General features: G+C 43.6%; 5 protein-coding genes across 7 annotated transcripts; 2 read left to right on the top strand and 3 right to left on the bottom strand.

Moving 5' to 3' along the window:
• Positions 1 to 1,839: 1,839 nt before the first annotated feature.
• On the bottom strand, positions 1,840 to 46,453 carry SLC41A2 (solute carrier family 41 member 2). The gene is made up of 11 exons (XM_035127907.2): positions 46,259 to 46,453; positions 37,185 to 37,932; positions 34,495 to 34,602; positions 32,923 to 32,994; positions 30,620 to 30,764; positions 29,884 to 30,030; positions 24,087 to 24,234; positions 22,634 to 22,713; positions 15,675 to 15,806; positions 14,755 to 14,903; positions 1,840 to 4,821 (listed from the first exon to the last, which is right to left on the bottom strand). The coding sequence occupies exons 2-11, from the start codon at positions 37,740 to 37,742 to the stop codon at positions 4,636 to 4,638; spliced, it is 1,725 nt and encodes a 574-aa protein (XP_034983798.1). The 5' UTR covers positions 37,743 to 37,932; positions 46,259 to 46,453; the 3' UTR covers positions 1,840 to 4,635.
• A 7,904-nt stretch (positions 46,454 to 54,357) lies between these two features.
• NOPCHAP1 (NOP protein chaperone 1) lies at positions 54,358 to 59,504 on the top strand. Its single transcript, XM_035128108.2, has 4 exons — positions 54,358 to 54,477; positions 55,261 to 55,347; positions 56,611 to 56,747; positions 58,066 to 59,504. Exons 1-4 carry the CDS (start codon positions 54,408 to 54,410, stop codon positions 58,243 to 58,245), a joined length of 474 nt encoding a protein of 157 aa, XP_034983999.1. The 5' UTR covers positions 54,358 to 54,407; the 3' UTR covers positions 58,246 to 59,504.
• A 69-nt stretch (positions 59,505 to 59,573) lies between these two features.
• On the bottom strand, positions 59,574 to 89,911 carry ALDH1L2 (aldehyde dehydrogenase 1 family member L2). Its single transcript, XM_035128107.2, has 23 exons — positions 89,798 to 89,911; positions 86,691 to 86,835; positions 84,289 to 84,523; positions 83,787 to 83,952; positions 82,345 to 82,446; positions 78,683 to 78,772; positions 77,874 to 78,008; positions 77,295 to 77,420; positions 76,207 to 76,298; positions 75,397 to 75,544; positions 74,452 to 74,571; positions 72,737 to 72,864; positions 70,628 to 70,778; positions 68,526 to 68,596; positions 68,301 to 68,406; positions 66,344 to 66,431; positions 66,110 to 66,203; positions 64,326 to 64,425; positions 63,796 to 63,894; positions 62,840 to 63,005; positions 62,102 to 62,207; positions 61,555 to 61,754; positions 59,574 to 60,593 (listed from the first exon to the last, which is right to left on the bottom strand). Exons 1-23 carry the CDS (start codon positions 89,846 to 89,848, stop codon positions 60,538 to 60,540), a joined length of 2,775 nt encoding a protein of 924 aa, XP_034983998.2. The 5' UTR covers positions 89,849 to 89,911; the 3' UTR covers positions 59,574 to 60,537.
• Positions 89,912 to 96,996: 7,085 nt separating this feature from the next.
• Positions 96,997 to 138,689, top strand: WASHC4 (WASH complex subunit 4). Of its 2 annotated transcripts, none has more exons than XM_035128666.2 (34): positions 96,997 to 97,149; positions 103,804 to 103,943; positions 105,685 to 105,738; positions 106,093 to 106,158; positions 106,285 to 106,330; positions 109,319 to 109,386; positions 111,821 to 111,903; positions 112,621 to 112,663; positions 113,688 to 113,791; positions 116,196 to 116,316; positions 117,644 to 117,767; positions 117,884 to 118,011; positions 119,625 to 119,785; positions 120,746 to 120,872; positions 121,881 to 122,006; positions 123,110 to 123,217; positions 124,714 to 124,860; positions 125,037 to 125,116; positions 125,448 to 125,553; positions 126,643 to 126,759; positions 127,714 to 127,882; positions 128,179 to 128,333; positions 128,504 to 128,578; positions 128,668 to 128,772; positions 129,754 to 129,888; positions 130,594 to 130,702; positions 132,143 to 132,209; positions 133,519 to 133,605; positions 133,699 to 133,846; positions 134,617 to 134,713; positions 136,076 to 136,272; positions 137,484 to 137,580; positions 137,704 to 137,779; positions 138,548 to 138,689. In XM_035128666.2, the coding sequence occupies exons 1-33, from the start codon at positions 97,089 to 97,091 to the stop codon at positions 137,769 to 137,771; spliced, it is 3,519 nt and encodes a 1,172-aa protein (XP_034984557.2). In that variant the 5' UTR covers positions 96,997 to 97,088; the 3' UTR covers positions 137,772 to 137,779; positions 138,548 to 138,689. The 2 variants fall into 2 exon arrangements, with proteins under 2 accessions (XP_034984557.2, XP_034984556.2); XM_035128665.2 differs by having other exon boundaries at positions 97,015 to 97,149; positions 125,490 to 125,553.
• Positions 138,690 to 140,266: 1,577 nt separating this feature from the next.
• On the bottom strand, positions 140,267 to 174,315 carry APPL2 (adaptor protein, phosphotyrosine interacting with PH domain and leucine zipper 2). 2 transcript variants are annotated; one of them, XM_035128670.2, is made up of 21 exons: positions 173,987 to 174,315; positions 168,278 to 168,376; positions 159,964 to 160,023; positions 159,453 to 159,524; positions 155,330 to 155,417; positions 154,454 to 154,495; positions 154,304 to 154,362; positions 152,768 to 152,914; positions 151,181 to 151,263; positions 149,145 to 149,303; positions 148,292 to 148,480; positions 147,931 to 147,973; positions 147,776 to 147,832; positions 147,549 to 147,637; positions 146,480 to 146,638; positions 146,323 to 146,375; positions 144,852 to 145,026; positions 143,041 to 143,077; positions 142,782 to 142,922; positions 142,311 to 142,358; positions 140,267 to 141,274 (listed from the first exon to the last, which is right to left on the bottom strand). In XM_035128670.2, the coding sequence occupies exons 1-21, from the start codon at positions 174,038 to 174,040 to the stop codon at positions 141,143 to 141,145; spliced, it is 1,986 nt and encodes a 661-aa protein (XP_034984561.2). In that variant the 5' UTR covers positions 174,041 to 174,315; the 3' UTR covers positions 140,267 to 141,142. The 2 variants fall into 2 exon arrangements, with proteins under 2 accessions (XP_034984561.2, XP_034984560.2); XM_035128669.2 differs by having other exon boundaries at positions 154,454 to 154,492.
• Positions 174,316 to 243,793: the final 69,478 nt, after the last annotated feature.

Here is a 243,793-nt window from a genome sequence, read left to right as displayed (position 1 = left end):
GCCACTGCATTGGTTGCCATGACCATCTTTATCCATCCAAAGGCCACCATTTCCCAGGAAATGATCCAACCATGACAGGTCTTTACAAACCACGTTTGCAGGCCAACATAAAGCAAAATTATGGTGTGACCACGAAGATACGTTCTGGATATATTATAATATTGGCATAATCTAGGCCAGGGGTTCCCAACAAAATTTTCTCGAGGACCCCTCATCGAGCCGCTATTGTGACAAGGACCCCCATTAATTCCTAATCCTAAAATTAAAAAGTGAAAGCCAAATTAAGAGTCTTTTTATATTTTATATTTATACGTTTTTTACAGTTACAACAGAGTACTCCATCAGTATACAGTTAGTTTTAATTTTCAGTTCTTAATGAGATGAACCACTTTTTAACCAACGGTCCATTTTTAACTACGAGAACTGTAGCTTCCGCGAAAAACAACACTTTGTTTACAAACACTACTGTTTTGCAAAGAGGTAGCGCGCCAGGGAGGAGGGAGGGGAATGGAGAAGACAGGGTACCTGCGCAGTAGCGCACAAATGAAGCCGACGCGCGCAAAGCATCTTGGGGAGGTGAGCGTTAGTAGAATGCCCGCGCTGCCTCTTTGCAAAACAGTAGTGTTTTAAAGCGCCACCTAATGGCATACAGCAGAACTACTGCCTCTATCTAATTCTAGTTTTGCGCTAGACTCTGCTCATGCAGGAAGCAGCCAAAACAAAAAATCTGTTATTATACGAAATATATTTAATATATTTTTTATTCTAATAGCATCTTGAGGACCCCTCTGGCATAGCTCGCGGACCCCTGGGGGTCCCCGGACCACCTGTTGGGAACCACTGATCTAGGCAACCACATAGTTCGCAACTAGACCTAGAATCGAAATTAAATTGTTCAGTATCAATAACCTTGAAGCAGGTCTTGGGGAGATTGCTGGGTATGGTTCATTTACCAGTGGTCTCTCTGATCTCATGTGATCTGGGGACTTTTAGTATTAAGTGTCAGCCACATCCAGCATTCAATACCAAATGAAAGACCTAATATCTCTAGCTAACAGCAACTGCAGATGAAACACACTGCTTCTACTGTTTCCTGAAGACATTCAGGGATCTTCAGACCACCAACACTGCACACTTCCCCATTCCTGACCTGTTCAGGTCCTCCTTTGGATATGTGGTCATAACTGGGAACGAGAATGAACCTACAAGTTGTCACACTAACTGAGCCAAGCTTGTGCGTTTGTGGATGAGATTAGTGGCAGAAAAGAAGTCCCAACCTTTGCATCTTATCCTTCTTCTGCAGGGCACCAGCAAGCTGTAAAATAATTATTAGAGAACTGAAGGGCTCTAATATAAAGGGAACTTTACAGTAAGTACAATATGGCCAAATCGAGTCCTTGCATGAGTCTTTTAAAAGATTCTTTGCATTAATGTTCTACCTGAAAACCCACCTCACACATAATGCCTCATTTAATGGCAGGTGGTTTGCAGTGCTGTCCAAACGTTTTTCAAAGAGGGCCAGATATGATGAAGTGAAGGGCCGTGAGGGCTGAACAAAATGCCAACCAGAGTTGTTAACCTTCCACAGGGGCCGGATTAAACCGACCAGCGGGCCGGATTATGCCCCCAAAATGGACTTTGGACATGTCTGCTTTAGAGGTTGTTGATGCTGCCACACACACGTCCCCTGGCAATTGCTACTTACCTTTCCTTTTATTTCAGGTTAAGTAGTGTGACAGAATGTTATTCTGGTCTGGTATATGGAGTACATCTTAGGCACCAGCATACACAAATCTTGAGCCCCAAACAGATTAAAGTAGTACACATACACTAAATGGATAGTGATATATTAAAAACAGAAGGAATTTTATTTGTATTTTTCTCAGAAGCTCTGTGGGTTTGGTTCCAAAAAACTTTAAAATTCCATAGCCTCTTCAAACATTAAAATATTTTTCATCAGACCATAATTCCACATAAAGGTAGCTCAACCAGAATTAAGCTTAATTGCTTCTAGATCTATATCCCCAAATAAAAGGATTCTGAGTTATCACCAGCTGCTTTTTAAAACAAAATGAATGGGAGTGCTATCTACAGTACTACAGACAATGTACCATTCTGGTTATTGCTAATACAGACAAAGGGGAACAAGGGAGCCTAGAGGACAGTCCAATTTTCCTTCACAATTCTGAAATATTATTTTATGTGCTAGCCTTGCAATTCCAGCAGCAAAGCAGTCCGGTCATAATTATGCAAAAGCTTTTAATGCTTTTAATGTGTGGGGAAAGTTATTCATGTAAGGTTTCAATTAGAAAGCCAAACAGCTGCCAACATCTTGAACTTCTTTGAAGATGAGGGTACTCAGCGAGCAACTAGGCCTATGAACTTTTGGGGGGGGGCTATATCAATAGTCAGCATGTGAAAACTGGGGTCTGGAAATAGTCAGCATGTGAAAACTGGGGTCTCGTACATAACTTTCACTGCCTAATTTGCATAACCACATTTGAAATAAATCAGCTACGGTAGATGTAACTTGGATATCTGAAAAGCGATCCATCTTGTGCAAATTCCATTGATACTAATGGGAAGTGCAAAATGCCCATTCATTACAATTAAGCTACATTCGTGGTTGGTGGAGGGGGGAGCGGTTGCATTGCCATGGTTTAAAAAGTTATTTGCTTCGTTTATAGAACACCCAAGGCAGCACACAAAGCCAACCCTAAACTGGGTAATCTTCCCACCAAATCCCCACATTCCAATTACATAAATAGTGATAAGGACTGTAAAGTTTGGGATATAACATATAATGCTGCAGTGCTGCAATGCACAAATTGATAGCACTAACTAGGAATGGGCATTTCAGGACTGCAACCTGCCTGAAAGTTCCCGTACTACAATGGGAAAATGTGTTGTTGTTGTTGTTTTTACAGATATTTTGAAACACAAAAACCTGAAATGGTGTAGACACGATGGGAGCTATTCATTTCTTTACCAGTGCGCCACAGGCACTAGCCAGCAGGTACCTGTGATACTCACATAATCACATTCTACAAAGCACTAATTGCATCACACAACTGACATACTGGGCGTGGGCAATGACATTTTCTCAGGCCAAACTATTCTGGTTTATTTCATTATCAGTTATGAAATTTCCCCAGCTTGAGTGCTGGGGGAAATCTATTTCTTTAGAATAGCACTGTTCTGTTTTGAGAGATGCCTGAATCCTCCAGAATGTTAGAGTAGCAACCCCAACCTTATTTCGCAGTAAGGGTACAAGGTTATTCCAGGAACTATAGGGATGGGACATGTTAGGGATGGATCTGGGATCTCTGGGATCCAAATTCCGTCCATCCCATGACATTACCCACCCCGCCAACAAGGGAGCGAAAATACACCAGCTCTGGAACTGAAGTGCTTATTTTCCCTCTGACCTCCTGTCCTTGCTGGTATAAGCCCGGCAGAAATTTCAAATACCATATCTGACAGAGATTCTTAAAACTAGATCTTCTTAAAGACTAGAAACTTCTTAAAGAATAGATCTGCCAGAGATTTTCCATCCCCTGCCTCCATAGGATTGCTCTATCCAATGATAATTTTTTTTGGGGGGGGGGAAGTCCTGAACAATCTCACACATTTTTACTCAGAAGCAAGTCCCACTGGGGCTTACCCCCCAAAATAAGAGCATACAGGACTGCAGCCTAAAATTCCAGTTGCCGCTTGATGGATGTCATTGTGTGGCAGAACTCCTTGACTGAATATGTCCAAGGTTTCTTTCTCTTCGACTATTTATTATTATTATTATTTTTAAAACACACCCGTCTACCAATTCTCTCTCTTCAGGATCTATATTGCAGTTCCCCCATAATTACATATCAAAAGCCCCACTTTCCAATACTTTACAATAAACTGCAAAAGACAAAATTGAACATTTTAAAACTGTGCCATTGAACCTTTTAAAATACAATCATTAATACAACATTAACGTCCATGCATGATAGTACTGAGTTATCTCTGTTAGAAACTTCTTTCCCACGTTCAGCTGATTAAACAAGTTTTTGGAATAGAAGCTGTTTTATTCTGTCTCACCTGTGACTAAAAAGGAGTGTTGAATACCCTGTAGAATGTCTTACTCGAACTTTTCTTTATTACATGCACAAATCATCTGTTTTTCTTATTTAGCAAATGGTGTCTGATTCCAGAAGATTAAACTATAACTGTGAACCCATTATAAGTTGAAATGCAGTCAGGCTGTTCACTGAAAAGTAAATTTGTGATGAAGAGACACATCAGTGGTTAAGTCACATCTTTCTGCTACTAATTGCCCATAAACTACGTTTCTGGACTTTGTTTCTTGGTACAATACTGGCTGGCCTTTCTCTTTCTGTGCCCAGCAAGAAACAGCCACACTCCCCTGCAGTGTAAAAAATATTTAAAGCCTATTTTCACACTTCCACGTCTCTCCCCTTCCCCCTTTTAAAATTAAGGCGATTTGATATCAGTGCCACCTTTAGGTTACCATAATATCCGAATTCAACCACTGTTTTGAGGTCCTCCTTCAGACGAAATGGTAAGCCAAGTGATTGTCTCCTGTTTGTCATCTTCATCTAATGGGATCAGCTAGTGTGCTTGTCTGCATTATTAGTCTCCTACATCTCCATCTCTATCACCAATGAGCCACAGAAAGTGAAAACTCAAGGCAAGTAAGGCAGTTCCAAGAAGATCACCAAGAGCAGTAAGGTAAGGGATAGAAAAACTGTCCGGATCTTTTCCTTTTTTCCAGAAGTGGTGAACCATCCAGTCAGCAATCCATAGCAATGTAAACACCTATGGGAAAATGAAAAAAAAAATCACGTTGAGATCTATGGCAGCATCTGAAATCCACTATTTCTACTAACTTATTTGAATAGAGTCCGAAACAATTTAAAAAGCGGGCACGTCCACTGTGATTTTTGGTATACACACTCAATGTTTCAAATACCATTTTGAAAGTGTGTGTTTTCTTAAATATTGTTTAAATAGCTAAAATGGAAAATTAGATGTTACAGTATTAGGCACACTGAAATAATTTAATACTTCTAAGAGAATCCCTACCTTTGATTTGTACTACAAAAGAATTTTTAAGATGTAACCATATGATTTCAAATTAGCAATTTTCTGTCCCTTTTTCCATTATGAAATATGTATAAGTTATTCAGATACATATCCCTGCTGAAAAGGCGGCTCTGTAGCCTAAGCTAATTTATGCATGTGCTAGGTGTGCTCCTCTCTCTGCAAACCAAACAAATATATTTGAAAGCACATGTTTTCTTTGGAAGAGACTGTCAGATTCTTTGAGGCAGCTTCTCTTTTACCAAAGCAGGCAGAGAGCGAGCCCAGGGACAGTGATGCCAGCCTTTCACATCCCCATGCAGATACTGTCCGTCTCTGGGCTCCGAGACATAAACGTGACCAGTATCCTGGAAGGCAACATTACATGTGGAATTGTTATAATTTAGCTCTCTTGTTTCAGCTGGCCAACACCACAACATTAGCAAGGAGATCAAAGGCAAATACTTATACTACAACAAAATGTACATAGCTGCCAAGTTTTCCCTTTTCTCACGAGGAAGCCTATTCAGCATAAGGGAAAATCCCTTTTAAAAAGGGATAACTTGGCAGCTATGAAAATGTAGGGTTTTTCTGCCATCCTATTGTCCTAAAGAACCAAAAGCCTTATAGGCCACATTTGAACATTATGTGAAACCATGGTTTAGCATAATATAAACCACAATGAGCCCCTTCCTCTCCCTTCCCTTGCATGGCTCCCACTTCTGATTAACAGTGTTTTGTTGCACTGTCCAGACTAACAAATAGTAATTAATATTAATATTAGCTAGTTTAAAACAAGGCAACATCAAAGAACGGTTTCTGAAGCTGGCTGGTTTAAGTGAACCATAGTTAATGTTAACCACGGTTCTTGGTCCAGGCAATGCAGCAAACAGTGATTAATTAGAAGTACAGAAGCAAAGTGGTGTGGGAGCCATAGAATCATAGAATCATAGAGTTGGAAGAGACCACAAGGGCCATCCAGTCCAACCCCCTGCCGAGCAGGAAACACCATCAAAGCATTCTTGATATATGGCTGTCAAGCCTCTGCTTAAAGACCTCCAAAGAAGGAGACTCCTTGGTAGCAAATTCCACTGCCAGACAGCTCTTACTGTCAGGAAGTTCTTCCTAATGTTTAGGTGGAATCTTCTTTCTTGTAGTTTGAATCCATTGCTCCGTTGCCTGAGGTTTGCTGTGGCTTATTCATACCACACTACACAATGGTTTAGCACAATGTGTAAGGAAACAGCACAAATACACCTCCTTATACCACACGGTATTTTCCAACCCCAAAACCCAATGAAGTGAGTTTGTGTGTATACAACTCACACTTTTGCCTTGCCTTAAGCTTCCATTTATAATACTGTATATGCACCAATTTTAATAAGTAGTTCTAATTTTTGTTTTGTTTTGTCTGCAGTCATGCACAATTCTATTCCCTGGTGGGAAAAGAGAACTGGCACAATTACTAGCAGAAACCCACTGGAACTCTGCCCAGTTCTGGTCTCCCTTATGTTCCGTGCTTTTCTATTCCTGTTATGAATATCTGTTTGTTATCTCACTTAATATCTCAGCTGCCTCTGAAACTAGTGATGCTGTGGTCTAATGTGGTTCATTCGTCCTTCACACTGAGTAACACTCTGGACCACTGATCAGTTTATCTAGGTTTTCCCATTATTTCACTTTTCATCAAAAATATATCAGATCTGTACATCTCTATTCTAAAAACATGAACAAGAACCAATCCTGGGTTGTTGAGTAACTAATGTAGTCCAGAACTGGAATTAGATTTAAACTGCAGCTCAGTCTTAAGACTGATTCAGATAGTAGTTCATTAACATACAGTTACCGGTAGTCCTCAGAAAGTGAGTTTAAACAGTGGATTTCTACACATTAAATCAGCTTTACAAATGGTAAAATAAGCTTGCAATCCACAATGAACTGGTTCTCATGACACAGTCAATCAAACCATGCAGAATTTGGGTAGCAAACGACAGTCCACAGAAAACCTGAATTGACATTTGCTCAGATTGAGCACTGAAGAGCAGGTTTATGTGGGGGAAATGCTTGGACACAGAGCTTTTAAGTGTGCCCTGCTCTTTCCAGGCACAGGTCCACACTTAAAAGCTCTGTGTCCAAGCATTTCCCCCACAAAAACCTGCTCTTCAGTGCTCAATCTGAGCAAATGTCAATTCAGGTTTTCTGCGGACTGTCATTTGCTCCAATCGAGCTTCAAAAAGTGCGTTTTCACAGGGAAAACTCTGGAGCAAAAAATAGGCTGCTTGGACACTCAACTTTAATGTGCAGGTGGTGCCTGGAAAGAGTGGAGGAAAAGTACCGTGTTTCTCCTAAAATAAGACGGGCCTCAAAAATAAGCCATGGCAGGCTTTTCAAGGGTAGAATAAATATAAGACATACCCCGAAAATAAGCCGGGGGGGAGCGGGTCTGGATGGCGCCAAGGAAGAGGAAGAGGAAAAGGAAGTTTCCTGTCGGCGCCCTGAAACGGATGTTGCTGCCCCGCCAAATCACCCAGCAGCATGTCCCATGTGGAGTCACGACTGACCAGTAGCCGGCAAGAGCTGCAGCAGGACCCCCCGAGAGCCGACCAGCAGGACCCCCCGGGAGCCGACCAGCAGGACCCCGCGAGAGCCGCAGGTCCCGGCAGTACAGCGCGCCAAGCTCCGACCAAGCAGGACCCCACGAGGGCCGACCCGGGAGAGTCGACAACAGCGCGTCGTGCCGATCCGCAACCCAGCGGGACCCGGCGAGAGCTGTAGCGCAAGCCGCACGAAGCCCCGATTGAGCAGGAGCAGGGAAGAGGTGCAGCGCTCGCCGAGCCCCGACTCAGCAGGAGCCTGCAACAGCGCGCTACACCGACCCCCGACACAGCAGGACCCGGTGAGAGGCGCAGCACACGCCGCACCGAGCCCTGACTGAGCGGGAGCCGGCAACAGCGCGCCGCGCCGTGCCCCTACTGAGCGGGAGCCGGCAAAAGGCGCAGCGCTCGCCGAGCTCCGACCCAGCGGGAGCCTGAACAGCGCGCTTCCCCGAGGTGAGAGCCGGTGAGACCCGGGACCCGGTGAGAGCCAGCAACAGCCCGCCCCGACTGAGCAGGAGACCATTGGGACCCGGTGAGAGCCAGCAACAGCCCGCCCCGACTCAGCAAAAGCCGGCAAGCGGTGCAGCGCTCGCAGAGCCAAGCCCCGACCGAGGGGAGCCGGCAAGAGGCGCAGCAATCACAGAGCCGAGCCCCAACCGAGCGGGAGCCGGCAACAGCCGCAGCGTGCGCAACGCCAAGCCCCGACGGCAAGAGCCACAGTGTGCAGCGCACCATGCCAAGCCCCAAAGCCCAGTTTCAAAACACTACCGGTACAGTACCCTACTTTCTTTTCTTGCCTTGCCCACTTTACAAAATGCATGGTTAATAAAAAATACTTAATAAAAAATAAGACATCCCCTGAAAATAAGCCGTGGTGTGTTTTTTTGGAGGAAAAATAAATTTAAGACGTGTCTTATTTTAGGAGAAACACGGTAAGTGTGGCCCTTACTTGTCAGGATACTAGAACAGTCTCATCAGGGCAATAAACAGAGATAATAGGCTGTCTTTATATAGCTAAAGCAACAACGGTCAACACAAATGTGCTCTTATTATGCTTCTGTTAATTTTTCTTCTCAAAATGTATCACCATCTGCTTTTCAAATTTTGCTTTAAGCCAATTTAAGGGATAAATGTTCCCAAATGATATTTAACTGCCAGGGGTCTAAACAGAGTGTTGTTTTTAACAGAGAAGGGCTGGCAACTAATCTAATGAATTCTCTGACTTACAAGAGAAGGAATATTCAAAACGTGCTGTTTTGCAGGGCAACAACAATTTTGATTCTTAGTGGATACAATCAATTTTATTTTACCCTGCCAAATTTATTGGGCAATAATGTCTAGAGTTTCCCATTACTTGTTTATTCCCAGAGCCCTTAACACAACTGTGTTCTGAGATTTGCCTCGGAGGTGTGAAAATTCCAGAGCGCTCTTTACTGGCTCAGCAGGAATCCGAAGTACAGAGGCTGCCTTTGAAAGTCACAAACCCTGAATCACAAAACTGACGGCTTCCTTACTCCAGTCTGGCCTTCAGTCTGATGATGGCTGACAAGTCTGAAAATGAAGTCTTTTTCTTTATACCCAGCTGAATATAGTTCAAGCAGGCTGTATTTTAATATTATTTTCTCTATAAAATAGTATTGTTCAATCATATATACAGCTGTCTCAGAGAAGTTTGTCCTTTTTTATAAAAAATACATCAATCACTTGAACTTATAACGTTTTTTGAGAATAGTTTGTATTCCACTCCAGCATTGCAGATGGATCTAAGTTAATTCAACAAATAGGGACTTCAGCAGAACATATTGTTTAACCATGTCAAGAATATATGCCCCCCCCCCCACACACCACCTAAATTATAGAATTCTTTAGGGTACCTCTGAACTCATCTTGTGATGCACACATTTTGTGAGGGAATTGTGCACTGTACCAAATTTACTAAAACTGATACAGTTGTTTTTTTTAATATCATGCCAAGTATCTAATATTCTTCTAAAATAGTCAGGCTCTTAGCCAGGATAAAAAATAGTTGCATATAAGTTCCACTGAAATCCACAGAATATTTATTTATCTGTTCAGGAATGTAGAAAGTTGCTTTATATGTAGGAAGCTGAGGACCTGGAATGTAAAGGTAAAAGGCCAAGGACCCCTGGATGGTTAAGTCCAGTCAAAGGTGACTCTTCTCGCTTTCAGGCTGAGGGAGCTGGCGTTTGTCCATAGACAACTTTCTGGATCATGTGGCCAGCATGACTAAACCGCTTCTGGTGCAACGGGACACCATGATGGAAACCAGAGTGCACAGAAATGCCGTTTACCTTCCCGGTGCAGCAGTACCTATTTATCTACTTGCACTGGCATGCTTTCCAACTGCTAGGTTGGCAGGAGCTGGGACAGAGCAAAAGGAGCTCACTCAGTCATGGGGATTCGAACTGCCGACCTTCTGATCGGCAAGCCCAAGAGGCTCAGTGGAATGTAATACTTATTCCACAGTTGTACGAAATCCATGTTTTAGCAAGGCAGCTTCTACACTTTGGAACTCCCTGCCTGTTTATATGAGGTAGGCATGTAAGTGGTACTCTTTGCTGTACTCTTTTGGGCAGGTACAAGACTAATGCCTAGAGCAGGGGTCAGCAAACTTTTTCAGCAGGGGGCCGGTCCACTGTCCCTCAGACCTTGTGGGGGGCCAGACTATATTTTGGAAAAAAATATGAACGAATTCATATGCCCCACAAATAACCCAGAGATGTATTTTAAATAAAAGGACACATTCTACTCATGTAAAAACGCACTGATTCCCGGACCATCCGGGGGTCGGATTTAGAAGGCAATTGGGCCACATCCGGCCCCCGGGCCTTAGTTTGGGGACCCTGGCCTAGAGGCTGCAATGGGCTGGATAAGGACCAGAAAACTGAGACTGAATCCTGATAACACATGAGTACTTTTAGAAGGCAGTTCTTTTGTCTGGGAAATGGGGAGCTGATCTGTCCTTGACAGTCACACTTCCCTGAAGGAGCAGGTGTGAAGGCTGGGGGTCCTCTGAGATCCAGTTTCACCATTTGGGGCTCAGGTGGTTTCAGTGGTTAGGAAGCGCCTATTTCTAAGTTTAGGTTGGTTTGCCGGCGACAACCTTCCTAGTCAGACATAGCCTGGACCATGAGTGACCATGCTCTGCTAACCTCCTGCCTGGACTACTGCAATCTGCTCTACAAGGAGCTACCCTTGGGAACAGTTCACAAGCTGGAGCTGCACATGTTGCAAGAGGTGTGGCAATAAGGGATCACATAAAAAAAGCCCTGTGCAACCTGTATGGGCTGCTGATTTGCAAACAAACCTCATTCGAGTTGTGGACTTTAACACACAAAACCCTAAGCTGATCAAGACCCATCTTCTCGATGCAATGCCTCTCCCTTCATTTTCCAGTGGAGGCCCATCTCATGGTCCCTTCAACAAACGTGGGTTGATTTGTGGCAATGGGGGAACAGGGCCTTCTCTGTGGTTTCCCCACATTGTGGAACTTCCTCCCTACAATCGTAGAGCTGTCCCCCTCACTAGATGACAGTCGAAAACACATCTGTTCGTGCAGGATTTAGGAGAGGACTGAGAGTGGTGTGAATGTTTTTGACACTAAATTATTTTCACTTTTTTAAATGATTGTAGTAATGTTTAAATTAAGCATTTAAGGATTTTATTATGAGTGTTCACCACCCTGGGATCCTATAGAACAGGCACCCCCAAACTGCGGCCCTCCAGATGTTTTGGCCTACAACTCCCATGATCCCTAGCTAACAGGACCAGTGGTCGGGGAAGATGGGAACTGTAGTCCAAAACATCTGGAGGGCCGAAGTTTGGGGGTGCCTGCCATAGAATGTGGGCTAGTTTATAAATGTAAACAAAGAAGCAAAGCATTGGGCTTAACTGAGGCCTAATAGCGAACAGTGGTCTGGAGGAATGCCTGGCTGGCTGGAACCCTGAACAGGAGGACTTCTGTTAGACAGTGTGGATATACGGAAACATTTCCACTTGTTCCCTTCAATAGTAATGTGGGCAGTCCCGTGCCAACCAGTAAGATAGCAAACTAGGGTCAAACACTGATCAAAACAGTATTTTGCTATATATAGAACAGAGAGTTGTAGTTTTGGCAGCTCTAAAACAGCTGCTGGGGAAAAGGACTTCTCTCAACAAATCTGCCCTCCAGTGTGATATCATAGGCCAGTGTGATATCAAATGTTTACTATTTCAGATTACAGGTAGGTAGCCGTGTTGGTCTGGGTCGAAGTAAAATAAAAAAATTCCTTCAGTAGCACCTTAAAGACCAACTAAGTTTTTATTTTGGTATGAGCTTTCGTGTGCCTGTGTATCTGAAGAAGTGTGCATGCACACGAAAGTTCATACCAAAATAAAAACTTAGTTGGTCTTTAAGGTGCTACTGAAGGAATTTTTTTATTTTACTATTTCAGAGTTACTTACAAACACCAGAATGAGACAAGAGAAATTTATCAACTGCATTAATTCTACTGTTATTTTGTCACCGTGTCTGATAGGTTAGGTCAATTCACTAGAAAACACTTTTTTAAAAAGAAAAATGAACATATTAATGCCTACTTTCAAGTCTAGAAAGTCACACATTTTCCTTAATGAAGCAATTTTAACCTAACACAAAGAACAGGTTCAGAATGCTGCCATAACCATTACAACAGAAGGAAAATGCAAATACAGAACTGCAGAGGTTTGCCCTAAAATCAATTGAATGAATAATGAATTAGACAGGACAAAGCAATGTTATATCAAATCAACTCACATTGGGGGAAGTTCATAACTGATTGTTGCTTTGGGGCATATATTTATTCTGCCTTTCTGGAAAAATTAATTTCAATTTCAAACACAGAATGCTTTCAGCTTACTTGCTAAAATGCAGGTGGTGTAAGATACAGATTGTGGCCTCAATATGAAGATGGGGGGGGGAACAATAATGCTGAACTAAAGGACCCAGGTGGCGCTGTGGGGTAGGACCCAGGTGGCGCTGTGGGTTAAACCACAGAATCTAGGGCTTGCTTATCAGAAGGTCGGCGGTTCGAATCCCTGCAACGGGGTGAGCTCCCGTTGCTCGGTCCCAGCTCCTGCCAACCTAGCAGTTCGAAAGCATATCAAAGTGCAAGTAGATAAATTGGTACCGCTCCAGCAGGAAGGTAAACGGCGTTTCCGTGCGCTGCTCTGGTTCGCCAGAAGCAGCATTGTCATGCTGGCCACATGACCCGAAAGCTGTCTGCGGACAAACGCCGGCTCCCTCGACCTATAGAGCGAGATGAGCGCCGCAACCCCAGAGTCGGACACGACTGGACCTCATGGTCAGGGGGCCCTTTACCTTTACCTTTAATGGAGCTATGTTGGAAACCTTTATTGCTGAAGGCGTTGACACGCAACTCATTTGCCTGATAATTAAAATGAGAGTAATTTTCATAAGGCACTGAACAGGAGTGATTGGTGAGGAAGGGTATTGGCACATACCTGACATTCTAGCAGCAGCAGCAGCAGCACTACTTAGCAAGAGGGTCAGGGGCAAGGAAGAAGAGAGTCAGCACTGTGCGAGAACTGGATTGGTTCTGCCCATGCGCCTGCACAGCACTGACCTCCCTGCCACCTCTCTCATCCTGGGAAGGGGCAGTGACTCTGCTGCCAGAAGGCCAGGTGTGCCCATTGCCCCTCCTCACTGACCACTCCTTCTTATAGAAGTCATAGCACCTTCAAAATTGCTAGTCTTACAAGTGATTGCCAAAGCACTTAGGAGATGGTAGCCCAGTAATTCCCTGAGAACATACATGGATAAACCAAGTAATATCTGTTGTTGAATTTCAAAATGATCCTCTCTGATTGGCCCTATAGGGGCTTAGGACTGGGAGGTGAGGTTTTTCCCCAGAGGCCACAACTTTCAAAAGATGTTTAAGCAACCAAATAACGAGATTATATATGTGAGAAGAATGTAGAAATAGAAAAAAAACAAATAATGAGGATAGTGTATTAAGTGTGTGTTTGTGTTCTAAGCTGCAAGGAAGGAACCTAACTGAACCAAACAGGACTTAAGTCTGAGTAAAACATGCATGAGAATGCCCTGCCAGACCGTGGAGAAAATCTAATTCAGTAAAATGGAACTTAGACATGCTTCTGATGACTGCAAAACTTGCAGCCTAGTATATAACCTCAGCATGTTTCAGCAGACATACCACTCGGTTGTGCAGGCAGTTATTTAGGCACACACACAAAATTAGGATTGGGGTGCAAATTAACCCTGAACTATACATATCATCTTAATAAATGAGTAATGAAACAGAGGACTCACATGCCAAGCTATCCTCATCATTGCTACCAAGGTCTGCTAGTATAAGGGGCTGACACAGTTGCCGCAAAACAACAGTGAAAGATGGAGAGTTAAAAGAGCCATTGTGTGCACAGCTTACAGTTTTTCAGTGCCTGATTGGCAATGAAGTTTGTGAATGCTAGCACAGCTAATAAAACAATAATAACAGAGATGTCATTTTAAAAGACAGAAGACTGCTCTGTTACTAACAGAAAAAGAATGAAAAATAAAAAGAACTTGAGGGAATATTTTCATACAATATGATTCCTGCCATAATGCTACACAGATTCCTGACACAACCTAAGTAAGAAAGAATTGGATTTCAGGCATAGCTGCCAAGTTATCCCTTTTTAAAGGGATTTTCCCTTATGCTGAATAGGCTTCCTCGTGAGAAAAGGGAAAACTTGGCAGCTAGGATTTCAGGTGCTAAATAATTCTAGCAAAAAAAACCCAACCATGTTTGCCTTGACCAAAAGGTGCAAGTATCATAAAAAAGCAAAAGGAAGTAAGGCAGTTGGAGGTGTGGGGAGAAAACAATAGCTCAAGAATCCTTCAAACTAAAGATGCAAATGTTAATGTGTGCAATAGAACTTATTACACCCAAGATGGATTAATCATGAAAAAAGATATTGGCTTGTTCTGTCTCAAATGTTTGAAAACAAACTTTAAATGTAACAGTCTTTGGACATTAATAATAATATTTTCAGATATGTTTATCCTTACCTGTAAAAGGGCTGTGAACAAGTATACTACTATGAAGATTGGAGTCAAGGATGTGTGACCACTCTTCATTAAATGAATAGTATATAAGAAAATTAAATGCCCAGGAATCACCAAAAGTAGAAGAACCTGGGCTGATTTATTATTTACTCCTGAAAATAAGAATAAATAATAACATGGTCAGCTTAGTGCTTTAAAAAAAAAATCATGTTTTTCACAAGTACTGATATGCATACAAGATGTTAACCTTTCTTTGGTAGTAATAACATTAGGATCAGTTTTAACCAATCAGTTCCTATAAGTTCCAGAAAGCTATTAAAAATGAATAATAAAAAGCTTAGAAGCAAAATGTTAAAATTCTTACTTCTCTATAGTTAGCTTCCTTCTAGCAAGCATCAGAATCTTACAATGCTTCTAAAAATACAAAGGGTGGCATTCAACCAAGCTTTACTGAGAATAAACCTATTAAAATTAACTTGATCATATTCATTAATTTCAATGGGTGTAAGGCTACAGTTTTAACCCCATTTACCTGGGAATAAGCCCCAATAAATTCAACAGGACTTTCTTCTGAGAAGACATGGTTAGGACCACACTTCTAAGTCTCCACAAGGTCAGAAAATTTCAGAGTTGATACTCAAACACCATATGTATGTTATGGCTAACTTTTCATGGTGATGGCATTATTAACCAGACTGGATTTGAAAAGGAGGAGGAAATTCTGACTTCCTTAGGAATGTTGGGTCCACTGAGTAATTTCATCCCTATCAAATACTAAGGTCTGAAAAGGTTCCAGAAATTCCTAATAAATGCTTTCTAGACAAACTTCTGAGACTAATTGTCTCTTAAATCTCCAGCATTTCTTCATCTGGCAGCCATCTAATTATGGGATTAGGCATTAAAGGGAGATGCATAACACATACCTGTACCGCAATATGTCCGGCATGGATAATAGCAGCCCTTGGCTTCTTCTGGTAATTCTCCAGGAACACTATGTAAATGTAAATACGTAGAAATTCTGCTTGCTTGAATTGCCACTAGATTACCACCAATACCTATATAATACAGAAGGGGGGGAATAAGTTTAACTGCTTATTAATAATTAGGTAACAATGCAGCATTAAAAAAATCTAGCATTAAAGATCCTCATATCTCTATCTGACAGCTTTAATATGCCTCTCACACAGCAGGCAAGACTTACATACAAACAGCAGCCTCTCATTTCATAATGGTCAACTCAGCTGAGGACTTACTACTACTGCTAATGCCTTTATTATAGGAGCTACATGGAAAAAAGAGGGATGCTATGTCAACTGAGGCAGTTTAAAATCTGATGAGACTTATAGAACAGGCCTTACACTTGTAAGTGTCAAAAGCCAGAGATCAAGAGCCTATGTAATGTGAACTTCAAATCATTTATAAAGCTTTCTAAGTAGTTTTAGGCATATTTCTCTCTTTCTCATCTAAGCACTTGGAAAAAGGACACTCTTACCAACCAGCTATACATGCAATTAATGTCTGTGTTGGTGCATTTTAGCCACTTCCTCCCAATCAAGTAACAAGGAGGCAATCATTACCTTTTAAAAAACTTTTTGTTCAATGGCTCTCAAACCATTCAATCCAAAGGAGTACTGAACTGTAAGCACTACCATTCCATAACACAAATGCAATCTATTTCAACATATCATGTGAAAGTGATAAGGGGAGACTTTGAAAAATGGCTCAAGACTCCTGAGTTCCATTTCTGTAACACATTTTAAAATTGTTTTGTGCTTATAGGATTGAGTCCTCTGCAATGGAGGGGCTGAACAGGTGGTGGTTCAGGCCACTCAGTTACTCTGGGGAACAAAGCAATTTGCTCACCGGATTGGAGGAGATGGGGTGGCTAAGGGTTGAGGAGGAAGGGGAGCTGAGGAAGAGAGAGCAAGGGGACTGGAGAAAGGATGCAGAGCAGGCAATGCACTGAGATGTATACAATAAGGAGGAGAGGAAAATACTACTGGAGACACTGAACTGGAGTAGTAAAGGGCTATTCAGGGAGAAGAATTGATGCTTTTGAATTATGGTGCTGGAGGAGACTCTTGAGAGTCCCATGGACTGCAAGAAGATCAAACCTATCCATTCTGAAGGAAATCAGCCCTGAGGGCTCACTGGAAGGACAGATCGTGAAGCTGAGGCTCCAATACTTTGGCCACCTCATGAGAAGAGAAGACTCCCTGGAAAAGACCCTGATGTTGGGAAAGATGGACGGCACTAGGAGAAGGGGATGGCAGAGGACGAGATGGTTGGACAGTGTTCTCGAAGCTACCAACATGAGTTTGACCAAACTGCGGGAGGCAGTGCAAGACAGGAGTGCCTGGCGTGCTCTGGCCCATGGGGTCACGAAGAGTCGGACACGACTAAACGACTAAACAAACAAACAAAATTCAGGGAGAGGGTGCTTAAGAGGAGGAGGAGGAGGAACAGATGTAGTCTATAAAGACCAGTCAATAGACAAGATGGTTTTCAAAAAAGAAGCATAAAGCTGGTAGTAGGCTAGAAAGAAAGGCAGCAGACATAAAGAAAAGAGGACCCAAGGGGAAACCATAACTAAGACACATAAGCCTAGAGAGAGGATGGGCTGTGCTGTGTCACCTCAAGGTTTGGGAGGGTCCTTGGGCAAGACATCTCCATGGGCCCCTCTCCCTTAGGACGTATCCACTCTTCCCTTTTCCCCTGTTCCTTCCAGGCACGGGTACTCACTTCAAAGCTCTGTATCTGAGTGTGGGGTTTGGTTGGTTGTTGTCTCCCCCCCCCAAAAAAAGCTTACCCTGCGAAAACCTGTTCCTTAGCACTCAATCAGAGCAAATACCAATATGGGTTTTCCACAGACTGCTGTTTGCTCTGATTGAGCTTTAAAGAGCAGGTTTTCATAGGGAAAGCACTGAAGCAACAACAAAAAAAGTGGGGGGGGGGGCTCAGATGCAGAGCTTTGAAGTTTGGACCGTTCCTAGAAAGAGCATAGAAAAGGTAAGTGCGGATAGGCCCTTTACCTCCTTGCAGCAGCAGGCTCAGGATCTGGAGTGTGGACCCTTGGGCAAATACCCGACCATGGTGACCCTTGACCCAGGCCTATGCAGAGTTCGCATGAAGGGAGAGGACAGGCCAAAGAGCCCTGTCTAGCTCTCAACAGTGGAATTCTGCCCTTTGTGTCACTCCAGCCTTGTGATTTGACAATGGTCAAGAAGCAGTGGGAATCAGTTTATACAGGAGCTGAATTTCACTTTTTCTCTTGCTGCAGGCTTACAGAAAAGCCCTTAAAACCAGTCGTAGGGATTTCTTACAAGTTCTTGAATGCTGTGCAGCTCACTGTGATGTTAGAGACATGCCGTGTGCCTCATATTTTCCTTATTGCAACTATCAGGGGCTCTGGAGTTGATTGGAATGGTGAGGCAGGAGGACAAGGTGCTTAACTCTTTTCTCTCAGGCCATTTCCCCCCAACAAAATTGCCTCAGCCAACTGCTCTTCTACCTGTGAGGAAAAAGATACACGGATCTGGTGCCCCCCCCCTCCATACTACCAAGGGAGAAAAAGCAGTAAAAAAGAGAGAGGCAATTTTGATCACAGAAGTAGCATGAGAGGAAAGATTTAAGTCCCCACAAACTACTGTTCTGATTAAATTTTAAGTCCCCATGCAGCTACAGTAAAGTTTGAAATATAAACAGAAACTGTGAGAATGCACATTTTAAGAAAATATTAAGCTGTTCTTTGCCCAACAGATTCCTTGGTGGCATACCAGTTCTTTAAAAACAACAACACGTAATATCCTTAATACAACAACATAAGCACAAGGCAATGAACTACAAAACTATTAAGCAAAATGGGGTCATGTCTAGTCTGACCCTTATTAGTAAGTCAAAAAATAGAAACCAGGCTTTTGCCATTGGCGTACAGCATGCTGACTATTTGTTAATTGATTCTGTCAAATCTTGTTATTAAAGGACTTGTGTGTTATACGTTTAAAACTATTCTCTATTATTTTGAACTTTTAATTTGATCTTGTTGCCTTCAAGAAGTAGGGGTTTCTTGGGGTTTTTGTTTTTACATAATGGACAATTTGTTTTAGCTCCTAATAGCTTCTCCGCTAACACGCCTGTTGAATTACCTGACTTGTTCAACAGACTAATTACCTCAAGAAGAGTAGTAGAAAGCTATTAAATAGGTACATGTGGTAGAGATTAAGCTTGTGAACACAACAGCTTGTCCATATACCAAATTATTAGCACAAATCTTTCGCAACTGAACGACCTCTTTTAAACAGGTTTGGCTATAGAAGCTCAAAAACTGACCATATGAAGGGGGGGTTAAAAGTTTCTGAATACATGCATAAAGACTTCCCGCCGGGGTGGAGACCCTGTGGCCCTCCAGATGTTGTTGGCTGCCACCTCTCATCAGCCTCCACACAACATGAGTAGAGTCCAGCAGCATTCAGAGGGCAGTTAGTTTCCCAGCCTTGCTTTGCACAGCCCTCAGCGCTCAAAGCACACATTATTCCTACTGAAGTGTACAGTGGTACCTCGGTTTATGAACACAATTGGTTCCGGAAGTCTGTTCATAAACTGAAGCGTTCATAAACTGAAGCGAACTTTCCCATTGAAAGTAATGGAAAGTGAATTAATCCGTTCCAGATGGGTCCGCGGCATTCGTAAACCGAAAATTCATAAACCGAGGTGTTCATAAACCAAGGTTCCACTGTACCCCAATATTATAACGAATGATTTTTGCAAGTCCATGGGCCTGAGTAGACCTGTATACCACTGCACTGCTGGTTTCTTGACATTCCCAAGTAAAAACCATGCACTGCAATCCCAGTTAATGCCATTTTTCTATTTAACCCAGCTCATCACAGCTGTGCCTGCCAATGTGTAAGAAGGTCAGCTTAAGGATGGTTGGTAAAAACAAGTGAAGGTGCCTAATGCTCAAAATCTCCTCCTCGCCAAAGATGTTCATAAAGAACCATTAGCCGAAAGTCTGTCAAAAGTCCCCACCTAATGTATTATTTCTTTAAAGATACGCTTATCTATTCCTTTTATTGTTATTTCTAACCCACCCTTCAACAATTCACGATCCCAGGGCATTATTATTCTTATTATTGCTATCACAAGGCAGGAAAATGTATATGAAGACATTAAAACATCAGATAGGAGTCACAGATTGCTGCACAAAACACGGCGAAACAATTCTGGACACAGCAACTGGCAGCAAATAGTACATAATAATAGAACAGTTTAAGTATTCTGAGAAGCCAGAGGGTACCAGCCCTTTGAGATCTCAAAGGCAAAAATAATTTGTTATGATACTTTTCTGCTTAAAACATGGGAGGCAGAGCAAGAGGAAGGAGGAGGCAGAGGTAACAGTGGGCAGGGACAAAACAACTGCGCATTTCTTAAAACACATTTTATATACTGTATGTATAAATGTTACATACATTTTGCATATTGTACATTCTATTCCTTCCTCATCTTAGTGAGACTTGTGTGAAATAGATATATGTTAAAATTTTAATTCTAACCCTAGAAAGTCACAGAAGGTAGAAGGGCACATTGAAATTATTGAATGTGGGTGTTAAATGATGTCACGATTGGGATTTTGAGGGGCCTGGCAGGCCGAATTGGGGCCATGGGCTGAAGGTTCCCCATTGATGCCATATAGGTTGACGCTATGCATATTTTCTCGAAAGTAATGTGGCTGGAATGCACCTGAGAAGTGACATTCTGTGACATTGCCCTTATGTCCTAGATCAGACTATTAGGAGTCCTTAGTGAAAAGAAAAATAACTGTGTTTGTTTATATTACTTTGGTTCTCCACCTCAAAATATGACATATCCCAACAATACTGCAAGTCTTTTAAGATGTTTTAAAAGTCTATAGCAGGAAAACTCAGTGGTGCCAAAGATGTGATTTTTGTGTGAGAGGGTTGAGATGGTTGGCGGTGTTCTTAAAACCACAGTTCCTGCGCTATGCACATGGGCAATAAATTCGAGTTTAAATGAAAGCTACTACACTTGCCACTGAAAAGGACAGCTAAGAAACACAAACCTTGAACACTCAAATAGAATGGCAGCAAAATGTGAAGCGTCCCTAAGGCAGCAAGTTTTAAAATCCAGATTTTTAAAGGTAAGCCTTTGGTGGGCTTACCTTGAGGAAAGAAAAAGAAAAACCTAGAATGTGCATGAAGTAATAAAAGGAAGGGAAACTTCCAAAAGGAGAGGGGGAAGAAATCACTCCTCAGACTGCCCAAGTGTGCTTTAATTCATCACATTAAGCAGAACCTGCCTGGCAAGACTGAACACTAAAACACTAAAAAAGAACAACTCCGGGTAGAAAAATGGCAGCCTCTGACTAACAGGTGAAACTCAGAAAATTAGAATATCATTGAAAAGTGCATTTATTTCAGTAAGGCAACTTATTATTTATTATTTTTATTTTTATTTTTACAAATGCTTTCTTTTGGAAATTCCACAGTAATAAAACAAATAGTTACAATAATACAAAAATAAACATCGCCATTACATTTCATTAATTACATTCCATTTATAATTGACCCATCTAATGACAAATAATCACAATTACAACAAATAAAGGCTTGACCTACCGTATCTTGCTTTGCAAGTCATGCACCTATCTCATATATTGGTTTCACCTTTTAATAAATGCACTTTTCGATGATATTCTAATTTTCCAAGTTTCACCTGAAGTTATTTCCTTCCCCTGCCCCCAAAATGCAGTACAGTGCATGTTATATAATGACTTGATATCACTGTGCTAAGTGTTTCCTTGCCTTCATAGGCCAGTTTTGCACAGTGGAGTGGACTGAGGATATCAGGGCACTAAGGTACTTTGTGCTATACATTAGAGAGTGGGGTGGAGGAGGACTCAACACAGAGCGGCCCCGATAATCTAGAAGGAAGTTGAAATCTAGCTGGAAAATGATGGGCTCTGCCACGCTAATATATTGCACAGGCTAATCCTGTGGGAAGAGGTCAGTGCAAACACAGAGTCTTCAGTCTGAGGAAGTGGGCTTCCAGTAAGAGGCATGGCTAGTCTAATATCTTTTATTGATGGCAATTCCCTTTCAAGTTGGAAGCCAAGAATGAACAAATGTCAGTTGGACAAAACGTTCTTTCGAACATTTTTACCTTCTGAAGCACTGACGCAATGCTGCTTGGAGGCCTGCGGAATTCATTAACTGCCAAGATTCCGAAGAAGATCTACATTTAAATAACTGGAAGGTTTCCAAAATACTTCTCCATATGCTTTTAAAATGTATGTGCACACAAAAAAATAATAATCAATACTATTTCATTCACTCAACACCACCGCTTTGCAAAGCTATTCTACTACCCTGCTGTGCTCTTTCATGCTATCACATATTATCTAATAAACTGTAACTGAAAGGTGTTATGGTATATAATCTCATCTGTATGAATGATTTGGAATAATGGAATATAATTGCTTAGGTTTATGATGGGGCACATTGGACTGTAGCAATGTTACAATATTATGAAGATACTAAAGGCACTTTCTACCTACACAAATCTTTACATGGATACAAGTGTACATTTCTGGGATAATATTTTAAAATCTGTTTTGGGGGTTCTAAATGTATAAACCATGATAGCTTTAAAAAAAAAATCATTCTCGCACACAGTCTAAATGTATATTTATCTTTTCCTGAGTCGCAACACAAAAGCAGGAACTGTTTTTACTCTAAAATTATAGTGTGACCATACAGTAGTAGATACCCACCCACTTATGTCTCAATTTAGTCTAGAATATTCTTTTATCTCACCAGCATGCATTGAGCCACAGCAATTTTAAGAAATCCTGTGTCTGCCTTACCATTGATTACTGGAGTATAAACAACAATCCCAACCAAATTAGGATCAGATACAGTTGTGTCCAGAATAAGGCCACCAATACTGAAAAAGAAAGTTCAAGTTTGAAACACAGTCAGACAGAATGCTAAAAATAATTCCAATTCTAGGAACAATGTTATTTAAAAAAAACTATTCTGGAAACTCTACATGACTCTACTTTCTGCCTGAGGTTTATTATATTTTTGCTCTATGAAATTATAGAAATAGATCTACCAAAAATATTGCGGATTCTTAGCATTCCTGGAAGAGAAACAATTCATCGATTTGTGGGAGAGCTGCATAAAGGATCACTTAAAACATTACGGTAACATAATGATAATTTATTGTAAATTCTTCCCCCCAGACCTGAAAATACAACAAAGTTTGGCCCACAAACCAGTTCCAGCATGCAAGCCAGCAGTTATAGACTTGTTGGTATGAAAACCACAAATAATCCATTTAAGTTCCACGGATTTAAAATGGACAAGATGAAATGCCTTTCCTTGTGAGGTGTGCCTGTCTCCACCATTATTAACTTTCAGGAATTTGAACACATTTTTGTTTACCTAGGTGTTTGGTCTCTGAAGAAAATTGAGCCCAGCAACCACAAAATCATCGGATGCAAGAATGTTTTAAATTGTAACAACTGTATTTTTACCGTGTATAAGACGGTGCTTTTTGCTCAAAAAAATTAGGCAAAAATTGGGTGTCGTCTTAAACACAGATAGTAAATGCAGAAGGGGGGGGCTGAGATTAATGGCAGCAGCAAGCAGGAGATTGGAAGCAGCGATTGGGTGGGTAATTGGTGGCTGCAGCAAGGCCTGCTAGCGATTGGCTGTGGCGATTGGGCAGGCGCTTGGCACCTGTGGCAAGGCGGGCAGGCTATTGATGGCTGCGGCAAGTGGGTGGGTGGGCTGTTGGTGGTGGCGAGCGGGCAGACAATTGGCGGCTGCGTTGAGGTGTGCGATCGGCAGTGGCTGTGGCAAGCGATTGGCAGTGGCGAGCAGGTGGGTGAGTGATTGGCAGAAGTGACCTCCTCAACCTACCCCCAAAAGCTAAACAACTAAATTTCTTAATTTGGGGTTTTTAAAAATAGGGGTCATCTTATACATGGGGGCGTCTTATACACGGAAAAATGTGGTACTTTTAAATGTTTTTAATTGCAATTGTTTTTAGAATGCTTTAGCTGTTTCAGAATGCTGTTTGCTTTGTTTTTGCTTTGAAATTGTGTATCTGTTTGGCACCCTGGGCTCCTTGGGGAGGAAGGGCATGATATAAATTCAAATAATAATAATAATAATAATACAATAAAGTGCAGCTTAATTTTCCCAATGAAGTCAGTGGGACATAAATGTACTTAACTTCAGTTAAGCTCTGCATATTGTTGGGTCCCTTAAAAATATATCCTGTACTCAGCTATAATGCAATTTACTTACCTGCTTATGACCATAGCAGTTATAACAGGCTCCCACCCTGAATAGAGGACAGTTCTTGTAGCTGGGTGTTTAGCAGCAATTACAATCCACATAGGAGTCAGAGCCAAGAAAAAGGCACCAGCTAAAGGAGATATATAATAATATTTCTCTGCAATAAATAAAAAAAACCCAGCATGTTTATTGGTATTTGTTATTGCAGTTTTCTATATTATTCTTATACCATATTAGAGAAAATAATACACTACAATACCTGTCGATTGCAAACCTTTGTTTTACTCCTCACACCTAAACAAATTTATTGGGGAAAATTCCCATTGTTATCAGTTAGGCCTCAACTCCAAGAAAGCAAGCTTAGGGCAGGCTTCCTCAACCTCGGCCCTCCAGATGTTTTTGGCCCATGTTCCCTAGCTAGCAGGACCAGTGGTCAGGGATGATGGGAATTGTAGCCTCAAAACATCTGGAGGGCCGAGGTTGAGGAAGCCTGGCTTAGGGCAGGCATCCCCAGACTTCGGCCCTCCAGATGTTTTGGACTACAATTCCCATCTTCCCCAACCACTGGTCCTGTTAGCTAGGGATCATGGGAGTTGTAGGCCAAAAACATCTGGAGGGCCGCAGTTTGGGGATGCCTGGCTTAGGGTGTCAGTCTCAGGAATCTTATTTTCTGTTTGAATAATTACAATTTGTGCCACAAACAATTTGTTCTACAAATAGTCATTCTAGTCCTTTGTTGAGACCTAAAGATAGCAGCAGTTTGGGATCGTGCTTGATACATGCACCAGTGGCAAACCTAAAGCATTAATAAGTCCTGCTTTTATTATAGAATGGTTAACTTTTAAAACCAATCGTATTTTAAACATAGTTTTTTTGTAAAGTTAATTTAGAATTAAAAAATATGAAATATTCTGGGTGCAATTGTTCATACAATTGTAATTTAGCCCTAGCAAAGCTAGAACGCAATTAGCTCTAGTAATAACAAGGATAAGTCTCAAAGCATTTCAGTATTAAAGAAGGCCAAGAGAATATCTGGTGTTAAGGACTGCCTGTTTACTTTGCACAAATCCATTCTCATCCGTTCACTGTGACAACTAAATTAATTGTTTCAATAAGAGGTACTAGAGAATTATTTTGGTATTTTTAGAAGTCTTAAAAGCAGTATGTGCTTGGTTCTTTATTTAATCTCCCAACCTTCCATCTGCGCCTCTTCTTTCTAACTATGCAAGAAGATGAGCTCACACATCACAATTGCCCAGTTTATTCCTGTCCAACACCATATGGCCTTTGAACCACAATCAAGCCCGTTTGCATAACTGTACATTATACTATAACAACAGTGCTGTCCTAGTGAATTATTTTACCTCAGCTGGGTCTGTTCACAATTTAGCGAGAATAAAAGAACAGCAATGAAACACAGGAAAAAAACGATAGGGACTTGAATGAATGTTTTGACATCAGAGCCCGCAGTGATGCCCATGGCAATCTTCCTCTCCTTCCAGGCAACACAATGTAGAGGCTGGGCACTGGAGCAAAGCAGTCCATTAAGCTTAAAATCATTGTGGGAAGAAAAGAAGGTGCAATTGCCTCAAAAAGGTTCTTGGTCTGAGGAAGCAAGTGAATCCTATTGTCACGCTCCAGAGAACTAGGAGAGACCCCAGAGAGCTAAATATTTTGGGAGTTCCAGAATGCCACAACTTCCCCATCTCCTTATCGCCATTGACCACCATTTCTGCAGTGTGCCATGGAAATATGAACAAATACACGTCCTGCCCACCTTATGGAGCTAAGAAAGTCCAAAATACTGCAGCAGTGGACTCAAGGAGTGTGCACACTTATATACTGAAATAGCAAAGTATGTTAAGCATATGCTATGCCTAAGCATATGAGAGAGAAGTGAAGAATTGAGTGGCCGCTCTATACTGTCGGATTTCAACCACCACAGTAGTTTGAAGTTACAAAAAACCTACTTATCACAGGTTAAGAAGCCTGAATGAGATATATTAGGATATACAGAAGGGAAGAGAACAGAGATAGCAAACGCCAAGTACCGTTGGGGGAAATATTGCAACTATTCCTTGTTCATGAATAAATGATCTAGAAGTATGAAGCAGTATCAGCAACAACGTGTGTAAGCAATCTTATTAATAGTTACAACAACCCAAGGGCTAAGATACATCAAACGGCCATATTTGTGATTTAATTCCCTTCAATGAATACAACTACCTATCATAATGTAAAGGTAGAGATGTTACTTTGCATTCATGGAAGGCTGTTGTTTTCCTCCCCAAATATATTCTGCACAGGAATCTCTGCTTCTACTAAAATCAATGACAATGTGAAAAATATGTGCCACAGACAAGCACTTTTCAGGTTTTCCTGTTTTGCTCTCATAGAATCACTCTTTTAGCAGTGCTGGCTGATAGTCCCCAGACCTGGTGGGACAGCCTGTGGCCAGGTAGGTCTTGTAGGAAGGAAGAGAGAGATCGATCAAGGATTATGTTATGTATTAAGTTAACTGCAGTACTCTTTCTGGCCAACGTGGCTGCAGTTCTTACCCTGCCCACTGTGGCTGCAGTTCTCACTCAGGTCCACAACATGCAAATGAAGGATTGAGAGTGCTGTTCACGGATTGGGTAGCTAGGGGAAGTTTGTTACTGTTGCAAGTTACTGAGTACTATATAAGCCACTTGGCTAAGCTATTGTTCAGTCTGGATTCAGAGCTAGAATAAAGAGCTGTGTCTTCATCATTCTTACCCACTATTTTACAGATTATAGCAAGCATAGACAAAGATACACACACCTCATCTCTCCTGCTGGAAGCTGGTAATATCCAATGGGAGTGATTTGCAAGACTAAGCAGAGGAGATGGGCAGAAGTATCTAGGAAATGTCTTAGGGCAAAATGTATTAATAATGGCCGTGGGTTATGGGGGAAAGACTTCAGGACTCATAATCTTAGAAGGTCTACATCCCACTGCGCCCAGCAAAGGAACCTCAAGTGGACTCTAATCGAAGACACATTTAACTTGGTAGTTAATTCCATTGATTCTCAAAGTAAAACTTCTACAGCCATCGCTTCAAAAAGATGTCCAAATTATAGCCCAATAGAGCCCTCTAGTGTTCCAAGGGGATATTCACACAGATTTATACTTTTATCACAAAAAAGAAAAGAAAAAAAGGATTCTAACATTAGCCCAGAATGGAATCAAACTAGTTACACAGAACAGAACGTTTTCAGAAAATTATCTTATCAGCTTCAGAGCAGCAAGCCCAACGAAACATGCACTTGCTTTCCAAATGCCAGCCGCGATAGATGGATGGAAAATATTTGTTGGTACAAGGCACCGGGACTCAAAACAGAGGACCTCCGCTCCAGGACCAAGGTACTTTACGAAGCACTGTGGCATTTTGTCAGAGGAATGAACTGCTAGCCTGCGGTACTGCTACTGCAATGACAAGAAAACGGCTGTATAGCTAGTAGGTCAGTAGAGGCTAGGAAAGGCAAGTCTCAAACACATGTGGCTAACTCTGGACTGCAGCTTCCATCATCCTGACCACAGGCCATTCTGGCTAGGGCTGTTGGGAATGGAGTCCAGTAACAATTGGAGGGCTTTGGTGAGTCACTCCTGGTCTAAAGGGTTCCATCTGTCCCAGGAATAGGCTTCCACCATAAACCTACCAAACCTTGAAAGCTTTGGAGGCTCATCTCTGAATTCCTCCTGTCAGTTGAGGTCTGGGGCATGGAAGGTGTTTTTAGCAGTGGTGGTCTACCAGTGACTCACCTGGCACAACTGAAATGGTGTGGTTCCCATTCCAGTGTCAGACAAAATCTCCACACACACACACACACACAGCCTTTTAAATCTGGTTCCTTTTTTGCTCTCTGTGACTTGTCTGTGTGCTGCATTTTATGCTATTCTTATTACACTTGTTGTGAATTGCCCAAGGAACGCTGCTCTAGAGTAGCCTATAAATATGGTAAACAAAGCTTCTGATTGTACAGTGGTACCTCCAGTTACAAACTTAATTCGTTCCGGAGGTCCGTTCTTAAGCCGAAACCATTCTTAACATGAGGCACACTTTCGCTAATGGGGGCCTCCCGCTGCTGCCACACCACTGCCACGTGACTTCTGCTCGCATCCCGGGGCAAAGTTCGCAACTAGGGGCAAAGTTCGCAACTTCTGGGTAAGCAGAGCTCGTTCCCCGAAGCATTCGTAAGGAGGACGGTACGTAACCTGAGGTTCCACTGTAGCCTAGTTCCTCAGTTTGAGCAACTCATACTTAGGCACAGACTGTACTCCTCTTGTACTCTCTTGCTTACCTGCTTTGATGCTCTGCCTGCTTCCCCACTGAACTATTTGCCTGTGTGGTACCTCCTTGTCTCCAAACTGCTAACCCTGACAATTGCAAAGAATATTTATTTTTTCCACTTTAGACAAACTCTTAATTGGCATAATAGAGCAAGTGGAGCATTACGGGGAGCTACAAATTAGGATCCAACAGAAAAATAATGTACTGCACTAAATATATTTCACTGCAGCGCTTACGCTGCCTGCATTTTGGTTTGTATTGCTTACAATCAATTTGCTTTGCTATGCAGCCGCTCTTCCTAATCTACCATATCTAATGTGCGTTTTCTTTTCTCCTGTATCTGCACGCATTAGGCCACGCTTGGGTAATCGGGATTACCCAATGCTAAACACTTTTCCTCTGCATCTTCCAATCAACATTGCAATATCTGACTCCAAATAGTAGAGAGAGCTCCCAGTTTAAAAGGGTCTGGGCTAAAAGGCAGGGAGAAGTTGTGGGGTGGCAAGGGGAGCAAAGGGGAGACAAGGGGGCGGGAAGAGGCCTTTTGCCTAGTTACAAAGAATGGCTAAGTTCCTCCATGTGATTATCTTCATACACATGCTCTGCATGTGGGATGCTGCACAAATATCAATTATGGTAATAAAATCGTAAAAGTCAAAATCGTATAACGAAACAATACTCCATCAAAAAAGTGTGTAAAGTTACAAGAATGCTATCTTTAAACACTGGCACATGAAAACCATAATTTTTAACTACAGAATTGCCACTCAGTTCCCAAATTAGTCCGCAGGTAAATGTGAAGAGAGTTAATAATTGCCAGCACTTTTACTGAATGTGCACAAACTTTTAACTTTGGTTTTCAAAGCAACCTATATTTTATCAAATCAGAGGTCATTGGAATAGCATGTTACATCTCGTATAACCTCAGGAGAATACTGAACATCTGATTTCCTGGTTGATACTAATAAAATAATAACTACAGAGGTTTTTTTTAAAAAAAATTATGGTAATAAAAACTGAATGTAAAGACTGTCTTACAGCTGTTGTTGTTGTTGTTGTTGTTGTTGTTGTTGTTGTTGTTGTTTTCTCCAGATAGTTGTGTGCCCTGTACAATGCTACGGATCGAATAATAACCCTTTCTGTTCCCGTAGTAAGATAAAGCATTGTGTGATAAGGATTAAGCGTAAACTGCAATCTTTAAACTTTAGAACAAAAGCTCTGAGCCAAAGCATCAAGCCAAAGTAACAGGTGAGTTCAGCAGGTGAGTTCAGCAGTAGAGCGAAGAGGCCAAGGCAGACGACGCTGCCTGCCTCCTTTGTGACCTAATGAATTGCAAGCTCCCAACCAAACTAACTCAATAAACAACAACAAATATGCAGGTAGAAAGCCAGCAGGGGTGTGTGGGGGGGTGGATATTCAGCATATTGTTCACATGTGCAAATAATCTGCCTGTTGGGAGATGTTTGCCTTTCAAAAGCACCGCATTTACTCACCAAGGCAATCATAAAGACCCTGACTTATCCAAGCAAGTATGGCAAGAGTGATAAGGTCTCCAAAGCTCGCTGCAATGGGTGTTGCAACATTGTCAGGATTTATGCCAGTCTTCTTTGACCCAACGATCACTCCAACCATTATTATTCCTAGAGCCAATAGAAGCAGAAAGTTTATCAATCTCAGGCTGCAATTGTAAGAATGGAAAACTTTAAGAAGTGATCAAATAAAAAAAAACCTTGGGGTTTTTCTCCCCAGCTTAGTGCAGTGCTCCTATTTAATTTACATGCTTCTCACCATCATGTTAAAAGCAGCTCTGCTTATTAGAGCATGAATACTTGCTCTTTTTTTACAATCACTAAAAATTAAATGGTGTAAATTCCAGAATGCGTGTTTGCACAATTTGAGCTGGATTTGTAGTTATTATTACCTCATTCAAATGTTTCCATCAACAATCCACAACTTAACAAACACATGAGATAATTTTGTAAAGACCAGACTTTACTTGACTAACACTCAATAGGTTTTTTAAATATATATAAATCCAATTATTAAGTGCAAGTTAAGCAGTCTCTGGAAAATACCTTAATTTCTATTCTATTTCTGGCTGGCTAGAACACAGGTGGAATAAAACTGACTATTCATCTAAACAATATCCCTCGTTTACGCTGCAAAACTGTTGTTTATTAGAATTGTTTTTGTATTTAAATACTTTTCATAACATAATATTTCTTTTACCCTGTAAAAGCGATGCTATGAAGGCTGTTGCTACACTGCTAGAACACAAGAGGACTGAGTGATCAAGGCGGTATTTGCCTTCAGGAATCCAGCCCAATATAACGGCTGCCACGGCTGCCAAGAAGCCAACTACAGTTGCTTGCACCTAAAGAAGTGAAGATGAAAATGAAAACTGAATTTGCATCACAAGAATTGCCTTTGTATAAACATTCTGCTGTACAAAACATTTACAAATGATCAGGGAATCCAAGCAACTGCCAAGATCATGGTAGAACACCCATGAGAGATGGGCTCTTTGTTCTAAAACCAATCTCCTCAGCGTCAGCTTCCAAAATGGGCGAGGACAGAACTGCCGTGTGTACAGCCAACTGCTTCATTATAGCATTTGTTGATTTCTTTTTTCTTTTTACTGAGTTTTATAAACAAGAATAATGTTATACAAGTACAGTGGTACCTCGGTTTACGAACACCTCGGTTTACGAACTTTCGGTTTACGAACTATCCTAACCCGGAAGTTAGTAAACCGAGGTGCCGGAGGTCTACTGAGCGCCCGATGCCTTCGGGGAGGCCGGGCCTTCGCTCCGATGCCTCCTGGAGGCCCGCAGCGAAGGCCCGGCCTCCCCGAAGGCATCGGAGCGAAGGCCAAACCTCCCCAAAGGCATCGGAGCGTCGGATACCTTCGGGGAGGCTGGGCTTTGCTCCGATGCCTTTGCGGAGGCCGGGGAGCGTTTCCGCGACTGGGCTGCAGCTGCGAAAGCGGTCCCCGGCCTCCGCAAAGGCATCAGAGCAAAGCCCCAGCCTCCGGAAGGCATCGGAGCCGGGACTTCGCTCCGATGCCTTTGCGGAGGCCGGGGACCGCTTTCGCGGCTCCCCAGCCTCCGCAAAGGCATCGGAGCGAAGTCCCGGCTCTGATGCCTTCCGGAGGCCGGGGAGCGTTTCCGCGACTAGGCTGTGCAGCCGCGAAAGCAGTCCCCGGCTACCGGAAGCCGGGGACCGCTTTCGCGGCTGCACAGCCCAGTCGCGGAAACGCTCCCCGGCCTCCGGAAGGCATCGGAGCGGCTTCGCTACGATGCCTTTGCGGAGGCCGGGGAGCACTTTCACGACTCTCCCCGGCCTCCGCAAAGGCATCGGAGCGAAGTCCCGGCTCCGATGCCTTCCAGAGGCCGGGGAGCGTTTCCGCGACTGGGCTGTGCAGCCGCGAAAGCGGTCCCCGGCAACCGGAAGCCAGGGACCGCTTTCGCAGCTGCACAGCCCAGTCGCGAAAGTGCTCCCCGGCCTCCGCAAAGGCATCGGAGCGACTTCGCTCCGATATCTTTGCGGAGGCCGGGGAGCACTTTCGCGACGCTCCCCAGCCTCCGGAAGGCATCGGAGCCGGGACTTCGCTCCGATGCCTTCCAGAGGCCGGGGAGCGTTTCCGCAACTGGGCTGTGCAGCCGCGAAAGCGGTCCCCGGCTTTCGGTAGCCGGGGACTGCTTTCGCGGCTGCACAGCCCAGTCGCGGAAACGCTCCCCGGCCTCCGGAAGGCATCGGAGCCGGGACTTCGCTCAGATGCCTTTGCGGAGGCCGGGGACCGCCTCCGCAAAGGCATCGGAGCGAAGTCCCAGCTCCGATGCCTTCCGGAGGCTGGGGCTTTGCTCCGATATCTTTGCGGAGGCCGGGGACCGCTTTCGCGGCTGCAGCCCAGTAGCGGAAACGCTCCCCAGCCTCCGCGAAGGCATCGGAGCAAAGCGGTTAATCCGTTCTAGGGGGTGTTTTTCCTCGTCTAGAACGGATTAATCAACTTCCCATTACTTTCAATGGGAAAGTTCACTTCGGTTTACGAACACTTCGGTTTATGAACAGACTTCTGGAACCAATTGTGTTCGTAAACCGAGGTTCCACTGTAAGTATATCAAGTTTTCCCATGTGTTATTTGTGTATCACAAAAATAGCATAATAAATGTGGAGTGATATCTGTGACCCCTCACCTGCTGGACTCAACTATACCTCTTGGCCTCCCCCCCCCACCTGCTTCAGCTTCAGCTTCTGCCTCTGATTCTAGATCCCTCTCTGTCACAGACTCCCCCAGCTCACTAAGCCTTGTTACTTCTTCAGCTTCTGGCAGCTCCTCCTCCCAGTCTTCTCCCTTTGACCACTCATTGTCATCCCATCACCAGTCCCTGGGCTCTGAGCCTTCTTCCCTTGGGGTTGCCCAAGCTGGATCCTCCCACCATTCCTCTGCATCCAAACCAGTCCATGACATCTTGTATCTATGACAATGTGTTAATCTGCAATGACTTTTTAACGTTTTTATGAATGCTTACCTGTTTTAAGGCCAAATTACCAATTATTAAATTCCACTTCTCAATGGGTGAATCCATTTTTCCAACATTTACCTGTAAAAAGCACAAAAAGTGTTTTTAACTAAGTGAAAAATATCGCCTTGGTAGTAATTTGTAGAGTTCAACTATCGCTTTCTACCACGAACATTTTGTGTGCTATAACATCATTTAATTTCAAGAAGTATATCAGTCGTGTACATGTTTCTTTAAAATGGAAGCAATTTAACCGACTGTCAATCCAAAAGTGCTAGGGGAGTGGAGAGCTACGTACTGTCTGTGTACCGTATCTTGTCAAAAACTGCTTTGTATTTAAAGTAGCATTATTAGCATGATCATTTATGAAATGGGTATCAAAACTAGAATCTTTTGTGAACTGTAAAAATATTTATTTATAATTGTAGGTTATAATATGTTAATAATAACTGTAACAATGCTTTCACTTATCAAGGCTCTTCAAGCAGGAGGAGATGGCAGGTTAAAAATACAGAAATGAAAAATAGAAAACTTCAGAATGAGAATACTCTATAGGATAACATGACAATAGTATACAGGCCTATTCAAAAGTAAGTCCCATTGAGTTCAATGGGGCTTACCCTCAGGTAAGTGAATGTAGAATTGCAGTTTTTTTATTTGTTTGGCAGCAGCTGGTTCATAGGAATTATATGAAAATTATGCTAATTATAATATGCTATTCTCCCCCTCGTGATACTGTTCCGGCTGTTTGACTGTTCAGAAGCTTCCCTTTAAGTCTCTCTCTATATTCTTATTGTTTGAAATGTTTAAAGGCAGATTTATGCTTAAATGATGAAGGAGCGTCTCCACCCCCATCGTTCTGCCCGGACACTGAGGTCCAGAGCTGAGGGCCTTCGGGCGGTTCCCTCGTTGCGAGAAGCCAAGTTACATGGAACCAGGCAGAGGGCCTTCTCGGTAGTGGCACCCGCCCTGTGGAACGCCCTCCCATCAGATGTCAAAGAGAAAAACAGCTACCAGATTTTTAGAAGACATCTGAAGGCAGCCCTGTTTAGGGAGGCTTTTAATGTTTAATAGATTATTGTATTTTATTTTTCTGTTGAAAGCCGCCCAGAGTGGCTGGGGAAACCCAGCCAGAGGGGCGGGGTATAAATATTTTTATTATTATTATTATTATTATTATTATTATTATTATTATTATTATTATACTTGTTTACTTGTTTTGCACAATTTTAAAATCATTAAATTCTTGTATAGAAGTAAGCAGACAACCCCAAAAATATTTTAACACTGTACCTTTCGAACTAAAGAACTGCAGAATATTTTATTAATTAAATGCACATTTTGAATAACTATGCATATAGAGATATGTGAGGATAAGAAAAAGATTGATGCCACCTGACTTCCTCCAACCAACCTGACAAAAGACTGGGTGCAATGCACTAGGTCTATTCACTTTTCAACTGTAACTTGCCTATGATTATTGATGGTGGATGCTGATCTCAACAAATGTTGCAGATGTCCCTGTGTAACAAGAAACCACTAATATCAATACCCCAGCCTTATAATGCTTCATATACTTACAGCTGTTGACAGTCGGGATGCCAAAGTCATTTCCAAATTCCCTTTCAAACCAAGTAGTGCAGGAACCAAAATGAAAACTTCAGTAATGTTTTTGAACACTTCCCAATGCTATTTGACAAATGGAAAACATAAAATAGATATATATATATATTTAAAACAACAACAATAAAATAAATGTTTTAAAAATAGTGACACAAAATTACATTTCTGGGAAAGGGTTTTCTATCTAGATATTACCAAAGGCAGAATATACCATACTTTATATTCATGAATCTCAGTAGCTAATAAAGCCAAAATCAGTTCAGTATCTAATATATATTTCCCCAGTATCAGTACCACCAACAGTACAGAAACATTCCAATAATAAGTCATGACATATCATAGCTGAATACATAGAGCTGTTGTTCCCCTTGCCAGTATTACATAACTAGCATATCAAAAGCCCAAAGACCATGGGCGTACCCAGGATCAAAACTAGGGGGGGGCAAGGGGAGGGGCCAATGCACAGAAGGGGAGGGGCCACAAAGTGGGCGGGAACGGCGAACTCGCGCTCCGCCGGGCTGTGCCCCTCCCTAGAAGCAGGGCTGGTGGGCGGAGGCGGAGCCCAGCCCAGCGGAGCGCGAGTTCAGCGTTCCCGCCCGCCGCGCCGCGCTCTCTGGTTCCCCGCCGCGCTTGGCCTTGCCAGAGGGCGCGACGGGGAGCTGGAGGGAGGGCGCAGCGCGGCGGGCGGGAACGGCGAACTCGCGCTCCGCCGGGCTGTGCCCCTCCCTAGCAGCAGGGCTGGTGGGCGGAGGCGGAGCCCAGCCCAGTGGAGCGCGAGTTCGGCGTTCCCGCCCACCGCGCCGCGCTCCCTGGTTCCCCGCCGCGCTTGGCCTTGCCTGAGGGCGCGCCGGGGAGCTGGAGGGAGGGTGCGGCGCGGCGCGGCGGGAATGGCGAACTCGCGTTCCGCCGGGCTGTGCTCCGCCTCTGCCCACCAGCCCTGCTTCTAGAGTAGGGCAGCTGCCCTAACTTGCCCCATGGTGGGTACACCCTTGCCAAAGACTGTAACTGAGTAGCTAATCTGCTTTGATATCTCAGTTGGACTTGAAAGAAAAAGAGGTATCATGGCCTTTCTCGCTGCCATTGGTTTAGCGGATCGCACTGATGTAGAAGAACAGCTCATTCTAGCAGTAACATTGTCTAACAAGCATTTTACAGGCATCAGAAAGAATATAATGGAGGGCCTTGTGGAAGCCTTGCTGAAATCAATACATACTACATCCATATAAGCTTTTTTTCCTACTAAGCTAGTAGCTATCCAAATACTGTAAAGGTAAACCCTAGCCTGGCTTGTTTTTGAGAAGATCATGCTAGTTCTTTGTAACGACTGTGTTTAATGACCGTGTTCTTTTCCAAATGCTTCCTTAATTATTTGTCCTCAAAGCTTTCCAGTTATAAAGACCAGCTGACCAACAATCTATAATCTGGATCTTTTCCCCACACCCCTTTTAAAGATAGGTACAATGTCTATGTGCTGAGTGTCCCAGGACATCCAGTCCCCTGGCACATCTGAAAAATTATAACCAAAAACTCAGATTGCATCTTAAAAGTTCCTTAAAGATTAATTCAATAGGATCAGAGAAGTTTGAATAGCATACCTTAATTCGATTTAAAACCAGCAAACTGAGGAATTTGAAATATAAATGTGAATATTTTGTAAGGTAGCGTTACGCGTTTGTGGGTGCCAGACCCCTCTAATTAATCTCTGGATTCAGCAAGTGCTCACATCTGGTCAAGCCAAGCTAGCTTCCTGCGAGGTGTTAGCCTGGGTGATGAGCTTTTAAAGGGGACGGGGGGGGGGGGAAGGCCCTCAACAGATAAAAGCCAGAGTTTAGAGTAGAGTTTGGTACGTGGATGTGAGAGAGATGTAAAGAAAAGTGGCAAGCTGGAGAGAAAGAACATGATGTGTGATTTCTGTCTGAATCTAAGGCCGTGTCCATGGGAGGAAGAAGACCATTTTGGGGTGTTGATGCTGTCATCCCCTCCATCAGGTTCAGGTTGTGTATATGTGCAAGTAAACCATATATCCTGAAGATACCACATTCTCTGCTGCGTCTCGTTCCCAAAAGGAAACACAAGCCCTTGGAATCTTGCACTGCATGGAGACTGGAGCGGCATCCAGTTGATATTAAAGATCCTGCAAATACCATGGCGCTTGTGGTCTCGCTTTATTGTTGAAAGTAATACAATTTGCCTGGCTTTGAAAACTCTGTCTTTGTGCCAAATGACCTCATTTCCTCCCTACAAATTCTAAAGCAGCGATAATGGATTTTAGAGGCGGGGGAAAATAAAGCCAATTACTCAGTGAAGTGGATAGACTAAGAAAATGAAACCAGAAAAACGGCATGACTAATATCTTGTTCAACATTTGCTGAAAATAAGTTTATCACAAGGATAATTAACCTCCTAAAACTCATACGAACCTAAGTAACATTTGAGAACTCAAATCACAAACGAAATCCTCAGCTCCCCCTTGACTGCAGAAGAACCCACTCAGAAGTTGTGTAAGTAGCCTTACGCAATGAATAAACATTACAATAAAACAAAAAATGCCTACGGTACTTCAGCCTTAATATAGAGGACCATACTAAATGTCATGATTGAGTGCATCAGAAAGTATACATTTAAAGCCATACTTAGCAAATACCAACCTGAACAATATCCAGAACCATCCCAGCAGATACTGTTCCAAAGCCTGCTAGCAAAAATGGTACAAGTATCTGTAATGCCATAATGCTACTGGATTCTTTTGGCTGTTTTTTGCTGCCTTCCACAATGGTATCTTCTTCACCATCACTAGATACGTTGTTGTCCTGCAGCATGATATCTGTTTCCGACATGTCCATTCTGTCTGAATAATTATATCCTGCGAAGTTATCATACTTTGGGCTACAGCTCGATGAATTGTGTCCATTGCTACCATTATGAAAAGTTGATTCTGAGAAATGATGATAATCCATGTGCTGGTCAGTCCTAACACTGAAACCATGCCCTGATGGCTGTAATCCATCTTGCCAGTGACCATTCACTTTCTTATGTCTTTCTTCCTGGTTTTTGTGATAAACAATTGGAACCATACTTAACAGCAGGTTCAAGAACTTGTCAGACTGAACTGTATTTAGATTTATAGTCCAATTTACAAAACTTTCTCCAGGGTAGGTTTTATCATTTGTTTTCTTGCTGGCAGATCTTCCTTTACAGTGAGTCATGCTGTTTCAGAGATATTGTTCTGATGATTGTTTCAGATCCCCGAGAAGTTTAAATGATGCATCGAATGGTTATACTGTATAGAGATCTTTGATTTGATACAGCCGATCACGTTGTGAAGTTGTCTGTTATGTAAAAAGATTTCTTTTCACTAGCTTTTGGTCTTGAGCAATTCCGCAACAAAGCTGGGATCTAAAAAGAACACAGTAAACATGTTAACACACCTGCCCTTTTTGGCTTCTAAAACTTGATAGCATTTTTGTTCCGTTTGAATTTTGTTTACAGATGAACAGTGCAAGTGTATCTTGCTATCAAATTCCCTGCACAGGCATCTACTCCAAGGAAGTTACTAGTTATAGCAATGCTATTACAGTGGTACCTCGGTTTATGAACACAATTGGTTCCGGAAGTCTGTTCATAAACTGAAGCGTTCATAAACTGAAGCGAACTTTCCCATTGAAAGTAATGGAAAGTGGATTAATCTGTTCCAGACGGTCCGCGGGGTACTTAAACTGAAGCGTTCATAAACTGAAGCGAACTTTCCCATTGAAAGTAATGGAAAGTGGATTAATCCGTTCCAGATGGGTCCGCGGAGTACTTAAACTGAAGCGTTCATAAACTGAAGCATGGGTGTAATTGGTTCCGGAAGTCTGTTCATAAACTGAAGCGTTCATAAACTGAAGTGAACTTTCCCATTGAAAGTAATGGAAAATGAATTAATCCGTTCCAGATGGGTCCGCGGTGTTCATAAACTGAAAATTCATAAACCGAGGTGTTCATAAACCGAGGTTCCACTGTATACTGTTGTTGTTTTTGTAATGTAATGTATTGTTGTAATCTTAAATCATTCTCAGTCATATGGTGGCCCATCCCCAGAAGCAAAATGGGTGGATTCAGGGGGTGGAATGGGAAAAACCCCAGCTTGGTTCATATCTTTTCCTCCTGCAAGACAAAATCCTGATTCTCCTGCACTCATTCTTCTCCCCTTCCCTGAAGCACAACATCAAAATTTGTCTCTGACAAAGGGGTTGTAAACAAATGCTTGAGTTTGACCAGGCACAGGCAAACTTGGCCCTCCATATGTTTTCTGACTACAACTCCCATCATCTCTAGCTAACAGGACCAGTGGTCAGGGATGATGGGAGTTGTAGTCCCAAAACATCTGGAGGGCCGAGTTTGCCTATGCCCGAGTTTGACTTTGAATCCTTGGCTGTAGAAGTCCTTATGTCCTTCACTCTAAGCATTTGCTTCCTTTCTAACCTGGTGAGACACTTTAAATGCTTTCTGGTAGTTATGCTTCTACCATAGCTGCCAAGTTATCCCTTTTTTTAAGGGAAATTCCCTTATGCTGAATAGGCTTCCTCGCGAGAAAAGGGAAAACTTGGCAGCTATGGCTTCTACCTTCCGTGTGGAAGAAATTATGGAATTGTTGAAATGACTTTATCACAGTGCTCCTGCTACCACTGCTTGCTTTCTGAGGCCTTTTAAGCAATGGTAAACATGGGGGCATCGTTAGAAGTGATGTGGTGATAGTTACATGGCAATGATGTTGCCAGATACTCTGTGGAAGTGAACATTGTCACTGCTTTGATAGAGATATATTTTCTATTTCTAATTATCGTGCTTTTGATGTTCTGTTGAGAAGCACAGGGTGCCAATTAGCTACGCCAGTATAAGCTCTGGTGTAATGGTGGTCACGTTAAACTGGAGCATAAGATTGCCCTGCCTAAAACACAACAGCAAGAAAATGATGATGATATAACATAATTTGGGCTAGAGCCACAGCATTAGTACTAAGATACAGGAGTCGTTTAAATCTTCTAACATGCCAGCTGACACCACAATTGCATATTATTGTCTGAGTCTTTGAAATTATTCACCATTCTGAAATTTAGTCAAGAGTTTCTGGGAGTAACCGTTTCTATTTTTCGTATTATTTTGTTGTAATGCGTATTTTTTAAAAAAGGTTGAGTTAATGTCCTCAATTACTACTCCATAAATGTTAGAAGTAAAGTACTCTCCTCAACATCTACTTAGTTCTCCTTTGGTTTTGGTTTTAAAAGTATTTTCGGCTAATAATAGAAGTGATGGAAACTTGCAGAACCACTTTACAAACCTGTTTGTTGGAATGTTCTGCAAATGCAACAATCTACCATATCTTGCCTCTTAAAAACCTCCAACCTAGCAAATAAATACAGTACATGGACCTTCAGCTAAAAGATATTTTAAACAGAAATCTTCAATTTTAGCAGCTGGAGTAAGCAATACCAAAGAAATGTGACAATGGAGTATGACGGCATTATAAAACTGCTCCATTCTAATTTTTTTTGCACGTAAATGTAAAGTAAAGGGACCCCTGACCATTAGGTCCAGTCGTGACCGACTCTGGGGTTGCGGCGCTCATCTCGCGTTATTGGCCAAGGGAGCCGGCGTACAGCTTCCGGGTCACGTGGCCAGCATGACAAAGCCACTCCTGGTGAACCAGAGCAGCACACAGAAACGCCGTTTACCTTCCTGCCAGAGCGGTCCCTATTTATCTACTTGCACTTGATGTGCTTTCAAACTGCTAGGTTGGCAGGAGCTGGGACTGAGCAATGGGAGCTCACCCTGTCGCGGGGATTTGACCTTCTGATCGGCAAGCCCTAGGCTCTGTGGTTTAACCCACAACGCCACCCAGTGTAGTTCAAATGATTTCACACCTACCACGTCTCTTGGCTTATACAGTATATGATTGATAGGTCTTGTTAAGTCTTTACTCTTCCTAACTGCCTAACTGGATTATCAATAATCACATTGTCTTCATTAAATATTACTCATAGCTTAGGACGCTTAAAGTACTGTATTTTGCTTACTCAGAACCTAACAGGCTGCTTTCATACTTGCTAGATCAGCAAATAGGTACTTAGGATGATGAGGCATAATGGTGTCTGCATTGATTACAGTGTTAGAAGGGTCTTATAGGAAAACCCATTATGCCAGTTTTTACGAAGGGCATACTGTTTAAGAATGGTAGATACGTCTACAATGCAGAAGATCTTGTTTCTTTGTTGCCTACAATATAATTTCCTTCTATTTGCAAAAGTAAAAATACAATATATTTTCCTTCAGTTGTTTACACTTTCCCAGCTCCCAAACGTGATTCATTGTCCAAACGGCTAATTGCACTGCACATGTCTGTAGAATCAACACATGGCGGGGTGGGGTGGGGGTTTGTGCCTTCTGGCTCTACCTATGACCTCTGTACATTGATCTGAGCTTTGCACAACCTGCATTCTTGTATTGCAACTTTTCAGAGATGAATTTTGAAATGAAAGTTGGAAACGTTATTGTACTGTACTAGGAGCAGCAAAGGAGGGAGGAAAATAGAGGGAACATTGGTGGGGAGCGAAGTCAAGCTTTTAAATTTGTATTCATTTGTATTAATTTGGTGACAGTTTGTTAAAAATTATGGACAATCAATAAAAAATAAATGACAACTTTTCAGAGAAACCTAGATAGATTTGCTTAGTTGCTTTTGCTCAATGGGTGAAATTCTTCTTCCACAAGAGACAAAGGCTCAATTCAAATTACACCAAATTATAGTTTAGAACATGGGTTGGCAAACTAAGGTCCGGGGGCCAGATCTGGCCCAATCGCCTTCTAAATCCAGCCCGCATACGGTCTGGGAATCATGGTGTTTTTACATGAGTAGAATGTGTGCTTTTATTTAAAATGCATCTCTGGGTTATTTGTGGGGCATAGGAATTTGTTCATTCTCCCCCCCAAAAAAATATAGTCTGGCCCCCCACAAGCTCTGAGGGACAGTGGACCGGCCCCCTGCTGAAAAAGTTTGCTGACCCCTGGTTTAGAATTTCCAGGTACACAATCTATTTTCATTTCCTCTCTGCTGTGCTATCTCCCCACCACCACCACCACCACCTTCTTATTTGCAAATACTGTAACAGCAATCTCAGAGTGTAGAGCAACAGGTGGAGCTTGGGTTTGCAAATTCAGACAGCACACCAAACCAAAGTTGGCATAACTAAAACCAGGCCTTTGGCTGATTAACATTCTATGGCCTTTTAAATGTTTTTGTGCGATGGGGTTACTGGTTTGTTTTTGGTTTCCCATGATGTATTTTGTGTTCTCATTTTGTATTTTTATGTTGCGAACTGCCCTGTCATCTTTGAATGAAGGGCAGTATACACATTTAATAAATGATAATGATTAACAGATTTTGCCTAATGTCTGAATTCAGCCAGTTACTAAAAATCCTGTATCCATACTCCTAACTTGTATTGACTTCAAAGCGACTCCAGATGCGTAACTGTGTGGGAAGTTCAGTCATAGGGCCTCTGCACTAAATCCTCATCGGTGGAATAGCATTAACTATAACAACATTAGCAAAGGAGATCAGACCAAAGGTTTATCTGGTAGCATTCTGTTCTCACAAAGCCCCACCAAATATGTACAGGAAGTCCACAAGCAGTAAGTCCACAATTATGTGCTCCTGCTCCATACTGACTACACAAAGAACATCTGACTTGCATGCATGCATGCAGAAGGTCCCAGGTTCAACCCCAGGCAACTCCGGCTAGGGCTGGTACTCTTGCCTGAAGCACTGGAGAGTTGCAACCAGTCAATGTAGATGATACGGGGCTAGATGCACCAATGGTTTGACTCAGTGTAGGGCAGCTTCCTATAATAGAGGTGCTCTAGTTCATTGATCCCCTTCATAGATCACTGCCTTGTCGTGACGAAGGGGCTTGAATAACTCCAAGAAGCTATGAGCTATGCCGTGCAGGGCCACCCAAGACGGACAGGTCATAGCTGAGAGTTTAGACTAAATGTGATCCACCTGGAGAAGGAACTGGCAAAACCACTCCAGTATTTTGCCAAGAAAACTCCATGGACATAAAAAAGAAGAGTTTCCAAGGCATGCTCTGGTTCATGGGGTCACAGAGAGTCGAACACGACTAAGACAACTAAACAACAAGTCCATTGATAATTTGGAATGCCCCATTCTGCACATTTACTGTATATTCCTGCGTATAAGGCTACTTTTTAACCCAGGAAAATCTTCTAAAAAGTCGGGGGTCGTCTTGTACGCCGGGTCGTATTTCTTATACGGCACGTATATCCCAAACTCTATATATTAACTGGAAAAGTTGGGGGTCGTCTTACACGTCCAGTCGTCTTATACTTTGGAATATACGGTACTTTAGAGGGATATCCTTTAGAGGGACTACAGGTTGTTGTTCTCCCCCCACCCCAATTGTTTTGAAACAAAAGCAAACTATGTAAACCGTGACTGAGCACACGTCTGCACGTTCCTAATGTCAGTCCAAATGATATGACCTCAGATTGAGCTCAAAAATCTTGACACAGGTTGAGATGCATATGGAGATAGGAATTAAGCACACCTGCTTGTTTGTATATACTTGTGGAAATGAAACCGTGACAACTTGTTAGTAGAGAACTCTGCTTGGCAGGGGGTTGGACTGGATAGCCCTTGTGGTCTCTTCCAACTCTATGATTCTATGAACTCATTCTCCAGGAGCCTTTCATTATACAAGTCAAAACAGGACTATCCTCACATAAGAGGGAAGGTGTCAGCAGGCCTGGGGAACCACAATGCTGGTAGAAGTATAAATATCACTTTGGGGGGTGGGGGCAAAGCGGGGAGTCGGGGGAGGCCCTAAAGTGGTTAATGATAAGTGAGTATACTCAGCGGGCATGTAATGATGGCTGAGTGTTGAAAAGAAGAAAAAATGAAACTGGTGAGGAATGCAAGACAGAATGCCTGCCTGCCTGAACAGGAGCATGACACACACACTGCAACCTTTTGTTGCAGGTCCTACTTGTACAAAGTTACTGATAAAAGGTAGCTATGACAAATTGGCATGGCACAAGTAATTAATGCACGCAACTCTGTCTTGCTTGTAGCTTGCTCTTACTGTCTGACATCTCACAGTACATAAGTCACCTGTCACAACCAGAAGCCACCAAAAGCAAGGAACTCATGTGTGTCAGTTTGAAATACTGTCTTAAACAGGTTATTATCCTTATTCATAATGAATGTTTGACTTTACAGCAAAGCAGGGACCAAATGTACCAGTATATCGTAAAAAATTACCTGTCCAAAATAATGAACAGTAAACGTATTTTCGGATTTAGATAAACCAGGAAAAATATGTGAAGTTTTTGTTTTATTTTAAGTTTTTATTCATATTAACCTTACTCAAGTGCAACAATGAATATGTTGTAGTGACGATGAATACAGTAACATCGTGGTTTTGTAAGTTTGATTATCTGCCAAATAATAGACATGCAGGTTAGTGCAAACATAGTTACACTGTCTACAGAACTGAAAACTCAATTAAATCATACTTTGTTATAATTTAAGCATTTGTGAGCCCCTTCTGCTCAAAATAAATTGTGAACTTAGCAAGATTCCTAAGCATGCTGCTTAGCTTTGACAAAAAAAAAGCACTATTCCAAACTGCACGAAAATGCAACATACGGTATTCTAAGGAACTTAACCATTCACAGTGTATGAGTTTCAAGGGTGCAGCAATTAAGACTGAATAGCAGCAGCTATATCCCCAAGCTCCCATTCTGTGTACCTGCCTTTGACCCATCATGAAAGTAAGTATTTGGTATGTATGAGAGATAACCAGGGGGGCCTTAGTATAAGATTTGGCATAAATGTATGTGAGATGGCGTGCTATGGTCCATGGGGTCACGAAGAGTCGGACACGACTAAACGACTAAACAACAACAACAATGTGAGATTTAGGCTGTAATCCTAGGAGTAAACTGCATTGAACTCAATGGGCTTACCTCTGTCTAGACATGTATAGAAATGCACTGTTAGTCAACCCTCCATTAGCTGTCTCTGTTGTGGCTGACATCCCTAAGATGACATGGAGGAGAGCTATCCACTATCTTGCTTCCTTTCCACCTAATTCTGTTGCCCACACTGACATGTATACACAACATAGCTCAGGATCTTGGGGCATTACCACTGCACTTCTGGGACTGTTATTACTCACACAGTGAGCAATTCTTTGTCATTCCCGTAAATAAAAATGACTGACAACTTTGGTATAAATAAATAAATAAATAAATTTTATTTATTTTTTGCTTTTCTGTGTTTGTCTTTTATGGCTACAAGCTCTCTTGGGAACAGTTTGTGTGGGTGCTTAATTTAAACAGAAGCCCTTCAAAAATAAACTCAGCTTGAAAGTTCCCCTGTTTTTCTCTGCCACCCATTATCTAATGATTAACAAAAGACAGCACACCAAAGCTGCTCAGTGAGGTGAATTCCTATAAATATGGAGGTTTTGGTTAGTTTGGTGTCAAATTCAGGTGAAATTTACCTGGCTAAAAAATTATAGGCATCTGCCTTCCAATCTATTTGAGGTTGATATCCTGGATTCACATTCACTGACACATCAAACAGGTCCACACACACAAGGTGTACTACGAAGGTAGCCTGGCACAGATCTGGGGCACCAAGTAATAACTGCAAACAAATATTGATGGGATATTGTCATAGTATTTATTTTGGCTGTTTTTAATGCTTACTCCATATGGTGCTGTTTATTATACGGAACTCTTAGATATCTACTGTTTTATACTAGCAACAGCCAACTATTTCTTCACTGATTCCCATTTATTTTTTCAAAGCATTGGTGTCTCTATAAATAGACATGTTGTTTTGTTGTTGTTGTTTGTTTAAATTCTATTTAAATATATAGGTTGAACTTTCTAGACAGCCAGGGATTGCAACTAATACTTTCTGAATGAGCCAAATTTTCACTTTGCATCCTTGAACTCTGCCTTCTGCAGCAACTTCTGGGTGAAATGACAAAGGCAGATCTTACATTTATAGCTATGCGCAGCCATCCACTCTGCCTTAACGTCATTAGCATTCACAAACTGAAGCGGTTACAACTTAACTGCAAATGACAGCAAAAACCAAACGCGAAACTATAAAGGAGAAACGCCCAGCAGCGCCGTGGCAACATCAGCAGATGCAATAATCTTACATTTAGGTGGTGACCTATTTTTGTAGCACTCCGGAGGGACCACTTAGAGACTTTGCCTTTTCTTCCCCAGCTTATTCCACCCCCAAACCCTGGGGCTGGAAACAGAAATAAAACCAGTATATGAAGAGGACGCAATACTTATCAAAATTTCTCACGAGAGTGGAAAGCGGCGGAGGGGAGGGAGCTACAGTACAGGGATGCTCGGGATGAGGAAATGCTATTCCAGTTTAGCCATAATGATTTATGGGGGAGAGAAAGTAAGGCTGGTGAGGAAGGAACAGCCAGCCTGCCAGCCGGGCCCGGGGCTGGCTGGGAGGCAGATGCCCTCCGGGGGTGAGCGGGGGAGGCAGCGCCGTTCTTCGTTCACTTCCCCGCGGGGATTCCCTTTCCTCCATCTCCGGGGGTGGAGGAGGCGGCGGCGGCGGCGCCTTTCCCGCCCTTCTTCCGCATCTCCTTTCCCACCCTCGGGCCACCCGCTCTCCTACCTGGGCAATGGCGAACCAGGGAGGGGAGCCAGCCACCCGCGGCAGCAGCAGCAGCAGCAGCAGCCTCCTCCGCCGCTCGCCTCCATCCTCGCCGCCGCCCGCTCCTCGCGCACAGGAAGGAACTTGCCAGCGGCCGCCGAGGAGGCAGGGGCAGCTCCTCCGGGTAGAAGAAGCGGCGCCGCCTCCGCCGCCCCACTGAGCACGCGCGGCAGAGGCCGGGGGGGGGAACGGGGAGGGGGGCGCGCAGGCGGGCAGGCAGGCGCTGATGTGGCCGGGCGTCGCCGGCGCTCGGAAAGCTGCTCAGCGACTCCTCGGCGGGGGCCGCGGGAGCTCCAGGGAACCCCTCTCCGCGCAGGCGGAGCAGCCCGCCTCGGAGCGCCAGGAAGCGCCTAGGAGCTCGGAATGGTCGCGCGCGCATGAGTAGGGCCCACCGTGGAAAGACACGGGTTCCTTCGTTCACACGTTTCTGGTACGCGACGCGCGCCTTGGAGGAGGAGGAGCCACCTCCTATTATAGAACTAGTTGGTGTGTGAAGACGAAGAGTGCATGGGTGGGAGGGATTGCAAGCAGGCAGCATCTCTGAAAGAACGGGTGGGGGCAACCGGATGCCCTCCTCCAGCATGGCCAATGGTCAGGGAGGATTGTTGTCGTTTAGTCGTGTCCGACTCTTCGTGACCCCATGGACTATAGCACGCCAGGCACTCCTGTCTTGCACTGCCTCCTGCAGTTTGGTCAAACTCATGTTGGTAGCTTCGAGAACACTGTCCAACCATCTCGTCCTCTGTCGTCCGCTTCTCTTAGTGCCCTCAATCTTTCCCAACATCAGGGTCTTTTCCAGGGAGTCTTCTCTTCTCATGAGGTGGCCAAAGTTCCCCCCAGACAGAGGCGTCTTTCCCATAGGGCTTAGTGGTGCATCGCGCCAGGGCGCCGGCCTCTCAAGGGCACCCCAGCAAGTGGGGGAGCTGCATGGCTTTGCTGGCGGTCTACCCTTTCCCTGCATGCCTGCCAGCTGCACCCCGCCAACCATAAGGCTGGCAGGCGTGCAGGTTTCCCTCCCAAGCCTCCTCGGGAGGAGAGCGATCCCTACAGAGGCTTAGGAAGGAAGCTGCGCCCCACCAACCATATGGCTGGCGGGTGTGCAGCTTGCCTCCCAAGCCTCTGCAGGGATCGCTCTTCTCCTGAGGAGGCTTGGGAGGGGCGCAACTTCACTCCCAAGCCTCTGCGGGGATCGCTTTCCCGCAGCAGCATGGGGGAGAGTTGCCCCCCTGGTGGCTGGCAGTGCGCAACTACAGCCACCCCAACACTATCCGTGGTAATTTGGGTGTGCTGGGCGGATATTTGCACCCTGGCTCCGCATCTGCTAAAGATGGCCCTGCCCCCAAACACAAAATGGCACATGTGTCTATACAGTGGCGGACCTTGATGTCTCAAATTTCAGAGGCGCCCCTCTGCGAAGCCAAAATCCAGCACGCGCACACACACCGCCTCTCGCCTTCCGTTGGATGTCACAGTTGTGGCGCCCCAGAAGCTCCGTACCTTCCTTAATTCATTGAGGATTAATGCGTGATGGCTAATAGTCATGGTGGCTTCATATTTGCTCTGGTATCAGAATCATTGACTTTCTGAATATGAGTTACTGAGGAACATGAGAGTGGAAGTGCTGCTGTTCTAATGGGTACACTTTCCCCCTTTTCAATCAACCAGGGATACTCTGAAAAGGAGAGTTCTGGTTATGAGAAAATCTGGATTGAGGGAGGGGAAACTGGGGGAAGCCAGTGATTTTGAGGAGAACTGTCATATGGACAGTGGAGAATGAAAGATGGTTACAGGAAGTTTACTATCCACATTAAAGGACAGTATGAACGGGCCGGCCCTTAGAGGAAAAGAAAGCATTAAGCCTTATATATCTCTTAATCACTGGGAAATTATTGGGGAATTTTCAGTGCACTCCTGCCAGATGTATCTTTTCTAAACCACTGAGCCTCTCTTGGGCTTGCCAATCAGAAGGTCAGCGGTTCAAATCCCCGTGATGGGGTGAGCTTTTGTTGCTCTGTCCCAGCTCCTGCTAACCTAGCAGTTTGAAAGCATGTCAAAGTGCAAGTAGATAAATAGGTACCGCTGCGGCAGGAAGGTAAACAGCATTTCTGTGTGCTCTGGCTTCCGTCAGGGTGTTCCGTTGCGCCAGAAGTGGTTCAGTCATGCTGGCCACATGACCTGGAAATCTGTCTGTGGACAAACGCCTGAAAGCAAGATGAGCACGGCAACCCCATAGTCACCTTTGACTGGACTTAACTGTCTAGGGGTCCTTTACCTTTTCTCTTTTTCTTTTTTTACCATTTTCAACTCAAAAAAGAAAGCAAACAACCCAAAATGATAAATACGTTCCGAAAAGGAAGAGTGCTAGAATAAAAAATGCAGAAATGAGAATATTGTTTTTCCCCAAGCCCTGGGGAAAGTTTCTAAGAGCCATAGCTAACTCCTCAGGTATAACTGATTAAAATTACCTGACCTCCAGAAAGAATGCATTAAAACGTGAGTAGTCATGTTTGTTGCATCATTTAATTCTTGGTTCAAGGAGGAAGTTCAGATTACTTTTATTAATAATTTATACTGTGTGTTTGCCTTGGAGCAGAGATGTGCTAAACAGAAAGAGGAAACAGTTTAAGAGTAGCATGTTCATTTTCAAAGGTCACCACAGATGGTTGTGTGTGGCAGGGGGAGGGTGGACTTTTCTCCGCTGGTAAACTTGCTAACCACTCTTTCTTCTTCCTGCTTCTGTAACTTTCAGTACCTTTTCCCAACTACTACTTATTTCTCCTTAATTAAAAAGCTCAAGAGAAGTCAAAAGCAAAAAAGCTTCATTCCTCTGTTTTACATCACAGCTGCCAGAACAGAACAAAAAAAGCTGGCACGCCAAGCCAGCAGCAAGTATATATGCTTTTGGCAAATTATAGAGATGCATTTGCTTGCACTCGTGAAAGCTTTATTGGCAAACAAAAGACAACAGTCAACAATTCCTTACTTATTTTAGATTTGGTGTAAAATACACTTCCCTTGGAAACATCAACTGCGTTAACTGGCCCTGATCCAGAGACTGAACAGCAGTACACCATGTACCTGCTGCTACTTCGCAGCATTGGAAGACAGCATTGCCAGCACCAACAGTGCTGATCGTGTGAGATGCATCCCCCTTCTTAGTGATCAGCTTCACTGCCAGACCACCAGTGTTCTGTGGGTATGAGTATAATCCCATACCAGTAGAAAAGGTGGTGGAATTACAGTGGTTTTATCTGTATCTTCCACACCTCCATGCAATTTTCTTGGAATTTTGTGATGTTTCTATAGTATTACATCCACACTGGTTCAATTCAAGTTCAATTGCTTTGGTGCTTTACAAAAAGCAGGAGAGACATATAGTTGCCATCCTAGACTCTAGGACAGACATCCCCAGACTTTGGCCCTCCAGATGTTTTGGACTACAATTCCCATCATCCCTGACCACTGGTCCTCTTAGCTAGGAATCATGGGAGTTGTAGGCCAAAACATCTGGAGGGCCGCAGTTTGGGGATGCCTGCTTGAGGACCTAGAACCACTTTCTTGGGCCCTGGGCCCATTTTTGAAATCTAATAAACTGTTGTGAGCAGCACCAAATATTCATTTCACCGTGGGTGGGTGGGTGGGAATAAGAATGGTCATAATCTGCTCTTTAAAACAATAGGCAAAACACATACACCTAAATGACACAAAGACCCCACCAAAGCAGGAAACATATTCCCAAATAGCCAACCTTTCAACAGAACAACAAAAAGGGGCATACAAAACACCCTCAGCAAAAGGGTTTTTTTTAAAAAAGGAGGGAAAGCCAGAGGGTTGGCAGATACCAAGGGGTTTGTTTGTGGGTGTTGTGTGGCTCTTGGGCACCACACTGGGGATTCCAGAGCTCAGCACAGAAATATAGTCAGGTATTTGCACATACTGTACTGAGGAAGGAAATCTTGAGTTCACACTCCTGCTTGTCCTGCCAATTCTAATAGGCTTTTCTTGCAATCTGAATATGGGCATGCTAGACCTGGACGGATCCATAACTCATGATCCATAACTCATGATCTGTCAAATGACAAGTGCCAGGAGTGATGCCTGCCGGGAGCGATGCCTCAACACCTTCCACCTTCAGGAAGATTTTGGGCATCACATGGCAGGAGAGGGTTTCAAACCAAAGTGTGTTCTCGCAAGCCCATATTCCCAGCATGTTTGCACTCCTGTCTCAGCGACGCCTAGGTCATGTCCACAGAAGATGGCAGGATCCCCAAGGATGTGCTGCATGGGGAGCTGGCTTCAGGCACTAGGCATGTTCTGCAAACATGGCATGAAGGCTGGCAACGTTAACCCTGCCATATGGGAATCTCTTGCAGATGGTCACAGCGCCTGGAGACAGTCAGGTTGTGCATCCACAGCAGTGACCAGAGTAGGAATGATCACTGGGAGGAGTGCCGAAAAAGACCTGCAGCAGCACAACTGGATGCCTTCATCTGCCCCAGCTGCAACAAAACATGTCTCTCCCATATCGGTGTCTACACTCACAGCAGGCATTGTAACTCTCCAACTGTCTGACTTCACCCCTAAAGGCACACTCTTCCATCGTCTCCCAAGACAGACAGGTGCCAACCAAAATGGCAGTAGAGAGTGGTAAATGTATAATATCTCAAGTGATATGGACTGGACTTTGCAGTGTAGAAGATTCACTTCCTCTTATCATTTATTCAAATTACTCAATTGCTTTGACTGATTTCAAGGTGCAGTTTGTGATAAGCATCTACAGCAATATGAGTAAAGAGCAAATTCTGTTTTGTCAGCCTGAGTCAGCTACACTGGTGTGAGTAATTCTATCAAAAGATAATTTGTGTGCCTCAAGGGAAATGTTTTAATCTCAGGGGCACCTGCTAAGCTCTGACAATTAGCTTATTTCAAAAATAGCAGCTAGTCATCTGCTTGCCAGCATTCAAACTTACTACACATTTGTTTAAATTAATTTAGCACTGCCACTCTTTTAAACGCAATGTGTTTTCCATGCCAAAAACGCACGTGCATGGGGGGGATTTCCCATGCTATGTGTGCCTTTGTCTTTATAGGAGGCTTTGTGAGTCAGAAGCAAGGAAACTGTGTGCAATTGGTTATGCCAGGCATTCCCAAACTTTGGCCCTCCAGATGTTTTGGACGACAATTCCCATAATCTCTGACCACTGGTCCTCTTAGCTAGGGATCATGGGAGTTGTAGGCCAAAACATCTGGAAGGCCGCAGTTTGGGGATGCCTGGGTTATGCTAAGGTTACCAGACGTCCCTGTTTCCCGGGGACAGTCCTCGGATTTACAAATCAGTCCCCATACAAAATCCATTGAAGTTGACAAGTGTCCCCGGATTCATTGAAAAAAATCTGGTAACCTTAGATTACGCAGAACTCTGTGAAAAGACCTAACATAGTCCTAGTCTCAAAATATGGCCAAAATGATACTGTTACAGATTTGTTGTGCCAGAATTTGAGGGACCAAAAGCGCCTGTAATTCTAAGAAGTTAGCAAATGTTTGAAATTACTGAATGCTAGAAATTAGTAAATGCTTGGACTCTTCCCCTGGGTGAGAGGCAGCTTAGCAGCGTGAAAATGCAGGCTAAGCTTGTTTTTCAGAGCCTCACCTGGGTGGAAGTCATCAAGCATGGCAAAGGTGCTGATGGCCCATCACAGGAGGGTGCTTGGGTCTGTGAAATGGAGGTTGCCAGGGTAACATGGGTGTGACCCTGGAAAAATGTAGTCATTTAAAAAAAAAACAGGTCTGGAGAAGGGGGGTGAGCAGACAGAAGGGGGGAGGGTGTTGCATTTGGCAAAGTGTTCTGGGAGGAAGGAGAGGAAGGAACAAAGAGAGAACTCCATGCGTTGCTGGCTGGAGGAGGCAGTACCAAGAGGTCAGGGGCCAGGACTGGCTGCTACTTTGAACCCAAACTTGCTGAGGCTATGAGACAAGCAACAAAAGACACTCTTGGATTGTAATGTTCTCCACCCCCTCCGCCGAAGGCTTCCAAGGGTAAATAAGTGTAAAGTAAGCCATATTTTTTAAAAAGAAACTAGTCTCTGCTGTGCCTTGATTTCCCAACACGAACCTGGATGAGCACCTGGAACCCCCTGGAACCATGCTACCACTTGGCAGAGATTGGGGGTGGCACGTGGCCTTTGTATCAATACTATTAAAGTGTCTATGTTTTGGTAACTAGATCTCGGTGCCTTCAGCTTTTCTCCCAGACAGCGCTTCTCCACTGTCTTCACAGGCAGTAGAAGAATTAAAAGAAAGATGGTTCCTACTAAACATTAGGAAGAACTTTCTGGTGGTAAGAGCTGTTTTGACAGTGGGATGTACTACCTCTGAAGGTGGCGGAGGACTCTCCTTAATCGGAGGTTTTAAAACAGAGGTTGGATGGGCATCTGTCAGGGATTCTTTAGCTGTGCTTCCTGCTTTGCTGGGTATTTGACTAGATGACCCTTGGGATCCATTCCAGTTCTATGAGTCAGGTTGCAAGCCATCTACCCTTGTCACCCCCAGATTGTCAGCATTTTGCGAGAGGGATTCAAGCGCATTATAGAAATTTAGGTCTGTGCAATTAAAGCACTCTGGTGCCCTGGCAGAACTAATCCACTTTTTGCAATTAGAAAAATGACAGGGAAATTCACCAAAAAGCATGGCATGAGCGAATGACATAAAACTTCCATGAAATCAAGGGGCAAATGGAAGTGTGAGTGTACCCTTAGTCGTGCAAGAACCTGTGTGCTGCAGTTGCAGATTACAATCTTATAGGCACTAAATTTAGGAGAAAATCACGTCAGATTGCATTGCTAGAATATCTACAGTAATAATGTTATTTGAACACCGAGGAGTGTTCACCATGTCCTGTTCAAATATTTTATCTCTACAGTCAAACACAGGAAATACTGGTTCTGTGAGCTGGAAATAAAAGCCACCTGCCTCTCTCTGTTGGTAAGGTGGCACCTGCAATATCATCAACTGTGGCACCACTCCAGATTCTGAAACAGCACTGTATGTCATTCTTTTAAATCCCACTTTTCTATAAAAGCCAAACTGAATGTGTCTTGCACGAATAAAAATATAAAGCACAATAAAATTAAAAGCAAGTGTAAGAAAATGGACGGCAATAAAGAAAGATGATGGTGGCAATGACCATACACATAAAACAACAGTTCTAACAACTGCCCACTGGAAAGTCAATGTAAAAGTGAGCAGTGTGGAGGCCTGCTTTTATACTGTAATCCTATCCTCTTGTTTTAAAGGTGATGAATGAATGTTTAAATAAATAACTGTATATGTAGGAGCCACAATATCTAGGCTAGGGTGAAGGTCATTTCATCCACTAGTCAGGGCTGGTCCTCATACCAGTCTAGATGTTACATGCCACCCAAAACAGAGAATTGAGAGATTCCAGGGGTTTGACGTCCTTAGAATGGAGGTCAGCGGAGACCATGGAGTCGTGTGCTTTAAATATGTCATGGATGTACTTTAAATTTATTGTGTGGATCCGTCCTAAGCCTCCAGCTTCAACTCCTGGTGGTTCTGAACCTGTCTCTGACACTGAATTGTGGATGCCGAAATTGGGATTGATTCCCCAAATGCTGAGAACATAAAAAGAGCCTGTTGGATTGGTCCATCTAGTCCAGCATCCTGTTCTCACAGTGGCTGAGGAGCCCAGCAAGCAGGATCTGAGCACAAAAGCACTCTTCCCCTCTGGGGTTTCCAGTAACTGCTATTCAGAAGCATTACTGCTTCCAGCCATGGAGGCAGAGAGAGCCTTATCCTCCATTAATTTGCCTAATCCTTAAAGCCATCCAAGGTGATGTGACCATCCTGTGAGTTTGACTCTGTGCTGAGTGAAGTACGGTAAGTAGTGCTTTCTTTTCAATACTGTACTGTACAGTATTCCGCTTCGCTAAACGAGGGAGAAAAGCTTTTCCTAGGTGCCCTCCGCGCTGTAGGTGGCGCCGTTGCGCTCGCGAAGCCGCTCTGGGCTTCGCCGCTTCCGCTCTGGCGCGCGTGTTCCGGTTTCCCCCACGGAGGCTGTCGCGCGCGGAAGCAGCAGTTTGCAAGGAGGTCCATGGCGCTGAATGGAGATGGCGCGGCTCCGGCTGTATCCAGGGAGCTGCTTTCCGCGGGGAGCGGAGGAGGTAATTGGCAAGGAGTTACCGGAGCAGGCGCTGCCGATATAGGAGGACAACTTTCTGCGCTGCAGGAACAGGGGAAAGCGGGAGCACCCGACCCTTCCCTGCAGCGGTTAGCTGTTCTTTCCTTGGACCCCGATTTTGCAAATCTGCGGCCTGAACGCGTTTTAGGGATAAGGTGAGGTGTCGTTGCAAACAAAGCGACCCACAAAAATAATCGTAGTATATAATAACTTTAGTAGGGGCGACTAAAAGAAGTGAGCAAGCTTTCAGGCTCTGCACATGTCGTAGGGTATTGTTGAGACCCAAAAATCTGCATTTTGTAATACTGTAGTAGAATGGGGCCTTTCCCCTTCCCTTTTGCTTTTTGTTGTTGTTTGGTTTTAGCATCCAGTTTGATTGAGAATTTGCAGGAACCCGGAAGGCTTGTTCACTTTTCGTTGTATTTGTGTTGTTGTTGTTGTTGTTGTTTAGTCGCGTCCGACTCTTCGTGACCCCATGGACAAGAGCACGCCAGTTGTTTTGGAATGCAGTTTCCTCTACTGTACTGTTATATTTTAATAGTGTAAATCAGACATCCCCAAACTTCGGCCCTCCAGATGTTTTGGACTACAATTCCCATCTTCCCTGACCACTGGTCCTGCTAGCTAGGAATCATGGGAGTTGTAGGCCAAAACATCTGGAGGGCCGCAGTTTGGGGATGCCTGGTGTAAATAGTGTGAATATTCTATGTGAATAGAAAATGTTGGTGTGTGACTGTTGAACTCATGTTGGAATTCTGGCTTGTAGGTATTCATGAGACGCTATTGCTAAATTCAAAGCATGCTAAGAAGAAACCCATGAGCTTACAGACAGTCAGGCTTCCAAGGAGCAACCGTAAGTGCTATTCATCTTTAAATATATTGTGTGAACCTCAGTAAGATACAAACTTAAAGAATTGTGTAGAAACATTCCTGACCTAGAATTAGCATTCTAGCATAAACAGCTTGATAATTTTCTGTTCCTCCTCTTAGACCTGAATGTCCATGCAATACAATATCACAGAAGCAGAAGAGGGAGGTTTTGAAAAGGTGTAGTGAGGGAATACTGTAACATTCCAAAATAAAGTGTGTCTGTTGTGTTCTGTAAAGCATTTTTGTGTGGCCTGTAGCATCTAGTTAAAAATTTAAGTACTAAACTAATAATACAAGTCTTATGTTACTCTGAATGAGTCCCGTATCTACATAGTACACCATCTCTTCATACTAACTTCCCAGCATTTGGGATTTGGAACTTTCAAAATGTCCACACATCTTGCAATATGACCATTTGTTTACAGCATTCCTTTTCTCGCTGACAAGGACTCAAGGGAGTGGGGAGACTTTTATCAGATCCTGTTGGTTGGGCTGAGAAAATGGGAGCTTTAATCTGCAACGTAAGGTGTGAAATCAGATTTATTTCCATAAAATAAGTTTGCTCTGCCATACATAGGGTTAGTGCTTTTTTCCTGGGGGTATGCAGGGGTACGCATACCCCTAAACATTTTGTGAATCTAAGTTTGGCCTCATTGAGGGACAGTATTTCAATATGAGTAGGAAAATGAGAGTACCCCTAAACATTTTTAAAGAAAAAAAAGCACTGCATAGGGTACTGTTCTTATGCTGTATTGTTTCTATGGCAGATGGGAAAGTGCAGGACTGCTAGTGACAGTGGAGTAGTAGCACCCAATGCAGGCCTTGTCGCCTCTCTAGTGTTGTGCAACTTATAAAGCGTTGTCTGCGACAAGCCTAACAGTTTTAAGACCAAACAAAATATAAAAATTCCTCCCAGTAGCACCTTAGAGACCAATTAAGTTTGTCATTGGTATGAGCTTTCGTGTGCATCTGAAGAAGTGTGCATGCACACGAAAGCTCATACCAGTGACAAACTTAGTAGGTCTCTAAGGTGCAACTGGAAGGAATTTTTTTATATTGTTTTGACTACGGCAGAGGAACACGGCTACCTACCTGTAACTAGTTTTAAGACCATTTGCAGACAGGAGGGTTGCAGTATGCAGTAAGGGTTATGATACTGGACATTACTAGGAGTAAAGCAATCCAATGTATTTTAGCAAAGTCTTTCGTGGAAGTGCATTAATATCTGCCTGTTTTCATGTACTAGTTTTGGACAGGGTGCAGAACTTTCTACCACAGATGGCCAACGCAAATGACGAGCTAAGAAGAGAAATGGAAAGCACCCCTGTTCAAGAGTTTGATATTGAACATGTGGATGCTTCAGTTGAAAACGTCATTGAAATGGTGAATAATTTCTATCCAAAATTAATGCCATGACTTCTAGCATCTTACTCATATTTACAGTGTGCAACAAGGATGAACGTTCTCCTGGCTCCATTATTATATGGTTAAGGCCTGATAATTTATGGTCTGAACAGTGTCTCATGCCTTTAGCTTGCTGGGTTATAGCTGAAACAGGTTTCTAGGGCGTGGTTTTAAAAATCATGGGAAATTAATAATATTCTGGAGAACAGCACACCAAAGTGGTCAGTCAAATTATCACCATCAGTTTATTTGTATGATTTGTATAAATCATCAGATTGTTTGTTATTTCCTGCCAAGATTGTACCCTAAATTACTCGCAGCATACCAGATGAACAGCATTAAATATAACCATTCAAAAAATAAAAAATGCTAATAGGAACAATGACAAATAACCATAGTACAGCCTAATGTATCACTTATTTATTATTACATTTCTAACCCACCTTTCCTCAAAGATCATGCTTCTTCATGCTGCTCTTTAGCTTCACATCACCCCTGTAATGTAGGTTAGGCTGAGAGACAGTGGCTGGCCCAAACTGACCCACTGAGCTACATGGCTGAGTGGGGATTTGAGCCCTGGTCTCCCAGATCCTAGTGCAAGTTTCTAGCCACTGCATCACACTGGTTCTTGTGCACCACGAATACAATGAACTGGTATTCAGAAACAGAACCTAGTTGTCTGCATTTCTTTCCTGGCTGCAGAGGAAGTGGGTGGGTGGGGGGTTTCCTTTTCTCTGCAGATAGCATGGAAACACAGACTACTGGTCTCTTAGCAGGGTAGTATTTATTCCAGCCTGTTGGCTTTTGTGTGCTAAGGTGTAAATTATTGCTAGTGTCAATATGTAAACACATCATTTAAAAAATCAGTCCATACAGTTCGTATTAAGCAGTACAAATGAACTTGACCTAACTCGATGCTTAAAACTAATCAGCAGAATGAATAAAGCATAACACAGAAATCAAAATAGCAGTGTACGAGGCTGTTCCACAAAGGCAGTATGGGGTTCTCCCCAATTAACCTACACACTGATAGACCCATTCTCAATTTAATTTGTCCAGTCTTTTTTTAAAAAAGTCATTCTGCTGGTCATCCCCTACATATTATGATAGTGAATTTTACAAAAATCATTTTATGGATATGGCTATTGATATGTTTGTTCTAAGGCTGTGATGTTGGCTGTGGCAGCCATGATTTGCCCAGTTCTGTACGTCTTCATTTAGAGTTTGAATTGGCCTTCCTTTACAGCCTCAGCAGTTGTTGTTTTTCTGTAATAACATGTATTTCTTTTTATTGCAGAATGTGGCTTTGGTTGAACTGAACAGCTCTGATACAGAGGAAGAAGATTCAGCCTCAGAAGATGGCTCTGAAAGCGAGGACAGTTCTGCTTGTGAAGAAGTGACCGTCGACAACATTAAGCTTCCTAAAGCAAAAGGAGAAGGCAGAATAGAAATTTTGGACACTGGAAGTACTGAATAGATGTTTGCCATCTCAGATTCATGTTACGAACCATGTATCATAACTTTAAAAAAGTTCTCTTGAAAAGCTAGTTTGTTTCCAGGTGTGCTACCTGCAGACTGTCTCGCTCTTTGCATCTCTCATTCCCAAGAGGCATGGAAGATCACTTCAGTCCAAGCCCCAAGATGAAAAAGATCCATGAGGATCGTCAGGAGCTTAGTATGGGGGCAGGCGGGGGGGGAGCATTGAATCAGGCAGACAGAAAATACCCCTGCCAGGCCAATTGGTGCTTTAAATTGTATTCCTATTTATTGATGGAAGCAATTATTAGGTTATGGTGGCTACATGGAAACTGGCAATGCTTCTGTCATGTGCTGGAAGCATGTAGATTCTTCTAGTTATTGGAGAGTCTTGTTTAGCTGCTACCCTGAATACCTTTCAAATTGGGATGACCTGTGTGACTCTTGCAACAACTTCAGCATGGCAGCTGTAACCTAAGAGCTGATCTTAGGTCTGCTAAGGGGGAGAGAGAATTGCATTGGCCTCTTAAGGGGAGGTTCCGGCTGTGGATAGGTAGCAGCAGCAGGGCTGGTCAAAACATTCCTTGTACATAGAGGGGATCATCAAGGAAGCTGCTGAAAGCCCTGTAGCATATTTTTCTGATCCCAAACATATATGTGTAAATGCTCAGATTAAGGACAAACTATCTAGCCTTATACCAGAAGCTTTTTCCCTAAAAATTCTGCAGGATGGTTGAGTGTTTGGGCAGCAGTCCTATTATGCATTTGAAATTGGGATGTTTCCCATGTTTTCATAAAGAAGATGTGGGTTTGTTAAATAAAAACTACTATTTTCAAGGTGTTCTGTATTGGTTTAGATATCAGTACACCAACTCACAAGTTTGTACTGTTTCGATCTTGAAAATCAGACATTACATTACAGTTTTAATTGATGAACAGCTGTGCAAGCCTGTTAGCCAATGGCTTCCTGGACACAGATCTTTCTCCTAGGATGCAATCTTTTGCACATTTGAGAGTGACCTTGGAATGATTTGCCTTTGAATATGCATGCATAGTATTTGAGCTGCCACTTCTTTGGCAGCAGATTTGGATACAAATTATGTATATCTAGCAGGTGAAGTCATTTCGGCTGAATATTCTGCAGGCAGCAAACGTTCACTAAAATAAAACTCATCTATGCAGCTGGAAGATCATGTTCCAAACCCCTGCTCTAAAGGCTTCCGGATGCAACCATTACAATTCTGCTGCTCCTTTGGATATGAAAAGTGGTAGCCAAAGATAAGTGTTTATGTGCTTTTACGGGCGTATTTCAGGATTGTAACACTCTGCATAACACATTCAGCACAAATATGATTTAATAGTATAATTGGAATTCACAGCTATGTAGATTTCTTGTTGGAGGAAATGTAAACACATCATAAAATAGTTGCTATAGCTTTCATATGCATAGTAGAACACAGACGCTAAGTTCTGCATATCATACAAAAAACATAGTAAGTGCACTTCCTTGAATTTATGTACAATGTTTATGGCAAATTGGTTCTCTGTGCTGCTTAAAAACTTGCATTGCAGGAAGAAAAGAGGCATAATGCTGGTGTGATGCAATCTGTAGAAACTTAAGTACTACTGTATGTGACTAATTTGGAGAAACAAGGGACATTCAATGCTGAAGAAGGCGATAGCTCAGTGGTAGAGCATTTGATTTGTATGCATAAGGTCCCAGGTTCAATCCCCAGCATCTCCAGGTCAAACGGAACATCTGTCCAAAACTCAAGAGCTGCTGCCAGTCAAGACAGACAATACTGGGCTAGATGAACTAATGCTGTGGCTCAGCATAAGGTACCGTAGTTTCCTACGTCCGTTGCTTCTCACTTGGGCAAAATCTCCATTGTAAAGTCCAGGGATCTGAGGTTTATATGTCACCACTGGATGGTTCAGTTGCTTTTATAGGTGATGACATTCAGGGTAGCGGAGACAACGGTACAAAAAAGCTGCAGAAGCAGATAATTTCACAGTAAAGTCTATGACTCGGAAGTGATTCCCTACTGAATGCATACGGAACTCTGCTGGAGGATCCACATCATAAAACTGTTTGGAACGAATGGCATAGCTGGGGAGAGTGCCTTGTTCCTCTTGTGAATGCAAGAGTTCTTCATGTTGCTCAGTGCGATGAGGTTCTGACTTTGCGTTTATGTGCCAGTGGAAGTTCACGGTTTTGCTGTTGTAATTTTGGAGTCCTGTCTTGTGCTTGGTGAAGTGTTTTAAGAACACTATGCCACCCCAGTCACGATGCTTAATATTCCACGGTTACAGCTTTCGTTCTGAGATACTCATGAAGCGCTTCTTCACCTGAAGAGAACAAGAGCATGGGAACAATTGTAGACCACACATATTTTCTGCACCATCTACTCATAAATTTCCAGCACATTTAACACACATTTAAAACTTGTGGCTTTCCATGAAGAATCCTGTGAACTATAGAGCTAGGATTCCGAACGCTGTGAGGTAAATGTGTGCCTTCTGCCTCAAGTGCTGGGTTTGCCAGAAATAATTTAGCAATGAAAACCTAAGCTTGTAACATTTTTCACAAGACTTTTTTTTTAAGATACATAGATGTGCCTTTCTGGTCACATCCACACAGTATGTTCAAGGTGCATGGCTTCTTCCAAAGAATCCTAGGAACTGCAGTTTATTCCTCATTGAGCTATAATTGCCAGGATGCATAGCAAACTAGAATTCCCAGGATTCTTTGGGGAAACCATGCACTTTAAAGTGACAGATGGATAAAATAGATAATTAAACAGTAAAAAGCCTCAAGCTACTTGACCCTAAAACAAGTAGTTTTATGGTTTAAAACAATATAAAGCCAGAAAAATTTAAACAATTTAAAATGCATAAAAAGAGCATCCAGCAATTCAAAATGCATAAAATGCATATCCAGCAACATTGATAAGACCAGGTCTTATCCATCCCACTAAAAGTTGGGCACCACTATAGTATTATTTAAAGGTGCTTTAAATGCATGGCGTGGGTGTGATCTTTGCTGAAAAGCAGCTAGCAATAACATATAATGAGATCATAGTATTAAATAACTAAGAAACTTTAAAAGGTAAACATAGGTTTCAAACCTCTGACCCAAGGTAGGGACATGGTGACCTGCTGATGTTGGACTTCCAAGTCCCATCAGCCCTAGCTAGCAGCCAGCAGGGATTATGGGAGATGTAGTCTAGCACTGTCTGCAGGTGCACAGCTTGCCCACCACTGCACTGAGCTTTAGATTTCTCTGGATCTTAAGTAAAATGCAACTTACCTAAATCTTTTCCAAAGCCAGACTGCTTGAATCCTCCAAAGGGGGCGGCCACATCAGTTTTGTTATAGGTGTTGATGAAAACTGTTCCAGCTTCCAGCTTATCGCTGACGTAGAGAGCTTTGCTTATGTCTTTGGTGAAGACCCCTGAAGCCAAGCCATATTCAGTCCGGTTGGCTCGTTCCAACACCCCATCAACATCCCTGCAATATGAGAGAATGATCTGCCGTCAGTGCAGCAACATGGAACGCAGCAGAGACATTGATCCAAGTCCCTTTAAGCTGCTTTTCATCAACAGATTTCCCCACGCGTTATTTGGTTCTGCTGCTTCGTTATTATGTGTTTAGAAAGCTTGACTAGAAAGCATCCTCTGCTAAAATAAGTAATCGATATGGAGGCATCCCATACAAGTAGGAATGAAGGTCAAAACAACGACACTTTCCAATCACAGAGGCCTGACTTTGTAAGCCCTGTTTGGGCACTGGACTCGCATGATTAACTGTTGCATGGAGAATAAAGAATAACATCTTTAATCTATAGCAGGACCTACCCATCTTTGAACTTGGAAATGACCATTACAGGACCAAAAGACTCTTCTTGCGCAATGAACATATGGTCTTCAACATCCGTGAATATTGTAGGTTCCATGAAGAAGCCTGATCAAAGAGAAGATGGTGTGGCATGTGCAAAACTGAAATGATTCCAGACATTTTCTGTCTTGACAATTATTTTTTTAATGCTTTTATTTCATTTTACAGGAATTTTCTATCCTGATATACCATTGAGGCTATGTTGTATGTGCCTTCTGTAGCACACTCCATATGGTGACATCATTAAAAGTGTTAATTCTTTAGTATCTTATCCAGGGCTGCAGCATTTGATTGGTCAATCAGATAAACTGATTTAAAGCAAAGGGTGTACCCAGTTTAATCCACTAAAATTCATACGAGGGGAGAGTGCTGTTGCACTCATGGCTTCCCAATGGTATATGGTTGGCCATGGTGAGAACAAGATGATGGACAAGGTGGGCCTTTGGTCTGATCCACAAGGCTCTACCTGAGACAAATTCCCCAAATGAAAGCCAAGAATCGAACAACAGGCATGAGCAGATTGGACTTACAAATTTGTAGCCCATGTTGCCTCATTAGGTAAGAACTGGTGAGGAATCTGTGGTCCATAGGAGAATACCAGTATATATATATATATCACACACAACCCCCCCCCCAATACCACCACCTGCTTTTCTTTATCAATCTGATTTATGGATCCTACTTAGATCATAGTTTACCTGGTCTACCTACTTTTCTTCCTCCATATACCAGACTAGCCCCTTCTTTCACGCCAGCTTCACAATACTCCAGAAGCTTTTCCAAATGTCCTTTATGGTTTTGTGGACCATGGTCTGTAGATCTGTCAAGTGGGTCACCAATTTTCATCTTTTTGGCTTCTTCCACCTACGGATTCCACCAAAGGAGAGGAAAAAGTACCTGTCAACTACTAAAACCCTTTTGGGCAATAATGTTGGCATCCCATCTGAAGAAGTCGTTTGTAACGAGGTGTTAAAGTTATTTGGAGAAGAAAGGGAAATTGTCCTTTGTCCTGCTTGCTAGAGGACTCTCACAAAATGGAACAGAAGCTCATATTCTTGGCTCTCGTGCCAATCAATAAGTAGCCCTTTAGATGGGAGAGCTGTGTGCTCTGCCCCCTGCCCAGGCAAACTCTTAGATACTACATGGGCCCCTCAGACATATGATTTGTGCCATGCTGGGGCCAGCAATTTATACTACTGTAATATACTCATGCCCATAGAATTCGACATACCAGTTCTCCCCTTGTACTAACACCAGGCAAACAGACAAGTCGCTTGGCAAAACTTCCAGGGGTTTCAAACAAAGCAAAAACACTGTGAAACTATTGGGTGGTTAACCAGTGGTCCTCCAGATGTTGCTGGACTACAGTTCCCAGCATCCCTGACTGTTGGCTGTGCTGCCTGGGAGTTGAAGTCCAACAGCATTTAGAAGGCCATAGGTTAGCCACACCGGGCTTAGCCCCATTTCTGCCTTCCCTGACCAGGTGCCCTTCAGATGTTGTGGACTACAACTCCCATCATCCCTGATCATTGGGCCAGGTAGTCTGGGAGTCCAACAACCTCTGAAAGGCACCATGTTGCCTACCTCTGGTGTGTAGTGGAAAGGCTCCTAAGGCAAAAACCATGTTTAAACTCTCACGTTTTAAATTTCTTACCACTCTTCTAACAAATTCGTCGTGGACTGATTCTTCCACAAAAAGTCTGCCGGCTGCAATGCAGTTCTCTCCTTTGTTGAAGAAAACGGCTCCCATGCCCTGCATTGGAAGAAAAAGAACATGCCGTGAGCATGCTTTTTGTGTGTGTGCTATCTTAAGCTATTTTTTCCTTCCATTTTCAGTTTCTTTATGGAAGCCTGTGAACATATAGAACATACAGTGAAAATGAGCATTTTTACTTTCTACTAACTATTAATTTAAAATGTTCTTTATACCTTCCTTTTTCTTACCAGGTAAAGGGGAAGGGATTGGGCTGTCTATGTTTTTATTTTACGATGTATTTTGAGATTTTTATGTTGTGATTTTATGTTGTGAACCACCCTGAGATCTACGGGTATAGGGCGGTAAGCAAATTTAATAAATAATTATAATTTCAGAGCAGTGTCACAACCACAGTTCTCTAGAGCAGCAGCACAATGTACAATACACTAGGGAAGAAGTTCACCGGAGCCTTTTCAAAGCTGGCTTACCATTCTCACAGCTTTGTCAAGTTCACAGTCATTGAATATGATCAGCGGGGATTTCCCGCCCAGTTCCAAAGAAACCTTCTTCAGGTTGCTGACAGCGCAGCTGTAAAAAGGATGATGAAAATGTTCAGAATTCAGTCTCATTCCTCCTGATAAACAGTGAGGGGAAGTTATATAAACTTATATAAGTAAGCATATTCTGTGAAGGGAATAGGGGCCTCTTAACAACAGTGGTGGACTTGGGTACTATGGATCCCTGTGCGAGGCCAGAATTTGGCATGCCTGACCCCCCCCCCCAGCCCTCTCACCTCCTTTCTAAAGGCAAGTAAGGAGGTGCCTGGCTTTGGGAAGGAGGTACAAGGGACAAGGGTGTCGCTGTGGTCTAAACCACTGAGCCTCTTGGGCTTGCCGATCAGAAGGTCAGCAGTTTGAATCCCTGTGACTGAGTGAGCTCCCATCGTTCTGTCCCAGCTCCTGCCAATCTAGCAGTTTGAAAGCACACCAGTGCAAGTAGATAAATAGGTACCGCTGCGGCAGGAAGCTAAACGGTGTTTCCACATGCTCTGGCTTCTGTCACGGTCCTTCATGCGCCAGAAGCAGTTTAGTCATGCTGGCCACGTGACCTGGAAAGCTGTCTGTGGACAAATGCCGGCTCCCTCGGCCTGAAAGCGAGATGAGTGCCGCAACCCCATAGTCGCCTTTGACTGGACTTAACTGTCCAGGGGTCCTTTATCTTTACCTTTACAAGTGCTCTGGCAGGGTCCTAGAGCCCTCTCATCTCCTTCCCAAATCTGGCTTTGGGAAGGAGGAGGGAGGACTCTAGGACTGTGCCAGGGCCACACGCCTCCTTCCCAAAAACAGTGCTTTGAGACAGTGCCCAGTGCATGCACATCACTTGCACAACCCTAAATCCACCGCTGCTAACAACATCACCACCCTTAACAGACCACAGCTTCCAGAATTCTTGGCAGAAAGCCACGACTGGTACCAAAACAAACCAAGTTCTTTTTGCAGGTTGAGTATTACTATGGCTCAGGTCCAAATTTCCTCCCCCATTCACATAATGGAGAGAACAATATCCACCAATTCCCTGCTCTGCCTGCAGCCCTTGCCCAGCACCAAGGCCCATGGTATATCCAAGGGGCACCCGACTTGCAGCAGCAGATTTTTGCGGGCAGAAAAGAAGGTGGAGGGCCTCTTTTCAAGCCATGAAAGGAAAAGTAGCATCCAAATCAATCTCTACATACAGGTCACTCTGTAGAGGCACAGAAATTGTGGCATGCCAGGTGCTGTTGGACTCCAATTCCTATCAGCCTATTGCCAATGGTCAGAGGTGATGGGAGTTGTAGTCTGGTGGGATCTTGACAGCTACAGGTTCTTCCACCCCTATAATGGTACCTTGGTTCTCAAATGTCTCTGTTGATGAACATTTCAGAACCCAAACACCGAAAGCCCGGAAGTAAATGCTTCCATTTTCAAACGAGCATCGGAAGTTGAACGGCTTCTGCTGCGTGTTTTTCATTTTTCTCATTTGAATTCGCAGGCAGCCCTTTGCACCTCGGTTTTCTAATGTTTTGGAACTTGAATGGTCTTCCAGAATGGATTATGTTTGAGAACCAAGGTACCCCTGTACTTTACATTGTCAGTGTAGGGAGACACATAGCAAAAGCCACACAGCTAATGGCTAAACGAAAACATCTCCATGTGAAGGCCATGCTCTAAAAATGTACAGCATGCAAAAATGGGGGTGGGGAGTGGGGGTGGGGGGTGGGCAAAGAATACCTTACCTCTTCATGATTTGTTTCCCAATTGGTGTTGAGCCAGTGAACCCAAGTTTACGAATGTCTGGGTGTTCGGACAAGCGTTGCCCTACTAAACCTCCTGTGTGACATAAGTAAAATTAAATGTTGAGCTTTAGTGTCATTGAGGACTTTGTTTATTTCAGTGATTTAGTCGTGCTGCACCCCATTCCCTCCATCCTCTTTGAACAGAAAAGAGAAACCGTTGCATAAGTGCTTTACCTGAACCAGGCAGAATATTGATAACGCCTTTGGGAAATCCTGCTTTCACAGAGAGCTCTGCGAACTTTAAGGCAGTCAGTGGAGTTACCTACATAAAAACACACACCATGATTTTACCAGACTGCCTGCCTGCCTGGTATGCAGACATACAGGCAAAGAAGACAGTTTAAGCCAATTATAACATTGTGATAACATAAAACCAACACAGATGATCTATGCGTATGGTATATGGAAAATTGTAATGTTTACAAAATCCTGTAGCATGGTTTAGGGTTGTTGTTTTTTTTTAAAGGAATTGTATTCCCCCCCCCCCCGCTCCTGTCTCTCTTTATTGTTCTTGTTTTCATCTAGTTGAGTTATAACACCTGCCTTTGTATTTTTGATGTTGGAGGACAGAATTGTGTGTGACTGTGCTGTGGAATACACTGCCTCATCATCACCACCAGTAGCCTTGAAGTAAGATTCAGTTGCCTGTCTGGTCAGCTTTTGTTGAGGGAAAAGTGTCAGGAGTATGGGCAGGAGTCAGGCTCTGGGGCCTGTAGTGCTTTGCAGGACTGGGGCCTGCCTCAGCTTGTGCTGGAGAAGCAAGGAGTGGTCACTCAGGTGAGGCCACTTGATACCTCACTGCACCTGGTGGCAGGAGCTGGGAGGGATAAAAGCTCAGCATTTCCCTTCAGCTCTTTGCCATAGCAACACTACCCCTGCCTGGTTGCCTCTGGCTCCTTGGACCCTTGCCTTGCCGATGCCTTGCCTTGCCTTGCCAACGCCTTGATCCTCGACCCTTGGACCCTTGCCTTGCCAACGCCTTGATCCTCAACCCCTGGGCCTTTGCCTTGCCGACGCCTTGCTCCTTGACTCCCAGACCTTCGCCTCTGCCTTGCTCCTTGACCCTGCGACTGCCTGTTGCTGGACCCTCAGCCCTGCACCTGTTCCTGCTTCTACATCACCATCTTGCCTCTGGTCCTGACGTCCTCAGTCAGGGCTTCAATCGCCCGCCGACCGGACCGTGACAAAAAGAAAAGCGCACTGCCTTGACTCAGGCGGCAAAATGTTTTGAGATGGCCCTGGTAGGATTTCCCTCCTCAGAGTGTGAAATGTGATTTCCATTGTTAACCCTCCTCAACAATGGCACATTCTTCTTTTATTATTCTTCCTTTAAATTATTATTATATTGGAAGCTTTTAATATTTAATGCTGTTTGTTTTAATATTCGATTGGGAGCCACCCAGAGTGGCTGGGGAGACTCAGCCAGATGGGCGGGGTATAAATATTAAATAATAATAATAATAATAATAATAATAATAATAATAATAATATCTGTGCACTTTCTATCAAGGTCAATCAGTGGATGACATTGGTAGAAACTGTCTGGGGCAGGGGTGGGGAACCTTCATTAGCCTGAAGCCACATGTCGGTGTTGGGTGGGGTCAGAGGCAAAAGTGGGCAGGGCAATGAACATGAATTTGCTTTAGTACTAGTTACAGGTAGGTAGCCGTGTTGGTCTGCTGTAGTTGAAACAAAATAAAAAAATTCCTTCCAGCAGCACCTTAGAGACCAACTAAGTTTGTCATTGGTATGAGCTTTTGTGTGCATGCACACTTCTTCAGATACCTTCTTTAGATAAGAACTTTAGTACAGCAGCCTTGTTTCTGGATACACATCCCTGCCTTGCACATCCCTTTCTTGACTTTCTTGATGCCTTGTTGGCGTTCAAGGATTTACTCCAGCTAGGTAAAAGAGCAAGGTAGGTGGAAAGGAGGGCTGATACGGGTTGTGGTTTGGGGAGACAGGTGTGGCTGGGAAGCAGGCCGCACCTGCTTCCCAGCCACACCTGCAGAATATCCCAGAATCTCAACAGAGAAACCCAGAAGCCTGCATTTCGTCCCTAGTCATAAGGTAGACTGTAGACTGGAGGAATCCCATATATCAAGACATTATCAGCCTGCTTGATGTTTACCTGTGCTGGTTTCAGAACTAAAGTGTTGCCAGCAGCCAAACACGCTGCACTCTTCCACGCGAGCATCATCAGTGGGTAGTTCCAGGGAATGATGATTGCACAGACACTTTAAATTGCATGGAGGGGAAAAAATACAGAAATAAAATGGGTTTTTCAAAGAAATTTGCTATTAGTTAAACACTGAATCTTATCTAATTCCGTTAGCAAAAGAAGAATTTGTCTTACCCTAGGGGTTCTTTCTTGGTGAAAGTTAAGTTATGGTTCGGCCGTGCATGGTTAATTGGAATGGTAGACCCCTAAATGAGAAAGCAATCATCATTATTTTTAAATGAAGGTGGTAAAAGATGCATCCATCATATCATCACATTTGTTTGAACAACATGTTTGTTGTTAGCAGGCTCCTCCAGATGGCCTGTTTATTGATTTGCTTGCACAAAGCTTACTTGGAGGTTACATTATATGCAGTCTTTATTGAGCTTTTCCTCTGGTTTGTTTCCACTTAATCATTCATTTGTCGCACATCATTCAGTGCTTTTCCCTGTCACTTTCCTAGCTGCTAAAAGTCCAATTATTTTAAAGTGGGTTTGCTGCTCTGGAGCAACAAAACACTTCAGTCCACTTAAGTTGCGCCAACCAACAACAACAACAACAATAATAATATTTATACCCCACCCATCTGGCTGGGTTTCCCCAGCTACTTTGGGTGGCTTCCAACAAAATATTAAAATAGTCCGTCAAACATTACAAACTTCCCTAAACAGGGCTGCCTTCAGGTGTCTTCTAAAAGTCTGGTAGTTGTTTTTCTCTTTAACATCTGGTGGGAGGGCTTTCCACAGGGCGGGTGCCACTACTGAGAAGGCCCTCTGCCTGGTTTCCTGTAACTTGGCTTCTCGCAGCAAGGGAACCGCAACTGCCAGAAGGCCCTCGGCGCTGAACCTCAGTGTCCGGGGAGAGCGATGGGGGTGGAGACGCTCCTTCATGTATACTGGACTGAGGCTGTTTAGGGCTTCAAAGATCAGCACCAACACTTTGAATTGTGCTCGGAAACGTACTGGGAGCCAATGTAGATCTTTCAAGATTGGTGTTATGTGGTCTTGGCAGCCGCTCCCAGTCTAGCTACCGCATTCTGGATTAGTTGTAGTTTCCAGGTGACCTTCAAAGGTAGCCCCACATAGAGCACATTGCAATAGTCCAAGTGAGAAATAACCAGAGCATGCACCACTCTGGCGAGACAGTCTGCGGGCAGGTAGGGTCTCAGCCTGCGTACCAGATGGAGCTGATAGACAGCTGCCCTGGACACAGAATTGACCTGCACCTCCATCGACAGCTGGAAGTCCAAAATGACTCCCAGGCTGCGCACCTGGTCTTTCAAGGGCACAGTTACCCCATTCTGGACCAGGGAGTCCTCCACACCTGCCTGCCTCCTGCCCCCCCCAAAACAGTACTTCTGTCTTGTCAGGATTCAACCTCAATCTGTTAGCCACCATCCATCCTCCAACCTAAATCTACACACTTCAGTCCTTCCTGCAAAAGACTGACAGTCTGGAGGAATATCAGGTGATGTCCCTCTGGCCTAAAGAGGGAATTCCGGGGTGAACAGTCACATTAATGCTATTTGGGTGGAACTCCGTAGCCCTATGCAGGGCCGGTTCTTCATAGACCCCCGGTGGCGCAGGGCACCATGGCGCCGGCCCGGCAGGAGGGCGCCGTGAGCTGCGCCCGCCCGCTGGCCGGCCGGTCCGCTGCGCAGCTGCGCGCTGCGCCCACCTGCCCACCGCGCTGGGAAATGGGGCGGGAGGGCGCTGGAGAGATCGCGCTGTGCCTGCCCGCCCGCCACACAGCAGCGCCGCGCCCACCCGCCCACCGCGCTGCGAAACGGGGCGGAAGGGCGCCGGAGAGATCCGGCGCACCATGGCGACGGGGCGCTTAAGACGGCGCTGGCCCTATGTAACCTTAGCTGATAATCTGTGTTGCAAGGAACCTCTTTTTTGCATCTCATTCCTGGCCATGGATTGCCAATACCTTCTATAGCAGGTAACAGAAAGCAGTGTATAGCTTGCTTAAAACGGCCTCGCGGTCTAGCAGGCTTAATAAGTGCCTGCACACCCCACACACCCCGATTCTATAGGAATCACGTGTGACAATATGATACTCCTGCAACAAGCAGGATCTTGGAAGGATATATCTTTTTCTCATACATCAAATGAATAGGAAAAATATATTGATGGAATCCCATGCTAATTCTCTGAAAAGGACCAATGTGTGCAAGAGCATGAATCCCCTTGCTGTTTTCCCAAGGATCAAGGCCAACTCAAATGTTAGCTTGCCTGTATTTTGTCACACCATCCAGCAAAGTATCGGAATGTTTGCACTGACATTCCGATGTGGGTCTTCAAAGCCAGTGTGTAAACAGCTCCTGAATCAATAGCTTCAATGGTTGCCAATTCCTCTTGGTGTTCTTCCATCAAATCTGCAAGTCTTTAAAACGAAATAATGACATACAATGTAAAACATAAAATGGTGTGTTTGTAAAGCCCTATATCCGAAGAGCAGAATTTATGCTGCAGATTCATTAATATTTTGAGTAGAACCAATGGTTTTTAGTGAAATGACCAAAGTGTGTGATTTGAGAATCACTTTTATGCTGCAAAAGCACAGAAGATGGGTTGGGAAAGCATTCTATATTTCTATGCACACACATACGAAATCAGAGGGGCAGGAAAGATAGCCAGGTCAAATTGTCAGATTAGAACCATGAAGCTCACTGGCTGACTTTGAGCCAGGCACTATTTCTCAGCCTAACCTACATTGCTTTTCTGGGTCTTGAAGTTCTGAATTACCAGGTCTTTATATAAAACAGACAGATGTGTCAGAAATCTATTTTTCTTCCCTTTTTGATTTCTGGGTGCCATTCAAATTAGTGCACATAGACAAACTTGCTGCAGTTTTTAGTTCACAGATATTTTCCTTACAATGTGCTGTTCTGCAAATAAGGTAAAGGTAAAGGGACCCCTGACCATTAGGTCCAGTCGTGACCGACTCTGGGGTTGCCGCGCTCATCTTGCGTTATTGGCCGATGGAGCCGGCGTACAGCTTCCGGGTCATGTGGCCAGCATGACAAAGCCACTTCTGGCGAACCAGAGTAGCACACGGAAATGCCGTTTACCTTCCCGCTGTAGTGGTACCTATTTATCTCCTTGCACTTTGACGTGCTTTTGAACTGCTAGGTTGGCAGGAGCTGGGACCGAGAATCGGGAGCTCACCGATCAGCAAGCCCTAGGCTCTGTGGTTTAACCCACAGCGCCACCTGCGCTGTTCTGCAAATACACATTGATTAAAACATCCACAAAAATGAGATCTTGATGTAAATGAAACAATCATTTCAAGATTCCCTTTTGCAGGTGATTTAATCAATGCACATAGGAGCAGATGTGCTTATTTGCTTTGGTAACGTGTGTGTGTGTGTGTGTGTGTGTGTGTGTGTGAAAATGGTGGCAAACTGCATGCAAATAAAAGAAAAGAGAGATCTGCAGGAAAAATGCAGCACAGAAAGCCGATTGTCAAGGGTGTTTCCCAGCCAAAGGAATGCACACAGCAGATAGTCATCTATTGTCAAAGCTGACACAGTCATTTCTATGGCTCTGAATACCCACACACCCCAGTCTAGCATCTAGGCAGCTATTCTCGGGTCTGCACTGCACTCTATGGAGCAGCTGCAGCAACAGGGAGCCACTCTACCAGTTTATGAACTTCCTCCCAATGGGATGCACACACGTAGCCAGAGACTACATCTGTGTGGAAGCTGCTTTCGCTCTTCCCTCTTCAATCCCCTCCTGGTTCTGGGAAATAGTGGTGCAGGAAAGGGTAGGGAAGCACTTGGCTCTTCACTTGCCTGACCTGCCTCTTCCTCCTCTTCTTCTGACGCATCCTGTGCTCCACCCTCCAGCTCTGAAGATTCCCCTGCCTCTGACTCTTGCCACCTGGCTGGTACACAGTTCCCCACAAATCACTGCCCCCCCTTCCCCCAGTGTGCACACTCATTAATGTCCAGCCAGTCCCTGACACTGATTTAGATGCAATAACGATTCAATGAATAATTGTAAGTGCTAAAATAATAAAGTATTAAAATTTAAATAAATAATAATTATAAGTGCTCCTAGGGCAGGTTTCCATAATCAGAACTCTGCTCCTTTACTTATTCCAGAACCTTATATGTGCAGAATATCCACAGAATCTGATCTTCTAACTTAGGGTTATTCTCTCTCTCTCTCTCTCTCTCTCTCTCTCTCTCTCTCTCTCTCTCTGTGTGTGTGTGTGTGTGTGTGTGTGTGTGTGTGTGTAAGATTACTGCTTTATTCAAATAGGGCATAGCGTGATTTTACACAGGCAACAAAGGAACATACAGACCTGCAACTGGTTTCTTAGGCATGCCATACCTGTACAATATCCTCCCTCTGTCTCTTGCATTCATCTTTCCCCATTCACCATGCTCAAAGGCATTCTTTGCTGCTGCAACTGCTTTGTCAACATCATTCACTGTAGCGAGCGACACTTTGGCAATCACCTGCCATAAATACAGAGAGAGGCTTGGTCAGAACTAACCTTGCTGCTGAGCTTACTTCCTCCAACGCAAAGATGCCAGCAGGCAGAGCAATCCCAGGCCTCCCATTTGGTGGGCTGGGCTGGTGGCAGGTGTTTGGACTGAGTGGAAACATCCCTTCACTTGGCTGCCCTGGTTGTGCTGGCTTCCCATTGGGCACTGCTATACAAGCTATACACTCTTGAGAGTCCCATGGACTGCAAGAATATCAAACCTATCCATTCTGAAGGAAATCAGCCCTGAGTGCTCACTGGAAGGACAGATCCTGAAGCTGAGGCTACAATACTTTGGCCACCTCATGAGAAGAGAAGACTCCCTGGAAAAGACCCTGATTTTGGGAAAGATGGAGGGCACTAGGAGAAGGGGATGACAGAGGACGAGATGGTTGGACAGTGTTCTCGAAGCTACCAACATGAGTCTGACCAAACTGCAGGAGGCAGTGGAAGACAGGAGTGCCTGGCGTGCTCTGGTCCATGGGGTCATGAAGAGTTGGACATGACTAAATAACAACAACAACAACAACAACAACAACAACAACATACAATCATCATTCTGTTGGCATAAAGCTCCTCTTTCCACTTGGCAGTATTGCTGCTGGGGGAGCCTAGTGGAAAACCCTGTAAAAGGGCTGTTCCAAGGGTGGGATGGAGGCAAGGCTGAGTCATCCCAGGATCCGCTGGACCCCAAGTCAGTCTCAACAGTCATCTCAAGCTGGTGTTGGACCCAATCACTGTGCCAGCCTAGAACTGTCACAGGTAATCATTTGTAATATGGCACCATGTGCGAGGACAAAATTTGGCACAACAGAAGGATCTTCTCAACCTTGTGCCCCCTCGGCTCAGCACCCTGTGCAGGGGAACTGCCCGCACCGCCCTAAATCCAGCACTGCAGGGATCAGGCTCCATGATCCTTCTGCTCTTGAGAGTGGGACTCAGACCAATGGCTTCAAGATACAAGAAAGGAGATTCCGACTAAACATCAGGAAGAACTTTCTGATGGTAAGAGCTGTTCAACAGTGAAACCGACTCCCTCAGAAGGTGGTGGAATCTCCTTCCTTAGGGGTTTTTAAGCAGAGATTGGATGGCCATCTGTCTTGGATGCATTAGTTGAGATTCCTGCATTGCAGGGGGTTGGACTAGATGACACTTGGGTGCCCTTCCAACTCTACGATTCTATGATTCCATCACTCTGTAAAGTCCCACTGGCAAGGAGACGGGAGTTTGCCTTGCACTCTAATACACTACACTACAACAGGGAAGAGAAGGGGTGGAGAATCACTCCATCAGTGCAGCTAAGAGATGAACAACTTTTTGCACCTCCTAATTTAGAGCTTTTCCACCCCACTTGGCCATAAGAAGAGCTACAACGTGTAGACATTGTGACCAGTGGCAGTGTGTTATTACCTTTTCAACTCAGATTCTCAAACAGGTTGCTCTGGCACAACGGAAGGGATTATTTGTATAGTATTTACTACATTTTAAAAAGAGATCTGTATAATCCAGATACAAAAAACTCAGAGAAAGACAATGTGGACACTAAGGGTTAACTCACAGATCCATCGGTTGGATTTATAGAATCGTATGTTCTCCCATCTTCAGCATTCACAAACTGCCCATTAATAAAACACTGATATGGCATCTTCACAGTCATACGGTTGACATCTTTTGAAACCTAACGGCAAAACAAAAACCACAAGCTTCAGTTTGTCCTCTGAACTAGCATGTGTGAACTATGCCCAGTGAACTTCATGCAAAAACCATTAAGCAGAACAAACACATATTTTGAACGGTTCCAATTCATTTGTAGCCCATATTAGGATCCAAATGTAATTTTGAGATCCCATTGATTAGTGTGTAGGATTTAATCTTCAGTTTACCTCCAGACAAGTTATCTATATGTCAGGTGATTTGATTCTAACAGCTACAGTTGTACCTTGGATCCCGAATGCCTTGCGAGTCAAACATTTTGGCTCCCAATTGCCGCAAACCCAGAAGTTATTGTTCCAGTTTGTGAATATTCTTTGGAACCTGAACATCTGACGTGGTTTCTGCGGCTTCCAATTGGCTGCAGGAGCTTCCTGCTGCCAATCGGAAGCCATGCCTTGGTTTCCGAACGTTTTGGAAGTCGAAAGGACTCCATTCGACTTCCGAGGTAAGACTGTACTAGAATCAATATTACTATCCTGGTGCCTTCCAGTTGGGGCTGATGGGAATTATAGTCCCAAAGCACAGCACACTATGTCAAACTATGCCTCAGCTCACAACAGCAGCAACCGGACTCAACAAAGAGCAGAATGGCTGCAATTTCCTCTCTGAGAGCCTATATATTTCTACGTTTGTTTGGCTTAGTGTTACATGCAAACTGGGCCAATGTATGCCTGGGGATGCACTATGTTCTACAGAGGGGCATTGCAATGTAAAATTTCTCCCTTACTACACACCTTGTCAATTTACTAGCGTAATGAAAGAAAATGAAACTTTTTAAAAAGCTACTTACGTAATCAATTACTAATTCTTCCTCCTTGTCTTCTCCCCTGTGCTTTCTGACAACCATTTGGATGAAATCTCCAAACTTGGGCGCCATATAGACATCTTCATTCTGTAGCTCAAGTTCACCATATTTTTGCTTAATCTCTTCAATCATCCTTGGGAGACAAAGAAATCAAACAAGTGAAAGTTGACCAAAACAGTGAAATCAATACAAAACTGAATGGGACGATCGCATGTGGCTGCTTTCATTTCTCTCCCCCCACCGCTTTTGCACTGACTACATCATGAGTCATTTGAGTCTTCATCTTTCAAATGGCATTTTGGAGCCATACTGTTTTAAATGGGAGACACCAGAGCCGGCAGCCTGGAGGTGTACCTCAGCAAGAGTGGATTCAGGCCATGTTCAAGCAACTTAGCTTACACTGAGTGACAAGTTGCTCAAAGTGAGGAGTTAGGCTAGAGGTAGTAGTAATATAAGGCTAGATGGGGCCCTATTGGCTCCCAAGATCACTTGATCCCTTCCTGGCCGTCAAGCTGCGACCACTGTTATGGTGGTTCTGCAATGCTGCAAAGATCAAGCCAGAATGTCTCTCTGCTTGCAATCTGACCGGAGCCAGCCCAGGACATTTTGTTGCCTGAGGTGAAAAATGAAACAGTGCCCTTTCCGCCACAATTCCATGCACAGAAGCTGACCAGACTGGCAGCTGCTCTTACCTTTAACACTGCTGGCACCTGAGGGAAGCGACAGGTTAGCTTTAGAAGATTAGGCTCTGCTTCCAGCATCTCTGAGTTGAGACCTTACAGGAGGTTGACTTACCTAACAACATCCATAGAAGAAGCTCCAGATTTAAAGAAGTCCGTGGCATCCTCAATCACAGCCACGTTGCTCAAAATTCCCTTCCAAATGGACTGCAAGATATGGAAAATGTATGAGACAACGATCCAAACAAATCCATCTACCAATCAAGCAAGTTGGTCTAAATATCATGCATTGTAGAAACTAACATCTTTGAACTGGGCCCCACTATCGACTTCCCAACTAGCCTGCAATGTTAAGCCAAAGCCCTGAGGTCCAGCTCCGAGGACCTTCTGGCGGTTCCCTCCCTGTGAGGTTACAGGGAACCAGGCAGAGGGCCTTCTCGGTAGCGGCACTCGCCCTGTGGAATGCCTTCCCATCAGATGTCAAGGAAATAAACAACTATCTGACTTTGAAAAGACATCTGAAGGTAGCCCTGTTTAGGGAAGTTTTTAATGCTGCATTGTGTTTTTAATATTCGGTTGGGAGCCGCCCAGAGTGGCTGGGGAAACCCAGCCAGATGGGTGGGGTACAAATAATAAAAATTATTATTATTATTATTATTATTATTATTATTATTATTATTACCCACTTATTATTATTGGCTATTACATATAGTTTCATTGGATCTCATGTTGTCAGCTGCCCTATGATCCTTCCGAGAGGAAGGCCTGGATATACATTTGATGAATGAATGATATGCATCCTCATGGCAACCTCTCTCTAGTTCTTGAAGTTCCCACACCACTTGTGGCTCTGCTTGGAATAGCCTGAACATAGAACCTGTCAGGGGCTGGCAGGGCTTTGAGGAATATGTGGCAGAGGCAGGGTCCCCCTCAAGGCTGATCCAGAGGAAGGGGACAGTGATTTATGGAGTTTTTTTGCCACCTGCGACTCTACAATTCTGTGATTCTATGATTATTGTTCACTGAAGTTCAAAGAGACTTACTCCTAGGTAAGTGTGTGGAACCTTATTTATTACTTATAGCGCACCAAAAATGTTCTAGGCTTTGTAGAAAGGTTAAAAAAACACAGTGTGTGTCTCCAGGCTTAAAAGCCCACCGCACATGTTCATCGATTTTCTCTCTCAAAACCCAGAAATGGTTTACCTTGATATTTTCTGCCATCTCATTCTCTTCTTCAGTAAGTTCTATGGCAGACAGCTCATCACTGGAGAAGTATTTAGATGCTGGTATCATTCTTCCATCTTCAAACTGTAGATTTCTTACCAGCAACTACAGGACAAGAAACAAATGTAAAACGAAGCTAGCGGTGTAAAAACAACAACAACAACCTGTAATAAACAAAGCTCCCGTTCTAAGCATTTATAATTATTAACAACAGCAATATGCTTTTTTAAAGACCCACCCTCAACCAGCAGGTTCCATTTAAAAATCTAATACTAAGAATAGTTTAAACAAATCAAAGTCACAGTAATAGGGTGACACATATCTCAGGCGTCACAGGGCAGGGTAAAGATGTGCATCTTCAGAATCCTAGAATCACAGTGCCATCACAAACTCAGTCCTTGTCTTGAATTGCATAATATTCGCATTGGAATCATTGGGGGTTTTCCTTGATGTTATCCACCACTTATAATTCTGGTCCAAACTCTACGATTCTATGATTACTTAGAATTGCAGTTCATTCTTATGTCCAACCCCCGAGACTGCTTCTGAAATGCTTACCATCTTTCCATCATTGCCAAACAGAACCAGCCCGTTCTTCGTTACAAGACCAGGTTTTGCAGCACCTTTTATTGCCAGTTCTTCACCCAGAGGTGGTGAACCATGAAGTAATGATGACCCATAGAAAGTAACCACCTGTTTTTTTAAATATAAAAAAAGATTATTATTTTTTACAAAAAGGAAAAAAAATCAGCAAACAGTGGGCAGCAATGCTTGGATTTTACACAACTGGCAAAGTGGGTCTTGCCTGTCAGGGGTAGTTTATGGGGAAATTCCTATTGTAAACTACATCGTGCAAGAGGAATATTTCGGCGCCAATTATAAGTGCATCTAAATCATGGCTGAGGAGCTTGTGGTCCTCCAGATGTAGTTGGATTGCAACTCCAGCAGCCTCAGCAATAATGGACAATGACCAACATCTGGCCACAGGTTCCCCTCCCTGATCTAAATGAATGTCCTTGGCAAAAGTATGATTCAAGAGATAAAAGCAAAATAGTATCATTTCTTTGTCATTAATATATTTTACATTAGAAGCACCTACTGCCTATATCAAAGAAGTGTTTCAGTTGAAAGCACTGTAAATTTAAACAGGGAAAACAGAGAAAACGGGACTCCACATTGCCACAATGTTCTATTGCACATACAAAGCATATAAATCACTTTTATATACCAGTCTAGCTGAGTCCTAAATCATTCCTCAGTCTTTCAGCAGTCATGTACTGATCCTCATTCTTGATAAGACCTTGATATATACTCATTTGGCTATCAAAAGGCAACAGAATATGCTTGTTGTAATGTACATTGTTTACCTGGTCATCAATCATTGCCCAAGCTCCAGGTACTTTATCATGCCCTCGGATCCAGTTGTGCAAAGCTGCAGCTGATTGATCCCAAGAAATCTAGGAAACCAAAATGCACAAGTTACTTACTGTATTCCTACTTACATACCATATCATACTGTTTAGCCATTCCAAATATTGGTTAATTGGTCAAGGGCTGTGTTTGGACTTCATGATAAATTATGGCTTACAGCGACAAGAGCAAACCTAAGGCTCATGTCCACAAGCAGATTGAAAGCTTTCACTTCTGTTTTTTTCACATATAAAAGTGTTTTTGTTTTTGTTTTCCAAAAAGAACATAAGAACAAAAACTCCTTTATCAAACATTTCTCTCCCCATCCAACCCCATCCCCAGATCACAGAACCCTATGGGGAAATGTTTTTCCAAAGTTTCAAATGTGAGTCTAGCGATGTTCTGTTGAGTATGTGATGAAAGGATACAACGTTTCTATAAAATTGTTCTTGTCTGCCTTTCCAGCTAAAGCTTTAACTTACTTGGTCAGTTGCCCCCCCCCCCCCCGAAAGTACTATGGTCCAAACTTTTTGTTTCCATTGTGACATTTGCCACATGTTCAAAGGATTTCCAGTTTGGGGCAACAAGTTGTCAAGCTGCTACTAAAAGAAGAGGAATCAATTCTTTGTATCTCAGATTGACATTTTCATTTTTAAATATTGCTAACAATACTAAAGTTGGGGTACAAGTAACACTTCATTTGGGGATCAAACTTATTTTCCTCAACAGCATTCTTCCAAAATGGTTGTAATTTGTAATGCCCACCACATATGTATAGTGGTTCCAACCTCTTTACACCCTCTCCAGCAAAGGGAGAGATAGCTTTGTTAATATGACTAGACCTTAAAGGTGTTAAATGCCACTTGTGTGGGAGCTTTTTCACTTATGTTTTTGATTGACTATAGTTCAGCCTCATGCATAGACCCTAAAATGAGGAACATCTGTTGAAACACACCAACTTCATAGCTCTTGGTTTTAAGTTGACTTGTGTCAAACAAATCATAGTTAAGGTTAACCACAGTTTATTGGGTTTGGACCATATGAGAAGCTGCAGTTAATAAAAAATAGAAACAAGAGCTTCTGATTTATTCCTTGCGGTCGCACTGCAGGAAGAAAGAGAAAAGGGAAGCAAATGAGCTCAAGGTTCATCTTGGCTCTCTCCCCTCATGAAAAACCAAGTTTGATCGTGACATCTGATTGTGACAATGGCTACAGAGCTGAGATTAATAACAAGCAACATAATATGATGCAGAGAAAGTTAATGCAGCAGAATATTCATTTAATCCTCGTGCAATGAGACAAAATACTTTTCAGATGTTACTAAGAGTGCTATTTTGTGAGACAGATTGCAACAGTTGTAAAAAAGAGAGTAAAGGTAAAGGTAAAGAGGTAAAAGTAAAGAGGGCATCTTCTGTCTCAGGATACTGGCAATGTCCTTATTTAGATAGCATTGCAATATGGTAAGGAATGAACCTTAGCCTAAAATCCTGTAGGATTGCACTGTTAGTCAAGAGATCTGCTTCTGTACAAGTTAAGATTTGCTTGTCTTTTTCTTCTGTTACTTAGTCCATCCAAAAAAAAGAGGCTTACCTGGTATAAATAAAATAAAATAAATCCTTCCAGTAGCACCTTAGAGACCAACTAAGTTTGTCATAGGTATGAGCTTTTGTGTGCATGCACACTTCTTCAGATACCTTCTTTAGATAAGAACTTTAGTACAGCAGGCTTGTTTCTGGATACACATCCCTGCCTTGCACATCCCTTTCTTGACTTTCTTTATGTCTTGTTGGCGTTCAAGGATTTACTCCAGCTAGGTAAAAGAGCAAGGTAGGTGGAAAGGAGGGCTGATATGGGTTGTGGTTTGGGGAGACAGGTGTGGCACACGAAAGCTCATACCAATGACAAACTTAGTTGATCTCTAAAGTGCTACTGGAAGGATTTTTTAAAATTTGTTTTGTCTACGCCAGACCAACACGGCTACCTACCTGTACTTGGATTAAATAAGTAAAGGAAACCAGAGGTGGCTGATCTGTGGCACTCCAGATGTTGCTGAACTATAACGTCTGCCATCTGTGACCGCTTGGTCATGGTTCCTGGGCCTGATACAAGTTGTAGCTCAACAACATCTGGAGGGCCACATGTTAACCTGTTCTAAGGAACTGACATGAATTTAGTTTTTGTGTGTGTGTGGTGGTCTTTAATAGTTCATCTGTAACTGCTTATATTCTTGCAAGCTTATATTCTTGCATTAATAATGACACAGAAACTTTTTTCCCAGAACAGATATTCCATAGAAAAGAAAAACTAGTGATTATTATTTTTTATTTTTTTTAATAGGCTGAGTTAAAGGGAAGAGCAGCTGTTCCATATAAATTGATCTCTCACTGGAGATTCCAAGGAGGTCACTATGTTTCTAATTATAAATGTCTGCTGTGGAGGCATGTTGCAGTTCCTTGGAATTCATTCAAGAATGAGGGTGAGGAGGTTAGCTGTCTTATGAGTGTAATAACGTAGGCCTACTACAATTAAAAAACAAATCTGGATCAAAGAAGATAAATCATCGATTAATCGACATTTCCTCTTAAAAGCAATTGGGACTGAATTCGAAGAGCAGTAAAGTTCCTTGTTGACATTAATCTGGGGGATTTGGGATGAAGTCACAGTCAGCACAGCAATAAATGTGTGGGTAGAATAAATTTATAGTCCAGTTATAATGTTGTTGGACTCCAACTCCCACCAGCCCTAGCCTGCATGGCCAATGAATGGTCAGGGATGATGGGAGTTGTAGTCTATGTGCGCATGTTGGTTACTACCATTTAATAGTTCTTTCAATGAATAAACTAGTTATGGAAAGAGGAACATTCTGAGTGTTTACGAAATGTATGTAGAAAGTGTCGAATTTGGCCCTTGTTGAAGGATACCAGCACAGCGGAAGATCCAGAAAATTCTTCTAGTTTTTCGAATAATAGCTTATAGATTTCTTACATACCCTGGTGTTTTAGTTTAAATTGCACATTGATTTGCGCTCACCAGTACGTGAGGTGTTCCAATTCATTTCGTAAATAAATACATTCAGTAAATAAATAAATACATTCTACAGGGATGAACATTAGTGGCAAACTTACAAGTGAAACTTTTGTATTTTGTCATTGGCTGCATTTGAATGTAATGCCAAATCACGGTTTAGTGTGAAGTGAATAGGCCTGACCTCCACCAGGGCCTGTGCAATCCCTGCTATCCCCTTCTCCTGCATGTCTGAGGAGGAGGAGTTTGGAAGCTTTACCTTTTGCTTTTAGTTAATCACAGTTTGTCATTTTGTCTGTATGGGGAACTTTATTTTACACCAACTATGTTTAGTTTAAATGAACCAGCTTTACAAACCACAGTTTCAAGTTATCTTGTTTTGAAACTAATCATAGTTAATGATTCCCAGTTTGGACAAAGCTGACAAACTAAAGCAAAAGCTCCCAACTCCTTGTTTTAAGAGGAGAGGGAGATTGCAGAATCCCATTCATGTTATGCAAAGCTAAACCATGGTTTAGCATCATGCCCAAATACAGCCATTATATCAGAAACCACAGGCACACCTTGAGCCACAACACACTGTTGCCAACAATACCTCTGCATTTTCTTTCTTCTGAATGCCTTCATAAGTTGCCCCTTCTTCAGGCTGAGTTATATGAGGAGCTTTGCCATCAGCAATTAACTGTACAGCTTCTACCTAAACAACAACAGAGTTTTGATTGCTCTAGGAATCAAAATGTTCTTTAATCATTCTTACAGCTATTTAAAGGACCAATTCCAGCATGTGTGATAGCTGCTTGAAAATCCTATCAAGGGACCAGCATATCAATGGCATTTTATTGGTAGTATTTGTTGCAATGTATTGCCTCAGAACACCTGAATTATAGGCACTTCCACACTGTTCTCAGACAGGATTTAATTACATACCAGCAAATTCAGGTTGTGTAGTTATAGTTGATTAGGAAGTCTTCTACAAAAACCTGCTTCCTGGGGATTATTATTTTTTGTGATAAAGAAAGTGAATGGAAAGTGTGAAATAGCACTTTCTTTGACACAGTCACACAGCATTGTCTAACTTCCCCACAAATAAATTAGAATGAAAGCTCCTTAAACAGCCAACACTGCCTAATTTCCATACAAAACCAAACCAAGCCAGGATGAATTCCCAGTAAATAGGTCTGGAAGTGCCCTATGAAGGGGGTTCTGGGGGGGATGAGGGGGGGTGGGGACAAGCCCAGCTATGAAGATGCACCACCTTCGACTGCGCACTGTCCATGGGGATACCTGGTGGCAGGAGGGATCTCAGGGGGGGTGGGTTGGAAGAAGGAGGAAAATATGTTATTTTATGTTTATGTGTCTAATTTTCTTTTTGTTCAGTTTATATGCAAAACCAATAAAAATTACTTTTTAAAAAAATGGAAGTGCCCTATGAAGTTCTACGTTCAACCCTAAATTAACCTTCATTTTATTATATTCAGTTAAATATTCAGTAACTTCCTGGATAGGCCTCAGCCCCATGACCATAACAAAAATACAATAATATTGGCCTACTTCACTAGATTATTGAGGTAATGTGTAGTGGTTAGAGTGTCAGAAAAGGACCTGAGAGACAAGGGTTCAAATCCCCACACTGATTGTTTTTGTTTATGTAAAGAATTATGCAGAAATTCTGGTTTTAGTATGCTGGCTGTTTGCCGTAATAATAAACATTGACATTGACACTTACTGGGTGACCTCAGGCCAGTCACTGCCTCTCAGCCTAATCTACCTCACAGGGTTGTTATGGGGATTGAATGAGGAGGGGAAGAACTATGTACACCACCTTGAGCTCCTTGGAGAAAAAGGTGGGCTATAAATGCAACAAATACTAATATATGTGAAGATTTTTGAGCTGTTAGAAAACTGCTAACTAAACACCAAGTAGTATTGTTACCAAATATCTGTCTAACAGTTTGTGCCATATTCTTCTCCAGACCAAAATTCTGATTTTTGAAGTGCCCATTGACATGGCTTTTTTTTTAGCTCAGATTGTCTTACCATAGCTTTTATTCCTTCTGGGAAAAGAAACCGATTGTACAGGTCATCAACCGTATCATTTGGGGCAACATCACATTCCCTCTGTAGGAGAATTGGCCCTGTGTCCAGACCATCATCGGCCCAGAAAATGGTGAAGCCAGCCTTTTTATCCCCTTGGATTAAAGTCCTGAATGTAAGCAAAAAGGGGGGTATGAATGAGATCAAAATGTCTTGATAAAGCAATATCATTTCATTATTTGCAGCTATAAGACAGGTGCATAGTTTGCCTTGCAAACTTTGGAAGAGTCTTTTTTTAAAAAACTTCCCATCTTACCTGACCGTAAGCCAGTCTGGCTGAAACTGATGGGCATTGGAGTCCAAGTACACCTGGAAGGCCACCAGTTGCCCTTCCCTATTCTATAGTGGGTAGATGGCCACTCCTTGCCTGGTCCCTCTTCATCCTTCAGCTTCCCACCTCTCATGCAAATGGGTGCTCAGCTAGGCTTTTATCAAGCCAACTCACCAATTGATTGCAGAAGCACCTCTATGACGGGGAAGAATCGATGGATGGTAAATAATGGAACCATGCTTCGGACTGTCAATAACATCCATGGGAATGAACTGTGTGCAGTACGGAAGGACGTTCAGCTCTGCTCCAACGGATTTGTAGGCTTCGATAACTTCTTCGACTGGCTTACCCTTAACTCTCCACCTTGGGAACTTAAACACAGGAGTTCCATCCTTTTCTGCAGCTGATGCTGGCAAATAAGGGGGAAAGACCACTTGCAAATATTCTTGGTGACTGAAAAACTGACATAGATAGGTAAAATATGTAAGGACAAATCAAGCCCCCTTCTCACCCTGCTTTAGCAGTCGGAGCCAGCCAGGTGTAGACCAGGTATGGAGAACCTCCTGGAAGGGCTTCTAATTTGGCCCACAAAGCAGCCTTCCCCCAAGCCACCTGACCCACCCCTTGAAGTCAAGGCATGATGGAAAAGAAAAATGGGTCACCTGGCATCATGGTGCTGTCAGGTGATCGATAGCTGGGAAGCCCCACCCACTTACCAAAGTGGGGAAAATTAAGGATCCAGGCCACTGGGCTGAAAAGGTTACTCACTCCTGATCTAGACCATGTATAGGGTGCCTGTGTGTCCTATTTTAAGGACAACAGTTTCCAATTTAACAGATTTTCTTGAAGTTGCCTATCCAGAGTTAGCACTTGGACAGCAAGCTGGGTAGGCACCATCTCAAGATGGTGAGATGGACTGTATTTTTTATTTAATCATAGGCATTATTTCTAAATGTGCATCTATAAGTATAAATTAGCAGGTGTACATATTGTGCAAATTTACACCCACTTTCAGTGATGTGTTTTCTCTTTACTTGAGCAATCCTTGTGAAAGAAGACAGGACATTATAGGCTGTTGGATGGCAGCTAGCAAATTGAGGTTGAATCCTGACAAGACAGAAGTACTGTTTTGGGGGATAGAAGGTGTGCAGGTGTGGAGGACTCCCTGGTCCGGAACGGGGCAACTGTGCCCCTTAAGGAGCAGATGTACAGCCTGGGAGTCATTCTGGACTCACAGCTGTCCATGGAGGCGCAGGTCAATTCTGTGTCCAGGGCAGCTGTCTATCAGCTCCATCTGGTACACAGGCTGAGACCCTACCTGCCTGTGGACTGTCTCGTCAGAGTGGTGCATGCTCTCGTTATCTCCCACTTGGGCTACTGCAATGCGTTCTATGCGGAGCTACCTTTGAAGGTGACCCGGAAACTGCAACTAATCCAGAATGCGGCAGTTAGACTGGTGACTGAGAGTGGCTGCCGAGACCATATAACACCAATCCTGAAAGACCTACATTGGCTCCCAGTACATTTCCAAACACAATTCAAAGTGTTGGTGCTGACCTTTAAAGCCCTAAATGGCCTCGGTCCAGTATACCTGAAGGAGCGTCTCCACCTCTATCATTCAGCCCGGACACTGAGGTCCAGCTCCGAGGGCCTTCTGGTGGTTCCCTCCCTGAGAGAAGTGAGGTTACAGGGAACCAGGCAGAGGGCCCAGCGGTGGAGGAAGCTGATCGGGTGCCTGGGGTGGGGCCAGCCAGGGCAGGATGCTCTGCAGGGTCTCTGAGTAGTCCGCCTGCCTCCTTCCACTCAGCTGCCCTACAGCTGGGGGGGGGAGGCAACGGGCAGACTGTTTGGGCAGCACAGAGCCTGCGTGCGCCAAAGCCACCATGTCTCTCCCAGGAGAGATGCGTGGCTTGGGCACGCTGTAGGCCCCTTGCTGAGTGCTGCCCGGCATTTTGTCACCCCCCTCAATGGTGACACCTGGGGTGGCCCGCCCCCACTGCACCCCCTTCCTCCGCCCCTGAGAGGGCTTTCTCGGTAGTAGTACCTACACTGTGGAATGCCCTCCCATCAAGGAAATAAACAACTTTCTGACTTTGAACCAGGTAGATCATTCTGGATTCATTCTTTCTGACTTTTAGATGACATCTGAAGGCAGCCCTGTTAAGGGAAGTTTTTAATGTTTGATGTTTTATTGTGCTTTTAATATTCTGTTGGGAGCCGCTCAGAGTGGCTGGGAAAACCCAGCCCGATGGGGGCAGAGTATAAATTATTATTATTATTATTATTATTATTATTATTATTATTATTAGGTCTTCCTACGGATGCTTCAGATCTTATGACAATACTGGAGTGGTGCAGTAAGGGCTTGATTAGTACTATAATTTGGCGTCTAATGATGCAGCCTGTGATTGAATTTGTTCAGCTTAGCTGTGTGTTTGGTGAAGAAATTGGATGGCTGCTTCACAACAAACCCAGCAGCAACACATCTCAGCACACAGGAAGCAAAATGAACACGGGTCACTGCATTGTTCCTGTTATAAAAAATGATAGTCACACAAAAAAGGTGGAGTACTTACCCAAAGGGTCAGCCTTTCCATTTTTGTCTGGGACTGTGAACACTCCCACAACTTTGTGGCCTTCCTTTTGCAAGTGCTTGTAGACCTCTTGCCCAAAAAGGCTCTGGCCTATCAAAGCTAGCTTTAGTTTATTTTGGTAATAATCCTGTCAACAAAAGACCTGAAGAGTTAGCTTGTTCTTCTGTAAATCTTGTATTGCTTCTTACTCAGTTAAGTTGTCCGACGGACAAGGATAGCAATTCATCATAAGATAAGAGGAAATGTGCACATAATGTGTGCTTGGTCATCAGCTCACAGAATTCTTTTTGCATCATTTTAACCCTCTGAACTTGATGGATAAGTTTGCACATGACCGTCCCACATCCTATCTAGCAGCTCTTTGGAAGAATAGGAACATAGGAAGCTGCCTTCTACAGAGCCAGACCATAGAGGCAGATTTAGGGCACCGCAACCGGTGCTGCTGCCCCGGGTACCAAGCTGGGGGGGGGCACTGCAACTCTGACGTAGTGAATTGAGCAGAACTGAAGGCGAGAGGTGGCAGTGGAGATGATTTTTGACCTTGCACAGGCAGTGGCGAACGGTGCCGCTTGGCTGCCCGGGGTGGCACCCCCTGGGGGTGGGGCGTCACTCCGCAGTGCGCATGTGTCCTGACGCATGCACCAGGACATACTGCACATGTCCGCACATGCACAGTCTGTCCGGGTTGGCGCTGCTGCTCTGCTTGGCCGGCTCCGTAGCGGTTTGCCGTCGCTGCCCAGCAACCGGCTCCGTAGCACGCTCTGCTTCTTCCTGCTCGGGCAGAGGAGGCGAGGGGCGGGACAAGGGCGCTGCCCCCGCCAGAGTGGAGCTAGGGGCGGCCCGCCCCCTTTGCCCCTCCCTTGCCAATTGCCTGTGCACAGGGGGCTGCTGAAATTTGAAAGACCGAAGCCCACCCCTGCAGACCACTGCATTCATCTAGCTCAGCATTATCTAAAGTGAGGGGCAGCTGCTCTCCAGGTTTCAGGCAGGAGTCTCTCCCAGACCTCCTGGAAGGGATGGAACCAAGGACCCTGGTAAAGCAGATGCTTTCCAGTTCCTAGCAATGCATAGCTGGGCACTAAAATAGCCGCTCCAGGAGATAGCTCTTATATTCATCATATAAAAAAATGCAAGAGGATTCCTTTCTGTTTCTATGGTGGGCTGCTTTTCCAGCAAAGAAACTTGCTGTGGCAACCTAAAGCAAAGCCCCTCCCCATCCATATGCAATGTGCTGTCGTCAGCCATTCGTTCTCATATTTAGCATTGCTGATGCAATCCAAGCTGCTCGGCTTAAGCCTTCTTCCTATAGCAATCCCTTGACACAGTTCCCCCTCTCCATTCAAACTACTGCTGACGCTGCAGCAGACAGTGTTGTCAAACACACTGTACAATCCAGGTTTCTGAAAAGCAGCAGTTAGCTGGCAGAGACTGCGAATTTCACTGTTGAGACTGGAATGCCTCCCTTACTTGCACACACATTTTAAAAGAGAAACTAAAGGGCCCCTTTGCCCCCTCCCCTACCTGAAATCCAACCATGAGTGCATTTCAACCCTACTTTCAGTGACAACAGCAGATCTCCTGCCTCCAGAAAACAGGTGTTGCTATAATGGTGCAGGTGCAGGTATAATTTGGGGTGTTCAATCTGCCCCCCAATTCCAGCATGTGCAGAAACCGCCTACTTGACCGTTGGACCTCCTATTGGTCTCGTCCACTCAATCCGCCAGAGAATATTGCAATACTCCACAAATAGCCATGGCACTCTTGCAATCATGTTGAAACCCAGAAATCACAAAAGCAGCAGCCATGTCTCTAGGTTTGCAGAAATAGCATACGTGGCTAAGAAATGCATACCTGGAGTGCCTGGGGTTCCATGCAGGTGAGTAAGCACAGGAGTGTCTAGAAACCATGCAGATTGCTAGAGGCGGGAAATCCCCTCATCCATGCCCAGAAGAATTGCAGCTCTTCTCCCAGTCCCCAAGAATCTAATTCACTCTTATGGAAGGGCCATAGCTCAGCTGCTTTGCATGCACAAAGTCTCAGGTTCAATCCCCAACATTTCCAGGTAGGGCTAGGAATGTCCTCTGTCTGGAATCCCAGAGAGCACCTGCCAGTCAGTGTAGACAATATGGAGCTAGTTGGCCAACAGTCTGAACTGGTATAAGGCAGCTTCTTGTGTCTCTAGTTACAGGCTGGCAACTTGGTGGAAATTATCTACAGTGCTGGTATAATGTTGGAAACCTGGTTCCTAGAAGCCTTGGGTTCCAATCCCTGCTCGGCTGTGAAGCCTGGTGGGTGACCTTGAACTATCTCTCAGCCCAGTTTACCATACAGGGCCATTAAAAAAATTATCCTGTTATAGCTCCGTGAAAGCTGATTTGAGGTTTTCTTATTTTTATTTTTTGAAGAAGAAGATAGGAGGCATGACACAATTATAGTCTTTGATGAAATAAACGTCCCACCCTTGGGTGAGAACATTGTATTTCCCCGGTGTTTGGGGGCATAAGATACAACAACTGCAGCCAAATGCAATCTTGGGAATGAAGATGGGCCAATCAGAAAGGGAAGGGAGCACACACACACACACAGGAAAGACTCAAAGCACAACCTTTCCACAAGCAGGGTAACACAACACCAAACTTGTACTGACCATCCCCGTTGGGGGGGGGAGTTTTTTCCCCCACAGGTGAAGATCTTTACCATCCATGGTGCTGAGTTTTTTTTTTAGGGAAGAAAAACCTTACCTTTAAGAGCATCCCACACAAGAAGTCACTTTTTAACTACTATCACCAGTGCCCAAATTCCTCTGACAAGTTTGTTTTTTTGGTGTGTGTTTTCAAATTGTCCATTCACATTATGAAAGGCCCACTGGCCTCCCTCTCCTCCACTCCAACCCTTTCCCATCTAATTTGCTGCCTTGTGAACCGAAACGCGCCCAAATCCTTGCAAGAACCATCAAAGCACAAGGGACACCTCTTGGCAAAAAGACTCTTTCCCTTCCCGGGGGGGGGGGTGGGGGGTGGGGGGGGAAGAAGGTAGCGACGACAGCATCCTTCCTATCTGCTTCTGCAGTTCAGTTTATCTATACTCACCGTGGCGGTGGAGGAAAATTTCCTGAGCAAGTGGTTGGTTTTGGAGAGCATCGCTGCGCCTGAGAGAGCCGGTCCAGAGTAATTATAATGGGAGCAGCTTCAAGAGCGAACCATTTCTTGGCCAGCGGAGAGAGAGAAATGAAATTCTAGAAGATCGCTTGTCCAGCTTTTGGTACCCAGCAAGTAGCGGCGGCGGCGGCGGCAGCGGCAGCGTCTAGTCTGATGCAACCCAGGCAAGCTGCCTTTGGCCGCCGGCCAGCCAGAAGAGAGCTCCGCGGGCGCGCGCAAATGGGAGGCGCGCCAGCAGCTCCGCCGCGCCAGCAGTGGAGAGGCGGGGGACCGCCTGGCTGCTTGCTTGGCTTCCCCTCGCCCTCAAATTTGAAACAAAACGCTCCCACCCCACAAAACAAAGAGAGGCCTGCCTGGTGGGAGATGCGCATTCAAAGCAGGAGGGACCCTGCGCTTAGCTTTGGGAGAGAAGTCAAGTCCCCCTCTTTTTCCTCCCGCACCCTTTATTTTTCGCTTGGGAACAGGCAGAAATTCAACAGGTAGATGGTTTTCCAGCAGCCACGAGAAGGGAGGGGCCGTAGCTGAGCGGCAGAGCATCTGCTTTGCATGCAGAAGGTCGCACTGAGCTAAAGGGACCAATGGGCTGACCAGGTCAGCCTATGTGTCCTAAGAATAGTGGGTCCAGCAGTTGGCCTTGGGGCCTCAAATTTCAGCAGCACCTCATGCAATGCCAACATTTGGTGCCCCCAGCCTCTCACCTTCCATTCTACATCATAGTTGCTGTGGCCCTGAGTGCAACCAAACTGGTTTTGCTCTCCTAAATCCCTAAATCTGGTGGGTGAGAGGCTGAACCTGATTCCAGAATGACCTACCTGGTCCAAATCCTTGCGTTTGGTGTGCATTCACTAGGTTATCTCGTTAGTTTATTTTGAAGATCTTAAGCCGCCTTTCAGGGTGCACTGCCTTCATGGGTGTTGAATCCGTTACCAATGGAAATTATCATATTTCCCCATCCTTCACTCTCAGGTACCAGGGTGGGCTATAACATTCAAAAAGAGGCAGTGTGATGTAATGGTTAGAGCATTGGACTAGGACTTGGGCCAGTCACCATCTTTTAGCCTAACCCACCTCACAAGTTTGTTGTGAGGATGAAATGGGGAGGAGGAGAACTACGGTAGGTACACCACCTTGAGCTCCTTGGAAGAAAAAGGTGGTATATAAGTTTGATTAAATAAATATGCAGTATTAAAAACAGTTCAGAGCAACTAAACAATCCCAGAAATTAGACAAGTGCTCTGCATTTTTATATTTAGGTGGCTATCGAAATTTTTCTTTAATAAGGCCTTCCCTGATGTGTGTCTTTTTATGGAAGAATCATTGTACCATTGTAAAAATTGTTCTGCTTCTTTTTGCCCACCGAGTTCTTAATCTTTTGTTTTTCATTTCATTGAATTTCTTCCATAAAATACGTACTCTCAGCAGGGCATCTCCTAAGTCTGGAAATGGGGAGGGCGAAAAATTTAATCAAGGAAAGAATCACCGACAACGAATTACAAAATGATTTTACCAGGCTCTCTGCAAATTATCAACACCTATATGACCATCGAAAGATTTATTTGGCAAATTACCTTAAGTAGGTAGATAATCCTAAACATCGCTGGGCATTTTCTAGGGCCCGCTTCAACGCTCTCCCCTCTGCGCTATTAGCTGGTAGGTATAACAAGACTCCCTTTGATCAAAGATTATGCCCATGTAACAACAAAGAGATTGAAACAATTGGGCACGTTCTGCTACACTGTTCGTTATACCAAGAGACGAGAAAAGAGCTAATTGAACTGCTCCTAGCCAAACAACCCGGTCGATCAGGAGAAGCTTACACCAATTATCTGCTAGCTGACACAGATATAGAGACCACTAGGGCTGTAGCTAAATATTGCTACTTGGCGACAAGAATAAGACATGCCATGAGGAAAGCAACCACCAAATATAAAGTTCCTAGTTAACCCATAGCAGATGGAGAGGCGACAGAGGCTCAGTTTTATAACAGCCATGTAATATGTTATAAAATTTTTAAATTGTGCAGTGCTCAATATTATTATAATGTATGAACTAAATTGTATTATTCTTTTGCTGGTCTTTGACCGTATTAAAGTTTACTACTTCCATAAAATGTACTGACTCTTATTTATTTTCCCACTGAAAAATATTCCAAAGAATTGCAGTCTTAAGAAACCTGTTGTGTTGGGCTGTGATATCCTAAAATCTAACAGGAAGTATTTCCAAATAAGGGCCATCCAACAGCTCCAGTACAGAATATATACTAAGGAAAAATTCTCTCACAGCAGGACATCTCAGCACCACAAGATGTCAAATAGGGGTATTTTATTTCAAAGAACTCTCTCAGCAGCATTAACACATAAACGGCACACCTCTTTCGTTGCTCTGATTTATAAAATGTTTTTGTCTTGCAGGATCAGGTAGGAGGCAAGTGGTTTCATGAAAGCCTGAGCTTGCACCCAACCCTGCAGGGATTCTTTATGTGGGAAAGTCACACTGTTCTCTTTACTGGGCACGTATTTCATGTTTTCTGCTCAGCAGGTGTAACTGTGTGTCAATAGTGACCATTAATTGCTAGATTCCCCCCCCCCTTTGCCCCAAAAGGAACGGGGAAACTGGGTGGTAGTTAAAACACATTTTTCCTCAGAATAGACCCATTGATATTAATGAACATGATTAAGTTAGGTCCACTAATTACCACGGGTCTAGTCTGAGTAAAACCGTGTTGAACACCTCACACCACTATTAATTTTTGTGTATTGTATCCCAATTACAACCAGTCCACCTACTCCAGTTAAAACCACAGGGAACTTAAAAGCAGTCCATGATACAGACAGGCATCTACTCAGATAATCAGAGATATGCCCCTGAAAATGGGTGTTCTGTTTTTAGCAACTGGAAGGGTACCACTATGCTTTTTCCCTCCCCGTTTCTCAACTGATAAAGCACAAAACTGCCCCAGGGTTGCATAGCTGCCAAGTTTTCCCTTTTCTCGCGAGGAAGCCTATTCAGCATAAGGCAAAATCCCTTAAAAAAAGGGATAACTTGGCAGCTATGCAGGGTTGATGGGCATCCGAGACAAGAAATGGATAAGCATTTGTTGTATATTTTGATGTGCTGTTCCCAGTGCTTTTTTTCTAGAAACAGGTGCTGGTACTCACCATGAAGTTGTTACAGTGTCAAACTTTTTAACCAGAGAGAGAGAGCGAGGTCAGATGCCAGATTCTCCCTCCCAGCTGCCAGTGATTTTTGAGCCCTAGCCCTAGCCCCTAGGCCCAGTATTGTCTACACCAAGCATCCCCAAACTTTAGCCCTCCAGATATTTTGGACTACAATTCCCATCTTCCCCGCCCACTGGTCCTGTTAGCTAGGGATCATGGGAGTTGTAGGCCAAAACATCTGGAGGGCCGCAGTTTGGGGATGCCTGGTATACACTAAGAGGCAAATTCAAGGGGAGTACGACCAATTCGGTTGCACTGGGTGTGGAGCCTCAGAATTAGTTAGAAGGCAAAGGCAGAATTTGAATTAGAGTTTTAGGGTTGGCGGTGATGTGACCTGGGGGGGGGGGGTTTGCAGACGGTTAAAGGTGGCAAGTTGGTGGGAGGGCCAGAGCACGGCGGCTGATTTCTGCTTGCATCCAGGGTTGCAGTTATGGGAGAAACAAGACCCTCTTGGGGTGTTGATGCTGTGAACCCCTCCATCGTAGGTCCAGGTTGTATATACGTGTCAATAAACAAACCATATATCCTAAAGACACCACAGTCTCTGCTGTGCTTTATTTCCAAAAGGAAACATGAACCGTGGGTAAGGACTTGGAACCCCTGGAATCTCGAACCACTCAGAAATTTAGGTGGAACGTGTGACAGTATGATGTGGATCTGCCCTCGAACTTAGAAATCCATTGAATTTAGGTAGACATATTTCTTCGTAACCATGTTTAGTATTGCAATGTTACCTGTTTTTATTTTAAACCCCAACATCTATTTCCCAGCAACAATCAGGTGGCCTAACCAGCATGGCTGATCAATTTCATAATATTGTGTGAAATCTGGAACTGCTGCTACTAGTCCTCCTTATCGGTTGAGTCTTTGACCCTTTCCTGCCCACATGAAACCATTTCTGAGATTCTGCCTGTGCAACATTTATAATTCAGGTAGAGTTCTGTTTAAGACATTTCTGCTTTATTGTTCTTATCTCTTTTTATCTTCTTACAAACCAGTGTAGTAGTATTTGTTCATCTGTAGCCGATTTTCAAGTTTTACTGTGCTTTGAAGCAAGTTTTCACAAGAAAGAAGTCTTTCACGTTTTAGTTTTGATTTATTTATTTATTTTGTTCTGCTTGACTCTGCTTAGGATACCTTAAAAAGATAATAACTATGGTTGGATTGAATTACTGCCAAAGGGTGTGTCTCCACCCTCCTTGCTCTCTGCAAAAAGCAATGGTGAGTCTTTTATTACTGATTTTGCTGCCATCTGTATTGCTGCATGAGTATATTAAGCGCTCTCTCTTCAGCTTCAGGCAAGCTTCTATGACCTGAGCTTTAGTATAGCATTGAAGTTGCAGCACTTTTCTATGCTGAATTGTATTAGCCCGCTATAGGTTTTATTGTATGAATTGAATTTTAGAAACTTGCCCCCCATCTTTTATTTATTTCAAGGATGGGTAACCTCCTGCAGTGTTCCAGATGTTGTTGAACTAAAATCTGTATTATTCTGACCATGCTGGCTGGGACTGACAACCTATAGAGGGCCATAGGTTCACCTATGGCTCCCTCCCCCAAAGCATTCTGGGAACTGTTGCTTGTTACTGGGAATTGTAATGACGAGTCTCCTATGAACTCTCAGCACCCTTAGCAAACTAGAGATCTCAGGATTATTTGGGAGAAGCCATGACTGTTTTTTTAAAAAAGGTGTAAGTGCACTTTAAGTATATGGTGCTGATGTGACCTAGGTTAATCACCACTAAAGAGAAAATGCACCTCTCAAAAAGGACAAAAGAATATATAAGCTTGCATAAAATGTGCATATGCTGAGTTATGCATAGGTACATATTTAGAAATCATTACTGGATATTAAATAGAAATACATCACATTGTAGTGATGCATCACATTGTCTGCTAAGTCCAGGTGGTAAGTGTTGATGAGCAGCTTCAAGGACCCTATTCTCCCTTCAAATAGAGGACTCCTTTAAACAGAGAACTCTCCTCTGCAAACTAAGCCACGTGGCCAGCATCATTGAGATGCAGGCAGAAGCGGAGAAGCTGTGACTCTTCAGAGGCTGTTGAACTCCAATTCCCAGTGGCCCCAGTCAGGATGACTCAATGGTCAGGGATGATGGGAGTTACAGCCCAGCCACCTCGGCCACAGGTTCCCAGATCCTAAAGCATTTTAAGAGGAAAGTAGAAATGAAGGGCAGAATCTTAGTAGCTGAGGATATAGTGCCACCTTGTGAGAGAACTAGAAAAAGGATTGATTTTAAAATTATAACTAACACCAGCACAATTCAAGAGTTACTTTGTACGAACCAGCTGCCCAATGAGTGCAAAAACCAAGGGGTTCTACACATACACACTCATCTCTCCTTTGAGCATGTGGAATTGCATTTGCACTGTCAAATTATTTCTTCCTATATACGGTACATAGATGTGTAATAGGCTATCATTACACTGCAGTTCATAGGGCTGGCCACAGGCAACCATAACAACTCCAGTGTGGCAAGAGGGTGGCAGGCACCCCAGGCAAGTCATGTCTGTTAAAGTAGTGCTTTAAATGAATGGTGTGGATGTGACCTTGTGGGTCCACAATCAAGTTCAGGAAACATATTCCTCAAACTTCCATGTGCTCAGGCGACAAGGAAGGCACAATACTTTGCAACACTGTACTGAGTACTGCAGTCTTTTTTCTTCTCCTCTTAGTGGCAGCAACTATATTAAGTTCTGTCTTAGTTACTGGCAACCACATAACTGGATGCCAATCTGTCCATGAAGCCGTGTCAATTCACAGCTTCACTTGATGCTTCTCATGTGAACTCGGACAACTTTAAAATAAACACCAACTGCCTGTTGGCTTTGACTCACCAGAAGCAACATCATGTAGGTATTGATGTCTAATACATGCAGATTCCTCCTGCTTCATACTGGAACTGCTCTCATATTACAAATCAGGACAAAGAATAAATGAGAAAGTTTCTTACATTTCTACTCGTGCATGCTCATTCCTTTAGTCATTCTTACTAAGGAAAAAATGTAACTTAAATCTCAAAGGACTTTTGCTCCTATAAGGACATGTGGTCTCTCCAGCCTTAGTTCTGGTCTCTGCTTTGGATCTGAAGCAAAATGCTATGTCAGTTGGAAACTCTGATCTGTGGTGATCTCCTCCTGGGAGCACCAGAGCAGGTGTTTCAGTCCGGCATAAGCCATAGAAAATTGTAGGCTATTGGTTTTATTTAAATCAATGGGAGAAGAGTAGATTATTAATTTATTGCATTTATATCCCTGTTTTTCCTCTAATGAGCTCCCCCTCTCCTTATTTAATCCCCACAACAACCCTGTGAGGTAGGTCAAGCTAAGAGGCAGTGACTGACCCAAGGTGACCCGTGGAGCTTCATGGCTGAGTGGGGATTTGGACCCTAGTGTGTCAGGTCCAAGCCCAAGACTGTAACCACTACACCAAACCGGCTCTCCAGGAACCAGTTGCAGGCGCCCAGGTCTCTGCAGGCAGTGCATTTCCTGGAGGCAGAATCTGTTGCCTCTTTGGATCCTGCCACCTGAGGCAGTCGCTTCAACTCACCTAGCAGGTGGGTCGTCCCTGCCTAACCATAACCTATTCAGAGAAATAAGCACCATTAGGTTTAACTCTCAGCTGAATGTGCCCCGGATTGCAAGGGCCTGATTCTGAGTTGACATTCCTAAAATTGCCCTGCTGCTGCAAATCGGAATATATTTGCTTTCAGTTTTCAGTGCGGGCTGAAACTGCACCTCCCGCTGCCTGTCACGAGCTTCCCTCCCCGGTTGCCAGGCCCGCTTCACCCGGCAGGGGCCGCTGTTTGGGCGCCCCTCTAACAGCCCAAAGCGCCGCGGCCGCCCCGAGCTCCGGAAACTCCATTTCCCAGCCTGCCTTGCGGGCGTGGCAGGAAGTCCCGTGTCTTTGGAGTCGGGTGGTAAGGGGCAGGTCTGCTGCTGCTTCTGCTGCTCTTGCTGGCGCCGCCGCTGGGCGCGGGTCCGTCATGGCGCTGGAGACCCTCTCGCCGGACTGGGAGTTCGACCGCGTCGACGACGGTTCTCAGAGTAAGCGCGAGGGAGGCGGGAAGCGTGTCTCATTCTCTGAGGGGACCCAACAGCGGGGTTGGTCCCCCCCCATTTTGGAGGGATGGGGGGTTGAGTCCTTCTGCTCATGATGAGGACATCCCGCTCCCCCCCTCACCCTCCCGTAGTCAAAACGGCCTCCCCCATGAAAAGGGGCCTCGCCTCCCCACAGCTCCCTTCTCTCTCTGTCCCGCCCCGACTGACCCCTGAGGGAGGCCTTTTGCCTGCCCTGCCCTGCCCAGAGACTGCCTGCCTGCCTGTCAGCAGCCTTGTGCATCTTTTTGGGGGGGTGGGGGTGGTCTTATGGGGTGGGGTAGGGAGATGACCAGAGGCAGCCTCAAGCTCCCTCTTTGGGAAGCTGGCACCTTTGGCAGCCACGCTCTTCAGCTACCCATTTGCTCGCGGTCAAGGTGGTTGAAGGGTACAAGGGTGTCATCATCATTACCTGTACAAAAACCACCTCCTTTCTTCCCAGAGGCCAAAAATCAATAGCACACGAATTCCTGCCAGGTTGAGAGGAAGGAGTCTCTATCCCGAAATGGGGTGGAAAAGGTCTTCTGGATCTTAACTTCTGAGCAGGCATGCGTGGGATTGTACTGTTAAAAACTTGTTTCTTGTTAAAAGTCTCGTTCCAGTAATTAACAAAGATGACACCCCCCCTTTTCTTTCTTTCTTTCTTTCTTTCTTTCTTTCTTTCTTTCTTTTTTTGCATGCTGTCAGTTTTACCATTTCGGCCATGTTCCATTACCACCTCCCACTTGACTTAATGGTCCAAAATAGAAACTCAGTCCAGAGGATAGTATGATACAGTATGAGTAACAGTCTACATGTTTTTAATTATTTTATAGTTGCATTTTTTCTACTATAAACAATCATGCCCCTCCCCCCCCCGAATTAATTTATTGGGGATTACAATGCTACCCTCTGGTTCTATAACGCAGATAGTCCTCCTGCTGCCAATAAACATGCATTGGGATAGGGAGTAAAATTCGTCTCCTTTTTATAACTCTTTAGCCATGCTTCTTGCAAGTTGCACTGTGCTTTAAAAGTTTCCAAACATACGTGATTAAGCAATCTCATGTTTGAATTAAGAGGGAATTGTTGCTGTGCATCATGGTTGTCAATATACATCTGGAGTGTGGTGGTAGTTCTGGTTTGCTATGGAGCGGAAATGTATAATCAACTCTCTGTCACTTTAGCAGACACCTGAATTCAAGATTTGTTGTGTGGCGGAGATCCATACAATCACCAACATTTATCTGCTCTGTTTTTGGACTGACAAGAGTTTGATAGATTTCCCCTGAGTTTTATTGCATCTCTGTGGGTAAAACAGGGAATCTTATCTTTTTATAAGTGATTGTCAATATGGAAGTTTGGGGTAAGGAGATTATTTCAAATGAATACTGAACAAATGATTGTATACATACCACAGGTTCAACAACATTGGGTCTAATATAGAATGTAACAAGAGTCCTGCTGGATCAGACCAAAAGCTCACTTAGACCAGCATAGTATTCTCACACTATAAGGAGCCCACAAACGGGACTGAATTGAAATAGCACTTTCCCACTTGTGATTTCCGCTATTAGGCAGAACATAGCCATTCTGGCAAGCAGCCATTGATAGGTCCAATATGGGAAGCTATTGGTTATTGTAATGCAACTTGCTGTAGGTCAGCTGGCAGTAAGAAACCTCTGTGTTCTGAGTGTTGGGCTGCAGCTTGATTTCTGGAAGTACCCTTCCCACCTTTCAATTGAGGCTTTGCACTCTGACAAGCAGCTTCCTTGTTAATACAGTAATAACACTTTCCATTCTCTTTGCCTGTGTCTTTGGGGTTCTGTTTCGCTTTATTCTTCTAAAATAGCCACTTTATTCCAAATCTTCCCCAAATTTTTGGTTGCCTATTCTTTGCTTTCTCATTAAGTATGTGCTTTCTTCTTAGACACAGTTAGGCTTTATTCTTGCAGCTACACTAGTCATTAGCCAGAAAAATTAAGTCATGCTTGAAATAATTTAGTTGGGTGGTATGTGGCTTTCACTCTCTTCACTTTAGTTTGAAGAAACTGGACACTCTCTTCCACTTTGTTTTCACAACCTTCATTTAAAAAACACAAGAATAATTGCATGTGACAATGATTTCATGGTGTTAAAATTTAAACCTATGTAAATTGTTCTTCCACACACTTGCATGTACACGTCATATTAGTATGCTATGCATAATTTGAATTGAATTATCATGCTTTATCTAATACACAACCCTTACTTGGAGAATGTCGTGAACTGATCCATTTTTGTCACATTGATCTATAGCATATCGATGGCCTTTTTTTTTTTTAAAGGAAAAACTAAATTTCCTATCTTGACATTCTGTCTACCTGCTCTTTCTGGCATATGCAACAGAAGTTTATAATGTTTTCCACACAGAATTCACAGAATATTGAAGTAATTAGATGAAATGAAACAAAAAACAGGAAAACTTTGACATTTAACATCTGCCTTTCAAATCACCTTGCAGGTGGGTCAGGGAAGCAAGATGATAAAGAAAGCAAGATGAAAGCTATCTTGTAAAGCTGGTTAAAAATATTTATTCTCTAAATCATTTCATTTAAAACTTCCTGTGTAGCTTTTGTGGGATGATGCCTTTGATTGTCTTAAATTATAGCTTCTGAACAGTATATTTGACTCATATGTGAACTCTTGTGTAATTGACTATGTAATGCTGGAATCCGTTATTTAATAGAAAGCCAAAGGTGAATATAGTTAAAAATGTAACTTGGATTTTAGGAAAGCTGATTTGAATAAGCTCAGAGAACTGCTAGGTAGGATTCCATGACTAGATATTCCTAAAGAACAATCACAAAAGTTTCAATGAGAGAAAGAAATAGAAGACCTATAAAAAAGTCAGTATAGCTACACCAAAAAAACCCTGCTGGTTGTTGTCGTTGTTTAGTCGTGTCCGACTCTTTGTGACCCCATGGACCATAGCACGCCAGGCACTCCTGTCTTCCACTGCCTCCCGTAGCTTGGTCATACTCATGTTCGTAGCTTTGAGAACACTGTCCAACCACCTCGTCCTCTGTCGTCCCCTTCTCCTAGTGCCCTCAATCTTTCCCAACATCAGGGTCTTTTCCAGGGAGTCTTCTCATGAGGTGGCCAAAGTTTTGGAGCCTCAGCTTCAGGATCTGTCCTTCCAGTGAACACTCAGGGCTGATTTCCTTAAGAATGGATAGGTTTGATCTTCTTGCAGTCCATGGGACTCTCAAGAGTCTCCTCCAGCACCATAATTTAATCAGCTGAAAATAAAAAGGACATGCCTAAGATATGGAAGGGGAGTATGTCACGAAGAATGTGTAGCTCAGTGTCATGAGATCAATCCCATGTCTTGGGATTGTAGTCTATTGCAAGCTGAACATGAGTCAGCACTGTGATGTGTAAGAAAGGCTAATGCAATTTTTGGCTGTATTAGTAGAAATGTGGTTTCTAAGTTGCAATAGACAATGGCTCTGCTTTATTCTGCACTAGTCTAATGTCACATGGAGTACCGTGTCTTGCTCTGGGCGTCTTACTTTTTGAACAAGTTCAAATGAGGTGGTCAGGGGTTTGGAAAACAAACGTTATGAGAAAAAAGTTGAAGAAACTGCGAAAGAGGACTTCTGGCCCTCTTCTGTGTTGTCCAGGTATTTCTTTGCTTTCTCAGAGAGGAGGACTAGATTTAATGGGCTTAAGTTAGAGGAGTATGGATTTCAGCTGAGCATTAGGAGAAATTTCTTATCAGAAACTCAGCAGTGGGTTAGTGGCTTTTGCATTATCTTTGTCTTGTGGGTGTTGGAAGATTTTGTGAGACTGATTCAGGAATATTTTGTGAGTCTTACAAATTGTGTATTTTATTAATGGTTTTATTTTTGTTGAGGGTATTTTTAGAAGCTTTTTGAATTTTTGCCTGTATTTAATTGTTATTGTTGTAAACTGCCTTAGATTTTTTACTTACAAATGTGCCCTATAAAGTTTTTGCTTCTTTTACAATATTGTAGCTGCCAGTTTTAAACAAACCTGCTGCTTTTCATTCATAGTACTTAAAAGCAGTTGATGGTTTAGTGCAGGGGTCACCAAACTAAGGCCCGGGGGCCGGATGCGGCCCAATCGCCTTCTCAATCTGGCCCGTGGACGGTTCGGGAATCAGCATGCTTTTACATGAGTAGAATGTGTTCTTTTATTTAAAATGCATCTCTGGTTATTTGTGGGACCTGCCTGGTGTTTTTACATGAGTAGAATGTGTCATTTTATTTAAAATGCATCTCTGGGTTATTTGTGAGGCATAGGAATTCATTCATATATTTTTTCAAAATATAGTCCGGCCCCCCACAAGGTCTGAGGGACAGTGGACCGGCCCCCTGCTGAAAAAGTTTGCTGACCCCAGGTTTAGTGCTAGAAACTGTATTAGCAAAAATGGAAGTAAAAATTCAAGTGTATATGCTATCATCTTCTCTGGATTATGACTGTCGTGTGTAAATTCTTTTAGAATTGATAAGACTGCTACGTTGTGAACACAGGCTGAGAGTTAAAATTACCTTTGGATTCAGCACAGTCTTAAGTTTCAACAATATTCTGGCTATAACTTGTCCTTTTAAAGTTGACCGCTACCACTTATTTATTTATTTATTTATTGCAATATAGGCAATTGGTGTGCATTTGCATCAATATGTCACTGTATACTACTTTCAGTTTTTATGTTGTTGCTAAAAGTAAAGATGCTAGTACTAGTAATGCATTATTTAACACTGCAAATATTGCTCGGTTCTAGTTTCATTGCTTCTGCTAAGAGAAACTGAATAAAGCTTTATTATAAGCAACCATGTTTAGTTGACTGTGTGGGAAAGGAAAACAGTTTCCTGCTTTGTTGTAAATGAAGAAAATATATCCGCTCCAAAGCAAGGAGCTCCTATCAGCAAAAAACCATTTCAAAGTTGTTGTTTTGAGAATCCTTAGCTAACATACAGCTTGTAGATGTTCATTGATGGAAAACGGCAACGTTAGATCAGTCCTACTGGATCAGCTCAATGATCCACCTAGTCTTTGAAATCTACAACTAGAGAGCATGAAGGCAACAGCACCACTGTCCCAGAGACACACTGCCTCTGAACATGAAATATGTTTAGCTGGTTCATCACTTTTGAAGCCATTTAAGCCAATAGCCATCACCATGTCTTGGTGGCAGCAAATTCAATAATCTTACCATATACTGTGTGAAGAAGTCTTTTCTTTCTTCTGAATCTGCTGCTAATCAGATTTATTGGTGACCCTGAGTTCTAATGTTATGAGAAAGATTTCTCTATCCACCTAGCATAGAATTTTCTTTTCTCACTACTGCTGCATATTGAGGATGTTTTCCTGGAGCTTACTTCACAACCATTTACTGGACAGAACATTCAATGACTGTGCCTGTCAGTTATGAAGTTGAGAGTTTGCTCCCCCTCCCCATTCCGTTGTACTTACAGTAAATCTCATTTACGTATTTGTTGCTCATTCATCCAGTTTGAGGGGAGCTTCTTGGAGTTCTTCACTGTTTGTTTGACTTACCATATTTTTAATCTGTTTGTGTCATCTACAAACCTGGCTAACACTGCTACAGTTGACACTCAACTACAGTTAATTATAAATTAATTAATAGGAGTTTAAAAACAGTGGACCCTAATGGTTACTTCCCTCAATTGTGAAAACTGTTTCTTTATATCCTCTGCTTCCTGTTCTTCAGTTGGTCTCTAAGAGAATCTGTTCGCCGTAGCTCATGACCTCTAAGATTACTTAGAAACCTTTGGGGGCTTGGTCAAATATTTTTTGGAAATCTAAGTTTATAATGTGTGCCAGATTACTCCTAAGTGCTGACACTCATAATTTTAGGTTGATGAAACATGAGTTCTGTTTGCAGAAACTACAGTGCTTCTTCCTCAACAAGTTTTGTTTTCAATAGTTTTAAAAATTCTAGCTTGAGAAATAACTTCCCACTCATTTAGCTGTACTCCTAGCTTAACAGACCTTTAATATCCTGGTCACGCCATTGATTCCTTTTTAAAAGTTGGAGTTAACATTGGTTAAATTCCAAGGCTGCTAATATTAGTGATGTTGCATATTGTTGTTAGGATACTGAAAATATCCCTGGAAAAATAGGGGTGACTACCGGTAGTTACAGTTTAGTACATAAATACATGATTCATACATTCAGAAGTTCATGTAACTTTATGTGGACTTTGTCTTGTTCTGCTTTGGACAGATAGGTCCTTTGTATGAGGTTAAATTTGCATACACAACATTGTAAAATCGCCTATTGTGGAAATAGATCTTTTAAATCAAAAAACAAAAAAGGCACACACAGGACGTTCACTTGAACAACAGCATATTTATCTAGGTCAGGAGTGGCCAACCTTTGGTCTACTAGGTGCTGTTGGACTTAACTCATGTCTGCCCCAGCCAGCACGGCTAATGATGAGGAATTGTGGGAGTTGTAGTTCCACAACTTTTTGGAGGTCTGCAAGTTGACCACCTGTGATCTAGATTGTCTCTGTTGAAGGTTTAAGAGATGCTAGTTTAATGACTATGATAACAAATAACCTGTCCTAATGGAATACAATTTATTTTTAGAAATTCATGTTGGAGTACAGTTGAAGAATTATGGGAAATTTCTAGAGGCATACACTTCTCAGCTGAAGCGAATTGAAGATGCATTGGATGACTCCGTAGGAGATGTTTGGGATTTCAATCTTGATCCCATTGCATTAAATGTAAGCTTTTGTTTACTATGCACTTGTCTCTGTTCACTTAATTATGTTGTGTAATTGATATCTGTGAGCTAAAGCTCTTTGGAATAGGGCTGTAGTGCTTTGCATAGCTATGCACAATGTATATCCCGTGTTATTAATGACCTCTGTGTGTGGCTGGGTACAGGGATGTCTAGCATTCAGCTGCTTTCAGAAGAGAAGTATTCTGTTTTAAACATTGACACGCTTTGCATGTCACCATAAACCAAAGCATAGCTTAGCACGAATGCGCAAGCATGTGGGCTCCAGGAGAAGAAATCATGGGTACTTCGCTCCTCCTTAGTTATTCTGTTGCAATATTGAGCCATTATTTGGCTTAATGTGTTCTGCAAACCTGGTCTTATGGTTTAGCTCTCTCCAGACTAACCACACACTGTAACCAAGGCTTGCCCTATGGGTTATGCCTCGTGTGTTGTTCTGGTCTTGCCCACTACTGGCATGTGGTTCCTGGAATGTTGCCTTGAAGGGAATGTGGCTGCAAAAGGTTCCCCACCCCTGCAGCAGACCATCTCTCTCATCCTACCTAGTCAGTGCTGCCCTGTGGTGACTTGGGCACAGAGGAAAGGCAGGGTGGTATGGGGTACCTGAGGCATGGTCCCCTCCTAGAAGCCTAGGAAATTGCCTTATACCGAATCAGGCCTTTGGTGTCTACGCTGTTGGCTTTTGAAGACTTCAGACAGAGGTTTATATCCCAGCTCTACCTAGAGATGCCAGAATTGAACCTGGTACCTTCTTCGTGTTTTTGTTCAATAGAGCCTTCCCGTCCCCGTCCCCCAGACATATATTGTGTTTCCTAAGCTAAAAGCAGTTTAAAGAAAAAGGCAACAAAATTTAAAATTGAAGAAAATATAAAAACACAGGAATTATTGTTTCTATTATTTATAGCTTGGCTTTTCCCTTGATAAGGGACTCTAGGCAGCATACAACTAACATACAAACAGGAAAAAACAGGGGGAGGGGAGAAGCAAACATTAAAAATAAACACAATTATATATGTGTGTGTGTATCCCATTGAGTTCCACTCAAGGCTCAAGGCTTTTAAAATTTGCTGAGGGGAAGTGGAGGAGCAGGTGCCCTTGTTGAATCCTCTCATCTGTTGGTGGTCTCTTCAGAAGAAGTTTTTATGAGCTGTGTGACTTTAAAAAACAAAACCCTATGTAATCGTAAGAAATCATTATGGAAAACCTATAGAGGTAAAGCTGATAGATGGGAATCATGGTTAATTTAGACTGGGAGCCAAGGTTTTCATAATCTTCTGGTGGCAGCTCCTTGTGCATTCCAAAGTCCCTCAAATTCCTGGAACCCTAGTGATATCTAGCAATGGGCCTGTTTAGAAATCATACAAGTCATTGTATGCTAGATCGTTTCCATGTGATAGCTGTCGTTTTGTTAATATGTTTCTAAAAATAACATTTGGGGGAAAAACTTGTAGTTCTGCTCTGTGTGGTTCCTCCCCCTCCCCCATACAGGGGGAGGGTTTGGACAGGGTTTGTTTGTTTGTTTATTAGTTCTTTTCTTTTTAAGCAAACTATCTCTGTTACTGCCAGTATCATAATTTAAAATATATATGTAATCCGCCTGTATATTTGCACTTAAGATTTTGTTTGAAACAGGTGTGTCAACTGTAATTGGATATTTTAGCCTATTCAGTAATGTGGCAGGTCTCTGGCTTCCTAAAATCACCAGTTGTTTTGTTTTATTTTAGCTTTTGCCTTATGAACAGTCTTCCTTACTCGAACTCATAAATACGGAAAACAAGGTAAAGTTCTTAATTTTAAATATGTATTACGAAAACCTTTTTACTCCATTCTTCAGCTGAAAAGGCTTCTAGAGCAGTTTACATAATATCGGCAACAAACAGCAAAGTTCCTGCCTCCAGACTTACAACCTAAAACACACCAAAAAGGAAGATAATTGGAAAGGGAGGAGGAAAAAAAGGGAACTCAGGCACATGTTCTTCTAATAATCAGCTTGAATGGAAATATTTTAGAGAGAGAATGTGCTAAATGTAGCTAGCCCTGGCCTGATCCCCATCTCTCCCTTTGCTGCAGAGATAGATAGATAGATAGATATTGATGTACTAATATTTAGCTTTTCTATTTCATTTATCCAGGTTCTAAACAAAGTAATCACTGTGTATGCTGCCCTTTGCTGTGAAATAAAAAAGTTAAGATATGAGGTAAATATCTCATCATTTTGCCAACTACAAACTGCTTTCTAGAAACTAGTTAATTCACCATCTATATTATGAAGGTATGACTATAGACTTCATATTCAAGGGGAAAAATCTTTTCTTTGTTCCTAGGCAGAAACAAAATTTTATAATGGCCTCTTGTTTTATGGAGAAGGAGGTAAGTACTTTACAGTTCAGTCTGCTTTTGGTTGGATTTCTTGCACATCATCTGCCATGAGGTCCCAGGATAGGTTAGAATAGGGTGGGTTCTCTCAGGGTTCAGTGGTGCATCTTCAGCCTATGGTGAAAGTTATACAATGGCAATACTAGATATATCTCTGTGAGTAGGGTGTTCCACAAGCTCGGAGCTGTTACTAGGTAGGGTGATGGTGGGGGTGTGATGGTGGGGTCACATCACCCACCACTTCCAAACACCTGTTCATTTGCAACGGCCAAGCCAGGAGGTGTATGAGAGAGGAGGAATTTCCTCTTCTGCTCCCCATAGCATGGATCATCTTTCTTTCTTCCCCTCCACTGGTTCCATTGCAAAGTGGAACTTGTATCCCAATATCCAGGCTTGCATGAATTTTTTTTTTAGTGGTGTGGAGGCAAACAGAACCTCATGAACTGACAAAAGGGCCTTGGATCCAGTGTCCTCTGCTCCCCAAGATGGCGAAAGGCTATCTAGAATGGTGGAAGTTTTGAGGGCTGGATTTTGATCTCTCCGACGCCCACTCGATGTGGGAGGCGATGCTTCCTGAAGCCAAAAGCTCCAGGGCCTAAAATGTGCTACTGCCGGTGGTAGCTCTATTCAGGAGCATAGCCCTTGCAGTGGATGTGCCCATCTGATTAAAACACTTCTCTGCTGGCCAGGGGCTCTGCATGTCAAGGTTGCTGTGCCCATCTTGCTAATATGTGAAAATTATTCTTTGGTTAGTTTTGAAACCAAATTTGAAGCCACAGAGAACAACTCACCTTACCTTTAATCTGTTTGAGCATTTGGCAGAGTTGCTTAAACAGTTGCAAAAGATAAATGTTTGGCTTCTGTTGATGCCGCTCAATGGCAGCGTGATGTGCAAGGTCAACAGAATTGGTATGTCCTTGGCCTGGATTCAGACAGGTGTGGGCGGCTTTGCCACTTATACAGAGACTTTTAAGCTCCACTCTTGAAGTAGCTGCCCTCACAAAAAAAACCCCACCTCAAGTTAAGGAACCCCTTTTGGATTGGGACTCAGTGAAGTATGAGGGGTTTCTGTCAGATAGAAGTTTTTTTTTCCTTTCTCCTGGGTGAACAGTCTGCTTCTGCATGGGGATGGCCTGGCAGTAATGAACTGATACATCTAATTGATAAAAGTGCTCAATTCTGAGTAGTTCTATTTGAAGTAAAGCTTAAAGTTAGTGGTGTTCAATGTGTGGTCTGTTAGCTATATGAACAATCACAGGCCATAAGTAAGATGGAGTTTGAATACTGTCTGCCAGAACCAAATTGTAATACTTTAGTGGAAGCTTTAATGTCAGCATAGAAATGCTGCTAACCCATAAGAATGGTTTTTGCTAAAATACTGAGGGTGCTTTGAAGAGGAAGTCATGAGGGACCTTGATCCATGCTGCCTTTGTGTTCAAAGAATGTTACTGCCAAAATGGAGAGGATGTTGAGCACAGAAATGGCAGTCACCCGATCACAACCTTTTGGGCAGTTTTGCATAGTTTCTTCTGCTTATGGAAAAGTCACTGTCTCCTTTCTTGCATCAGTGTGATGAATGAGATCACATTGCTATGTGAATCCTTTGAAGATTGGCTCGTTCATGCTTTGAAGGAGGAAGTGGCCTTCTGATGTTGTAGGATACAAGTTCCAATAGAACTAAAGTGTAGTAATTGTTTCTAATTTAGATGGTAAAAGGAAAACTTCTAGTATGCATTAGCAGTAATATTCACAAAGGATGAAAACTGTTAATGACCTTTCAGGAAATAAACTTTACCTTAAAACTGTGAATTCCTGGAAGATGCTGCATCTCATATGCTGTGCTTGTATTTAAATCCTTTTTGAAAGATACAGTGATGTGCTGCCAAAACTAAAACAAGGCACTTCTGATTTTCTTCCTCACTGGCAGGAAGCAAAGATTGCTGTAGCAGCTGCAAGACTCACATTTTTATCAGTAATTCCCTCCCCCCTGCAGACTAAGCCATTTAGATAGAGCTGGGAAATTTAGTATCAGGCAGAGTACATCTGTAACTTGTGCTCAGGAAGAATCTTTGTTAGGTGTGTTTCCTTCCACCATGGGGATGCAATGGTGGGAAAAGTCAATGTGTGACAAGCTCCCACATGTACTTTGCCATATGAGCATATAACAGCAAGCCCTGATTGCCAGTGGCTCCCCATAACACATAAACAAGATGTACAGGACAGTGAATCTGACATGACATATACAAAATCCAGTGAATGTACTCGCTGCACCTGCTGTTGTACACATAAGATGCTTGGACTTTTCTACACAGAAATAATATCCACTAAGAAATGTGTCATTTGCTAAATGATTCTTAGGGATTTGGGCCATAAAAAGTACAATCATAGCTCATGATATGTCTGCTTCATGTTGCGTCTTTTCAGGTTACAGACGCGCCGAACCCGGAAGTCCCGGAACGGGTTACTTCCAGGTTTGGCGCGTCCGTAACCTGCGCACATGTGTAAATCACACTTTGCATATGCGCAGAAGCACCGCATTGCATCACGCACGTGCACAGATGCGGCGCTTCATGTTGTGGCCTTTTCATGTTGTGAACGGGCCGCTGGAACGGATCCCGTTCACAACATGAGGGACCACTCTGTATGATCGTTTGGCAAACATCCAGTCAGATAGAACCAGCTCATGCCTGTCTATATAAAATACCTTCTGAAGATTTTTGTAAAAAATCTCTGCTGTTTCTTCTTTTTTGATAGATAATATTGGTAATCTTTACGTGGGGTGGTGATTAAGTAGCATTTAAACATGAAGTGAGCATTTTCTAATGAATCATTCATTTGGAATCCATTGGTAATGCATGGATTTGTTGTAGTATATTTTAAATTATGACTAAAAAAACCCCCACCCTTTGCCATCTTAAGTGTCATTAATAGGTAAACGATGTGTTTTCTAATATTCCTGTAACTTTCATTTTACCTTTCAAGCTATGGATTCCAGTAAGGTGGAAGGTGATGGCCAAATACAAATGGGAAGATTTATTTCATTTTTACAGGTAACATCTGGGACATACTTCTGCAACTTCTATGGTATTTTTTTGTGCTGATTAATAGACTTCATAATTGTTGTCTACTAGAGAATCATTTGCTTCTAAAATGTTTGCTATATCACAGGCTTTTAGTGGTTTGGGGTCAGTGCTATGCAGTTGCCATCAGCTGTGTTGCTTACCGTATACTGTCACATGCACTCAAGTCTTTTTGCCACTGTGTAGTCTCTGGTCAACTTGTTTTTTAAAGTTTCAATAGCAATTCAAGCTGCCGTTAGGAAAAGTCCAGCAGTGCAAGTACAAGTCCTTGAGTCCACCACTTTTTTTTTAACATTTCGATGTGACTGTGGACATTGTTAAAAAGTGCCCAATATGACTAAAATGCTCCATTAGCACAAGTTTTGAAGTTGTTATTTTAAAACCATTGAGACAGATCTAGATTACCCATGCCCAGAACTCTGCCCAAAGTACATTCTGCTAAAGGAAGCAGGATGTTTTTTCACCATGCCTTTTCCAAAAGCTGTTCCATAGGGTTGTGGGACCCACCCAAGTAGTGTGAATGAGAGCAAAGGCAGAATTAGTGAAGATTGGCCCCTTTTACCTGTCAGGAGCCCTTCTGTTCACAAAATAGCAAGTCTAAATACAACCCCGTGATGTGAATGCTTGCTTATCTGTGGCCCTTTAATAACCGGGGATGGGGGGGGGATGAAAAGAAAGGGAGTGGATTTTGAGTGAACATACACATGCCAGGGAAAGAGTTCAGCCGCTGCTCATCAACCCACTTTCTGCTGGTCCCCTGCTCAAGAATTTAATTTCTCATGTTCCCCCCCCCCCCCCCCCCGTGATGGTGGAAGGAAATTGCAGAGCTACACACAGTATGCTTGACCTTCAGATACAGAATAAGACTAGTTGTGTTTCCTGCTAGAAGTATATTGTTTGATTTACTGAATTTCAAGAGAAACATTCTTTAAAATAGTTATTAGTTCAAGAAACTTTGAAAATATTGTTTCTGGTGGAAAGAAACCAACCACCACAGAATATTTTTTTAAAAAACTGAAAGCAGGATCTGAATTGCTCAACTTCCTAAGTTTTCTACAAGTCATGTTGTTGTGCCTGGCATAATTTCAACAACTGGTGATTGCGATGGCTCAAACCTTGTCATTTTTCTGTACACAGTGTACTTCTCTTAAAATAAGAGGGGAAGAATTGTTTTTGAAAAGTTTTGATTAGTGCTAAAACAGGCTAGTAGCATTTTTTTCTGAAAACCCTTTTACACATCTGGTGTCTGTGTTTATGACAGATAACGTATTTTTCCATGTATAAGACTAAGGTTTTTTTACTTAAAAATGAGGTTAAAAATCTGGGGGCGTCTTATACATGGATAGTGTATATGCCAATTTTCTAAATTTGGGGTCTCCAAAAGTAGGGGTTGTCTTATACATAGGGGCATCTTATACATGAAAAAATATGGTATATTGTGACTTTTTGTATTGCATCAGATTGTTATTACATGTGTGAACTTTGCTGTCTTTTTGTTGTTTCTTCGGCTTGTAAACTGCTTTGTGTATAGTAATATAGGAAGGCGGTACAGTGGTACCTCGACTTACAAAGGCGATCAATTCCGCAGCGCTCTTTGGAAATCTAATCCTTCATAAGTTGAAGCGTCTATTTTGCTCATGTGCAAAGTGCTATTTTGCGCATGCGCAGAATGCACACGGGGCAAAAATACTTCCGGGTTTGCGGACTTCGGAAGTCGAAACCTTCGGAAGTTGAGGCATTCGTAAGTCGTGGTACCACTGTATATAAATTAAAAGTGAAATGAAATGAAATATCTTTTATTTGTCTCTTTCCACCTTTGATTTTAGAGAGACGTAGGTTTGGGTGATAACTTTTTGGATAGCTCCCTACTGTTTCACCTGATATTGTCAGGAAATTTCCAGAGAACTTAGATTTTTAAAAAAATTCTCCTTCTTTCATTATGCATTCTTCCAATACATGAGACAGTTAGTGGTTTCCAGAGGATAGAAAATGCTGACATAGTAATTGTTAATGTTTCTCTAGTGTGAGTTCTGATTTACTGCTGGTCACTTTCCCGCTACAGAGCCAGTAAAAGTAAACACTATTTTGGTACAGCTGTTGCATAACTGATGAGGTCTTATTCACCATTCCAGACATTAATCTGTTTTGAAATTACACTGCCTATTAGTTCTTAATATTGTCTAGACTAATAAGCACTACAATGGCAGTATTTATGACCTAAAATACTTTGAATATTTTTTCTCATGTTTGTGATTGTGACAGGTTGGGTTGCTTTTTAATAGGGTGTTCAAGTGTTTCATTACAAGACTGTTTTGCTACATTAACTTCCCCAACTAATCCATGGATAAATAATCTCATTTAGTATGAAAGGGGTTTCTAATCTGTACAAAATTTGTCATTTCAGGAGTTGTCTTGTTTCGTGACGCGCTGCTATGAGGTCGTGATGAATGTAGTTCATCAGTTGGCTGCCCTTTATACCAGTAACAAGTAATTACTGCCAAAAATACTACCCTTTAATTTGTTGAAAACGCAAATGAAAAAAATACAGCATGTTGATGTGCTTCTTAAATTTTGCAGAGTTGGGGAGGAAATATTGGGTGTGTGCCTGAAGTTTCCCTTGCATTGTTAAATGGACACCTGTCTGTTTTGGGATGTAAACCATGGTTGTTTTGGATTAATGAGTATTTCCATTTGATGTTCCATTTGAAGTCACTAGCTACTGCAGGTGTTCACTTCTCAATAATTAGCTCTTTTACTATCACAGACCTGTACAACTTGTGACCTACCAAACTGAATGCCACTTGCCAGTGATTGCAGCCTGTAGGGCATTAAATAAATTTGTCTTGCGATGATAGCCTGGCACAGTGAAAACCTGTGTGTGTAGGACTTAGCAAGCCAGCATATATGACCGCTGGACTGTGTTCAGGTTTCTAGGCCAAAACTTGGGCAAGCCTATTTAGTAATACTTAATGTGATTTATCACTTTCATTCCAGTATTTCAGGTTCTCAAGTGATCATTTTTTTTATACCTCTTGCATGTTCAGAACTAACTACTATGTTGAGCTTATTTAAAAGTTCTGGGGACCTTAGGGTAAGGGGAGGGTAATAAATACATTAATAAAAAATGAATGAATAAATAAATAAATCATGCGGCTCTAAAATGTTTTTGTTAAATGGTGTGAAATACAGTATTTTGTGTTTCAGGAATGCACCTAAAGTTATAGAAACATCAGGAGTTCATTTTCAGGTGAGAATTCCATAGGGATTTTGACTTGTTGTGTGGCATAACTTTGTAGGTTCTTTACCTGGGAGTTGGATATCTGGATATCTGCCTTAATTGGAAGCATTTTTTAAAAATGAAATAAATCTACAAATAATACAATAAACTAAATTGTGCTAGGTTCTTTAATAGGCTAAGGACACCTGATTCCTTCAGGTATCTCTTCTTGCCAGTTAGGCTTACAGTACAGCATAGTACAGTGATTTTCAACCAGTGTGCCGTGCCCTGAATGATGTTCAGGGGTGCCGAGGGCAACACTGTCCTCTGCCCCTCTTTCCTTCCCTCCCTTCTTGGATGCTCTTTCATGTCTCTGTCTCCCCAAGGCTTGCACAGCTGTTTGTTGCAGCAGCCCTGGCTACAAGCTCCCCAGGCGAGTGGTGCCTCTGGGGCTGGTCAGGGGGTGCTGGTTGCCAGGAGCTAAGGCAGCCTGGGAGTAAGTAAGCAAGCAAGCAAGGGAGCCTAGCCAGCCAGCCCACCAGCCCTTGCTGTTGTGAATGGACAGACAGGTCCCAGGCCCCTGTGAGGAAGTGTGAGGAGGCACCTGTCTTTGGGACGGGGTGGGCAGCTCAGAGACCAGGGTGGCAGCAGTGGCTGCCCGGAGGACTCTCAAGGAGAGGAGGCTGTGGGAACACTCCACAAGGGAGGGTGTTGAAAAAGGGTGAGGGGCTGCCAGCTCTGCAGGCAAGGGGTGACATAACTCGGCTCCTGAGCCACACATGGGTGCCGCAGAAAGAAATGTAGTTGGTCAAGGGAACTGTGGATCCAAAAAAGTTGAAAACCTCTGGCATAGTGAATAAAATATGTAATAAAAACTATTGTTATGCTCCTATACATCTCAAGCACATCAACTCTAATAATTTTCTTGGGGACACTATCCTAATCATATATACTCAGTGGTACATCCCATTGAGTTCAGTGGGACTTACTCCCAGAAAAGTGGGTACAGTATAGGATTTTGCTCTAAATTCAGGATATATACCTTTTCAAACAGGCTATGTATGAGCATCTGGGAGAACTGCTGGCAGTTTTACTTACCCTGGATGAGATAATAGACAACCATGCTACCCTGAAAGAGCACTGGACTATGTACAAAAGGTATGTGGATAAATTCTTACATTTATTTCCACTGGTACTGTAGAAAAATAAAGCATCAATACAGTGGTCACTTATGTTCAGTTTCTGTTAATTGGTTCTCATGGGAAACTTACAGATTCTTGCTTCACACAGTTAACTCAAGGCAGTGTCAATTTACTCTTGGCAGAAAGCCAAGGTCTGCCTGGCCTGGCAACAGCTCTCTGATTGGTTAATGACCAGCACTGAACTCTGTTATCTAGGAATGCTAGCACAGTTGTTTCTGAGTGGGTGTTAGGAGTAGGAGTGCTGCGTATGGTTGGAGAGAGAGAGAGAGAGAGAGAGAGAGAGAGAGTAAGGATTTATTTTTGTTTTGCTTTGTATGCAGAAACTCTGCTGGTTTTATTTTCTTTTAATAAATCCTGTAAATACCGTGTTTCTCCTAAAATAAGACACGCCTATAAAATAAGCCATGGCAGGGTTTTCATGCCTTGAAAAAATATAAGACATCCCCGGAAAATAAGCCGTAGTGCAGTTCCGGAGGGCGCCAAGGAAGAGGAAGAGGCCTGCCGGGTTGGGGCCCGGAACTGCTGCAGCCCCGCCAAAACATCCAGCAGCGTGCGCCGCATGGAGCCCCGAGCCAGCGGGACCCAGCAACGTCGCGCTGCTCTGGGGCCGGCGGCGCTCCCTCGCTGGACTTTGCTTCCTGTGGCCGCAGCGCAGCTGCCGGACTGCCGGGCTGGCTCCCCCGCCTGGGTTCCTTGGCAAGCCCCGCGCCCGATCTCCGTTTCGCGCTCTCCGTTGCTCCCTCCCGGGCGCCGGCAAAACCTTTGAATCGCGCTCTTCTTTCTCGGTGGGAAGCTCCCTGACAGCTATGGTAGACGCACGCGGTCAGGGGGCTTGTGCTGTGTCTGTGGGGCTGCCAACTTCCCGGCGCCCGGGAGGGAGCGACGGAGAGCGCGAAACAGAGATCGGACTGCCGGGCTGGCTCCCCCGCCTGGGTTCCTTGGCGAGCCCCGTGCCCGATCTCCGTTTCGCGCTCTCCATCGCTCCCTCCCGGACGCCGGCAGAACCTTTGAATTGCGCTCTTCTTTCTCGGGAAGCTCCCTGACAGCTAGACGCACGCGGTCAGGGGGCTTGTGCTGTGTCTGCGGGGCTGCCAACTTCCCAGCACCTTCCGGGTCACTTGGCCAGCCCAGTACGGAGCTCTGCAGCAACTGAGGCTCCCCTCCCACATCGTGCTCTTGCAGTGGAGCTGGCTCGGGGCTCCATGCAGTGCGTGCTGCGGGCCCCGCTGAAGCGCCGACAAAGCGCCTAGCAGCGCCATGCGGAGCGCCCCGAGCCGCAGGAGGAGGAGGGGGATTCAAAGCGGTGTGTGCTGCGGGCCCCGCTGAAGCACCGACAAAGTGCCCAGCAGCGCCATGTGGAGCGCCCCGAGCCAGCGGGACCCAGCAGTGCTCTGTAGCACTTTGAATCCCTCTCCTGCTGCTGCGGCTCGGGGCGCTCTGCGCGGCGATACTGGGCGCTTTGTCGGCGCTTCAGCGGGTCCCGCTGGCTCGGGGCTTCACTCGGCGTGCGCTGCTGGGCTCTTTGTCGGCGCTTCAGCAGCAGCAGCAACTTACAGGTAATTAAAAAAATAAAATAAGACACCCCCCGAAAATAAGCCACCGTGGGGGTTTTTGAGGGAAAAAAAATATAAGACGTGTCTTATTTTAGGAGAAACACGGTAGTTATTCTGCGTCTAGCCGACTAGTCATTTCCACCTCAACTAGCTTCTGCGCTGTGCAGGAAAACTCTGCTACGTTTGGGCTAAAGCCACTAGAGCTATGCCTGGCACTTCAAAATTCTAAGAACTTAAACAGATGTTGAAGCTGCACCGCACCTTTTCACTGGGTTTGAATAGGTGTGTGTTTTGCAATTCTGGTATTCAGGCCTTAATTTCCTGTATTTTGCCACTAACTGGAGCAACATTAAGCTTTTATTGCATGTTTCTAATTATTCCTACAGTGACCAGCTGATGTGAACTGTTGTTAAAATGCTCAAGCGTGTGATGGTTCAGTCAATCAAGGTTAACACCCTTCACTGTAATTAGGAAAACATTTTTCTTCATTAATCCTCTGGGAATAATGGTAATCATGGCATAGTGCAGTCCCAAATGCCTTGTGTCCCAGAAGTGTAGCTGCACAGTCAAGGGCACTGCTTGAAGTTGTGCCAGGGCTATTTTGTAAATGAAACAAGCAAAAATCTTAGGTCAGCTCATATTATTCAAAGGTAGATTATCGCGCGCCCCCCCCATCATTCATAAGTGTGTGAATACAAAGTTTGCCCCTCCAGATTATTCCTCCTGAATAATTCCTTCCATCCCGTACACATATAGGAATGTTGTTTCTTTTAAGTAGTGTTTTTGTTTGTTTTTTTGCTTCATTAGGTTACTAAAATCTGTCCATCATAATCCTTCTAAATTTGGAGTGCAGGAAGATAAGCTGAAGCCATTTGAAAAGTTGCTATTAAAACTAGAAAACCAATTACTGGATGGGACGATATTCCAGGTAACATAATAAATAATAGAGTCTATTTCTTAATAGAGTTCAGATGTGGTTTGTAAGATTTATGGAGTAAAATGTTTCTTTTCTGAAAATGTCGTCATTTAATTGGTGTGCTTAAATTTTAAATGGTATGCTGTTGGTATCCTCTCCACAGTTATTTATCTAATATTTTCTGACTGGGAGCCAAAGAGCTACTTTATGTGCACCCAAGAGCTTGCATATAGCAAGTGCAATTTTTGATCAGCGTTCTTTTAAAAGCATTCCAAATTGCTTTCGAAAGTTCCCTCAGTTTAAAAGCAGCATGCTAAGTGGGGTAGAAAGCTACAGTTTGGAAAAAAGGAAAAAGAAAAGAAAAAGTCAAGGCACACAGAATTAATTGGGAGACATCCACTTATAGACTCTCTCTCTCCTGTCCTCTCTTCTCCTTTCTTCTGCAGCCCTCACAAATCTCTGGTGGGTTAGGACCCGCCAGACCATATATGAGGGGCACGTAGGGAGCTATGAAGGAGGAGAAGCAGGAGGTGTCCATTGCATGAGCAAATGCCCTGCACTATATTTCTGGAATCAGTCAAGTTGCAGCTGAGTCTTTTTTGTGATCCGTAGTAAAAGTATCAAAAGTTTTAGATGCCTCCTTTGTCGTTGTCTTATATACAATTAACAGTAACGTTTCTTATTGCAGAAATAAGCTTTTAATATTTTTCTTATAATAGTATTTACTATATTAGAAAAGTGCTTGAGTTTTATTTTATTATACAGTGGTCCCTCGACTTACAAAGTACTTGACTTACGAAATTTCGAGTTACGAATGAAAAAAAATGGCCGCACGCTTACGTTTTTTTCAACATCCGAAAGGAAAACCGTTGTGGTTTAGATGGGGTTTTCTCGACTTACGAATTTTAGATGCGGTTTACTCAACTAACGAATTTTTCCGTTTCCAATGCATTCCTATGGGAAACCGTTTTTTTCGACTTACAAACTTTTCGACCTACGAATGTGCATTCGGAACGGATTAAATTCATAAGTCTAGGGACCACTGTACTTTGAAATTAACTGGTACTTGTATTGAAATTAATGTTTACTCGTATTGGTACTTGTACTGGGCTCAGCTGACAATTAACAGTCAATGAATCAATCTTAATCTCCTTTTGATTAGATTTTCAGTATGGTTTCATTTGAACTGAACACTCCCCAAATAAAGCACAACTTGCCAGTTGAATTGTCTCCATCATGGAATTCTGATTTATTTGCAACCATCTATTAATATGTTGTGCTCATATTCTCCATGAAACTAATGTTGTAAATCACTCTTGTTTCTCTTGTCCTCATTCAGGCCTGTATAGAGCAACAATTTGATTGCCTCAATGGTGGAGTGTCAGTGTCGAAGAACAGCACTTTTGCTGAGGAGTTTGCACATAGTATTCGCACAATTTTTGCAAATGTTGAAGCTAAACTTGGTAATGCAAGATGGATTTTTTTTTATTGCACTGACATTATTGTTTGTAAAAGTTGTTATATTGTTTGTCTAGTGGCAGACTTCAAAACTATTCTTTTCTGTGTGTATTTGTACAAGGTGAACCCTCAGAAATTGACCAGAGAGATAAGTACGTAGGAATTTGTGGGCTGTTTGTACTGCATTTTCAAATTTTTCGGACAGTAGACAAGAAATTTTACAAATCGTTACTGGACATTTGCAAAAAGGTGAAGATTTTGTAATTTTCCTCTAATAATTAAATTTCACAAGCAACATAAAAAACCTCTTATAAAAATATAGTAACAGTATCTAGTTACAAGCTCTCACTAGTAACTCCAGCTTTAAAATAATTTAGCTAGGTTTTTTTTCTGTTTTCATAGTTTCAATTTGTTGTCCTTTCTGAATAACAATTATGTTTTGTGTATAGCAAAGGAACTGACAACATGTTATCTTTATAGTACTCAAGTTGCCTTGTCAATGAATGTTGCATTAATTTTCTTGTGATCAAAAACTGCTATTTTTGCCATTAATTGCAAGTGTGTGAAATAGGCAGCTACAGTGGTGCCTCGCTAGACGAATTTAATTCGTTCCACAGGTCTTTTCTTATAGCGAAAAATTCATCTAGCGAATCCCATAGGAATGCATTGAAAAAATTTTGGATTTTTTTTGCCCATAGGAACGCATTAATTGAATTTCAATGCATTCCTATGGGAAACCGCGATTCGCTAGACGAATTTTTCATAAAACGAATTCGTCTAGCGAGGCAACCTCCACTCGAAAAATCCTTTCATTAAGCGGAAATTTCGTTAAGCAGGGCATTCGTTAAGCGAGGCACCACTGTATTGCCTTTGATAATGGTCCTATTGATGTGTTATTCACATGTAGTATATTGCTGTGATTACTTGGAGCAGGGCCGCTTTTAGTTCCACCTCTTAATGCTGAGTCTCCTTCCTCAAACAGCCACACATTTTGTGCAGTTGTGTGAAGAAAACCCCTAGCATGTGAACGCCTGCTTACATTTAGGACCTAGTCACAATTAGGACCCCTGGTTGTACATGTTTGGGGTTTCTCTTCAGTCAGCTGCAGGCAGTGCATGGTGGTTTGAGGAAGAAGATGAGGAACCGAAAGTATGGCCTTGCTCTCATCAGTTACTGCAATGCCCTACATGTGAGTAATGCACGGGTTAATAACAACCATAAACAGTCCAATCTTAACCATGTTTACTCAGAAATAAGTGGTGGTTCCTTCAATGCTTCAAAATAAATTTGCCCAGAATTTCAGCTTAAATGAAACATTGAGAGGTACACCTGTTGCTCTGACATGGGCATAGATTCTGTAAGCCACCTTTTTTTAAAAAGCAAAACTGTTCTGTCCAGGGATTTAGCAGTGATTGCACTAAACTCTTTTTATGCCCATCCGCTGTTGAAGTAGCGTCCACTGAATTGGTGCAGAGTTGTCATACCTGTTCTAGTTGCTCTGGTACTCAAGAGATGAATCCTAAGATGCTATGGACTGTGTGTAGCTTAGTTCAGTCCCACTACCCCTCCTCCTTAATCTCTGAAACATGTTCTGATAATTCTGTTCCCTGTTGGTGCTGCAGAGTGTAGACTCGGCAGCAGAGCCTAAAATCCTACGCAAACATTCATGTGAAATGAAGTGAGATTACTTAAAACTGGGCTTAGAACTGGCCTGCTACGAATTATATCTTGAAATACCTATAGAACAGTCCTACATATTTGAATTTGGTGTAGCGAGTGCATGGTTTTCAATATCAAGCCTAATATGATATCTTTCTCTCCCCCCTCCATCCTTCATCCAAATGTTACTGTTGCTGCTCCAGGTGCCAGCTATTACACTTACAGCTAATATCATTTGGTTTGCTGACAACTTTCTCATTCAGAAGGTGCCAGCTGCTGCCAAGCTTCTGGACAGGAAGAATTTTCATTCCATTAAAATACAAAGAGAAACTTTTCTGCAGCAGAAGGCTCAGTCACTTACCAAGTAAGGTTTGAAGAGTAGGGAGATCTCCCCCCCCCCACCTGTATGGTTCTTACTCTGTGCATCAAAAATATTTGTAAACTGAAAAAAATAGAAAAAATTCCTTCAGTAGCACCTTAAAGACCAACTAAGTTTTTATTTTGGTATGAGCTTTCGTGTGCATGCACACTTCTTTCGTGTGCATGCACACTTCTTTCGTGTGCATGCACACTTCTTCTTTTTTTTTTTTATTTTACTTCGATCCAGACCAACACGGCTACCTACCTGTAACCTGAAAAAAATAGGAGCTGATTGACATTCCCGTTCTTTTCCAGTTATGAAAACAGCCAAGCACCCCTCTTTTGGTGGGGATTTTATGTTCCATGGCCATTGTATCCAGATAAAAGTATTCAGGAATAGGGGATTAAATTCCAGTGCTGAAGACATGTGCATATGTGTGTGTTTAGGAGGCACTTTATTCTCTTGAATATTCTAACCTATTTTAATATTACATATTTAAATGGTTTTAAGCTGCCCTGTGAAGGGTAGGTAAGATATCTAAATAATACAAATAATAACATTGTTACACTGGCTCAGTTTTGTGTTTTGGATTAGTCAAGCTCACCAAGCAGTTAATTTTCAGGATAATTTACACTGGCAGAAATTTGGCATGTCAAATTGTGATTTGCATTAACCATAATTCAAAACCCAAATCATTGTTTGGCTGCTATTTTTCACACAAGCACTCAGCTTCATAACTTGTCTCCATGGTCCAACAATCCCTTAAAGCAGAGTGATGGCTGAAATTATGTTGGGCATTGTGCCAAATCATAGCATAAACATGTATCAAACTATGGCCCTTGACCCATTGCAAACAATGGCATGTCAATTCAGATGTTTCAAACCACAGTTCAACTTCTTTAATATTGGTTAAAGATGTATCTGACTGAACCATTACATAATCATTAATTGTTTTCTCTCCAGAGAGATGCAGTCATATTACGTATTTGTGAGCTCCTGGATGATGAAAATGGAATCTATTTTGTCAAAGGAACAACAAATGGATAAGTTTGCAGAAGATCTCACTAATAGGTGCAACATTTTTATACAGGTGTGTGCTAGGTTACAAAGCAACATGGTTAAAAAATGCTGCTCTCTCTATATATAGATAGTTTACATTTCTTGAGTACCATTTACTGAAGAAGAAACTGGTGAATATAGGTCTATTACTACAATTGCTTAATAATGAATGTAAGGTTAATACATATAGTAATTTCTTTATACAGCCTAAGTAAATATATTTATGACTGGCACCATCAAATTAAATTTTGCTAGCTCTGCAATTTTGCAACTTTTGTTTCACAGATTAATAGGCTTGGTTCAGATATAATCCTAACACTGGCTTGACAAAGTTCTCTTTGTCACCCCACACTCTGATCACTGCACACACTCACTCATGTGACAAACCATAGTTTGCTGTTATATCAGAACTGGTAAACTATGATATACTTTTCTTGGTTGTAAAATAAGCACAAATCAGATTTCCCTTGTTTGGGTGTAACAGGCAACCATGGTTTCCTACAAGTTATAGAGGAGGGAAGCCCTAGGCTTACTCCAGACTCGTTCATTTACCAATTCTTCATTGTGATGTCTCAACCAAGCCATCTTTTCAAACAGGGAAATAGGGGTTCTGTTTTGTTTCCCTGTATCAGTAATTATTATTTAATGCATTTGTACGCCACCTTTTTCCCAAGTTGAGATTCACTAGCAAAAGCTCAGAGCTTCCCACATTAACTTGTGTGAGAAGCTTTATCAGGCTTCCCTGCTTGCTGTGTAACAATGGGGAGTGAAGGTTGGTGGTCAGCCTTGTGGTGATGTAGAAAAGGGGCTACCAAAGAAGGAATAAAACCACTTGCATTATAGAAATCGGGAAATTGATTAATAGTTCATGCTTCAGTAGGTTGGTACTTGTTTGCTTCTAATTCCATAAAGTTTAATTCAATTGTATTTTGAACAGCTGTATTTGTGTGTGATAGAACCAATTTTGGACACACAAAAATATTTATGATGCAGTAGAGTTGTAATGACGATTCACGTTCCACTCCCAATTTATCTCTAGGGTTTTCTGTACGCTTACAGCCTTAGTAATATCATTAAAACTACAATGAATCTGCACATGTCAATGCAGAAGCCAATGACTAAAACCTCAGTTAAAGCGTTGTGCAGGCTTGTGGAACTTCTCAAAGTAAGTTGCAATGTTCATCTCCTTGGTGACCCTAACATTTGCAGTAGTCCTTTTGCAGTTGTGTTACGACGTGTGTGCTTTAATTTATGAGCTGGAAAGATGGTAGACAAAATATGTAAACAATAATTCAGGCAAAGGATACTTATCTAAATGGTTTACATATCTCCAGAGCCATGCGTTTTGTGTCTCTTAAGTTTTATTTCTTTGCATCTTTTCTGGGTAAAATATATTTACTGTAATTTCTGAAACCGCTATAGGTCAGGTTCTCAAAATAGGGTGCCTAAGCTGAAGTTCTGTGCTAATACAATTGATACTCCATTTGCGGAACTTCTGGAGATATGGCAACCCCCCTCAGTATTGTCATTTTGGCACCTTTTGAAGACACTTCAGAGATTAGGTATTAGGACTGAATATGTTGCTCTTACTCCTGTTCTTACTCTTCCTACATAATACAATTATCTTTCTGCCTTCGCCGATCCAGTCACAATGGTTGTTTGTTTTGCTATCTGCTGTAAATGGTCCCATGTTCTTTTAGAGGAAGCATGGTTATAGATACAATCAGCAGCAATTATGCCTAATTTTAGTTGTGCCAGCGGTCTGTTGCCACTAGTGGTCTCTTTTAAAATGTGCATTTGACTGTGGTCTAAACTTTCATTATAGCTATCAGTGATGCCAGCATGATTTGTACTTGCTGACATAGCAGCAAATGTAGTATACTGCTTTTGACGGGAATATTAACATATAGTTGAAAGTTGATTTTGATGGAACACCCAGTATAGCTACCTAGTCAGAAATTCAAATTGTCTTTCATATTGAATTGAGCTGTTGAAGATTTGGATAAAGTACCATATTTTTCCGTCTATAAGACGCCCCGATGTATAAGACACTCCCTATTTTGGGGGGACTCTGATTTAAGAAAATGGGGGGGGGGAGATGGCCCCGTGTATAAGATACCTCCTAATTTTTGACATTTTTAAGGGGGAAAACTTAGCCTATACCTGGAAAAATACGGTAGTTCTCTGTATGGAAGAATAGGCAAAATGTGATTCAAATAACAAAATTGTGGTGTTAACTCTTGTGTTCTGAAATTTGGTCAACTGCAGGCAATACAGCATACATTTTACAGAAGAAGTATGATTGTCGCTGATTCAGTAACGCACATAATTCAGCATCTACAGCATCAGGCTCTTAATGCTATTGCTATAGCCAAGGTATGCAAAAAGTTTCAGTAAGTACTTTACTGTTCGGTATAGTTAAAATGAGTAGCTTTATCACAGTTGGGCTGCTTCGTTTATGCATTTTTAGTGATAGAAACCAGCTAAAGAGATCAAATAGTTGGGAGGTAAGCAGTGATGATAATCAAAAGGTAAAACAATGATGATAGCAGTCATATGCCATTATGTGAACAAGCCCCAGGTTCCTAGTGTGCAACTGTGAGGAGGAGATTTGAGGCTTTCTGTTTTTCAGTGGAATTCTGTTTGTCAATGTTATATGTCTGAACCTGGACAATCTGGTTAGTCTTAACAATGGTTTACTGAAACAAGCCAATTGACTAATATAGTTAACATCAACCACTGTTTAGGAGTCAAACACAACACTACACTGCAGTTAATTGAAAGTGAAAGCAAATGTTTTTGATGGCCCTTCTTATAATTAGTGCTAGAAGAGCCATGGTGATGGGGGAGACGGGGATTGTTTATATAATATTAAGCCATAGTTAATTGCATTTGAATGCAGTTAATGTATGTTTTACATTGCGGAGAAAATACGTATGGAATTTCATACTTACTCACATACTGAACACTTTGGCGAGTTGCCTCAACTGCGAAATTGATGTTAATGTGAAGCAGAACATGGGTGAATGATCACCAAAGGAGAGATTGAACACACAGATGATAATATGTATCACTAGGGATGTTTCCAGCTTAAACTCCATTGAGGTTAAAATGAATCTGTGCTCCGGCAGAAGTCCTGCATGTTTCAAAAGGGCTTGTGCAGAAGAGTCTCAGATAAACTGTGTTCACTGGCATCTTGAAAGCAACAAGGATATTCCCTAGAGTCTAAGCTAATCCTGGGTAACTTCAGGGTTGCATTAATGTGCCGACTATACTTAATTTGGGATAGGGGGAGGATACTTTGGGGATAGCTTTTCTTGCCAAAATTTGTGTAATATTTTGATGTGTATGATGCAGGGACGTGGTGGTGCTGTGGTCTAAACCACAAAGCCTAGGGCTTGCCGATCGGAAGGTCGGCGGTTTGAATCCCTGCGACGGGGTGAGCTCCTGTTGCTTGGTCCCAGTTCCTGCCAACCTAGCAGTTCGAAAGCATGTCAAAGTGCAAGTAGATAAATAGGTAACACTCCGGCGGGAAGGTACACAGAATTTCCGTGTGCTGCTCTGGTTCACCAGAAGCAGCTTAGTCATGCTGGCCACATGACCCGGAAAGCTGTCTGAGGACAAACACCGGATCCCTCAGCTAGTAAAGCGAGATGAGCGCGGCAACCCCAGAGTCGTCCATGACTGGACTTAATGGTCAGGCATCCCTTTACCTTTACCTATGATGTGTATATTAAATGTGCCTTAGCTCGACCTTGGTACCAAAAATGCAAATAATGTGGTAGACTCATAAATGTAATGCAACATTTGCTGTTGAATTTTCCATAAATACTAAACCCCAAATGCTCTCTTCTATGCTTTTTTAAATGAAGAAAAGAGTTATTTCAGACAAGAAGTACAGTGAACAGCGCCTTGATGTACTCTCTGCTCTTGTATTGGCTGAGAACACCCTCAACGGTCCTAGCACAAAACAGAGACGACTAATTATTTCCCTCGCACTCAGTGTGGGCACACAAATGGTAAGCACAACAGTTCCTTCCATAATTGCAATATTTATCATTTCTGTTAGCAGCAATCACATAGGCAATTGCATAGTCAGTGATTAAGGCACAGCCATAAAATTAACTTTTGTTGTTATTATTATTGGATTGATGATCTTGCATGTCTGTCTCCTCCTTTCCTTTCTCCCTTTCAGAAAACATTTAAAGATGAAGAGCTCCTTCCTCTCCAAGTAGTTATGAAGAAGCTGGCCTTAATCAGTGAACTTAAAGAACGGTAGGTAATACCACGGAACGAAATTCTGTAGACTTTCAGCACAATACACCACCTTCTTGACTCCTGTAGAGTGCTGTTCATCATCATATGTGAAAGTCAGGATTTTGTGTACTCAGTATGAAACTTGGCTTTAAGCACAGAGTTCAGCATCCTGAAGAACGATATTCCATTCTTGTTTCTTAAAAACCATTTTTTCCACCCCTGTGACTTGTGAACATCAGCTTGAAAGTGTGCTATATTATAAGTTGATTTCTGTTTGAGATCATTGATGTTGCAATGGTAATTCTTTGCTTTCTTTCTCAGTAGTAACTTCGCTCCTTTTCCCTTCTAGAGTCCAAGCACAATGTGACTGTTGCTTCTTGTATTGGCACAGAACTGTATTTCCAATCTATCTTGATGATGTCTATGAAAATGCAGTGGATGCTGCTAGGTTACATGTAAGTAAATGAAATAGACAAACTAGGAAGGTGGGTTAAACAAAACCATGGTTTGATATAATGGCTTGCTAATTAACTTAGGTTAGAACAAAGCACAGTTCCCAAAAGTCTTGCATAATGTGTAGTTGTGGAAGCCTGCAGAGGGGAGAAGGGTGAGCACACAAACTTCTGGTTTATTTGTGATCACCCTGAGGCTCTGTGAAGCAGTCCAGGGAGTTGTAATGGCAGTCAAGTGCACCCAATGTATTATTTCTATTGAGCAGCAGCCATGGGGATTAAATGCACTTTTCAAGCAGTTGTCTTGAGGATCCCTTCCCCTTCATTCCTTCTCTTGGTGCACTTTCCATGGTTTCAATCAGTAGCTGGGGAGAGGAGCATTGTTTACAGAGCTTCATATATGATTCTCTTTTAATGTTGACTGAGAGATAAGAGACAAAGCCTTAAGGATGACAAGCAAAGCAAAGCCATCTCCCATCAGAGAAGATCAGGAGATGGACAGCAAAGTTTTTCAAAATCTAATAGTTCCTTTTAAAAATTTCAATTCTGACTGTCTCTCACTTGCTCTCCCAATAATCAGCTCCCCTTAAAAATAAAGTTTAAAAAGAATTTACTGTGAGGGTTCTTCCAAAGGTGTGTTTTTTTAAGTGAAGGGTTCTACTACTGCAAAAAGTGTGAGAACCACTGACCTAAAGTTTAACTTTATTTTTAATTTTGTTTATTTAACAAAACGTATATATACCCCTTGATTGTGGTGAAACCTCTAAGCAGTTTACAAGAGTTTGAATGGTTTGTTATTAAGCTTGCTTGTTTCAACTAATCTTAGTTAAACTTAACCTCAATTTGGGATTCTGATGGCATTCTAAACTGTGATTAATCTAGAATTGAAGTGAAAACCTCCAATTTCTTTGTGCTGTGCTGGAGTGGATGGGGGAAGAATGCTCAGTGTCTAGGCTCACTGAGTTTTGTTCTGATAAACCATGATTTAGCATTATATCTAAATGTAGTTTTAGAGATTAATTGATGTTCAGGATCCTTTTAGCACATGCTGTTGCTCGGGTTCTTTATCAATTTGCAACTTTTTTTTTACAGTACATGTTTAGTGCATTGCGGGATTGTGTACCAGCTATGATGCATTCAAGGCACTTGGAGTCCCATGAAATACTTTTGGAAAGTTATGACAAAGAAATCATGGATGTTTTAAACAAGGTAATAATGCAATCATTTTATTTACTTTGAATGAAAGCAGTAAAGAGCAATCTGAGAATATTTAAATCTGCCACTGTTGAGGATTTCTGTTGGAATTCTCAAAATTCTTAAAGTTAATAGAAGCTCACATTCTTTATTGCTCTGGTCTCATTTTTCCTCAGTTATTCCTCTGCTTTTGTTTAGTCGTTTAGTCATGTCCGACTCTTCGTGACCCCATGGACCATAGCACGCCAGGCACTCCTGTCTTCCACTGCCTCCCGCAGTTTGGTCAAACTCATGTTCGTAGCTTCGAGAACACTGTCCAACCATCTCGTCCTCTGTCGTCCTCTGCTTTAGGTTTATGCTAACGTTTGTTGAGTTGTGGTTATGTACTTGTATGACAATGTAGTGTTTATATTACACTGCATATTCTAATTTCCCATTCAGTTGTCCCTCCTCTTTTCCTTTGCATCTTATGTAGATTTAGCTTCTTAAATCAATATATATATATATATATATATATATATATATATATATATATATAAACAAATTAACATACATAACTTACTGTTTACATTTTAAGTGACCAACAGTCACCAAACCTTTGGGGAGATTGACCAATATTTAGAGAGAGTGGGTTGTATCCAACACTGTCATTCTGTTTGTGCAACAGAACTCCTCCCTTCTCTCCTCTCATCTGTAGCCCCTTGTGCACCCTCAAAATCTGCTCCAGAGGGTTAGGGGATACTACTTTGTCTGTGTATCTATACATGCACAGCGTATATGCAATAACTCACTTTTTCATCCTAATGTTGAATTAAAAATAATCTAATTTAGTCCCCCTTCGGAGAAGGAAAACCATCTTTTTGGATCTCCTGTTTCTTTGTAGAACTATTTTATTGGGGAATAAATGTCTTGTGAAGATTAGTTTCGACCCCATGAAAATAGTGTTTGTTGTGACTTTTATTTGAGCAGCACCTCCTGGACAAACTATGCAAAGAAATAGAAAAGGACCTTCGCCTTTCTGTACACACACACTTGAAACTCGATGACAGAAATCCCTTCAAAGTTGGAATGAAAGACCTTGCCCACTTCTTCTCCTTGAACCCAATTCGTTTTTTCAATCGGTTCATAGATATAAAAGGTAGGCTTTTCTTAACGTTCACTTTCAAAGCTTGATACTTTTTCTATGAAGTAAAATACATCCCTCCTGTCTCTCTCTATGTACTTTTTTGAGGTAATCTGTCCTCAATATGCTGATATGATCAGTGTAGTTCCAGCAGGTACTTTTACTCAATGCATTTCTAATGTTACTTTATTTCTAGAGTTCTAAATAACGTTAGAGTTGGGATGAATATGTTTTCCTTCCCTTGTCCTCTGCCCTTTTCTCCAAGTATTCATTGTGAAAATGGCTGTTCCTTTCCCTCCCTCTTTTTGCAGCCTATGTGACACATTACCTAGACAAGACTTTCTACAACCTTACTACAGTAGCTCTGCATGACTGGGCCACCTATAGCGAGATGAGGAATTTAGCAACGCAACGCTATGGTTTAACTATGACAGAAGCACATCTTCCTAGTCAGACTTTAGAACAGGTACCTCGTGTTTATGCTAGTGTCTATTTTTTAAAAACAGGATTTTGTGACTTACTGAAGTACGGTACTTAACGCTTTTGGTGTTTTTGCTTTTTAAAAGTTTCAGATAACAGCAATTATTTGGATTATTTCCAGACGTGATGTAGTTAAATTGCCTACTGTTTTTTCAGGGCCTTGATGTTCTGGAAATTATGAGGAATATTCATGTATTTGTATCCCGCTACCTCTACAATCTCAATAATCAGGTGAGGGCTACACTTTAAAAAGCAAATCTTCTTGCTGCTGATTTCCATTTATTAGCTATCATAATTATATAGCAATTGTTTAATTGCAGATCTTCATTGAGAGAATCAGCAATAACAAGCATTTGAACACCATAAATATCAGGCACATTGCTAATTCAATTCGAACACATGGCACAGGAATCCTGAACACAACTGTGAGTATTTTGTGTTATTCCCAGAACAGCTGCTGCGCTGGCATATACTGACCTTTTATTTAAAACTGCATCGTGAACAATACTGTACAGCACAAGCAGTTGGAGGAAAGTGGTTTCACATGCTGTGTTAATTAGAGCACAAAGAGTACATCTGTGTATGTAAGAGGGGCAAATTTTAAAATACTCTGAGAAAAAAAGATGAGATTAAACAATATGAAACAAGCATTTTCATTTTTCCAAATTATGATAGTTCATAAATTTGTGTCTGCAAGATGTCACTTAACAGTATTTTGCAATGGTGATATAAGTATGCCAGCCCAGCTCCTTTCCCCTCTCCTTTCCACCTCATCCTAGTGTGGCAATTTCCAGACAGTAAGCTGAGATGCAGTAGTGTGCAGCAAGGGGATGGGAATATATTTACATTATCCTTGTTGTCTTCTTCTGCACAACTTTAAGGGGATAAGTTATATGTAAGCCCCAATTCCTGATGAGACTTTTCTCTCCCATGTCCTACTGTGTTTCCCTGAAAATAAGACACTGTCTTATATTTATTTTTCCTCAAGAAGACACACTATAGCTTATTTTCAGGGGATGTCTTATTTTTTATTACATGTCCAGCCTCACCTCTTCCTTGGCGCCCTCCAGAACTGCGCCTATTACCATGTCTTATTGTCGGGGTATAGCTTATATTGTGCAAATGCTTAGAAATCCTGCTACGGCTTATTTTATGGGTATGTTTTATTTTCGGGGAAACGGTATTTAGGATTCTTTGTCCAGCTAAGAATGCCTTCTGCTTTTCACTTACTCACACATAACTTCAGATTAACAAAAGCTCAGAGTAACAAAACATATTGACTTGGGTGGGACTGTGACATTATAAGTTCTGAGTCTTGGGACCAGGGTCACAAGTCACTGGGGAAATGTCTTCTAACAGGGGGCATCAGTCTTCTTCATACTGTACTTTTTCCTACTTTTCTTCAGGTAAATTTCACATACCAGTTTCTGAGAAAGAAATTTTATATCTTCAGCCAGTTCATGTATGACGAGCACATCAAATCCAGATTGATCAAAGATATCAGATTCTTTAGGGAAGTTAAAGATCAAAATGACCACAAGGTATGTTGTTTGTGAAACCATTGCTAAGAACTACAAGATTGATTGATAGTTGATTTCAATCTCTCGAGATAAACACTACCCATTTAAATATAATTATAAAAGCCTGGTTTCTATTTTCCTTCAACGCCACTCCTTCTGATACTGAGTTTGGATTCTATCCAAAATTGTATCCCTGTCAGGATTGTATCCAAAATTGGGTCACTGGGAAATGAAGAGGAATCTTGAGGCTTGGAAAACCCTCAAATAGCCTAATGAATTCATTGAGTAACCACAGAATTACTCAATGATTGGAAAAGAAAAATGGAACATGGGGATAGAATCTGTGCTTGGAGGGAGGATCCACCTATTCACACACACCTACTCATGTTAGGAAGGAGGGTAAATTGTTGCAGGTTCCATTTACTGGCCTAAATGCACAGAAGCAATATATGTCTAAAATATAGTTGTGCATCTCTCTTTAGCTGCAAAACTCACATTTTGAATGTTCTAAAATGTTTTGCAAGGTAACGGGTCTTACTAAAATGTGGTTCCAAGAGAGATGGATATTTGCTTTCGAACTGTACATATTTTGGTTTATATAGCATGCTAGGGGTTACTATTTTAGAAGAACAAAGGTGTTTGGGTGTTTGGAAAAATACAATGGGGCTGACAAAGGTATTTCAAGTTACTTAATGTATTTCTTCAATCTTAAAATATTTTTTCTAGTACCCCTTTGAGAGAGCAGAGAAATTCAACCGAGGGATCAGAAAACTTGGAATTACACCTGATGGACAAAGTTACCTTGACCAGTTCAGGCAACTAATAAGTCAGATAGGTATGAAAATATATCATAAGCAGTATATTGAGATATATTGCTAGAATCCAAAGAGCTATCGGGTGGGACTGGGCATACCTAATGGGCTTGTTTACATTTTCCCCTTGGAACAGCAGTTCCCATATTCTATCACTTGGGAAGTTCCCTGTTTCAAAAGTAGCTTGTCAAAGGGGGCAGGGTAGGTGTCCAAAAAACACAAGCTTCCTTTGGCCCAAGGAAGTAATTGTGTAGTTCAGGGGTGGCCAACTCCCAAGAGACTGCAATCTACTTACAGAATTAAAAACTGGCAGTAATTACTGCCCTGTTTTTTGGGGGGGTTCAAGTCAAAGTTGTTGAGCTTTTTTAGGGAGGAGGAAAGCCCCGATTTTAGGTGTTTTGGAAAAAGAGGAACAGCCACTCACCAACAAATCGCTAGGGAAACAAACACCCTCACTCAGTAAACTCAATCTTCCATTCAGCAGATCGTGCCACAATGGAGGGTGGGGTGAAGGGGCTAAGGAAAGGGACCCAGTGATCGACCGCGATCTACCAAAACCTCCTGGGGATCTACCAGTAGATCGCGATCGACCTGTTGGACATCCCTGGTGTAGTTCTTTCAGTTCTGAAACCTAAAATGCTGTTCACTTTATTAAATTATGAAAGACAGTGAGCACAACCTGGCCAAAACAAAGTACAGTGGTGCCTCAGGTTACAAACTCTGCTAACCCAGAAGTAGTACCTCAGGTTAAGAACTTTACCTCAGGATGAGAACAGAAATCACACGCTGGCGGCAGCAGAAAGCCCCATTAGCTAAAATGGTACCTCAGGTTAAGAACGGTTTCAGGTTAAGAACGGACCTTCGGAACGAATTACAGTAATACTTCCGCAAATGTCCACCTTGCCTAGTGTCCATTCCAGCGAACGTCCACGGCAAACCCGGAAGTACTGGAACAGGTTAGCCGCTCGCACATGCGCAGAAGCGCAAACCGCTCCGTGTGCGTGTGCAGATGCGGCGCTTTGCCCTGCATCCTTTTCAGCTAGCAGCCAGGGCTCTGGAACGGATCCCGGCCGCAAAACAAGGTACGACTGCAAGTTCATAACCAGAGGTACCACTGTACTTTGAAGTCTAACAAATTGCAATGGACTAGATTAATTAAACACATTGGCTATACAGTGCTTACATCTTTCCAAATTAACATATGGAAAAATATGCACATTAGTCTTCACTATAACATTCTATAAAGGGCACTACTTATGGTTGCCAGTGTATTCTCTCAATATGACTTGTTTATTTACAAATGAAATAGTATTGGGGGGGGTGATGGGGAGATACAGCTTTATCAGATGTCTCCAACAGGTTTTAACTTTCTAAATGGACTTAGTGCCATTAAATTCTGAGTGCTCGGTTACTTAATTTCAGGTACTTACGTTTCTTGCTGCCTATATATTTTATTTTTAAAGGGAATGCCATGGGCTACGTCCGAATGATAAGATCTGGTGGACTTCATTGCTGTAGCAGTGCAATTAGGTATGCAACCAAAGATTTCAGCTTGCTTGTCTATGCTTCTGTGAAGCAAAGAGGGGAACCTGTATCCCACAGACCACATGCACCTCTAACCTATTTTCATGCCACCCCCCTGGTCACTGCAGGCCCACTGTTGCACTGTGTACCATCTCATGAGAATCACCTCTTCCTGCATGAGGTGTGTGTGGATGTGAGAGAGACTGGCTGGCAGAGAACTGCAGAGCTGCAAACTCTGCATGTGTTTAGCTCTGGCTCCACCCACCACTAGTATGCAGGTTATGCTGAGGGAATCTGGCCCATGACAGGGAAAAAAAGTTCCCCATCTGTGCTGTAAAGCCTTTGCAGCTCCTTTTGGTTCTGTTTTTCCTTTCTGTGGCATGCCTTGCTGTTAATGCATGGGTATGGGTCCTACACTAGTGCGCATGTGCAGCACTGCTGCATGCAGTAGTGTGCAAGTGGAGGAACTGCCAGAGTTGTTCTTGTTCTGTACCACAAGAGTACGGTGCTTACAATAAATTCTGCTAGCCTGTTCAGTAAATTTTAATTTGCTTATTTTATATAAACATTTTTTTCTGATGAACTTGACATTTGAAGGTTTTGATGAGAAATACGGTGAAGGGGGAAGGATACAGTCGTACCTTGGTTGTCGAATGCCCTGGAACTCGTACGTTTTGGCTCCCGAACATCGCGAACCCGGAAGTGATTGCTCCGGTTTGCGAATGTTCTTTTGGAACCCGAACGTCTGGCGGGACTTCCGGGGCTTCTGATTGGCTGTAGGAGCTTCCTACAGCCAATCAGAAGCCGCGATTTGGTTTTCAAACGTTTCGGAAGTCGAATGGACTTCTGGAACAGATTCCATTTGGCTTCCAAGGTACGACTGTATGTCTTCTCAGATTTGGATAGGGATACAGTTTTATTTCAATCAAATCTGTGTGAGGTTATATATAGATTCAATGTAAAGTATTATGCAAGGCTATCCTCTCTATAACTGAGCAATCTTGATAGTTTGCATACACTATGTAATACTTCCCCCTCCGCCCAAATCATGCTCATCTTTGCCCTATTCTTTTCCCCCCCTCTTGGTTAGACTAGAAAGCCATTCCATGGGATTTGTGAGCCAGAGAATCAAGCAGTGTGGAGGTCAGAGTTCTTTTTTAGAAAGCAAACCTTTGGTCATAGTGTAAAAATAAAAGCAAGCTTGTGATAAAGATCTGAACAGAAGTAATGTAAGAAATATGAAGCTTAAGTTAGCGTTTTTATACATATCATGATATGTAATTGTGAATGAATGAATCACATATGAAACTTGTAGGTTTGTTCCTGATATTGAAGATATCATTAATTTTGAAGAACTTGTGAAAGAGGAAGGTCTTGCTGAAGAAACACAAAAAGGAGCCAGGTAAGCTTACTTGATGCATCGACAAAATTCTTGCAAGAACTGTTCCTTTAAAAACCGCCTCAAAGCATTTTCAAGTGTATCCCTGTTTTACAGGCAACTGGATTCTGTACTTGGTGATCTCACACGCAATTCTGCAGAAGGCACAGAGTATTTCAAAATGCTTGTGGATGTGTTTGCTCCTGAGTTTCGCAGTTCAAAGAACATGCACCTACGCAACTTTTACATAATTGTTCCACCATTGGTTAGTTTTGATCTTTCTTGGTTGGTTTAAACGATAAGCCATTTAGTTACATGTGCAGGATGTGCTTGTGTTGAAATTGGTAATTTTTTTGTAAGGTTGCACTACGTTTTATTAAATCACCATATGAACTGCCCCTCTCCACTAGGATATGGGGGGGCGTGTTATATGCCATTGTTGTACTGATACCCATAAAAAGCATGTCCTTTTCATGTAGAAAGTTACAGGCTGGACCGTTACCTGAAACCCTTTAACAAGGAATGCTAACACGGCTAGGAAATACTTGTGTCTGAATGAGCAGATGGGACACCAAGTGACTGGCTAGATGAATAGTTAATCAGACTCTGATATTGATGTAAATAACCTTGAATAACAAATATTTTTTAAAAAATACTTCTGCTCCCCCCCCAAAAAAAAATGCTTGAGGGGATTTGTAATATATATATATATATGGAGAATGTTTAAATACTGCTCTAGAAGGGACAGCTAGCAATTATTGTATGAGAACACCACATTCTGTCATGGGCAACCTTTGCTCCACCAAACGCCCGATTTGAAAAATCTGGTGAGACTATCAGTCTGGCCAGCGGTGGGGGGGGGGGAATCATATTTGACTGACTGGTAGGATATGCTCTGAATTTGAATGAATTCATGAAGACCTCTCCTCAAGTAATGGGGTGACATTGAGCTCTGTCACCCAATATGCCTGGGAGCTAGGCAGTTACCTGATAACTTACTGCCTTTTGGAGCAACTCCTTGTGTCTTGTTTTTAGGCTCTCAACTTCATAGAGCATTCAATCGGCTGCAAAGAGAAGCTGAATAAGAAGAACAAAGCTGGTGCAGCTTTCACCGATGATGGTTTTGCCATGGGTGAGTTCAGGAACCATATTGAGTCTTCTTGCATGGGTAACCATCATAAATTGCAGGTTTTGAGGTTTTATATGGAAGGGGACATAGTTCAGTGGTAGAGCACATGCTGTGCATGCAGAAAGTCCATGTTTAATCCCTGGTTTTTCCAGTCAAAAGGATCTGGGCTAGTGGAATTGTGAAAAGGATATATCTGCTTGAGCTCTTGGAGAGTTACTGACAGTCAGAGAACTGTTCTAGGTGGTTCAGAAATCCGACATGTATGAAGTATTTTCATACATGATCATCTATAGCTCTCAGCTAAGTGTATTCAAAGTGCACCCGACAAGATAGTTAAACAGTGGTACCTCGGGTTACAGACGCTTCAGGTTACAGACTCCAATAACCCAGAAATAGTACCTCGAGTTAAGAACTTTGCTTCAGGATGAGAACAGAAATCACGTGGCAGCGTCAGCAGCGGGAGGCCCCTTTAGCTAAAGTGGTACCTCAGGTTAAGAACCATTTCAGGTTAAGAACGGACCTCCGGAACAAATTAAGTTCTTAACCCGAGGTACCACTGCACAGAAAAGATGCATCCTTAGCTAGGTGGTCGGTGTGCAGTGTTGAGGTGAGGGGAGAGGGGAGAGAATCGAGTTTTCCCCCATGGAGTTACCTCAGCGGATAATGATTGAGTAGGCTTTGCTTTCTTCAATTTGTAATGGATTTCGCAAACATTCAAGTGCTTCTGGCAAATGTTTCATAGGTGAAGTTTCTTCTCTCACACTGTAATTGAGCAAACAACTGCACTCACTTGCTTAAGTGGACCCAAAGCAGACTGGAAAGAGGATTTTGAAAAAATGTCCCCTTGCCATCCTTTACAAATTTTCACCATACAGTGGTACCTCTACTTACGAATGTAATGCGTTCCAAACGCACATTTGTAAGTCGAATCCCATAGGAACGCATTTGGAGAAAAAATTCGTAAGTCAAAGTAACCCTATCTAAAAATTCGTAAGTAGAAAAAATCCTATCTAAACAGCATCCAAGATGGCGGACAGAGCTCCATTCGTAAGTAGAAATATTCGTAAGTCGAGTCATTCGTAAGTAGAGGTACCACTGTACTCTCTTCCCCTATGAGCAGAGGCGCAAACTTGATCGTGAGCCTTCTGTGGCAGAAAACCAGCTATTTTAAAAATGTAAATGAATAAATATTGACACGTACCACTGTATAAGAAGCATACAACTCTGAAGACTTGTAGAGAGGGAAAAATAGAGCTGGTGAGAAGATGATTCTGATATTAATGATCAAAGGCCAGTTTGAGGTACATGCGCAGAATATGCTTGAAGAATGGGGTGCTTAACTTGATCGACTTTTTTAATCTGCAGGTGTAGCTTACATTCTGAAGCTTTTGGACCAGTACCAAGAATTTGACTCTCTCCATTGGTTCCAGTCAGTTCGGGAGAAATACGTGAGAGAGATCAGAGCGTTAGCAAAACAGCAGAATGTTCAATCAGGTGTCCAAGATGAAAAACTGCTACAGACTATGAACCTTACTCACAAGCGACTGGAAGTTTGTTTGCAGGTATTAGTCTCTGTCAGAACGCTGGCTAGGAAAAGGTGGTGGGAGGCTTAAAATAAAATTATATATATATATATAATTTAAGAGTAGGGACCCAGGTGGCGCTGATCAGAAGGTCGGTGGTTCGAATCCCTGCAACGGGGTGAGCTCCCGTTGCTCGGTCCCAGCTCCTGCTCACCTAGCAGTTCGAAAGCACATCAAAGTGCGGGAAGGTAAACGGCGTTTCCGTGCGCTGCTCTGGTTCGCCAGAAGCAGCTTTGTCATTCTGGCCACATGACCCGGAAGCTGTCTGCGGACAAACGCCAGCTCCCTCGGCCTATAGAGCGAGATGAGCGCTGCAACCCCAGAGTCGGACACGACTGGACCTCATGGTCAGGGCCCCTTTATCATTTAAGAACATATAAAGCTGCCTTGTACCACATCACATCACCCATGTTGCTTGGAATTATCCAGAGTTCAGGGCAGGAGTCTTCCCCAGCCCTACTTAGAAATGCCAGACAGCAAACATGGCTCCTTTTTGGATAACAAAGCTATGGCTTTCCCCCTAACATTTAATTAATGGGCATCACACCTGAATCTATCCTTCAATGTAACCCTGTAAGCGTGAAGAATAGGCTGCAGTTAGGCAGAGAGAGCGGCAATTTGTACATGCTCCGTTACAACATCCAGCCAAATGCATGATTTATTACTAGCTGATGATAAACTTAAAAATTTAGATTTGGAGTTGGGGGTCCTCAAGAAGTAAAGTGTGGGGATTCCAAATGTGAGAAGTCTTGAGAACTACTGATTTTTGAGTAGAATTGAGGGGGACGGGAAATGGACCTTTACTGGCGTGCTGCTTTTTAGGACAGTGACATTTGTAGCTGACATTAAGTTTATGGGATTATAAATAGTTATTGTGGAAAGGAAAGGACTGCAGGATATATATATATTATTTAAAAAAAACAACCTGCAGAGGAAAAGTAGAAATGACCAAATTACTAGTAATGTGTCAGGTATGAAGCAAACTTTGATTTGAAAAGTGTAGTTCTGCCTTTCCCCGCATTTGATCTATTAAAAAAACCAGTGCAATTGATAGTGTAGATAAAAACTAGGAAGCACTGTAATTGTTATTTAGCGGGTTTCTGGTATCGGTGCACTTTAATCAGGTACTGTGAAGATTCTCGTTTTGTGGCATGCTAAGATTTGCTGAGAATTTCTTTAATTTTTCATAGGAGTTTGAACTGCTTTATTTCTCACTAAGCAGCGCAAGGATCTTTTTTAGAGCCGATAAAACTGCAGCAGAAGAAAATCAAGAGAAAAAAGACAGAGGTTAGTTTTAAAAAAAATCTTGTCTCTGGGAAAGTCTTGTTTGTGGTTTTAAAAAAGCATTGTAGAAGCAGTGCTTAGAATATAAAATTTGGAATATAAAATTCTACCTCTTTTGTATTTCAGAAGAACTTGGAAAAACAAGCAATGGGGACCTGTCCAACTCTAGTTCTACAGATCCTGTTGTGAAATGACAGCCTTGGTATGCCTTTTGGTTCTGTATGATGTAATTGTGCAGCCCCAAATTTGTAAAAGTGTACTGGTGATCACTAAGAATAACAATTACGCTTAAGTTGAAATTACTCCCTGTGTTCTGCAGATCTTTTGGCAGTCTTGGAAAAAATGTTCATTTCTTTAAATTGCTCTCATGTTGCCAGGGATAATATCACACTGGTATTTAGCACTGTGGTATTGGTCCCTCCATGATGTGATTCCTGATTACTAATATGAGGAAGTGGTGTTAGCTGGGCAGAGCAGATTTTTTTTTGAGGGGGGGGGGAATGGTGCAGAACAGTAAGAAAACTGGTGGATATTGGCATGATATTTTAAACAGACTATATATATGTATATAGCTTAAATTCCATTAATATTTCATTGCTTTTTAATCAATTCTGTCTGTAATCCACTATGTATTCCTCAGAGAATAAGGTGGTATATTAATAAATATATCATCATCATCATCAGGGTGGCTTTTAAGATAAACTTCTGCTCTACCAAAATTGCTAGTTTGAGCAAAAAGAAAAGCAGCAAAACTAGCAGGTAATTGGTGCAGCTCTAGTTAGACAGAATGAAGTGTTTACCTGCTATAGCTTCCTTCCTGGTTTGTAAGGAATCACTATTGTATTTGCCATCTCTTATTGCAAAGGAAGTTAATATGAATTGTTGGAGCTGCTTAACATGTTTAAATTGTTAAAATACAAACAAAATATGCAATGCATCTTCAACTCCTTTTTTGCTTTCTGTTTTATAGACATATAGAGCAATGGTGATTTGTTGAAACAGATGGGACCAAACTGGCATAGAATTTTTCACCTTCTGAATCTGATAGTGACCCAGAAGTGCCATGAACTGTAGAGTAATCCATACTCTCACAACTAAAAAAAAATACAATTCATCTTTTCTGTTGACGTTTCACTGAAGTCTGTTCTTTAGCCTAATGTATGATTTTTGTCAGGGAGATTTCGTGTCTTATTTTGATTCAATCTTTTGCATTTGATTTAACCACAACCTTGACATTGCAGTTGCTGCTTAATTCTGTCTATATTCACTTCAGCACTAATGTCCCCATTTAAAAATCTGTCATAGTTCATAGACCTTTGGAATCCAAAGAACATGCCAACTTAGAGGGCCAGTCTCTGTCTTTCAGAGACTGACACTGTACAAACATGTAAATTTAAGGCACTTCTCTGTTATAATAAACATTCATTGCCATTTCTGCTTTTTTGGCCTCTAATTTGGGAATCCTTAGTTTAGGGCATCCCATGTGCCTGAATTGTGCAGTGCTAACCAAACTAACATGGTCTTGGTGACTCATAAAAACAAACATCTGTAGCCTTCATTGGGGTCTAAACTTATGTATATATTCACAGAAGCAGAGCATGTACATATGTACAGTCCAATGGCTTTCTTTGTGAATATAGAATGGTAGTTAACTGCACTCTGAACATTTTACATCATGTAAACCAATTTAATAGATGAACAGTTTTAAGTCTTTAATGTGACTTCCAGTTTACATTTTATTTTTTTTGAGCAAGTAGTAATACATTCCTTCTGGTGCCATGGCATAGGATCTTATTCTTCATCACACAGTATGTACATGTGATGGGTTAAAATTGTGAATACCTGCAGCTATGTTAAAAGCAAAAACAGCGGCACTAAAAAGATATGGAGGTACTATTTTTCCTTTACCCTTCCCCATCTTTATATGCTGTTTTCAAACATGAAAACAACACCTATGGCCACTTTTTCATAGGCTCAGTTTGCAAAAGCCAGAAATAAAGGGAAGTCGTATTTTCAAATTCTTATGCATGGTTGAATTGTCAGGATCTTCCTCTTCATGAATTAACAGGATGTGGACCTGTAAGCCTCTTCCTCTAACAGAAGTCTTAAGTGAAGAACAAACCCCAGGAGCATACATTTTGTAGGCTTAAAATGACTGTTAATACGCTTATCTAGCCTAGCAGGAGTGGTAAAATGGGTCAATACAACAATGCTATCATAATACTTTTTGACTGTGCACTTGTATGTTTTGAGTCGTGCTACATGTTGTCATTGATGTAAATTTGACCAGTCCCATCTGATTCTGTTAGTTCAAATTCTCAGGAAGGAAGGGGACCAAATATTAACATGTCTTGCTCTAATTCATTTTGCAAAACCATTTTGTTTCATTATCTCAGGTTTCTTTTGTTCTGTTTGATATTCTGTACATACTGTTAATAAATGTAACTTTGGAAAAGTGGATTTATTTTACTTCATGTGTACTTAGTCTGAGACTGGTTTTAGTTTTCATAAAGCAGCTAAAAAGTTTCATCTTTCAGATGGCATATTGACACCAGAAGAGGAGTCTGAGATTTTATAGTGCAAACGCTATGGTTTCATGCTTAGGAAGAGTTGTTAGAATGTTTATGTCCTCTTTTTTGAAGCCAGGACAAGTTAAGCAACCATAGTTCCAAACATTCACACCGTTCAGTTTAGTTCAAATAAGACTTTACTCTAGCATTATTGCTAAACAGTTGCATTGCAAAATATGGACCCTGTTTGTTAACATTAAAACATATTTTAACATTAAAAATATCCACCACGGTCAGGGAATCAGGTGAACTTCATTAGATCTGGCTCTGTTCTTGAATGTTACTTGGATTTAAGATAGTAAACCCAGAACGTCTCCCACTACAGTACTATTAACCCCAGAAGCATCAATGTCACACTGGTAAGATCATACAGACAATATTAGGCTTAGATTGGTCCTTGTTTGGAGAGCCATGCAGCCTTGACACCGGCTTTCTTTTCTAAGTCGCACAAGTGCATCTCAGGCTGCCTCCATCTAGGTTATAAACAACCACCCCCACACTGAACTGGGCTAACTCTTGAGCAAGCCTCCTTTGTGTTAAACCTAGAAGGGCACTAACCCAACCTTGTAGATCAGCATGAAAAAGAAAAGGTTTAGTTGGCTCATGTGAGCGGCTGAGACTTATGAGGAGGTTAAGGCATGTAGCTGCTAGTCTACCTGCCACCTCATTCTAGGGCAGAGTGCCTGCTTTATTGAATCTACAAGTATGGTCCCTGCAAAAATGGTAGGCACTTGAGATATTATCTAGAGTAAGCTTTCAGTATTAAAGTATAAAAATAGATAATAGGAAAGTGATTTATCAAATAGATCTGTAAACAGCCTAGCTCAAAATAGTGTTCCTGTTAACCCTCTTAGAAGTACAACAGAGCCTAAAAACTTCACACAGAAGCAAACACATTTAACTATCACTGGTAGCCATCAGTAAGTGACCATGCTCGTTGTTTGGAAATAATTTCAAAGGTTGTCAGTTTACCACACCAGAAATCCAGACCAAGCTTATGCCTCGGACTCCTCCTGCCCATCTCCCTGTACTGTGTTGTCCTCTTCTGACTGCTCATTCAAGAGCACGAACTTCCCATCATTGGTTAGTGGCACAGATGACATTAACTGAGCTAGTGCTTCCGGATCCTATAATGAAAACACGACGAGAGTCAGTGGAATAGTTATCCAACGGCCTGCAATTATCTGTCATTGGGGGGGGGGCTCAGTTGTTCTCAGCAACCTAATCCGTTGCCTGCTTTTAAAACAACACTAGACCACACTGCTAAAATGAGTTCTAAGTCAAGAGGATAGAAACAGTGAATTGACAAGACTAGATTAAAGCAAGCTTCATTCCACAGTGAGGATCCTTGTGTGCTTTCGATTGGCTATATAGTATGCTGCAGAAACAAAGTTGAAATTGCAACTCATTTTCAATGTGCTGACACCCAGGCGCACCATCTATGTGGGGCTGTGCCCCCCCCCAGTTCTGTGGCAGCTGCACAGCACAGGTGTGCATTGCATGGTGACATTGCACAGTTCTGGGCCCCCTCAATCACAGGGGCAAGGCGATGTACCTCCCAACACCTATTTATAGCTAAAATGGTATTTGTAAACTCTTTACCCTACTGAGTTGATACTGTGACATTATGGGTACAGCATGCTCTGCTAGTCAATGTGTACTTGAAAAATGCAGAGAAACTAATAGTTAAGGCCTTTGTCATTTAATTTACAGTATTTTAAATGCATTTTATTTAATGTTGGTGCAGAAACTTGCATTTCTCAATATGTACAGGAAGACCTGAAATGGATCCAAACAAGTAACAGTAGAAGAAAAACCCCAGACGGTTAAGGTTTCTGTTTGGGTGGCAGGTTAACACACAACTGGAGGCCCATACTTAATTTACCTGCGTTGCCTCTGTCATGATTTTTTTCATCGTCCACATTCACTTCCTGCATCTGTCCCATTCACTGTATTGTTCTGGGATCCCCAACATGGCCTCCTGCCCCTTACAATTTTTACTTCCATGGATATGCTGCCCCTCTTTCCTTTCTTTTTAAAAGCACAGCTGGTACTGAACTGGCTGGAAAGCAAAGTGCTGGCACCCAGGCACCCATCAGATGCCAGAGTTCAGGCTTGAAAGCAAGATTCAGTACTGAATAGATAGGAAGAGTGAAACATTACCTTGCGAGCTTCAATGATTTCTTTCCCGAGGTTTATTGCATAACAGATCTGCAGAAGAAGCAGAGATCGGCCTTAGGAAATTTTTCTGTTATCCTATTCTGGTTAGAGCACCAGAAAAGCAGAAGCATGTAAGCTGAGACCAGGGCATAGGCGTTGTGGAAGTTTAGCCAGTTGCTTGCCAAACATGTATGGCAAAGAGTGCAGTACAAGGTAATAGCAAATAAACTCTGGTGTTTCTCTTTCAGAATCTTATTTGTCTATAAATGTGGCCACAACAGGGTTAAGCAAGTGGGCATGGATCAAGGGAATTGCTACGGAATATTTGGGGGGAGTGTGTGTGTGTGTGTGTTTGCAAACTAAGCAAAGCAAATGGACTCTACTCACTAAATGCCCACTTATGACTTATTATGGATGACTACAATTAGAACAAAATGTATTCTAAAAACCATGCAACGAAACGCATCTCCAGACCTTTTCGCCTTCGGTGTTACTCTCAAATACATAAGCGCTCATGGACTCTTCGCCTGGGGACTCTGAGATGGGAACCACAAACCCAATCAGTCTCTTGTTTTCTTGATGAGCAGCAAATTGTGTCACACTGGCAAGTTCAAACTGGAAAAACAGATTTCACAATTTTAAAGACTTAGTAAGCAGGTAAACATTTAACAACTTAGCATTTAAAGCCTTAACTGACAATTCTGTAGTGTGAGAAATGGAAGAATATACTTACACTTGTCCTCGTAACTTGTGTTTGCGGATCTATTAATCTGTTGTTAGTGTAAAGGGGAAAAAAAAAGTAGATTAGATCCCCTTCACAAGATTTAACGTCTGAGAAAGTACAGGAGCCCTAATCTGGCTCAAGAAAGTTGGGCCTAAAGCTGACACATCTTCACATGCTACTTGTGAGAAAAGGAAAAGTGAGCAGAGATGGCTAGATGCCCTTAACCAGTTATGCCCTTTTTGAGATTACTCCATTCCCACAACTGGGGAGGGGCGGGGAGGAAGTGTTCCTCTTCCATTTTTCCTCTCCAACAAGCATTCATCATTCTGTGGCTGCTAAACATTCTCAGTCTTCATTGATCTCTTTAGTTTTTAAGGGTTGCCCCTTTAAGGTCTCCCCTCCAATCCTTAATTATTCTAACCCTTCAGCAAGAATAGTAGCCATTATCCTCTTCTCTGCATTTATTCCCACCCACTCCCTGGACTGTATATGCAAAAGCACACACACACACGCCAGACCTTAAAAGTGCAATATGAAAAAGCAACGTGATCTATTATGTCATGTACTATTATGTCATGCCACTACGCCTCATCCTACAACAAAAAGTTTCCCTTCCCTGTGGTCTTTAGCCCTCCACATGTTAGGTGGCAGCTTGTTATTCCTGACCACTAGCCACGGCCGATAGCGCTCCAACAGCACTTGAAATGTTACCAGTTCAGTATCACTGTTGAGAGATTCTCTGATTGACCCTTCCATCCTAGATATGCTTCCTTGGAAGCAAGTATTTCAGAAACTAGCGTTATCGCTAACAATTGAAGCTGGATTCAGTGAGAGTTACTTCCAAAAGAGGTAGGGATTAAAGGTGCTGTAGCCAGTGAGAACTAGGAGCTGAATCCTAAAATCCTGTTTGGGTTTTTGCTGAGTCAGTAGCATAAAACACCATCAGATTGCTTCTTCACTCAAACTAATCTAGGTCAATCGAATCTAGGTCAAACTAATAACTTTTGGCAGAAAGCCAAGGTCTGCTTCTACCTTAGCAACAGTGTTTCTATTGGTTGAGGTTCAACACTGAGACTTGTTATCTGTGAAAGCCAGTTCAGTATGTGTGTGGTGAGTGTAGGAGAGAAATTGCTGTATAGGTTGAGAGAGAGACAGAGAGGAGAGGATTTATTTTGCTTTGCTTTGTATATAGAAACTCTGTTTTCTTTTATTTTAATAAATCCTGTATATAGTTTATTCTGCGTCCAGACGTCTAGTCATTTTCAGTTACTGCCAGAAGCTTCCGGAAAAACCTGCGCAAACTCTGCTGTGTTCAGGCTGCAGTCACACCTGACACTTAAAAATTCTAAGAGATCCTTGGATCCAGCAAAGGTCCCTAATAACTAGGGAAGAGGAGCTATCCCTTCTCACATCAGTCAGGGACACCTAGGCCTCTGGAGGGACACAAGGGAGCAGGACATCAGCAAAGGTTATCTCCTCCCACTGCCCTTAGCAAGTACAGTAATACTTGTTCGTAACCCGAACGCGACCTGAAGCGACATTTTGCGCATGCATAAAGCGCTATTTTTGCGATTTTCGCGCTTTGCGCATGCGCAGACCGCGCCCCGCTTCTGCGCACGCGCGCGGGGCGAAAACACTTCCGGGTTTGCGCAGTTCGTAACCCGAATTGTTCGCAAACCGAGGTGGTCGTAACCTGAGGTACGACTGTACCAAGAGTACCCTTTTCAGGAGTTCCAGCCCACTCACAGAATCAGCTCACAGACCTCAACATCAACGCAGATCATGCAGAAGAAGAAAGCAAGCGAGGAAGTTTTGCTTACTTCAAGTCGTTGCTGGTGACCAAGAGGTGGGATTCCGTTGTACGGAAAATGTTGTGGATGGCCCGAGCTGCTAGCACCTGCCTCATTGCTTCGTAGATCACCTCAACCGTGTGGTCGGATCTGACCGCCATCGATCCTAGAAAGCGGACTACAAACATCTGCTGCAAGAGCGAATCTGGGGAAAGGAAATAAAAAAAGAGGACAGAGCAACTTTCTCCTAGTTTATCCTGTTTCTCGAGTTAATAGGACATCTGATCTCTCACACACACCCGGTGTGCTGCTTTCTCTTCTTCAACATGAATGTTCTCATGGCAGGTTCCAGTTTATGGATGCTCACTTCTTCCCCCCCCCCCAATTTTTTTTAATTACTTTTATGAAAACAAAACAAATAACACAACAACAAAAAAGAAAACACAACATTACAAACAAAAACAAGAGCATATAAAAGAAAATATACCTTTCACAATTTTTCATCCTTTCTAATCATTTTGGGGGTGACTTCCTCATATCCCCCCCATACTGCGTTTCACTGTATTTCAACTTTAGCAATTTCTATTTCCTAACTTTTTAAACATATTTTATATCTATCTATACTTATTTTAAATCTAACCATTAACTATAATTATTTCATATTATCCTTAATCTTAAAATAATCTCTAAGACTACAACATTATACGCATTTCCAAATCCATTTCAAACTAACTAATATTGCAATATTTCTTCAAATAATCTTTAAATTTCTTCCAATCTTCTTCCACAGACTTTTCTCCCTGGTCACGGAGTCTCCCGGTCAGTTCAGCTAGTCGCATATAGTCCATCGTTTTCATCTGCCATTCTTCCACCGTTGGCATTTCTTGTGTCTTCCACTTCTTTGCTATCAAAATTCTTGCTGCTGTTGTGGCTATGGATGCACACTTCTTGATTTCAAGCAGTGATGGGAAAGTATGAATGGGTCGCAGATCTAATCCCATAGGGTAGAGATGCAGAACTTCTGGCCTTCCGTGTATTCTTGGACTCCAACTCCCATCATCCCTAACTACTGGCCAAGCTGGAGGGCACTGATGGGAATTGCAGTCCAACAACAACAAAGAGTGCTACAGGTTTCCATTATCACCTTGCCCCCTGCTTGTGAGCATTCAGAAGCATTTGGCCATCTGCAGGAATGGGGGTTGGTGGGCATTCTTCACAAGACAAACCAGGGATGGGGAAACCTGTGGTCTTCCAGATGTTGTTGCCCCAGCCAGCATAGTCAAGGATGGTGGAAGTTGTAGGCTAGCAGTATCTGGCCACAAGGTCTCCCCTCTTTGACACAGACCATGGTCCGACCTAAAAAGTGGAGCTTGGGGCACCATTTGTGACTGAAGAGAGTTTACCCCATGGATCAAATTTACAATAGACCTTGTAATTTTAGACAGCTTTGGGGCTCAACAAGACTGAAGTTTATGAACAGCAATCCCCAGAAAATTCTCACCTGCCTCATCCTCTTTCTTGTCATCTTCTGACTCTCCAAATGGGTTCGTGCGCCTGTTAAAATACACACAGGGCGGGAGTTAATGGCTACATGGCCAACCTGAGAAAATGAGGCAAATGCAAAAGGGAGTACTTTGTCAAAATCTCACTGGCTGTACCTGCCGCCCCTGTTCTGATCCAGGAACTCTGTTGCGGGAAGCACAATGTCAAACTGAATTGGCGTTCCAGGTGCAATTAACTCAGTGGGTTCTGGAATGCTGGCCGGCTCGTTTGGGGCTGCCCAGTCATTCTGCATCTCCACATTCTTCACATCCTGGCTAAAGCAAAAGGAGAGAGACAGAGAAGATGGCCCCATATGAGAAAGAGAGTGCTGTGAGAGCTGGAAGGGAGGGGGGATTCCTAGAAATGAAAACCTGGGTGAGTGAGCATTCAGTCAGGGTCTGAGCTGACATTTAAACATCCTCGCCACCAACCTCCAATTTTGGATAGTTAAAATGTGTTTTAAACAAGGAAATAAGACGTAATAATCAGGAACTAAATCAGAATGCAAGGGTGGGGTGGGTGTGTCAGCTTTTACAAGACAATCCACCTGTCATCTCTTGATGGACATGTGGATTGTACTGCCCACCTGTCAAAATCCCTTGTGCGGGGTTCCTGAGCACAGAGAGCCAGCTAGCCACCTAATGCATTTATGCAACCTACCACCAACTGCCTCGATGCAATGCACAACAAAATAAACAACATCAATATTATAATCACCATACAAGAAAGGAAAAGATGAGAATCCGAACGATACTTCTGCCTGGGCTAAGATGAATTGAAAGAACACAACCCACTGAAATAAGGCACCGGCAATGCATCTTTAATAGGTGCTGGATGTTGTTACTGTCTGCACTCATCTAAGACCTGTAATAAGGGTGTTTACCCAAACTTGGGACTGCTTAAGATCCAGTTTGCACATGAAACTGCATGGTGCAGGTAGCAGTTAGCTACCATGTGTAGATTAGAATGCAACAGCTGAGCTATCCATTCAGGAAACTTATGGTACAGCCTTTCATGTAATGGACCACTTCAGAACACAGTGGGGGAACACTTGCTCCCTCTGTCAAAACCGCGATGCTTGCAGAATGCTATTAGGTCAAAAGACTGGGCTTCTTCCTGACATGCTAATTTTCTTTGCGCAAGGAGCATCCAAACATTTCCAGACTAAGATGGCAAAAATGTTACCTGGGGGGTTGATTTTCCTGCTTCTTCCCAAAGCTTGTGATTGGCGTCACGGCTTGCTGCGCTGTCTGATTCAGCCTGATGGCAACGGCCTGAAGCAAAGCAGAGGCACAGCCTTAAAGAAAGTTCTGCGATATTGCCCAAGCAAACATTGAATGGGAGATCCTATTGTATTTGGGGTGGGGGGCTTGTTTGAGTTATCAAAGCATTTCATTTCAAAGCCTACTCACTTCAGGATTGTCAGTAAGATAGATCTGCCGAGAGATGTTGTTGATTGCACATATCCACTAGAAGAGGAAAACGAGAAAGAGAAACGCCAGAGATTTCAATTTAGTTCTGGAATTTTAATTTCTTTAGTAGAAACAAAGCGAAACAAAGTGTTTACCTCCTCATATTCTTTCTTGCTTTCTGCCTGAAGGGTTATCCCTCTGTAAAAGAAAACAAAAACCACCCCATCATTTTCTTTCTTTGCCCCATTAGAGGATTTTAAGCAGAAACTACATAGCCAACTAACAGGCCACCTACATTTCTATTCAGCTACCTTGGTGGAGCTAGCAGAAGGCAGTGCAAGGACTCCCAGAAGCTCAGCGGAGCTTCCCCCCCAAAATTTTCTTAGGTAACTGGAGACCTCCCTAAAGGTGAGGCTTATGCTCAAGGCAACTCAGTTAATGCAGCCAGACTGAAGGATGCAAGCCTTCCTTTTGGGTAGGGTAGTTGTTCCCTAGCAGAAGCCCCAAGACACATACGCTTTCCCTGTAGGAGTGGTGATCTGAAAGCAGTAACGTCGGTCTTCGCAGTCGACTGCCATCACAGAGCAGTTGTCCAGATCCTGGATCAGTCCCCCGGCGACGGCTCCCCTGGGCTGGCACATCAGGTTCCCACCTTGAGTGAAGAAGTACAGCCTGTCCCAAGTTGTAGTCACCAGGCCTGTTTTGCTGTAGGAAAAGACCAGAGCTTCGATGTCACCATCACACCAGCAGCAAAGCAGCAGCATTCACTCCCTCCTCACGGCCAAAAAACAATCCTTTTGGGAAAGGGAACTGAGCAGTGTGTGTTTTCTAAGGTCAAATCCCACCCACCACCTTCACCGCACACATTTTAAGACTCCCGCTATCTTTTTGTAATGTCAACAAGGCATCTTGTGGGACTTGAATTTTGTATTGTGGCAGAAGCATGTGCAGGCACTTTTCATTATCCCACAGTACAAGGGACATCATGACGGCTACTAGTCGCTGCTTTGACTCTCTTTTAGCTCCTTGGTTTTCTGGCACTGCTGCATCGTACATTTTGGGAGGAGGGGGCATGTGATTTGCATATGCAGAAGTCAGGTTCAATCCTTGACAACATCTCCAGGGTAACAGGAAATTTCTCAGCATCAGCACTTGAGAAAGACATGGAGAGGGCAGGCGAGAGTTCCGAGGTCCAGAAAGGGAGGCGTGGAGGGCCACATAACCCCCCCCCCCTCAGAGCTGAGGTCCTTGATGTAGCATTCTACTTTTAGGAACCTTAGGTCCCAATTTTGGAAACCCACCGAACTAGCTAGAGTACTAGCCCGTCTACCATGCTAGGACATGACTCCCTCCCAGGAATCTTCCTTACTTTCTAAGGTTAAGGTAGCCAGCCTTCTGAATCAGGTTTCTGTTGATGAGAGGCGACGCTGCGTCGAAGTCAGGCGTGTACACTGATTCGCCAACCGAAAGCAGATCTTGCTGAGATACCCGCATAGCTTCTGCCTCAGTGTCCAGTTCTCCCTGTACACTACAGGAGAGAATAAACATCAAAACACTTCATGGCCATAGCTTGCTTGCTTAGGCTGTCCCCGACAAATGCAGAGCATACATTTCCTTTCTCTTCTTTAGAATATTTGATTGGTTTTATAATAAAATGGCATAGACGAACTGCACAAAACCTGCAGAGCGTTACACGCACACACCAGGAACTGAGCAGGAACATGGTCAAATAATGGGCTCATTGAATGAACCACCACAAAGGCTTCAACTATCTGTGACACATCTTCTCCATACGTAAGCATGAGTGGCGGGAGGCCCGACATGAACGACCCTTCTATTTACCTAGCTGATACAGTGGAACCTCGGTTTATGAACACCTCGGTTTATGAATTTTCAGTTTATGAACGCCGCGGACCCATCTGGAACGGATTAATTCACTTTCCATTACTTTTAATGGGAAAGTTCGCTTCAGTTTATGAACGCTTCAGTTTATGAACAGACTTCCGGAACCAATTACACCCATGTTTCAGTTTATGAACGCTTCAGTTTAAGTACTCCGCGGACCCGTCTGGAACGGATTAATCCACTTTCCATTACTTTCAATGGGAAAGTTCGCTTCAGTTTATGAACGGTTACTCCGCAGACCGTCTGGAACGGATTAATCCACTTTCCATTACTTTCAATGGGAAAGTTCGCTTCAGTTTATGAACGCTTCAGTTTATGAACAGACTTCCAGAACCAATTGTGTTCATAAACCGAGGTACCACTGTATATGAGAACCATACCTTGTCAAAAATGTGTTTGGTTTCTCAACACCGCTTCTGCGTTTCAATAGTTCAGAAAGAGTCAGATCCCAAGCTTTCCCTCACCATCTCATCAGAGATACACAATATCATAGAATAGAATCATAGAGTTGGAAGAGACCGCAAGGGCCATCTGGTCCAACCCCCTGCCAAGCAGGAAACACCATCAAAGCATTCTTGACATATGCCTGCCAAGCCTCTGCTTAAAGACCTCCAAAGGAGGAGATATATTAGTAATACTTTGTTTAAAAGTAGTAACAATTTATTAAAATTTTCATATTTATTAAATGATGTAAACAAACAATTTATTAACAATTAACTAAAATTTACATGTTTCTCCAGGCACTTAAAATGAGACAAGCGGAAATGTAAGAGGGCACTTTCATGTGTGTTTTTTAATCCTAGAAGCAGCAACATGGTTTTCTAGATACACTTGCATCCTCTGGCTGCCAGGCTGGTGCGAGACATTAGGAAGAACTTCCTGACAGTAAGAGCTGTTCGACAGTGGAATTTGCTGCCAAGAAGTGTGGTGGAGTCTCCTTCTTTGGAGGTCTTTAAGCAGAGGCTTGACAGACATATGTCAAGAGTGCTTTGATGGTGTTTCCTGCTTGGCAGGGGGTTGGACTGGATGGCCCTTGTGGTCTCTTCCAACTCTATGATTCTATGAGACTCGGAATAGGGGCTCTTTGGCATGGTGACAACGATAAGGCCCCTACTCCCTAACCAGGACTGCGATCAGCCCTGGGCACCACAGGCTCTCTCTGCCATTGCTCTGACAGTCACAGCACCACTCACTGTCCCCCACTGGGCGCCAGGCAACACTTCAGTCATGTACGGTTAGCAGTACTTTTGAACTGGAGCGAAGCTGGACTCCCATTCAAAAGCAGCCCTGCTGCAAAATTCACTGAAGGCTGTGGAAGGCGTCACATCTGGGTCAGGCAGGTGAGGGGTCCTTCCAAGCCATGGGGGCCCCTTGCCAGTGCCCCACCCGGTTATGACTGCTGGTGTCAGACCTCATGGTAGCTGCCAGTCACAGCAAACTCATTCTCAGAAACGGCAAAAAAGAGCAAACAGGCAAAAGCAAGCTGGAACGATCCGTTACCTTTCAACCATGCTTGAGACTGAAGATAGAAAGCTGTCCATCTTTTTGGTGAACATCTCGGCTCCCTTCTTAAAAAATTTAATCTGAAAAATATAAAAAGAGGGAGAGCACACACTACTCCTGAATATTTTTTTGTTGGCAAACTCCTTGCAGTAACATGGGACACTGGGGTTTATATGATCCAACAAACTGGTCTTTCATACTGGGAGTCAAGGAGTTGCTGGCTAGGGAGCAGGGTATATCAGGGGCAAGGAGAACTTTGGCCCTCCAGATGTTGCTGAACTCCCAACTCCCATAATCACAGGCCGTATTTTCTGGGACTGGTGGGAGTTCAACAGCATTTGGAAGAGCAAAGATTCCCCATCGCTGGTCTACGTCTTAGAAAGAGAACAAGACGTGAACCCACAACAAAATGTTGCTAGGTATAGGACACTCTGCTTAGGGTCATTTCCAGTCAACTGAACTGGAATTCAGGATTATAATTCTAGGATTATAGTTATTATTGGCACCTGTCTGTCTCGGGAGACAATGGAGGAGTTCGCCTTCAGGGGTAAAGTCAAACCGTTGGAGAGTCACAGAGCCTGCTGTGGCTGTAGAGACTGATGTGAGAGACATGTTTTGTTGCAGCTGGGGCAGATGAAGGCGCCTGGTTTTGCTGCTAGAGGTGCGCCAGAGCCCCCCTCAGTGTTTATTTCTCCTCTGGTCACTGCTGTGGACACACAACCTGACTGTCTGTCTCCAGGCACTGCAGTCGTCTGCAAGGGATTCCCACACGGCACGGTTGATGTGGTCAGCCTTCATGTCATGTTTGCAGACAGCTTTAGTGTCAGGGACTGGACTGAGGGGGGCGAGACTGAGGAGGAATGGTGGAGACCGTCCGTCCGTCCCCGTCCCCCCTGCTCCACCTGAACTTCCCAGAGAAGAGGAAGGCAGTAATGAATTACAGCAGTGGTTTGAGGAAGGTCACAGCTCAGAGACTGCTGAACAGAAGAGTTGGGAGGTGTTGGGAGAAGAGAAGGGGAGGCAGAGACAGAGCAGCCAGCTGACACGTTACCACTGGAGAGCATATCTGACCCCTCCTCCTCCCAGAACTCGGCGTGCATTGAAAGTTGAAGAGCGAAGGACTCAGAGACAATTAGCCGCTGGCGGCCACCGTAAGGGAAAGTGCTGTTGCTAGGAAGGGAGCGTGGAGCTCAGTTGGAGCAACACCATTTTTAGGAAAGCTGCATTTCCTCGTCGTTCTCTGTGAATTATTGAATAAATGGCTCTTGTTTTGGGCTGCCCCAAGGGAGGGAACTGATTTCCCCCAAAGCCTGACACTTTGTGAAACGGACCTGGTGCTTGAAGCCAGCTCCCCATAACAGCACATCCTTGGGGATCCTGCCATCGTCCATTCTGTGAACATGGAACGAGAGTGCTTTAAATGTATGATGTGGATGCAGCCTTGGTCCGATGTGTCAGGGAGCACTGGGTTTGTCCTGCCAGCAGTTTTTAACTGAACCAGACAATGCTCAGTGGTTTCCAAACAAGCTCAGCTGCAGCGAAGAAGGGTTTGCGGCCCAAGATGCTGCAGCTAGGGACACGTACCTGGGAGCGCGTGTATCCCAGCATGGGCTCCAGCATGGCGATTCTCTTGCGGTACTGCAAAGCATTAAGGGCACAGTAATACTGTAGCGACGAGAGATGCTGCTTCCTCCGGGCGCTGGCTACCTCTTTGGCAACTTCCGCCTTCAGCTGAACGAAAAAAGGTTAGCAAAGGAACAGCAGATGAGCCATTGCAGGACGGGGTCAGCAGTGCATTGAGCAGCCAGTTAAATGACACCCAAGTGCCACTGAAATCACTGTGACTATACTACTACTACTAATTTATTATTTATATCCTGCCCAATAATAAGCAGGTAATTAATAATAATAATAATAATAATAATAATAATAATAATAATAATTTCTTACTTATACCCTCCCCATCTGGCCCGGTTTCCCCAGCCACTCTGGGCGGCTCCCAACAGAATATTAAAAACAAGATTAAACATCAAACATTTAAAACTTCCCTAAACAGGGCTGCCTTCAGATGTTTTCTACAAGTCAGATAGTTGTTTATTTCCTTTACATCTGATGGGAGGGCATTCCACAGGGCGGGTGCCACCACCGAGAAGGCCCTCTGCCTGGTCCCCTGTCACTTCACTTCTCAAAATGAGAAGGCATAGGTGCCAAGTTCCGGATTGAAAAATCCAGGATCAGCAGCGCCGCAGCACCGGAAGTCGCTTCTACACACTTCTGGACATGCGTAGAAGCGACTTCTGGCGCTGCAGACATTTTGGAAATGGGCACAGCGGCATCGGAAGTCGCTTCTACGCATGTCCAGAAGTGTGTAGAAGCGACTTCCAGTGCTGGCGCGGCACCAGAATAACATGGCCACCGGCAGGAGCGCCGTAATCCAGGGGAATACGAGGTATTTTGCTATTCGGGACACCTGTGGGAAACGGTAAGAAAATATGGGGGTTTCCCGGGGAAAACGGGGTACTTGGCAGCTATGCCAGAAGGCCCTCGGTGCTGGACCTCAGTGTCCAGGCTGAACGATGGGGGTATATTGGGCTGAGGCCATTTAAGGCTTTAAAGGTCAGCAACAACACTCTGAATTGTGCTCGGAAACGTACTGGGAGCCAGTGTAGATCTTTCAGGACTGGTGTTATAGTGATTCATTATGAAGGTTGGGTGTCAATAACAGTCTGTGCATCACACCCTTCTCAGAATTGTACTTATCATGTGGAAGACGTATATACACCATTCACCACATTGGAGTTATTTGCATATGCATAAAAAACCCTTTAGCATTCTTTTCCCCCACCCCACTCCAAAAACCATCTCAAACATCCTATATAAGCATTTAGGAAAGGGCAATGGTGAAGTATCTACACACAAAATACTCCAGGCTGAGCCCTTGTGATCTCCAGGGAAGGCTAAGGGTTTGTCTGAAATCTTGGAGAGCTGCTGCCAGTCCGAGTAAATAATACGGAGCTAGATAAGGCAGCTTCTTATGTTCACAGAACTGTACCTTGTTGAGGACTTTTCATTACATAAAATTCATCTTATCAAATGTGCCAAGATGTTGGAGTATCTTACCTTTTCATTCTCTCTCTTTTTGGGTAGCCTGCTGTACTTTGCCATGGAGACGTCATGTTCTGCAAGCATCGAAGGCACAGTTTAGCATCACCACTCATGCACACCGTCAGCAAAAGTGCAGTCAAATGAAAGACCAATGTGAAAACATACCATTGCTGGCAAGGCTGAAGAGATCCTTCAAAGTGCTTACTTCTAGGAAAAAGCAGAAGGCAAAAACAAAGGGCTTGCGCATTAGTGCAAAGATTCAGTGAAATGACCAATTAAAACTTTGAACATTCACAGTGACCTTCTTCACAAATTCCACTGCAACTACTTGACTTCATGCAAAGAAACGTGCAATGTATTTATTTCCTTAATTGGCCCAGAACTGCTTCAGTCAATTGTCCTATGTTGACATTATGCAGCAGAACAGTGGCAGAAATGGGGTTGTTTCTTTTGTAGACATTTAACTGGACTAGCAATCCTCCCTGAACAGTAGAAACACCACAATGAATAGGGATGGAGAATGGTCCTCCAGCTGTTGCTGGACTACAACTCCTATCATCTCTGACCACCAGCCATGCTGACTGGGGCTACTGGGGGCTGGAGCCCAACAACACTAGCAGGAAGACCACCGGTTTCCCACTCCTGGGTCTAGAAGCTGTCGCCGTCGCTCAGGTCTTAAGCCCTAAATACAGGGCACACTGTCCCATCTAGGGCAGCATCCTGTTCTCAAGGTGGACATTCAGATGCCCACAGGAAGCCCAGTAGCAGGACCTGAGCACAGCGGTCCTTTTCAATTTGCCATGTCTGCCAAGCTTACCCAACCTATTTCCAAATAAACATGCATGTGCTAGCACTTGCAAGCCCCATTGTGTTCAGCGTGTGGGGTGGCTGTTTTTAAACTCCCACGGAAGTCCACAAAGGGGCGTAACCTTAACTAATTTTCTTTAAGGTACGAAAGTTGTCTGGAGTGCAAGAAGAAAAAGTGTCCCTCTCTTCCTTTGATTCTTACTAAGCACTCCTAGTCCCACCTAGAAGATTTACCTGTAAGGTCTTTTTCACGGAACTGGATGATGGGGAGAACCATGGTGTCTGCGAGCTGCTTGGCCAGTTCGGTGTGCAGAATGTTAAGCTGAAAGACAGGAGGGCAGCCCCTTCGTTTAGAAGGCAGCAATAACATCCCCGGTACCCTATATTCACCGTCAAGTGCTTGCATGGAAAACCAAATGTGGCTCAGTAGGGCTGACAGGAAAGTTCAAATTTGTGCTTGACTGTGGGAACTTTAAAGCCAGAATGGGGACATTGTTGCCTTCCAAATGTTGCTGGACTCCAATTCCCATTGTGCCTGACCACCATCCACGGTGGATAAGGGCTGATGGGAGTTAGGGTCCCATAGGTTACTCACCCCTACTCTGAAGTACAGTTCCCTCATTGCAAAAAGTGAGGTTAAAGGGAACCAGACAGAGGGCCTTCTCGGTAGTGGCACCCGCCCTGCGGAACGCCCTCCCAGTAGATGTCAAGGAAATAAGCAGCTATCCTAATTTTAAAAGACATCTGAAGGCAGCCCTGTTTAGGGAAGTTTTTTAATATTTAATGCTGTATTGTTTTAATATTCGATTGGGAGCCACCCAGAGTGGCTGGGGAGACTCAGCCAGATGGGCAGGGTAAAAATAATAAATTATTATTATATTATTATTATTATCTCTGTGTAGTTAGTAATCATTATAGCAAAGTGAGTTGCCCAAATAGCTTTCTCTGAAGTGAGGAGCAGTACAGTACTCTATTAGAACAGTGGACCAAATCAATACCATCTGCTTATTAAGCAGGAGCCAATATATTTATTTGTTTTTCTTTAAATCCACACACATTCGTATATATTTAAAGAGTGTTTTCTTAAATTGTTTGAAGCCATTTGCTTTCAAAGCCAACCTTTTTTGGGGGGAATATGTTGATTCTTCAGTAGGGTTTTCCATAATAAATAATCCCATGTCGCTCTCAAAAAACCAACTCCAATAAGAAGGTATCAAAAACATTGATTTCCATGAAACATTCTTACGGGGAACTGTAATATCCACCATCTGGCTTTACCAGATTACATGTTAAAAATTCAGAACAGTCCATAGGTGAAAACAAGTCTGTTTACATAGATATTAGTAATAATATTAGTATCTGTCCATGCATCAGTGAGCTTTGATCACGGGGTGAGTCTTGCTGAAATTAGTTGTGGGCTGCCAAATACACGCGGCTTCAGGTGAGAAGAAATGTCTCCATTTCTCAAGATTAAAGAGTTTACTTAAGGAGAGGCTTTGAAACAAGACTTTATATTTACTCTGCAGCCTTTTCCTGCAGGCTGGACTGCTTCGCTTATGCCCTGGCAAAAGACATGACTCAAACAAAACAGCTGTCGTCACAATTTTCAATTTTCACAGTGGAGGGTATCAATTCATTATTATTATTATTATTATTATTATTATTATTATTATTATTATTTATTGGTATTGGCTTTCTTAACTGTGTGGCTGGACCTGTAGACAAACAAGGAGATCAAAAGGCAAGATTCCTAGAAAGTAGTTGCTTATGAAGACGGATCTCCAAACAGGAAGAAGTTCAAAAAGGATACTGACGAACTGGAACGTGTCCAGAAGAGGGCAACCAAAATGGTCAAAGGCCTGGAAACGATGCCTTATGAGGGAGGCTTAGGGAGCTGGGTATGTTTAGCCTGGAGAAGAGAAGGTTAAGGGGTGATATGATAGCCATGTTCAAATATATGAAAGGATGTCATATGGAGGAGGGAGAAAGATTGTTTTCTGCTACTCCAGAGAAGCGGACACGGAGCAATGGATTCAAACTTCAAGAAAGAAGATTCCACCTAAACATTAGGAAGAACTTCCTGACAGTAAGAGCTGTTCGACAGTGGAATTTGCTACCAAGGAGTGTGGTGGAGTCTCCTTCTTTGGAGGTCTTTAAGCAGAGGCTTGACAGCCATATGTCAAGAATGCTTTGATGGTGTTTCCTGCTTGGCAGGGGGTTGGACTGGATGGCCCTTGTGGTTTCTTCCAACTCTATGATTCTATGATTCTAAGAAGGGGACTTGATCAGAAGACCTGAGGCATGTTAGCAAATACCAGGCATGAAGAACCTTCTTCAGCCTAAGGGCCACAGTCCCTCTCGGTGGGCGAGGCCAAAGGCCAAAGTGGGCAGAGCCACTGAGGTGACTCTTACCTTTGGGCAGTCAGCCACAATATAGACACATAGGAGCCAGAGGTTTCCGCACCGTCTCCCCACCACACCTCTCTCCTTCCAGGAAAGCAAAAGGCATTCTAATCATTATTGTACAAGGGCACATTCCAGCCAGGCAAAGCCCTCAAGGAAGGTGTGGGCCAGGGCCAGGGAAGGGTGTCACCTGGGAAGGGCCCCAAGGGTTATTGAAACTCTGGCCAATGTAATCAGAGAAGATGGAAATATAAAAGGAATGATCAATGATCAAAAAGAGAAAATAAGCTTATTTGCAGATGACAACTTGCTAACAATTGTAGATCCGTTAGAAAATATGCAGGTAATAGAGGCACATTTGGAAAAAAAACTGGAGAAATAACAGGGTTGTGAATTAATTGGTCTTGTTTCAACACTACAGGATGGTGCTATTTTATATATAAAAAGCTAAGACTAAATAAGTACTTCCATGGGATTGTATGCTTGAAATCATAGAATGGTAGAGCTGGAAGGGACCCTGAGGATCATCTAGTCCAACCCCTGCAATACAGGACTAGGCAGCTGTCCCCTATGGGGATCAAACCTGCAACCTTGGCGTGGCATCAGCACCATGCTCTAACCAAATGAACTATAAGTCCATGTCACAGACGTAAACTAATTTAATGGCCACTCCCTCTCCTCAGAAACTTCAATTTCTGTGAGAGGCTGTGGGGGTACGGCTATCTCAGCACTCTCACCAAACTACAAATCAAATTCAAGGATCCTTTGGGCGAAGCCAGGACAGTTAGCACTGGTATAAGCAACAATATTTACTTCTAGTGTAGATATGCTCCAACATCCCTTGAATTGTGCATCTTGGCTGTGTGTGGTTAAGAAATGGAAACCAGCTGGAAAAGGGTGTGGAAGCCTAGGAAGAAAGAAGACACTGTACCCTGGCCCAATGAGGACTAGAATTCCCAGGGTTCAAGCCAACAGAAGAGATGTTCTGTGTCTCTAGACAATGGGTGGAGAAAGGGAAAGGGAAGACACCCCCTGACTGTCTCTGCAGAGCTGGAAATATTGCGTTATAAATTTAAGAGAGGCGCCAGAAAAGCCTCCTGAAGGCAAATGTAGGCCAAGAATTTTGAACTATCTTTTTACTGCATTTGTGCACAGACCAAAATGTCATTTTGAAGTACAAAGTGCATTTGAGCCAAAAAGAAAAAGAACTCCCCTCCCCCTTAAAGCCAATTCTAAATACTGGAAACGTTGAACGACGTTTGTTGTGCACTCGGGAGCTGTTATTTTAAGTCTGCCTAGAAATAGCAGAACTTCAGCAAGCTAACATGGGTTGGCATGTTAAGTCTGCTGCAGCAAACACACAGAAGAGAAGTTGAATTTATTATGGCAACAATCAGCTGGCTAGCACATATAGATTCACACACACACACACAGGTGCGTAGACCAGAGGTGGGAAGCCTGTGGCCCAACAAATGTTGCTGGAAATACAATTCCCATCATTCCTGATTGCTAGCCATGAATACTGGGCTCTGTGAAGACTCCACCTCTAACTGGAGGGCATCTCCTGCTCCCCACCCCTGGTGTGTAAGAGAGAAAAAGTTGCAAAGGGTGGGCCAAAAGGCAGAAAGATGCAGCCAATAACAATGACTCTAGCCAGAGTAAGTGGGTCCATCTTTAGGGTGCCACAACACTTTGCATAAATTTAACAAGAACTGCTAAATAAGATAAAGGGAACTTCAGGATTCTCTCTCTCTCTCTCTGTGCTTCTCCTTCGCCCCATCATTTTACGAGCAGAATAAGATGAGGCCTTTTCTACAGACTATATAAAGCACAAACAGGCCACCCTTCACCGCGCTCCCCCTTTGTAAATCTCAAGGTCGCCACAGCTTCAACGAGATAAACAGACACCATAAAAAAAAAACCTAAGACAAAACTTGCCGGCCATTTGGATTACCTCGTCCACAACTTTTGAAAAGTACTGAAGGGTGGATATCACTTCTTCATCTCCTTTACCCAGGGCAAAGTTCTGCAAAGGAAATGAAAACAAGATGTTAGGTTCCCAGTGCCTCCCATGGAGTTCTATGGGATAAACTAAAAGCAACCTGCGGTATTGGACACAGGTGTGCACCCTTCTTCCCTCTTGCCATTGGCAAGATGCTTCTGCGCCCCAGCTGCTGGAAACTGCAGGAGGGGAGAGAGCTGCTGTGCTCAGGTCCTGCTCACAGTCTTCCCACAGGCATCTGGTCAGGCACTGTGAGAACAGGATGCTAGACTAGGAGGACCACTGACCTGGTCCAGCAGGTTCTTCTTATGCTCTCCCCTCGCCCCACCCCCATTCTTACTCCAAGATGCTGAGGCAAGTTTGGCATCGCCAGCAATATACCTAAGCAAACCCCTTAGAAACTTTTCACCTCTACCATCTAATCTGCTGAACATGGAGGTTGCGTAGGGTAAATCAGGCGTACCTGTTTTTCGTACGCAAGAAGCTGCTTGGAGAGCTGCTGGGTTGCCAGGCACATTTCATTCTGCAAGGAGAAAAGGTATTTCATTACTAATGATCACACACCAACTTAAAAAGGCTCCTCTTGAATATTAGGCAGGCACTGTCTCTGTTGTCTTGCCAGCACCTTCCTCTTTCAACCAGGCGTTTTAAGCTGAGCTCTCTCCAAGCCTGCATCTGTACTGGAATTGTTTTAAAGGTTTTTTGTTTGGTTTGTTTTATCATTTGTTGTCTGCCACCCTGGGCTCCTTTGAGAGGGAGATCAGGATATACAAGTGAATCTCAGAAAATTAGAATATTGTCGAAAAGTGCATTTACTGTATTTCAGTAATGCAACTTATTTTTTATTTTTATTTTTACAAAAACTTTCTTTTGGAAATTCCACAGTAATAAAACAAATAGTTACAACAACACAAAAATAAACAAAAATAAATATCGCTATTACATTTCATTAATTCCATTCCATTTATAATTGACCCGCCTAACGACAAATAATTACAATTACAACAAATAAAGGCTTGACATATCTTGCTTTGCAAGTCATGCATCTATCTCATATATTGGTTTCACCTTTTAAGTTGCATTACTGAAATAAATGCACTTTACAACGATATTCTAATTTTCCGAGTTTCACCTGTAAATTTAATAAACAAACAAATGAATTAACAGTGCAATCTTATACATGTCCATTCAGATGTAAGCCACACCGAGTTCAGTAGGACTTACTGCAATGTGAACTGTGCGTCATACTGCAGCATAAGCCTCATTTGTAATCTTAACGGGCACTACAGTTGCCACCCTCTGCGTTTCAGATCATATTATTCATCAGGAGCACCAATATTTATGGACCAGCCTGCAAATTCCACACACCAGGTGGCTGCAGGGCCATGTGACAATTCGGAGGAAGAGAGGGGAACTAGCCCCGTTGTATATCGGGGGGGGGGGGGGGTTGTGTGGAGAGAGTCTCTTCCTTTAAATTCCTGGGAGTTTACCCTAGTGAAGACGTCACTTGGAAAAACAATATAACTCAGGTGGTTAGGAAGGCCTAACAGGGACTCCATTTTCTCAGGGTCTTGCGAAAGAACAATATTAAACAACAATTGATGACCTCCTTCTACCGGTCCACAATAGAAAGTGTCCTCCTCATATTGTATCACAGCGTGGTACGCTGGCTTGACAGCCACAGACAGAAAGTCTTTACAGAGGGTGGTGAACACAGCGCATGGTATCATGGGCTATCCCCTGAGCCCGCTAGATGACATCGCAAGAGATCGTTGCCTTAGGAGAGAGAGAAAAATTCTCAGGGACGATTCATACCCCGGCCAGCACCTCTTTAATTTTCTACCCCTGGGCAGGAGATATAGAAGTATAATCAGTCGTATCAACAGGCTAAAAAGCAGTTTCTATCTGTGGGCTGTTAGGCTGCTGAACAGAAAATAATGCAACTGACTTTTGGGGTTGGTGTGTTGTGCGACAAGCACACAGAGTGCAATGAGATTGTTTGTGGGGGGGAGGCTTGGTTAATTTCATTGTGCACAGGTTGTACATTGACAATAAAGGTATTATTATCATCATCATCATCATCATCACCACCACCTTGCTACAGTTCAAACTTGCATATACAGTGGTACCTCTACTTACGAATAACTCTACTTACAAATGTTTCTACTTACGAACGGAGCTCCGTCCGCCATCTTGGATGCAGTTTAGATAGGATTTTTTCTACTTACGAATTCTTAGATAGGGTTGCTTTGACTTACAGATTTTTTCTCCCAATGCATTCCTATGGGATTTGACTTACAATTTTTTTCGACTTACGAATGTGCGTTCGGAACGCATTAAATTCGTAAGGAGAGGTACCACTGTATCCCTGAGCAGTACTCTATAGACATTTCTAGAGTTCCCTTCTTTCTAAATACAGTCATACCTCGGTTTAAGTACGCTTCGGTTTGAGTACTTTCAGTTTAAGTACTCCACGGACCCGCCTGGAACGGATTAATCCATTTTCCATTACTTTCTTTTTTTTTATAACTATTTATTAAATTTTCCAATTAAACACATTTAAAACAATATACAAAACAAACAAACAAACAAACATTCAAAATACATACATCACTCTTTTAACAATTCTTATTACTCATTACAAAATACTCCGCCGAGTTTGACTTCCCTCCCTCCCCTCAATAGGTTTTCTAATCCGCTCTTATCTCGCAGTTCCTTTGTATCTAGTCTTTAAAGTCAATTCGTAGGATTTATTTCAAGCCTGCAAGTGTCTTTAAACCTCTACAATTCTTTTCCATATAATCCACAAATTTACTCCAATCCCTTAGAAACCTTGTCTCCCTCTGGTTTCGAATCCTGCTAGTCAGTCTCGCTAATTCTGCATATTCAATAATCTTTGTCTGCCAGTCTCCGATTGTCGGTAAGTCCTGGGTCTTCCATTTTTGGGCCAATAATGTCCTTGCCGTGGTTGTCGCATACAAAAATAAGGTATTATCCTCCTTGGTTATCTCTTGACCTATCATTCCTAACAAAAAGGCTTCCGGTCTCTTGGGAAAGGTATACTTAAGAATCTTTTTCAGTTCATTATATATCATTTCCCAATAGCCTTTAACCTTTTCACATTTCCACCACATATGATAAAAGTCCCCTTCCTTTTCATTGCATTTCCAGCACATTCTATTACTCATTCTATACATTTTTGCTAATTTCACCGGGGTTAAATGCCATCTATACATCATCTTCCAAACATTCTCTTTCAAAGCAGTACATGCTGTAAATTTTATTGTTTGGTTCCATAGTTTCAACCACGCATCGTATTCAATATTATGCCCAAAATCCTTAGCCCATTTTATCATTACCTCTTTCGTCAATTCATCTTTAGTATACCATTCTAACAGCAAATTGTACAGTTTGGACAACAGTTTTATTCTGCCCCCTAGCAACTCTATTTGGAATTTGGACCCATTTTCCATTACTTTCAATGGGAAAGTTCGCTTCAGGTTAAGTACGCTTCAGGTTAAGTACAGACTTCCGGAACCAATTGTGTACTTAAACCGAGGTACCACTGTATACATAACCCCAAAACCATATTTACTGCTTTAATGTTTTACTTCTCAACTGATGTTTGTATTGTAGAGGTGTGGAAAGACCACAGACTTTAGGAAAATAAAATTCTATTGTAGGGAACTATGATCTCCCAACCAGTTTTGTCTCTCTTTTCCTCCACTGCCTATCAGTGGCATCGTTCACCCATCATAGTAAACCATAGTTAACGGTTAACTGTGAATGCAGAAATCGTCCCCACTTCACTGCATCCCTATGGGAGTAATAATTCAGAAACACTAGCTTAGTGCTACATCCAGCTTGGGGATTGTGGTTTGTTTCACTCAAACAAAAAATAATTGGAAAGCCAAGAACAAATCCTGACTACAATGTGGCTTCTTTGGAACAAAAGAAATAAACCGTGATCCCCAATCAAGGAGAATCAAACCACGATACACCAGCATGTTTGCAGTCAAACATTAGCAATGGTTTACCATGATCTTGGAATGCAGCCGCACAACTCTTTCACCACCTAAGCAGATTACAAAGTAGATTTCACAACAAACACAGAAAAGAAGTAATTGTATGCAATGCTTATAGCTCAAATTGGGGCAAATACATATTGACCGCATTTGGACATCACAAACTTTACAACTTATAGCTCTCTACCTCACACACACAATGCACCGGGCCGTCTTAAGCATATTCGGCGCCGTGGTGCGAAGATCCCTCCGGCGCCCCCCAAAGAGGGAATAAGGGAGGTTCCCAAACCCCCCACCCCCCAAAAACAACTTAAGCCAAACCTGAGGAGGATGGGCGGCCTCCACCTCAACGAAGCCTCTCAGGCGTCCCTCACAAGCAGCGCCGCCGCCGCCTCAGTTCCAAAGGCTCCCTCTCAGCCTGTCCCACCATCCCCGCAGTCCGTGGGGGGCTGGCAGGTGGCAAGGGGCCTGGGCTGAGCAGCAGCTGCGCCGGCCATTCAGCAGGCGTGGAAGACGGGGCTTGGGAGCGCTCGGCAGCCTCTCCGCAGCGGCCCGGGGTGGCAGTTTCTTGGGGCCAAGGGGGCAAGGAGCTGGGCGGAAACCACCCCGACGTGGTGGGGGGGCTGAGGGAAGCGAGCGGAGCGGGTGTGAGGGAGGCCGCTGTGTCTCTGCACTCCTCGCAGAAGTCCCCCATGGGCAGCCACTCCCACCAGCAGCGGAGCACCACGGAGCCAGCAGGGAGAGTCCCAGACTGCAGGAAGGCATCCGAGCCTTCCCGCCAACAGAGATGACCCTGGCGCTGCGTTTTCATTGGTAGAGCTGCTGCCATGTGGCGTCGCCTCTACCAATGAAACGCAGCGCCGGGGTGAGGGATGACCCTGGCGCTGCAGAGCGGAACAGGGTCCTAGTGCCCCTGCTCTGCTCGCTTACCTCCCTGCAGGAGGAGGGAAAAGAGAGGTCGCCGTGCAGCTCCCCCACTTGCTGGGGTGCCCCTCAGCGCCCCCTCAGCGCCCAGGCGCCCTGCGCCACTAGGGCCAATGGGCGAGCCGGCCCTGCAATGCACTTCAAAGCAGAGGACACCTTGATATAAAGCAAGGGCAATATTAAGGGACTGGATCTCAATAATCAACACGATTCAGTCTGATTTTTGGATTGACATCAAATTCTACAGAATAAACACAGTCAAAATGTCATGTTCAGTGTTCAAATTCAGACTTATGCAGCATAATCTGATTATAATGCATAAAAGAGGCTTTTGCTGCCAGCAGCTCAGTTACTTGTTCCGTTGTCTATCGTATCCCACCATCTTTCAACACCACTTTGATTGAATCAACTCCATTTCCAAAAAGATCAAACACATTAGTGTGGGCACCAAGCTTAGCAAACACTGGTCTTTAAACTGAAGACTTTGATGTAGTATACAAGATTCCTGATAAGAGAAAGTTATAAAAAGCCATGCTGTCATTTCATTGCCTATTTTCCCCCCAATGTCTATTTCAACATAGCTCTATATTTATTCCACACGCACACAAAGTTGACCAGAAAGGCAAATTAAATTCTCTCCGCGCTAAAATTCTGATAAACGGCAAAGCTACCAGGCCACCTGATCGTACGCAAATAGCAGGTTGCCTTCCTTATCCGCTTTCCTCTGTTACCCATTAAATTGAGCAAACCATGCTGAATTGAAATAAGTCGCCAAACCACACCTATAATTTCTGGCATGTAAATAGGCAGCACTTCCAATGGCTAGGCCACACCCGGAATTTTGGGGAAAGCATGCAAACAAACAAGAATGCCAGGGAGGTGCACCCCAGGAACTTCTGAGCTCCAGACATTTTATCCAACACTTACAGGAGGTGATGCAACATTGAGTTACAAGTTAAGCAGCCCAAATACAAACATGGATGGGCTGGGACTTGGTGCATTGGCAGTTCTGTGCGCATAATGCCAAAGACTCGAGGGGTTGTGTTCATTTAAAACAGGGAATGTGGATCTCTAGGGACCTATCCCTCACATCATCCCTGATGTCCAGCAACATCTGGAGGGCCACAGGGCAACCTTGATTTAAAAGGCTCCTGCCAACCTAGCAGTTCGAAAGCACGTCAAAATGCAAGTAGATAAATAGGAACCGCTACAGCAGGAAGGTAAACGGCGTTTCCATGTGCTGCTCTGGTTTGCCAGAAGCGGCTTTGTCATGCTGGCCACATGACCTGGAAGCTATACGCCGGCTCCCTCGGCCAATAATGCGAGATGAGCGCGCAACCCCAGAGTCGGTCACGACTGGACCTAATGGTCAGGGGTCCCTTTACCTTTACCTTTACCTGAAGACGTGGCTACAAATTCCGACTGTAGCAACTCCTTCAAGACTGCCTGTGTTTATGGGCGCATAAATATCCATCTATAATATGCATGCATACGTTTCCGAGCACAATTCAAAGTGTTGGTGCTGACTTTAAAGCCCTAAATGGCCTCAGTTCTGTATACCTGAAGGAGCGTCTCCACCCCCACCGTTCAGCCGGACACTGAGATCCAGTGCTGAGGGCCTTCTGGTGGTTCCCTCGCTGCAAGAAGTGAGGTTACAGGGAACCAGGCAGAGGGCCTTCTCGGTAGTGGCGCCTGCCCTGTGGAATGCCCTCCCAGCAGATGTCAAGGAAATAAGCAACTATTTTACTTTTAAAAGACAACTTCCCTGTTCAGGGAAGTTTTTAATGGTTGATGCTGTGTTGTTTTTAATATTTGGTTGGAAGCCAGGTGGGCAGGGTATAAATAATAAATTATTATTATTATTATGCTATTATGCATATGACCCCACCGGCCTTCTCAATAATCTCTTGAATGCACAGAGATGATCCCACAAGGTAATCTACAACAGTGAAGAAAGGGGTGGGAAAAGAAAAGGTATAGAATTGATGTGAATTGGATATACAGCACTTTTTCACATCTTAGTATTTGTTGTGCTGGGGGTGGGGTATGCATGCACAGAACAGATTGGGACCACAACCTTGGAAGAAGGGGGTTAAACCTTCCAAACCTCCTCCCCCAAAATTGTTTTTCCATGCTACAAACCAACCAACTTGCGTCCAATTATTAAAAGCTTTGCCTGCCAATTTGATTAATACAGGACAAATTACCATAGCAAATTAAGACAGAAAGTGGAAGACAGAACCCCACTTGTTTTGTGGAAGACTGATGGCCAGTAATCAAAAATGAACCTGTGAGCTGGGATGCAAAACTGTGGCCTTGTTCCAATGATCAAAGCTTGGCTTCTTAAGCAGAGAGATACACAAGCCTTTTGCCACGTACAGGGTTTCTTTGAGGGGAGCTGCAATTAGACCAGGAAATCTCCAATTAGCCATAGTTCCCCAATTTACCAGAACCAGAAAACTATGGGTATCAAGTTCGGAGCAGATCAGGATCTTAAACCATGGTGTGGAATTAGTTTAAGATCCTGATTTGTTCCGGTAACCACAGTTTCTTAGTTTGGACAAAACAAGAAACTACTGTATGATTAATTTGAGGTTCCCTGTTGCAACAACAGTTTGCTAACAAAAGCAGGAGTGAACAAGCTGCATCTCTGGTCAAAAGATTTGTACATATCTAAACTAAGAAGCCAATATTTGCAGGAATTGCCTCAGTATATATTGCTTTCTATGTTTATCCCCCTATTTTTAAGTGAACAAAAATAAAATATAATCAAGGGGGGGTGTAATCATAATTATTTGTTGCAGGTAGGTAGCCGTGTTGGTCTGAGTCGAAACAAAATAAAAAAATTCCTTCAGTAGCACCTTAAAGACCAACTAAGTTTTTATTTTGGTATGAGCTTTCGTGTGCATGCACACTTCATCAGATACACTGAAACAGAAGTCACCGGACCCTTATGTATATTCAGAGGGTGGGGGTGAGGGTGATGGGAATGGGTGATGGGCTGATAGGAGTGGTTAAACCTGTTGATGACTGTTAACGACTGTTAATGACTGCAATTGGTCTTGCGGGGGGGGAGCAAGGGCTGAGGTGCTAAGGAAAGCTTGATCATGTATAATGAGATAAGAATCCTATGTCTTTGTTCATTCCAGGTGGCTCCATGGTTTTAAGCAGGCATGTCAAACCTGCGGCCCTCCAGATGTTTTGGACTACAATTCCCATCTTCCCCAACCACTGGTCCTGCTAGCTAGGGATCATGGGAGTTGTAGGCCAAAACATCTGGAGGGCCGCAGGTTTGACATGCCTGGTTTTAAGCTTGCTAATGAGTTGCAATTCAGCAACTTCTCTTTCCAGTCTGTTTCTGAAATTTTTCTGTAATAAAACAGCTGCTTTGAGATCTTGTATAGAATGTCCTGGGAGACTGAAGTGTTCTCCTACTGGTTTCTCTGTCTTGTGGTTCCTGATGTCATATTTGTGTCCATTTATCCTTTGGCGTAGGGTTTGGCCTGTTTGTTCAATATAGAGAGCTGAAGGGCACTGTTGGCATTTGATGGCATACACAATGTTAGAAGATGAGCAAGATGCCAACTTTGCTGCCAAATACACCCGGACAACACCATTACTGACCCAACAACATCCAACATACCATCTCAGGACTATTTAATTGCTCATGATTATTTGTGTTTTCTTCAGGGAAGTGGCGGGTTTCTTTTTATGGTTTTCTATATTACCCGTTATGAAAGCTCAATATGCTATTGAAATAAAACAATACGTCGTTTCTAAAAGAGTTGAGGGGCAGAAAGGGAACTGGAAACATTTGAAGTGATTTACCTGAGCCCCATAAACTCGCTGCATTGCTTGAAGCAACTGGTTGGTATATTCTGTGAGCGTCCCTGCATCTTCTTCAAACACACTCAGCAAAGAACGTGTCTGGTAAAAGAGAAAGGGTAGCAGTTTATTCACCAACGGAAATTTACAATTTTCAAACAAAGAGGTAGCATAAATGGAGACAGACATTAGTAATCTCTCTTGTTATAAAGACACTAAACACACAAACGTAATACGGTAGATCCTCAAATTCCTGCTACAGAGGTGGGAAACCTGTGGCCCTTCAGATAGCCAAAAGTCACGAATAATGGCGATTGGAGTCCAACAATATATGGAGGGTCATAGGTTCCCCAGCCTTGCCCTATTATGAACAGAAGCATTCAGCAGTGAAGACATCTAAATTTATACCCTGACTTTCATCTAACCAGACCACAGGGAGGTTACAATGACCAATTCATAAAATACAACACTTCATAAATCACAACAACTCTAAAATCATTATTAAATTATATCCTGAAAGACAAAACATTAGCTCCACATGATTTTGATGTCCAGCATGGCTCCCGTTATTACTGCCCCACCAAGGCATGAATGAATGAGCTGGGATCAAAAGGTCAGCAATGAGACGGGTGGTAACAATGCCAAAAGGAAAGTGTTCCACAGTTGGGGTGCCACTGCAGAGAAAGCCCCGTCCTGAATTGCTGCAAAATGTTCCTCCCTCATAGGGAGGAACTCCAACTGGGCCTCCCCCACTGAGCACAAGCTGGTATATATACTTCCTAGAGGTTTACATGGTGATAAGTGAAAATCCCGCAAACAGGGTAATTCCACTCAAATTCAAGAAGGAATAGCAGCAATCCTTCCTCATGTTCAGTTTCAACAGAACATTGAAGCATCAAACCCATATAACTGACAAGGGCTATGGTGCATTTTTGGTTTGATATTTTCTTTGTTTATTATAATTATTGTTTAGTCAATTTGTATATTGTCCTTCATCCGAAGGTCCCAAGACAGTTCACAACAGAAGCCTCAGACATATTTTAAAAAATGAAGGGCAATACACGAATGCTTTTATTGAATAATAATAATAATATCCTCCATCACCCCATTCCAGAAGCATACCAGGAGAACAAGAAGGCTTTAGATCCAGTGGATTCAAAGTATCTGCTGATGTACCCCCCCAAACACCTCTTTTTTTGCCCTCTCTAGTGGAGAAGGGGCAGCCAAAAGGTTTCCACAGCTACAAGACATCCATTTGTGGTCAGGTCTTCTGTATCACCCATGGAGTTGGAGAAGCACAAAATATTACAGCTCCTGCCCCACCAGCCCAGCTACCACAGGATTGCACCCAATGTATTTTTTTAAGACAGCAGCCTAAACTGCTTAGATCTGAATGGATCACACCACAAAGGTTTCAACCCTAACCATACTTGGTAGGGCACAGCTTTCCAAACTGTGTGCTGCAAAACATTAGTGTGCTGGCTGCAGTGTGTAGGTGTGTCGTGCAAACGCTCCCCATGCTCCTCCTGGGGCTGGAAAGGGGTTAGTTTAACCTCCGGTTTGCTAGTAAAACTGAGTTACAGTTGTACCTCGGCTCCCAAACGCCTTGGGAGTCAAATATTCCGGCTCCTGAACAATTGAAAACCAGAAGTGAGAGTTCTGGTTTTCGAACGTTCTTTTGGAAGCCGAACATCCGGCGGGGCTTCCGCGACTTATGCAGCCAATCAGAAGCCACACTCTGGAAGTCGAACTTTTCAGAAGTCGAACGGACTTCCGGAACAGATTCTGTTCGACTTCCGAGGTACGACTGTACTGTGTCGCAATATTATGCATGCATAGTGTGTGTCACCAACACGAAAAGTTTGGAAAGCTCTGTGTTAGGGAGTACAGTGAGCCTTATATCCAAATAAACATGCATTCAATTGCATACTTTTAAACTGTGGGTGGGGTATTGTTTTGTAATATGTTACCTTTTTTCGTGTTTTTATATTGTAAACTGCCCTGTTATCCTTGTATGAAGTATAGTACAGAAATTATATATATGTAAATACACACACACATTCATTTTCTACCCCTGCAAAAATACTGTTGACATTTTAATACTCTAAGTGAGATGGCAGAAGCAGGAAAACCAGTGTTATGTTTCAGGTATACAAAGTTCTTTGAAATTAACAATTCACATTGGGATATTTTTATATATATCTAGTGTGGTAAGATCTGCCTTGTGTAAATTGTGGTTTAGCTCCTGGGCAGAAAAAGGATGATGTGGTTTTATTCACTAACCAGGCCTGATTTCCTTCTAGCAGCAATGGAAAGGGAAAGGAACATAGGAAACAAGCATATACAGAGTCAGGCCATTGATCCATCTGGCTCAGTGTTGTCACTTTGACTGGGAGCAGTTATGCAGGGTTTCAAGCAAGGGATATTTTGAGCTATACCCGGAGAAGCTGGGAATTGACCCTGGTAGATACTCCATTCACAGAACCAGAGTTGCAAGGGACACCCTCCAAGGGTCATCTAGTCCAACCCCCTGCAATGTAGGAATTCCAACACACAGTCCCCCATGCAATTTGAAACCATACGAGACCCTGCTTAGCTTTGCAAAGGTGCCAGTGGTTTTCATTGCTGCACCACTAGGAGGGTACACCACTGAGCCACAGCCCTTTCCTAAATGAGTACAGTATACCCTGTTTCTCATATTTTAAGACATACCCATAAAATAAGCCATAGCAGGATTTTTAAGCATTCAAGGAATATAAGCCATACCCCGAAAATAAGACATAGTGATAGGCGCAGCAGCAATGCCGGCTGCGGCAGGAGGAGGAGGAGGAAAAAAATAAGACATCCCTTGAAAATAAGTCATAGTGTGTTTTTTTGAGGAAAAAATAAATATAAGACATGTCTTATAATATGAGAAACACGGTAGAGAATCTGATCCGAGCCCCTTTGGTGGAATTGGTCCTATTAAAGTTTTATAAGCGAACATTCATGCCTAGGGTTGCCAGACTCAATAGAGGACAGGACTTCTGTGCCTTTAATTGCCCTGCTCTCTTCTGAGTCTGAAAACCTTAAAGAGAAACCAGCAGACCCTTTGCTTGGAAATTAAACAAAGGGTCTGCTGGTTTCTCTTTAAGGTTTCCAGACTCAAAAGAGAGCAGGGCAATTAAAGGCACAGAAGCCCTGTCCTCTATTGAGTCTGGCAACCCTATTCATGTCCCAAATTACAGCTTTAACCTATGGCCTTGCAATTCAGCAACACTCCACATGTTCTTTTTGGCTCTGCATATATATATATGACTCACCCAGCTAACAAGCATCACACCTGGATGCTTGTTAGGACAATGGACGAAAGGCCGATATTTGGGGTCCTTCAAAGACACTGAAGAACAGAAATTTGACGCAGGTCTGATGGAATGAAATTTCATTGCTGTGGGGCCAGCACAGAGAGGGACCTGTTCCTTGGGGCCCAGGTAGGGCTGGGAGAAGAAGAAGAGTTTGGATTTGATATCCCGCTTTATCACTACCCGAAGGAGTCTCAAAGCGGCTAACATTCTCCTTTCCCTTCCTCCCCCACAACAGACACCCTGTGAGGTAGGTGGGGCTGAGAGAATTCAGAGAAGTGTGACTAGCCCAAGGTCACCCAGCAGCTGCATGTGGAGGAGCGGAGACGCGAACCCAGCTCCCCAGATTACGAGTCTACCACTCTTAACCACTACACCATACTGGCTCTGTCTGAAAGCCTGGAGAGCCACTGCCTGACACATACAAATTCAATTTGTGCAATTAAAGTCACTTTGCAGCTCTTGCACAGCAAACACATTTCCCTCAAAGATTAGATTTTTTGCAATAAGGAAAGTGACAGAGAAATGTGCTTGTGGCATAAAACTTTCTTTGATGCAACATCATCTAAGCTCCCCTAAAAAAAAAAACCCAGAATAGATGATCGTTCAATAGCCAATGTCATCTAGCCTTCCCACAAACAAGTCAGGATGAATGCTCAAAAAAACAGATGCTCAGAAAAACTGCACAGTCTCACCTAACTGGAACATAAATTATATTTCAGCTTATTGAGGTGGGAGGGGAGCAGAGCCCTGGATGGAGGGGGGCGTAGCATTGGTGTCAATCAGGAGGACTGACAGTAAATTTGTACTGTACATGCAGTTCCCTGGTGTGTTTGGTGGGGAAAAGTGCACACACAAGTTAGCACCCCTAAGTAAGAATGCTTTGAATGTGAGCAGTTGCACCTATGATGCTGTGGCTTCTGTAAAGAAACAGAAAAACTACAGCCCTTTAAAAAAAGAAAAAAGATTTGCACTGCCTCAGCACTCTTCTGTGTACTACGCAAATCAGCATCCGGCCAGTTCACTTCCAGGCCTTTAAAGCACCAGCATCCATTTAGATGAGTCACATGATGCCTGCATGTTCTCCACAAACTTGAAAGAGCTCTCGCTCGCTCACTTCCTCGCTCCCTGATCCAAAAAGATGAGGAAAGGAAGAAACAAACTCTCTAATTCATAATTTATTCTAGCTTAATTCACGTATTATAACTGCTATGTTTTTTATTGTATTTCTACCCACATGGAACTTAGGGAGACCAGGAACATAAATCAAGTAAATCCCATTATTAACTTTCTCTCCCCCCAGATTTCAAAACGTCCCTCCTAATGCACCTCCTATTAAAAGTGACCTAGATTGGTCACAATGAAGCACCATGCATTTAGAATGATAAAGCTACTTCCTGTCTCCTCCTCCCTCCAAAGCTCATTAATATTTCCAAAGTGCTTTATTGTTAGAACCATTGTTATAACATTTCCACGCTCCCTTCACTTCTTAACCTGGAAAAATAAGATCGCATCCTGCCGATGTACGGAATGTGTATTTACACAACATAGTAGATGATGGGCAGAGCAGATATTTTTTATTTCTCCATGGGGATTCTTCCTCTCTGTCATAGAGCCAGATTCCTATACACTGGAGTTTCTCCCTCTCTCACACACACCTGGGCAGAACACCACCTCTGTTTTAACATCTAGCCCAGTCTTTCCTAGCCATATCACCTCCAGATGTTTTGGACTACAACTCCCATCAGACCCAGCCAGCATGGATGTGCTCTCGGAGGCTGATGGGAGTTGTAGTCCCAAAACATCTGGACACGGGCACCAGGTTGGCAAAGGCTGATCTAACCGGACTAGGAGTTCTGACCTCCCTCATTTCTTCTGGGTCCTAATAATGTCACCTTTTTATTAAGAAAGAAAGATCCGCCTCCTAATTAACAATCATTCGACCGCAATGGCTACTGTTCCATTCCGACTCTTCCATTCTCCGGCAGCAGGACAGGGGCTTCTTTCTCCAGCTTTAAAATTATCCCTGTTTAAAAATTACATGTGACCCTACAACTTGCTGAAAACTCCCCTGTCTGCTGAGCACCATTATGAAAACAAACGAACGTCCACCACCCAAACCCTGCCTGGCTCATAGGTTTGCTTTGATGCAAACCCACAACAGAAAGATCAGCAGCCACCCGGGAAGAGCTCTCGGCTCGCCTAAATGCCATATTCTGGATTACTGACAATCCTGCTCGCCCCCAACCCTCCCGGTCTGCAGGTAGCTTTCGTGTTTGCGCGCAGCTTGCAACGACTGCGACATCCTCTCCCTCCCTCCCTCCCTCCCCGGCCTGACGCGGAGATCCACTCAGACGTGCCGCGGTAGTACCTGCGGGCTATCCTGCAAAGCCTCTTCCAGGCGAAGCCTGTCGACGGCGGGCATTGTCTGGCGTTGGAGAGGCGAGCGTGAATTATTCAGGCTGGGCGAATGATCCTGCTTGCAAGAGGATCTCTTGTGACGCGTCGGCTTCGGATGCTGTGCCCAGCCGAGGGATCTGGCGAGTTTCCCTTCCCCCACCGCAGCCGGGAAGGAGATCAAAGAAGCGAGTTCCGCAGCCGCGCAGCGCCAAGGTGCGTTAAGCAGGTAGTTGCTGCCTGTTGCGCACCAAGCCAGCCAGTACAATCCGCAGGCAGCCAGCCCAGGACCACTCCTCCCAGTTCCTGTTTCTGGGAGGAAGTGGGACGACTAGTGGAGAGTATCAGGAAGTGGGGCGGCGCTGCGGCCTGGCGTCCTGCAACAAAAATCCACACGGACAATTTCTTGTTTAACGTGCGGATTAAGGGCAGAAGAAGAGAGCCCTGCAGGATCAGGCCAAGCATCCATCTCACCCGGCACTGGCCAACCAGATGCCCGGGGGGGGGGGAGTCCAACAGAACCTTCACATCCGAATTTAGAGCTGCAGACGGCCACACCGCAAGACTGAAATCGTGTTTAGTTAATATTGTTTAAGGCTTATCCGGCCCAGTAAAAGCGTGTTTGGTCATGCTGATGACTGCCAAAGAGCTGGTAAAAAACACCTTAGGGCTGGCAGAAATAGGTACATGGACCGATGAGAGAAATAGCGCAATATGAACTAGATTTGGTAGATAAAGCATGTCGTGAGTTAAAGCAATTTGCACTATGTATATGAAAGCAGAGGTTGGTTTTTTACGGTAAATGGTATTCATGATTTTGCTGATCGGTTCTAAAAGAAAGAATTCTAACGGCTGCTACGAAAAAACTTTGCTAAACACCCAACAGGAGGTAATGCAAAAGCTTGCAACCCTAAATCCATTCAGAAGGTCCAAATAAAATATTCAGATTAAATTATTGGGACGTTTAGGTGGAATGGAATGGTCAAGGATGCAAGGATTGTAGGTGAGTGTTAGAGCACCTGTCTTGCATGCAGAAGGGCCCAGTCTCCAGCATTCTGTCTGAAATCCTGGAGAGATGCTACCAAACCACTGGCTCAGCTTCATTTGTTCCTATGATACCTGAGGGACCACCTCCCATACTCTTAACCACTACATCACACTGGCTCTATCTCCCCCCCCCCTTTTTTTTTAAATTCCAGGACATATGAAGTAGCAATAAAGTCAAATGGACAGGTTTAGAAAGCCTTGCCCACATTACTGAGTAAATACAGCAACTCTCACATGGAAGTAGATATCTGGGCATCCTGATCAGAGGAAGGCTAGTGTCCCAGAGCTTCTCCATAGGAACTGAGTGCTGCCTTAACCTCTTTGAACAGACGTGTTGTGACTCGCACACTCAAAAGCTGGCAGCTTCCTCATACAGCAGCAGAAACTCAAAGCCTTCAACAGCTGCTTGGTGGACAGCTTTCGTGACAGACAGCTGCTAGATGGCAGCTTCTTCCCTATAGAAGCACAACAATGATTGAAACACCTGATGAACTTTGGCTTTCTGTGCAGCTCTTAAAGGTGCAGTGTCAAGGGGGGGGCAGTGGATGATGACAGGTGACAATCTTCTTTATCAAGGTGTTTTTAAATTGATTTTTGTCTCTCTTCATGGAAGACTATGGCAATATTCTAATCATTAATGACTACTGGGTGTGAAGAGTAGTTGTAAATTCAAACTAATTAAAGTGGTATGATCCAGGCAAGGATTCTGTATATTTTTATTGAGTATAATAACGTCTTCCAAATTTACCTGCTTTCTCGCTGTCCTCATGATGGCTACTGCTTTCTTGCTGTTGCTAAAATCATGTATAGAATTTGTTTATAATACCAATAATCAGCAGCAGATTACCAGAGAAGAGAAAGACAGAAAAATGCAAGGAGAAAGGATCAACATAAATGAGTTTGCCATTGAAAGGTAAAGAGTAAATTAAAGTGGAAGAGGAGGGAAGTATTGCAGCTGCTCTTAAGCAATAATAATAATAATAATCTGCAAGTATTCTGGAGAATTAGATTCCCCCCACCAGTGTAGGCAGATTTGCTGCATCTAGTACACTACTTTGTTATTCCATAATCAAATGTGTGCCATTACTCTATAAATGTGTTGTTTTCCCCCTCTGACTCTTACTGTATTTGTCAGCTTCATAATGTATGCTTTTGTACTGAAAATGTACTGAGTGTGTGCCTGTAATAGTAGTAATATTAATATTAATAATTATAATATAATATATTTATACCCCATGCATCTGGCTGGGTTTCCCCAGCCACTCTGGGCGACTCCCAAGAGCATAATAAATATCACAGGGTGTCTGTTAGTTGCACTTACCTGCTGCTACAAATCTAGCTTTCCTATTCTAGAGCAAAGTATGACAGCTCAGGTAACCAGATGCAACGGAAGACAAGCATACCTTCTGATATCCCCCTTTCTGCATAACTAAGGTGCCCTCCTTTTTTAATGTGGCCACTGTTGCTGTTAAACTCTGAATTGTGAAATAATGAAAATTCTGTTTCATTTTAAGTGAGCTCTAAAGCCTTCTTTTATAGGGACACGGGTGGCGCTGTGGTCTAAACCACAGAGCCTAGGGCTTACCGATCAGAAGGTCGGCGGTTCTAATCCCCACGACGGGGTGAGCTCCTGTTGCTCGGTCCCAGCTCCTGCCCACCTAGCAATTCGAAAGCACGTCAAGTGCAAGTAGATAAATAGGTACCACTCCAGCGGGAAGGTAAACGCCATTTCCATGTGTTGCTCTGTTTCGCCAGAAGCGGCTTAGTCATGCTGGCCACATGACCCGGAAGCTGTACGTTGGTTTATAGAGCGAGATGAGTGCCGCAACCCCAGAGTCGTCCGCGACTGGACCTAACGGTCAGGGGTCCCTTTAGCTTTAAAACCTTCTTTAAGAAGTCAAATTGCTTTTAGCTAAAAAGGGTAAGTAAATGTTTGGACTTTTTTGAATTTTGCGTTCAGCTGCTTCTAGAACTTGTGTTAGGGTGCTACTCTGAAATGCTTTATTCTGTCGTTTTTATACTTTAAATGTTTTTATTACTGAATTGTTTTTATAAAGATTTTATGTTGCCTTGGGAAATTGACCATTTGTAACAATTTATATTTATAGTTGGAAGGCAGCACATGAATCTTTGAAATGTATTTTGAGCTGTTTCTCCCCAAAATAAACAGGGGACACTAGTTAGTATAGAAGTGGAAGCTCTCTTTTCGTAAGCAGAGGAGGGAGAAGTGTGTGAGCTCAAGACTTACACACATTATTCAAAACCATAGTTTAGTGCTATGTCAAAAAGACCTGTCATTCGCCAGAACAATCCTGTGACTAATGCGACGATCCTATGCATACGTACTTTAAAGTATGATATTATTGAACTCCATGAGCCATTTCTGAGGAAATATACAAAGGATTGGTGGATGAGTGAGGTGTGTTGCTATTACTATTCTGGTTTAGCAGCTGAGGCTGGCAGGAGGTAAGATAATTACTTGCAGACTTCCCAAATTCAAATCTGTTTCCCAGCAGACTGGCATAAACTGCAGCATGTAAAATTAAAATAAATAGAAAAAAGCTATTACAAAGAATATTCAGTAAAATTCATAGGAAATAAAGTATATAAAATATAGTGATATACAATACATCTAAAAATTATAACTCAGTTAAAAATAAAGATCACTAATTATAGCCAGCCTTTGGGGTTTACATAGCTTTGACATTAATATTGCATATACAGTTCGGGATGTGACCCTTTAACCCAGTGTCCTAAGCCTGGCTTGGCATGGGTCCTCTCTGCCAGTGTGGTTCCTGTCCCTTCATTAAGACCCATAAACAAGATTATTGCCCTCTCTTTGCTTTGCCTGTCTGAACAGAAGAAGGTTGGCTAGTCTTCCACCAGACATCAGCCCTGACACCCAGTTTCTGTCGGTTGAAAATGACAACACTGAAATGGATTTTAATGTTGTTGTTTAGTCGTGTCCAACTCTTCATGACCCCATGGACCAGAGCACGCCATGCACTCCTGTCTTCTGTCTTCCTGTTTTAATGTTAGCAATTGCATTTTCAGAGAAGGGTTAGGAAAAAGCAAGGTTTTTGAGAAAGGAACGACTGACTCAACACTACATTTCTATCTGAATATTGCCACCGTTGTGGTTGGTGGCAGTGGTGCAATGTGTTAATCGCACCCTAATTCATTAACAATCATGCCTTCCCCCAAAGAATTCTGGGGACTGTAGTTTATCCCTCGCAGAGGTGCAATTCCCACCACCCTGTAGTTAACGAACTGCACTTCCCAGGATTCTTTGGAGGGAAGCCATGACTGTGACATAAAAGCCCTTTAGACTTCTGATGTGGATGCGAGGTTACATACTATGTTGAATGGTCTTACAGCTTGCTTGCATACACACACTAACCATAGATGGTAATGTTTATTACCTTACTTACATCAAAATGTGGTGAAGTGGCTCAGCTGCCTCTGGCCACTTCTGCTGAGTGGGGCCCTGGGCTTCTGCCTCAAAGTCCTGCCCTGATGGTACCACTTGCTGGTGGTGTCAGTGCTACGAAGTGAGCTTTTTGGATCAAAGCCACGACTCCACCTGAACGGACAGATTAGAGGCATGTGCACTCAGTGACCCTGTATGATTGCACAACATGCACAGTTGTACATGTGCACAACTGTTCACATGTCACAATAATTCTGCCTTATTAATTTGTGCATTGCTTATATGCAGAAATAGCATCTAGGCATATACACAATAACAGTTACATCGGGGCATTGAAACCACCTTAATTAAAATAGACAGCAAAGCGACCAGTTGAAAAGCATAAGAATTAAAAGAGGTGAAACAATGAAATCAGAAATTCTGGTCAGGGGAAAGCTTGCTATTATTATTGCAGTGTGGTGGGTAGAGTCTGTGTCCCTGCATACACAATAGTTGTACAAATCAGCAAGTGTACACTCCTTCAGACAGACACTTTGGCTTCATGCGTACCATACATTTAAAGCACATGACTTCCTTCGAAGAACTCTGGGAACTGTAATTAGTTAAGGGTGCTAGGAATTGTAGTTCAGTCGGTGAGCAGTCAGCTACAGTCTCCAGGATCCTTGGGGGGAAATCATGTGCTTTAAATTTGTGGTGTGGACGCAGCCTTGCACACATGTAGCAACAGCCTGTGTTCAGTGCCAACGTGTGAACTCCCTTGATAGGGAGACTTCTAGGTTAACTCCCTTTTCTGGCCCCGGCATGAGTCTCTTAAGCTGAAAGATGCCCACTGCAAAATAGGAAGCGGCAGTAGTTGGTGGAGTATGTCAGAGGCAGTATTGCAGGGCATAATGCCTGCACTCATCCTTTTCAGTGGCAGTTTCAGAATTTGCATGCGCTGAAAGCCACACGCGCAATGAGCAGTGGCCACAGGCCCCACCCTCACACACACAGCTGTCCCTGAAGCCAATCGTCTAATAAGTACAGTTTACTAGCTCAGCATACCAGTTGTCTGCTGCTGTTCCTCACAGCAAAGAGGATTTTGATTCCACAGCACTTTGCAAACTAAGCCAACACCCATGAATTTCCTTTCTCAGCTTAAGAACTCCACACTTGAGCTGCCTGAAAGGTGCTTGGAGAGCGAGGAAGGGAGGGAAGAAGAGAGAGGCATTGTTTAGTCTATGATTCAAGCCTCGGAGCCTATTATGCCAACTATAATCTATCCTGTGATTTTATTTGATCTGACTGGTTCTGCTAGTTTTGGAGGAACTGCATTCAACACACTTTATCATTCCAATGGGAACTTAAAGGCAAATCAGGGTTGTTTCCTAGTCAGGCACAAAATCTATATTTTTAGCATGAAGACCAATGAAGGAGGGAACGAGCTGTTTAAAAATTAAAAGAGGTAAATATTTCATAGTAGTATAGTATAGTATAGTATAGTATAGTATAGTATAGTATAGTATAGTATAGTATAGTATAGTATAGTATAGTACAGGCATCACCAAACTCTACCCTCCAGATGTTTTGGCCCACAACTCCCATGATCCCTAGCTAACAGGGCCAGTGGTCAGGGATGGTGGGAATTGTAGTCCCAAAACATCTGGAGGACCGAGTTTGGGGATGCCTGGTATAGTAGCTACAGACTGGCTCAGATGATGATCTCTAAATACACCTCAAAGCGGTTCACAAAAATAATAAAACAATAAAAGTATTGGTAAAAGCAGTTTTAAAAGCTGCTTGAAACATTAAAAAAATAAAATAAAATCAGCAATGAACTAAAAGCAGATTAAACCACACACCAACATACTGCATAACTGGGTAGGTTGGTCTACTCTAAACAAAACTGTTTTTAAGCAGCACTGAAAACAGCTTAGTGCATGCACCTGCCTGATGTTAATTGGCAGGGAGTTTCAAAGTTGATTTCTTACAGATGTGGAACATATACTGTGTGGCACCTGTAACAGTGTTCAGGGTTCGGCTCCTTGCCCACAGTGCTTAGAATGTAACATTTCTGAGGAGGAGATGGAAGCACCTTAACTCTAGCACATATGTCAATAAATAAATAAATAAATAAATAAATAATTAAATAAAATGTGCAGTTGGGATTCAGGCCTCCTCATGGGACTGAAACTGCCCTGGTCGCACTGGTTGATGATCTCCGGCGGGCTAGGGACAAAGGTGAGAGCTTTTTTCCTGGTTCTGCTGGCTCTCTCAGCGGCTTTTGACACCATCGACCATAACATCCTTCTGGACCGTCTAGAGGGGTTGGGAGCTGGGGGCACTGTCATATAGTGGTTCCTCTCCTTCCTCCTGGGCCGCGTTCAGAAAGTGGTGGTGGGGGATGAGTGTTCGGACCCCAGGTCTCTCACTTGTGGGGTGCCTCAGGGCTCTGTCCTCTCCCCCATGCTTTTTAACATATACATGCAGCCGCTGGGAGAGATCAATAGGGAGTTTGGGCTGGGTGTTCATCAGTATGCAGATGACACCCAGCTCCACCTCTCTTTCAAATCAGAGCCAGTGAAGGCGGTGAAGGTCCTGTGTGAGTGCCTGGAGGCGGTTGGAGGATGGATGGCGGCTAACAGATTGGGGTTGAATCCTGACAAGACAGAAGTACTGTTTGTGGGGGACAGGAGGCGGGCAGGTGTGGAGGACTCCCTGGTCCTGAATGGGGTAACTGTGCCCCTGAAGGACCAGGTGCACAGCCTGGGAGTCATTCTGGACTCACAGCTGTCCATGGAGGCGCAGGTCAATTCTGTGTCCGGGGCAGCTGTCTATCAGCTCCATCTGGTACGCAGGCTGAGACCCTACCTGCCTGCAGACTGTCTCGCCAGAGTGGTACATGCTCTGGTTATCTCCCGCTTGGACTACTGCAATGCGCTCTACGTGGGGCTACCTTTGAAGTTGACCCAGAAACTACAACTAATCCAGAATGCGGCAGCTAGACTGGTGACTGGGAGCAGCCGGCGAGACCACATAACACCGGTCTTGAAAGATCTACATTGGCTCCCAGTACGTTTCCGAGCACAATTCAAAGTGTTGGTGCTGACCTTTAAAGCACTAAACGGCCTCGGTCCAGTATACCTGAAGGAGCGTCTACACCCCCATCATTCTACCCGGACACTGAGGTCCAGTACTGAGGGCCTTCTGGCGGTTCCCTCGTTGCGAGAAGCCAAGTTGCAGGGAACCAGGCAGAGGGCCTTCTCGGTGGTGGTGCCCGCCCTGTGGAACGCCCTCCCATCAGATGTCAAAGAGAAAAACAGCTACCAGATTTTTAGAAGACATCTGAAGGCAGCCCTGTTTAGGGTGGCTTTTAATGTTTAATAGATTATTTTATTTCATTTACTGTTGTAAGCCACCCAGAGTGGCTGGGGAAACCCAGCCAGATGGGCGGGGTATAAATAAATTATTATTATTATTATTATTATTATTATTATTATTATTATTATTAACACCAAGGCAACACGTAGTGCACAGCTTATTACGGTAATCTACTTCTTTTCCTTATTGTTTACTTTGCTCTGGTTAGAAAATGCTCAAACTTAACAATGATCAGTCAAACATTTACCCCTTTGCAGATGCTGAGATATACTTTGAGAGGTACCGATTCGCATATCCTAATTTATTTGTATAGATGCAATTTTTGAAGCAATTGCAAAAATTTAAATAGAAACACAATGCACGTCACCATAATGGAAAAACAATGCCTCTGTGACTTACAGTATGTGCTTGTTTGGTGTGCTGTTCAGGTGCTGATGTGCACCTTCAAGGCCTCTGCTTCTGTCCCTTCTTACTGATTTTCTTTTACCCTTTAAACCAGATTTAGACCTGTTAGCCCTTCAAACAGAGGACTGTCCTCTGCAAAGTAGGACATCCAGGCAAAAGACAGGGCTGCCTAGTGTGGGTTTAGGCCAGTGATATGATACCAGAGGCTGCATACTGTTAAAAGGTACACATTACATTCATTGCTCCACCATTCATTTTGCCTCTGGCCTTGCCCATCTCTGGCATGTGGCCCCCTAAGAAGGTAATGTGGCCCTCAGGCTGAAGGAGTTTCCTCACCTCCACCAACACCCTTCCTGCACTTAGTGATGCCCTGAAATAATCACAGACACTCCCTGCTCCCTCTCTCAGGTGCCAGTACATCCTCATTCAAATGTCAGCTCTGCGCTTAAGTCACCTGGGTATCTTAAGCTGCTGCTGAGGTACAGTCTCAGGTGGTTATTGTCTCCATCAGTCAACTCAGTTGAACAATCTGAGTGGCTCACCAGAAGCACAGATCACTGGGCAGCCACTTTTGAGGAGAATATTTAAAGGAGTGAGTCTCTTGGCTACTTAGACACGTGTTGATTTGGGGGCTGTGAGGGACAGGGGATATCGCGAAGTCCCTCCCCTCCTGAGTTCAAGCCCATCCCCGAGCACAGGGGAAAGCAGAGAGAGTTCCGATTCCAGTGGGGAAGCAGGAAGTCGTGTCCGAGGCTCAGGCAAGGTAGAGGAGCCAGGGTCCCAGGTGGGACAGGAAGGGGCAAATAAGGGGGGGAGACCCATCCCCCCAACTCCGGAATTACGCAGAAAGAGGAGGGGAAAGAGGATGGGTCTGCCAAAGCTTTTGTGTTGGAGAAAGACGCGCCAAAAGCCATTCGGAGGTTCTGAACCCGACTGAACACATAGCTCCGTGTATATAGCAATGACTTCAGCACTGTAAATACGCAGCACCAATAAAAGAATAAAATGCAGAGCTGTGTAGAGTCGTTACTCTGAAGTAGCCCGCTCCGACCACTGTGACAGGGGCATTTGAGAAGATTCCCAACTTGTCTTTTATCTGCATCGGACCAAAACGTGACACCGTCTCCCAGCTTAGAAGTGCAAATTTAAGCAAACAAGTAGTGTGATTTGGTAAAATACATTTTTAAAAAGCCATATTCATAAATATTAATAAAAAACATGAACAAATTCTCCCAGTGCTGTTTTTAAAAACAAATAAAACAACAGACTTGACTCTGGAAGCAGTGTGGCAAAGTGATTGGAACGTCAAACTAGGACCAGGGAGACCAGGTTTCAAAGCCTTACTCTGCTGTGAAATTTGCTGGGTGGCCTTGGGCTAGTCACTGTCCCTCAGCTTTGACCTACCTCACAGGGTTGTAGTGCGGATAACACGGAGGGGGGAAACATCTTTATCTCCTTGGAGGGAAGGTGGGATATAAATGTAATCAATATAAGTAAATAAATATGCTGATTGTCAAATTGCATCACCCTGGGGGCTGGCAATTGAAGCTGAGAGACTGTTCAGTTCAGACTCAAACACCTGTCACCCACCAGAAAAGGGGCTCCTAGATCGATTAAGTGGGCAAGCGATCTAGGTCATAATATTGATTATACAGACTGGCATAAATTATGGAATTCAGGAGTCAAATTTACCATATGCACAATGTTAAAAGAAAATATATACAAAATGATTTTCCGATGGTACATCACGCCAGTAAAGCTATATCAAATGTACAAGTCTGGGGATAAAAAATGCTGGAAATGTGGAACAAAAGAAGGTGATTTCATCCATATGTGGTGGTTTTGTGATTTGGTAAAGAAATATTGGGAAGAAATATACAATGAAATAAAAAATATCTTGGGTTACACAATTAAAAAGAGGCCAGAAGCCTTCCTTTTGGGAATGGTCGGTAAGGACGTACAGAAAAATGACATAAAAGTATTCCTATATGCTACTACAGGTGCAAGATTAACTTTAGCACAGGTATGGAAACAAGACAAAATCCCAACGCTGCAAGACTGGCCTAAGAAAATGATAGAGTATATGGGAATTGCGGAATTAACATTTAAACTGAGACAGCAGGGTAGCGAGTTGTATGAGAAAGAATGGGGGAAAGTTAAGACATATATGGATAAGGTAATTGGGTAACTGGAAATACTGGCAAATGAATACAACCTCATGGCAGAAATTTAAGGTTCCTTATTGACATGAATATAGAATACAGAAAAAGAACTAAATACAAGGTTTATTTAATAAATTTATGTATAAAAGGATAAGAAAAAGAAAAGAACATAATAAAAGTAATCAGAAGGTAACTAGTATAACAAATAAAGAATGGAATACTGCGCAAGTTAACAACAAAAATTTATTAAAACAGTAGAAGGAAGTGTAGAAGTTCAGTTTCATCAAAATTAGTTGGGATTGGGTTTGTCACAGATCGTGAAAATTACTATATGTATGTTAAGAGATGAAATGATATAGTTTGTTAATGTATATAAAGAAACTGTTTTTGGATTTGCTTGATTTTGTGAAAATTAATAAAAAAATATTACGGAAAAGGGGCTCCTTAAAAAAAAAGCCTTAGAAATAGGAGTAAGTGGATTAAATAGAGGTAGGAATAAATTTACGAATCTTCTGAAGTACCAAGCAACTTTGATGTCTTCAAATGTGGGCAGGATTACTACATTGCAGGGGGTTGGGTTGGATGACCCTTGGGGTTCCTTCCAACTCTACAATTCTATGGTTCTGTACAATTCTTCGGATGTTCACGCACAACCTTGAGGTGATGCTCACCATCCTCATCCCTTCTCCGTTCGAAACACCGCTCGCCTCCGCTCAGGCCAATAGGAGGCGGCCGCTGGAGATGCAGGGGGCCATGATTGGCTGCCGCTGTTGCCCGGGCGACGGGTGGGGAAGGAGGAGGAGGAGGCGGGTCCCCTCGGCGTTGCTTTCGGTCCTCCTCCTGCTTCTCGTCCGCTGGCAGCAACTAGGGCGCCCTGGGAGGCGGCATCCTTTCCGGAGGCGGAGCGGTGAGACGGAGGGAGGCAGGGGCTTGCCTCTCGGCTGCGCGACCCCCGCTCACTCCAGAGAGCCCCCAGCGCTGCAGGGAGATGGGCTGCGGCAACTCCACCGCCACCAGCGCCGGCAGCAGAGGTGAGGGGCAGAGCGAGAGGCTGGCGGGGCTGGAGGTGGGGGCTTGGCAGCAACGCCAGGGAGGGTGCCCTGAAGGGTCTTGCGGGGACGGAGCCCGGAGGCAGGTAATGGGAGGGCTGGAGGGCAGCAAGGGAAAGAGGGCTGGGTTGTTGCAAGAGGAAGGTGCCTGGGAAAGGACAGAGCAGCGAGAAGGCAGAGAAGAAGGCACGGTCTGTTCTAGAAGAAAAGGAAGATTCCCTTTGTGTGACTGTGTGTCCGGCAGGCGTCGAGGAGAGGCAGCCGCACACTTCTAGAAGTGGCTAGAAACTTCATGCCACGCTCAAGCAGGGCTGCTCTCAGGCAAGGGATGAAATGCTTGGTAGGGGCGTGCAGGCACAATTCATTCCTGCCTGCCTCTACCCCTTACTACTACTACTACTTATTATTAATTGACGGGAATGAACAAAAAATGTGTGAGGTTCACCCCACCCATTCACTCACTGGAAACAGCTGAAGCTGGGAGGGAAAGGGGGGGACACACACCAAGTATGCTGCAAAAACAGGCAAAGAAAAGATGTCCTGCAAAGCGATGCAGCCTGATTTTTTGGCGTGTGATATCATACATCTTGTCTGACAAATGTAGGGCTGGACTGCTGCGTGTCTATTTACTAGGCATGTGAATAATGTTAGGAGTGCAAAGGGGCTGGCTGGAAAGAGTTATGGTCGCTCTCTGCAGCTGACCTTTCAGCATGACTTATCCTTTATTTCAAGCTCTTTTTTGTACTTGGCAGCTGATATTCCCTTCCTGAAAGGATTTGTCCTCCCTCTCCCCCCCCCCAAATAATACAAAAGGCCTTTTCTTTTCATCCACTTAAAATGCACATAACTCAGGGCGGGAACAATTGACTTTGCATACACGCATTTGTTTTGGCACCACATCCTTGCCTCTTTGATGATGATGCTTCAGGTTTTCTGTCTGTGAATGGTTCTGCTTTAAATCCGTGGATGTTAAATCATGGGAAAGTTTTTTTCTGCGTCAATATTTGACAAAAATGTGACCAGCATTCACCCCTTAGACGTTTGTGCAGCCTAGTGTCGCTTGGAGTGGTTTCCAAGAGTTGTCATCCCCTTGCAGCTTGGTGGATTACCAGTGACAAGCTTCTTTTATGTTTCATGGCTGAGTGTAGAGCATTTCACATCTATGCAGCCCTATAATCAGTCCAGGAAGCACCACATGAATGCAGAAAGTTATTCGGCTGTACGGACCCTAAGATTAGGGTACCGTTTCTTAGGCATTGGAGACAGATGCTCATAAGGCTTCTTCTCTGTATGAAATTTTTATTAAGTTTTCTGTTTTACAATTTAAGATACTCATTTTACATCCCTAATATATCAATGACTTCCCTTCTTCTCTTTCTATGGTTCATTTTACATATCATAAATCCCTGCATATTTTACAAAAACTATACCATTCAGTATTCCATTATTGCATCCATCAAAACTTGTTTGCACTGTTTGCACTGTTGAATTTATCTTAACGCTGCCAGCATTTTCAGCTGTACACAATTATTTCCCATATATTCAATAAACGTTTTCCAATCCTCTTTAAACGTATGTTCTTCTTGTTCTCTTAGCTCATACTGCTTCTTAGTGGTCCCGAAAAACAATGCATTCAAGTGCAATTACATCGTTACTAGTTTCATTACATTATTATGTTTATTTCCATTGCTTTGCAAGTGCTTGCAGCTGTCCAATGTTATGGATGTTTGGTAGTATCTAAGTTCCACTGAGGTCAATGGAACTAGCTCCTAAATGCACTTCCAGTGTTGTAACACTAAGTCTGCCACATTGAACTCAATGGAGCTTAACTTTTGTGTAGACACATTTAGGACTGTGCTCCTGGGGAAGTTGGGATGTACCTTTGATAGTCTCTAACCCTTAGCTTCTTGGATCTATGATGTTTTCCAGTGGAAAACAATGTATATCCTAAGCACATCTTCTGCCACTGTAAGATGGCCCTGGAACATAAGTATTAAAAGCAAGCTGTTCTTATAAGAAGGGTTTTGCTTTGCATTCCTCAACAGTTTGAGGTGTAATGTAATGTTGCAGGGTTATGAGTGAACTTATTTGAAGTTACTGCTCTCAGCACACAGACTGGTAGAGGGCCACTGGTCTAGGTCAGCTTTTCCCAACCTGATGTCTTCCAGATATTTTAGGCTCCAACTTCCATTGCCCCAGCCAGCATTGACCATGGAGCTGACAAGTGTGTGTACTCAGACACAGGTCCCAATGGTGCTGACTCCATGCATAGAGTTGTAACCTTGGAAACAGGAAGGCTCTGTCCTATTCTTACAGTAGGGTTTACTTTCAAGTCATTATGCATAGGCTTGCACTGAATATTGCACTATATTCTCATGAGCAAAGGTAGAGATTCTTGGGTACTCCGGCAGGAAAGTGTATTTAGAATTACGCTTCTTTAGTGTTCATGCCTGCCATATATACTCAACTTCCTTTATCCAAAAGAAAATGATTTTGTCTATTGAAAATATGTGAGAAGAAATTCTGAGAGTTCTCTCTTGCTTAGACTGCATATAGCTTGTTGCTGTCGAAGCAAATATTCTTCCATATCCTCAGTGGGAAAAGTATTAAAAATCGGTTTGTTTTTCAAAAGGTATTTGCACCAGATGCCTAAGATTCACACTACAGTTAGCTACTTTCACCTGAACACTGAACTATTCTGGGCTCATTTTGTGATATCAGGTAGCATGGGCTTTGTGGTAAATAAAAACTAAAATTGAAATTTAAACTAACTGGTGCTGGGTGTGTGTGTGTAATTCCATATTCCTCTACTTGTCAGTGCTCATCCCATTCAATATTACTTGTTCAGAGTAAATCCACAATAATTTCATGGCAGCGCTTTTCATTTCAAATCCTTTCTTGAGAAGAGGCATGGAGTTGTGCCTCTTGAAGGATCAAACGGTGCGAGTCTTATCTCCAGCAAAGAGTCTTGTGGCATCTTTATGACTTAACAAATTTGCCAGGGCTGTATGATTCAGGGCTGATCTGATATTTTGTAGCAGCCCCAATCTGACCCCAGGTAATTCAGAGCTGATTCAACCTGGATCCAGGTAGACGAAGAGCAGTCCAGGGCAGCTTCAATTTGCTGTGGCCACACGCACACTGGGCTGACCTGAATCATCCTGAGTTGGTTTGGAATTTGGCCAGAGCTAGTGCACAGCCCAAGGACTTGTTATGGCATCGTGACTCAAAGTCTACATCATGAGATGCATGAAGTGCAATGGGCATGGTGGGACTGGGGGGTGTCGAGGAAGTGTGCCATTTGAGAGGCATTTTTTGCAAAAGTCATATGACCTTCCCCTTCCAACAGGGCAACTATGGGAAGGAGTAAAGTGGTGGTGAGCCCCATTGGCATGATCTGTTGCATATTTCCATCTTGAAGTGATATACTTCAGCTTTGTAAAGAGGGTTGTCCAGAGCTAGAGGGCAGTCAAGGGGGAGGGAAATAAGGAAGCCCAATTTCAAAATCCTGTCCTAATGCAAGCCCAAATACCTCTGAGGCTAGCTGAGCCAAACACCTCCATATCCCAATCCAGATCTTAGATGACTCAAACTCTGGTTCTGGGTCAATTGATCCTATGAAGGTCAGGCTGGAGTGTAAGCGCCTTAGTTTTGATAAGTGTCTCCCCTACAATGACCTGGATGGTACATTGTTGATGGAACAATGCAGCTCAGATCATCACCTGCTTGGCTGAGTTGGCATTCTGATCCTCATTTAAGAGAGAGGGCAAGGAGGACCATTATAACATGGACTCTGACCCCATTAGAAGAGTGACTGAAGCAGACGGAAGTACCTTTTGCAAATATAAACTTGCAGTTCATTGATGTTAAATAGAGATGTGGGTTTTTTAAAATAAAAAATTACTTAGGTAAATTAAACACGGACTGTTAAATGAGCCACAGTTCCAGGGAACCTAAAGCATTATTATCCTTAGGAAAATGCTCATGAAGCTTGTGGGCTTGCATTTGCAAACATGTTATACAACTTTCACTAATTAGCTAAGTTAGCAGCAAGATTGAAAATTCTCACCTGGCCCTCAGACCTTGGGGGGGGGGGGCGGACTATATTTTGAAAAAAAGAAAAATGAACGAATTCCTATGCCCCACAAATAACCCAGAGATGCATTTTCAATAAAAGCACACATTCTACTCATGTAAAAACACGCTGATTCCCAGACCGTCCGCAGGCCGGATTGAGAAGGCTATTGGGCCAGATCTGGCCCCTGGGCCTTAGGTTGCCTACCCATGGACTACTAGATGATCCTCAGGATCCCTTCCAACTCTATGATAGGGGCCTCCTAACAACTCTCAGCACCCTTAACGAAATACACCTTCCAGAATTATTTGGGGAAAGCCATGTCTGCTTAAAGTGGCATCATAGTGCTTTAAATGTATGGTGTGAATGTGGCCTTAGAAGAGGGATTAAGATAAAGGGCTTTCCTACTCATGACCACATCAATCCTTTTTAAAACAAGCTTCTTAAGGCTTGCCACTTTCCCCCCTTTTTCTTTGCTGGCTCATGTATCCTCCTAGGGTAGAATGCAGCTTGAGCTCTAAACATTAGGAAGTGATAATGGTTATCTCCATAGAGGTATAAAGCTTCACCTGCTGATTTTTGCAGATAAAGTGCTTTTAAAGGCAGGCGATTAGCTCTTTGTGTGAGTGCTTGCCTGCCTTGGTAAATCTTCCCTGATGTCATCATGAATTTTGCTTAGGAAAGAACTATCTGCAATTTAAAGCATCTGCTTAGTAAGTGTAATAATAGCTCCTGCAGGTACTCTAGGTAAATTTGTGCTGCAAAGTGTTATCGATCTTCATGGATCAAGGGATAAACTATTACCCTTCCACCCCCACTTAAGGTTTGAGCAATACCCCAACTCTCAGCCTTGGTCTTCTGCTAGAAAAAGCAAAGTGAACCTTGAAGATTAGGAGGACACACAGAGAGGGGAGGGAATTGGGTGTTTACACTCTGGGCTGAAGGTTACATGCTGGCACAATAAGAAACCCTTTTAGTTCCAAGAAAAAAATGCATTATGTATTTACTTATTCCTGAAAAACCTAAGGAGAGGAAGTTATCTATCGAATAAAGTATGCTAATACAATTGCATTACCCTTCTTTGCTTACCTACCCTTGTAAATAAACAAGAACCACTATAACGAATAGACTAATTGAAACAAAACCAAATTCCACCAACAGGCCCTTTGGTTTCAAGTGTCATAATAAGTGCTTTTTTCATTAAAAATATTTAGGGGTGCTCTCATTTTGACTCAAGAAAATCACCATTTTATAGTGGGAAAAATAAATACAATAAATGGACAAAAGTACAAAGATTCACAAAATGTTTAGGGGTATGCGTACCCCTGTGTTCCCCCAGGAAAAAAGCACAGGTCATAAGAATGTCCCATTATTTATTTTATTTACAGTTATTACATTGTTTGCATTTGTATATCACATTTATCTTCCAAGGATCTCAAGGGGGTTTACATGGTTTTCCGCCTCCCCATTTCATCGTCACAACAACCTTATGACATTGGGTCAGGCTAAGAGATGGTTTGCAGGTATGTGGAGCAAAGAAATAGCAATTCACACGGAAAATCATAACACCCCCCCCCCAAAAAAACCCCCATATTAAATAGAAATTTAAAATTCTAAATTATGCAAGTTGACTACATCTGCATATATTTACTGGAGACTTCATTTGGCTTGCAGCATTTCTGGAGAAGGGATTGAAGGCAAGAAATGAGAAGAGTGAAACTCATGGGTGCTGCAAGGACCAGGAGGAGGTTGGGAGTAGTAGGCATTATAAAATATGAGACACACCGGGCTTATTTTGAGCTGAGTTGTGCTTCAGAACCTGTTTTTAATGACAGGCTTTAGTTCTGGAACATAGGGGCATGTGCAGAGCACATCCTTACTGAATAACTCTTCCCAGATCCCACATACATACAGTAGTGGCAAATTTGGAAGTGCAGGGTCCCAAGAGTCACAACAAGGGGCAAACGGCTGGCTGGCGAGCCTTGGGAGTAAGTATCCAGCTTGACTCTTCAAGCAGAGCATATAAGAGCAAGAATTGCTACTTTCCCCAGAACAGCCCGTGTCTCCTGCCTTTCTGCATGAGTCACTGAGAGATGCCTCCTAAGAGGGCAGGTAATTCTGCTGTACCAGGAGCGATGGGATGGAGTGGAAGAAGACAGGGGCAGAACGGTGAATCATGATGCAGAGAAGCAGCTACTCCAGTTGGTACAAACTTCCCCAGCCTGGTGCCCTCCAGATGTTCTGGACTACAACTCCCATCAGCCTCAGCCAGCATGGCACAGGTAACAGTGAAGCAGCTATTTAGGTTGCAGTCAAGCAAGGCAGTGGAAGTTGTAGAGCTCACATTTTTCACGGGAACCATTTTTGAGGAGGCTTGGGCAGGGTAGCCAATGCTATGTCTTTTAGATGTTTCTGGACTTCAGCTCCCATCAGCCCCAGGGAGCATGGGCAATGATCAGGGGTGATGGGAACTGCACTCAAGCAATAACTGGAGGGTGCCATGTTGGCTGCCCTGGTCTTGGAGGACTCCCTATCCCAGCTGATCAGCATGTCTCTACTCTTACTCCTCTTTCATCTCTATGAGTGTTTTTTCCACCTGGCTAGAATATCTTTTCTTGGCTGGAAGATAGAGAGGGCTCTGTGTGCAGTAAGTTGCCTACTGCACTATGGTAGAATTTGCATTTGTTGCTCAGTCCACTTTTGCCTCACTACTGACATGTGGCCCCTAGAAAGTTGCCCAAAGGGGGATGTGGCCCTCAGGCTGAAAAATGTACTAGAATGTTGGTGTCGGTACACAAGGTCCCATAGCTCAGCAAACAAAGTTCAATTTAAATTGCAGGTACCGTTTGGTTTCTCCTGGTTGGAGGTGGGGCAGTTATTTGTTGAAAAACCTGGCCTATCTCCTGCAAACCACTGGACACAGAAATTCCTACTGATAAGGATTCATTAGGAGTGAGGGGGGAAAGATGCTTCTCAACTTTTGAACTCAGTTTTAATTTGGAAATGATTTGGACAACATGGGATGTGACTGTTTCTTGCTCAGGAGTGTGCCAATCAATCAATAACTTTTGCTAGAAATTGTTCTTAGAGCTGATAGTTTCCTGCGAGCTGATGAAACCCACAGCTGACTCATATACTCCAAACTAAGATATAATCTGGTGTCGGAAGCGTGGAAAATCATTCACTGTTTTCCCGTGCAATTAGTCACTTCAATTTAAGCTGACCAAGCTTTATCTGAACCGCCCAGAGTGTCTGTCTGCATGTTTGTTAGAATGGCTGTGTATGTCCTATTTTTCCATAGGACGGGCCTTTCTTTAAAGGGCTGTCTGGTTCAGAGATAAACTGCTATATTAAGGGAGTGCAGAGACCTTGGGATTACCCATCAATGCAGTTAGCACCTGGAGAGTGGACTAAACAGGCAGGGACACAGGTCACTTGGTCTTCCTTGCTGTTTTGATATGTATTGTGTTTCTCTACAGTCCTGAAACCATTTTGACTCCCAAACTGACCAAATGTTTCTCTGCAAGGGTGAGGGAACCTTCCCATTGTCTCAGGAATTAAATGACTACCACCAGAAAAGGCAATCAGATAACCTGGCAGACAGGAAAAACAACATTCAAATTTCTGTTGTAGACCGCCTTTTCTGTGATCTATGTATGAGATTTCTGGGGGTGGTCTTGGACTCCAGGGTGGGCAATTTAAAATGTCTATATAAGGGCAGGCACACCTTTGTTCTGGGTCCTCCTCCTTTCTCCTGCGTGTGAAGGGAGCACCCTGTTGCAACAGTTCAATAAAGATCAGGCTTACTAGCTGCTTTGCTTCTCAATATTCTCTGGTTGGCCTCTGTTATTTTCTCCTACAAAGGACTCCATAAGGGCTCTTGCATACCCCATAAAGAGAATAAGGACAGATTTTGTTTACGACAATACAGTCATACCTCGGGTTACAGATGCTTCAGGTTGTGCGTTTTGGGTTGCGCACCGCGCTGAACCCAGAAGTACTGGAACGGGTTACTTCCGGGTTTGATGCCTGCGCATGCACAGAAGCACTAAATCGCGCTTTGTGCATGCACAGAAGCGCCGAATCGCAACCCGTGCAGATGTGGAGCTGCGGGTTGTGAGCGTGCCTCCCGCACGGATCACGTTCACAACCCGAGCGCCCACTGTACTTATAAATTAGCATGTGGAAATCTTAGGCAAATCTGCGAACCTTTTGTCCTCTGTTTTGGTAATGCGTTTCCTGTGTGATGTGTGCTTTTCATGGAGGGGGTGGTGATGGTAATATAAGATGGGCAGCCCAAAGACCCTAGACTGCAAGAAAATGGTGATCGACCCCTTATATTGTCCCCCCCTTCTTATTTCCCTTCTGTCTGCTTCTTCTATACAATGAAACTGCTGTTTCTAGCATCTGATGCCAGTCGGGATGAGGAAACTGACCGAGAGCCCATCAAGGGGGGCAGATTTGTCTTGCTTTGCTTTCCAGGAACAGCCCTATCATTCAGAAGGGTGATAGAGCAGCTTTAGGTGGCAGGTTCAGTGTGGATGGAAAGTGGCAGCTAGATATAAGATATAAGATAAGATATCTTTATTGTCATTGTCCCCTTACGGGAACAATGAAATTACTCGGTTGCTACATCCACTCAGATAAAGCATTCCACATAATCCAAAATTACAGATGTTGGCACACAAAGCTGTGCGTGCCATGCAGCACACACACACCCTACACCTAAGTTAACCCATTGCCCTCTGGTGTAGCAGGAAATGCTGCCCCATTGACAATGCTGAAGTAAATTTGACCTGCTAGTTCAGCCAGCTTCTGTGCATGGAATGCAAGGGGGTCCCATTGTATGTAAGTAACCCAAGCCTAGGTCACAAATTCAAACCTAAGTTCTTACAAGATGAACTCAGTGCTGGTTATCTGAGGTTTTCCACTGTTTGGATTTCACCTGCTCTTGCTATCTTCTCCTTATTTATTTAATATTTTTTTCTGTTTACCTCTGATATATTTTAAATCTGATGCCACTTAGCTGCTGAATTCATTTCAACTCAAAGTGGGAACACTTTAATGAGCAGTGTGGGACAAATCTCTGGTTAATTCCACTTTAGAGTGGAATGCTTTTTTGTCTCTTTAGAATAGCTACCAACAATCCACGGACAGCTTACTCTGCACAAAGCTGATTCATTTCAATGGAACTAATACAGGAGTTGTCATATTCCAGGTCAGACTCTTTGTCTATCTAATCTGTTTTTTTAAAACAAACAAACACACAACTCAAACAATTTAGTATCATCAGCAAATTTGGTTGTTCACTCCTAGCACTACATAGCTTACAAACAAGTTAAAAAGCACAAGTCCTGATATGGATCCCCAACCGACCCTGTACTCCACTTTCTACATCTCCCCATTTGTCCTTACTGCCTGCTTCCTCCTACATAACCAAGTGGCGCTGTGGTCTAAACCACAGAGCCTATGACTTGCTGATCAGAAGGTCGGCGGTTCAAATCCCTGCGACGGGGTGAGCTGTTCGGTCCCAGCTCCTGCCAACCTAGCAGTTCGAAACCACGTCAAAGTGCAAGTAGATAAATAGATACCGCTCCGGCGGGAAGGTAAACGGCATTTCCGTGTGCTGCTCTGGTTCGCCAGAAGCGGCTTAGTCATGCTGGCCACATGACCCGGAAGCTGTACGCTGGCTCCCTTGACCAGTAAAGAGAGATGAGCGCCGCAACCCCAGAGTCGTTCGCGACTGGACTTAATGGTCAGGGGTCCCTTTACCTTTTAATCCATAAGAGGACCTCTCCTAAGCTTACTCAGAAGTCTTTGCCGAGGTGCCTTGTCAATAGTTTTTTGAAACTCCCAAGTATACTACGTCAATCGGATCACCTCTCTCTATTGTTGTTTATACTCTTAAAGAACTCAGACATGCTGTCTCTGCTTCAGCAAGGCTTGCACTTCTTAGGATGCTTAATATTTAAGAATATTTTCCGCCAGTTTTCCCAGGAGAGTTGTGAAGCTAGCTTGCCTGTAATTTCCATTATCCACCCTGATTTCTTTTTTATAAATTGGTGACTACTTTCCAGTCTTCAGAGAATCCCCATGCATAGAATAACCCACCTCCCTCAACTTCGTGCTCTACAGATATTTTGAACTGCAACTCCCATCATCCCTCACCATTGGCCATTTTGACTGGGGCTGATGGGAGTTGTAGTCTAAAATATCTGGAAGGCACCAGGCTGGGAACACATTATATGTAGGGGCTGCCTCTGAAGGAGGTTCAGAAACGTCAGCTGGTGCAGAATTCGGTGACTGAGTTAGAAGGTTTGAGCATATTACACCGATCCTGGTCCGACTGCACTGGCAGCCAATTAGTTTCTGAGCCCAGTTCAAAATGCTGGTTTTGACCTATAAAGCTTTAAATGGCTCAGAAGGACCACAATACCTCAAGGACTGCCTCTTCCCATATAAACTGACCCAGACTCTGCATTCATCATCTGAGGCCCTTCTTCGTGTGCCTCCCCCATGAGAGGACTGGACGGTGGGAACACAAGAACGGGCCTTTTCTGCAGTGGCTCCTCATTTGTGTGGAATGCTCTCCGCAGGGAGGCTTGCCTGGCACCTTCATTATACCTTTAGGTGCCAGACGATGACATTTCTCTTCAAACAGGCCTTGGGCTGATTGACATCCGATGCTGTGAGGGACAGGGGATATCGCGAAGTCCCTCCCCTCCTGAGTTCAAGCCCATCACCGACCACAGGGGGAAGCAGAGGGAGCTCCGATTCCAGTGGGGAAGCAGGAAGTCGGGTCCGAGGCTCAGGCAAGGTAGCGGAGCCAGGGTCCCAGGTGGGACAGGAAGGGGGAAGTAAGGGGGGGAGACCCATCCCCCCAACTCCAGAATTACGCCGGAAGAGGAGGGGAAAGAGGATGGGGCTTCCAAGACTTTTGTGCTGGGGAAAGACGCGCCAAAAGTCACTTGGAGGTTCTGAAACCGACTGACCACATCACTCCGTGTAAATAGCATGACTTCAGCACTGTAAATACGCAGCACCAATAAAAGAATAAAAATGCAGAGCTGCGTAGCGTCGTTACTCTGAAGTAGTCCACTCCGGCCACTGTGACAGCAACCTCCAAGTCTTTTTGGGGCTACTTTGGAGTTGCCGGGATGAGCGTGTCAGAGGCGGAGAGATGGCGGCAGATCGCGGAGCAAGCCCAGCAAGAACTGCAGCAGCTGTCGCTGCAGGCGCAGGGGGAATTGAAGGCAGCTAAAGAAGAGGCTAAGAAGGTCCAGGACGACCGGCTACAACTGGCGGAACAGGTGAGAGCACTACAGGAAAGAGAGCAGGAATTAAGGGCGGTGGCGGTAGACCTCCAAAACAAGCTGGATGCAGAGAAAAACAAGGCGGGAGGGGCACCCCAAGTCCAAGTGCTGCCAGGAAGGAGAGCCGGGACCCTAGTGAGCAAGTTCAATGGAGACCCGAAGGAATATCAGGGCTTTGAGACTGAGATGGTGTATGCTCTTGAGCTACACCACGCTGAGTTCCCTGATGATGAGCACAGAGTAGCGTTTATTGTGGAGCACCTTACCGGGGCAGCCAGGGAATGGCTAAGACCGTTGATCGCAACAAAGAATCCTTGCATGAAGGATGGCAAACTATTTCTAGAAGGTTTGAGAACGATGTATTCGTCCGATAGTCATATGGACCAGACTAAGGAGGAACTTCATAATTTACGCCAAGGAAATATGACAGTTCGCGCGTACTGGGCGAAATTCACCATGCTGGTGCACAGATTGGGGTGGGAATTAGGGTCACCCCCAATGCAAGCGGCGTTCTACTTGGGGTTGCATGAGGACGTGAAGGATGAGCTCTCGAGAGGTCCAAAGCCCAGTGATATGGATCAGCTGAGCAAAGCGGCTCTGGCGGTGGGGGTGAGACAGGAATCCCGGTGGAGCGACAAACAAGCAACGCGTGCAAAGCGGGCTTGGTTCCCACGGTCGCAGGAGAAACCACTCCCCCAACAACCCTTTCAAGCCACGCCTGGGGCCAGCCAGGACCAGGAACCCATGCAGATTGATAGCGCGCGCGCGCGGGCTTTTCAAACCCCAGCGGCGCCAAGACGCAAGGAGGGAAAGGGCGGGAATTGCTTTCTCTGCAACTCCCCCCAGCATCTCGTCAGAGACTGCCCACATCGCAGGGAGTGGCAAGGAAGGGCGGGAACGGTGGTGCCCTCCCCCACTGACGCAGCACCACAGCAGGGAAACGGGAAAGCCTGGCTGCAGGAGACAAGGGGCAGCAGCCAGGCACAGTCAGCAGAGAACCGCCCCAGCCCGCCCACCCGCACAGAGAGGAGCAGAGCCAGCCCACCCCTCCCAGAGCAGGAGTGGTTCTAGAAGTCACGCTAACGCTCCCAAATGGCTATCCCCTGACAGTCCTTGCCTTAATTGACAGTGGTGCCTCAGCGAACTTCTTCTCGAGAAACTTTGCAGAAGAGCACCAGATCCAGCTTCTGCAGCTGGATTTTCCCCTTCACGTGGCAACCATTGACGGCAGAGAGCTGCTGGGGGGGGCCATCACTCATCAAACCCCCCCCATGAGAATGACGGTGGGAAGGCACTCAGAGACACTGGCATTCAACGTCACCACCATCTCAGACCCCCCCATCGTCTTGGGCATGAGCTGGCTGGCGCGCCACGACCCCTCCATCAGTTGGCACCAGAGATGCATCACTTTTGGATCGGACTTTTGCCTGGAACATTGCATGCAGCACCAACCAGGGGAGGGGCCTCCGATAGCCACGGTGGCCACCATGCACGTCAAAGGGGGTGAGGCGATACCCAAGCCGTACTGGGACCTGCAGGAGGTCTTCAGCGAAGCGGAGTCCGACCACCTACCCCCACACAGGCCTTTTGACTGCCAGATCAACCTGGTGCCCGGGGCAACTATACCCCCAGCCAAGCTGTACGCCATGTCAGACCAGGAACTGGAGGATCTGCGCGCTTTCATCGACAAGAACCTCAAGCGGGGGTTCATCAGAGAAAGCAAGGCAGCAGGGGGCAGCCCGGTCTTCTGGGTGGACAAGAAAGACACGCAACAGCGCCGTCTGGTGGTGGATTTTAGACGGCTGAATTCGGTGACAGAGCCAGTGGCTTTCCCCATGCCCAGAGTGGATGATCTTCTGACAGCGGCACGCAGGGGCAAGATTTTCACCAAGCTAGACCTAAGAGGGGCGTACAACTTGATCAGGATCCGGGAAGGCGATGAGTGGAAGACCACGATGTTCACGCCTCTGGGCTCTTTTGAATATCTGGTGATGCCCTTCGGGTTGCAAGGGGGCTCAGCATGCTTCCAGGCCTTCATGCACCACGTCCTGGGGTCCCTACTCTTCAAGAACTGCTTGCTCTTCCTAGATGACATCCTTATCTATTCCAATGACCCAGTGCAGCATGTGAAAGATGTCAGGGAAGTGTTGCAGCGCCTGAAGGAGAACCACCTGTATGTGACGCTGGAGAAGTGCAAGTTTCACACCAAGGAGGTGGACTTCCTGGGCTACAAGCTGTCAGACAAGGGGCTGGCGATGGACAAGGACAAGGTGCAGGCCATCCTGGACTGGCACAGCCCCAGGACGCGCAAAGATGCCCAACGCCTACTAGGCTTCGCCAACTTCTACAGGAAGTTCATCAAGAACTTCTCTCGCGTTACGGCTCCCATCACTGACTGCCTGAGAGGCAAGCAGAAGTTCAGGTGGACACCAGAGGCGCAAGCAGTGTTCGAAAGCCTCAAGAGGGTGTTCGCCTCGGACCAGAACCTGTTCCACGTGGTCCAGGACGCGCCCCTACGCATTGAGACAGATGCTTCTGAGAAAGCTGTGGGCGCCATTTTGTTGCAACTGGACGCCAACAGGGAGTGGAGACCCTGTGCCTTCTTCTCCAGGAAGTTGACACAGCCCGAGCGCAACTACACGGTGTTTGACAAAGAACTTCTTGCGATCCACGCTGCGTTCAAACATTGGAGACACTTCCTGGTGGGCGCCAAGCACCCCATCCAGGTGTGCACAGACCACAAGAACCTGGAGTTCTGGAGAACGGCCAGGGTGCTCAACCAGCGGCAGATACGGTGGGCAGAGTTCTTCTCGAACTTCAACTTCTCCATACACTACATCCCGGGGGAGCAGAATGTCAGGGCGGATGCCCTCTCCCGCAAGCCAGAGTACATGGAGGAGGAGGCGCCACCAGCACCAAGGCACATTTCCCCCCCGTCAGCATGGTCCTGCGGAGCAGCAGTGGTGAGCGAGGCAGAACTCACAGCACTGACGGCAGCGGATGAATTTGCCAACCGCATCTTCAGAGAACTGAGAGGGGGGAGGGAGCAGGCAAAGGACTTTGCAGAACGCAGGGGGCTGCTTTTCTACAAGGGTGCACTGTACCTGCCCACCACCCAGCTACGACGTACGGTCCTCAAGCAGATGCACGACAACCCAACGGCGGGTCATTTTGGAAGGGACAAAACCGCTCACCTAGTCATGAGACACTTCTGGTGGCCAGGGGTGAGGGAAGATGTTCGAGACTATGTACGGGGCTGTGACACCTGCCAGCGGGCAAAGGTGGTCAGAGCAGCGCCAGCAGGATTGCTGGAGCCCTTAGCCACACCACACAGGCCGTGGGAAGTGGTGTCCATGGACTTCATCACAGATCTGCCTTCTTCCAGGGGCAAGACCGCAGTGTTGGTGGTGGTGGACCTCATGTCCAAAATGTGCCACTTTATACCGTGTGCCAGGGCGGTCTCTGCAGAAGAGACAGCCAAACTGTTTGTTGATCACGTATTCAGACTGCATGGATTACCTTTAAGGGTTATTTCGGATCGTGGCCGCCAATTTGTTTCCAGGTTCTGGCGGCGGCTCATGAACCTCCTGCAGGTGGAGGTCAGCTTGTCGACGGCTAGACACCCGCAGACCAATGGACAGGCGGAGAGGGTCAACGCCATTCTGCAGCAGTACCTGAGATGCTACGTCAGCCAGCGGCAAACGGACTGGGTGGATCGCCTGCCACTGGCAGAATTTGCCTACAACAATGCAGTGCACGTCTCCACAGGGGTGTCGCCCTTTAAGGCCAATTACGGGCGCGACCTCAGATCTTTCCCAGAGAGGGAGGGGGAGGAGGAGGAGGAGGGCCCACAGGCTGAGGATTGGGCAGAGGAACTGGAGACGGTGCACCAGCAGCTCAGAGAACACTTGGAGAGGGCCAAGGAAGCGTACAAAAAGGGGGCGGATCGCCACAGGCGACTAGGGGAGGTCATCAGGGTGGGGGACAAGGTTTGGTTGTCCTCGGAGGGCCTTCCCACCAGAGGGAGGTGCAAAAAGCTGGCACCCAGACGGCTGGGCCCCTTCACGGTCACGCAACAGGTCAACCCGGTGGCATACAGGCTGGCACTGCCAGAGGATATGAGGGTGCATCCAGTGTTTCATAGATCGCTGCTGTCGCCGTACAGGGAAAGCAGCAGGCTCCGAGACAGCGAACAAACCCCCGAGGGAGGGGGGGAGAGGGGAGGCAGGGAGCAACTCAATGAGGCCACGGCCATCCTTGATTCACGGAGAGGGGTGGGGGGCCTGGAGTACCTCATGGCATGGGAGGATGCTCCACCGTCCCAGAATGAATGGGTCCCAGCCACTCAGATACAGGAGGAATTCTTGGTGGAAGAATTTCACGCCCTCTATCCCCACAGACCCAAGCCCTGGCACATGGAAAGGGAGGGGGAGGAGGAGGAGGCACGGGAGAGCAGCTCACCATGGCGCTGGGAAGCAGAGTTTGAGGACTCGGGAGACGAGATATGGGTGTCACCGAGATCCACACAGTCAGAGGCAGAAGCAGATTGGCAGCACATTTTTTCCCCCACCAGCTCGGACGCCACGGAATTTTTGGGATTCCAGTCCTCCCAGGCGGAAGGGGGAGCCTCGCAGGACTGGGGGGAGGTGTTCACACCAACGGGCTCGGAAAGCACTGAGTTCTTAGGCTTCCAGTCGTCACCGACACCTGGGGGGGACCTGGGGAGGGGAGAAGGGGAGCTTGGAAGGGGGGTGGATGTGAGGGACAGGGGATATCGCGAAGTCCCTCCCCTCCTGAGTTCAAGCCCATCACCGACCACAGGGGGAAGCAGAGGGAGCTCCGATTCCAGTGGGGAAGCAGGAAGTCGGGTCCGAGGCTCAGGCAAGGTAGCGGAGCCAGGGTCCCAGGTGGGACAGGAAGGGGGAAGTAAGGGGGGGAGACCCATCCCCCCAACTCCAGAATTACGCCGGAAGAGGAGGGGAAAGAGGATGGGGCTTCCAAGACTTTTGTGCTGGGGAAAGACGCGCCAAAAGTCACTTGGAGGTTCTGAAACCGACTGACCACATCACTCCGTGTAAATAGCATGACTTCAGCACTGTAAATACGCAGCACCAATAAAAGAATAAAAATGCAGAGCTGCGTAGCGTCGTTACTCTGAAGTAGTCCACTCCGGCCACTGTGACAGATGCCCTTTTAAATGTGTTGTGGGAGAGGGAGGATTATTGGTTTTGTTTTTTTTCTTACCGGTACTTTTATTTTATTATGTATTTTGCATTTTTATACTGTAATTTTATGTTGTGAACCACCCGGAGATCTATAGATGAAGGGTGATATACAAATTAAATTATAGATAGATGATAGATAGATTGCTAGCAAAATTCAAGTTCACATTAAGCCTTAAATTTAAGGTTTAATTTTTTTTTTTAAATGTCCAATGTCTAGCAGCACCATTCTACCCACGTCTACTCAGAAGTAAGCCCTGCTGAAGTCAGTGGAGCTTACTGTCAAGTGAACAGGGTTAGGACTACAGCAGAAGCTATCTGGGCTGTTTCCCTGCAGGCTTCATTGAATGACATTTCAGCAGCAATAAAACAGCCTTTCATAACAGGGGAGGAAGAAGGAGGTCACCCTTAATTGATTCCTGCCTTCTGTGCATTTAGTGGCTGAGTGAGTCATGAACAGGGAGCTGCTGATATGATGATGGGGAATAAAGTGTGGTGTTTGTTGTTGCCTTTCATTCTGCTTTTTTGGATTCTTCGTATATTTTTATATGCCTGCCTTTTTCAAAGGGTGTATTAATAAGAGATGTTTTCTAACGAATTGGCAATAAAAATGTTACAATATTTAGGGCTTCCGGTTGACCACGCCATCTTGCTCAGACGGGGGTCCGCACAGCGGAGCGGACCTCGGCGCTTCAGAGGTGGAGGGAATCGTTCCAGCGAAGCGAAACCTCCTTAAAAGCCCCAAATCGAGCTTTTTGGGGACAGATTTTGCCTGGCGGCGCCAAAAGCGGGCTCTCTCCTCCCCGGATCGGCTTTGTTTAAGCCCCCGAGAGCGAGGAGGTGAACCGCGGCGGACAGGCTGACATTGCTGCTCTGAGAGTGCGAAGCTGCGAGTCTGGGAAGTGGAGGTGGCCAATTCTTCAAAGAACATTCAGCAAATGAATAGACTGTGAGTAATTTGGATTCTTTGGAATGTAAATTAAGGCAACAATTTGGACCTGGGAGAGAGGGGAAAAGAGGAAGCCACCCCCCCCCTACGGTAACATAAGAGACAGTAAACAGAAACCCGAAGCCGTAAACAGAAGATTTCAACTTAAAAGGATTCCTCAAAGGCATCAAAGAGAATCTCCCCTAAATGCAGGGTAAAAGGGGAGAGAGACTGTGGCTGTGATTGCCCTGCAGAAAGAAGTTAAGACTAAGAAAGACCTTTCTGTTCCTCGGGAGCCGGCAGCCCAGACAATCCAGTGAGTTGATCAGGATTTATAGTTAAATTCTATTTCTATCTTTATCTCTGGACCTTTTGGAAATTCTTTTTTGGTTTATATACTTTTGAAATGTGAGTTCGAACTTTATTTTTAAGAATGCAGCCAGCTTGTTAAAATGGAGTCGAGAAAATAGACTGCGATTATATTCCACCCCATGTGACAAGTTTTGACCTTGACAGGACTGAACTATGTCAACAAAAAGGTACCCGCCTGAGTTTCAGCGGACTGTTTTGACCTTAATGTGGGAAGCAAGAATAGAACTATGTCAAGAGGAGACACAACGGCAAGTGTTACAGCAAAAATTCCAGATGATGATGGCAGAATATGATTTCTTAGAAGCTTTTGAAACTGAAGAAGACGAATGTGAGAATGACAATGATGAGGACTGTGATGACTTAACACAAAATGAAGCCCATCACGAAAAAAATGATGATTTTACTCTACAAAAAGTTGGATGGAGTGCCTCCCCTTCGAGGGGGGCACGATTGGACTTACTGGAACTCCAGAATGACCACAGGGAAGAAGGAAAAATTAAGCAGAGAAGAGAAGAAGCTCAGGGGTCTGATATGGAGGCCTGGATGGCAAAAGACTGTAAACAGGGGGTGGGGTGAAGGGAAAGTGAAGTTGTGATTGTAAGGATGGGTTAATAGGACTATAACTGGACTGCTGACTATGGAACTTGCTGGATTGGTGGGGTGGAGCCAGTACTCGGGGGGGTGTAAGGTTAGTTTGGGAATAATTATAGGTTTAAAAAGTGAATTGATTCTGGAAAAAGGTGAAAATATGGAGGCCTATAGAGGGGTAAAAATTAGGCACGGGAAGAAAAAATGGGAGTTTGATTTCTCAGTGATTGGACAATAGGCGAAAATGATAATAGTTAGTTTAAAAGTGGTACAAGATATAAAGGTGTATGTTATAAAATATGAACTATGAAACTGTTGAAGATGATAAATAAGGGAGGAAAACCGGGGAAGGGGGGAGGGTGGGGAAGCCCACAAAATATGGTTTAACAATTATGAATTTAACAATTATGATGAATTTTTTTTTTTGTCTTTTTTCCTTTTTGTCTCTTTTTTTCTTCTCTTTTTTCTCTTTTTCTTTTTTGTATTTTCTTTTTTTTGGTATGACAATAGATGGTTGGATGGATGAACTCCTGCGTACTGCCCTGGTTCACTGGAGCTCCCTGGTGGCAGGGGGGGGCTTCGGGGGCAGGGGAGGGGGAGGAGGACAGAAACCCAATCATAAAATGGACCACTTCTGACTGTTCACCTGCGTGGGATACTTCTGTGGCAGGGGAGGACCCATGGAGGGGGGTGGGAAGAAGGTGGAAAAGGTGTATATGTATGTACCATCTTTTGTAATTTGTAAAATCAATAAAAATTATGTTTAAAAAAAAAATATGTTACAATATTTAAAATGGTTCCAAGTTCAATCCTGGGATGGGATCGATGTCACTGTGGAAATCAACCTGATCTTTAAATGCAGTGGCTAAGAAAGATACGTCTTAGTGGAAAAAGCTTGGAGATTCACATTTGGGTTAGGGCCTGCTGTCGCTAGCACTAGTTTAACAACCCTGCTGTCACTCAGCTCTTTAGCACGCCTGACACCAATATCTTAGAAATGATGGAAGTGAAAATTTAAGGGGTGCATTTCTGCTCATTAGTGGTCTCTTCATGATTTATGTGGATCCCCCCCCCCAATTTGGTTGTGTACTTTTTGATGTTTTGTTTATGGTTTATGACTAGTTTTGATACGTTTGTAGTTATGTGATTTTTTAAATGTGTTGTAAGCTGCTTTGCAAGTGGTTTGAACTTTGGGCATACAAATAAATGACGGGTTGAACAAGTGGTACCAAATTTCTACACCCAACCTTCATTTTGCTCTTTCCATTCTAGATACTGCAGGAACAGCAATAGATGTGTAAGTATATATCTTTTTGCATTGTCTATAAAATATTTTGAATTATCAAATGATTACCAGAGCCAGTAACCATCTCATGATAGCTTCTAACCAGGGTTGGCAGGTTTTAAGTAAAGCTTCCGTTGTAACCTTCTTACTTGGAAGCAAGCTCCATTGAATTCAAGAAATCTTGAAGTCTCTGGGCAGCTGGGGATATGATTGGGCACAGCATTTGAACCAGGCTCTCATCAACTGGATTGTTGTGCAGCTGGTGAAAAAGTTGTCCATGCTTGAAGGTCCACAGAGGCTCACCACGATGCCCTCCGTAAGGGGGGGCACGACTGGCCCCCTTCCTGCACTGGCCAATCAAGGAGAGGGTAGTCGGATGCGACTGGGGCATGCATCAGTTGTGGGGGTGGGGCTAGCCTCGGTGTGTGTCCCCCACCACAATTATTTCAGCATGTGGAAGGTGTGTGTTGAATGATCCTGCCTTCTGTTTTTTTTCTGCACCTGAAGAAAAACCCAGCTTGCATTATTTTATTAAGGCTAGAATTAAATCATCGAAACAAATTTGTTAGTATCAGTTTGAAAGGCTTTTCTGTCTTGCTGGGCATGAGCAGAGTGCTTGCTTGCAAAAGAAATCACATTGCATTGGGCTGTGTTTCTGCTCTCCCCTGCTTGCTGCCCGCACCTCAGTATTCCTAGCTGTTGATTCGGGACTATTTGCTTGTTTGCTGCATTTATGTCCCATTTTTCCTGCAAAGAGCTTAAGGCAACATGAATTGTTCTCGCCTCTCTTGTTTCATCCCCACAACGACCCTGCGAGGTAGGTTAGGCTGAGAGTGAGTGGCTGGCCCAAGGTCACTCAGTGAATTTCATAGCTGAGGGGGGGAGGGAATTTGAACCCTCCCAGTTTGACACCCTACACCGCACTGGCTGTATCATTTTCATCAACCCCTATCACCGCAGATGCAACCACTTCGGGACCTGGAAATTATTCTCTGTGTGGGTGGCCAAGTGAGAAAGCAGAAGGGATCCTTGCGCCTTTCACAGTTGTCCACATAAGGGAATTTCAGTGGCTTGCATGTCCAGATACACCTGTTGAAATCTCATTTTCTACACAAGCGTGAAATGTTCAGGTGCCAAATGCATAAACAACTCCTGCTGAAATTCCCTCTCTGCCTGCTGTGCTTTCTCTTGGGGTTCCTTAATTAATAGAGCAGATGTCAAGTGGATGATGAAAGCAGTGGGGTGGTTAAGGAGGAGCAGCTGGACTGCAATAAAACCACAACTCCTGGGTAGCTAATGAGTAATGAGTGTCCTAGATCCATCATTGTAGGAGCTTTTTCTAAGAGTCAATCACCAGGCAGGAAGGAACGATGAAGTATGTAGATGTATAAAATACTAGTTTGCCACCTTTTTGTAGACGGGAGCTTTCCATAGCTGCACAACAATAGGTGAAGCCTTTGCTGATGTGGAAATGCAGTGAAGGGAAGATGGCCTGCACCTGTTGAATTCTACCTGTTGTGTTAAAGGTACAGAGCCTCTGTTCTTTTTTCCTTTTTTTTCTTGAAGAAACAAAGCGTCAACACCATTTTTTAAAAAAATGCATTAAAGAAATTGTGTCAATAGTAGCTTTCCAGGACCATCAACTTACTTACAAATACGCTTACATTTAAGCATCATGGTAGCTGACAACCTTATAGATTTGGATGAGAACATTCAGATTTGCAACTTTGGGAGGTTTGAATGTATTGAGTTGTATCCTATGTTGGCCTTACTTAGAATAGACCTATTGAAATCAATGGACATGATTAACTTTCGTCTATTGCATATGTAAGTACTTTAATATAAGACTTAATTTTAAAGTGTTTTAAGAGACGATTGATTGATTTAATACCCCACTCATCTCATTCTGTTGCCTCAAACACAATAAAACATTAAACATTATAAACCACCCTATACAGGAGTGCATTTAGATGTCTTCTGAAGGTTGCATAGTTACTTATCTCCTTGACATCTGATGGGAGGGCATTCCACAGGACGGGTGCCCACTACTGAGAAGGCCCTTTGCCTGGTTCTCTGTAACCTCACCTCTTGCAGTGAGGGAACCTCCAGAAGGTCCTCGGAATTCAACTCTGTGTCTGGGCTAAACCATGTGGGTAGAGATGCTCCTTCAGGTTTACAGGGCCATGGCCGTTTAGGGCTTTAAAGGTCAGCATCAACACTTTGAATTGTGCTTGGAAACATAGTGGGAGCCAACGTAGGTCTTTCAGGACTGGTGTTATATGGTCCCAGCAGAAGCTAGAGATCTAGTGGGTGGTACTGCCATCTCCCACATAGTTCTTCGCCATTGCATGATTTTCAGAAGCAACATAAATAATGGAGCATAAACAAATATATAAAAATGTTGCTTTTCATGCATGACCTATGCAGGTGGCAAACTTTACTATTTTGTGGTACAAAAACATTCATTGTACAGTATATGCATAGCTCTCTTTCTGTGCTGTGCTGAGATACTAGATTATTAATGCTTGATGTTTAGCTGTGTTTTATATTATGTTGGAAGACACGCAGAGTGGAGCAAACCTGTCAGATGGATGGGGTATAAATAAATTATTATTATTATTATTATTAAACTTCCGAAAATGTTTGACAACCAAGGCGTGGCTTCCGATTGGCTGCAGGAGCTTCGGAAGCCGTGTCAGACATTTGGCTTCCAAAGAACATTTGCAAACTGGAACACTCACTTCCGGGTTTGTGGCATTTGGAAGCCAAAACGTTTGAGTTGCAAGGCGTTCAGGATCCAAGGTTCGACTGTATTTGAAACAAAAAACAAGCTTTAACACCACCATTGAATTGTTTCTATTTCTGAAGGGCTCTGGACTGAGAATTTTTGGATTGAATCAAATAAAGGCACATTTGTGGAATGTACCAAGGGATATTTAATGACCTCATAAAGTAGATGGGACCTCAAAGCTTGCCAGAGACAATAGAGCTTGAAATATTAGAGGGAAAACAGAAAAGCCAAAAAAGCCCTGATTGTTAACCTCTTCCTTCTCAGTGGAGACTGGCAGGGTGGAAGGCAGAGATGCCAACAGGTAGTGGAGCCAGAGCAGATGGCTGGTTGAACTAGAGCCAGCATGTCCAGTGGTTAGGAGTGATGGGTATTTTAGTCTAGCAACATTTTGAGAGCCAGAAGTCCCCTCTTCCTGCCCTAAAACTTTCAAATTCCAGAAATAGCCTGTGACCAGAAATGGCAGTAATAAACTTTTGAAGAGGGGTGTCTTTCCCGAGACAGAGATAGTGATGTGGGTGGCAATTCTGCTTCCAGAAATGTTGCACATGGATATTGCATGTAAGCTAATGGAACTTTGAAAGTTAATAGCAGCCAACTTGGTTTTTGTAATTTTAGTTTGCTTTAAGCTTTTTTAAATATTGTGTTTAATATTACTGCGTTTTAATTGTTGTAACACACCCTAGGACCTTAGGGTGAAGGGCAGGTAATAAATTGTAGTAGTATTAATGTGTGTGGTGATGATGATGACAATAGCAATAGCAATAACAATAACAATAATAATTTTATTATTTGTACCCCACCCATCTGACTGGGTTGCCCCAGCCACTCCGGGCAGCTTCCAGCAAATATAGAAGCATAATAAAACATCAAACATTAAAAACTTCCCCATACAATGCTGCCTTCAGATGTCTTCTAAAATTTGTATAGTTATTTATCTCTTTGACATCTGGTGTGAGGGCTCTCCAATAGCCGCACATCATAGCAACCAGAGTTGTGATTTTGTTAAAGTAGTCTTTAGAGTCGAGAGCTTTCAACTTCGCATTTAGGAGTTCATGAGAATGCCTTGCCTCCTGCTGGGAACAAATAGATCAGCCCTGCCAGATGTTTTGGACTGCAACTCCCATTACCGCCAGCCCACACAAGCTATCAGTATTCACTAAGGTATTTCTTGAGTGTTTAGACATTCACAAAATCTGACTGGGATTGTTGACGGACGCATGTGAATACTGACCTTCACCAAAGTTTGGAGATTGGCTGTAATATATAAACTGCCACAGTAATAATTCCTACATTATTTATCTCTGGAGAGGAGAATGCTATGCAGAAATGTTCCCCAAGGACTCATGTTCACAAACCTCCCCTTTTTGTCCTTCATTCAGTGCTACTCTGCAGGCTTTGAGGCCCCTGGCAAAGTTATGGCGGACTGCCCTGTCTCACAGTGGACAGTCCTCTATTTGAAGGGCTGCCTGAGAAAGGAAAGCAGGGGCGCTGAAGTTACCTATCAAAAGTATAACCTCCGCTGTAGTTTCAAGTACTACATTTCTATTTAAATTATAGCAATTATTTCTGGGGTACAAGCCTGGGCAGTGTGTGTGGAGGTCCTGGGCTGCCCAGACGACAAGACCCCCTTCTCGGTCTCACTGATGTGGTCCAAAGGAAAATCGAGCAGTACGTTTGACGTCCTCTTGGCTGCAGGAGTTGCTGGAAGGAGGTTACAGTTCCTCTTTTTTGGTGATGCATATGCGACATCTCCCACATAACGTGCCCTCTAGTGAGCTCCTTCCTCTGTTGGTAAGCCCACTTGGGCTTGCTTGGTTGCAGCTGCACTCTGAGCAACACTACCAGATGTTTGAGAGCCTCACTACGTTTCAACATCCACAATAGCCCAGAGTCATACTGCATCAGGGGGCTTGTGGGATATGCCTGGAGCCTGGAGCTGTTTGGGGCAGCTATGACTTTCTCCTATTTCTGTCTGCAGAAGGCTCAATGAAGTAGGAGAATGAGTCATTGGCATAGCTGCCAAGTCTCCCGTATTCCCCGGGAAACCCCCGTTTTTCCAGCCATTCCCAGCTGGAAAAATGGATTTTTTTGTTTTTCCCCTGTTTACTTACCGGCCGGGGGAGGCTCCTTCTGTGCATGTCTGGAGTCTCTGGACATGCGCAGAAGTGATTTCTGGCGCAGCGGCCATTTTGGAACTGGGCAGAGCAGCATTGAAAGTTGCTTCTGAGCATGCTCCGCCCAGTTCCAAAATGGCGGCAGCGCTACTTCCGGTCTGCCGATCCCTTATTTTTCCGGCAGGAACTTGGCAGGTATGGTCATTGGCAAATACAGTCAAACCTTGGTTGTCGAACGTAATACATTCCGGAAGACTGTTTGACTTCCGAAACGTTTGGCAACTGAGGCGCAGCTTCTGATTGGTTGCAAGAACTTGCACACAAGCAAAAAAACCTGCATTGGATGTTCAGGTTTCGAAAAATGTTCAAAAACCGGAGCATTTACTTCTGGGTTTTCAGCATTTGGGAGCTGAAACGTACAATAATGAAGCTGCTTGGGAACCGAGGTTTCACTGTAGAAGTTTAGCCATCGACAGAGAGGGTTGGGTGGGGAATCTAAAACCGAGTTTCGACAAACTATTTTGTCATTTATGTCATTGCAGAACAGAAGAATCAGTGTCAGAAGATGACAAGAGGAGGTATGTTGCTGCTGAGTCATAGCTGTCAACTTTTCCCTTTTCTCACGAGGAATCCTATTCGGAATAAGGGAATTTCCCTTTAAAAAAAAGGGAGAAGTTGACAGCTATGATTGGGGTGAAGTTGTATGATCCAAAATGGATTTTCATTTCATGAGGAAATATTACACGGGGAAAGGAATGGTTTTTAGGTTATTATTCCAAACCAACAACTGTCTTTTGGTTTAGTTGCAAAGCAGAGATTCCTAGGGAGTTTAGCTTCACTCCCCCCCCCCAATATATTGCTGTCATCTCAACCTTTACTTTACCCCCTGATGCTGGGAAACAGTCATAGCACAGAAGCAAATTAAGGACCTTTCTTACAGTAAACAATGATGCCTATAAAGCCTGTGAGAGGCCACGTTCTTTAAACAGAATGTTTGATGGAAAACTGCTGTAGGTTATTCAAAGAGATTCTTAAGAGGGGAGGGTACAGGGTTAGAACCCTTCCCCCAGTTAGCTTAGCCTCCCTCCACATGTTGATCAGGCAAACAAGATGGCTGCGGTAGTGAACCGTCAATTGGTAATAGTCAATTGATCTGTTGGTGTAGTCAGTTTTCTGTGACCAACTGCACAGTCTGGCTTGCTATGCCTTGAGAGCTGAAGTCTGCTGTGGATGGAGAAACTGAGCTACTTTGTTGAGAGAGGGAGAGTTGAGGCTGAGAATAAAGAGGCTGGGCCTTAAATAGTGAGCTGCTTATGCCATTCTGTATAACATTCAAGAGCTGTGCCTTATCTGTATTGTTGGGATCCATTTTGAATTTAATTTTATTTTTTTTAAATAATAAAAAACTTTATTAGTAAATCACATAAAATACAATAAAAAAACAGAAAACAAATAAGTAAACATGCAAGAAAAATACAAAAGCTAGTAAACAAAAACAATTCAAAAACATACAAACAATATATCTTGCATTTCGATACTTTACATCAATATTTTAAGGCATAGTGCACTTCCACCGCTTTCCACACAACATTCATATTATTTTATATCTTTTATCTGTCTCTTAAAAAGGTCACTAATGTATTATTTCTAAACAGTAAACAATAACCTGGAGAATTTCCACTCTATATATTTGCTGCAGAGTTAGTCGAAACATAACCATGTTTTTGCTCCCAGACCTGACTTCCTTAGATATTCGGTCAGGCATTCCCATTGTTTTTTTGATCTTATCCTTCAATTTTCGCCGAATTAAATCTGTTAATTTTGCCAATTCTAAATATTCACAAATTTAATTTTTTATGAATTTAATTTTTAATGCAATACTGGATCACCTTGAGCAAGGGGTTGATCCAAAACAGGCAAAACGGAGACGGGAGCAAGCAGATTGATTAGAATCATAGAACAGTAGAAATAGGAAGGGACCCCAGATATCAGCTAGTCCAACCCTCAGCTAAAGAATCCTTGACAGATGGCCACCCAACCTCTGCTTAAAAACCTCCAATTAAGGAGAGTCCACCACCTTCTGAGGCAGTCTCTTCTATGGTCAAACAGCAAAAGTTACCACCAGAAAGTTCCTCCTTAATGTTTAGTTGGAATCTTCTTTCTTGTCATTCGAATCCATTGGTTTGGGTCCTACCCTCCAGAGCAGGAGAAAACAAGCTTGCTCCATCTTCCATGTGGCAGCCCTTCAGATACTTGAAGACTGCTATCATATCTCCTCCGAAAAGCTGCATGATCTAGCATATTGAATTTTACCTCTGCAGTGAACACACAAGGTCACCTAAAGCAAGCTACTCCCTTCCATTCTCTGTCTCCCCCCTCTTACATTATGGGTGGTAATCATGCTAACTTAGGTAACAAGGTAAAAGCTAACACGTGTGAAATGCTTTCAACACTTGAAAAGTCCTATACAAACGTTAAAGTATTTAATTTTGCTACTACAGTATTAGTATTAGGTATACTCTCAGTTTAAGTTGTGGTTTTCATGTCAGTGTTTTTCCATTCCACTAAGGAACTATGGAGGTGTTTATGTCGGTCTCCCAGCTGATGTTGCTACCAAGATTTCCACCCAGCCAAAGACGGCGTCTCAAGGTACTTCTTAAAAAGGTGTGTGCTTTTAGTGTTTCCAGTGTGCTAGCACCTCTAATTTATCATAGCGCTAAGATCGTTGTTTTGGTGTTTGAAACTGTTATCCATTTAGAAGCCATTTGGTATATAAGCGGCAAACAAATAAATAAGGCAGCTATGTTCACTGCTTGGATTGTATTAGATCAGTTTGGTGAAGGCTGTATTAGATGATCACTTCTGTTCAATGACTACCAAACACTGTAGCATCTGAGAGGGTCCTAGAATCCGCCCTTCTCCTTCCCAAAGCCTAGTAAGCGCTCTCCCAGCTTTAGGAAGGAGGGCTCTAGGACCCTGCCAGAGCCTCACACCTCCTTCCCAAAGCCCGGTGCCCACTTAGCCAGCTTTGAGAAAGCAGTGTCAGGGCTGGGGGAAGGCATCAAATTTTGGCCTCACTCCCCCCACCCCACCCCACATGACAAGGCAGTGTGCAGCCCACAGGTTCCACGTCAAAGTACTCTCTGAAGATTTGGGCCGCGCTAATATAGTTTAACACCATTTGAGATGCTGAAGCGGGGGTGAGGAACCTCTTTCAGCCTGAGGGCCGCTTTCCAACATGGGCAACCTCTGGGGGGGCCACAGTGGATGGGGCCAGAGGCAAGAGTGAGCAGAGCGACTGATGCGTCTTTTATCTTTGTGCAGTAGTCCACATTTGTTCGATGCAAAATTCAGAGATTTCTAAACACACATGCATACATCCATTCTCCATCAAAGTCAGCAGGAGCCATTAATCACAGTTCAATGACATATTCCAGCCAGGCAAAAACACTTGTGGACTAGCACAGAGTAGGGCTGGTGAGGTGTGTAGCCTGAGGAAAGTCCTAAGGGCTGGATAGAGATGTTTGAAGGGCCTGGAGCTGAGGTTTCCCATCTCTTCTCTTGAGTGCCTATGGCCTCATTGTAATTGCCCCATGTACAGTATATGCACACTTCCTACATCACCACTGTGAGTCTTCAATCTGCTTCCTTTAATTTGTATCTGGTTTAAGTTTTACATATGGGTGACCGTGACAAATGGGGGTTGCCAAATTCTCCCCTAGCAGTTTGCCGGCTGGAAAAGCATGATGTAAATAAAATAAATAAACTACTAAATAGGTTAGGGCTGCACAGTGGTACCTCGGTTTTCGAATGTCTTGGAAGCCGAACATTTCGGTTTTTGAATGCCGAAAACCCGAAGTAAATGCTTCCGTTTTCGAACACGCCTCAGAAGTTGCATGGCTTCCGCTGCATGTACATGTTATTTCCCCACATTTTCTGTAGACCACCCTTTGCGCCTCAGTTTTCAAACGTTTCAGAAGTCGAACGGTCTTCAGGAACGGATTACGTTCGAAAACCAAGGTACCATTGTAACTGTCTCAAATGTGAACCTTCAGGGCATGGCCACTTCAATCACAACTGGCTCGCTTGCAATAGAAAGTTCTTTCACCCCCTGGATTATGGTCCTTATTACTCATGCAACATTTCCCTCCCAATCAGCTATCTGCGTAGACCATTCTTCGCAATGGAATTCAGAGCTGCCTTTCAGCTGAAGATTTGCATAGCTAGAAGCATGAAGCCACCAAAAGCTTCTTGGCAGTGAAAGTTGCAACGCCAGATCACGAAGCTGGATGCTCAAAATGGAACTGAAGCATAGGACTGTGATTTATGGATCTTTTTGATGTCCTCCGGTCAGCGTTAACTAACAGATATATGATGGGTATTTCTGCACAAAAAAGCTGACGCTGTTGATCGCCAGCACTTTGGCCGTCCTACGGATGACAATAGGTCTATTTTTTTCATTTAGCTACTTTTGATAGCTTTTATATAACAAGACCAATACTGCTGTTCACTCAAGTGTTCCTAGGCTAAGGTTAGTGCAAATGAACTATTGATTTACTCCAGAGTAATATATTTGAGTAATATATGCAGGCTACTGCTATGGGAAATTGGAGTTGGGTACCAATAGGCATTATCAGCTATTTCTAATTACAACCTACTTTTATACTGTTAACCTGCCACTGATGTTGACATGTCACTTTTTAGAAGTGTATAATTGTTCAGGAAAATTTATTTTGCCAGAAATATATTCAGTGAGTTGGCAGCCTCCTTACTACCTACTAACAAACCGTCATTTATTTCAGTGAGATGCTAACTTGCCTGCCTACCTTTCTTTATTTTGTTTTAGTGGCTGAAAATAACCTCTACTTTTACCAAACAATCATGTGTTGTGTCTTCCATTTTGCATAAAGATGGTAATGATATATGTTAATTAATTTTTTTAAAAAAATGAACAGAAGGCAATGGCAGGAAGGAGTTTGTAAGTGCTGCAGCAAGGCAAATGCTACTCATTTATTGCAACGAAATTCCATGTAAGTCCCATTGAAATAAATGGCACCTGTTCAGCCACAGTCCTTGATGGACCGTATTCAGTGCAAAGCTTTATAGAGACGGTCAAACCTCGAGTTCTGCACACCTCTTAAATCTGGAGGTGTTCTGATCAGCATCAGGAGTTGGTATCTTAATCTTGTTAATGGCAACATTTCAATATGTGAAACTTCACCCCAGCATTTCATTCCAATCTCTGCCTTTTATATACCATCCGGTTAAATGTTTTCAAATGCAGTTAACTTCATACTGGTGATCTTTCAGTGTAGCATCACTCAGTTTTTCTGCATGGCTGAATATGATGTATTAAATTATTGAAGCATTTTTGCATAACTCTTGTGCTGTCCTTTCTGTTTTGAAGATGGCACCTGTCCCCACCAGCTCGCTCCCATCATGCTCACGATGATTCTGAAATGATCTGATGCACTGCAGTGCTGTGGGCCACTTAGCGAATCATGAGCACGTACACAGGGCAGGAGTCTAAAGAGATTTAGCTGTAGGGCCACTGTATGAAGCTAATAAGTGTTGCACATTATAGGCAACTGCCTTAAACCAAGCCATCTATTCCAGGGTTGTCTATTCTGACTGGCAGCAGCTTTCCAGGCTCTCGGGGAATTAAGTCTTCCATGTGGCAGTTTATGGTGGACTCAGTGCTGCTCATGCATACAATTTCACCCCATAGCATCCACACAACATCCTCATAAAAATGCCCCCCCCATATCCCTCCCCACTCAAGAGTGATCGTGTCAACAGCCATTTGGATGTTCCAGAGGTTGACCAGGGCTTTGACAGGTGCGCCAGTCATAACAGCACCCTTAAAAGGTAAAGGTACCCTGATCATTAGGTCCAGTCACGGACGATTCTGGGGTTGCGCTCTCATCTTGCTCTATAGGCCAAAGGAGCCAGTGTTTGTCTGCAGACAGCTTCTGGGTCATGTGGCCAGCATGACTAAGCCGCTTTGGGTGAACCAGAGCAGCGCACAGAAACGCCGTTTACCTTCCCGCTGGAGCGGTACCTATTTATCTACTTGCACTTTGACGTGCTTTCGAACTGCTAGGTTGGCAGGAGCTGGGACCGAACAATGGGAGCTCACTCCATCGCGGGGATTCGAACCGCCAACCTTCTGATCGGCAAGCCCTAGGCTCTGTGGTTCAGACCACAGCGCCACCCGCGTGCCATCAGCACCTTAGCAAACTACAATTCCCAGGGTTATTTTGAGGAAGCCATGACTGTTTAAAGTGGTATGACACTGCTTTAAATGTATTATACAGATGGGGCCTTATTAATTGCAAGTGCAGTCTGGTCATAAATTGCTAGGATGAAATAATTTTTGCTGTTTTGTGGAAAAGGCTGCCTTGGAATGTCAGACAAAAGGAAGTCTTTAACCAGGGGCTTCTGTTTTAAAAGGGAGATTCTCTCGCACCAGGGAGCAGAACATGCCAGTCATAAATCCTGCATTTCCAGTGTTGTGGAGAATTTGTCTTCTGCACTTTCCCATACATTTTTACTATCTAGATAACACTTGCTTTTTGGGAGATACCAAAGAAGATCTCAATGTACAGAGAATATATGATTTACAGAAATACAGAAGCAATGCCATATTTTAAGTAGTATCCCTCAAAGTGCTTTACAAGGCAGGCCAAACTCCCTAAGGCAGACAGTCCTTTGTCTCCCAGTCATACTTTCTGTGGTGCAAAGAGGAAGTTGAATCCTAGTTATAGGTTCTGGAACAAGGATTATGTTTGAAATGCCAGAATATGCAATGTTCTTTGAAGGCTTATGGCAGGCATCCCCAAACTGCGGCCCTCCAGATGTTTTGGCCTACAACTCCCATGATCCCTAGCTAACAGGACCACTGGTCGGGGAAGATGGGAATTGTAGTCCAAAACATCTGGAGGGCCGAAGTTTGGGGATGCCTGGCTTATGGTCTAAAATGCTACCCCAATGCAACTCTCTGTCTCTTGTTAACCACTGTTCACTTTCAATGTTGTCTTTGGATTTCTGTCAAATAAGGAATCTCCCCCCCCCCCCGCTGCTCTTGAAGTCTCCATTACAGTACTGGTTTTCCTACTCTTGAAGATATGGATATTTTGAAGTTCAATTCTGGGGAAGAAGGGAGGCAGACATGAGGGGAAACTATATTGCATATGGAAATGGGCACTGTCTACATGATCTGGATCAGTCTCAAGCCCATCATGTCTCTACTTGCAGCATCTTTTCTGCTTCAGCCTCTGCTTCCTAGTCCTTGTGACAAACAGACCTTAGGAATGATAATGGTAAACATCAACAATTCTGGAAATGGAGGGTAGTGCTACACATGCAGTCTCTTCCTGTCACACCCAGTTGCCCAGGAAGGATGCACACATCATGTACCGTACTCATGCACAAAACCAATGGACATTTTAAAAATTATTTTTGGAACCGCACTCAACAGGGGGTCTCTTATCTGGCAACTGGAGATTCACACACACAAAGCCAGTCATACCTGTTAAAAACTATTAAGTTAGCAAGCCTAAATATGAAGCTACTAAAAAAGAAACAATCATAAGAAGACCATTGGGTAACAGATATTAGCAGCCTGAATGTATTAATTCAAATCTGGTGTGAACAACCCATCTTGCTTTGGAGGAGGGGTTCACCAGCTATGATCTGCACACCTGATTCAGGTGGTCTCCATAGCATATCCACATTGCATATTTCTATTGATTGTATTTCTATTGCTTCTTTTCTTTCTTATGCTGCATTTTATTGTATTGCAATTCAAATATGAAAGGCAGTAGAATAAAATATAATTTAAGAAATAAAAGAAGCAGTAAAATTACAACTTCTGAAATGCATTATTTGCACTTTCCCAGCAGAGGGCGGAAGAGCTCCAGCAACAGCAGTAAAACTGGCTTCAGTTGGTCACCAGGAACACACACTGAGGTGTATGTGTGTCTGCTTTGGAAAACTTGACGGGATATGACTTTTGGTTTATTCTAGGTGTGTTATTCCCCTCCCCTTCTCAAAATTATTTTAACCAGGGGCTCTACAGTATCTTCAAGTGTGGAAAGCCTGTAGCCCTCCAGATGTTTTCTCCTGCTCCAGAGGGTAGGATTCGATCCAATGGTTTCAAATTCAAAGAGAGGAGATTCTGGCTAAACACAAGGAAGAACTTTCTGACAGTAAGAGCTGTTTGACGGTGCAACGGACTCCATCAAGAGGCTGTGGACTCTCATTCAATGGAGTATTTTAAGCAGAGGATGGGTGGTCATCTGCCATGAGAGTCCTGCTTTGCAGGACGTTGGACTAGATCAGGCACCCCCAAACTTCAGCCCTCCAGATGTTTTGGACTACAGTTCCCATCACCCCTGACCACTGGTCTGTTAGCTAGGGATCATGGGAGTTGTAGGCCAAAACATCTGGAGGGCTGCAGTTTGGGGATGCCTGGACTAGATGATGCCTGGGATCCCACCTAACTCTTAAGATACTATGTTGTTGGCCTTTAACTTGCATCAGCCTCAGCAAGCGCAATGAATTGTCGTAGTTGAGGGGAGCTGTAGTCCAGCAACATCTGGAAGGCACCAGATTCCACACCCTCTTTTGCCTTTGTCTATAACTCAAAGCATGGGAAAAATGCAAACAAGCTCATGAGCAATCTTTTTATGTCCATCTGTTCACAGGTCGTGCTTATGAGCTATTCATAAAATCTACACTTCAGTGACCCTAAACTCCAACTTTATTCCACAGAGGAATAAATGTCACAAAGCACACACATTTTCCTGTACAGTGGTACCTCGACATCCGAATGCCTCGACTTCCGAAGGTTTCAACTTCCGAAGTCGGCAAACCCGGAAGTCTTTTCGCCACTGCGCCTGCGCAGAAGTGGCGCACGCAGTCGGCGCATGCACAGAAGCGCAAAATCGCGCTTCACACATGCGCAAAACGGACGCTTCGAGAATCGAAGGATTCGACTTACAAAGAGCGCCGCGGAACGGATCGCTTTCATAAGTCGAGGTACCACTGTATTAACTGAATATGTATGGCTGGATTTGGTTGCATAATTTATCTCGCACTCTCACCCCCTCCCTGCTTTTCCAGAATTTTGGATGTCTTTCAGGGGCAGCCTGACTCATTTCATCACCAGGTGTAGATGGACCACAATCCCCATTATCCCTGACCATTGGCCATGATGGCAAGGGCTGCTGGGAGTTAAGAGTCCAACAACAACTGCAGGCTCACAGGTTAGTTGCCACATGGACCTTATCATGTTGAAAACCACATCCATGTTGTGTCTGGTTTAGCTGTGTAGGCGCAATGCAGCAGCTATTGAACATTAGCAGTGAAGTCTTCCGTTCGAATTTCATACTAAGCACAAATTCTTCTCAGGCAAGCCACATTCCCTCACCCTCAGTTCTTCATCGGTGATGAGGATGAGGATACTACACGACCCAAATGGGCTGTCATAGCATTACATTAATAAATGAACAATGATAAGTTTCCCCCCAGGCTTTACTTTCCAGTCATGACTCATGATTCTCTCTACCACTGATGGGAGAGAGAGACACAGAGGAGAGTGACACAGCTGGCCTCCAACCTCACACTGTGGGTTAGGTCTAATGGTTATCTGCTACATCATCCCGGGATGCCCTGCCTCTGGACAAGAAACCACTGTGAAGATAATGTTACTAGGGTGCTGGACTGCTTCTCTCCGGCACTGCCAAAGTGGAAGGGGCCACCATAGATAAGGTGGAAGGGGCAGCACAGTTTCAGATTACCTATAAATGTCACGTGTACTGCAGATATTAATATTGCTCAGGCTGAAGTGACTGGATGCATAAAAACTGACTCCTTTTGGAATAAAATGTTGCCCAGACTCAAGTTGGATTCAAAGCTTTACATGCAGAACTTAAATCAAAACAGAACAAAAAACAGCAAATGATCCATCCAAACAGCTCCATAAGATCATGTGCATGTCCAGCACAAGCTCAGCATCATTCTGCCTAAGGCTATGTAGCTTCTGGAGAGCCCTTATCACATCTTACTCCCGCCCTGGCTGGGAACAAAAGGCCAGAGCAACTTCCTCCAAAATGGTGATTTGCAATTCAGTAGCCTCCCTTGCATGCGATCTAAGGTTAAACACTCACATGTTAACTAGCAGAGAACAGTCGTGCTTAGAGAGCTCTTCTTGAGCCTCAATGGAATCTTCCAGTTAAACCCTTTCTGCAACATATGCATTCTCCATTTCAGTGTGAATTAAGCAATTATACATAACAACATGCCAGTTAATGCATTTTTATCCCACTCTTCCTCTACTCTTCCATTAATAGTGTGCATACATGATTCTCTTTCCCCTTCCACTTTAACCATGACAGCCCTGTGAGGGGAGCTAGGTGACCGATGCAGAGGGATTTTCATGGCTCAATTTGAATCAGCTCTTCCCAGCCCAGAACAATAACCATCTACTACACCAGGTTGGCTGTATTCTTAGTCAAAGCAATCTGCAGTTTCAGTACTAGAGGCCATCATAGTCCAAAATTTGTGATAAGACCATGCACATTCTGGCATTTAAATTCAAAGTTGCATTTAGCAGAGTTTGCAGCTTACAAAATCCACAATTTGGTGGAGAAGCAAGACCACCCTGAATTTCAATAACAGCTTGCAATAAAATCTTGGCTTTTAAACAATGCCTTGGCTGCTCTTTAGCTTTACGGGTTTGTTTTTTTTTAAAAAAAAAAGTTAAAAAGAATACTTCCACTGTCTTTAAATCATAAAGCATGCCCTGTATTTTATTTCTCTGCAAAGAAGTCTTTAAAATCTGAAATATGCTGAATAGAAGAGAGGCAGGGTCACAAAAGCATTCAGAATGAAAGAAAGCTGAGGAAATTAACATATTATTGTTCCAGTTGTGATTTGCGCTCTTAAACTATGCCTGCATTGCTGGTCTATGTACATTATTGTGTTTCCCCTAAGTATAATTCAAGCAGAGAGGGCAAGCATTGGGATTTTGAGATCTTCCTCTTTTTTTCTATCCAGCCCTTCACAGCCATTTTAGGGCCAAACTAGCTGTGAGGAACCCTCTCCTTATGTGTGGGTTCAACTCAAACATAAATGAAGTAGGGGGTGGGTGCATGGGGTGGTCTGCTGGATTCCCTCCACCCCTACTCCCAGTTTATCCCCCTACAGGTCACTTTACCCTCAGCCAGAAGTGAACCTGGCTGGGAGGAAAATGTCTCAGAATGAGAAAGTCTGTAGGAAGTCCAAATGGGCACGGAGAGGGCTCAGCATCCCATCACATGCCCTTTTTGTGCTTTAAATCAAGCTGCATCCCCTGCCCCCCCCACATTATATGCCTGTATACATTTCTTAAACGTGTTGCCTGCCCTTCAGCTGGAGGACAGGTTGAGCTGCATTTACGAATGGGTGAATCTGTCCATTTCAGTTTCACATTTCCCCCCACCTTAAGTTCAGTGCACTACATCAGCAAGTGATTTTTTCTTAAGTCCTTATAAAAACTGACCAGCATTTTAGGGTGGAATTCAGCATCACACAATGACGATCCCCCCACTGTTTTGGGGGTTCTCCTGACCCTCCAGAGTGGATTTGGGAGAGGTGTGGGGAGCAGGGAGTCTGGGGGCAGGAGACACAGGGAGAAAGAACACTCACTGTTGTGCTCACGGGCGTCCTTGCATTGGCTTCCACTAGCGCGCCAGGATTCTGAATTCTGGCCTCTTGGTCAAATTCTCCAAATACATCCATATTTGCTTGCAAAGTTGCTCAATATACATATTTTTGCAAGGCAGTTTTCCCTAAGAAAAGGCATTTTTGTATGTTATTTTCATGAATATATGCATTCTCATGCACACTTTAGCATACACATTTTTTTGCACATTACATGGCAACTGCATTGCAAAATTCAGAGAAGTGCAGATTTTGAGGAATGGCTGCATTTCAGTTTGCATGTTGTTTTGGAAAGAGTTAAGTAGGTAGTTTCATTCTGTATATGCAGACTGGATCACAATTCTCACCCATACCTAGTGGCATGCAATTAAAACTAGATCATACAACACTTAGAACTACAGTAAAAGTTATTCATTTATTATTCCATATTTATAGCTGTTAAAGCCTGGAGCGGTTACACCCAGGCAATCCCAGCTCAAGACATTTTGCTACCTGAGGCAGATGAGTTCTGAGTCAAGGTGTGTGATAGTAGGGCAGAGTTATTTTGGCACCTGAAGCAGAAAATCCCACAAGCCCTTTCCCAGCTCCCCAGCAGTAAAAAGCAAAACAACAACTTGCTGCCCTTTTATAATACCCAAAATCCAACTTCTTGAGGTGACTGCATCTCACTCTGTCTAATGCAGGGGTCAGCAAACTTTTTCAGCAGGGGGGCGGGGTCCACTGTCCCTCAGACCTTGTGGGGGGCCGGACTATATTTTGAAAAAATAATAATGAAAGAATTCCTATGCCCCACAAATAACCCAGAGATGCATTTTAAATAAATGGACACATTCTACTCAGGGCCATCTTAAGTGTACCGGGTGCCATGGCGCGATGATCCCTCCGGCGCCCCATGTGCTCTGCCGGGCAGCGCCAGGCAGCCAGAGGGCATGGCGCGACAGTCAGGGACACTGCCAGCTGTGCTCCGCCTCCGCCTGCTTAGGTGAAGCAAGACGGCAGCTGCAGCAGCGAAGCGGCCTCCATCAAGGGAGACCTGGACCTGGACCTGGACCTGGGCTACCTTCCGCCCACACCCCTCATTTGAGGTGCCGCGGAGCATTGTGGGGCAGCGCTGTCTGTGCTCGCTGTGACTTGAAGGAGTGTGGGCGGAAGGTAGCCCAGGTCCAGGTCCAGGTTTTCCTTGACAGAGGCAGCTCTGCTGCCGCCTTGTTTCAGCCACTGCTGCCAGTAAAGGAGCGGAGTGGGCGAGGCAGAGGTGCAGGCGGCTCCGTGTGTCTCCTTGATGCGTCCCCTGCTGGGCGGGTGCCCTGGCCCACCGCGCCAGTCAGCCCAATAGGAAGGACGGTTCTGATTCTACTCATGTAAAAACATGCTGATTCCCAGACTGTCTGTGGGCCAGATTTAGAAGGTGATTGGGTCAGATCTGGCCCCCGGGCCTCAGTTTGCCTACCCATGGTCTAATGGTAGGGCTGGCCACATTGAGGGGAGCTGGGCCAATTGTCCAGCAGAGGAAATGCTACCTTTGAATGGAAGCTCTAGAGATTCCTAACACTGGGTGATTCCCATGTCAAAAAGGTAGCTCTCTACATCTCTCTGTGTTTCTTATTGAACCCTGATGGTAGAATTCTGGCTCTGCAGAGGTTAAGAGGGACCTATGCAGCCCCCGGCCAGAGTTTGAAACGCAGGCCTGCAGCAAGGCTTCTCCCAGGCTGAAGAAAGAGCTAAAGGGTGCCGGGTGCTATGTTCTTCTTAACAGTTAGCCCACTCTACCTGGGTACAATACAGAGACCAGACTTTGAGAACCACTGGTTTAAAGAGTTGATTCAAACCCCTGTGGAAATAGCTGGTGCCCAATTGGCTGCACCTCTTTCATTTCATTTCTTTTCGCATTTCCCCTCTTGTATTGTTCACTTCCATCTGAGAACAACTGCTATGTGTTTTGAACAACAGTCTGAGTAATTAGAGCCAGTCAACTTTGCTGTGCATAAATTGCCAGCCCGAATGTGCTGATGTCACCTGGGGTGTTTGTTTTCCCTGGGACTAATTAAGGGGCCTAATTTGATGGCGCACTGAAAACAGATCGGCCTTTTGTGCTCCGACATGAGTTATACGCAAGTCCCTCCCAAAGGTGTGTGCAATTGTAATCCTAATTAACTTTGCCACTCAGAGTACTTTTGGTATATGCAAATGCGAGGCATCTGGCTCCAGGCGCAATTACATGTAAATTTGCCCTGCCTGCTGTTTCAATAAAAAAATCGAAAACTTAATCAGCCCATATGTTTACTGCTAGATGTTTTGCATGTAGCCTGTTGGTAAAAGAAAAGTGGGACAGGGGGACCGACCTCGGTGGGGAAATTCCTCCTGGCTCACCCAGGGGTGAAGCTCAGTAATTTTAGACATTGGACTTAATGTCCTTATGGAGAACCCTTTTTAGATGGCTAAGTTTTAAAGCACGCAATCTACATCTCTCCCACCCACCCCTGTCTCTATGCTTTACATCACTGATGCATTAAAACAAAAAACATTTCCCGCTCTTTTGTCTTTGGCATCTATAACAATTATGTAGGCCTGTGTGTGTGAGAGAGAGAGGGGGGGGGACTTGGTGTGTAGAAACAGCCAATAGACTCCCAAGGGATAATCATATTTGACCTGAAACATGTGGGGAGGGGTTGGTAGGATGATTCACCTGTTGCTAAATGGCATCACTTTTCAGAGTCAGGGCCGGCGCGTCCATTAAGGCAAACTAGGCAGTTGCCTAGGGCGCCAAAATGGAGGGGGAGCTGGTGTGTCTCCCCGCTCGCAAACGCTCTCTCTGCCACCACTGCTTTTGCTGCTGCTGCTTGCTGCTGCAGAGGCGCTTCCCTGCAATGCCCTGCAGGGGGCGCAGGGCTGCGGCACAAAATGGAGCCAGAAATCCGGGGGGGGGGCGCTCAAACCAGTCAATCGAAGCAGGCAGGGAGGTGGGGGAACCTGAGCGCGCATGTGCCCAGTTGTTAGGCAGATGGGTTTTAAAAAAAGAAAAGGAAAAAAGAGCGTGCGGCCTTTGGGGCGGGGCGGCGGAGGAAACACTCCACACTCCAGGCTCCTCCCTTCACATGCCTCCTTGGCCAATCGCCAAGCAGGAAGGCGGGGGGGGGCAGAAGGTGATCTCACCTACGGCACAAAAAACCCTAGCACCGGCCCTGTCCAGAGTGCTGTGCTTGGCAATGAAATTTTCGTGGCCTTTTTATAATCATATCTCACACCCCAAATGCTGGAGACCAAGGAACAGGCATAACTTCATGATCTATGCACATGTTCATGACTACGGTACATGCCATAGTTTACCTTTTTCAGGATAGTGAGCTTGCATACCTTGCAACATTTCCCGATGACACTAGGGATGTCCCATTCCACAATGATAATTTTACTAGAAATTATCATTTGAAATTACATGTGAAAAGGATCTAGGAGTCTTGGTAGACCACAAACTTGACATGAGTTAGCAGTGTGATGCAGCAGCTAAAAAAGCCAATGCAATTCTGGGCTGCATCAATAGGAGTATAGCATCTAGATCTAGGGAAGTAATAGTACCACTGTATTCTGCTCTGGTTAGACCTCACCTGGAGTACTGTGTCCAGTTCTGGGCACCACAGTTCAAGAAGGATACTGACAAGCTGGAACGTGTCCAGAAGAGGGCAACCAAAATGGTCAAAGGCCTGGAAATGATGTCCTATGAGGAACGGCTTAGGAAACTGGGTATGTTTAGCCTGGAGAAGAGAAGGTTAAGGGGTGATATGATAGCCATGTTCAAATATATGAAAGGATGTCATATGGAGGAGGGAGAAAGATTGTTTTCTGCTGCTCCAGAGAAGCAGACACAGAGCAATGGATTCAAGCTACAAGAAAGAAGATTCCACCTAAACATTAGGAAGAACTTCCTGACAGTAAGAGCTGTTCGGCAGTGGAATTTGCTACCAAGGAGTGTGGTGGAGTCTTCTTCTTTGGAGGTCTTTAAGCAGAGGCTTGACAGCCATATGTCAAGAATGCTTTGATGGTGTTTCCTGCTTGGCAGGGGGTTGGACTGGATGGCCCTTGTGGTCTCTTCCAACTCTATGATTCTATGATTCTACTATTTATACCCCACACATTTTACTTGGTTGGCCCAGCCACTCTGGGCAGCTTCCAACATGTATAAAAACGTAAAAAAAAAGTTAAGCGTTTTTTTAAAACAACAACTTCTTTATACATGAATACTTGGGGGGTTGGATAACTCCATAGACTCCAATATTTCTCCAATGAAAATAGGGACATCCTAAGGAAAAGTGGGACATTCTGAGATCAAAGCAGAAATTGGGATGGCTTCTCTAAATCAGGGACGTCCCTGGAAAATAGGGACACTTGGAGGGTCTGGGCTTGCCATGCCTTTTTAAAATAGGTTACCCCTGGCAACACTGGGAACGTTAAATATGGAACCTGTAGCACCTTAATGCTCTGCAAAGCAATGCACTTTTAAATCAAAAACCGTATTAACAAATGGGTGAGCAGCCATTGTTATATCTGTGTCTCAAACTCCCAGGAGCCTGGGAACTTGAAATACGTTTTGCACGTAGCACTGTCTAATCTAATTAAACTTATAAAACTACTCCATTCCATTGTGAGACTGTTTGGGCTCTTCATAACACCCCCTGCAACTGTGTCTTCTCCTGGGTGTCTCCACACTCAGTTCTTGGGAAAGCTGGATGTGACTTCCACCACAGAGGAGGTTCCTTTCATGCTCCAGAGCAGACACGCCAACTCTAGGGGACTGAAGTGTCTTCAGCCCCCTCAATATTTGTTGGAAGGGCACTGGGCCCCCTCAACGTTGAGGCATGTGGCGCGAGCGTGTGATGCCACACGTGTGACGTGTTGTGCATCACAGCTCCCCTGCGTGCTGTGCACCGGGCCCCCTCAATCTTGGGGGCAAACTGGCGCCTCTGCTCCAGAGTGTGCCCTCAGGGCCCACGACCCCCGTTCCAGCAGGTATAAACTCTGCCTCCAACCTTTGTGTATCTAGCTCAGGCACCCCCAAACTTCGGCCCTCCAGATGTTTTGGACTACAATTCCCATCTTCCCCGACCACTGGTCCTGTTAGCTAGGGATCATGGGAGTTGTAGGCCAAAACATCTGGAGGGCCGCAGTTTGGGGATGCCTGATCTAGCTGAACACACCCAGAAACTTTCCCCGCAACTGGGAGTTCTTGATAATAAAGAGTTGTCCGTTGCTGGGAGGTGAATGAGCGTAAACCTTCAAACCTTTAGGACTGGAAGTGGCAATGATGCTGGGGGCAGGGCCAGAGCACACAATCCTGTGACCCTTATATAGTAGTAGTAGTAGTAGTAGTAGTAGTAGTAGTAGTAACCACAACAATAATAATTTATTATTTATACCCCGCCCATCTGGCTGGGTTTCCCCAGCCACTCTGGGCAGCTTCCAACAAAATATTGAAATACATTGGTCTGTTAAACATTAAAAGCTTCCCTAAACAGGGCTGCCTTCAGATGTCTTCTAAAAGTCTGGCAGATGGTTTTCTCTTTGACATCTGGTGGGAGGGTGTTCCACAGGGCGGGTGCCACTACCGAGAAGGCCCTCTGCCTGGTTCCCTGTAACTTGGCTTCTCGCAGTGAGGGAACTGTCAGAAGGCCCTCGGCGCTGGACTTCAGTGTCCGGGCAGAACGATGGGGGTGGAGACGCTCCTTCAGGTATACTGGACCAAGGCCGTTTAGGGCTTTAAAGGTCAGCACCAACACTTTGAATTGTGCTCGGAAACGTACTGGGAGCCACCTTATTCCCACATGGTGAGGAGGAATGCCCAGAGAGGACTTCAGTCTTCAACCGGACTAGCTTCTTCCCTTTCTCTCCCCACCCAACCGTCTAGAACCTGCTGCCACCAACATTATTTAGACGCCACAAGATTGGAAACAGCCCTGCTACATATGCCACAACTGTCCCATTTTAAGTAGGGCATCCCAGATCACAGAAGCAGCAGGATGGTGTGGGTGGGTTGGGTGTCCTGACCCCCCCCCCCCCAAAAAAAATGTTGCAGGGTGTGCTGTTAGGCCATGTGAGGATATATATGGAAAAGTATTTTTCTATCAATTTACAAATGCATATTTTTCTGCCTAAGTAATTCCCCCTTCCGCCGCCCCCCAACAAGTATGTAGAAAGCACTGCCTTATTTTTTGGTTGCTGCAAATTCTCATCTAAACGGATAGACACTTCTGAATTTGCTTTTAGAGGGAATTTCTCTCCCCCCTCCCCCATAACTTCAGGTGACAGGAATCCTCTCCTTTCATTCACCAGGACAGATTATGAATATTCATTGGATTCCAGATGACCTTGGAAACTTGGTCCAGCCCCTATACCTGGTAATACTTAATAAGGTAAAACTCGAGTTATTCTTACAAGCATCTTTATATTGTGAAAGTTGTTCAGTGAGTGCCAATGGTTCCCAGTTCTTTGATTAAGAATCTGATGCCTTCTAGAGAGAAATTCAGAGAAAACTAGCTGTCTTTATATCACACTGAAGCCAGTGGGACAAGTTAGTTGTGACTAATTTAAGCCCCCATAGACTGCAACAGGACTTAAGCGTGACTAACATTCTCTGGAATGGTGCCATTTTGCTCAGACCAAACACAAGGGATGGAATTTGCTTTGTGAGTCTGGAGGGGGCATTCAAGCGACAGGCTATACCCAGGAGCTCTATGGATGCTGAGTGGGAAAGAAAGAGGATATTATAAAGTAAATTCTTAAGCCATCTTTGGCACAGAGTTGGATTAAGTTGTAACTGGAATGCTTCTGAAGCTAGGTGTGGTCTTCAAGGTATGTGTATCTCTTTCTAATAACATATAAAACAAGATTTCAAGAAAACCATCTGTGAACAGTTAAAGCAGGTAAAACAATGTGAGGAAATATGTCCAGAATGTTATCTTTTTCGTCTGCCAACTCTGTCTTCCAGATAAATGGCAAACGCAAGTTCCTTGTTGCAGGGAAGAAGCCGTGAAAATAAAGCAGTGGGTGTTTTTATTTTGCCTTTGGGAGAGAGGCTTAAATTCAAAAAACATTCTGATGATTATTCCATTTGACAACATGATGGAGGAGGGAAAAACAAAGTCAGGCCGTCGGAGGCACAGTCAAAGAAAATAAAAATGGCTTATTATTAGCGTGGTTTTGTGTCCGGTGCCAGATTCTTTCAACTCAAGTAAATCAACTTGAGCTGTGTTGAATGCAGTGAGAATGGCATTACTTTAAAAATGGGACACTTGCTTCAATCTTTTAACACCTCTTCAATATATTAAAGGAGCCAACTCTACAAACCAAGCTGGACTGCGCTAGGGTCACACTGACACCTCACATTTAAAGCCCTATGATTCCACTTTAAACAGCCATGGCTTACCCCAAAGAATTGTGGGAGCGATTGACTGTTAAAACACTCCAAGAATTGCACTCCTGTGTGAGGAACAGTGGCCTCTTAACATCTCTCAACACCTTAACAAAATGCAGCTCCCAGAATTCTTTTGGAGAAGATATACTGTTTAAAGTTGCATCATAGTGTTCTAAAAGCATGGGGTGAATGTGGCCAAGGCTACAAGCCTTCATTAGCCCTCCATGCGCATGATAAACACTCGAAGTGGGTGGCAGGACTGTACTCACTCACTGGACCCAGGCCTACCTGCATATGTCTGTCACACTCATTATCTACATACAATAAAATTACAACCTACCCCCTAAAATTATAACCCCTGTCCCCTAGACAGCGAACCCTTTTGAAACGAATGAATCCAAAGAGTTGGGGATATATATACATTAAAAAGTTGTTAACTATGGCAGAGTTACATTATCTTATAATATTGCCTTGTCTCCTGGCGAGAGTGAAGTTCAGAAACATTTCTGTCAAAGCAAGGAATTGCAATCATTAGGTTCATAGGTAAGTGAATGCTCAGGGGAAGCGAGAGGCTGTGATCTACACTGTTCACAAGATAAATAAAATCTGTCAAACCAGACAGATTCAAAAGGGTCATGTTTCTTTTGTTCCCTGACTACTATGAGTTGACTTTTTGAAAAAAAAAGTGATTTACCACACTTTATGATTCCACAGCTCTAAATCTACCCTTGCAGAGTCTTCCCATTGATGGGAAATAATGACTGTAGTCACTGACAAGTGGCTGGTCAGTTCCTTCCATTTGCCAATATCCACATTTCAGCTGCATAGGCACTACTTCCATATAGTCTACTGAACACATAGTCATTTGTGGACAGGGCAAATGGGTGCAGTCCTCCTAATCTACGCTATATATATATATATATATATATATATATATATATATATATATATATATATATATATATATAAATAATCTATGCTATATGTATGGAGGCGAAATGGCAGAAGAACAGTTATTTACATAACTGAAGTGACATAATGGATTCCATTGTCACTTTTGCTATGAGTGAATTAAAAGGAGGCAACTTCTCATCTTAGGGTACTTCCAAACAACGTGTTTACTGAGTGTTCTGATTTGTTAGCAAGGAGATTAGATTTAATGAGCATTCATCCTGTTCAGTTTGCAACGAGATTAGATGGCATCAAATGTTTAATGGACAGTCATCCTTATTCGTTTGCAGAGAGATTAGATGACATTGTGTCAAAGCAAGTGTTAGTTCACACTTTCCAGTGTGATTCCCCATCACTTTCCTTACTGCAAAAAGCCCAGTCTTTGGGGGAAGTCGGTTTCTTGTGCAAGACCTCCCATTCAACTATAATTGGGTAACCCTGAATTTGCCAGTAGGTGACTGAACCCCACTCGGAAACAACGGCAATCTGGAAGTGCCCTTACATTTTTAGAATATGGAGTAATATCAAAGTAAATGCATTGATTTCAATGTGAGTATGAGTGGGGACATTCATGGAATTTGCTTAGAATATGGTGAAATGCTTCCAAAGCACAGTCAACAAAAGGGAGGACGACTGGGGCATCTTTGACCTGCTTTTGTCCAGGGAGTCTTACTAACTAGTTCCAGTCTATACCAAGAATTACATAAGAGCTAAGCTCATGATTCTACATGGAGCAGCATTGTCACATTTCATTACAGTTCCCACTAGAAGGAATTCTTCCCCTTCATCTGCAGCTAGCTTTGCAACAGTCACTGACTTTAATTCTTCTCTGAGACTGTAACCATTCAAGTCAAATTTAAGTCAGCTGGGCTGTTGTCTTAAAGGTTTACAAGGTTAACAACTGTTAGCTTGCTTTAGTGGTCAGTATGATTTTCATGCTCATCTTGATTTCCCCCATTTTACAGCTCCTGACTTGACAGTGCAATACCCCCAGTGACACGAGAAGGCTGTATGTGCCTTTATTTCTCGCTTGGCTTCCTCTTCAAAATTGACTTTAAGGGAAAGCAAGTGCGAGCTGACAGCTTGGCCTCTTAGTGATCTTGCTTTTCAATTAAATAAGGTTTTCTTTAAACACACACACACACACACACACACACACACACACACACACACATGAGACACAGGCCAAGTCTACCAATTCTTGTTTCCACCACAAACTAATGCTACAGAAAAGTGAGTCTCAAACGTTTAGAAAATGGGGCATGACAATGATAAGATGAAAGCAACTTTTTCCTCATAGCTCCCATGTTCAGTCCCTCAAAAATGGACAAAATGTAACTAATTGGCAAGAAAGCAGTTTTTGAGAGAATTTAGAACAAGGTATTTAGGCTGGATCAGGTGGCTATTGACAATAAGGTTCAATTCCCAGGGGGAAATGTTTCAACAGCCCTTGATTTAGCCAGGGATATTCATATGTGGAAGCAGTACTCTCTCTCTCTCTCTCTCTCTCTCTCTCTCTCTCTCTCTCTCTCTCTCTCTCTGTGTGTGTGTGTGTGTGTGTGTGTGTGTGTCTGCACATGCATCCATAGCTGAATGAGGAACTTCATATAAAATAAATGTCGCATTTAAGGCTCTCATCAAAAAGCACATTCAGTTACATTCGTTCTGGGGGGGTGGATGAATCTTTGAATTTTGCTTCCTTTCAGTTTCTTATATTTCCCCATCTTAAATTCAGTTCCCCACATTTCTATGATGATGTGCGATCCTCGTGAAAATTCATCAGCATTTTATTTTATTTAATTATTTAAAGCATTTGTACCCTGCTCTTCAGCCAAAAAGCTCCCTTAGCGACTTAACTTAAAATAAATTAAAACAGGACTGCCCCGCCTGCAGGCTTACCAGTACATTTTTTTAAAAAAGAATGACACACAAAGGAGAATAAGGAGAAGGGACAGGGACCAATTCTTAAACAGTTGTTCTTGTGGTGTAATATATACACATACACATACATACAGGGCTTTTTTCATTTGGAACTTGACGGATTTAGAGTTGATACTGTCTGAAATATGGCAACCCTACCCTTGCTAAATTCATGAATTTAGGAGTTTGCTCAAATTCCAACCCTACACTGAATGTAGAGAGGTTGGGGGATGTCTGCTCCCCCCCACCCAAACTCAAAACAATATTCACTACATTTTAACATATCCCTGCTAGCCTTAAAATGACATATTACAGTGGAAAAGATGGCTTCCTCCAGAGGTACATCAGGGCAGCCACCTTCTTCTCTGTACAGTTACCCAGCCACCATTAATGCACTGCTCATTCTGGAGGCTTTTTACTGAAAAGCACAGAAATGGCCGTAATTTCTAGCTGCTACAGGCATCTGGAAACAGTTGTCTCAAAAGAATGAACAAACCAGGGAGGTCATTGGTCTTCCAAAACAATCTAAATTGGTTGGAAGTGTGTGGATTTTAGGGTTTGTTTGTTTTTTAATTGTTCTCACAAAATGGGCTTGCTGGCCTACTCATGTGCAAGGGACATGGGCCACATCTGGACTGTTTCTTCTGTTCCTACCATGCTGCCAGTGTGACTTATGGTGTCCCCTTGCAGCATTGCTTTCAGCCTTCACTATAAAGTATGTGGCGCTGTGGTCTAAACCACTGAGCCTCTTGGGCTTGCTGATCAGAAGGTGGGCGGTTTGAATCCCTGCGACGGGGTGAGCTCCCGTTGCTCTGTCCCAGCTCCTGACAACCTAGCAGTTTGAAAGCACTCTAGTGCAAGTAGATAAATAGGTACCGCTGCGGCGGGAAGGTAAATGGCATTTCTGTGTGCTCTGGTTTCCGTCATGGTGTTCTGTTGTGCCAGAAGTGGTTTAGTCATGCTGTCCACATGACCCGGAAAGCTGTCTGTGGACAAACGCCAGATCCCTCGGCCTGAAAGCGAGATGAGCACCACAACCCCATAGTCGCCTTAGACTGGACTTAACCGTCCAGGGGTCCTTTACCTTACCTTTTGACCTTACAAAGTGTGTGCCATAATGGTTCCCCCAGCATTGGCTTATTTGTTCTTAGCTGTTTCTGTCTGTGGACTTTTGCATTGCTACTGCTTTGGCATGAAGGAGAAAATGTTCACTTCTGTTGACTGCCCTGCTGTAGAACAATATACATTCTGGTTTATGCCTTCCTGTTGTCTATGCATTTGGTGGGGGTATGTGTGCGGAGGGCAGAAATCCCCTTTTCGGATTGCAGTTGTGTGCCACAGCTCTATCAGGTTCAGATAATGCATTCTAAATACATTGTACAAAAATCAGAGGAACTGATAGTATTGTAAGCTTTGTCACACTTGAAGGGGAAGAGTGGGCTTACAATGCTTACATTTACTTCAAGAACAATGCAGCAAGGAATGTCTTCAAAGACCCATTCCAGGAGTTTCTGGTTTTATCAGGGAATTTGGTCTCTCCAGTTCACTGCCTAGTAAAAATAGTTCAGATTTAATAAAGCACAGATGTTGACATACACACACCTTCAGCATTGCATGGATGCATTTCATACTAAATTTCACCTAAGGAATTTTGGACTTTCAAGATAATAATCAAAAACACTTCTTGCTTCCCATTGGGATTATTCCTTATTTGAGATCACAGATGCCCCCAACAACATCTTTTATGGAACGTTTGATTTCAAAAAATAATCACCAATACCTGCTACAATGCCTTACCTGTGGTTGTTTTAGCATCTCGCTTACTACTTCAGCTCTTAGGAAAGTATTATTTCATCAACATCTTTCTCTTATTTCTGCTATCAGCAAAAGTAGCCATGTATAATAAAATTAGGGTCCCATTTCAATATAATTAAATATAGTTCCTTGCTGACTACATTCCAGGAATTCTTGGGGGGGGGCATACTGCTCTTTTTAACAAAGGAAGAAGTCTGCTATGTTTAAATTTCAGCCAATGCAACACAGTTTCCCTGCTTTACTTGCAATTCCACACCAGAGTGGGGAATTTCTCATCCAGTTTAGCAAGACTTACATCTGAATCCTAAACACACTTAGGTAGAAGTAAGTATTCTTAGGACTGTATCTGCAAATGGCAAACTTAAGAATGCTTAGCAGAATGTCATCTCCATCTCTGAACTCAGATTTTTAGGACTGGAGTATGAAGGGCAGACTGCTGCACAGGAGAAAACCTTTTGCTTTGCTCCCAGGTTCAGTCTCTGGCATGGGGAGCTTGGGATTGAGGAATCTGTCAATTTCTGTTGGTTCTCCACGTTTCTGCAGCAATTTGCAAACCTTTTTTTTTAAAAAAAAAAAATCCTTGTAAAATTGTCAGCATTTTAGTGAAGATTTCTCCTAAAATACACGTTTTATATGCAGTTTTGACTAATAGTCACATTTTGTAAGCAATTCTCCCTAATATAATGCAGTTTTGCACGTCATATTCACTAGCCTATGCATTTTAGTGCATACTTTTTACACCGATATATGCATTTTTGTACAATATCTGAAGGATATTGTTTTGGTAAATGCAAATTTGTCAAATCACTTTTAAATGCAGACTAATGTCTCCGCCATTCCTATCTCCAGATATGCTTGGGAATGTTCTTGTCAGGGTTGTTGTGACTACTCCTGTTGTGACTACTACCTTCCACATGCTTGTCTTTCAGAAGTCTTTATTAGTGCACATTATTTACAGTGTAGCGAGCTACTGGTTTCATGTCTCCTCATTCCGAATCAGAATCCGGCACTGCCCCCTTCCACGATTTGGACCAACATAAAAGCCTCGGGACAGTGAATCTCCTCCCTTTTCTCCTCCTCCTCAATTCCGGTGTCGGGGGGGAAGGGTCTGCGGTCTGCCCTATTGCCGTCCACTCTTTCCGCCTCTCTCTCTCCCTGCCTGTGGAGCAGGGGCTCTTGGATGTTGCCAGAGGTCTGGCACTCCCTCTCCGTTTCCTGACTCACCCCTTCATACCCCTCGCTCTCATGACTGCTTGGAGACGGGCTGCTTCTGATGAGGGGGGGGGTTCTCTGTAACCCCTCCCCCTTACAGTTCTGACTTGAAATCTTGGAGAACCACTTCCAGTCGCCATAGACAATATTGGGCTAGAAGGACCAACGGTGTGACAAGACACCTTGATATGTTAAGGACTCCATTGGTTAAATAAGAGAAACTGGTCTGGAAAGCTCCTGTAAACCATGCTTGCTCAAGAGTCAGAGACTTTTTCAGGGCAGAAGGCGTTAAAGGTGTACAAAATCAATCCCTGTGACTGGTAGCAGTGGCGGAGCTTCATGGGTGTGACACACAGCCGTGATGGCACCCCACCGGGATCGTGCTGTCGGGGGCGGTGTGCTCCCCCCGCACTCCTCTTCCTCCGCCAGTCACTGGTAGGCAACAGGAAGCCTGTGGGTTGGCCTGCCTGGTATAGATATGAAGAGTGCCTTGTGCTTTTTGTACCAGAGATCTCCAGCTTCCAGTTCACTGTGACCCTAAATTGTGTGTTTTTAAATTACAGGAGTGGACACCCTATTTGAATCAGTTCATGGGCAGAGGCTATGACTGGTCTGAGACACTACCCCAATTGCATCAGGCTCTGAAGGCAGACTTCTGAACTACAGGCTCAGGCCAAAAGAACATGATACTTTTAAGATAAAGCCCTAGTCAGGAATCATCTTTACTGGAGAATGGTCTTGAAGAGGAGTTGGGAGGTGTTAGGCCAGGTCCCCACTATTGCTTCTAGTATGGCCTGCAGGAAAGCCCATTTGCACCAACATTTCTCTGATGAAAATACAGGTGCCCTATTCAATAATCATAATATATTTACAACCCGCCCGTCTGACTGGGTTGCCGCAGCCATTCTGGGCAGCTTCCAACATACATAAAAACATAATAAAATATTAAACATTAAAAAACTTCCCTATACAGGGATGCCTTCAGATGTCTTCTAAAGGTTGTATAGTTGCTTACGGTATCTCCTTGGCTCAGGTATTGCACAACTCCATACCCTTCAACATTTCTCCGATGAAAATAGGGATGCCCTAAGGAAAAGTGGGACATTCCGGGATCAAATCAGAAACCAGGACAGCTTTGTGAATCTGAGACTGTCCCTGGAAAATAAGGACAATTAGAGGGTTTAAACGTTCTGTTTGGCAGCTGGTTCTCAAAGGGGGGGGGGGAGAGGCATTTTGCGCAATGGCCATCAATTGCAGTGTAATAAACACTCTGTGAAATTCTTTTAACTCAAAGTGAAACTGAAGCTAATAACGAGAAAGCAGTTTACAATGTCCTTTCCTTCTAAGAAAAATAAGAAGAGTTTTGTTTTGTAAAAGCCAGATCCCTTTGTTTTGCTCTCCAAGGAAAACCCCATCTCTCAACCCATAGTGGCCCCTGCTTTGGAACGAAGCTGGCGCTGGCTTCTCTTTGATCGTGCTCTATGTGTACAAGATGATCCTGCCAATCTGTCACTTGTGTCTTTAAAACACTGGGTGTAATAAATAAGTGCCACGCAAGCTGCCAGCCAAATGGCATGGGGGGGGCACATTAAGATGATTAAGAGAAAGCGGGGTGTCAGTCCAACTATAATAAAGCCAGTATCAGTTCAGTCTGCTGTAATTTAAAACAGCTGCCTGCTGGCCATGGGTTGTGGTAGAACAGGCCAAATTCTTGGACACTGAGTTATTCTTAGAAGAATGCACACAGGCATTGGCAAGCTTTGTTGAGAGATGCCTGCTGCCAGCGCCCTGTCAAAAGCATGTGCCAATGGATCTCAGAACTATTGTTCAAGTTTATGAAAAATATATAACTTTTTTATATATATAAAAAATGACAAATTACCCAAAGGCCACGGAGATGTATAGGGAGGAGGTTCAAAATGTCTTGACATGGTGCCTAGAGAACAACTTGCACCTAAATGTCAGTAAGACAAAGGAGATGGTGTTGGACTTTCGGAGGAAGAGAGGGGAACTAGCCCCGATGTATATCGGGGGGGGGGCGTGTGAAGAGAGTCTCTTCCTTTAAATTCCTGGGAGTTTACCTCAGTGAACACTTCCCTTGGAAAATCAATACAACCCAGGTGGTTAGGAAGGCCCAACAGAGACTCCATTTCCTCAGAGTCTTGCGTAAGAACAATGTCAAACAAAAATTTTACAGTATTACAGTGTGGTACTGGTTTGACAGCCACGGACAGGAAGTACCTACAGAGGGTGGTGAATACAGCACATGATATCATGGGCTGTCCCCTGAGTTCGCTAGATGACATCGCAGGAGACCGTTGCCTCAGGAGAGCGAGGAAAATTCTCAGGGACGACTCACACCCCGGCCAGCACCTCTTTAATCTCCTTTAATCTTTGGGCAGAAGATACAGAAGTATAGTCAGCCACACCAACAGGTTAAAGAACAGTTTTTATCCCTGGGATGTTGGGCTGCTGAATGGAAAAAAAATAGTGGTGCAATTGACTTCCGACAAGCACACAGAGTGCGAACAAAATTGAGTGTATGGGGGGGGGGCTCATTTAATTTCACTGCACACAGGTGGTGTAGTGACAATGGTTTATTATTATTATTATTATTATGTAAAAACCAGCATGCTTGAAAATTGGCTTCGCAGCAGCAAATAGTAATGTTGACAATGCTGCCATTTAATGAAGACAAAGGGTGTCATCCACTTCATTCAGCACTGCTTATACTGTCACATTAAACACAGTGGGGAATTTCACTAAGGTGTTGGCTAGAAGGCTCAGCGTCAGGAGATGCTGGATCTGCATGCAGCACCCCATGTGGTAACAGAGATGGCTGAAGAAGTTTGGCGCCATATTGGATTGCTCTAGCACAGGGTACTCCTGTGGTTTACTTCCAATTGGGCTCGTCAAACTCAAAGCAGGATGTTGCGGTGATAATGTAGGTTCTGTCCCAGAGACAAAGGACTTTTTAGTACAGGCTAAAGGCAGGCTTGCTGATCAGAAGGTCGGCGGTTCGAATCCCTGTGACGGGGTGAGCTCCTGTTGCTCGGTCCCAGCTCCTGCCAACCTAGCAGTTCGAAAGCACGTCAAAATGCAAGTAGATAAATAGGAACCGCTACAGCGGGAAGGTAAACGGCGTTTCCATGTGCTGCTCTGGTTTGCCAGAAGCGGCTTTGTCATGCTGGCCACATGACCTGGAAGCTGTACGCCGGCTCCCTCGGCCAATAATGCGAGATGAGCGCGCAACCCCAGAGTCGGTCACGACTGGACCTAATGGTCAGGGGTCCCTTTACCTTTACCTTTAAAGGCAGGCCTAACCTTACCATGAGTTGACCAGAAACCATTTGGTTTGGCCACAGGTTCCAGTGGGGCCATCATTTTCTAGCCCCCACACAGCCTGTGTGATTAAAAATTAATCCTAGCCCAAGCAGGGAGGTGTTCTTTAGACATTTGGCTTCAGATGTCAAAATGCCTAAGGCTTTTTCCTCTCTTTTATTTACATCTCATCATGTTTAGTGCACATATAATTATGTACTTTTTGAACTTTCAATAAAGATGTCTGGGAAGAGAGCGGGGAAAAGTGAATATTTGTGATTGGGTTTTGCAGTTCTATACAGCAGTCTAAAACCAGACTAAAGTGCTGGGGTGGGCATGATAGAGATCATAATACTAGATCCTGGAGGGATCCAATGAAGTTGGACAGACAAAAGAAAGAACTTTTTCACACAGCACATAGCTAAAACGATGGACTATGCTCCTACAATATATAGTCACCAGTTTGGATATCTTAAGAAGAGGATTAAACCTATTCATGGAGGATAAATCTATCAATACTCACAAGAGCTATGTTCTCCTTCCATTGCAGATAAGGAGAGTGTTGTTGCCTCATGTCCTGTTTGTGGACTTCCCACAGGCATCTGTAAGGCCACTGTGAGAACAGGATGCTGAACTACATGGGCCATTGGCCGGATCCAGCAGAGCTCTTTTTACATTATTGTAAGATGCAATTCAATGTTGGCCTGAGATGTGTGCAAAATAATCAAGAACCCTGCCATGCATTTTTTGCATTCACTAGGCCTTCAGGCTGGCCAGCTGGTTGAAGTCCACAGACCCAAGGAACCCTGGTCCAACTCCTGAAGTAAACAGGACTGTATAGACTTTTTAAAAAAACAACAACAACGACTTAAAAACCCTGATGAATATGAAAAGGTAATTTTCATGGAAATTAAACTTTAGGGGGAAGAAATAGTTTGCCCTCTTACTTAAGCGGGTTCCTTTTCATATGTTCCCGTTGTCACCTGTGAAAACCCAGCTGCTGCTCGTCATCCATTGCAACATCAGCGCTGGGTGTGAGCCCAGTCTGGCGAGGGATTTGGCTCCATCACTCTCTCACCTGTGGTGGTGCTACTGACCGTGCCCGGCAGCACTTAAACGCCTCAGTTAAGCCAATGCTAGCTCTGTGAGTGTTACTGTGTTTCTGCAATTACATCTGGCCGCCATATTTCCCCTCAGTCTTGTCATCTCTGAGTAATTCTAAACAACGCCGGTTACTACACTTTTCTTCTGTCACATCACAGTTTTTGTTAAATTGCTGGTTTCCCCTTAGATCTTTTTTCTCTCACACTTCCATCCCCTCCCAACGGTGTTTTCACTTGGTTCCTTTGGCTTTCGTTTTGCCTCACTCAGCCTTCCCACCTCACAACTTTTGCTTCTCACCATGTTTCTTTAAAATAAAAACCACTGTTTTCTTAGCTGTTTTTAACAATAATATCAGTCCTCTTGGTCTTTTTAACTGCTTCTAGCAAAATCATAAAACACATTGAACTCTCTATTTCCCCCGTTTAATTTTTCTTTCAAAATGTTCTTTCTTTTATTTGCTAATTCCTCCTTCCCACCCCTTTTCACCAATGCCTGTAGTTTGGACCCTTAGTAACACTTTGTGCCACTTCTATAGCTCTTTCATAGCTAGAAAGCTTTTCTTGATTTTAAATGTGTATTGATCTTCCTGCAGTTAAACTATAGCTCACCTCTAAAAATATTAGCTTGCAACAAAATCAATAGAACCATTGAATCATCACAACACAATGATAAAAACAAAGCACAACATGATCATTTAGAAAAAGAAGGTAATAGCAACAGGGAAAATAAAACCAGCAAGCAATTTTCCCAAATAGAATGCATTCTTGTATTCTACTTACACTACTATATTCATATTTAGGCACATATGAATTTTTGTAAACATTGTACGTTTGGAGAACATCACAATATTCAGAGATGTGCGAATTTAAAAGGCTAATAGTATTTTGGTTTGCATGTTATTTAGGGAAGTGCAGATCTGGAGGTTTGGGCTTTAAATGGGAACTGAGTTGAATTACTCCCTATCCCTAGTCAGGACAATTATGACTCCCGTCCCCATCTCCTTAGCTAGAATAGATACACAGTTGGGGAATGCCCTGCTTTCATAGCTAGGACCCATAGGTGACCGTCGAGTGCTGAATCCTGAAAATATTAACAGTTAAATGAGGCCAGGATATATATATGAGACTTTAATCCCTTTAAACTAAAGGCTACATTTTATTCCTGCATTCTGTCCCGGCCTGATCTCTAGTCTCTGTGCAACCAATGAATTCATCTGTCAGATATAATCACGGTATCTGCCTGCCAAATTTGCTTAGCAATCAGCTTGATGGAGTTGAGGGAAAACTGACTGCAAACCCACAGGAAAACTCTTTTTCCTGTCTCTCCAAGAGGTTAACTCCAATTGAGAGGGCAACACCCTTATCCTGACACAGCTAGGATCTTGGCCCCTGGTGACATGCGCCACTATTTAGTTTGCTAAGTGAAAACAGTTTGGAAAAAGCTGGGTTTAAACTGCGGTTCACCCTTGCCAGTGAAAAGACTGACTCTGGACAGAGGCTACCCTTAACTGTATCAGGTCGAGATACCATTTAGTGACGTTGTCAGCAGTTTTTCGACACAAACCTTTAATAAGCATGTTGGTGAACCAAGCTTTGTGCAAATATCTCAAGAGCCCCTTTACTGAACCTCTGGGGGGTATCAAGACTTAATCATGGTCTGTCTCCTGGATGCTTAAAGGTTGGTTGCAAATAAGCCATTTCCCCCTCCCTCTCACCCCTTTCCATCTGACTAAATGGACCAGAGAGAGATGTCAAGCAGCTTTCTTGAACAGAAGGTAAACTATTCATCAGCTTGTCATTAACAGTAACTGCCCAAGCCACTTTGGCGAACATACATTTATTATACTCCATTACGTGTCTTTATGGCTGGCTAAACTTCGTGGCCAAGCAGTGGATATTTGAACTCTGAAAGGAAGCTCCTAAATCAATGAGAGCCTTCGTAAACTTAACTCCAGCTGCCCCCTTCTCCAAGGCTTGCTCTGTGCTGCTGTCACAAAGACCCTTTCTGAGGATGTGCTCAACTATTTATTTTCCTAGCCTATGCAGCTCATCTTTTTAATGAGTTCACATGGTAGGAAACATGGTTTTTATATGTTATCAAGGGACTGAGTTAAATAAGCAATACTGATCATGTTGACTCATAAGTAATTCCAGGGAACTCAATGGCTCTGATATCCTAGTGCATATATTTAGGATCCCATTTTTAAGGATGCAAGCCTATGCCTGGCTACTGGGAAGCAAGCCCTATTGATTTCAGTCAGACGGTATCCAGGGGTAACATCTAGAATTGCTGCTCGTGTCACTTCAATTTCAACAAGGGTACTTTCCACTGGGTTTCATATTAAAACATCATTAGATCTTTAACATGCTCATATTGACCAGTTATGCATATGCTTTGAAACTGAATGGGCTAAAAACTGCCAATAAATAAATGCTAGGATAAAATGCAATATATAAATATAAATAAAGTATAGGATGATATTGAAGTTAATGCAGGAGGCTGTAAAGCATGCCTCGGGAAGCTTTTAATACCTGATATTTTGTTGTCTTTTTACATTCTGTTAGAAGCCATCCAGAGTGGGTGGGACAACCCAGTCAGATGGGAGGGGTACAAATAAATTATTATTATTATTATTATTATTATTATTATTATTATTTGACAATGGCATTTCCTAGATTTTTGCAGTTCTGTTGACTTGCTTAGTTCTAATTGGCCTCGACTAAATGCTGAATGGTGGTGGGGGCGGGTGGGGGGAATCACCAAATACTTTCTTATTAACCTTCCTGCCTTGCCTTGGCTTAACCTTATATAAACAGCAGAAAGGAAAATGCCCGGGGGGGGGGGCAGGGGGTCGTCGTCGTGATTAACTGTGGAATATCTTGCAAGTGTCCTTGAAAGCATACTAACTGGGGTTATGTATGATTTTTGACAGCATTTATAAAGCAAACTATTTATTTGCTGAGGAAAGCCAGGCTCTCTTTGTCCTTGACAAACAGTCTGCAAGGAGGTAAAAGATTCAGGAATGTTACACCAGCTGGCAAAAAAAAGAGAGAGAAAGAGATACATAAGCAGTAGTTTTTAGATGACTGGACCATAGCTGTGTGGGGCCACTTATCTTTTGATTTATTTGTTTATGTAGCACATTTAAATCCTACCTCCCCCCCCAGCCCCCAGGAGCTCAAGGTGGTGTACATGGCTTCCCCTCCCCCCCCAATGAATCTCCACAAGGTCAGCCAGTGAGCTTCATGGGGATTTGAATCTCACACTCTGGCCACTACATCTCACTGTCTCTCTTCAAAATGTGCAGCATTAGAAGTAAAGGAGGCTGGACATTTACCTGTCACTGTTTGCCGCTAGTCAAACAGTCTGGAAGTAAACGAAAAATTACAAGAACTCAGGCCAGAAAGGATAATTTCAAAAAATCTTCACAAAGTGTACCATACTTGGTACACTTAGACCTGAGAAACCTCGCTGATGAAGAATCATCGAAACAGGGCCTTGTCCTGATATTGATGTTTACTGGAAGTTATCCTGAATAAAACTTTGTGAAGATTTTTTGAAATTATCCTTTCTGGCCCGAGTTCTTGTAATTTTTCGTTTACTGCTAGTCAAATAGTCTGAGCATGACCAGCTGCTTTCATGAGGTCTGTAGGAGCAGTAGTGGGTGGTCCATTGGGGTGAGTGGGGTACTGCCCCACCAACTTTCAGTGTGCCCTCAAGCAGCCGCCACCTGCCTGCCACCTTCTTTACAAGTGGTCCAGGAGGTGGCAATGCTTGTCAGCTTCCTCCTTATAGAACTAAGCAGGGAAGAGGATGGGGACATAACTGCCAGTCATTGGCTCTGGCTCCACCTACCGCTGCTCTCCCTAGCAGTCCCAAAGAGCACCAGCTACCACTATACAGAAGAGACAACCAGCCTCTGTGTGGCTTTGTTCTCACTGATGATCTACTGCAGGGACTAAACTTGCTCTTTCAAATTTCAGTGATGTCCTGTGCGAGGCCATAATTTGGCACACCCCTCACCTCTCATCTTCCATTCTGCTCCATTCACTACATCATAGCTCCAACGACCTGTGGCACCCCCTAGGTCAGGGGTCCCCAGACTACGGCCCAGGGGCCATATACGGCCCCAAGACTCCTTTATGCGGCCCCGGGGATCCCCGCCGCCCGCTGCCCGCTCTTACCGGCATGGTGCGGCGCGGCTGCCAA

Source organism: Zootoca vivipara, chromosome 10 (assembly GCF_963506605.1).
Source record: "Zootoca vivipara chromosome 10, rZooViv1.1, whole genome shotgun sequence".
In the NCBI taxonomy this organism is placed as follows: Eukaryota; Metazoa; Chordata; class Lepidosauria; order Squamata; family Lacertidae; genus Zootoca; species Zootoca vivipara.
Note: the sequence above shows the minus strand (reverse complement) of the source record. Positions and strands in the feature narration are given on the sequence as shown.

Excerpts from the sequence above, each read along its gene's own strand:
- SLC41A2 (XM_035127907.2), bottom strand. The coding sequence starts at position 37,742 with ATGACTCACTGTAAAGGAAGATCTGCCAGCAAGAAAACAAATGATAAA. Across the intron at positions 24,235-29,883 it reads GGGTCTTTATGATTGCCTTG|AGAAATATTATTATATATCT; the intron begins GTGAGTAAATGC and ends TATTTATTGCAG. Across the intron at positions 14,904-15,674 it reads CCGGACATATTGCGGTACAG|GAGTAAATAATAAATCAGCC; the intron begins GTATGTGTTATG and ends TCTTATTTTCAG.
- NOPCHAP1 (XM_035128108.2), top strand. The coding sequence starts at position 54,408 with ATGGCGCTGAATGGAGATGGCGCGGCTCCGGCTGTATCCAGGGAGCTG. Across the intron at positions 54,478-55,260 it reads TTCCGCGGGGAGCGGAGGAG|GTATTCATGAGACGCTATTG; the intron begins GTAATTGGCAAG and ends TCTGGCTTGTAG. Across the intron at positions 56,748-58,065 it reads TTGAAAACGTCATTGAAATG|AATGTGGCTTTGGTTGAACT; the intron begins GTGAATAATTTC and ends TTTTTATTGCAG.
- ALDH1L2 (XM_035128107.2), bottom strand. The coding sequence starts at position 89,848 with ATGCTCTCCAAAACCAACCACTTGCTCAGGAAATTTTCCTCCACCGCC. Across the intron at positions 82,447-83,786 it reads CAGAAGGAATAAAAGCTATG|GTAGAAGCTGTACAGTTAAT; the intron begins GTAAGACAATCT and ends GTTGTTGTTTAG. Across the intron at positions 75,545-76,206 it reads TCTTCTATGGATGTTGTTAG|GATGATTGAAGAGATTAAGC; the intron begins GTAAGTCAACCT and ends TTGTCTCCCAAG.
- WASHC4 (XM_035128666.2), top strand. The coding sequence starts at position 97,089 with ATGGCGCTGGAGACCCTCTCGCCGGACTGGGAGTTCGACCGCGTCGAC. Across the intron at positions 126,760-127,713 it reads TCATGGATGTTTTAAACAAG|CACCTCCTGGACAAACTATG; the intron begins GTAATAATGCAA and ends TTATTTGAGCAG. Across the intron at positions 133,847-134,616 it reads ACATAATTGTTCCACCATTG|GCTCTCAACTTCATAGAGCA; the intron begins GTTAGTTTTGAT and ends TCTTGTTTTTAG.
- APPL2 (XM_035128670.2), bottom strand. The coding sequence starts at position 174,040 with ATGCCCGCCGTCGACAGGCTTCGCCTGGAAGAGGCTTTGCAGGATAGC. Across the intron at positions 155,418-159,452 it reads TTTCAAAAGTTGTGGACGAG|CTTAACATTCTGCACACCGA; the intron begins GTAATCCAAATG and ends CCTGTCTTTCAG. Across the intron at positions 147,974-148,291 it reads ACCACTCCTACAGGGAAAGC|AGGGATAACCCTTCAGGCAG; the intron begins GTATGTGTCTTG and ends TTTCTTTTACAG.